The sequence below is a fragment of the Ursus americanus genome, chromosome 20 (assembly GCF_024610735.1).
Source record: "Ursus americanus isolate L20-20 chromosome 20, mUrsAme1.1.p, whole genome shotgun sequence".
NCBI classification, from domain to species: domain Eukaryota; kingdom Metazoa; phylum Chordata; class Mammalia; order Carnivora; family Ursidae; genus Ursus; species Ursus americanus.
The window spans coordinates 30,849,145-31,131,978 of NC_142146.1; the positions used below are offsets into that span (position 1 = coordinate 30,849,145).

Sequence of the window (282,834 nt, forward strand, 5' to 3'; positions counted from 1 at the left end):
TGTGCTTAGAACTATTTGCATGTAAGGCCTTGCTGGCATTAGGACATTGAGAATCTGAGACTGGAAGCCAAAGCTGAAATGGCTGATGTAGATTCTGGACAATCAGGAGCAGGTGAGCTCTGGAGTCTTAAAATTATAAACTATGTGTTTAAGAACTGACTGGAAAAACCGTTCATAATCTTGGCAGAAAAGAACACAGTACATTATGTAATTTTATCTGGGCTAGAGGGAAAGAGGATCTAACAGAGTGCTCATGAAGTTGTTTTGAACAATAGTGACTATTTCAAAGAATTTAGGGGGTGAAATTCAGGGAAACTTACTGCAAGCTGCCAGCGAAAAGACTCCTCACACAAAATGGCCCCAGGAAAACCAGGTCAGGTGGTTTTTGTTTGGGGAGGGGCCTGGTTACATGACCATGCTATTTGGCTGTGTAGGAATTTTTGTCCTGAGCTGTGAATTTAGTTCAAAGCCAAAAACTCTAAGGGCCAGGATAACCCCCACTACTATTTCCCTCCATTCAGAGGAAGATCTCATAAAAACTTGAAGGGTTTTGTGTCCAGGTTAAGAACTTCGACCCTTCACCATTTGAGTGCCTTTCAAAGAGTCATTATGAAATGGGAGCATTTACATCAAAATCATGGTTCTGGTTCCTCCTTTCAGCAAAATGAGGTAGCTTCACATTCAGAGGACTGGGATAACATGCAGCATTTGGTGTTTAGGTTTAGATTAATAAAGGCTAATGCAATTTTGTAGTTCCAGTAAAAGGGTTTTTTAATCCAGTAATACCATAATATCCTACAGAAGTAACAACCGTCAGAATTATAACTAGCAATTTTTTTTTCAAAGTTATTTATTTTAGGGACAGAGCGGGTGCAGGGAGAGGGAATCCAGGCAGACTCCGAACTGAGCCCCACTTGGGACTTGATCCCATAACTGGAGCCGAAACCACGAGTCAGATGCTCAAGGACCTGCACCACCCAGGCGCCCCAGCAATTTGCTTTTTAAGCTAAATTTTACAAATCATGTATTGCTTAAACAAGAGAATGGACACCAGAATGCTTTGCATTTAAAAACTTATCTGAACTAATTTGAGTCACTTTTATTCTTTGTCTTTATTTTCCAAGTTTTGGCGCCCAAACTTGGCAAACATCATGGAGATCTGTACAGACATGCATATACATATATACACTCACACGTACTTAAGTTTAAAGCCTCAGTTCCTCATTAAACCTTGTACTCAGGCTCCTGTTAAAAAGAGGGAAAGGCGTGAAAAGAATCAGGGAAAACATGAATAAACCCCAATTGACAACTTCCTTATTGTTACAAATTAAAGCAGGCGTTTTAAGGCAAAATCCGTCACCTTACTAAAACTTCCACTAAGATACAGCCTCAGATATTTTCAAGAAAATAAATAGCCCCTTACACACTTCAATGTTGTTTAATGACAAGCTAGCTGAGGATTTGTGTTCTGTTGTTATTTCAGGTAAAACAATATTTCAGTGATTAAAATTTCAGGTGTTAAAAACTACAAGCAAGGTCATCTTTACATTCTGAAGCTGAAGAATTCTTCAGACACGTGTCATCTTTACGCTGCAAATCCAGGACTGTAACATTTGGGCTTTAAAATACTAATGTTTGGTGACTAAAGGGTAAACACGATTAGTTTACTCTAGGTCGTTTCATTTTATTTTTCTCTGTAGGAGCTTTCCTCTTCTGTGATAATCCAGGCCCAGGTTCCTTATTATTTGGAAGAAATGAAATCGCTTCTGGTAGACAGTAATTTTCTACTCGAGGAGGGGATTCCTATTAAAGGGGAAAAAACACTGTTCATTTTTTTTCCCTTGACTGTGCTTTTTAACCAAAACATTTAAAATCTGTCTTTTAAGGTATGCTACTTAGCACTTATCACATTTAGGGAACAGAACCTGTGTGACAACATCTCACCTTTTATCAGAAAAATAAATTTATAGCTCAGGTGGAAGGGGGCCAGCTCAGATCTTGATAATGGTTTCATTTGTAAAGTATGATTAACAAGTGACACCTTATACTTAGCGTCGATTTTTAAAAATCTTATTTAATTTTTAAACATGTGAGGTAGGGGTTTCCCCCCTCATTTTACAGATAAGATTAAAGAAAGGTGAAATAACATCATATAACTAGCAGGTGGCAAAGCCAAAATTCATACACTACCTCCAAAACCCTTGCAATTCTCTTCCTCACAACCATATTCCAACCGAAAATGACCTTTCCCTCCTTATTAGAAGTGTGATAAAACTTAATTTTCTAGAAGGATGGCAGACTGGCTAACATGAAAATGAATCACCATAAAATACCGGACAAGTGCCTTTTGATTCAATTCTTCCCTGGACGACAACTTCTGACTCAAATATATTAAAAGCAACTACCACAAGACATGGAGAAGAAATGAGATCAGGCAAATACCAGAGGGGTTGACAGTGGGCAGGGAGTGAATTTCTCTTCACTTTTTTGTTTTTGTGCTAAGAAGTCTGTACCATGCGGGCTGGCTAAGCCGCAACAGAAAACACGGCCTGAAACCACAGCCACTGGAAACCGAGGTGGGGAGGCCCAAACTCGGTTACGAACTCTGCCCAAATCTTTGCCCTCCCACCATGGATGCGCAGAGGCAGCTCAAGGTAAGGCTAAAGATCTGAGGCTCCACCCACTGCAGAAGGGGCTTGTTAAGCAAATAGAATGGCATTCCCCTGAGGAATGTAATAGAATCTAGTTTTTACAACTTAGACGCACACAAAATTACCCCACATCTGAAGAACATGACCCATTCTCAAGAAAAAACAATCAGAATCCAAAAACCCAAAAAAGATATAAAACATTACAAAATGTTCATGAAAGAAATAAGATGACCTAAATACATATGCTGTGTTCATGGACTGAAAGACCGAATGTAGTGAAGATGTCAACTCACTCAAACTGACCTGTAGGCTTAATGTGATTCCTATCAAAATCGTAGCAAGATATTTTCAAAGGCATATAAATAAGCTTATTTAAAAAATTACATAAAAGGTATAGGCCCTAGAAAAGCTAAAATGATGTTGAAAAAGAAGAGTAAAGAGGAATCGCTACCTAATATCAGGGCTTACTACATATATAATAAGAAAGATGCTATTCCAGAGGGAAAGACCTAGATCAATAGACCCCCAACATATGCCCAACTGAATTTTGACAAAGGGGCAAAAGCAACTCAGTGGAGGATAGTTCTTTTATGGTGGAGCAACTGGACATTCTGAGACAAATTTTTTGTGACCTAAACTTCATACCTTCTATGAAACCCTCACATGAACTTTATAAAGCACACCAAAGGCGGTCACTCTTGACTAGCCATTACGGAACTGCGAATTAAAGCCACAATGAGAGATTACTACCTACCAACTGAAATGGCTAGAATAAAGTGACAAATGCCAATGAGGAAACAGAAAAACTGGACCACTTACAACATTGGTAGGAATGTAAAATAGGACCACTCTGGAAACACACTCTTAGGAATTTATCCCAGTGCAATGAAATCTTATTTTCACACATTATGTGCAAAAAATGCTCAAAGCAACTTTACTCACAATAGCCCCAAAGTAGAAACAACCCAGACGTCCTTCAACAGGTTAATGGTTAAACTGTAGTATATCTGAACTGTTCAGCAATAAAAAGTAATAAAATTACTGATACAGGCAAACACCTGATGATTCTCAAGAGAAATTTGCTTAAAAAAAAGCCAATCCGAAAAGATTACACTATATTGATTCAAGATTTAAAGAAACTGACAACAGATTAGGGGTTGCCAGGTGTGAGAGACCGCTGGAGACGAGCATGAAGGAAGGAGGTGGGGGTAGTTAAGACAAAATGAAGGGCTGCCGTAGTGACAGAGTGTTCTGTGTCTTGACTGCGGTGGCAGACACGTGAAGTAGAAGTGGGGAAATCGGAATAAGCGTGGGTTGCACCAGGTCAATATCCCGGCTGCAATATTGTACTATATTTTTACAAGATGTTATCCCCTGGGGGAAACCATATTATTTCTTACGATTGCATGGAAAGCTACAATTACCTCAAAATAAAAGCAGCACATCTTGCTCATGACCCAGATGTTGGAAATAGCAGACAATGCTAACGCAGCTCTTATCCTTGAAATGAGTGAAATGAAAAAGCAGAAAAACTATAAAAAAGAACCAGAGATTCTAGACATAAAAAAATTTAATATCTAAATTAAAAAATCTCATGGAATATAGGCTTAAGAGTAGAATGAAAACAGCAGGAAAAAATCAGTGAAGTTGGAGGCAGATAATTAATCAGAAAAAGAAAAATGACTGCAAAGTAAAACATGGCCTGAGGGACAATATCAAAAGGTAAGAGTGATTAAATTCCCACCTAGGCAAGAATGGACCAGAAGTGATGGTCAAAATTTCTCAAATTAGATGAACGAGAGATGTTTACAGACTGAAGAAGCTCCGCAGATACCAAGCGGGATTAATATAAAGAAATCACACCTGGAAATATCAAAAATGGTGAAAATCAAAGATGAAACAGCCAGAAAAAAAAGACACCGCATTGCATACAGGAGAGGAATTCAACTTACCACTGACGACTTCTCAGAAACAATGGCGGCCAGCAGAAAGTGGAGTCTTCAGTGGAAGAAAAAACACTATCAACCCCAAATCCTATGCCCTACAGAAAGATCCTTCAAGCATAAAGGTAAAATAGACACTCTCAAAATTAGAATTGGTCCCATCAGACTTGTACTACAAAGTTTTTTGGGCTGGAAGGAAAACGGATACCAGTTAGGATAAATTTAAGACTATATTCTTCCTTTTTATTTCCTCTAAATACATTTTTTGTATTATTTAAGCAAGTTTTGCTTTAAGGCAGAACACTGTTCTGTGGAAATGTAAGAGACGGATGGAAAATATATGACAAGTCTACAGAAAGTTTGCTGGCCCCTGCTTTTACGTTGAAGGACCAGACATTATTTCAGGCTGTGTGGGACAGAGCCTGTTGCAACTACTGTTGCAAATACTGAGCCCAGCTGTTGTCGTACAAAAGCAGAAGAGAGAACATGTAAATGAGTAAATGGAGCTGTGTTCCAGTAAAACTTTATAACATAGGCAGTGGACAGGATTTGGCCTGTGGGCTACAGTTTATTGGCCCCAGGTTTAAAGGATAGGGGAAGTAAAGGAATCTATATGACTGCAAGATTTCTACATTCTATGTGAAGTGGCACAATATCATTCTAGTTAGACTATTGTAATCTACAAAGCAAAACACACCCCGCCTCCAACCAAAAAGGCAAGAAGGGAAGAACACAGGAACAAAGACAAATTGAAAACAAACTGCAAAAAACCCTCAATCCAATCAGATCAATAATTACATGATGGAGTAAACATTCTAAATAATAAAAAAAGACCCAATAATAACCTTTTTAAAAGACAGCCCTTTCAAATATAAAGGAAAATTCCATTTACAATTGCATCAAGAATAAAATATCTAGGGACAAATTTAATCAAGGAGATAAAAGACTTGTACACTGAAAACTAGATGACACTGATCAAAGAAACTGAAAACGACACAAATAAATAGAAAGATATTCCATGCTCACGGACTGGAAGAATTAGCACTATTAAAATGTCCACACTACCCAAAGTAATCTACAGATTCAATGCAATCCCTATCAAAATTCCAATGGCATTTTTTATAGAAATAGAAAAAAAATCCTAAAATCACAAAGACTCCAAATAGCCAAAGCAATCTTGAGAAAGGAGAATAAAGCTTGAGGCATCATGCTCCCTGATTTTAAACTATATTACAGAGCTAGGATAACCAAACAGTATGGTACTAGCACACAGACACACAGATCAACAGAACAGAAAACCCAGAAATAAGTCCAGGCATACATGATCAATTACAAAGGCACCAAGAACATACAGTAGGAAAAGGACAGTTTCTTCAATAAATGGTGTTGGAAAAACTAGACAGCTACATGCAAAAAGACTGAAACAGGACCACTGTCTTACACCATACACACACAAAAAACCTCAAAATAGATTAAAGATTTGGATGAAAGACCTAAGACATGAAACTATAAAACTAAAAGGAAACATACATCATGAGCTCCTTGACATTGGTCTTGGTAAAAATTTTTTGGATTTCACACCAAAAGGAAAGGAAACACAAGCAAAAATTAACAGGTGGGGAGACATCAAACTAAAAAGCTCATGCACAGGAAAGGACACCATCAGCAAAAAGAAAGGCAACCTAAGGGAGAAAATATTTGCAAATCATCTGTCTGATAGGGGTTAATATACCAAACAATCTGATTAAAAAAATGGGCAGCGGATCTGAATAGACATTTTCCCAAAGACAGAGATGGTCAACATGTATACAAAAAGGAGCTCAACATCACTAATCATCAAAAATGCAAATCAAAATCATAATGAGATATTACCTAACACGTTAGAATAGTTATCAGAAAGACAAGTGTTGATGAGGATGTGGAGAAAAGAGAACTCTTGTGTACTTTTAGTGGGAATGTAAATTGATGCAGCCATTATTTTTTTCCTCAAAAAATTAAAAATGTAACTACCTTAAGAGTACACCTTGCTTGATGAGTACTCAGCAATGTACAGAATTGCTGAATCATTATATTGCACATCTGAAACTAATAACACTATGTTAATTATGCTTCAATTTAAAAATTAAAAGTAGAACTACCTTGGGGCAACTGGCTGGCTCAGTAGGTAGAGCATGTGACTCTGAATCTCAGGGTTGTGAGTTCCAGCCCCAGGTAGGGTGTAGAGATTATTTAAAAAGTACTATCTTAAAAAAGTTACCTTATGATTCAACAGTTCCAACTTCTATGTATTTAACCAAAAGAAATAAAAACACTAATTCAAAAAGATATCTGCTCTCCTATGTTCATTGCAGCATTATTTAAATATTTAACCAAGATATGAAAACCTGAGTGTCCACCGACAGATGAATGGATAAAGAAAATTCACATGCACACACATACAATGGATTAATCAGCCATAAAAACATTTCAGACAAGGAAACCCTGTCAACTGCAGCAACACGGATGGACCTTGATGGCATGATGTTAAGTGAAATAAGTCAGAAAAAAAAAGACAAATACTAGATGATTTCACTTACAAGTGGAACCTAAAATAAAAGGGGCGCCTGGGTGGCTCAGTCAGTTAAGCATCTACCTTCGGCTCAGGTCATGATCCCAGGATCCTGGGATCGCGTGCCGCAGCTCAGCAAAGAGCCTGCTTCTCCGTCTTCCTCTTGCACTCCCCCCTGCTTGTGCTCTCTCTCTAATAAATAAGTAAAATCTTAAAAAAAATAACGACAAAAAAATAAAACAAAAAACAAAACAGAAAGCCCTAAAACCCCAAACGGGACAGATACAAAGAACTGACTGGGGGTTGCCAGATGCAGGTGTGAGTCTGGGGGAAATGGGTGAGGGTGAACAAGAGGTACAAAATTCCAGTTATAAAATAAATAAGCCCCAAGGATGTAATAAACAACCTGGTGACTACAGTTGTTAATATTGTATGGTATATTTGAAAGTTGCTAAGAAACTCAATCTTGGGAGTTCTTATCACAAGAAAGAAAATCTGTCATTACGTGATAATTTTGCATTTATAGTCATGAATACATACAATTGTTATGCTGAACATCTGAAATTAATGTCATATGTCATTATATCTCAATTAAAAAAAAAAAGGTGGCCGGATTCCTTCTTCAGGCTGACTGGAGGACTCCTCTTTGGATAAATGGAAACAATTCAAGAAGTACAGGCAAGTATGAACCCAGAAGACAGTCCCCAACAACTAGACCACCAAGACTCTTGCATCCGGACCAAAACTACCAAGACCCAACTGTGTGCTCAGTACTTGCAATCAGCTTTTTATCCTCTACTCTTTACCTTCCATATTAGAGGAAGTTATCAGATTAAGACCCATACAAAGAGGAAAATGCAGCTTCGTGGATAGAGAATATACAGAAATAAAAATAAATAAAATAAAAATAAAAATAAATCAGTAAATCCTCTGAGATCCAGTAGGAGGTATTACATCTATGAAGCAAAAAAGATGTTATTAAAATACTAAAATGTAAATTCAAAAACACTAAAAAAGGTTTTGATTATTAAAAACATGATAGCAAAATGAAGAGCTGATAAAACTGAGGGAACATCTCAACAAGTGAAGATTAAAAATAGTTGTTAAATAAGAAAATCCAATATACAAGTAGCAGAAATACTAGAAGTACTAGAGAAAACAGAAATTGGAGGGGAAAAAAAATCCCTGAAATAATTCAAGAGTTCTCAGAACTGAAAGACACAAGTTACCAAATCAGAAGAGGCCTAACCACGTGCAGCGTAATAAAAAGAGACCCTCATGATACCCTATCATTTTGAAATTTCCGAGAACTAGGGACAAAAAGAGCTTCCTACTGGATCACAGTTAAACATAACAGATTATGAATCAAAATGGCTTTCACTACTCAACAGCAATACTTGAAGCAAGGAGATAAGCAATCACAAGACTAAGGAGAAAACAGGTTCCAACCTAGAATTTGATGCCCAACCAAAAGATAAGAGAAATCCAAGTACAGAAAAAAGAATTTTCACACATAGAAAATCTCGGTTGATCTCCCATGTGCTTCCTCAAGAAGTTACTATAAGATGACCTTCAACCAAATGAGAGCAGATCAGCATGTCATGGGTACAGAACCAGGAGATCCAACAGAGAAAAGAAAGGAGGTGAATGGAGATCCTGGGATGATGCAGTGTGCAGAAGCAGAGGGTGACCATCCAGACTGGAGCAGTGTGGCTAAGGCTATGTTGAAAGCTGTCATCACCAAGATTCCTGTGGCCACTGTACCCAGCTTTTTAATTAATCCCCCCCCCCGACCCCCTGCATTTAACCTGAGGTCAGGGATGCCTGGGTGGCTCAGTAGGTTAAGCGTCTGCCTTTGGCTCAGGTCATGATCTCAGGGTCCTGGGATCGAGTCCTCCATCAGGCTCCCTGTTCAGTGGGGAGTCTGCTTCTCCCTCTGCCTGCCACTCCCCCTGCTTGTGTGCACTCTCTCTCTCAAATAAATAAAATATTTAAAACAAAACAAAAACCTGAGGTCAGAACACTGGGGTGGGCCTATCTTAAGAGTCTTACTTGTACTTGGCTTATCTTGACCATGAACTTGAACGTGAAGTCACTACTCCCCCTTCCCTAGTCCGCTGCTTTGTCCCCACAGAAATGTTCTGTTTTGACCTACTTCTGAGAGCTAGGTAGGCAATGATGAGCTCAGACGTAGAAATACAGAGCAGCCCACACCCCCACTGCCCTCCTCCAGATATCTAGTGCCTGCCACAAAATACAACTTTCAGAAAAGCAGGGAACAAAAAAACTTGAGCTTTTTAAAAAGTTATTTAGGTGTTTCTAGGAGTTAGTATTGGTTTATTAATTCCTAATCAGTCTATCCCACTGCTTTATGACAAAGGTTTTATGTTTATGTTTTAGCCATTCTTCCTATATATCCTGAGCAACTCCCAAACACGGCAAAAATTGCACAGCAGGCTGAGTTTTGGCTTCCTCTTATTTCTATTCCATTATGTTTGAAATCCTTTGTAGTAAGACATCTATTATCTGTCATACCTTGCTGATTCCTGATGGCATTTTAGGTGTTCTGGCACCAAAGATTTTTCTTTGCCCATTCAAATCAAAACTTAGGCAATTTGTGAACAGCAATATTCCAACATTATAAAGGGCACTTTTAAAGCTTTTAGAGGTACCTAGATTTTTATACCTGCCTCATTTAACTCCAAGTTAAATGTTTACATATATATTCATTATTATAAAAAATAGAATGAAACCGAAAGGGATTGTAGAGAGGAGAACTGCCGCCGAACATCCTATTAATAAACAAGCCAAGGGGTTTGTTGTGCAGCTGCACCCCTATCATATAAGCCTGTCTCTGGTGATGAGGAGATCAAGGACGAAATCTCACAAACCTGCATCAGGTAGTCAGCAATGTACTCTGTTTTCAAGCAGTACACATTTTGGGCGGCAGCTTCTGCTATATTAACTCCTGAGTCATCTGGTTTCAGTTTATTGAAGTCAGAAAAGAGGTGTGTGGCTTCTTTAAATAAAGGCACAGAATGACCAGGTAGCACCTAAGAAAACATGAGAAACAAGAAGGATCACGATCTATCAGTGTCCCAAAGTAGTTCAACTGTGTCATCTGTACTTAAGGATTGCCACCTCCCAAAGTACTGAAAATCAAGAACTGATCACAGCAATCTTGGTTGGAAAATAATTCACGTAAAAAATTCTATAAGTTGACTCAATACAAACCTTTGCTCCTCCTGACTGAAGAAGGCGTTTAAATCCTGCTTCTCGGGATTGGTCAACATATAAGATAACCTTCCACCCACTAAATGCCCCCTACAAATAAAAAAATAATCAGTGTTGAAATTATTTGGGAAATAAATGCAAACAATACATTATTTATCTGTAAATTTAGTTTTACGTCAACAAATAATCATAACCTTTACATCTGCCACAGCGGTAACTGTCTCTGGTCAGAATACTCTGAAACACATAGCCATGGTGTTCGGCACACAGTAGGCCCTCAATGAATACTTGAAGAATGAAGGAAAATGTTTTAATGATTAACATAAAAACAAAGCTACTTGACTTTTGTTTAGTCCTGTATTTTTTCTTATAATTAATCCAGGACAGAACTTAATGCACAACTTCTTACATTAGATGATGCCCCCATTATATTTCTCTTGAAAATGTTTGCAAGTCAGAAATATAAAATATTTCACTAGGGAATAATAACAAAAGCCAGTGAAATTACTCTAAAAGAAGGAAATTAAGGCTAATAAGGGCTTGGACATAGCAGAGAACTCCGAATACAACACACAAGATTATTTAACTTGGGTTTCTAACCTTTTTGTGAGCCATGGACCTGACAGTCCAATGAAACCTATGGACCTGTTTTCTAAGTAACTCTTTTAAAGAAACATCTTTATTGAAATGTAATTTCTGTGCCATATGAACAATGTTTTAAAATACTGGTTTGAACAAAGTGTAAAGGATTATAAAAAAAATTAAAAATAATCAAAATATTTACAAATTTGTGACATAATAGATGTGCTTCTGCAGTAATGAATTAAAAAACAGACCCAGTGGTGGCTGGATAGCTATTATAATTTTATAGTAGTAAAGACAGATGGGGGGCGCCTGGGTGGCGCAGTCGTTGGGCATCTGCCTTCAGCTCAGGGCATGATCCCGGAATCCTGGGATCGAGCCCCACATCAGGCTCCTCCGCTAGGAGCCTGCTTCTTCCTCTCCCACTCCCCCTGCTGTGTTCCCTGTCTCGCTGCTGTCTCTCTCTCTGTCAAATGAATAAATAAAATCTTAAAAAAAAAAAAAAAGGCAGATGGTAGCTACAGCTGTGGTGAGCATAATGTATAGTCATCAGATCTGTTACACATCTGAAACTAATGTAACACAGTGCATCAACTATGTTTCAATTAAAAAAAAGTGATGAATATAAGCAGTATTTCAAGATACTTGGAATTATAATGCAAAGCAATTCTATTTCTGTTGGGGTAAAATCATAGGTACTATTAATAGTGTTGTGATTTGTTACCTAGACTTCCATAATAAAAGGAAATATTTTCAACTGGAGGTTAGTAAAAATAAGGATGTATTCCCCTGCCCCATCCGAAGTGTATAAACAGCCTTCCTGAATCTGATCTACAGCTCCTTCGGGAGAGTCTGTGGACCCCATTGAAGAACCCCTGAAGGCAGATGCTGAAGAGTCTTCGGAAGAAATACAGTATGGGTCACATTTTACACACACATATATTTAAATTATTTTTACCATTTTTTTCTTTTTTTAAAAAAAGATTTATGTATTTAAGAGAGACATGCACATGCACAGTGCAGGGGGAGAGGGAGAGAGAGAGAGAATCTCCAGAAGACTGCCGGCTGAGCGAGGAGTCTGCTGGTGGGGCTCAGTCTCATCACCCTGAGATCACAACCTGAGCTGAAATCAAAAACTGGATGCCTAACCGACTGAGCCACCTAGGCACTCCATTTATACATATATTTTTAAAGAGCCATCATCATTCTATACATCTTCCTCTCCATCATAATTAAAAGAATTAGAATTAACATTAAGCCCAATTTAGAATGTCCAAACTAAGTGTATCAACCAAGGCATAAAAGACAAGTAGAACTATTCTTACTTTGTTAATAAGCACATTCTCTTAAAATCTCTAATAGTCATGACACTGAATGCCGTTCATATCTCTATATATGTTAATACCTCAACGATGCCCGATTCTTGTCTTTGCTGGAGTTTCTTCCTCCATCTCATTGCTGCAAGTGCTAGTCTTCGTTGCTGTACATTGATTCCAGTCAAAACATCGAGTATTGAACTACTTCCCCATTCATAGTCTTCTTCCTAGACAATTAATACAACAAACTTTGGAGCTGGTCCTACAACATGTCCTCAGGGAGTCCACAATCATGTAAGAGTTAAAAGCTATACATCCAATTGTTCTAAATAGCACAAAATAAGCATCAGTTTATGAGCACAGAGGAAGGAAATGTACATTAATCTGGCTTCATAGGAGGGTCAAGTATATCTGGCTTTTATTTAAAAATCAGAAAACTGCATACATTTCTAAGAAATACAGATAACTACACCTTAGTAATTGGTAATACATGATTATTGGGCTTTATCTATTTATTCTAAGATGAACTTCACAGAAGGACATGTTCTCGGTGGAGGTATCTGTTAGCTTGATTACCTGTCCATAGAAATCAGGTCCCTAAGGGATCTTGATTAAAAACTTCAAAAATTACATGATAGATATTACTGTGATGGTCAGTTAGGGGCCAAAATATTTCAGACAATTTAATTTTTAAAAAAGATTTTATTTGTCAGAGAGAGCGCTAGCAAGAGCAGGGGAGAGGGGCCAAGGGAGAAGCAGGCTCCCGCTGAGCAAGGAGCCGATGAGGGACTTGATCCCAGGAACCTGAACTGAAAACAGATGCTTAACTGACTGAGCCACCCAGGCGTCCCCAGACAATTTAATATTTAATGGGCTGGCAGTAAAGAAAAAAGCTTACAGTGAGGAAATCCTGAAATTTTCTGTTATTCCAAAGAGGGGGGAAAAAAAAGCCCATATTAAAATTAAAACTGAGAATCTGGGTCTGTGATCTCTAGATTTTTTTGCTTTGTTAATGTGGACCTTATAAAATTGGAATAATCTAATTGGTCATATTTGGTTATTTCAATTATATGAAAAGTCAGTGTAGATACTGGAATCCATTATTAGGATAATTACTTTTAACAAAAAACTATCTTTCATATTAATTTGAATACACACCGGCACGAAGTGTCCAGCAGTCCGGCATGCTTCCAGGTAGGAGCGATGAAGCACCCATTTCCCAGCTGCCACTGAGGCTAAATACTTCTCATTTCGAAGTGGATGTCCCACCACAATGTGTGTACAATTGGGATCAAAGCACTGTTTCTCTATTACTAATCCACCTAAAGTAGAGAAAAATTGATACTTTATTAGAATTCTTAACTTTTTCCTAGGAAAGACATATCAACTCTGCATAGAAATTATTAATAAATAAAATGAACCAAAAAGCTGAAAAACCTTGACTAACAATTATTTTACTTCACATACATATATTTTTATAAAATAATACTTTTTAAAAGATTATTTATTTATTTGACAGAGAGAGTGAGTGAGCACAAGCGGTGGGAGCAGGAGGCAGAGGGAGAGGGAGAAGCAGGCTCCCCACTGAGCAAGGACCCAAGACCCTGGGATCATGACCCGAGCTGAAAGCAGGCTCTTAACTGATTCAGCCACCCAGGCGCCCCTATAAAATATTTTTTAAAGAAAATTTAAAATAGAAAAATAGTAAAACAAAACCCTATACGCTGATTCTAAAATTATCAAAATTTTGCCATCCTTATTTCAGTCTACCCCCTTTTGGGCTTACCTATTTTAAAGTAAATTCTAGACATCACGTTACTCTACCCCATCCATTCACAGTATGCAATCTCTAAAACACATGGTAATTTTCTTTATACAGCCCTAATGTCATTATCAGATCTAATATAATTAACAAAAATTCTTTGCTATTTCAATACTAAATTCTTATTCAAACTTTGCTGTTTGCACTTGGTTTGTTACAATTAAGATATAAAAAGAAACAATATAAATAGAGGCCTTATACTCCTGTTGGTGTATTTCTTTAAGTCTCAACTACTTTTGCAATTTCCAAGCACTGAATATGGGTAGCCAAGGAGATGGAAGTCAAAAAGGGGCTTATATAGACTAAAAGCAGAAGAAAATTTTTTGTGAGTGGAAATAAGGTCAGCAGCCCAACAACACAGAAGCCTGGGAGGAAAACCCACACGCTAGGGAAACAGATGAAGCAGCAGGTGGAAGCTGAACCCTCCTCTCAGATACAGCTGTACGATGCCTGACTTTGAGGAAAGAAGGCATAAACTTATGTAAAGCATGGCTTTGATTGATTGATTTTTGATTTATACTTTAGAAGTTAACTTGATTATTGATTAGTATCAAAAATTTTCTACTCAGACTCAATTCCAGCACAATCTGGCCTCATCTGCCTCTCTTCTCTGTCCTCTTCTAGACAATTCTGTGCTAGTTGATATTACTCTCGTCCAGAGTTTACAGAGATGGGACAAAATACAGGAGACAGACTCATGAAGCAGCTTCTTCCATTCTGGAAGGTAAAGCTGAACAATTTTGACTTACAATTCTAATTTATTGGGTGACCAGGGAACAGTGTTCCACACGAGTCCAGTTTCCAAGAAACATAGCTTCTCAACTGTATGACTGTATTTGACAGAAATCTTTTAAAAAAACATCTTAGTTTTCCACATTCTTAAAAGGACAGCACTAAATAACATTTAATCTTTTCTTGATGACTCAGGGCCATCATCAAAAACAGCCATTATCTAATGTTTCCTCTGTATGAAGCTGTCAGATTGAGTTCTCTTCCTATACTCTCCCTAACTCCGCAGAACTGCTTTGTCCGATACAGCAGCCACTAGCCCCTCATGGCTATCAAACACCTGAAGCACAGCCAGGCCAAAGTGAGGTGTGCTGGAACGCAACATATACCTCAGATTTCAAAAACTTAGGAAAAACAGGGTAAAATCTCATTGATACTTTATATTGATACATGTTGAATATAATATTTTGTGTATAGTTAAATAAAATATATGCTTTATTAATTTCACTTGATTTTTTTTTCCTTTTTAAAAAGTGGCTAACTACTAAGTTTAAAATTACATATGTAGCTTTTGCTATCTTTCTATTGGACAATTTCTATTGGTGCTCTACTGCTTAGAGCACCAGGTTACCTGTCTAGTATGCTGCTTCCAGAATGCTGTCAGATGGAGAGTCTGATATAATGGAGTAAGAATGTTACATAAGAGCTCCTCTCTGGGTATTACTATACCTTCAGCTTCACGAAAATGAAGTTTTTATTTTAAGTCTATAATTTCAATGATTTCATCAGTGAACAAAAGCTCAAGGCAGCACAAGAGATTCTTAAATCATCTTAATGGTTGGTTTCAATTTAAATCTTTAAATCTTTAAATTCTATGACTTTAGATTTACACCTACAAAAAATCGAAGTTCTAATGCTGAGTCAATACATACTGCCTAAAACAAGTTACCCATCTTTTACTTTATTTAAGTAGGTTTCACATCCAACATGGGGCTCAAACTCATGACCCCAAAATCAAGAACTGCATGCTCTACCACCTGAGCCAGCCAGGTGCCCCACCCATCTTTTTTCTCTGAATTTGTACATCTTACAAATGATATCGACTTTACGGACTTCCAAGGAAGGTTACATTTTTGACTTAAGTAAAATACTTGTACCTAGTTTTTCAATCAGATGACAATAATCAATACGTTCTTGAGGATTCAGAGATGACAACTGAAATATATACTGTTTTTTTAAGTCTTCATGTGTTTCCTCTATTGTTATAATCTGAAATGGAAGAGTTTTATTTTAGAAAAAATTAACATTAAAAAGGTTATCAATCAGGTACATGGTTTTTTTAAGTGACATCTTTAGTCTTTTGACTTATCAAATACAGAAATAACAGGATGCAAAGCAATGCAGTTTTCAACATTTGTGAACTCTTGATAGTGGTATCAGCAAATTTTTAATGCAGCATTAACAGCAGTATGAAAAGGTGTATCATCATACTAAGGATAAACTAACCTTTTCTCTAGGGTGTGGAGCCACTGGTGGGTTGGCTAGGGGGAAGGCAATACTGGGGGCTTGAGGTGTAGGGATCAGGTGGCTGTCTTTTACCGGTGTTTCCAGTTCTTCAGAGATCGGGTGTTTTGGGGCTTCAGTCCCACACATGTTTCCAGGATCACAGACAGCTGAGGGCAATAAAATGCTTCAGTGTGATGTTATCCAAATACAACCAAGAACAAATTCAGGCAAATATTCTCATCTGTCTTAGCCAAGATGAAATTAAACCAAATTCTGGAATGTAAAAAGCACATGCAAAAGAAACAGCCTATTTCTAGAGCTTATAAATAAATGTGATTAAATAGCTTTTTAAAAAGGCAGATGGTGTTACCTGTGGGCTTTTCCCAAATCTTTCTTTAAATACCAAGCTTTCATCAGTAAAATGTAACCCAAATTTGTACAATGAAAGCAATGTTGCACTTGGAGAAAATCTACCTAGTGCAGAGACATAATCATGTGATGTGAGAAAATGGGGGGAAAAGATGACCAAAGATGAAAGACAGGAATCATTTTGTCCTTAAGGTAAAGCCCAAGGGGAAAAAACTAGGAGAATTCAAAAAGGAACACATACAAATTCAAAGAACAAATGTAGGTACCTGCTGGGTGGAATTTAGAAGGCTTAGATGAAAAAAAGATGGGAAGAAAACAAACATTAATGATACAAATGAAACACAGGATGAGAATGAGAGGAAGAATAATAGTGAAAACTGTGTCTGGAAAAAAATGCCCAATCCTCAATTTCCAAATTGAATTAAGAACCAAAATATATTTTTCACTTTCATTGATAAGTTACCTCAATTTATAATTATTTTTCTCTTACATTTAAAGTAAAATCAGAAATATCTAGTAAGTTTTTTGTTTGCATGTGTAATTCAGAGAACCGCAATGTGCTTATCTATTTTTAAGAAGTCAACATGTACTTAATGCAAACAAATGGATAGATTTCTTCTCATTACCCCGTTCAGCAATTTCTGAATCACGTAAAGGCTCCTGGGAAGGAGAATCCTCCAATTTTTTAATGTCACCCTGAAGCTCAGAATACTGTGTGGGACAACTAGGCCACTGCAGATTGCTGGCAAGCCTTGCTCTCTCCTCCCTGGCTGTCGGGTCATCCCAAATGATCTGTTCATTCTGGGAGGGCTCTGTGTTGACATCAGGTACTGTTTGACGTGACTGCCTAAGGAATAAAAGTGACAACTTTAATAAACAGTAACTATAACAAAATCTCCACTCATAAATTCCATAGTTAGATCACAAATTTGAGGCTCACCTTTATATGCCCACCATCTAGCAAAGAGTAACCTACTTCAAAATATTGAGTAAATGCACTTCGGGACATATTTTCTTTTTAAAATATTTCTTCCAGAAACTCACAAAGTAGTTAGAAAACATCTACTTTGTCATTTATTTAAAACTTCAAAAGGGAAAGTTTACTGTCAAGAAATTGTTTTAAAATTCTAAAATGATTGCTATATTTAAAAATGGAATTTCTCTTAATTATACAGGCTTAGGGAAACATGGTAATGTTTAGAAAACTGGTTACTTTGCTTATGAGTAGTTGTATTTTTATCACTTGAAATAATAACTATAATTACACAGGAAGGGTACTATAAAAGCTGCCTTAAAAGAAGGTCCCTTTGGTTCTTAGTAACCAAACCTCTCAGAGTCTAAGATAGACCAGCCACATAGTGAACTAGAGTGAAGTGTTTTATGTCATAATTATAACAATTCCACTAGAGAGTAAATATAATTCCAACTATTTTCCTTCTATGTATATACATGTAAGTGGAATCTTAGCAAATATAATTTACCAAAGCTGATGGTAACCCCAAAGAAGATAGCCTTTTATTCTGAGTTTATTTATCTACTCTGACTAGGCACAAGATTTAGGGTCTGTGTAGTGACAACACATGATCTGAAGTACACTAAACAAAAAGCCACTGTCAGTATGCAGATATAGAATTGGCCTCATGAAATATATACGTAGCTTAAGACAGATGCACAGTTCTATCAATCAATTCAAGATACAAGTCTCCTAACACTCATCATACAACTGGGGATTCTTCTATCAGGAAAAAGGTGAAGTTATAGTACTGAACTTCAGTCATATCACACTGAGATCTATAATCACCTTTCCATGAAGATAAATTTGTAAAGAGAATGCAAAATACATGTAGTTCTAATAAGAGATAACTTTAATTTAGAATTAATATTATTTAATACTAACAGGACAGAAAAGAGAGAATTGCCCAATGAATCCATTCCAAATGAGGCAAACTGGATCTTAAAATCATTTCTTTCTCAGGGGAGGTAATATAAAATATTAATCACACTACAATTTGAAGCAGTTGCTTGGTATGGAACAAACCTTTGTCTGCTTCCCACCCCAGAGTGAGAATTCTAAAACTGCTGGGAACAAGGGAGGGAAGGAGAAAAAGCTAAAGGAAAAGCTTGCCAGTAAAAGGCCACACAACCAATATACAATATATATATATAGTGTGGGCTAAATAAAGCCCAGTAGTATAACCCTTTTTCTGGTGCTGATATTCGAATCTTCTGCTTTACTGATCGCCCCCCCCCACCCCCAAGGTGCCAAATTAGGCTTAACTCATGGAACTGAGCCAGCAAGAACCTAAATAATGACCTACCCTTCTCTCAAGTCACCAAGTCACTCCTTTCTGCCATCAGTGACAGGTACGTACCTCAGTGCCTCCAGGACTCTACTTCGCCCACTGCGGGCAGAGCGAGTGCTATCAGGGGTTGAAGAAGCACTGTTACAACCACTTCTTGAAAGGGAAGCCCTCTGCCCTTGGGGTTTCACTATTGACGTTGCAGACATTATCTCCTGCAGCTGCTTTTGAAAGTTCTCTCTCATCTCCAAGGTTTGTGTCAGAGCTTGAAAACACAAATACACCAATTAAGTCTCTCTTTTTAAGTTTCTCTTCTTCATCGAATCTCATTCACATTAACTGTTTCGTCTAGATCTAGTTGAACACAAATTTATTAACTTGACATTTACTGAATACTTACTACAGACTACAGTAATGTACTAAGACCAGGAATACTGCAGAACATAAAGGCAGTCCTTCCCAGGACCAACTGTGTGTGAAAAAAAATCAAGACGCTCTATTAAAAGACACTGCTAAGACCTGCTGATTATCCCTTTTGTAGAGCTCTCTGCCTGCTTCTGAACCTCTCCTGTGTTATGTACCACACTCTGAGGTGCATTACAGGAATTAACATATGTGATTTCCCCTTGTGGTCCTTGAAAACAGACCACAATATATTTATCTTTGGTTTCCTGGTAGATTAAATGCAGAAATAGGTACGAAATAAACATTTTTGGAATGACCTGAGTGGGTTTAACTAAATAGGCAAGACATAAGGAAAGCTCCAGGAGGGTAAGATGAGTAAGGAAAATAGAAAATATTAATCCATTAAAAGTAGGACATCTACAGATACAAAGTTATTCATTGCAGCACTCTCTGTAATAGCAAGAAATCAGAAATAACATGGAACTGGCTAAATGGCCATTCATACAATTGTGAAAGAAGATTCAAAATGAAGCACCACTAAAAAAGTCACTCAAAACAGAGTCAAAGGACACTGAGGAAGTAGGGCCTGCACAGAGTCTCCTGTTTCAATTCCCAGAACACCACGAACTGTTAACTTCCGTCAACTGTGACTTGTTAATTGCAAACTCCACCACTTCCTAGAACATATCCGTCTATTTTGGATTGAAAGAGAGATGTTATTACCTGTTAGCCAAATAATAATCTTGTATTAGTCAGTTTAAACTCTGACAGCATCAGGGGCACCTGGGTGGCTCAGTTGATTAAGCATCTGCCTTTGGCTTAGGTCATGATCCCCAGGGTCCTGGGATCAAGTCCCACATCAGGCTCCCTGCTGGGGAGTGGGGAGCCTGCTTCTCCCTCTCCCTCTGCCCCTCCCCTGGCTGGTGCACCCTCTCTAATAAATAAAATGTTAAAATAAACTCTGACAGCACCAATCATGTTTCTTTCAAAGCAAGTTATGTAACCTTGTGAGGTTTATGTCTATATAAGCCTGTACTCCCTGCTTGCAATTAGGAATTTCAGTGGACTATATCATCTGGACTGCAATCCTGAAAACCCCAAATAATCACTTTTGGTTGCTTTACTGCCTTCTTCTTGGTCAACACAATGAATATTATATAGCTGGAAAAAAAAAAAGAGAAAAGAAAAAGACCAAAGAAGCTCATGTACCAATATGAAAACACTCCAAAAGCTGAACTATTAAGCAAAAAGATAAAGAACAAAGTATAAAACAGCACATATAGTATGTTCACCCTTTATACATTTTTTTTTAAGTGCAGAAGGGGAAAACATATGTATTTATGATTATGTATGCATAAAACTCTAGGACACCTAAGAAACTAAAAACATTGGAAGGGTGGGAGAAACTCTTCATGCATCCTTCCATACTTTTAAACCGTGTGCATATGTTAAAATATACTAAAGCTTTTTGAAAGTTATTGAAAAGAACTGAACCAAAGAACAAATTTTTACAAAACCACCGATTCCACCTACATTTAACAAAATAGGGCTCTATCACACTACCTCTGTAAAATACCTAGTTCCACAGATTTCAAAAGAATGACACTTATAAATCATGAAAGCTTTGCATATTATTACTTTAATGATTGGCACGGAACTTCCATCCTCAAATACATGCTTTATAGTGACAGAGAAAACAACTTTGTTTTTCCATGCGAAGGAAGCATTCTGTATGAAAGATATATATTTATAAACAATTTTTTTTTGTAATTTAAAATATTTTACCTCCTTTAGAGTCATTCCTTCCATCTCCATTTGATGTTGCTGATTCTTTATTATTGGTGGTCATATTGTCTATATCGTTTTCTTCTACGGGCAAATGATCTGGCTATTCAGGGAGAAAAAGTTAGAATTTCTTAAACCAGGTCACTGCATAGTTTCACAGCACCTATGATTATACATTCAGCTTAAGAGGGGTAACTGTGTTATCCATATTATCTACCTCATCATCCTTTGTTGTTGAATCCGCTGACAGGAGTCGACTATTAGAGAGTCTGCCGTCTTGCACTGTACTGATATCCAAGCTCATTTTGGGATTGTAAGTATGTGGATAAAGAGATTCAGGAAGATGTTTATACTCCTGAGCACACTGCAATACAATGGCATGCTTTAAAAAAGGACTGAAAAACATCTTAGTGAATAAATTATGTTAAGTAGAATAAGAACGACCAATACATTATGTCCTAAGATGGCAAAAGTTTGCAGAATTAGTTTTGAAAAGTAGGGACACTGAAACATACCATCACACAAATGACAAAATTGTTCTAATGCCATATACACTGAAGAGTAAGATCTAATTCATTCCTATGCTTTTGCCAAGCTATCATCCATACTTCTGGAACACCCAGAAAGAAAAGAAACAGTTCTAAACTGCATTGGCATGCTAAATTAATCCCTCAATTACTATGACATTATCTTTCACATCATTTTTAGTTAGTGAAAAGAATCAGAAAAATTGGAAAGAGTACCCATTAAAGACTTGTTAAGTATTTAGGGACTGATCCCTAAAGTTTTTAAAGCCAAAGAAATGAAATGTACACTGTTAACTAAGGTTATTAAACTTGTTTACGTACATGGAAACTGGTTTGTGTCTTGAAACAATGTTTATACACATTCTCATTTAATAGAAAGGGAAGGAAAAAAAGAATTGCTTACTTCTAAAAGCCAGTGCTCTGAAACGATGTGTACTCCCCTTTCTTTGACAGACTTGTACTCCCGGTTAGTGTCATTCGGTCGGCCTTGATAAATGAAATGAGTCACTGTTTCATCAAAACTCCATCTGAAACAACCAAATTTTAAAAACAAACGAGAAATATCAGAGTTTAAGATGATCATTACTCTATGAACAGAATATATTCACCTTCACAAAACTTTCACAATCTAGAGTAAACATGGACATTAAATGACAGGCTCCATTTGGGGGGCGTCAAACTTTACATATATATCTATAAGTATATAAGTTCAGAAAGAGATCTGGAGGGTAATCTTTAAAAATATCACTTGTTTTATACTTTCTTGAGTCGTTTAAATTTTCTTTTTATACAATGACTATCACTTTATAGTAACAATAAAGGCATTTTCAAATCAATAAAATAGGCAAAGCATCCAATCTGTCCTCCAGTTACCGGCAGTTCGTATTGTGTATTTGCTTTATGCACTCTGGGAAACAGACTGAGGGCTTCAGAGGGGAGGGGGGTCGGGGAATAGGATAGACTGGTGATGGGTAGAAAGGAGGGCACGTATTGCATGGTGCACTGGGTGTTATACGCAACTAATGAATCATGGAACTTTACATCAAAAACCAGGGATGTACTGTATGGTGACTAACGTAATATAATAAAAAAATATTATTATTAAAAAAAAAAACAAACTATGTACTTTACACATCTCACCCATTTCTCTCAACAATCCTAACACACTGATATTACTATACCCACTTTACAGATAAGGAAACTGAAGGTTAAGTAACATATTTAAGGATAATCAGTAAGTGGTAGAGACAGTTTTGACTTCAAAACCCATACTCTTAACTATTACATTACCTACAATCTCCTAATTTTCCCCATGTAATAGTTTCCTGACCTAGGAAAATAATCTAAAAATTGTAAAATATATACTATCCTTCTTAAAATCAAGTAAACACCAAAGAGAAAGTAAAAATTACATTTCTGAATATAATAACCAAGATAAACAGAGGTTTCTCATTATGGACACTTAACATACTTTCCATTTCCTAAATAAGAAATACCTGAACTTTTTAATAGCCAGGTTAAACAAATTAAGAAGGCATTATTTGCTTCTAAATTATATTATAAACATCTCTATTTCCTACTCTATTGTCTGTGTTTCCTTAGAAATAACAGTAAAGAACACCTTGCCTAATTTAGTTGTTAGGTCTAATAGTTGTTTCCACTTCTGATGTTAGGGAAAACAATAGAAACTTAAATAAATTATGAAGATAATTTAAAAAATAAGAGGAACATTTCTGCCCGATTCATCTTGCTTCATGTCTCACTGTGATGATATGGAAACTGTGTTTCAGTCTTCAGAGCTAATGACAGATTGTCAATGGTCATAAATGGTTTATATCAGGAATTAGCAAATTTTGTTCTTACAAGGCCAGATGATAAATATTTTAGGTTTTGCAGGGTAAAAAGTTGTTATAGTTGTAACTGTAAAAAGTTACGATTACTCAATGCTTGCCTCATATGAAAGCAGCCATAGATAATATGTAAACTAACAGGCCTGGCTGTGTTCCAGTAAAACCTCACTTACAAAAACAGATGGCTGACCCTCTGATCTAGACCAGTGCTTTCAGCAAAATTGTTACTTCACACGCTATTTTGTTAATTTGTGGGAGTGATTTTGGTTGTTACAATAATGTGTTTAAGGTCAAGGAATGCTAGAAATTCTGAGGAACAGTTATACATATAGTTATCCCTTATCTTGCATGATCTTCTAATGTCCTGACACAAATTCAGAGGTTAAAAAAAATTTGTTTATAATTAGATGAGTCTGAGGCCTGTTTTACTTATAAACTAAGTGGGTTTTTTTTTTTTCAGTTTAAATATACACTAATATATCCAACATTCAACTACTAAGCAACTGATGGAAGACTATACTTTGCTTAATTTATAACTCTGCCAAATTGTGAACAACTCTTGGTAAAGTGCTCTTACCGACAGAAATGCTGCTCATGGTATCTTAAGTCTCTGTATCTGTTTTAGCCTTGTGGCTGCAGCATTTTAAGTGATTTTACATATGTATGTAAACATATGAATACTCTGTTTCCTTCCATTGTCATCAGGCACAGGCATTTATGTACTAAACATATATTCTATGATTATGTGCCTTCTGATGACTTTCATTTTTTAAAATTATAAAAGTAGTTAAGTTATGGGCTGCCTAGGTGGCTCAGTTGGTAAGTGTCAGACTCTTGATCTCAGCTCAGGCCTTGATCTCAGGGTCATGAGTTCAAGCCCTGCATTGGGCTCCACATTGGGCATGGCACCCACTTAAAAAAAAAAAGGAGTTGTATTTGTGAAATCCTTTTAGAAGAGGTAATGTTATGACCTGCTGAGGAGATCTGGCCTAGACATCTAACTGTAGGAAGTGCAGTGTCAGATGATCTCTTCAGGATGTTCAGGTTCTAGCTCATGGATGGGAACGAGTGGGACAGTTTCAGTTGAGAACAGGTTACTCTATGAACATATAAAAACTGTAACCTCTACATATTAAAGTGTTCTTCTCTCAACTATCAGCAGTCTGAGAAATCCCTTTCAGGAACAGATTTTTTTAAAAAAAAGATTTATTTATTTAGAGAGTAAGCATGTGCACAAGGTGGAGGTGGAGGGACAGAGGGAGAGGGAGACAAAGTCTTAAGCAGACTCCCTGCTGAGTGCAGAGCCCGATGTAGGGCTCAATCTCATGACACTGAGATCACAGCGAAAACCAAGAGATGGATGTTTAACTGTACCACCCGGTGCCCCCCAAGGAATAGATTTAAGCAAACTTTTTTTTTCTTTTTTTTTAAGATTTTATTTATTTATTTGACAGAGACAGCCAGCGAGAGAGGGAACACAAGCAGGGGGAGTGGGAGAGGAAGAAGCAGGCTCATAGCAGAGGAGCCCGATGTGGGGCTTGATCCCACAACGCCGGGATCACGCCCTGAGCCGAAGGCAGACGCTTAACCGCTGTGCCACTCAGGCACCCCAGATTTAAGCAAACTTTTAATCAGCTAAATCTTACTTAGGAATTTCAGCAACAGATTCTATTTTTCACATTGAGAGGACTGGCGTTTTAAGTCTTATTAAAATTCAAGTTCTATAGGTTCCTTTTATGTCTTATACCAAGTCCACATGCAAAGAGAATATACAATAAAGCATTCAATTTTGACAAATATATACACCCTCACAGGACTCTTGTGAGAATGAAATGAGATAAAGCATGGGTCATACTAAGAGTTCAGCAACTGGTAAAAGGTAATATGAATATAATAATATGTAATCATATAGTAGATATTATATAATAATATACAGAACAGGTAATACAAATATTAGTTCTAACAAGTAAGAAAGCTTTTCTTTTCTACAACACATTAAACACATTAAGATGCTTATAACTACCTCAGATACATTTTATTTTTATTCTCCTGATCTTATTTATCAAATAGAAAGCTAACCAAAATAACACTTCCCAAAGGGGAAGATAAAGCCACACCTATTTCTCAAACTGTCTGTTACTTATAGAACCAATCATTATGCTATCTACAAACGGCTGAATACAAGTCATCAAGAAAGCTAGCACCGCAGACAGTGGAGTACGATGGACTCAGGACTGGCTGGCATGGGTAACGCTCTCTCAATCCCTGGCACACATGCCACCTATGCTAGAGGCCTATCTCTAGCTTGGCTGTCAGCTGGAGGGCAGATCTGATAATCTATGTCTCCAAAATAGTGAAAATGAATAGAAATTAAACCATTCTACAAACGACCATTGGATTCCAGCAGGGCTGCAGTACTGCTCACAGAAGAGCTCTACTCTGAAACTCACTAAGGTACAAATACGTTTACCCTCACACCTCATATCTCATATGAGTGAATGTCCTATGAATCTTTTATTAAATGTATTAGGCAAGGATTCTTCTAGACTGTACTCATAATTCATGGAACCCAAGTTTCCTAGCAAAATAGGTTTTCAAATATTGGTTGCACATACCCTAAAAAATACACATATCAACGTGAACTGATAATGGAAGACGGTATTTTTCAAGGATGTAGTAAATGAAAAATCAACTGGAGATACTGCAGACAATACGACATGCTAAAAGGCAAAACACATGTTCCTTTGTGGATGCTCACAATAGCTTTAGCTTTTCTTATATATTTAGACAATATCAGTACCAAAACAGAAAGATGTGTCAACTACCTGTAATCTGCTCCTAGAGAGGCTGCAATTCCATTCAGTTCACCCTGCTTCTTACTGAGTTTCTTACTCACACATACCACTACCTTGTCAAGTGGCTTTGGGGCTTCTTCCTGTCCATGGAAAAGAAAAGAAACAGATCAACTATTATTGTTTGAAATATTTTATCTACGACTTGCTTTTAGTAAGAGATCTAATTCTACCTTCTCCGATTGGGCATCCTTCAGCTGAGGGCTGGCAGACAGAGCAACAGCATTTCGAGAGCTATTTGCCAAAGCAAGTTTCAAGTTTCTGACAATGACTTCTGAAAGCGGCGTACTCAGTTTTCTTTTCTGCTGGCTAGGACCTCCTGGAGTTTCCAAGGCTGCAAGCGCATCCTATATGTGTGTCAGGGGAGAGAAAGGGGGAGAAAGAAAAGTAGGAGGAAGAGGAGAAAAGGACAGAAGGAAAGAAGAGGGGACAGAAGGGAAAAGGGAGATAAACAGTACAGGGAAAGAGAAAAAGGAAAGGTGAAGACAGAAGAGAGATAAACCTCAAAATTAACTGGATTACAGCTTTAGTCTCTTCCAGTTTTCCTCCAAACAAAAGAATGAAATATTATCTGCATCTGAACATAATAAAGAAAAAAAATTTCATACTGTCCAGCCAATGGGTTTGAAGAGACTAATAACATGCTCAGCTGTGCTCACCGTATTGGGCTGAATCTTAGGGTAGGAGGTGCAGTTAAAATTAAGGACATCAAAAAGCAAAATGAACAAACAATAAACACAGAAGGAAACAAGCAAGGATGGATACAAGCAAGATCTGAACTGTAAGGTTAATAAGTCGACTGAGCTGAGAATTGCGAAAAATCCTCAAAAGGACAAAATATATTCCTGTTCCCAAGCCACCCACAGTTCCCTCATGAGAAGGGGCCACTGTTATTCACGCCACTGCTGCTCACTCTCTTTTCCATCTGTATAGTATTCCATGCGCACAGCTGACTGTATTCACCACTGCTCAACTGAGGAGTATTTAGATTAACAACCTTTTGCCAGTAAGATCCAACAAACACACACCATTTTTACATGTAAGAGTAAAGGGAAACATTTAAGCAAAATTTATGTAACAACGTTGACATTCTCGCGAGCAAAGCATTAGAGTGTTTCCCAACATGTTTGACAGCACAGTGGGTAATCGGATTTTTCTTTTTTGCCCATCTGATAGGTTAAAAATTTAACTGTATGCTTTAATTTTCAACCCTGTGATGCTAAATGAGATTAAACATCTTTATGCATGTATAATATTTCTATTCAATTTTTTTGTGACGGCTATCTCTTCCTAAGTTCTGTCCATTTTCCCCATTGGTTGGACCTTATTTTTTAAAAAAAGATTTTATTTATTTAGAGAGAGAGCGAGCATGCAGGGGGAGAGGGAGAATCTCAAGCTGACTCTGAACTGAGCACGAGCCAGACACAGGGCTTGATCCTACCACCTTGAGCTCATGACTGAGCTGAAATCCAGAGTCAGACACTTAATGGACTAAGCCATCCAGGCGCCGCCCCCGCTTTGCCTTTTTTTACTCACTTGCCTGAATATATTTGTATGAGTTTATATGTATACATACCCATTGAGATATACACACATTTGTTCCCAATCTGTTGTCAAATTTTTGCCATGGAGAATTTTTAAATACCTTTATTGCGTATTTATAAAATCTGCAATTGAATGTGGAGAATTTTTTAATGCTATCAGATTCATATGAATCTTTTATTTCCTTTGAGGTATATAACTATAACATATATAGTTAGAAAGGCCTTCCTAATGCTGGGATTATTGAAAAACTAACTCTTTCATGACCTGTTCTATAATTTTTACGCCTTCTTTTCTTGTATTTAAATATCTAATCCTCCGAAATGTATTCTGATGTAAGGTGTGAGTTTTCATTGCAACTGTTTTCTTAGATGGTTGCCCACAGTTGCCTGATTTGAATGCCACCTTTATCATATAACACATTCTCCTATCTATGGGGGTGTAATCTTGTGTATTAATAGGAGTACTCATGTGATGACACACTGCTTCAACTACTGCAACTTCACACAACGCTTGAATAACTCGTAGGGCTAGTGCCTACCCTCAATTATTCTTTTCAGATTTTTAAAAAGATTTTATGTATTTATTTGAGCGAGCGAGGGAGAGAGAGAGAGAGAGAGAGCTGGGGGAGAGGAAGAAGCAGACTCCCTGCTGAGCTGGAAGCCTGATGTGGGAGATCGATCCCAGGACCCTGGGGTCATGACCAGAGCTGATGGCAGATGCTTATTAACCCACTGAGCCACCCAGGGACCCCTACACTTATTTTTTCTATCTTGAAAGCAAAACAACCTTCTTCTGACTCTACTGTGCTCTACAGCAACCACCCCATTTCTTGGTTCATCCTTACAGGTAAGATTCCTCAAATGCACTGTTTATTTCAATGTCTATAAACTTCTCTCATTCCCATATGAATCTATACTGGCTTCCACTTCCACCATGTCATGGAAACCCTTTCTGTTAAGATCACCAGTGACCTCCATAATGCTAAATCCAGTGGTCAATTTTCTGTTCTCGCCTTTCTTGACTTTCAGCAGCATCTGACACAGTTAATTATTCTTCCTCAAATATTTTCTTATGTGGCCTCTAAGACAATCTCTAGGCTTTCTCTTCCCTCACTGGTGGCTCCTTCTGTCTCCCATGCTGGTTCCTCCTCTAAATGTGAACCCCTCAGAGTGTTCCTTGGACATTTTTCTTCTCTTGCTCTCTTGGCATCTATTCTCATATGGCTTTAAATATTACCTACGAACTCGAATCTCCAAATTTCTTTCTCTAGCCCAGATCATTACCCAAACTTCAAGCTATGTAGGTAACTGCCTATTTGACAACAGTACTTGGATATCTAACAGGCATCTCAAATTTTTTTTTTTTTTAAAGATTTTATTTATTTATTTAACAGAGAGACAGCCAGTGAGAGAGGGAACACAGCAGGGGGAGTGGGAGAGGAAGAAGCAGGCTCATAGCGGAGGAGCCCGACGTGGGACTCGATCCCGGTGCGCCGGGATCACGCCCTGAGCCGAAGGCAGACGCTTTAACGACTGCGCTACCCAGGCGCCCCGGCATCTCAAATTTTATGTGTCAAAAATACAAATTCTTGATCTGAGGCCCTGATCCCAACCTGTTCCATTCAACTCAGTTGACTGGCAGCTCCATTCTTCTAATCTCTCAGACCAAAAATTTGGAGAAGAATTCAAATTCCAAACATTTAAATACCTGCCATGTACTAGGGAAAACTGATGGAGAACAATCATTACCTAGACATACCCTTATAAAATTATTACACTTTAAAGATAAGAGAAAACTCCACATGGCCTTCAGGCAAAAAAGATGAAATAACTTACAAAAACAACATAGATTGGCATCAGAATTTTCAAAAACAATATATACAAAGAAAGGCAGCAGTGGAGTAGCATTTTCAGGAAACTCAAGAAAAAAAAAATGCAAACCAAGAACAGTACATCCAAACAATCTGTTGAACAATCAAGGCTTTGGTAAAGGTTTTGAATGTGCAGAACTCAAGAAATATTGTGCATGTGTCCTTCCTGAGTATTCTAGAGGACCATCCTACCAACACGACAGGGAAACTTCACAAAGGACTGATAGTGAGCATTTCATATATTTGATTGTAGAGTTAAGACTGAACAAGAATGAGGTCCATGGGTTAAAAAATATATATAAATAATTTATTATCTGACAAAGTAGATAAATTTAATGAAAAACAGTGGAAGAGAGAAAATGGAGAAACAGAATAAGATCACTGACTGCAACAGAAGCAATAAGTAGGGGTCAAAACATATAATTTACAACTGACAAAAGGTTAAGTAAGAAGGGGGTTTAAGGGCACCGTAAGAATAAAACTAACAAACCCTTTCCTAAATAAGAAAAGGAAAAACAAAAACAGAGGACACGATACTTGAAGAAACATGTAACATACACACATACATAACATAAATTACAATATATGACAGAACTGAGACCAAATATAAATCATATTAAATGTGAATGGGCTTAAGTCACCTGGTTGAAAGAAAAAGATTTTTATTTTTATTTTTATTTATTTATTTATTTATTTATTTATTTTAAAGATTTTATTTATTTATTTGACAGAGATAGAGACAGCCAGTGAGAGAGGGAACACAAGCAGGGGGAGAGGGAGAGGAAGAAGCAGGCTCATAGCGGAGGAGCCTGATGTGGGGCTCGATCCCATAACGCCGGGATCACGCCCTGAGCCGAAGGCAGACGCTTAACCACTGTGCCACCCAGGCGCCCCAGAAAAAGATTTTTAAAATGGCTCAGAAAGCAAAACTCAATTCTATGCTCAATTCTACCTGTAAAATACAGCAATCCCCAAAGGCTAAAATGAAGGAATGCACAGGATTATAAGGCAAATGAAAATCAAAAGATAGTACGGATTGAAATCCTGATACCAAAGTAGACTTCAAGCCAAAAAGTATTAAATGAAAAAAAGAACACATTCCAAGTCACATTAATAGCTATGAATATCTATGCGCTAATTAAATAGCCATCACCCATCTAAAACAAAACCACATGAGACGCAAGAAACAGAAACACACCACATTAGGATACTTGAAAATAACTCTTAGTATGAGTTGAGTTAAATGAACAAAAAATGGGAAAGGATATAAAAGATTTAAACAACATAATCAGTAAGTCAGATCGTCTGTGTGTATGTGTGTTTGTGTGTGTGTGTAGAAAAGACTATCCATGTTGGAGAATATATCTTCTCATAAAATGTTCTCAAAAATCAAGAAATGTTCTCAAAAATTGATCATATATCAGGGCATAAAGATCAGTAAGTACTATGAAGTAGAAATATTACAAACGACAGTTTGATCACAATGTAATAAAATAAGAAATTAAAAACAAAACAAAGTCCATCTGGAAAGTGATGAAAACTCTTATCTTTTTTTTTTTAAGATTTTATTTATTTATTTGACAGAGAGAGAGACAGCCAGCGAGAGAGGGAACACAAGCAGGGGGAGTGGGAGAGGAAGAAACAGGCTCCCAGCGGATGAGCCTGATGCGGGGCTCAATCCCAGAATCCCAGGATCACGCCCTGAGCCGAAGGCAGACGCTTAACGACTGAGCCACCCAGGCGCCCCGAAAACTCTATTTCTGAATAAAGGGTATTTGAGTATTCCTTCTAGTATTTTTATTTTGCAACTTTTTGTAAGTCAGAATTATTTCCAAGTGAAAAGTAAAACAACAATAACGACAACAACAACAACAAACAAAACCAACTTAAAATTCCTTGTTGGCAAGGATGGGGGACGCTGGGTGCTCAACACATTACTAGTAGGAGTATAAACTGGTACAACCACAATATGACCCAGCAATTTCACTTTTGGGCATATACCAAAAAGAAATGCATGCACACATATTCCAAGAGACATGCACAAGAATGTCTACGTGATTGGTAAGAGCAAAAATCTTGTAGCCATCTAAATGCTCATCAACAAGGATATGTAAATTGTGGCGTGCCCATTTAATGGAATATTCTGCAGCAATGAAACCAATTAGCTAAAGTTACAGGAACATGGACACAGCTTTCAAACAAAGGCTGAACAAAAAAAGACTCAGAATATATATTATAATTTCATGTCTAAAAGTAAAAAAAACAAGCATAACAAAGCTAGTGTTAGAAGTCAGGAGTGTTACCTCTGGGAGGAAGGAGGAAACAATGAAGGAGAGGCATTAAGAAGGCTCTATGGCACTGGCAATGATCTCCTTCTGAACAGGTACAGTGATTTTCCACCTGTTAATTCTAACATTTCATTTAGCAGCACATTTGTTGTACTTTTTTGATGTCAATTAAAAATTAAGTAGGAGATTATTTAAATATGAGGTCTAACATGTGTTCAATTTTGAGATTATTTCATGGGCCCTTCTGTCTTCAGAGTAAAAAGTTCAGTACACCATATTACATCAATTTGAAGAACCACTGGAATGTAAGATGAGGTACCATTTTATGTATTACCAAAAAGAAAAAAAAAAAAGAAAAAGTCCCCCAAACCGACCCCCCCCAAAAGAAAGAAAAACACAGCTAAGTAAACTATGACTCTAAATGATAAAACTTTTAAATGTGTTTTGTGCCTTCACTGAGACTATTTTAGAACCGTCAGCTTTCTACAAGGTATCTAAAGAAGAATGGTGTCAATGACTGGGAATATTTCTGCTATTTTCTTGTTTCTTAGTATTATTTCATTTATTATTCAAAAGAGTCTGTGAGGGGCGCCTGGGTGGCACAGCGGTTGGGCATCTGCCTTCGGCTCAGGGCGTGATCCCGGCTTTATGGGATCGAGCCCCACATCAGGTTCCTCCACTAGGAGCCTGCTTCTTCCTCTCCCACTCCCCCTGCTTGTGTTTCCTCTCTCGCTGGCTGTCTCTATCTCTGTCGAATAAATAAATAAAATCTTAAAAAAAGAACAAAGAGTCTGTGAGCTACAAGACCTTAGAGATCACCTAGATACACTCCATGATTTTATAGATGGGGATAATGGAGCCCAAAGAGGCTGACCTGCCTTAAGCAGCAAGAAGCCAAGCAGAAGCCTGATTCTAGATCTCAGTTCTCAAACCAGTGGTTTTTCTCTATTTCTTAAGGCATAATGAGCAGTGTTAATTGTAGTACAAAATGTTACTTTTTCGAGCAAAGGTTTTGCTTGGTGAAAACTAGCCAAAGTATTGTTTTATATTTATTTTCTGAAAATGAACAATATGTAAATTTTATAAACCTACTCCTAAACACACCAGTAAAAATTATTAGAATGTTGCTTTATTTTTTTTAAGTAGGCTCCATGCCCAGCATGTAGCCCAACACTGGGCTTGAACTCCTGACCCTGAGATCAAGAATCAGACACTTAACCAACTGAGCCACGCAGGCACCCCAGAATGTTGCTTCTTAATACCCTATCAGCAAAACTCCAATAGATGACAAGTACAAATAGTGAAGAAAATCATTTTTGGGGATAAGAGGAAACCATTTATTGTCAAATAAGCTCTTGATTTATGAATGAATTTCTCAGAAAGGGAGCCATCCTCCAGTGCTCAGGAGAGCAAACAAAGATGCAGACTTAACTCTTCTTTTCAAGGGAAATGACTTCAAAATAAGGTGATAACAGACACATTCTTGGAAAGCAAGCACTGAGTGTACTGCTAGAATCAAAACATAAGTAGCAATGGGTTTATATCATAGTTTATAAAATTATTTCATCACACCATTTCATTTGATCCTTAAGATAAATCCGTAAGTTTTCAGAGCAAGTGATATCCTCTTTGTACAAAAGAAAAAGCTTATGCCTGGATATGTTAAATGATCTGTCTAGAGTCATACTGTTCGTGACAGATCTAGGACTTGAACCCACTCCTGATTTCACACCATTTTACCTCCAGCTGTTATCTCAACCCTAAATATATGGTAGGACTCGATAATATGAATCTACCTGCCAGTATCTCTGAAAAACTTACTACCACAAACTTTATAGAGGTGATACAAAATCTGGAGCTTTAACTTTAATATACTACGAATTGTTAATTATTAACTCCAGGACCGTTTTCTATAAACCTTACCTTCACATCAAAGGAAGGCTTGAAGAGTTTGTCCTTGGACAGAAATTTTGATGGTGTATCCAGATGTAAGGAGGGCTCCTTCTGAAGTGGCTGTCCCACTGGTGGGGAAACGGAAACCTGTCTGGTGTGTTGTGAGATCACAGCATGGAAAGCTTTACTCTGGAAATGGTTCATATCTAAAGGTGTAACGGCTGTTTTCCTGTGAGTTTCCAGGTGTGCAACAGGATGCTCCGGAGTATCTGGATTTAGATTCACCCTGTTGGTTATTTCAGTTTCCAAACTTTGCTCTAAATATAAAATGAAAAGACACAAATGTGAGCCACTGAGGTCATCTTTATCTCCAGAGGCATACACAAAGTGATATTTTTATATCTTGTTAGTTTTCATGTGAATTCTCAAATATACTTTAAATCACAAAGTTATAGACCTACTTTCCAAGAAATAAACCAAATGATGTATTAAAATATACGCTGAGTTAGACAAAGCACATCACTGTAACAATTAATGAAATTAGATTTCCTGTTTCATTTTATTGTAACCTGAAATTTTTTTTTTTTTAAAGATTTCATTATTCGATAGAGAGAGCATACAAGCAGGAGGAGCAGTAGAGGGAGAGGGAGAAGCAGGCTTTCCGTTGAGCAGGAAGCCCAATGAGGGGCTTGATTCTAGGACTCTGGGATCATGACCTGAGCCAAAGGCAGAAACTTAACTGACTAAGCCACCCAGGGGTCCCTAATTTGAAATATTTATAATTAACCTCATGATTTGCCAAATATTATATGTGTCATCTTAGTCAACGGCAGAGTTAAAAAAAAAAACAAAACAAAACCCAATTACATGTACTCTGAGTTAACCACAGTGAAGTTTTTACAAAGTTCTTAGTGAAATTTTAATATGACCTAAATGTCACTTTGCCTCAGTTATAAAATTTCCAGTCTGTTTGGGTAAGCAATAATGGCTTTGAGAGCTGTGCCCAAGCTACTAACTCGTCCCTGAAGTTTGCCTAGGGATGCCATCATCTTAGGAGAGGGGGTACTATGTCCTCCCACCAGCCTTTTTTCAACATTTAACAAAAACACTTATTAGATGGCTATGCCATGCCAGGTCCAATGCTAGACAATGGAAATATATAATGCACAAGACATGCATATTCTTTGCCCTTTCAGAGCTTGTAACTGAGTAGGGAAAGCAAACTAGAACTAGAACACTGGGATCAAAGGTTTAAAGGGGATAATATGAAGGGAGTTTTGGCAAGACAAAGGCCATACTTGGTAGGTCAAGGAAGGCTTCTCAGGGAAAGTGACATCCAAGCTGAGAACTGAAAGATAAGGACAAAGAGGCAAGTATGAGGTGGGCTGGACAAAAGACACAGCAGTCCAAAGATGAGACGAAGAGAGAGCACACCAATGAAATGGTGTGTCAGTGTGAGCCACAGAAGGAACAGTAAACCAGATCCTAGCCCACATTTTAAGACTTCAAACACTGAGACCCCAGTATGCTTCTAGACTGTTTTCTATCTTCCAGCTTTTGGACAGTGCCTGCAGTAGAGAGCAGATACAAATTAAGTATCTGTGCTATGAACACATTTATATTGCCACCTAATAAGGAATGCTCAACAGATGTGCACAACACTCAATGTGAAAAGTAGAAATCAATGACCTTTTCTAAAGATAAGCTTTGACACAATTCATATTCCAGAAACCATCAAATTGTAAAAATACATATAAAAGAACAAAATAAAATATTAACCTTCTTTAGTTGACTTTTCAATCAGAAAATGGCTTTCATTTGCTCTCTTTCCCATTCTAGCAGTCTCCAACAGCCAAGATATGGTGACCGCTGGTAAATTCCACTTCTTGGCAGCATCATATTTAGAACCACCTGGTTCTTTCAATACAAGATGTGTACTGGCAAACATGCCTTTCTTTGCATTGGATTTGCGAACAAAGAATTCTTGAACGCTGAAAATTATATTTAAATAGAAGTAAATGGTCATATACACAACTAGCGAGCAAGCTAAGAAGGAAGTTTCTAAAACAACTGCTGTTAGAGTTCTATGTATAATACTCGCTGATGAAAAGTTGATGTATTTACTCATTCTCTTACGAATGCTTACTCTAAGATAAAAATGTATTACTACAGTAAACCTTTTTATAAAAAAATAAGCAAATTAAACTAGACTCTCAAGAAGTAACCAGGTAAATTACCTCCTTAATTAGTAATCACCTAACCACCTTGGCCCTTCTTCCCAAGAGGAGGTGTGGAATAGCTAGGGAGCACAGAAAGAGTATGAATAACATACCGTATCTTTCTAGTCCGCTGTCTTCCCAAAACATTTTCAGACATAATCTCACTTGATACCCTTAATATTTGTGAAATACCAGTATTTTACAAAATATTGGGTTTTTTCTCAAAGATTTTATTTATTTGTCAGAGAGAGAGTGCACGCACGTGTGTGCACCAAGCAGGGGGAGCAGCAGGTGGAGGGAAAAGCAGGCTCTCCACTGAGCAGGGAGCCCGATGCAGGACCACGGGATCGTGACTTGAGCCAAAGGCAGACGCTTAACAGACTGAGCCACCCAGGTGTCTCTTTTACAAAATACTGTAAAGATACAACCTGGGAAAAGATACAATTAAGTGACTTGCGCAAGAGCACAGAATATTAAGCACACAGACCGGGGGCAGAAAGAGAAGTCTGCCACTTGACGTATGAACAGATTTTTTTTTGTTAACAACTTCTGGGTTTTACACTCTAGTTCCCACTTTTAAGATTCTTTAAATCTCCCACATTTTTCCTAGCACTTTCATGGTTTCATTTTTCACATTTAACTCACTGATCCATTTGGTACTTATTTTGGTATGAGATGTGGCTCTAACTTGATTGAATCCTATTTACTGAATAAGCCATCTCTCTTCTTCAATGACTTGAAATATCACTTTTTTTTTTTTTAAAGATTTTATTTATTTGACAGAGAGAGAGCAAGAGAGAGAGCACAAGCAGGGGGAGAGGCAGAGGGAGAAGCAGGCACCCCACTGAGCAGGGAGCCTAATGCCGGGCTCGATCCCAGACCCTGGGATCTTGACCTGAGCTGAAGGAAGAAGCTTAACTGACGGAGCCACCCAGGCACCCCACTTTTTTTTTTATTTTATTTTTTAAGATTTTATTTATTTATTTGACAGAGAGAGAGACAGCCAGCGAGAGAGAGAACACAAGCAGGGGGAGTGGGAGAGGAAGAAGCAGGCTCATAGCGGAGGAGCCTGATGTGGGGCTCGATCCCATAACGCCAGGATCACGCCCTGAGCCGAAGGCAGACGCTTAACTGCTGTGCCACCCAGGCGCCCCCCTTTTTTTTTTTAAATAAAGATTTTATTTATTTGAGAGAAAGAGCACGAGCGGGGGGGAAGGGGAGAGGGAGAAGCAGATTCCCCACTGAGTGTGGAGCCTGATGTGGGCTCAATCCCAGGACCCTGAGGTCATGACCTGAGTTGAAGGCAGATGCTTAACTGACTGAACCACCACCCAGGCACCCCAGAATATCACTTTTATCATACACTAAATTCCTGTTTGCATTTGGGTCTATTTCTAGACTTTCTGTTCGTTCACGGAATTTTCTGCAACGTATTAAAGCCACACTATTATTTAGTGAGGTTTTACAAAATAGATTTAAATAACTATTCTGTTTCAGAATTTTCATGACTTTCCTGGTTGCTAAACTTTTCTTGTGAACTCAAGAATTTAGTTTGCTTTTTCCCTCCCGAAAATATTTGGATGGCATTTTAACTGGGATGTTAAATTTATACATTAACGTAGGAGACAAAAGAAACTTCTTTATAATTTTTCCAAGAATACGGGTATCTTTTCTACTGTTATCTTAATAGTATTTTATAAGCTTCTGTAGCTCTTCCAAGTTTCACATTAAACCTGTTGGTAGGTACTTTCTCTCTCACTGTAAACTTAGTTTTCATTAGCTTTTCTAACTGGTTGTATGAAGGTCAATGATTTCTGTGTATTAATTTGCTACATAGCCACTTTACTGAATTTTTCTCCAGGCATTGCTTTAGTTTACCCCATGGAACTTGGTGTCATACTTTTGCTATTGTTACTTTCTAGATTTTCTGCAACTTCAGTTTTTTCCAAAAAGCTTTTTATTGTTTAGCATAATTCAAATACAGAACACAGCAAAAGAGGGAATACAAAACTCAGTGAATTATTATAAAGTGAAAACCTTTGTATCTACCACCTACATCAGATGACAGAATCTTGCCAGCCACTCTAGAACCTCTCCAATGTGTCCCTTACTCAATTACAACCCCTCCTTAACTCCCTTCTTAGTAGTAGCCACTATTTGAATATTTATGGCAATCACTTCCTTACCTTTCTTTAGTTTTATCAGACAGTGCATTCTTATAGTTTTTTTTTTTTTTTTGTCTTTTAGCTTATAGGCTCTGTTCTCCATCCTATCCCCTTCATACATATTTGTTGAAGACACTGTATTATTTATAACATAAAGTTATCTCAGAGTCTGGATTTTGCTAACTGCATTTCTGTGCTATAGTTTAACATGTTATTCTCCTACTTCCTATAAATTAGTATTTGAATCTAGAGGCTTCATCAGATTGAGAGGTTTTATCATTTAGGTAAGGCCACTTTAAGGCGGTACTATGTTCTTCCGCAGGAGACATATAGTGTCTGTTTTCCTCTTTATTATGTGACCACTGATTTTCAGGGCCTAGATGTTTTCATTCATTAGGAATTATAGCCCTATCCTTTTTTTTTATTTGTTGGAATACCACTTAAAGGGAAACTTTGTCTTACCCATTATTATGGTACTCTGATACAGATTATATAGGAAAGGCAGGATAAATACTTGATCCTTTCTTATCTGACAGCTTTCAAAATAATGGGCTGGTTTTCCAGCATCTTTCAAATGTGACCAATTAGCTTTGTTTGGTGTCATTACGAAATCATGATTTAAACATTATTTGATGTGTTTGGATATACTGCCATTACTCTCCCTAGTAATATTTAAATTTTCCTGTCTTTGGCCAGTGGAGGTCCTTTTGACACAACTTCCTTAGTAGTCCTTGCTATCTGGCCTGACAAAATGTTCCAGGCTCACTGGCACATTTTCTGCCCCAGATCTGGAATATATTTTTTTAAAAGACTTTATTTGAGAGAGAGAGTGGAGAGAGTGAGCAAGTGAGCATGAGCACGAGTGGGGAGGAGGGGGTAGAGGGAGAGGGAGAAGCAGGCTCCCCACTGAGCAGGGAGCATGATGTGGGGCTTGATCCCAGCACACTGGGATCATGACCTGAGCCAAAGGCAGACGCCTAACGGGCTGAACAACCCAGGTGCTCCTAAAATTAATCATTTCTTTACATTTTAGTTTGTTTTAGCAGGAAATGGTATTTTAGGATCAAAATCTGGGCACTGGGATTGCTTATTACCATTGTGTTGATAATGATTTCTAAGCTTATAAATGGGTTTGAATTCCTCTTGGAACCGAGAGTTATGAAATAGTTCTAAAATGTCCAGTTTAGGGGCACCTGGGTGGCACAGTTGTTAAGCATCTGCCTTTGGCTCAGGGCGTGATCCGGCGCTATGGGATCGAGCCCCACATCAGGCTCCTCCGCTAGAAGTCTGCTTCTTCCTCTCCCACTCCCCCTGCTTGTGTTCCCTCTCTCGCTGGCTGTCTCTCTCTGTCAAATAAATAAAATCTAAAAAAAAATAAATAAATAAAATGTCCAGTTTATAAGGTCTTTTCATTTTCTATTTACACTATTCATTTCTAGTCTTTTTGCATGATTAGAGAGTATGGACTGCACTCTTTCTACTTTAGGGAATTTACTGAGGTTTTCTTTGTGGCTAATTTCTTTATAGGCAATGTTTATAAGTGTTCTACAGGCACTCAAAAAAGTATTTTACTGTTTCAAGGTAGATCATACTACTGAAATCTAGATCCTTCCCTGTTTTCTATGTGATCCCTTATGAAGTAAAAGATGGGAATTAAAGTCTCCTACAAGTAACGCATTTTTGTTGATTGCACCTTGTATCTCCTATTGTTTTTGTCTTATGAATGATAGTCATGTCCCTTTTGATATATATATATATACACATATATATATATCATATATATATATCTTCAGTGATATATATATATATATACACATATATATGTATATATATATATATCTTCAGTGTGAATAGCTATTTACAGCACTCTTCTTTTTCCTACTTAATGCCTTTTCATTTGAATCCAAACTTGTCTGCCATTAGAACTGCAACCCCTCCTTTCCTTTTGTTTGCTATTTCTTTGACTTACCTTTGCCCATTTTTTTTTCAGATGTTCTGAATCAATTTGTTTTAGGTTTGTCTCTTTAAAGTCATTTTAAGTGTTGCTGCAAGACTGAATCTAAAAGAACTTTTTTTAAAAAATATAAAAGTCTAGTTCATTTACATTTACTGATATAATAGTCACATACTTCCTTTTAAAACAGTCACCACCTAAGGTTCACTTAGGGGTTGGGCTAATTTGGATTTTGGAATTAACTTTCAAGTTCATTTTTTTTTCCTTTGCAAGTACTCATTACTGAAAAAAGAATAAATCACCCATATGGCCCATGGAAGGGAATGTGCAAAATTCAATAATGGCCCTCATATCAGCCTTACGTACTCCCTCTCCTGGTAGGTAAGCACTAATGCCCATGGTCTGAACCTCTGCCAGGTATCCATCTAGTAGTACTGAGCCATCATTAAGGTACACTACACACTACCCATAAATATTATAAAGACACGCAGCCCAATTCCAATTTGAATGTTCACCAATAAGTCAAAACACATAAAAGTACACCATGATAGCAGGTGCACGAAAAATACTACGTACCTTGCTCCAAGGCGATTTGCTAAGAATGTCAACGAATCTTTTTCTGCTCCTGCACACTGGCTGAATGAAATAACACAATCCTCTAACGGAGTCATTCCTGCCATTACTGGGACTGGCATGAAGAGAGGATTTGACTTTGGATCAATTAAAGTCTGATAGTCTATACAAGTTACCTTTTAAAAACAAGAGACACAAGAACAGCAACGTGAAATAAGCAACCAGTGGTTAACACTGGTTTAGTTACAGGAGCAGTAATTTTAGTTTACAGGAAAAGCAAATTTATTTCAATATAACCTGGTGTGTATGCTCATTCTCAATACACTTCATATTATATTAAAAAAATCAATTCATTATACAGGATATTAAGATCAGGCAGGTTTAGCATTTAACTTACTAAATATTGCTGTAAATTTAATTTCTTCCCAATTATTCATTTATAAATTTTCCTCTTAACTCTTGGAAAGTTAAAAAAAAATGATGAAATTACCAGTGTTCAGCCAATAAAAAAGAACAATACAAAAGTGCACGCATGCTTTGGTTGTGAAAAAACAAGGAGGCCTGAAATAGTATGAGATGACCTGGCGTAACTTCTGCTGCTGTGACCCCAGGGAAACAATAAGCGCTACTCGGCCAGGATCAGGGCCAAGAAGCTTGAGCATTTTTCTATCTTACAATTCCCTTTGCTAAAGGCAAAATCTAAACCTTGCTCAAACACCAATTTACCTAAAATGAAATAAACATTAACACTCTCAGCATCTGATATCCTTCAACACTACCTTTCAACTGCTACAGGGTTTTCTTACCAGCCACGTATTTGTGACAACTTCTCCCACTGTTGCTTCTACTTCACACCCGAGCAGAGGAACCACGGCATAATCAGCAACAATTCTGCTCTGAAGGGACACGATTTTTCCAGCGTTTTCTCTTATAATATTTGCAATATTAGATTCATTTTCATTACTAAACCCCAAAACAAGGAAACTCTTTTGGCTAAATAAACCTTCTTCAGTAATAGTAGAAGCATCAGGGAGGCAACGAGTGACAGAAGACTGGTTTTCTTCTTGTAGAGAAATACGAGTGGAGTCATTAAAGGGCTCAACTTCAGACTTCACAGCTTCAACTGAAAGAGAAAAAGAAATGTTTTCTAGCAGGTAATTTATCTTACTCTTAAAAGTAACATGAAGCCTGAGAACTGTGACTACACTCACAAAAACTAAGGCTCAGTAAGTACACAATGAGGAAAGGATACGAACCCATCCCATCTTCTTAGCTACCAAGAGTACAGTCATTATTTCCACCTTCCATTAGGAATGACAACAGCAATCATGTCACTGTTCTAGGTATTCCTAGTACACTGGAAACTCCAATTAATTGAAAATTAAGAAGCTCCAATAACTCCCTAGACCTATCTCAGTCCCAAAATCGGTTTTGGTAATTCACAACAGAATTGAGAAAATATCATTAAGGAAGAAAACAGAAGTAATAGCCTAAGTGGTCAAGCCCTTCACATGGAAATAACCACATAAATATAATAAGAGAATTAAGGTTATTGCTTTTTTGTGGTTCCTTATCTTTCAAAAACTCCTAAAATTTTCATATTGAGATTACAGCTGCTTAGCTACTACAAATATGGATTTAAGAGAACTGATGAAGGACCCAAACAAATAGTCTCAACTATTGCATTTCCGACTCAAGTTGGCTGATAGGCAGAAAAAAACCCATAAATGTCAGTAACACATATATAATCCCGAATATGCAATAAACACTGGCGAATCAAGGGTAAAAGTTTAAAAGGTAAAAACTTAGTACTATTTAACATACCACTGGGAGTCAACAAAAAGAAATAAAAGGCTCCAAAATGGCAAGGAAAAAGTCAAACTTTCACTATTTGCAGATGACATGATATAATATGCAGAAAACCTGAAAGACCACCAAAAACTTGCTAGAACTAATACGTGAATTCAGCAAAGTTACAGGATATAAAACCAATGTGCAGAAATCTGTTGCATGTCTATACACCAACAATGAAGCAGCAGAAAAAGAAATCAAGGAATCTCTCTCATCTGCAATTGCACCAAAATCAATAAGATACCTAGGAATAAACCTAACTAAGGAGGTAAAAGATCTGTACTCCGAAAACGAGATCATTTATGAGAGAAGTTGAAGAGCACACAAAGAAATGGAAAACATTCCACGCTCAGAAATTGGAAGAACAGGGGCGCCTGGGTGGCACAGCGGTTAAGCGTCTGCCTTCGGCTCAGGGCGTGATCCCGGCATTACAGGATCGAGCCCCACGTCAGGCTCCTCCACTATGAGCCTGCTTCTTCCTCTCCCACTCCCCCTGCTTGTGTTCCCTCTCTCGCTGGCTGTCTCTATCTCTGTCAAATAAATAAATAAAATCTTTAAAAAAAAAAAATTGGAAAAATAAACATTGTGAAAATGTCCACACTACCCAAAGCAATCTATGTATTTAATGCAATCCCTATCAAAATACCACCAGATTTTTCACAGAGCTAGAACAAACAATCCTAATATTTGTATGGAACCACAAAAGACCCCAAACAGCCAAAGCAATTCTGAAAAAGAAAAACAAAACTGGAGGCATCACAATTCTGGATCTTAAGCTGTATTACAAAGCTGTAGTCATCAAGACAGTATGGTACTGGCACAAAAACAGACATATAGATCAATGGAACAGAACAGAGAACCCAGAAATGGATGCACAACTATATGGTCAACTAATGTTTGACAAAGCAGGAAAGAATATGCAATGGAAAAAAGTCTCTTCAACAAACGGTGTTTGGAAAAGAAAACTGGACAGTAACATGCAGAAAAATGAAACGACCACTTTCTTACACCATACACAAAAATAAATTCAAAATGGATGAAAGACTTAAATGTTGAGACAGAAAACAACCAAAATCCTAGAGGAGAATACAGGCAGCATCCTCTTTGACCTTCGCCTAGCAACTTCTTACTAGACACACTGCTGGAGGCAAGGGAAGCAAAAGCAAAAATGAACTACTGGGACTTCATCAAGATAAAAAAGCTTTTGCACAGCAGAGGAAACAATCAACAAAACTAAAAGGCAGCCTATGGAATGGGAGAAAATATATGCAAATGACATATCAGATAAAGCGTTAGTATTCAAAATCTATAAAGAACTTATCAAACTCAACACCCAAAAAACCAAATAATACAGTAATGAAATGGGCAGAAGACATGAATAGACACTTTTCCAAAGAAGACATCCAGATGGCTAACAGACACATGAAAAGATGCTCAACATCACTCATCATCAGAGAAATACAAATCAAAACTGCAATCAGACACCTCACACCTGTCAGAATGGCTAAAATTAACAAACCAGGAAATGACAGGTGTTGGCAAGGATGCACAGAAAGGGGAACACTCCTACATTGTTGGGAATGGAAACTGGTGCAGCCACTCTGGAAAACAGTATGGAGGTTCCTCAAAAAGTTGAAAATAGATCTACCCTATGACCCAGCAATTGCACTACTGGGTATTTACCCCAAAGATACAAATGTAGTGATTCGAAGGGGCACCTGCACCCCAATGTTTATAGCAGCAACGTCCACAATAGCCAAACTCTGGAAAGAGCCCAGATGTCTATCGACAGATGAATGGATAAAGATGTGGTGCATATATATATACAATAGAATATTATCCAGCCATCAAAAAAACGAAATCTTGCCATTTGCAGTGACGTGGATGGAGCTAGAGCGTATTACACTAAGTGAAATAAGTCAGTCAGAGAAAGACACATACCACATGATCTCACTCGTATGTGAAATTTAAGAAAGAAAACAAATGAACATATGGGAACAGGGAAAGGTAAAAAAGAAGAAAAGGAAATAACCCAAGAGAGACTCTTAGGGATAGAGAACAAACTGAGAGTTGATGGAGGGAGATGGGTGGGGGATGGGCTAGATGGGTATTAAAGAGGACACTTGTGATGAGCATGGGGTGTTGTAAGTGATGAATCACTGAATTCTACTCCTGAAACCAATATTGCACAGTATGTCCACTAACTAAAATTTAAATTTAAAAAAAAGGTAAAATCTTAGTTCTTGAAAACTCTAGTGGTGCTGTGTACAGGGATTGGCTAACTACAGCCTAGGAGCCAAACTGGGCCTGCAGCCCTGAGTTAAAAATGGTTTTTATGGGGGACGCATGGATGTCTCAGTCAGTTAAGCATCTGCCTTCGGCTCAGGTCATGACCCCAGGGTCCTGGGATCAAGTCCCGCATTGGGCTCCTTGCTCAGCGGGGAGCCTGCTTCTCCCTCTGCCTGCTGTTTCCTCTGCTTGTGCTCTCTGACAAATAAATAAATAAAATCTTAAAAAAAAAAAAAGGTTTTATGAGGCATCTGGCTGGCTCAGTCAGTTAAACGTCTGTCTTTGGCTCAAGTCATGATCCTGGAGTCCAGGGACTGAAGCTAGAGTTGGGCTCCCTGCTCAGCAGGAAGTCTACTTTTCCCTCTTCCTCTGCAAACCCCTCCTCTCTAACAAATAAAATCTTTAAAAAAAAAAAAGAATGTTTTTTATGTTTTTAAATGGTAGTAAAAAGCAGAACGCAAACAAAATAGAATATGTACAGAGACAGAATGTGTATGACAAAGACTAAAGTATTTACTGTCTGGTCCTTCACAAAGTAAGTTTGCCAAGCCATACTTAATGAGATCTCAGCAAGCCTGGAAGCTATTCAAGGATTCTTCATTTATTCACCTACACAGGCAATGTGCTGAGGTACTTTACATGCATGTGATTAGTGCTCATGATACTACTGGTTTATCTTTTTTTTTTTTTTTTAAGATTTATTTACCCTTATTTGAGAGAGAGAGAGCGCGCACGCGCGCACACGAGAGAGGAGGGAGGGGAAGAGGGAAGAGGAAGAGAAGCAGACTCCCCGATGAGTGCAGAGTCTGACGTGGGGCTCGACCTGAAGCCCCTGACATCATGACCTGAGCTGAAATCAAGAGTCAGATGCTTAACCAACTGAGCCACCCAGGCATCCCATTCTTCAAAGGGAATCTTAGGCTTAAAGAGGTTAAGTAACTTGCCTAAAGCCATAATAGTTTAAGTGGTAGAAATGAGATATAAACCAAAGGCTGTCTGACTTCAGAGCCCATAATATTATGTTATATAAGTGCCACCTTATTTCTGTCCTCATCTCCAACAGACATTAACACTTAAAATTTTAAAATAATTCTTGCCACATTAAAAAAACTTATAAAACCTTATGAACAAAACTTTCCTACTTCATACAAGTATTCAGATTACTCTTATTGACACTCTGAAGAAGCACAGTTTTTTTTTTTAATTTTTTTAATTATATTATGTTAGTCACCATACACTACATCCCCGGTTTCCGATGTAAAGTTCGATGATTCATTAGTTGCGTACAACACCCAGTGCACCATGCAATACGTGCCCTCCTTACTACCCATCACCGGTCTATCCCATTCCCCCACCCCCCTCCCCTCTGAGGCCCTCAGTTTGTTTCTCATAGTCCATAGTCTCTCATGCTTCATTCCCCCTTCTGATTACCCCCCCTTTCTTTATCCCTTTCTTCCCCTACCGATCTTCCTAGTTCTTATGTTCCATAGATGAGAGAAATCATATGATAATTGTCTTTCTCTGCTTGATGAAGAAGCACAGTTTTATCTAAAGCATTTACTGATCTGTAGGTCAGGAGACTCTTTGACCTCAGTTTCATACTATAAAGAATTAGGGACAACAGTGTATTTATAATTTTAGAGATATGTGACGATGAATAAGCTTAGATGGAAACAAAGGTGATATGATAAACAAAGGTGATAATATAAAATATCCTGGAAGGTAGTTTTTAAAATAGCTGTTCTTGGGGCACCTGGTTCGCTGAGTTGGTTAAGTAGCTGCCTTTGGCTCAGGTCATGATCTTGGGGTCCTGGGATCGAGCCCCACACTGGGATCCCTGCTCAGCAGGAAGTCTGCTTCTCCCTCTCCCAACACCCCCCCCCCACTGCTCGTGTACTTTCTCTCTAATAAATAAAATCTTTAAAAATAAAATAGCTATTCTTAATATAAAAAGCAAAAGCAGTTTTTTTCCCTTTGTAATTACTTTGTAATCACACCCAGAAGGCAAAGGAAAACAATTTTGTTTAATGCCTATATACAGCTGGTGAGAGGGCAGATGGAAACCATGTGGAATTTTAAACTAGTACTATAAAAACAAACTAGCAATACTAAGTTCTTACAAACTGCAAGTAAAGCCCTGGTTATTTTTTTAATTTCTTTGACAATTTTATTTATTTAAATTCAATTAGCCAACGTATATTACATCATTAGTTTCTGATGTAGTGTTCAATAATTCGTTAGTTGCATATAACACCCAGTGCTCAGCACATCATGTGCCCTCCTTAATGCCCATCACCCAGTTACCCCATTCCTCCCATCTCCCCTTCTGCAATCCTCAGTGTTTCCCAGAGTCAAGACTCTCATAAAACCCTGAAGTTATTAAGACACTCAGAATAAATTAGATGTTCTACAGCAGTCCTTTCTTTTATTTTATTTGAATAAAACCCCCTTTTTCAAACAGCTCTTATTTAGAAGCCCAACATAAGTCTAAGCCCAACATAAGATAAGTCTAGTATTGATCAAGCTCTCTCAAAAATAATTTTGCTTTAAGACCTGCAGAATACGTGACTATATTCTCTGGGGATTCCCTGAGATTCATGATCACTAAACCCTTTCAAAGACCACTAGCTACTAGAGACAGGAAGGTTTGAGAAACTAATCACTTGCTTCTACCAAGTACCCCTGCTAAAGGATAGTGCATAAAACTGCTTTGAGTCAATGTGTGGCTTTTCTATATCAGAACATCCTGGAAAATTATGAGGATCTCCTGACATAATGTACTGCTAAAGCATAAGCAAATCATCTCACAAAAATCCATTTTTCAGTATACCATTAACAGAAATAGTGTGGGTAAAAAAAGGAAATACTGGATGGGTAACCAGAAAGAAACTGAAATACTGGATGGGTAACTGGAAAGAAACCAGAAAGTCAGTAATCAATTCCCAACGAACATTAAGTCCAGGACCAGGTGGCTTCACAGGTAAATTCTACCAAACATTTAAAGAAGAGTTAATACCTAGTTTTCTCAAACCACTCAAAAAAAATAGAAAAGGAAGGAAAACTTCCAAATTCATTCTACGAGGCCAGCATTACTCTGATCCCAAAACCTGATAAAGACACCCACTAAAAAAGAGAACTACAGACCAATATCCCTGATGAACACAGATGCAAAAATCGAATTCAACAATACATTAAAAAATCATTCACCACAATCAAGTGGGATCTACCCCTGGGATGCGAGGGTGGTTCAGTATTCGCAAATCAACGTGATGCATCACATCAGTAAGAGAAAGGATAAAAACCAGATGATCATTTCAACAGATGCAGAAAAAGCATTTGACAAAGCACAACATCCATTCATAAGAAAAACCCTCAACAAAGTAGGTTTAGAGGGAACATACCTCAACATAATAAAGGCCTATATGAAAAAACCACAGCAGACATCATACTCAGTGGGGAAAACTTGAGCTTTTCCCCTAAGATCAGGAACGAGACGAGGATGCTCACTCTCACCACTTCTATTCAACACAGTACTAGAGTCCTAGCCACAGCAATCAGACAACAAAAAGGAAAGTCATCCAAACTGGCTAAGGAACAAGTAAAACTTTCACTATTTGCAGATGATATACTATATACAGAAAACCCTAAAGACTCCACCAAAAAACTGCTAGAACTGATAAACAAATTCAGTGATGTCGCAGGATACAAAATCAACATACAAGGGGCCTGGCTGGCGCAGTCAGTAGAGTATACGACTCTTAAGCTCAAGGTCATGAGTTCAAGCCCAACGTTGGGTGTAGAGCCTACATAAAAGGAAAACAAAATATTAAAAAACCCCAAAACAACAACAAAACAAAAATCAATGTACAGAACAAAACAAAAACCAACAACAAAAGCAAAATCAGTGTAAAGAAATCTGTTCCATTTCTATACACCAATAATGAAGCAGAAAGAGAAATTAAAAGACAATTCCATTTACAATTGCACCCAAAATAAGATACCTAGGAATAAACCTAACCAAAGAGATGAAAGACCTGTACTCTGAAAACTATAAAACACTGATGAGAAAAATTGAAGAGGACACAAACAAATGGAAAGACATACCATGCTCACAGACTGGAAGAGCAAATGCTGTTAAAATGTCTGCACTGCCCAAAGTAATCTACACATTTAGTGCAATCCCTATCAAAATATCAACAGCATTTTTCACAGAACTAGAACAAACAATCCTAAAATTTGTATGGAACCACAAAAGACCCCCCATAGCCAAAACATCTTGAGAAAGAAAAGCAGAGCTGAAGGCATCACAATTCCAGACTTCAAGTTATTTTACAAAGTTGTAGTAATCAAAACAGTATGGTACTGTTACAAAAACAGACACACAGATCAATGCAACAGAACAGAGAACCCAGAAATAAACCATTAACTATACAGTCAATCTTCCACAAAGCAGGAAAAAATATGCAATGGGAAAAGGACAGTCTCTTTAACAAATGGTGTTGGGAAAGCTGGACAGCAACATGCAAAAGGATGAAACTGGACCACTTCCTTACGCCATACACAAAAAGGATAAAAGACCCAAATTTCAGACCTGAAACCATAAAAATTCTAGAAGAGAACACAGGCAGTAACCTCTTTAACACAGGCCATAGCAACTTTTTTCTAGATTGGTCTTTGGAGGCAAGGGAAACAAAAGCAAAAATAAACTACTGGGACTTCAAAATTAAAAGCTTCTGCACAGTGAAGGAAACAATCAACAAAAATAAAAGGCAACCTATGGAATGGGAGGAGATATTTCCAAATGACATATCTGATAAAGGGTTAGTATCCAAAATATATAAAGAACTTATACAATTCAACATCCAAAAACCAAATATCCAGTTAAAATATGGGTAGAAGACAGGAACAGTCATTTCTCCAAAGAGGACACGGATTGCTAACAGACACATGAAAAGATGCTCAACATCACTCATTCTCAGGAAAATGCAGATCAAAATTGCAATGTGGTATCACCTCACACATGTCATAATGACTAAAATAAAAAACACTAGAAACAACAGGTGTTGGCAAGGATGTGGAGAAAAAGGAACCCTTATGCATGTTGGCAGGAATGCAAACTGGTGGAGCCACTGTAGAAAACAGTATGGAGGTTCCTCAAAAAGTTAAAAATGGAACTACCCTGTGGTTCAGCAATCGCACTACTAGGTATTTACCCAAAGAACAGAAGAACACTAATTTAAAGGGATACATTCACCCCTATGTTTATAGCAGCATTATTTACAATAGCTAAGTTATGGAAGCAGCCCAAGTATTTAATGACTGATGAATGGATAAAGAAGATGTAGTGTATGTGTAGACACACACACACACACACACACACACACACACAGAGGAATATTATTCAGCCATAAGAAAGAATGAGACCTTGCCATCTGCGATGACATGGATGGAGGTAGAGAGCATAATGCTAAGCAAAATAAGTCAGTCAGAGAGAGACAAATACCAAATGATTTCACTCATATGTGGAATTTAGGAAAGAAAACAAATAGGCAAAGGGGAAAAAAGGGAGAGACAAAGCAAGAAACAGACTCTTAATTATAGAGAACAACCTAATGCACAAGGGTGAGGGGATGGGTTCAATAGGTGATATGGATTAAGGAGCGCACTTGCCATGATAAGCACCAAGTGATGTATGGAACTGTTCAATCATTGTATTGTACGCCTGAAACTAATATAGCACTGTATGTTAACTAACTGGAATTAAAGTAGAAACATAAAAAAGAAATACTGGAAATTCCCTTCTAGAAATATGGTTGCTAGACATTTGAAACCCTCTCACTATCACGTACTTGATAGGGTAACATACTAAAGGCATCAGTACAAATGCATAGCTGAAGTTGCAGGAAAGCAAGGGAGATCCTCAAGGACTGAAAATGAAGTAGTAGTAATGAATGCAGAGCATTAGGTGGTCACTAAAACTAATGGTTACCCCGAATCTGAAACTATTTCGGCAGAAACTTAGACCCTCAGAATTTAAGGACATCACATGGAGGGAAACAGAGTCAAGTCTTTGGTCTCACACAAATTAGACGTGGGGCAGAGTATATGCTGAGGAAACAAACCCAGAAATCCTAAAGGGAAATAAATGCCTTTAGTTACAATATAGTCCCAAATCAACCAAACAACAACAAAAATCTACCCTATAAAGGAATAACAAGTACATCTGACTTTGGCTTTGGGTCAAGGGGGAAAAACATCTCTCCTGAGAATTTGTCCTCATAGGCTGGTCCTGAAAGTATGTTAGGGTACAAATTTACACTAACCTGATGGTCCAAAAACAATCCAGCCAACAAACCGAAAAGTGTCTGGAGTTGGAAAACTCAAACTAGACTTCTGGCAGATTTAAACATGAACCGTTTCTAAAGAAACAAACCCTCAAGCTTCACCTCAAGCTTCTTATAGACTTAGAGACTTCCCACAGTCCTAATAGGAATGAGTTTACAATATCACAAAAACAAGACTCTAGGCACCATGAACAATAAAGAGAATTACCCCTCCCTTCCATTCAGATGTTACAGTATGTTTAATGTGTTTCAAGAAATAATACAGAATACAGAATAACAGATTATTAAGTGAACTAGAACTTCTAGGAATTGAAAAAATAATTATTGAAATAAAAAATTTAATGGCTAGGGTAACCACAGTAGGCAACAGCTGAACAGAGAAACAGTAATATGGAAGGAAATCCTGAAGAAATTACACATAATAAATCACAAAAACACAAAAAGATGAAATTAGAAGGGTGGGTTAAGTGATCCACACACAGAGCTAATGGGAGTTAGAGAATATAGAGAGTGGGGAAGAAGCAATATTCAGAGATATTAGATGAAAATTTTTTAGAATGAAAAACAAAAAACAAAACACCTCACTAGCCCATAGATTCAGAAAGCACAATGAATTCCAAGTAGGACAAGCACATGGTAATACTTTAGGACATCAGCAATAAAAAGGAGATATTAAAAACACCAAGAAAAAGGGGCGCCTGGGTGGCACAGCGGTTAAGCATCTGCCTTCAGCTCAGGGCGTGATCCCGGCGTTCTGGGATCGAGCCCCACATTAGGCTTCTCCGCTAGGAGCCTGCTTCTTCCTCTCCCACTCCCCCTGCTTGTGTTCCCTCTCTCGCTGGCTGTCTCTATCTCTGTCAAATAAATAAATAAAATCTTAAAAAAAAAAAAACACCAAGAAAAAAAAAGATTTCCTACAAAAGAATAACAATTAGACTGAATGACTTCTTACCCAGCAGTGATGGACAATGAAATAACATCTCAGGGACCTCAAAGTTACTGTCTAGGACTGTATTCCTAGCATAAGTATTTTTTAAGAACAAGGGCAAAAATAAAGAGATAAACAGAAACTGAAGGAATTTCTACAGGATATATTTTACAGGAGGAAAGAAACTTATTCCAGAAGAGAGTTCTCAGATACAACAAGGAATGGGAAGCAAAGAAATCTCTAAACATGTTGGTAAATCAAAACAAGTATGGACCATATAAAACAATAAGTGTCTAATTGTCAGATTAAAAAAGATAATGAAAATACTAGCCCAAATCACATAAATTGAGTGTATTAGTATATGCAGGGGGGATGATCAGCAGTGCTGTTGAAGATAGTGTTATATTGAAGATGAAGATAAAAGTTCTGATTAACTTTAAATTTCAAGTTATGATGCACATTCAAGTTCTAAGTAATCACTGAAAATATAAATAGATGTAACTTCTACATCAGTAGAGGGAAGATAGGAAGATGGGAGATTGGGGTGAGAGGGGGCAAGCCCAAGCTATCCAAAAGGAAGCAAAAATGTTAAACAAGGAAGCACAGAAAACTGGGACAAACAGCACAAAACAAGATGGTATAAAATAATAACAATGTATCACAAGTAACAAATGTAAATCGACCAAATTTGCGGTTTTAAAGAAAAAGTCAGTCATATCAGATAAATACCATATCACATGAGGCAGGGACAGTTCTATTAATATCAGACAAAACAGATTTTAAGGAAAAAAATTAGGAAAATGAAGATCATCATGTAATAAAACATCAAACTATATTAAAAAACTAAATCTGATAGAGCTACATGGAGAAACTGTCAAAGCCACCATTACAACGGAGGAGTTTAACACACCTGTTCATTAATTCACACAGAGCAGACCAAACTTGGTATCATGCACGTGTAAAGAAACCTCCAAGCAATCACAGAGACATGGAAAAGAATAATCTCCGCAGTACAGTTTGCACTGGCAAAAAAAAGGACATAATAAAAATGTCTATAGGTGGGAAAACAGATAAACTGTGGTATAATGAACCAGTTACTTGGATTAATAAATATCTCTCATGGTTGGAGGAGAACAGCAGAAGAGTACATACCGTATGTCATCTACATAAGCTAAAATACACACAAAATGAGAGTATCTATATTGCATATAGATATATATACATGTAAACTATAAGGAAAATGGAGACTCACAGGAGGCTTTTGGTACCGTGGAATATTCTATTTTATACCTATGTAGTGGTATACGGTTACTCATCACATTATTCTCGACATCTTTTTCAATGTATTAAATATTTCACAAAAACTTTTTCTTAAATAAGAAGAAATTCTGCTCACAACTCTTCCTTCACTGGCAATTTTCCTTCCCACATTGAGAAGCCTAAATACAGAGGTTGTGGTACACAGTGCAGCACTGTATGCATTAAAGATCACAATAACCAAGTAAGAGGTAATTACAAGGTTAAAAGTTCATGCTGTTACATGGGGTGCCTGGCTCAGTCAATTAAGCATCTGCCTTCAGCTTAGGTCATGATCTCAGGGTCCTGGGATTGAGTCCCATGTTGGGTTCCATGCTCAGCAGGGAGTCTGCTTTTCCTTCTCCCTTTGCCCCCCACCCCACCCTCGTGTGCTTACTCTAATGAATAAATAAAATCTTAAAAAAAAAAAACCTAAAAAAAAAGTTCATGCTGTTACGAATTCACACTAACAAACTGATGCTGGCATATAAACAGATCAAAGAGCAGCCAGTGAGTTGAAGAGAGACAAGGGGCTCAGAGGGTTCAGCAGCCCCTGGCCTTGCCTATTCAGAAAAAGTTTAACAAACATAAAACATTAAGGGAAGAAAAAAGTTTAACTTAAAATCTAGAAAAACTGGCAGAAATCACATGCGTATGTATTCTGCTACTAAAACATTTCTTAATGACTATAAATACTAATCAACTATTTCTTACCTACTGTTGGGTTATTATTTACATACTGAGAGAGCAGATCTTCATCAGCTTGTTCATGCTTTTCATCAGGAGCCAAGTCTTTCTTAGAGATGTTGGTGTTCTTTTTTAAAAGGGCTGTTTTACTCTCAGGTTGATCTGAAACTGGAATTTCCACTGGCTGGTAGTTAGCATGAATATATGGCTCTTCAGGAAGCATATAACCTTTACTAAAACACTCTAGCAACCATTTTGCTCCCACTACATGAGGCCTACAAAAATAGTACATAATTATATATTAGTTTAAACTATAAAGACCATCATCCCACTTGCCATGCAAATTCCATAACTGCATGGACATGCGATTTTAAGAAAAATCATTACAGAGTAGAAATTGCTTTGAATTAAAAACCGACAAAACCTGTGGGCCGATTTATCCCAAAACTGCTTCAATTCATCATCATAATCTCCCACAATAACATGAGTTACATCTTCATTGAGCTGATTAAAACGAACTCCACCTCCACTGTTAATAAGCCTTCTCAGTTTATCTAGCTTTCTGCCACTAAAACCGCAAAGATAGATCTGCAAAGAAAAAGAATATTTTAGATTAATGCAGTTAAGATGGTTTCTCTCAACAGAAACACATTAAAAATATATATCTAAATGCACTGAGTGTAAATAAGACACCTCTGTGTATATTTAAAATACATTAAGAATGGAGTATATTCTGAAACTTTGATTTTTTTTTTTAACAATTGAGTTTTTTTAAAAAAGATTTTTTAAATTCATTTGAGAGAGAGAGAGTGGGACCAAGTGAGAGCATGAGCTGGGGAGAGGGTCAGAGGGAAGGGAGAAGCAGACTCCCTACTGAGCAGGGAGCCCGACACAGGGCTCAATCCCAGGACCCCAAGATCATGACCTGAGCCGAAGGCAGACGCTTAACCAACTGACCCACCCAGGTGCCCCAACAATTCTGATATTTTTATTTTTAAAGTACTTCTTCACAATCCCATAGCATTATTAATCACAGTAGACTGTGGGTAAGTACTTTGAGACTTTAAATAAAATAGAAGCTAGAATTCAGTTCTCTTTTGGATACTAGTGTATAGCAATGTCTGAAATGCAGGTAGCTTCTTAAATTCTAAAGATCTTAGCTACTTGTAAATTTAAATTATAGAAATAAACTGGAGTTTATATATCTGAATTCAGAAAACTTGGGTTTAAATTTTGGTTCAGAGGCCAATAATTAATTATATGACTATGATAAGTTACTTAGGCTCTTTAAACGAATTTTCTTACTTATAAATTGAGATACTTTCACACAGTTGATTACACAAGAAAATTTAAGTTGAGCTGAGGACAGTGCTTTGAGGATCATATGTATGCAGTAATTTATTTTTAACAATCATATGCATGTATTTAAACCAATTTAATAAATATAAAATGATTCTTCATCTGTATTTTACATGACTTTAAAAAAATTTAAGAATGGCAAATCTATTCCTAAATGCATTTATTCCCAAACTAAATAACCTCTATTATTAGAAGATATTGTAACAAAAATCAGGATCATAAACTTCCTATAAGAATAACTAAAAGTCACGGGCATCTAGGTAGCACTGTTGGTTGGGAGTACCAACTCCTTCTTGGTTTTGGCTCAGGTCATGAGGGTACTGAGGTCAAGCTCCATGTTAAGCGCAAAGTCTGCTTGAGACGCTTTCTCCTTTCCCCCTGCCCCTCCCTCTTGTGCTGTCTCTCTCTCTAAAGTAAATAAACCTTAAAAAAAAAAACAACTAAAAATCATATCCATAATTAGTAGAGTCTAGGATAAAAGATTATATAAGACTTTCTGTTCTGCCGATAAACTGATGTTTTATCAACTAATGTATAGCCTATTCACGCTCAAGTAGAAATATAGTAAGTATTCAGCTCTAGGAGATCGGTAGCATATGATGTTTCTCTCAAGACACTTTATAAAATAGTTTATTCATACACTAAAAAATTGAGTAGCCCAAGAGACATTAAACAAAGTGGTGGGGCTAATGGTTAGGAACATGGGATTTGGAGTAGATAGCTGTCTACTTAATGTCTGTGTGAACCTGAACAAGAATTTTAATCTGCTAAGCCTGAGCCTCAGGGTAATTCCATTTCAGAGTTATTTGTGGGAATTAAATGAGATTATATACAACATATTAACAGTATATATGAACTGATTAGCACAGTCTAGGATATTAGAAATACTTAATAAATGACAGTTGTAGACAGATGTGGCCTGATGTTTGCATCTGCTTAGCTAAAGTGAAGGGTTTATATGGATAAGAAACAAGCCCAACTCTGAGGGGTCTTCAAAGTCAGGGTAGGAAGTATTGATATACATTATCACTGCATAATTACATAATAAAGACATACCCGACAACCATCCAATAAATCTTCAGGTGCTTGAAATGCACTGACATCCAGATTTTCTAGATTTTCAAGTGTAGGCTCCACTTTGCTATTAAGAACTGAATTACACATTGATTCATTTATGCAACTTGCATTGATGTTGGAAATATGGCTGACATCTGAAAGAGTACGACCTACATATCAAATAAAGATGTAGAAATTTATGGAGATAAAATTGTGATTACCTATTTTCCTACAGATTAATTTTTCTTACACACAAAGGACTGTGAATAATTTCCAAAGTAAGCTTCAAATGTTTTTATTGAAATCTTGGTGGCCAAGTATGAGAAGGGAAAATGAAACTAAGGTTCATATCTTATTCAAATAAAACATACTTAATACATTTTAATAGTGGCTTGCTTCCATTAAAAATCTGAAGTTGCTGGCTGTAGGGTCCAGGAAAGAAAAAAGTGTAACATCTGCTAAAGTGCCAACATGGCACCTACGAAATAGAAATGGTTTTCAATTTTATATGAATACAGATGGTCTATAATTGTAGCAAACTAATAAAAATGTATTACATTTGCCCACCAGTCAAGTTTGGAAAAACTCTTTTATTTACTCTTACTATAAGTACTCTTGATTTCCTTAATCATCTTTTGCATTAAATCAAGGTATGAAAGAAAATATACATCCATTATAAAAAGAAATATCTAGAGTTCTGTACTAATTTTCATACAATTTAGTTATTACACAATTATGCCTGGAAGCATAGCAAGAAAGGATGGAATTCCCTACTATAGCTCACTGATCCTACTTACAAATCAATTCTCACATGGAAAACAGTGTTAAAAACAACTGTTTACTTTAATCCCACTGAAACTTACTATCAACTGTGTTGATCTGGCCAGTAGGAGTTGAAGTATCAGGCACAGTCTTTGTTTCTGGTCTAGGCTCTGTCTTGTAGATGGATTCATCCTGACAAAAACCTTTGTCAACACTGTCAAAAAACCACTGTGTGGTCACACAGTGTACATTCCATCTCTTGGCACATTCGTATTTTTGACCTATCATATTCGTTAAGAAAGAGAGAGAAATGTAAATCATTAAAAGCTATCTCTGTAGAAATATTTAAAGTACGATAGGTTATGGGAAAAAACTCACCTAAACAAAATCCAAGTTACCAGTAATTATTCTTATACAAACAGTAAGCTATATAGTGTATGCAAGAGGGTTTATCTCTTAAAATTGCAAAATTTATCTGGGGTAACTGAACATTAGACTTGGTTTGAGTACAGCCTCCACTGCTTAATTTCTTTAAACCAGTTTCTTAATCTGTAACACGGGAATAACTCACAGAATTATGTGGCTTTAGTAAGACTGCATAAAACAACTGTGAAGATTATAAATGTCTGTAATATAAAAAATACCAACTTTGAATAGACTACTTTAATGTCAATAGGATTTGACTTGAAGTCCAAATAGACAGGCATATTATAAGAAATATATCTTTTTATTGCCTTAAAAAACAACTTTTAACACAATGTATTTTGAAACCGTGTCATAGAGAAACTGAGGTCAACATGTAGTAAACAATAACATGAAAAGGATTTTTTTGGACATTCTTAAGAGCTAAGAGATGAACTGTCTTCAGATTCAGAAATTCAACAGCAGTTACCAACACTACTCACAATTATAGTATCATAATTGGCCATACGCAAAGTTCTGATTTAAGGACAATTACTAATTAATTTTAACAGTTTTTTTCCCCTAATCTTGTTATCTAGGTAGCTTAATAAAACATAGTATAAAGAAATAACAAAAACATTAACAAAATTCTTCTCTCATCAATTTGTATGTATTTTAAGGGTATTTGTAAAGAAAAAAAAATCTTTCAAAATAGATACAAAGGTTACAGGACACCAAAATTAAACACAATTTTAAGGAATTCTTATTGGTTATGTATTTTTCTTCTTTTAACTGCCTCATGTTTTGCAAGGTGTATCTTCAAGTTACAACTTGTAGTTCATCCAATAAAGCTGATTCATTCAATTAAAACTAAGCCATGCCTTTCAAGTTTATCATTAGAAAGAAATGTAATTTAGCTACATCGATTAGCTTTTTTGTTATTCATCCAAATTTCTTGCTTCCTAAGTATTTGGTAACTATGCAGGAAACTTTTTTTCAAAAAAAAAAAAAATCAAACAATAAAAACCACTGCAAATTGAAAAAATATTTTTTCAACGATCTGGATAAACCTGGATGTAATTTTTCTACAGATTGTGAACAGAACTATCTTTGTAAGGTTTTAGGGGGGAAAAAATACCAGATTTATAACACATCAGAAGCAAAAGCTATTTTGTAAAGATCTTAAAATGTTAAATACTAGAGAAAATTTTGCATTTTTCCACTTGGGAAACGTAGTTTTACCTTTTGGTTCTTGCACAATGAGGTGTGTACATTCATTCATTTTCAGTTGTCCCATGTATTGACCTCCATGCTTAATTGTGAGTCGCTGAACTGCCTTCCTGTCTAAGCTACACAAGCCAGTCACACAGATTATGCAACCAAGAAAAATAGGACACTTGAAGTCTTCCATGTTTACATCAGTATACCTAGCTATTTTTCTGGGGAAAATAAGTAACAAGGAAAAAATTAACACATTAACATACCAGATGGTTTAAAATTTACCAGAAGAATAATGACGAACAACAGAAATCACTAATGCTTTCCTCATTTTTTAGAAAAGGGGCACTGACGCTCAAAATTGCACTAACTGCTCATCTAGTTCAACAATGTCACTACTAAAAAGTAGTATTTCAGATAGAGTTTCTTAAATAAAACTGTTTTAAGGGAAAATGTTATGTCATTAGCTCTCTGAGTTCATGCTGGTCAAAATGGTGTATTTTCCAAAATTTTAAGTGTGAATTTACTTAAAAACTCAAAGGATCTAGGTTGCTTATTAGAAAAATGGACTTCGTATCCTTCCATTATACTATATAAATAATAAGCAATGATTTTTGGCAGAATACTAACAAAAATATCATCATTCTTTTTCCACGTAAGACAGATGTGCTAGGAACGAAGGTACCAATATGGAGACAGGTTCAGAATGTGCTGGATGGTGTTGAAAGGAAGACTGGAAAAACGCCCATTTCTAAGGTCCACAAGGGCAGGGATGCTATTCCGCTTTGCTTAGTATGCATGTCTAATGCCTAGCTCTGACCAGGTACATAAAATGAACTTGATTAACATTTACTGAATGACCACATCTTAGTTAATGGCTTACGTACATTTACATTCAACTTTACATAGACACCTTTGAGAGGGAATACTACTGTCAAAACGGCTAATTTACTCTCTATCTTAAGCACAGTAGTGGAAGGATAATGCAACTCACAAGTGATCTTCTCAAGTATTTTACAAGCATTTACTGCTGCAAACAATTTTTATTGTCAAAGCATTTTCTACCTTGTAGCTAATATTAAATCACTAGCCTATTCTATCTATCAACGTATACTTTGATAAGAGCTTGCAGATTGTGCTTATATTCAGTGAAGAGTAAAAACCCCATTTTTTGTTCCTGAATAACAAATCCCAAGAGGGCAACATAAAACCTCCCCTGTAATAACCCACAATATGCCAAAATGATTGACGTATCATTTTTTCAAATCTAGAAAATACGTAAATGTCTTTCTTACTTCTCTTGTGACTTTTCCCAAAGTGTTTTAATCCAAGAAGGAAGCAAAATAGGTTTCTTTAGGTTTGCAGCAACTAAATATTTTTTGCTGCCAACTTCTCCTGCAATAAGGTGAGTTACTGATACATTAAGATCTCTATATACACGACCACCCATCATTTGTACATATTTATGAACTTCTTCCTGTAAACACAAAAGAAAATACATTAATACAAAAGCAAATAATATCTCCTCCATTTTTTTATACAAAAACTCAAATATCTTTTGTTGTTGTTAGATTGAAGGCACAAATATTTCTCACAACTATAAAGTTAAATGATCAATTTACTTTTTGGGTAAAGATAAATATGAATTATAAACAAATTTAAATATAATTACCTTTATATATTATTTCCTATAGTTGTTTCTTTCAACTCCATGAGTTTAACATACGTTGCTTCTATAATATACTGTGCATATATAAAAGTATAAATTGTATACATTATATACAAAATATGTATTTTATCTTTCTTAGATAGCATTATTAAAGCATTTCTTGCCTTGAAGCAAATGCTATATCCACAGCCATTCTACCTATCAACATTTTTTTAAAATAATTTTTGAAGATTTTATTTATTAGAGAGAGAAAGAGAAGGAGTGTGAGCACAAGTGGGAGGAGAGGGAGAAGAAAACTCCCTGCTTAGCTCAGAGGCTGACAACCCAAGGACACTGAGATCATGACCTGAGCCAAAGTCAGAGGCTTAACCAACTGAGCCACGCAAGCACCCCATCAACATTTTTTTAAAAAAGATTAACCATCTGTAGTGGAAAAATGTGACTCAAACTAACTCATCAACTGCAGAGGGGAAAAAGGGAGTTTTCTTTCAAGTAGTCAGTTCTCAATAAAACAGATTCCACTATATTCGTTAAAATAGAAAAGACATACATTGGTGTATACAATGACTTTAAGTCATGAACACCAAGTACAAGGTCTTTCAAAGTGTCTCCTATGCAGTGAAAGATTAAGTGTGGATTAAAAGGATTATTCACCACGACCAAGTGGGGTTTATTCCTAGGATGGAATGGTGGTTCAACATTCACAAATCAATCAACAGTGATGGATCACATTAATAAAAGAAGAGACAAGAACCATATGATCCTCTCAGTTGATGCAGAAAAAGCATTTGACAAAATACGGCATCCTTTCCTGATTAAAACGCTTCAAAATATAGGTACAGAGGTATCAAAATATATGATATCGAGGTATCATAAAAGCCATCTATAAAAAGCCCATGGCGAATATCATTCTCAATGGGGAAAACCTGAAACCTTTATCTTTAAGGTCAGGAACACGACAGGAATGCCCAGGCTCACCACTTTTGTTCAACATAGTACTAGATATCCTAGCCTCAGCACAGACAACAAAAGGAATAAAAGGCATTCAAACTGGCAAAGAAGAAGTCAAACTCTCTTCGCAGATGACACGATATTCTATGTGGAAAACCCAAAAGACTCCACCCCCAAATTATTAGAACTCATACAGCAATTAAGCAGCATGGCAGGATACAAAATCAATACACAGAAATCAGTTGCATTTCTATGTACTAACAATGTGACTGAAGAAAGAGAAATTAAGGAATCATTTCCATTTACAGTAGCACCAAAAAACCATAAGATACCTAGGAATAAACCTAACCAAAGAGGTAAAGGATCTATACTCTAGAAACTACAGAACACTTATGAAAGAAATTGAGGAAGATACAATGAGATGGAAAAACATTCCATGCTCATGGACTGGAAGAATAAACATTGTGAAAATGTCTATGCTAACTGAAGGCTTTAGAGGGGAGGGGGGGTGAGGGACTGGGATAGGCCGGTGATGGGTATTAAGGAGGGCACGTATTGCATGGTGCACTGGGTGTTACACACAAGTAACGAGTCATGGAACTTTACATCAAAAAGTTAGGATGTACTGTATGGTGACTAACATAACATAATAAAAAATTATTATATATATAAAAAAGAAAATGTCTATGCTGCCCAGGGCAATCTACATTTTCAACTTAATCCCTATCAAAATACCATCGACATTTTTCACAGAGCTGAAACAAACAATTCTAAAATTTGTATGGAACCAGAAGACCGCAAATCACCAAGGGACTGCTGAAAAAGAAAACCAAAGCTGGGGGCATTAAAATGCCTGACTTCAAGCTATATTACAAAGCTGTGATCATCAAGACAGCATGGTATTGGTACAAAAACAGATACACAGATCAATGGAACAGAACAGAGACCTCAGAAATGGACCCTGAACTCTACGGTCAACTAATATTTGACAAATCAGGAAAGAATAACCAACGGTAAAGACAGTCTCTTCAATAAACGGTCCTGGGAAAACTGGACAGCCAAATACAGAAGAATGAAACTGGACCACTCTCTTACACCATACACAAATTCAAAATGGATGAAAGACCTAAATGTGAGACAGGAATCCATCAAAATCCTAGAGGAGAACATAGGCAGTAACCTCTTTGACACTGGCCACAGTGATCTCTTTCAAGACACGTCTCTAAAGGCAAGGGAAACAAAAGCAAAAATGAACTTCTGGGACTTTATCAGATAAAAAGCTTTTGCACAGCAAAGGAGACGGACAACAAAACTAAAAGGCAACCCAAGGAATGGGAGAAGATATTTGCAAATGACATAATGGATAAAGGGCTGGTATCCAAGATCTGTAAAGAACTTCTCAAACTTAAGACCCAAAAAAACAAATAATCCAGTCAAAAATGGACAAAAGACATGAACAGACATTTCTGCAAAGACTACATCCAAATGGCCAACAGACACATGAAAAAGTGCTCAACATCTCTTAGCATCAGGGAAACACAAATCAAAACCACAATGAGACACCACCTCACACCAGTCAGAATGGCTAAAATTAACAAGTCAGGAAATGACAGATGTTGGCGAGGGTGCAGAGAAAGGGGAACCCTCCTACACTGTTGGTGGGAATGCAAGCTGATGCAGCTGCTCTGGGAAACAGTATGGAGGTTCCTCAAAAAGTTGAAAATAGAGCTACCCTACGACCCAGCAATTGCACTACTAAGTATTTACCCCAAAGATACAGATGTAGTGAAAAAAGAGGCACATGCACCCTAATGTTCATAGCAGCAATGTCTACGATAGCCAAACTGTGGAAGGAGCTGAGATACCCTTCAACAGATGACTGGATAAAGAAGATGTAGTTCATATATACAATGGAACATTACTCAGCCATCAGAAAGGATGAATACCCACCATTTGCATCGACATGGATGGAACTGGAGGGGGTCATGCTAAGTGAAATAAGTCAAGCAGAGAAAGACAATTATCATATGGTTTCACTCATATGTGGAACATAAGGAATAGCACAGAGGACCACAAGGAAAGGGAGGGAAAACTGAATGGGAAGAAATCAGACAGGGAGACAAAACACCAGAGACTCTGGACTCCAGGAACCAAACTGAGGGTTACAGAAGGGAGGGGGTGGGGGAATGGGATAAGTGGGTGATGGGTATTAAGGAGGGCACGTGTGGTGATGAGCACTGGGTATTATATGCAACTAATGAATCGCTGAACACTACATCAAAAACTAATGATGTACTACATGCTGGCTAATTGAACATAATAAAAAAAAGATTAAGTGTGGAGATAAATATATTGATCATGACATTCCTCTTAGCACCTACCCTTTTGTCTTTTTCCAGGCTTGTACAAGATACAGTTACATCAGACATAACCATATTATAAACTGGATGTTCAGCTCTTGGGACGCACTGCTGGTGGTGCATACAAAATATGACTACTTGAGGTCCAACAATTCTGCAGCCAAGCTACAAAAAAAGGGGAGAAAGTTTAGTATGTAGGAAAAGACCTCCCACTTATAAAATTACATTTTGTAATATTTAGCAATCTTTTTTTTTTTAAAGATTTTATTTATTTGACAGAGAAAGAAAGGGAGAGAGAGAGAGCACAAGCAGGGGGAGCAGCAGGTAAAGAGGGAGGTAGAAACAAGCTCCCCACCAAGTAGAGACCTCGATGTAGGGCTCAGTCCCAGGACCCTGGGATCATGACCTGAGCCAAAGCCAGACGCTTAACCGACTGAGCCAGTCAGGCGCCTCAATATTTAGCAATTCTTTACAGAAGTTGATGGCCACTGCAGAAAAATCACTAAATTGTTATAAGAAAAAAATAAGGAACATTATATAATTTTTCAGAGACACTACACATTAAACACACATGCAAATCAAACAATGCAGTCTATCAAAGAAACAAGCTTTAAGAGCCACGTTCAGTCAAATCTGCCACCAAATTTTAATATCTTTTTTTTTTTAAGATTTTATTTATTTATTTGACAGAGAGAGAGACAGCCAGTGAGAGAGGGAACACAAGCAGGGGGAGTGGGAGAGGAAGAAGCAGGCTCCCAGCGGAGGAGCCTGACGTGGGGCTCAATCCCACAACGCCGGGATCACGCCCTGAGCCGAAGGCAGACGCTTAACGACTGCGCCACCCAGGCACCCCCAAATTTTAATATCTGAAACAAACACAGTCTTAATGCTAGGCTACAGGAATAACAGTCTTATGCTATAATAATTAGGAAACACCCATACATACTTTTAATTGAAGTATCCAGCCAACCAAGCAGTTTAAAAGTTAAGAGCCTAATTAACCCCTTCTAAAATACCTATTCTGTCACACACACACACACACACACACACACACACACACACACACAAATCCTAGGCAGTTTCTACATTTGTGGTTTAAATACTTTGTCTTCAACTCGGTGTCTTTCTACGTAAGTATTTCTCAAAGATATTACAGGTTATTCAAAATATGACCTTTTATTTTCATTGATAACTGAGTTAAGAAAAGCTGACAGTCTTGTTCAACATCAGTACATTCAAGCCACATCCAAAAAGCATGTGGTTGCCAAAGTCACTAAGGCATGACTGATTTAAAGATCTACACGGTAAATAATCATTGCTATCTTTTTGTCCAGTCATAGGGAAATTTGAGTTTTTAATGTTACTGATTCTTTCTGACAAGAAGTGTTATTTCCAAAAGGAGGCTAAGACCAACAATGCTTTTGGCAAAGGTGGGCACAGACCTTCCAGAAATTGTGCAGATACTGCATCTATCTACTCTTCTATGTTTTCTTCTCCTTCAAACAAGAATCACTTCTTTGTAACCTGGATGGAATTACAGCCAGTTTACTTTTATTTCAATGCTTCTCTCTTGTCCAGACACCAAAAAAGTAATGAGTCAGTAGACTCTGGAATCAACAAAAAAAAAAATAAGATGGCTCATTGGTATATTAGCAACATTCATTCCCAAAATGCTTCCTTTAGGCATATAATGTTTCAGACCGTCTTTACAAGGTACAGGTACAAAAATTCTGCGTGCAAGAGCACATAGGAAAGACAGTAAATAACCAAGCATTATGTTGAGATCTTTTCTGACTCTTTATTGAAAATCTTGCAATCAAACTGAGTTTAAGTACGGTAGAATTCTGTCACTAAAATGTTTCATTACTATATCATTCACTTAAGCTAAGTGAAGTTAAATCTCCTGAAATATAAAAATTACATATAACAAAAGATTATCGTATCACGATTAGCCTTTAAAAATATAATGCTGGTCTCCTAAAACCAGAAGATTCCTCTATATTCATAGTCTGTATAATACTTCATGGTCAGTAAAGAACTTATGTCCAGTGAAACAAAAACAAAACAAAAATCAGACTACAGAAGGAACACATGAAAAGTTAGCAAACCTTTTTGAGGTGATCAAAGACAATGCCACTAAAAGGGTCACAGATGTAAAGTGACTTATCATTTTCCTTTATCTTCAATGCCTCTTCTTCTGTAATAATCTGAAGATATTCTTCTGATTGGAACTCTTTTATTGACTGAAAGAAAAAAATTAAAGAATGCACCTGAAATTTTTCACCTGTATTTAAGTCCTATGAACTCTATCTTCAAAAATCTACCTCCAATCCAATCTTTTTTCCCCATTGAAAGCTACCATCATCTCTCACCTAGACCTCTGTAGAAGTCTACAAAGTGGTTCCTCTTCCTTTCCTTGCCCTAAATGTTCTCCGTACTGCAACTAATAATCCCTTTAATGATACAAATCAGGTCATGAGTCTGACCCCTGACTATCTCCCCCCAGCCTTTCACGTCTCATCTCTCCTTACTATTCTCTAGCCACTCCCACTTTCTTGCTAGGCCAGGAACAAGCCAATCATGAACTCATTAGTTCTCTGAACTAATTCTCATTAGAGGCCCTGCTCTTGTTCCCACTACCTGAAATATTTTCCCAGTCTTCACCTGACTTGATCCCTCACTTCAATCAGATTTGCTCAAATGAAAAAGAAAAAGTCAAAGTTCTTACAATGGCCCTTAAGGCCCTTTACATGACCTCTTTACTCTTACGCTCTAGAGCACCTGTTAATGTTCTTCCCCCAACCCTTGCTCACTATACTATAGACACACTAATGTTGGAGAGACACTTTAAGTACTTTCTCAGGGGCCTGTGTATGGCTGTTCTCTCTGCCTAAAAGCTTCTTCCCAGACATCCACCTCTAACCATCTCACCTCCTTCAAATGTACTTAATTATCTTCTCCATAAAGCCTTCACCAAGTACACTCTACTTAAGATTGTAACCTTTCCTTCTCTCCCAACAAACATCCTCTAGAACTCCTTAACCTATTTTGCTCTTTTCTCTTCCCATAGCACCCTGTAACATATTATACAGTTTACTCATTTATCCTAATTTATGTCTAGGTCTTCCTACTAAAATAGAATGTAAGCTCTGAGAAAGTATGGATCTTTGCCTGCTGTGATCACTGATGTATCCCAAGTACTACAGCAGTGCTTAACAGGTCATGACACTCAATAATTATTTGCTGAATGAACTTTAAAGAAAAACCTGCTACAACAGTGTTTCTTAAACTTTAATATACACAGGAATTACACTAATGATCTTGTTAAAATGTAGATTCTAATTGGTCGGCCTGAGTTGGGCCCACGGTTCTGCATTTTCAACTCTACTGATGTTGCTGAAAGGCTCTACAACCCCACATCTTCCCATATTACACTGTACACAGTGAAACATACTTTTAATTACCAAAAATTGAAGTGTAAACAATACACAACAGACTCAGATTTCTTCAACATACAAAGGTCTACTCTGGTTAGAAGACCTAGAAAGCAATGTAATTTCCAAGAATAGCAAGTCTGCTACTTTCAATATAAATGTCATAATAGGGCAACTGGGTGGCTCAGTCAGTTAAGCATCTGCCTTTGGCTCAGGTCATGATCTCAGGGTCCTGGGATAGAGCCCAATGTCAGGCTCTCTGTTCAGCAGGGAGAAGCTGCCTGCCACTCTCCCTGCCTGTGCTCTCTCTTCCCTCTCTCTCTCTCACTCTGTCAAATAAATAAAATCTTTTTAAAAAAATGTAATATATTTCATGCTCCCCAAAATACATAATGATATATTTACATCAATCCAAAAATATGTAACATCTATATTAATGTACGTTACAATAAAACTAGTACAAAAATAAATTAAGACATAAAAAGTCCAACAAATCAAAAATACTAAAAACGAGAACATGAATTCACAGCATCAAACAAGGCATTTTCAACTATTCTTACCTCAAGAGCTTTAAAAAAACATTCGGAATTCTCTGAAGACTTTAAAAACTTCACAAGAAACGGCTCTTTGTCATTTCTGGACATTTTTGAACTGTCAAAATAAAGGAACCATTAACAAGGACAAAAACACGTCATGTATGAAGTTAAATGTTAAAAGCAGCTATTTTTCTGTGCAGACGACAATGCCCAAAGACAGACATTCTGGCCTTGCCCACGAATTCGTTCGTTAGTTCCTAAGAAACGCTGGAATGTGGGCAAAGTCAAGGAAAAAGATGACAACACCAATCCTCGCAAATCAGACAACGAGTTTAATGTCCCTAAACTGAATACATTCAGGGCCTTTGTTACGGGGTCTAAGAGCCCTAAGCCAAGGGGCACTCAACTGCACTTAGCTTAATGATACACAGAACGAAACTGTCCACGGCCCTTGACGTTTGTCCACCCCTCAGTAAACGGACTTTAATATAAAAATGGAAGCCGGTAAGCAAGGTCATGCCCCCAGAAGGCCGAATGCTCTTGCTTGTCAGCTGCCACAGAAAGGCCCGGCTCTCGGTCCAACCGCAGCCACATCCTCTCCTGCGTCAAAGCCTCACCCGCCGGTCCGAGGGCCGGTTACACGGGCGGGAAACAAGGGCCCCGAAGGCCAGGGGAGGTGTCGCGACCCCCCAAGTGGGTTGGGGAGGGAGCCGGGTCCTGTCTCCGTGCCTCACTCACCTCGGTGGAGCCTGGGGATCTTCCGGAGGCGAGTGGAGGGGCGCGCGGCCTGCAGGACCGTGGCTGGGGTCGGGCGCCACCCCGGCGCACACCCGCCGCAGCCGGCGGCGCCCCCGACCCGAAGCAAACGCCGAACCCGGAAATTGCCGAGGCGGCGAACCGACTTTCGCGCCAAGCGCGCGGACGCGCCCGCCTCTTCCTGCGGAAGTGAAGCCATTCGCAGCTGCGGGAGGAGGGCGCAGATGTCAAAGGTGGTGGTGGTGGCGGTGGGAGTGGCGTTGTTCCCAGCCGGCTTAGGGGTTGCCGGGTTTAGGGCTTTGAAGGGGGTGCCTGGGCGCTGGGAGTTGGCCAAGTGCTCACGGCTCAGCGGATGGGGCAGCAGGCCAGGGGTACCTTAGAGGAGGCCCAACACATCGAAAAATAAGCCCCGGGGAAAATTAGGTTTTCGCGATCAGTATTTTATACTTGCCATATGGCAGGCAGTCTATGGGAAACCATATATTATCGCCCAAACAACTCTATGAGGCAAATAGTAGTATCTCCGTTTTACAGATGTGAAAACGGAGGCTTCGATAAGTTAAATGATGAGATGTCACACGGTGAGTGGTAGAATTAGAACTGCATCCAAGTCTTTCAGACTCCACAGTTAGGGTCCTTTCCCCTCCTATGTGGCAGGAATGTGAGCACCTACCATAGTCAAATAGTCTGAAGGGAAGAAAGAGATCAGGATGATTTGAATCACATAGCCAATGCATAAGGATCTTTGTCAAGATCTTCAGCAGTCTCTGCCCCTCTTCAAAGGGCATCTCATTTTCTTTCTCTGTAACTCCCTGAGTGTTGGGGAGATTCTGGAGTGGAACCTCATACTCAAGTGGCAAAGGTCGGGGGGAGAGGGGTTAAATGGGGCTGCAGAATCTTGGCTTGTTGATAACCAGTGACGAGCGGCTTAGCTGGTGCTTCTTACTTTATTCCTCACTCTTGAGACTGAGAAGCTCATGACTTTGGATTGAGTAATAGGAGAGTTTAATGCCGTGTATCCCGATTGTTTTTCTTTTTAGTGCCTAAGGATGGGTCTACGTGTGTAAATACACCCGCGGTAGGTGAGTCAGAATCAGTAACACTGGGGCTCAAAGGTGAAGGCCATCGTTGGGGAGAGGGTGAGGAAAGCCTTAAAAATGAAGCAAAGTTACTAGAGTTATAAAAAAAAAAAAAAAAAACAAGAAGGAGGATGAGCTATCACCACTACAGGTTATTGTGAAGGAGCCAATCCGTCCTGAAGCTGTGGCGATAATTACTGTCTGTGGGCTTCTTTCCAGGCCACAAAGGACTCCTGCTTGCGCGATTCCTGTTCACTCTCCTCAGCAATCCTCTGGGATGTGGGCATCATTATCCCCTGTTGTATAGATGGGGAAAGTGAGGCCCAGGGCCACACAGCCAGGGAGTAGCTGCACCTGGGCTTGAGAAGAGGCGGTGTGACTGGAAACCCCTTGCCCTTCCTGACATACCACCCTACTCCTTGCCTGCCCTTCTCTGCCCCAGGAGGCAGGAGCCCATTCCTGGCGCTTCTGGGCCGAGTGGAGGCCTCACGAGAGAAGGAGAATCACAGATGCTCTGACGAAGAGGAGGGGGGGAATGAACTCAACCTTTTAGCTTTTGGCCAGCTGATTTTAATAACAGGGGAGTCGATCTTGTCTTTAGAATAGACCAGCTGACAAGTTCTCCCATCTGTGTCTCCACTTAGGCAGGGCGGGTCTATATCTGTTCCTGAAGTACCTAATCTTGGAACACAAGGCAGTGTTTCTCAATCTAGTGTAGTGCCTGGACTGGCTGCATAAGGATCAACTAGGAATTTGCTGGAAATGAAAATTCCTGGGCCTAATCTCAGACCCGCTGAGTCAGGAACTCTGCGTTGGGTCCTGGCGTTCTATTTTAATAAGCCCTCTAGCTGATTCTCCCGCACATAAAAGTTTGGCTGAACAGCATCTCTGAGGAAAGGATGAAAGTGGTGATATGGGTTGTGGTCCATAAAGGTTTTGGTGAAAATGGGGAATAGCTGTGATTTCCCCACAGGCAGCTCCCTCAGAAGATGGGGTTCAGAATTAACTTTCCCTTCACTTTTCTGGCATTCAGGGTCACCTTCAGGTTTCTTCGGCACTTTTTTTTTTTAAAGATTTTATTTATTTATTTGACAGAGATAGAGACAGCCAGCGAGAGAGGGAACACAAGCAGGGGTAGTGGGAGAGGAAGAAGCGGGCTTATAGTGGAGGAGCCTGATGTGGGGCTCGATCCCATAACGCTGGGATCACGCCCGAGCTGTTCTTCGGCACTTCTGTCATCTACAGCCAGACACTCCAAACTCTACTTGGAGTAGGATTAAAGGGAACTTGGTATTTAACTGTAGAATGAAAAAACACAAGAAACAAATATGACAGAATAGTTAAGTTACTTGTAGAATATGGATGGAGGGAATATGAGTATTTCTTGTTATATTTTGCTACATAGATAAGATTTCTGAAAATTAAAAAATAAACTAGAAGTTTGTATTTTTTGAGTGATAGGGTTTTATATTCAAGTTTCTAGTGCCGTAAATGGATAAATGTAGGGATTATAACTTTAAAATGAGATTAGAGAATGATCTTTATTGCTGCAGAAATCATCTTTGCAGTGGCAAAACATTTGTTTAAGTTGTATTCGGTAACCTAGAAAGTAAAGCATAAGCATATTGAGTCTACTGAGGTGCAGGGAAAAGGACATAAAATGGAATGTTAGTGGCATGTATTGCAACTGGCTGCATTTAATTAGGTATAAGAAAGAGATAAACTCAGAAGAATTGGCTTGTTTGTATGCAAAAAATAAAAGGGAATTTTAAAAATCCAAAAATGTAGGGTTTTGCAAGTTTGGAAAAGCTGCCTACATGCAGGCCTTAAAAACAAGAGATAAACCTGAGAGAAGTTTTGCACCACAAATGTCCATTACAACCTATCCATGTGGGAAAGATCTAGTTGAGAGTATGGTTGTCCCACCCAAGCTGGATAGGCACCATCAACCGAGAGAGAGAGAGAGAGAGAGAGAGAGAGAGAGAGAGAGAGAGATGTGGCCAAGATAGCAATCAGTCTTGAAAGTTAGTCTAGGGGAGAACTGTGTGTGTGGCTACTACTGTGGGGGGACAGTTCTGCCATGACTTCCTGGCAAGTTGCATGTATGCATATAGGGAAGGGTTTGGAATTGCAACATATGTGGTGGTGCCTCATCCAAACACCTTGTGATCCTGCTAGAACATGAGAGAATGGGAGGCCTCTAAGGAGCTGCTAGCTCAGAGGCCACCTCCCACTTGTCTTCCTGCCTCCCTTAGCAGGCTGTGATCAGAGAGTTTCTCACGGCCTCCCAGATTCCAATGATGTATGGGGCTTTCTGCACCACCCCCTCAGAACAGAACCACTTGGCTGCTGTCTAGATTTGGCTGCTTGTGGATGGGGTTCCCCACAACTCAGGTTGCGGTCCTCAGCCCTTTTATTTCAGTGTCATCTCTTTTGGTGTGTGGGACAAGGACATGAGGAGCTAGCACCTTTGGCTTATTCTTTTTTACTATCTGTGGAAGTAATAAATGATCTCAAAGTGTCTCGTGTATCCTCACCAGGCTAATCAGTCAAGCCTTCCTCTTGCCCTGTATGCATGAGGTTGATGACTAACACATGAAACTGATTGGAAGCAAATAGATAGGAAGGATGCTAAGGTTTTGAGATAATTGTTTGTGAAGGCAGCCAGAAATCTGGAGTAATCAAACTTTGACACAGTCTTCAAGCTTACACAATAGGAAATGGGCGAAAAGTCATATAGCCCCCAAGGAGCACAAACTCCTCAATACCCAATTCAGATGTGGCTAGAGAGGATATTGGAGAAGGAAGACCCTCCCGGAGGGAGAGGCCAAAGACCTTGGAGGACAATGAACAAAAAATCTGTCAGAGAGCAGAATCTGAATCTAATCAGGCAGAGGAACCACCTAATACCTGCCTAGTAGGACTTCAAAGTTGATACTGACTAGCAACAGCTATGGGTCTCTACTCCTCCCCTTTCTGAGAGTTTTATTATAGTTATTCTGTTCCTGCTCCACCGCTGTATATCAAGTATGTGATTGGGCAGGGGGCAGAGGGGGAAGCAACTTGTCTTTTTAGTCCATATGTCACTGGACCATAAAGTAGATTCCGACAGAGACTGTAGCAGACCTTTAGTGTTCCGGACATATCCCTTCCATGATAAAGCACACTGGAAAACTTGCAACTGCCAGCATCTCTGTTTCTTTGCATAAAGGCATTCTCTGATGCCAGGAGTCTGCTTTACCACCTACACAGTAGGCTAGAGGGTGAGATTATGACCCATGACTGACAGTTGTACAGACTCTTGTTTGCAAGCTTCTTGATTAGGATACCCTACCCTGCTTCCCAAGGGTAACTCACTTGTTAGTAGGTGCTTTGGATGCTTTCTTTTCCCTGTTCCACTTTCTCATCCTCTTACCTGTGTTTCTTTACTTATCAAATAAGACACTTGAAAAGTCTTATTGAAGAGTCTGTTTTCTAGGGGAACTCAAACTGACACAAAAGACGCAAGACGCGTTTCCCTTTCATAGTGTGTGTTGTTGCTGGGAAGTTGTCCAGCGAGGGATTGCAGTTCCCATCCTCTTTGCATCTAGGCGAAGTCATGTGACTGAGTTATGGCCAACAGAATATAGGTAGAAGTGGTCCAAGAAAACCTCTTGTGCTATCTTCCACACTTCCTGACTCTGGATGTCAACACACAGGGTAATCTTGGAAGCCACGTGCTGAAAATGGCAAAGCCTCCCTTGGTCTTGATCTCTGAATGACTGACCAGAGCTGTGCAGGTGAGCTCTCCACCCCTGCCTCTCTAACAAATCACCACCACTGCTGCCAACTGGGCTTTATTCTATTATGGCAAGTCACTGAGATTTGGAGCTTCATCTTTTATGGCAACTGGTACCAACCTAATCAATCTAAACTTGGCAAGGTTTAAACAAATGTGTGTCCGCTTCAAAAATTGTCTTTATTACCACAAAGGCCCTTGGAAAGAGGAAAGAGTAAAATTGCTCCAGAGACAAATGCCAGAGGCCACATGGGGAAGAGCATAGACTACGGAAGTGGGCTGCCTGGGTTGAATGCTGGCTCTGACAGGTACTATTGCCTGACCTTGGGCAGGTTACTTAATCTCTCTGTGCTTCACTTTCTTCATCTATGAAATAGGGATAATAATAGCATCTACTCATAGGGTTACTATAAATTAATATTCAAAAAGCACTTATCTCAGTGCCTGGTACACAGTTGATGATAAATTTACAAATTTCTGATTTTCCAGAGGTCATCATGAAGTTTTTAAATTGTTTCCCACAATATAATTTCCTAACTTTCTGCTCTGCTATTGTAAGAGATTGTGCCAAAGGAGTAGAGATGGCTTTAGCACTTCGGATATTCTTCCTTTGCAATATGACTTTTTTCCTGTACACAGGACATTTTCAGAGTTTGCTCCACTCAGAGGTCAGAGGGCGCTCTGCCCGATTGGATTCAGGCTGTGTTAGCTTTAGGTAGATCATTAACCTTAGGAGAAATGTTCATCTCTTGACCCTATTTGGTTTTTGTCCACAGGCCTGCAGGGAAGATTGCTTAACCCACCACTTGAGACAACCATTTATGTGCATTTATTCATCTATTTGATAATTGTTTTGAGCCCTATAAAATACCAGGCTCTATTTTTTTCTTTTCTTTTTTTAAAGATTTTATTAGAGAGAGAGAGAATACGAGCAGGGGGAGGGGCAAAGGGACAAGCACACTCCCCACTGAACAAGGAGCCTGAAATGGGGCTCCATCCCAGGACCCTGAGATCATGATCTGAGCCGAAGTCAGACACTGAACTGACTGAGCCACACAGGTGCCCCACCAGGCACTGTTTTCCAACCTTAGGATTAGTATGTTGAATGACAAAAATGTGACGTCTGCTCTTATAGACCCTATTTCCTTTCAAAGTTATGAATAAATGAAGAGCTGGAGCAGTTATAAATGAGCATAATAACCCATAAAACACATTAAAATCCAGTAGTAATGTACTAGAATCTTAAAACAAATATTAAAAATTAGTAGCTAACATAGTCCTCTCTTGTACTGCTTTCATGAAGAAGTAGCTAATGCAGGAATTGTGCTCTTGTTGAGTACATCAGAAGATGTGCATAAAGCACCATAAAACATATATTTAAGAGCATTAGAGACTTAGAGGTGCCAAATTTCTAGAAAAGGGAGGGGATAACAGAGAGATGAGATGACATTTACAAACACATTTCCTCAGGGGAGTTTGCCACTTCTAGCACAAAGCAAGAGGTTTCTGGATTTGCCTGAGCAGAGGGCCACTGCTGGCAGAATTTATGGCAGTCTCGGGGCTGAAGAAACAGAAATAGAGGCAAGCTCCCAATGAGAAGGTTGGTGCAGAAAGCTAAGTCTGACAAATGACCAGTTTTCCCCTTAAGATATTTGGCACAAGTTGAAGCTCCATGGAATGGGAGGCAAAGAAGACAATCCCACACCTTAGAGTGGGCCCAAAGAATACACTAGGTTGCTTGTTTCCTATTGCTGATTGTTCCCCATTGCCACAAATTTAATGGCTTTAAACAACATATGTTTATTATCTTACAGTTCTGTAGGTCAGAAGTCTAAAGTGAGTCTTGCTGGACTAAACCCAAGGCATCAACAGGGCTGTGCTTCTTTCTGAAGGCTTGACAGAAGAATCAATTTTCTTGCTTTTTCCAGTAGCAAAGCTGCTTACATTTCTTGGCTCATGGCTCCATCCCCTTCCATCTTCAAAACCAGTGATAGTAGAGACTCTTTTACATCACATCACTCAGACACTAACTCTTCCCTTCCCTCTTCCACATTTAAAGGACCCTGTGATTACTTTGTCTCACCCAGCTAGATAATCAAGGATAATCACTTTCTCCTGAAGTTGCCTGATTAGCAATTTTAATTCTATCTACAATTTAATCTTCCCTTGCCATGTAACATAACATATTCAGTTTATGGGGTTAGTACATGAATATCTTTGTGGGGGCATTTTTATGCCTACTGTACCAGGTTTTCAAGTGGAAGGCGTGGAAACCTACCAAAACTACAATCTTGTCTTGATTCAGCCCAACTGCGATTGGTTGAAAGTCATCAGTCCCCATTCTGTCTTCTTAGCAGTATAAAGGAGTGAACACGCTTTGGAAATGATGGTATATCATCTGGAGCCTCTAAAAAAACTTATAAACATGTCCAGTTCTTCCAACAAATATTAAATGGCATGCCAAGAGAACTAGATGTCCAGAAACTAACAGAAAAGCAACCAACCATATAAATACATCTACAAATAACCCAGATATTGTAGTTAGCAGACAGACACAGACCTTTAAAAACTATGATCAAAAGAGCCAAGATAATAGAGAAAAATGTGATGACAACAGAGGAAAAGATGGTGAAAATATTGGAAAAGATTGAGAATTTCATTGGAGAACTGGAATCTATGAAGAAGAAATCAAGTGGAAATTCTAGAAGTGAAAGAGGCAGGCAGTTATCCACTATAGATGCAAGAAAAGATGTCCTCGTGCTTTCTGTCTAATTGGAGAAGCCAAGATTGCATGGCAGAACACAGAAATCACAAAATACAGAAAGAAAATTTTTACAACTTGGAAACAGCCTTGTAAATGGCAAAAAGACTCTTTTACTCCAAAAAACAATCTATGTGATTTTACATGAAAAGGCAATAATTGATGGCAATTTCTCAATAAATTGTTCTAACAGTACAATAGATGCACAAGAAGAGAGGATCAGTAAACTGGAAGGCAGGTCAGTATAAAATACCCAACCAAAGCGCAGTGAGAAAAAAGATTGGAAATACAGAGAAAAAGCATGATACATGTGCACAGTTTTAAGACATTACTACATATACAATTATAGAAGTATAAAAGTAGAATCAACAGAGAACAGACGGGAGGAATATTTAAACAAACAATGAGAATTTTCCAAAAATGATGAAAAATAGCCCACAGCTAGGGTAAAATCATAATTAGGCATACCATAGTCAAACCAAAGAGCATAAAGAAGATAAGGAGTCTATTTTAAAAGCAGCCAGAGAAGAAAGACATGTTACCTTCAAAGGAACAACAGTTGACTTCAGTTGACTTCTCAACAGAAATTATGGGTAAAAGAAAACAGTAAAGTGACATTATTAAATATGTGGAAGAAAACAACAAAGTGAAACATACTCAGTGGGAAAAATAGTCCTACAAAACTGTTAGTTAAAAACATTTAAAACTCTGAGAAAATTCTTTGCCAGAAGATTTGTACTAAGGGAAAGAAACTATTTAGACAATAAAAATGATCCCAAATGGAAAGATAAAAATTGAGGATGGAGTAAAGAGCAATGAAGAGAGTAAATATGTGGTTAAATATAAATAAATATTGACTTAATATTTATAAATATTGACATTGATTTTATGACATTTGAAATGATAAATGTAATTAAAAAGTATGTAACAATAATACAATAGACAAAGGGAGTAAATGAACTTAAATGTTATAAAGTTCTTACCATTAGCAAGGAAGTTACGGAAGTGATAATGTTCCTTTACACTATAATAAGTGTTGTAAAATATTGGGTACTCACAAAAGAATAGGAAAAGAATATGTAACTAACAAGTGAATAGAGAGGAAATGATGGAGTAATTTAAAAAATTGACTATTCTAGGGGCACCTGGGTGGCTCAGTAGGTTAAGCGTCTGCTTTCGGCTCAGGTCATGATCTCAGAGTCCTGGAATCTAGCCCCAAGTCAGGCTCCCTGCTCAGTGGGGAGTCTGCTTCTCCTTCTCCCCTGCCCCAGAGATCCCCACCCCCACTCCAGCTCCTGCTCTCTCTGTCTCTCTCAAATAAATAAGATCTTTAAATAAATTGATTAAAAAAAGAAGAGAAAGGAGAGAAAAGGGAACATAAAGCAGGTTAGCCAAATAGAAAACAAATAGTAAGGTGGTAGATAACACCCAAATATATTAGTAATTAAATTAAATGCCAACAAATCATATATGCCAATTACTAAGATTGTCAGACGGAATTTTAAAAAATATTTGCTGTTTATAGAAGACACACTTTAAATATAAGGACACAGCACTGAACACAAAAGGATTAAAATATATACCATGCATACAATAGCCCAAAGAAAGCTAGTGTAACTATACCAATATTAGACAAGACTTTTAGGCAGAAACATTACTAGCTATAAAAAAAGAGGCTTTTCATAAGGATCATAGTTATAGAGGGACTTACCCACCAGGAAGATATCATAATCCCAAATAGGTATGCACTCAAATATATAGTTTTTTAAAATATATAAAGCAAAAGTTAAGAGAATTAAAAGAACCAGTTGACAAATCCATAATCATATTAGCGAACTTTAACACACCTTTCTCTGGTGCTCATAGAAAAATCAGGTAAAAAAATCAAAGAGGAAACAGCAACACAATATTCATATATATAGATACATACACATATGTATGTATTTTATTTATATGTAATATACATTATATGTAAATTAATGTTTATATGTTATATATAATAAATATATTTTTATTTTTATATTTATAATAAATTTTTAAATTTGTATTTATATATTTATAATATATTTATATTCATAAATAAAGTTTATATTTTATATGAATTATATATATTTGTATATTTATATATGTATATAATATATTTATATATGTATATAATATAATTTATATATGTATAGAAATATACATGTATATTATTTATATTTATATATAATTATATTATATATATTTCATATATAATTTTATATAAATTTATAATTTATAAATAAATTATAAATATATTTATAAATAAAATACTTTACCCAACAACTATAGAATACTCATTATTTTTTTTTCAAAGATTTTATTTATTTATTTGACAGAGAGAGACAGCCAGTGAGAGAGGGAACACAAGCAGGGGGAGTGGGAGAGGAAGAAGCAGGCTCCCAGCGGAGGAGCCTGATGCGGGGCTCGATCCCAGAACGCTGGGATCACGCCCTGAGCCGAAGGCAGACGCTTAACGACTGAGCCACCCAGGCGCCCCAGAATACTCATTATTTTAAAATGCACACTAGACAGCAAAAAGTAACTGTATGCTGGGCCACCAAACAATCTTCAACACTTTGGAAAAAGACAACTCATTCAGAGCATGTTATCTTACCATAATGGAACTACACTAGACATAAACAGCAAAAGATAGCTTGGAAATGACAAACACTGGAAATCGAGCAATACACGTCTAAATAAATTATAAGTCAAGTAAGAAACCACAATGAAAATTAGAATATATATTGAATTAGAATATATATTTAAAAATATTTTGGATAATCATAAAGATATATCAAGAAAAAAACTGCTTATAGGGAAATTTATAGCCTTCAGTGGATGTATTAGAGTGGAATAGAGCCTGAAAATCAATGATTTTAACTTCCTTTTATAAAAACTAGAAAAAGAACAAAACCAAAAGAAAGTCAAAAGAATGGAAGTTAATGAAATAATAAATGAATTTACAATGGAGAAAATCAATATAGCCAAAAGTTGGCTCTTTATGAAGATTAATAAAATAGATAAAACCCTGGCAGTAAGAATCAAGCAAAAGGAGAAAACATGTATTACCAATACCAGCAATGAAAAAGAGGATTGTAGTAAAAATCCCCCCACATGAAAAATGTGTAAGAGCTTTCAGGTTGGTGAATGCATCCATGTATTGGGAAGGTGATGCACTCCAGTTCCTCAAGGAGAGAAGTTCCTGTGCTTGAAACCCTTCCAGACCTCACCTATGAGCTCTTCATCTGGCTGTTTATCTGTACCCTTTATAATATTTTTTGTAATAAACTGGTAAACATAATAAGATAATACTGAGAAAAACTTTACATCAGTAAGTTTGAAATTTAGATGAAATGGACACATTTTTTGAAAAACAAAATTACCAGTACTTGAAAAAACTTGAAGAACCAGAAAATCTGAACATTTTTCTAGCCATTAAAGACATTTAATCTGGAATTGAGAATCTTTCCACTAATAAAACTCTAGACATGAGTGGCTTCACTGGTGGACTGTTCCAAAGATTTAAGAAGAATATAACATACTCTTACATAACATATTCCAAAGAATAATAAAAGTGACATTTCCCAATATATTTTATAAGCTAACATAACCTTAAAACCAAACACATGGGGATATTAAAATAAGGGTAAAATTGAAGAATAGTTTCTCTCATGAAAAAAGATGAGATAGATGCAAAATATCCTGAAGAAAATGTTGGAAAGTCAAGTACAGCTGTATATGAAAAGCATTATACATAACAACCAAGTGGGCATTATTCCGGGAATGTAATAACGGATTAACATTTAAAAGTCAGTTAGAGTAGTTCACCACATCAACACAAAAAGGAGAAATCATATGATTAACTCCATAGGTACAAAAAAAAAGTTGATAAAAATTCAGCATTCATTCATGATTTAAAGAAAAAAAAAATAGGCAAACCGGGAAGGAAGGAAGCTTCCTTAATCAGATAAATAGTATTTAAAATGAAACAAAGCACCAGCAAACATTTTACCCAATGGTGAATTATTGAAAACTTTCCTCCTCTATCACTACTTCTCTGTAGTGATGTACTGGAAGTTCTAGTCAGTGCAGTAAATCAAGAAAAAGAAATAAAATTATAAGAATTGAAAAAGAAGAAACAAAAACATTATTTACAAAGGCACAAGGATTTACACAGAAAATCCAAAAGAACTTATCGTTAACAACATAATTTATTAAGGTCATTGGATTCAAGGTCGATATACAAAAACCAATTGTTTTTTCGTATACCAGCAACAAGCAAATGGGAAATGAACTAAAATCATGACCCTATTTTTAATAGCACCAAAACCCAGTTGCTTTCTAGGAACAAATCTAGTCAGGATGTTCAAGGACTCTAAACTGAACACTACAAAATATTATCAAGAGAAGAGCTAGTAAAGAAGGCTTAAATAATTGCAGGGATATGCCATATTCATGAATTCCAAGGGTTAATATTGTAGCTATCAAATCCCTCCAAAATCTATATTTTTGTATAGTTCCAATCAAGTATCTGCAGGTATTTTTTTTCTGGAAATCAACATGTCAATTCTAAAATTTACATGGGACTGCAAAAGCCAAAACAGTAACAACAAACAAATCCAAGTCCATCTTGAAGAAGAAAAAAACCAAGGACTTACGTTATGAGATATCGAGACTTACAATAAAGCTGTAGAAATTGAGACAGTGAGGTATAAATGGAAGGATTGCTATACGGAACAGAACAGAATGGAGAGTCCTGAAACACATATACAATTGCCTGATTTTTAACAAAGTTTATACTAAAGTACAGTGAAGAAAGAATCATCTTTCCAGTAATGGTGCTGGGTCCATTGGACATATGCATGGGAGAAAAAATGAATATGGGCTCCTATCTCACACCATTCAGAAACATCAATTCCAAAAAAATCTAGGCCACGTGGCTTAGCTTTGTCTTCTATGACATTATGCTAGCTCACCAAGTTATTCAGTTTATAACTATAGTTATACAGCACAAATTAAAGGGCTTATAAATCATTTGTTAAATTCAAGGAGACCTCAGTGCCTGGGTGGCTCAGTTGGTTAAGCATCTGCCTTTGGCTCAGGTCATGATCCCAGGGCCCTGGGATCAAGTCCTGCATCCAGTGCCTTGCTCATTAGGGAGCCTCCTTCTCCCTTTGCCTGCAGCTCCCTCTGCTTGTGTTCTCTCTCCCCTACAAATAAATAAAATCTTTTAAAAAAATAAACAAAATTTGAGGAGACCTAATGAGTGAATATTTTGGGAGGAAAAAGTCACACTAAGAGAAGTAGTCTGCTTCTTTTAACCTAATTTCTCTTTAACCTGACTGGAAAATAAATGTCTATTTATTTTTAAAAAATCATTTCCAGGTGGATTCTAGATCTAAATGTGAGGGTAAAATCTATGAAGCTTTCAGAAGGAAACAACGTTTTCTTGAACTTGGTACAGGCAATATTTAAAATTTCTGTTTACCAAAAGACACCATTAAAACAATGATAGGTAAGCCACAAAATGGGAGAAAGTATTTGAAATACATCCAACAAAGTTCTCATAGCTATAATATATTTAAAAAACTCCTACAACTCAATAAAAATGTAAGCAAACAATCCAATAGAAAAATGGGCACATCACAGAAAAGGTTACCTAATTTGCCAATAAACATGAAACAGTATTCAGCTTTATTATTTCAGGGCAATTAATATTAAAACTATAATGAACTTGATCAATAGTAAAACTATAATGACTCCAGAATAGCTAACATTTAAATAAGATTTAAATTTATAAATTTACACTTCATCCCAAACTGAGTATTAACAAGGATACAGGGCAACTGGAATTTTCATACACTGTTGGACGTAGAAAGAGAGTGGAAATTGTACAACCACGTTAAAAAACTGGCAGTTATTAAAGCAGAATACAGGTGTACCCTGTAATCCAGCAATTGCACCCTGCTTTTATATCAACAGAAATGCATACACATGTTCACCAACAGACATATACAAGATTTTTTACAGCAGTATTACTTCATAATAGCCTTAAATTGAAAAAAAAATTTCCATCAATACTCAATGATATGTTCACCATTGGAATACCACAGAGCAATGAGAATTATAATAAAGCCATGCCTCATTTTATTGCACTTTGCTTTATAGTGTTTCACAGAGACTTTGTGTCATATTTTGCAAACGGAAGGTTTGTGGTAACCTCACGTCAAACAAGTCAGCAGATGCCATTTTTTTTCCAACAACATTTGCTTGCAATGTGTCTCTGTATCTCGTTTGGTAATTCCCACAATATTTCAAACTTGTTCATTATTATCATATTTATGAAAGTCATCTGGGATCAGCGATTATGACTCACTGAAGCGCAGATGACAGAGAGCATTTTTTTAGCAATTAAGTATTTTTAATTAAAGTATGTACATTTTGATAGACATGGTGCCATTGCATGCTTCATAGACTACAGAATACTGTGAACATAACTTTTATATGCTCTGGGAAACCAAAAATTCACTTGAATCTCTTCACCGTGATGCTTATTGCAGTGGTATGGAGCCAAACCTGCAATATGTCTGCCTCAGAATGTATGTGAAACAGCAGAGTCGATGCTCACAACTCTTATGTTCAGAGAAGCTAGACAGTAAACAGTGCTTACTGTATGATTCCATTTCTATAAAACACCAAAGCAGGTGCAGCTCATCAATGGTGTTCAAAGTCAGAATAACAATTACCTTTGGTCATTGGTGACTATAAGGCAGAGGAGGGAAAGGTTTGTAGGGTACTGGTAATACGCTCGCTCTCCATCTGAATCCTGGCCACATGGGCTGTACTCATGTTGTGCCAATCAATAGGCTGCTCACTTATGATTTGTACACTATCTATGTGTAGGTTTAATCTCAATAAAAGTGTAGGTTTAATCAAATCATAAGTGTACAAATCATAAGTGAGGTTTAATCTCAATAAAAGTGTAGGTTTAGTCTCAATAAAAGGTTTTCATTAAAACTATTTAAATTCCTTTTCCTCTAGCTTAGACAAAAGAAGGGACTCCTATTCTCATTTTCAGAAATTCTGAAGCTCCAAGGACTCCTTGGCTCCAAGTAGAAGTAGCTGGAAACTGTCTTGGAATCTCTGCCCTCTAGTGTCTTCAGCATGGGGTGGATGAAGCAGGGAGCTTTCAGGTTTTGTATGTCGTCATCACAGCAGGTCCAGAGTAAGGGTTTCCCTCTTATCTCTGGGACAAATCCCATGCCAGGGACATCCTGATGAGCGTCTCACCAAAGTGAGAACTTGTTCATTGTTTTCTTTGGGATGCTCTTCAGCTGGGATCACTGGTCTAGAGATTGCTTTAATCTCTGACCAGAAAAATGTAGCTATTTCCAGCTCAAGAGCAGATGGGCTGTGGTCAGCAGGGACACTGACTGCCTCTCTGCAAAGCGTAGACCCTGTGTAACTGAGGCTCATATGCTTTTCTCAGTGGGCTCCAGCTGGTCTTTGCTCCGAAGCCCAGAGGGTCACCAGATGTGAGAGGTCCTTTCCCCACTCCACCCTGTCCCTAGTCATCCAGCACATAGAGAGGGACAGTGTACGTGCCTTAAATTGAAAACTCGGTTGGCTAGAGGCAGTGTGAAGGGGAGAGGAATGAGGACAATCTCCCATCAGGTTGTCAAAGGATGGTGATGTCGGTAAGGTACAGAAGGAAGAGGATAAGCTGTTTGAGGTGCGTGTGTGCGTGTGCACGTGCACCCATGTGCATGTGTTCTACAGAAAGACAAGAGCCCGGGTTTGTATATCATGGTCTCATGCCCTTGACCTTGTGAATTCTGTGATTTACAATCTCTTCTAACTCCTTCAGGACTGTCTCTGGCCTCAGTGGAAGGCAGGGTTAGTCTCTGCCAGAGGGAAGAATTTGTCACAATCTTCATTAGGGCTGAAACAAACAACAATATTTACTTAGCAAAGATTCATCCTTTGCACGCAAGCGGAGGATGCAGAATAAAGAGTTATGATGGGTTAAAATAATATAGCACAGTCTTACGTTCTTAAGCCCCAATTACGTGGATGCTTTATTAGACGAGCCTTGGTGTGTAGTTTGAATAATCGTATTGCCAGTCCCCAAACTTAAGTCAACGAAAGTGTACTTAAAATGTATTTAGTGCAAGAGACTTGAGCCAATACTTTATACAAGACGGCGCCCAAATAGCCAATATGCATATAAAATGACGCTCAACCTCATTAGTCATCAAAGAAACTCAAAATTACGGTGCAAAACCAGTAACACTCCCACCAAAACAGTCAAAATATGGAGCAACCAAACTCTCACACTCTTAAGTTGGGTGTATAAACTGGGTCAACCACTTTGGAAAACCGTTTGGTAGTACGCATTAGACATACTTCTACTTTATGACCAACCGATTACTCTTCCCAGGAAATACCTTGCCGAAATGCATACCTACATGTACTAAATGCATGTGCTAGAATGTTCATAGCAGCACTCATTGGCTCTTTATAAGAGCCCAAAGTAGAAACTGTCACCAACAGGAAAGATAAATAAAGTATGGAATGATATGCAACACTGAGAACACATGAAAGACAGGGATACACAACAACATAGAGGAATCTTACAAATACAACCTTGAGTGAAAAAAGAGACACACAAAATTGTATATATTGTATGATTCCATCTCTATAATGTTAAAAAATCAGAATTTGTCTATGTTGTTAGGAGTCAAGATAATAGGTATCTTTGTGGGGGAGATGGGAAGCAACTGGAAGAAGGCACCAGGGGGCCATTCTGGCTCTGTTAATGTTCTGTTCCGTGATGTGGGTGCTGGTTATACGGCTGTGTTCACCTGGTGATAATTCATCAAGCTGTACACCTAAGTGTACACGTGTGAAGTTTTAAGTATATTTAATACACTTCAACAAAAGTCATTAAAACTTCACCTAATTTTTCCCCACGTGGAGCTCACAGACTTCGGGAGGACTGGGCTGCAGGCTGCAGGACCAAGCAGAAGCAGCCCTCTGGGATTCAGCGTTTCACCTGACCTTAGTCTTCTGCAAAGGGTTGAGGGAACCGTGTCTTTTGGACGCGGGCGAGACGGGGGTGGGGGGGGGTGGGGGGGGTGGGGTGTGTGTGCTTCTGGGAGGGACCTGGAATGCGCAGCGGAGATGCTTTCAGAGAAGAGTCTGAGGATCCCTAAAAATTGTGTTCAAAACATTGTGTGTAGGTGTGCACATGCTTTCCTGGGGAAGAGTCCCTAGGTTTCATCCTGTGGACTGCCTCCCATTCCTCTGGAGTCTGTGTTTGCCAAACACCGAAGAGCTGCTTGGGTAGATGAAGGCCCAGGGGTTAGGGAACTCTCCTGGGAGCCGGGCAGATCACTTGCCTCCAGCCTGTTTCTCTCCGTGAGAAGGGCGTCAGTCCAGCGGACTCCGAGGTTGCTTCCGCTCGCACCTCGGGCGGGCTGACCGCTAGCCCGCTCGCAGCTCCGGAAGCTGGGCCGACCCGCTGGCCGCAGGTCGGCGGGACAGTGGCTCGCAGCTTGCCGCCCTCCAACCCTGTGGCCCCAGGGAGGGGTTGGGGGTGTGGCAAGGGTGATCTGCCCAAAAGGCTAACCTTTCGGAGGAGGCGGATCCGCCCCCCACGCCACCCCCGCAACACCCACCCGGGCAAGTAAAGCCTGCCTAGGCGCGGGGAGCCGCGAGTCGGTGTCGCGTACCCGCAGAGGACGATGAGGCTCGGCATCTGCGCCCTGCTATGTGCAGGGACCCTGGGTGAGTGCGCACGGGGAGCCGGGCGGGGGTCTTGCTCTCCAAGACCCAGACTGGGCGCCAGCCCAGGGTCAGTCGTAGAGGGGCTCTGCACAGCCTGGGTCTAAGGGGTCCAGAAGCAGCCCAGAGCCTGGTGGTCCCAAAGTGCTTCTGCCGTGGTGCATGCAGGCATCTGACAAACGTTCGTAGCCTAGGGCAGGGGGCCAAATCCAGCTTGCGGCCTGATGTTGTACACCTGGATGAGCTAAGGTTTTCACGTCTTTAAATGATTGAAAACAGATAAGAAACAACGATAGTTTTGACACATGAAAAATTAGAGGAATTTAAAATTTCAGTGTCTCTAAATAAAATTTTGTTGGAACACAATCATGCTCGTTCAGATAAGTAGTCTGTGGTTGCTTTCCAGCTTCAAGGACAGAATTTAGTAATTGCTACAGAGACCTTATAGCCCACAAAGCCTAAAATACTTACCCACTTGCCCATTACTGAAAAGATTTATGACACCTGGCCTGGGAGCTGTTGATCCCGTTCACAGCCAAGGAAACGGGATCAGAGGAGAGAAGGGGTTTTCCCCAGGGCTCATGGCTCTGTGTTATCATTAAGTGGGAGAGGGGCTCAATGTCAGGTATGCTTGACCTGTCAGGTATCTAACCAGAAGGGTTTTTCCTGCTTTGAACTCTACAACATCACCCATCCTTATCACACAACAAGGAGGTAGAGAAGTGTATGGGAAAAGCAATCATTGTACAGTAGGATCCACCTGCCACTCAGTTCTGTGTGACTCTGGGCCATCCCTAGACCTCTCTGAACTGGTTTCCTCATTAGTTCAGTAGGAATTGCTTTTTCACAATCAACACTGCAAAAGTGGAATGAGGTAATGTACCCAAGGACAGAGCTCTAGGCCCAGGTGAGTATTACTGGTAAAAATCCCTTCCTGCGTTGGACAGAGGGAGCCCAGGGCTCTGGGCCTATCTTGACTATAAGGAAGGTAGGTAATGGTACACCGTTAATGAGCTCATACATGTGACCCCCCCCTCCCCCAATGGCTCAACAACTGTTGGTTCTTTCTAGCCCTGGTTCTGCCTGGCCTCAGGCTGTCTTAAGTAACTTCTGGAGCAGTAAGGTGTCTTACTTGAGGAGAGGGCTAACCTGGGGATAGCAGAGGGAGGACAAGGCAGGAAAGGCAAGGAGGGCCATGGCGGGCCCTCCTTGGCCTACTACTGCCACATGGAGCCACACAGCGAGCTCTGCTGGGGCTGGGGAAGGCTGGAAAGGTAGTGTACAGCCATGTTCCACCTACAGCCACCAAGAAATCCAGAGTGAAGCCCCCTGGTTACTCCCCAATTCCTCCTGGATAGGACGTGTGTTGTTTTTTCTTCCTCTGTCTCCTCTCCTGGCAATGTCGGGCGCTGACTGAAAGCTCATTTCCCAACCGGCTCTATATTTACAAACCAGAGGCAAGAGCTGCCTACACCTGCCCCCCACAGTCCTTCCCATTGGGCACTAGATATGGATCAGGCTGGAGTCTAGGATGTGCTTTCTTCAAAGCTCAGTGTTCTCTTCTGACAAAAGCTCTTCTGATGGCAAATGCAGAAAGGCAACCAAAATAGTTTAAAATTAAAAATATCAGAAGAGGGGGGGTTGTTATTAGAAGACCTTGCAAGAGCCAAGAATCAAAGGTTCAGAACAGCCTGTATGTCCACTTTGGCTTCCACCTCCTACCTCAGCCTCTCTGGAGCTTAAGCGATTTCTCCACAGTGAGCATGTGGCCACCAGCAGCTATTCCCTCCCAGGATCAATCCGAAATATCCACAGTGGGCTCTGATTGTCCTTTCTTGAAATTGTCACATGACTGGCATGGAGTGTTATTGAATTGACCTAGGCTAGCTGGCTTGCCATCTCTCTTTCTCTTTCTTTTTAAAAATAATTTTTACTGAAGTATAATTTACATATAATAAAATGCACTCAGTTTAAGTATACACGTAATGAATTTTGGCAACTACGCCTACCCATGTAACTACCACCACAATCAAGGTATAGAACATTTCTATCACTCTTAAACCGTCCTCTTCCTCGTCATTCCCACTCTCGGCCATTATAGGTAAGTTTTGCCATTTCACATAAATGGAATCGTCCAGTGCATAGTCTGTTGTATCCGGCTTCACTCAGCACAATTGTTTAGCAATTCATCCACATTGTTGCCTGTATCAAAGTTCATTTCTTTTTGTTGATTAGTCATATTTCATTGTATGGCTTTACCACAGTTTGTTTACCTCTTCACTTGTCGATGGACTTTTAACTTGTATCCAGTTTGGGGATATTATGAATAAGGCTGCTTATGAACATTAGTGTACAAGTCTTTGGGGAGACACAGGTTTTCATTTCTTTCAGGCAAATTTCTAGGAGTAAAATTTCTGGGTCATATTTAACTAGTTAAGAAAATGCCAAACTTTTTTGAGTAGTTGCACCATTTTACATTCTTGCCAGCAATGTAGGAGAATTTCAGTTCCTCTGCAGCCCACCAGCACTTGGTGTTGTCAGTCTTTTCACATTAACCATTTCTGTTGTGGTATGTCACTGCGGTTTTACTTTGCATTTTGTTGGTGAACAATATGTTGAGCATCTTTCTATGTTCTTACTGGCCGCGGGTATATCTTCTTTTATGAATTATATGTTCAAATCTTGTTCCGTTTTTAAATTTGGCTTCTTGACTTATTATTGAGTTAAAAAGCCCTTTACATATCTTTATATATGCTGGATACAAGTCCTTGATTACATAGATGTATTCTAATTATTTTATCCAAGTTTGTGGCTTAGCTTCTTTTCATTTTCTTAATATCTTATGAAGAGCAAATGTTTTGCAGTTTGACCAAGTTCACTTATCAAATTTTTATGTTTTGGTTATTATGTTCTGTGTCCTCTCTAAGAATATAATTGGCTAACCTAAAGTCGCAATATTTTCCTTTGTTTAGAAGTTTTATAGCTTTAGTTTTTAGCTTATAGTTTTATAGCTCTGTTTTGGTCTATGATACATTTATAGTTTTTTTGTATGGTTGAAGTAAAGGTTGAGATTCATTTTTCTCACATGAATATCCAGTTATTCCAGGACTTGTTTTTGAAAAAGATATTCTTTCTCCACTGAATTAGCTTAGCAGCTTTGTTAAAAATCTACTGACTCTATAAATGCGGGTTACTTTCTAGACTCTCTCTTCTGTTCTATTAAGCTGTATGTTTCTTCCTGTGCCAATATCACACTGTCTTGATTATGGTAGCTTTATAATAAGTCTAGAAATCAGGTAGAATAAGCCGTCCAACTCTATGGCACTACTTCAGGGTTGGTTTGGCCATTTAGATACTTTATGTATGCATATACATTTTTAAATTGGCTTATCAATTCTATAGGAAGCAAACTGAGTCTTGAAATATTGTTGAGATTGCATTTAATTTATAGATCATTTTGAGAAGTGTTAACCTCAAAAAAACGCTGTCAGTTACTTTACCAGCAAAAATGGATCTTTTTGGGAATAGCAGAAAATCATATTTCAGGGCATGTAAGCTATAGCACAACCATAGGCAAGACTAGAGAACAAGAGACAGTAAATGCTTTTTTTTTTTTTAAGAGAGAATGAGAGAAAGGGGGGAGTTGGGAGGGGCTATTATAAACAAAAAGTCCATTAGAGTGAACTGGGAATTTTACGTGAAGTGGTTTTCATTGGCTGACTTGTGACAGTCTCTCATTGACTGGGCCTTTGCCTGGCAAAGAGGAAATCTCTTCCTCCTGCTGAGGAAGTAAAGAATAGGCTTCTTCCTGTTAGCAATGCAGGGTGCATCTCTTTCTGTTGGGGTTTGCAATTGACAATGAGTGGTAGGGTGTGAGAGCTCCCACTTCTGGCCTTCCTGCTTTTTTTTTTTTTTAATATATTTATTTTGTTATATTAGTCACCATACAGTACATCCCCAGTTCTTGATGCAATGTTCCATGATTCATTACTTGCATATAACACCCAGTACACCATGCAATATGTGCCCTCCTTAATACCCATCACTGGCCTATCCCAATCCCCCACCCCCTCCCCTCTGAAGCCCTCAGTTTGTTTCCCAGAGTCCACAGTCTCTCATGGTTCATTCCCCCTTCTCTTTACCCCCCCTTCATTCTTCCCTTCCTTCTCCTACCGATCTTCCTATTTTTTATGTTCCATAAATGAGTGAAACCACATAATTGTCTTTCTCTGCTTGACTTATTTCACTTAGCATAATCTCCTCCAGCCCCATCCATGTTGCTGCAAATGTTGGGTAATCGTTCTTTCTGATGGCTGAGTAATATTCCATTGTATATATGGACCACATCTTCTTAATCCAGTCATCTATTGAAGGGCATCTTGGCTCCTTCCACAATTTAGCTATTGTGGACAATGCTGCTATGAACATTGAGGTGCATCTAGCCCTTCTCTTCACTACATCTGTATCTTTGGGGTAAATACCCAGTAGTGCAATGGCTGGATCATAGGGTAGCTCAATTTTTAACTTTTTAAGGGACCCCCACACTGTTTTCCAAAGTGGCTGTACCAACTTACATTCCCACCAACAAAGTAAGAGGGATCCCCTTTCTCCACATCCTCTCCAACATTTGTTGTTTCCTGCCTTGTCAATTTTTGCCATTCTAACTGGTGTAAGGTGGTATCTCAAGGTGGTTTTGATTTGAATTTCCCTGATGGCTAATGATTTTGAACATTTTTTCATGTGTCTGTTAGCCATTTCTGTGTCTTCATTGGAAAAGTGTCTGTTATATCTTCTGCCCATTTTTTGATTTGATTGTTTGTTTCTTGTGTATTGAGTTTGAGAAGTTCTTTGTAGATCTTGGATACAAGTCTTTTATCTGTAGTGTCATTTGCAAATATCTTCTCCCATTCCGTGGGCTGCCTCTTAGTTTTCTTGACTGTTTCCTTGGCTGTGCAGAAGCTTTTGATCTTGATGAAGTCCCACAAGTTCATTTTTTCTTTTGTTTCTCTTGCCTTTGGAGATGTGTCATGAAAAAAGTTGCTGTGGCTGATGTCAAAGAGGTTGCAGCCTATGTTCTCCTCTAGGATTTTGATGGATTCCTGTCTCACATCAAGGTCTTAAAACCATTTGGAGTTTATCTCTGTGTATGGTGTGAGAGAGTGGTCAAGTTTCATTCTTTTGCATGTAGCTGTCCAATTTTCCCAGCACCATTTATTGAAGAGACTGTCTTTTTTCCACTGGATGGTTTTTCCTGCTTTGTCAAAGATTAGTTGCCCAAAGAGCCAAGGGTCCATTTCTGGGTTCTCTATTCTGTTCCATTGGTCTATGTGTCTGTTTTTGTGCCAGTACCCTGCTGTCTTTGTGATCACAGCTTTGTAGTATAGCTTGAAGTCCGGCAATGTGATGTCCCCAGCTTTGTTTTTCCTTTTCAACAATTCCTTGGAGATTCGGGGTCTTTTCTGGTTCCACACAAATTTAAGGGCTGTTTGTTCCAGTTCTTTGAAAAATGTCATTGGTATTTTGATCGGGATAGCATTGAAAGTGTAGATTACTCTGGGTAGCATAGACATTTTAACTATGTTTATTCTTCTGATCCATGAGCATGGAATATTTTTCCATCTTTTTGTGTCTTCTTCAAAGTCTTTCAAGAGTGATTTGTAGTTTCTAGAATATAGAAAATTTATGTCTCTGGTTAATTCCGAGATAATGTATGATTTTTGGTGCTATTGTAAATGGAATGGATTCCCTAATTTCTCTTTCTTCAGTCTCATTGTTCATGTATAGAAATGCAACTGATTTCTGAGCATTGATTTTGTATCCCGCCACATTACTGAATTGTTCTACAAGTTCTAGGAGTTTGGAGGTGGAGTCTTTTGGGTTTTCTATGTAGAGTAGCTTGTCATCTGCGAAGAGAGACAGTTTGACTTCTTCTTTGCCGATTTGGATACCTTTTATCCCTTTTTGTTGTCTGATTGCTGTTGCAAGGACTTCTAGTACTGTGTTGAATAATAATGGTGAGAGTGGGCATCCTTGTCGTGTTCCTGATCTTAAGGGAAAGGCTTTCAGCTTTTCCCCATTGAGAATGATATTTGCTGTAGGCTTTTCATAGATGGTTTTCATGAAACTGAGGAATGTACCCTCTCTCCCTACACTCTGAAGGGTTTTAATCAGGAAAGGATGCTGTATTTTGTCAAATTCTTTTTCTGCATCAATTGAGAGGGTCATATGGTTCTTGACTCTTTTCTTGTTGATATGATCTATCACACTGATCGATTTGCAAATGTTGAACCACCCTTGCATCCTAGGGATGAATCCCACTTGGTCATGATGGATAATCCTTTTAATGTACTGTTGAATCCTATTAGCTAGGATCTTGTTGAGAATTTTGGCGTCCATATTCATCAGGGAAATCGGTCTGTAATTCTCCTTTTTGATGGGGTCTTTGCCTGCACAAAGATAAACTCCAAATGGTTTTAAGACCTTGATGTGAGACAGGAATCCATCAAAATCCTAGAGGAGAACATAGGCTGCAACCTCTTTGACATCAGCCACAGCAACTTTTTTCATGACACATCTCCAAAGGCAAGAGAAACAAAAGAAAAAATGAACTTGTGGGACTTCATCAAGATCAAAAGCTTCTGCACAGCCAAGGAAACAGTCAAGAAAACTAAGAGGCAGCCCACGGAATGGGAGAAGATATTTGCAAATGACACTACAGATAAAAGACTTGTATCCAAGATCTACAAAGAACTTCTCAAACTCAATACACAAGAAACAAACAATCAAATCAAAAAATGGGCAGAAGATATAACAGACACTTTTCCAATGAAGACACAGAAATGGCTAACAGACACATGAAAAAATGTTCAAAATCATTAGCCATCAGGGAAATTCAAATCAAAACCACCTTGAGATACCACCTTACACCAGTTAGAATGGCAAAAATTGACAAGGCAGGAAACAACAAATGTTGGAGAGGATGTGGAGAAAGGGGATCCCTCTTACTTTGTTGGTGGGAATGTAAGTTGGTACAGCCACTTTGGAAAACAGTGTGGGGGTCCCTTAAAAAGTTAAAAATTGAGCTACCCTATGATCCAGCCATTGCACTACTGGGTATTTACCCCAAAGATACAGACATAGTGAAGAGAAGGGCTAGATGCACCTCAATGTTCATAGCAGCATTGTCCACAATAGCTAAATTGTGGAAGGAGCCAAGATGCCCTTCAATAGATGACTGGATTAAGAAGATGTGGTCCATATATACAATGGAATATTACTCAGCCATCAGAAAGAATGATTACCCAATATTTGCAGCAACATAGACGGGACTGGAGGAGATTATTTATCATATGGTTTCACTCATTTATGGAACATAAGAAATAGGAAGATTGGTAGGAGAAGGAAGGGAAGAATGAAGGGGGGGTAAAGAGAAGGGGGAATGAACCATGAGAGACTGTGGACTTTGGGAAACAAACTGAGGGCTTCAGAGGGGAGGGAGGTGGGGGATTGGGACAGGCTGGTGATGGGTATTAAGGAGGGCACATGTTGCATGGTGTACTAGGTGTTATATGCAAGTAATGAATCATGGAACATTGCATCAAGAACTGGGGATGTACTGTATGGTGACTAATGTAACAAAATAAAAATTATTTTTTAAAAGATTTTATTTTTATTTATTCAACAGAGATAGAGACAGCCAGTGAGAGAGGGAACACAAGCAGGGGGAGTGGGAGAGGAAGAAGCAGGCTCACAACGGAGGAGCCTGATGTGGGGCTCGATCCCAGAACGCCGGGATCACGCCCTGAGCCGAAGGCAGACGCTTAACCGCTGTGCCACCCAGGCGCCCCCAAAATAAAAAATTATTTAAAAAATAAAATAAATATAGGGGTGCATGTATCCTTTTGAATTAGTGTTCTTGTATTGTTTGGGTAGATACCCAGTAGTGTGATTGCTGGATTGTAGGATAGTTCTATTTTTAATTTTTTCGGGAAACTCCATACTGTTTTCCACAGTGACTGCAGCAGTTTGCATTCCCACCAACAGTGCACAAGTGTTCCTTTTACTTCACATCCCTGCCAATAACTGTTGTTTCTTGTGTTGTTAATTTTAGCCATTCTGACATGTGTGAAGTGATATCTCTTTGTAGTTTTGATTTGCAATTCTCTGCTGATGAGTGATGTTGAGCATCTTTTCATGTGTTTATTGGCCATCTGGATGTCTTCTTTGGAGAAATGTCTGTTCATGTCTTCTGCCCTTTTTTAAATTGAATTATTTGGTTTTGGGGTGTAGAGTTGTATAAGTTCGTTATATATTTTGGATACTAACACTTTATCAGATATGTCATTTGCAAATATTTTCTCCCATTCTGTAGGTTACCTTTTAGTCTTGTTGATTGTTTCCTTTTCTGTGCAGAAGCTCTTTATTTTGATGTAGTCTCAGTAGTTATTTTTGCTTTTGTTTCCCTTGCCTCAGAAGACATATCTAGAAAGATGTTGCTATGGTTGATGTCAAAGTAGTTACTGCTTTTGTTCTCTTCTAGGATTTTTATGGTTTCAGGTCTCACGTTTAGGTCTTTAATCCATTTTGAATTTATGTTTGTGTTTGGTGAAAGAAAGTGGTCCAGTTCATTCTTCTGTATGTAGCTGTTCAGTTTTCCCAAACCCATGTGTTGAAGAGACTGTTTTTTGTCTTTTCCGAAGATTAATTAACCATATAATTATGGGTTTATTTCTAGGCTTTCTATTCTGTTCCATTGATCTATGTGTCTATTTTTGTACCAATACTATACTATTTTGATTACTGCAACTTTGTAATATAGTTTGAAGTCCAGAGTTGTGATGCCTCCAGCTCTGCTTTTCTTTCTCAAGATTGCTTTGGCTAGTGGCTCTTGTGGTTTCGTACAAATTTTAGGATTGTTTGTTCTAGTTCTGTGAAAAATGCTTTTGGTAATTTGATAGGGATTGTATTAAATGTGTAGATTACTTCAGGCAGTGCAGACATTTTAACAATATTTGTTCTTCCAGTCTGTGAGCATGGAATGTCTTTCCGTTTCTTTGCGTCATCTTCAATTTCTCTCACCAGTGTTTTATAGTTTTCAGAGTACAGGGCTTTCACCTCTTTAGTCAGGTCTATCCTTAGGTATCTTATTATTTTGGGTGCAATTGTAAATGGAATTGTCTTTTAATTTCTCTTTCTGCTGCTTCATTATTGGTGTATAGAAATGGAACAGATTTCTGTACATTGATTTATATACTGTGACTTTACTCAATTTGTTTATCAGTTCTAACAGTTTTTTGGTGGAAGCTTTAGGGTTTTCTATATGTAGTATCATGCCATCTGCAAATAGTGAAAGTTTACTTCCTCCTTACCAATTTGGATTCCTTTTATTTCTTTTTGTTGTCTGATTATTGTGGCTAGGACTTCCAGTACTATGTTGAATAAAAGTTTTGAGAGTGGACATCCTGGTCTTGTTTCGTGACCTTAGTGGAAAAGTTGTTTTTCCCTATTAGGGATGATGTTAGCTGTGGGTTTTTCATAAATGGCCTTTATTATATTGAGGCATATTCCCTCTAAACCTACTTTATTGATTTTTTTTAAAGATTCTTATTTATTTATTTTTCGGAGAGAGAGAGAGAGAGAACACAAGCAGGGGGGAGCGGCCGGCAGAGGGGGAGGCAGGCTCCCCGCTGAGCAAGGAGCCCAATGTGGGACTTGATCCCAGGACCCTGGGATCATGACCTGAGCCAAAGGCAGACACTTAACCGACTGAGCCACCCAGGTGTCCTGTTGAGGGTTTTTTTGTTTTTGTTTTTGATTTTTTAATCATGAATGGATGTTGTATCTTGTCAAATCCTTTTTCTTCATCTATTGAAATGATCACATAGTTTTTATCCTTTCTCTTGTTGATGCGATGTATCATCTCATGTAGATTGATTTGCAAATATTGAACCACCTTTGAAACCCAGGAATAAATCCCACTTGATCGTGGTGAATTATTTTTTAAAATGTATTGTTGAATTCATTTTGCTAGTATTTTATTGAGAACTTTTGCATCTATGTTCATTAGGAATACTGGGCTGCAGTTCTCTTTTTTTGGTCTGTGGTGTCTATCTGGTTTTGGTATCAGGGTAATCCTGGCCTCATAGAATGACTTTGGAAGCTTTCCTTCCTTTTCTATTTTTCTATTTTCTATTTTTCAGAATAGTTTCGGAAGAATAGGTAGTATCTCTTTTTTAATTATTTGGTAGAATTCACCTGTGAAGCCAGCTGGTCCTGGACTTTTTGGGAGTTTTTTGATCTGGATTCAATTTCTTTGGTGGTTATCAATCTGTTCAAATTTTCTATTTCCTCCTGTTTCAGCTTGGTAGTTATGTTTCTAGGAATTTATCCATTTCTTCTAGGCTGTCCAATTTGTTGATGTATAGTTTTTCATAATATTCTCTTATGATTGTTTATATTTCTGTGGCGTTCATTGTTATTTTTCTCTCTCATCTGTGATTTTATTTGTTTGAGTCCTTTCTCTTTTTTTCAAAAGTCTGGCTTTATGATTTTTAAAATATTTTTCCAAAGAACGAGCTCCTGATTTCATTAATCTGTTCTATTGTTTTGTTTTGTTTTTAGTTTCTATATGATTTATTTCTGCTCTAATCTTTGTTATTTCCTTCCTTCCGCTGGTTTTTGGTTCTGTTTGTTGTTCTCTTTCTAGCTCCTTTAGGTGTAAGGTTAGGTTGTTTTTTTGAGATTTTTTTTCTTTTTTGCGGTAGGCCTGTATAGCAATATATCCACTTCCCTCTCATAACCATCTCTGCTGCATCCCAGAGGTTTTGGACTGTTGTGTTTCCATTTCCATTTGTTTCCATGTATTTTTTGACTTCTTCTTTTGTTTCCTGGTTGACCCATTCATGGTTTAGTAGTATGTTGTTTAACCTTATGTATTTGTGGTCTTTTCAGATTTTTTCTTGTGGTTGATTTCTAGTTTCATAGCATTGTGGTCAGAAAAGGCACATGGTATGACTTCAATCTGCTTGAATTTGTTAAATTTTGTTTTGTTTTGCTTTGTTTTTTTATGGGCTAATATGTGATCTCTTCTGGAGAATGTTCCATATGCACTTGAAAAGAATGGGTATTCTTCTGTTTTAGGTTGGAATGTTCTGAATATATCTGTTAAGTCCATCTGGTTTAGTGTGTCCTTCAAACCACTGTTTACTTGTTGATGTTCTGTTTAGATAATCTGTCCATCAATGTAGTGGGGTGTTAAAGTCCCCTACTATCATTGTATTACCTATTCATTCCTTTATGTTTTTATTAACAGTTCTATGTATCTGGGTGCTTCTGTGTTGGGTACATAAATATTTCTAATTGTTATATCCTCTTTTGGATTGTCCCCATTATTATTATATAGTCCTTTTTGTCTCTTGTTACAGCTTTGTTTTAAAGTCTGTTTTGTCCCATATAAGTATTGCTACTCTGGCTTTATTTTGCCCATTGTCCACTATTTTAAAACTTTTTTTTTCATATGTTTTTTTCCACATTTTTTTTTTAGTTGTTTAAGGTACTAGGGCAAGTCCCATATCAGTTACTCTTTCAGAGGCAGAAGCAGAAGTCCATTCTGCGTACGGTTTTTTGTTTTGTTTTGTATTTTTATTTTTTGCTTTTGTTTAGTTCTGTGTTTTAATCCTGTGTTTCTGACTAGACTTCCACTTTTCCCCTTACAATACAAATTCATTCACCTTGTTTTATACTCTCATTTAAAAGAGATATTAGAGGGGCGCCTGGGTAGCGCAGTCGTTAAAGCGTCTGCCTTCCGCTCAGGGCGTGATCCCGGCGTGCCGGGATCGAGTCCCACATCGGGCTCCTCCGCTATGAGCCTGCTTCTTCCTCTCCCACTCCCCCTGCTGTGTTCCCTCTCTCGCTGGCTGTCTCTCTGTCACATAAATATAAATAAAATCTTTAAAAAAAAAGAGATATTAGAAGTGCAGAAATTAGTTTTAATCATTTGAACATAAGCACTGTGGTGACTGAAAATATAGACTTTCAAAAAGGCTTTCCCCAAAAGTGCATACCTTTGAAAAAAAAAAAACCTGTAGTTGGATACAGTAGCTCTTTGTATAATTTAACCTGCTTACAAAGCTGTTTTCATCTATAGAGTTGTATTGTTTCTACTGTTACCAGTTATTTCTAAGCACAAATTTTTTTTTATTATGATGTTAGTCACCATATAGTACCTCCTTAGTTTTTGATGTAGTGTTCCATGATTCATTGTTTGTGTATAACACCCAGTGCTCCATGCAATACATGCCCTCCTTAATACCCATCACCTGGCTAGCCCACCCCCCCCACTCCCTCCCCTCTGAAACCTTCAGTTTGTTTCCCAGAGTCCGTAGTCTCTCGTGTTCATTCCCCGCTTTAAGCACAAATGTTTTCGCAATCAATATTAGCAAGCAGAGTAAACATGCTTTGAAAGGCTCAAAATACAAATGTAAGCTAATACTCCAAACGTTTTTATTCTGCACAAGGGCACATGGCCTCTAGTGTTCCATTCCCTAGCTTGCTCTCCCTTCCCTGGGCTGCTACTATGGAAGCCTTTTTCAGATAGGGTTGAGGGGTTCCATTTGTCATTCTGTCTTTCGTATGGGATTCTGCCTAAGGTAATTTGGCATCTCCTGTCCCATTTCTTTTGATATTTCCTACTTACAGTTAAAACGCAGTATAGATTTTGGAGTCAGACAGACTGGAGTAGTTCAAATATACTGGACTTCATCAAAAACAAGGAGCTGCTACTATTGTAACTTTCATCCTCTAGATTTTATTTAAAATAATTTTTGGCTCAAATACTACAGATTTGTAAAGAGCATTTTACCTTTATAATATTCTCTACACTTATTACCATAGCTTAAAATGCCAGTGAAATAAACATGCACTGAGTTTAATGCCCCAGCAATTAGTGCCATGTAAGGTTAGAGTATCCAATGTCAAAAGAAAGACTAAATCAGTAGGCTCAAGATGTCTTCCCATAGGTTTCTTTTATCTTTTTTTTTTCCTGAGGTGACATTCACTAACATCAAATCAATTATTTAAAAGTGTACGATTCAATGGCATTTAGTATATTCATGATGTTGTGTGACCACCATCTCTGTCTAGTTCCAAAAGTTTCATCACCCCAAAAGAAGATCCTGTACCCATTAAGCAGTCAGTACCCGTTCCCTTCTCCCCTAGCCCCTAGCAACCACCAATTTGTTTTCTGTCCCTATAGATTTACCTATTCTAGGTATTTCATATACATGGAATCATATAATGTGTAGCCTTTTATATCTGGTTTCTTTCATTTAGCATATTATTTTTGAGGTTCATCAATGTGTAGCATATCGCAATACTTCATTCTTTTTAAGGCAGTATAATGTTTCATGGTTTGGATATACCATATTTTGTTTATCCATTTATCCATTGATGTACATTTGGGTTGTTTCTGACTTTTTTGACCATTGTGAATAGTGCTGCTATGAATATTCGTGTATGTGTATTTGAGTACACGTTTCCAATTCTTTGGGATATATACTGAGGTGTGGGGTTTCTGGGTCATGGTAATTCTGTGTTTGACTTTTGGGGGATGCTTTTGGCTTTTTTCTCCAAGGGGAAAGGCACAATCAAAGAAATGGGAGCTAAGAATTCGTGTAAGCCATGCAGTCAACCCAATTTTTGTCTCTCCCATTCAGCCAACCCTTTACCTTTCACCTCTTCTACCAGCAGAGAAAGATGAGTGCTGTGGGTCCCTTACACCTCTGGCCTCTGTCCCATAGGGTTGTGTCTGGCTGTCCCTGGGAAAACTGTGAGGTGGTGCACCATCTCAGATCATGAGGCCAGTAAGTGCTCCAGTTTCAGTGACAATATGAGAAGAGTCCTTCCAGTGGATGGTCCTCACGTCACCTGTGTGAAAAGAACGTCTCACCTTGAATGTATCAAGGCCATCATGGTAAGCTGCAGCTGCCTACAGGAGAGTCAAAGAAAATCCATCCTTCCTTTTTCTGTGCTTGTTACTGTTTATTGCTTCAGAGCAACTTTCTTCCCACAGGAGCTAGACCATGCTTTAGAGGAGAAAGAAATAAGCTGAAGTCCTGAAAGTACAGGGACTGTGTGTAGAAAAAAATAGAGGTGTTCAACATACATTAATAGTAAAAACAATAATAGTAATTAAACAACTAATTAAGAAGGATTCAATGAAAATGCCTGCGGTAAAGCAAAGCCAGAATTGCACTGGGAATCTATAAAGAGTCAGAAATAAATAAGCTGTAGTTTCACCTTTATCACTTAACATTGTTTTTGGAATTTCCCAGTAATGCAATAAGATACAAAATGGATATGAGATAGAAAGAAACAAATAAAATATCAATATTTTCAGATGATTACAAACCTGGAATGTACAGTAGGATCAAGAAAAATATTACTATAATTATTTATTAATGAATAAATTAGTTGGGCAAAGATAAACATATTCACGATGTCATTGTCATATATCAACAGCCATTAATTGGGGGAAAAGTAGCCCAAAATTGGGACTCATTCATTTAAAACAATATGCTGTAATTCTATTACAATATATTTCTACTATAATATAATAGAAAAATGTTTCAAAAAAAAAACATAGGAGGGATCTGCAAGATTGTTATAATACAAAAGCCTAGGACAAATGAACAATATTTATTAATGAATTAAAACATATGCCATATTCCTAAATGGGAAGACTAAATATCATGTACTTGTATATTTTCCCAAAGAATAAGTTAAATAGAATTTTCAAAATTTCAAAATGTATTTCAAAATACAGTCTTTTTAAAAAAATCAATTGAATAATTACAAAATCCTAAGAAAAAGCACATGGATGAGAATATAAATAATTTTATGAAAAAGAAAATAAGCAAGGGAGTTGCTGAGACCTACCTGAAACTATAAAATATTAAAATAGCAGTGTTACAGAGACCAGGTCCTGGTGTAGATGTAAGAGACCTGGAAGAGAACAAAATTTACACATATTTGCATCTTTCTTTTTTTTTTTAAAGATTTTATTTATTTATTTGACAGAGAGACAGCGAGCCAGATAGGGAACACAAGCAGGGGGAGTAGGAAAGGAAGAAGCAGGCTTCCAGCGGAGGAGCCTGATGTGGGGCTCAATCCCATAACGCAGGGATCACGCCCTGAGCCGAAGGCAGACGCTTAACGACTGTGCTACCCAGGCGCCCCTGCATCTTTCTTTACATACATTCATCCATCTACTTGTCTATGTGATAGGATACAGATGTCAACTACAGTCACTATCCAACATCAGGGCACTAGGACCCCAGGTTTAATAAATTTAGGTAAGATACATGTAGATTTACATAGATATGTATGATAAGGCAAACTTTCTAAACAGATGGCTGAGAAAAGATTCTTTAGCGGGACAACTGGGTAACAGCAAAAAAATCAAGTAAAATATTTAATCCATTTACCAAAACAAGCTCTCAGTTTGACTCAATTTGACTAATATAGATAAATATCACAAGATAAATTGCAGAGGTAGATAAACTTGGAAATGTAAAAATTATAAATCTCTAACAAAAAAACTTTTAAAGCCTTAAGCATATGAAAATATATTCACATCAGCTATGACACAACAGCATAATGCAAAAACTAGATAAAGATGTCATTTTAATTTATAAGAAATGCTCAAGAATAACAAGCTATAAACAAACCACTCACAGAAAAGAAATTACAACTAATAAATGATACAAACAACAAAGGAAAAATGGTTCATCCTTTTTAATAATCAAATGCAAATAAAACCATTTCTTAAAGTAACAGTTTATACCTAAAAATGTAATAACATCTCTTAAATGATAACATTTCTTGCTGGTAGGTTTCTGTGACGTTAGAATACATTGCTATTGGCATTATAAATGATAAATTCTGTGTCATTTCTGGAAAATAATTTGGAAATATTCAGTAAGGGTCATAAACATGCACACATTTTTATTTATTTTTCTCTAATTCATCTATGAGTGGGGGGGAATGATTTGTTACAAGAGTTTGACCTTATGCAATCGTGGGAGCAGGTTGAACAGTCTCTATGACACTACTGTCTTTGCATCTGCTCTTGGAGCTTGAGGAGGAAGCAGCCAGGAAGGGAAGATGTATGTAACGTGAGGGAAGATCAAGAACAATCTGGAACCTCAGTCATGACCTGGAGCCCAGGTGTGAACTGAAGTCCTGGTCTGTTACTGCTTGTGACCTTGACGGTGTTCCCTAGGTCCAGTGGCCTTCCTGTCCTTTTACCTCTGTGCTAACTCCCTCCTTTTCCCAAGTTAATTTAAGTTGGGTTCTGATACATGCAACCAATAGAATATTAATTATATATAATACATACATATATAAATACATGAGTATGAATACATATGTAAGAAAAAGAGGGAATGGGGGAAAAAGGAGGCAAGTATATAGAGATGTAGCACTAAATTCGGAAAAAGCCAGGTTACTTCAAATGTTGATTAATAAATGAATTTAGGGGCACCTGGGTAGCACAGTCATTAAGCGTCTGCCTTCGGCTCAGGGCGTGATCCCGGCGATCCTGGATCAAGTACCACATCGGGCTCCTCTGCTGGGAGCCTGCTTCTTCCTCTCCCACTCCCCTGCTGTGTTCTCTCTCTTGCTGGCTATCTCTCTGTCAAATAAATAAATAAAATCTTTTTAAAAAATAAATGAATTAAAACCTGATTTCCATGATGAGTTGAGAAATGATCCACTCTCATTTCTGAGAAGAGGCTGTGAGGTTGCTGTTTCTCACGAGAAGGAAGGAAGGCTGGGCTGACAGATACTTGAAGAGGGAATCCAGATCTGTGAGTGCAAACCATTTCTTATGGATAGAAATATTTGACAATTCATTCACTCACTTATCCAAACATTTATTGAACACCTACCTGTAGTAGGTATTTCTCGAAGTTCAGCAGGAACTTTCAGCAGGAAAACACATACACACACACACACATATACATGTCCACGCCTTGATAGAGCTTACATTCCAAAGAGGAGGGCAGGCTGTAAACAATGAAAGTTGTGTCAGGTGGTTGATAAGGGTTAAGGAAAAAACAAAGGGGAGTCAAGCATTTATGTATGAGGTGGTAGTTTTAAGATGTGGTTGGAGAGAACCTGGCTGAGAAGGTGATATTTGAGCGGACACTAGGGAGGGAAGGGGGTCTGACCCATGCAAGTGTCTATGGGTCAAACATCCCTGGCAAAGGGCTAGGTTAGGAGCTCCTTTCATGGTCTGGTCTCTTCTCTTTCAGGCAAATGAAGCAGATGCTGTGACCCTTGAAGCAGGTTTGGTGCTTGAGGCAGGCCTGCCCCCCTTCAACTTGAAGCCTGTCGTGGCAGAATTCCAGGGGTCAAAAATTGGTGCGTTCTCTCTGGGGCCGCAGGTCTCTGGTTTGACCCTGCTGTCATGGGGTGTGGGGAAGGCAAGGGTCCCTGTCAACATTACACCTGAAGGGAACAGAATTGCTGGAGCTCTTTGGATGGAAGAGGGCTGTCATCTACACTGACACACAAGGGCTGGAATGTTGACTCTCCCTGGGAAACTGTGAACTGTGTGCATCCTGATGGAAGTGTCTTTGGTCCTGCTGGATAAGTGGGGGCAGTGCTGTCTGGGGTGCATCGCCTGCCCAGTGGGGCTGCACCACTGAGAGGCCCATGTCTGGAGACACACAGATCTGGACAGCCTCTTTCCTGTGCTGAGTCCCCTGCAGGTACTAGAGAACATGGGTCTGTGAATGCCGTGAGGAGAGTTTTTTGGGGGGGGAGTCGAAGAATAAGGCTTTGCTTCTTCCCCATACTTGTCCACTAGTGTCATCAGTGTGTGTGAGCACAGCCCACCTCAATCAGACTCCAACTTGCAGAGCCCTGGCAAAATCCCGGGGTCCCCCCTGCATCCTTCCTCTCAGACCTTCGCCTTTGTGTCTGGGCTGCAGACGGAGAAGCAGAGAAGGGAGAAAAGCCTTTGGGGGAGAAGCATAACATCACAATGACTGAGAGCTGGAGATCTCCCTGAGAATGCCCTGCAGACCCTGTAATAGCTGGTGGGCCCCACCCCCATGTCTCCACTGGCTTGGAGGGGCTGGCAGAAAGGCACTACTGTTTATTGTCTTGAAAAGGGACTCCGCCCCCCCCTCCTGTTTCAAAGGCTTTTCTCTTTTCCTTTTCTACCTGTTCATCAGGGGATGGTGCAGATCCTAGGATTCCTTAAAGTTGCCTGTTGCACACACTCTGAAAGATTAGTTAGCAACAATGTGGTATCTTCCTTTAGCCCTTCTTTCTCTCTGCTCCTTTGCAGATCCACAAACCTCCCATTATGCTGTGGCCATGGTGGAGAAGGGCAGTGACGTCCAGCTGAAACAGCTCCAAGGCAAGAAGTCCTGCCACACGGGCCTAGGATGGTCTGCTGGGTGGTACATCCCCATCCGGACACTTCTTCCTTCTGACTCTGTTGGAGAAGGTAAGCTGGCTAAAGTCGGGTGCCATTAGGCAGGACTCCTACTCCAGTTGCCCACAGGGACTGTAGTGGGACCATACAATCACTATTAGGTGTACCAATTTCACGAACTGCAAGATGAGATGAGGACAACCTTCTTTAAATGTGACTATCTGGGTTTGCTGCAGCAGCAACCTTTGGGAGCGGGCAGCTGAGTCTTCTCTCAGCAAAGGTACCTTGGTCTATGAGCTCCTGACAGCCCCATACCCATAGTAGTCCCAGTGGTTTGGCTTGGCAAGGGCCACCACTGAGACTCATGAGAAAGGGGAACTCCCTTCTGGCTTCCCAGGAAGGCTCACTAGGGATTATAGCCAAACCACCAGCAGTTAGGCCTCAGTGCTTGGGGTAAGGGCTTGGGATGGGGGCAAGAAGAGAGGCGTGGTCTGGAGCCATGCTTTTTTTATGTGTACTTCTTGTTCAGTTATGATGAGCCAAAGGAGCCTAGGGTGCCTCTTGAGCCCTTGGAAGATGATGGCCAAATCTTTCTGTACTTTTGAGGCCTGCCAACTCTGCAGCATTCATGTTTTGCCTGTGATAGGGACGGGGGCTACTGGGGTCAGATGGAGTGCTATAGCTTGGGCCATAGCTCTGACCCTGTGTGCCTTTTCTTGGGGTCTCCCTCGCCTCAGTGTCAGACATTGCTGGAATGTCTGTGTGAAAGCTTGTGAGGTGGCTGTTGTCATACCCCCCTACCCACCACCGGGCAAGTTATCCCAAGCCCCTCCCATGGATTCCTGGAAGAGGAATCCCCATAAACTACCACAGCCCCTGGACCCAAAAGGGAGAGGGATGGGTGAGACCATGTCCTGAGGTAAGGAAAGATGGTCAGGGTCCCCTGCTGTGTCTGGGGTTCTGCCTGCCACATCTAGAGACTCCATGGTGGTGAGTTAACAAGGTGAGTGGCACTGGGATTGCAGCTTGGTTCCGTGTAGGTCAGCCGCCCTTGTGTCTTGAGTGGACAAGCTAGGAAGCATCTGGGGGGCTGGAGCCCCAGGATGATGCATTAGTGTGATGCCTGAACACATGGGGACCCCAAGCCATCCATGTCCTCGGCTACAGGCACTGTTGGCCACCTTTACACATCTGCTTCCTCAGGATGGTCCTGGGAAGTGTGTGCAGCCTCATGGGCTCTCACGTAGGGCCACTCGCTCACACATATGTGCAACTTGGAGAACCCCAGCCGGTTCATGCCCTGAGGTCCTTATGTCTGTGTTAAGCAGCCACAGCAGAAATGGCCAAGTTCTTCTCCGGCAGCTGTGTCCCCTGTGCAAACAGGGAGGTGTTCCCCAAGCTGTGTCAACTGTGTGCGGGGAAAGGGACAAACAAGTGTGCCTGCTCCTTCCAGGAACCATACTTCGGCTACGCAGGTGCCTTCAAGTGAGTGGGGACACCACCCCTCCTCCCCGCTCCTCCTCACTCTGATGGCATGGAAACTAAGGTATAGGGAGTGGACAGGGCCTGCCCAGACCACCTAGGGTGTCAGCGTGAAACCCAGGGTCCTGAGTGCCTCCCATGGCCTGCCCTCACTCCTAACCATCCTGAGGAGCAGTCTTCTGTGTGGGAGCCCCTCTTCTCTCCCTACAGCCTAGGGTCCGTGTGTTACCTTCCCGGACCAAGGAGACCTAAAGGGACAAAACTATCTGGGACTCTGGGATTCACAGACACAGGCTTGGGCTTCCAGCTGGGCCAAAGGCCAGGACCTCCCGGCTTGCTTCTTTCTCCCTGAGCATCTCCCTGTGTCATGAGCATGCGCCTGCCTCTCCCCACCTCCCTCTCAGGCCCCTGCAGGCACCTCTCCGTGTCTGTAAGAGACAAAGCTACTGCTCCAAACCAGAACAGAACTGTCCAGAAATCCAAGGCTGTCCTGAGTTTTTATCCTCCATATTAGGCTTTAAGCCTTTATTTCAAAACCAAACAAAACCAAAAAACGCCAAAAGAACAGTCGCTTTAGGCTGCTTTTAAAGGGGAAGGTGAGGGTCCTGCCTTCACATCATCCCTCCCTACAGTTACCTGGGTTGTGGCTTACAGAGCTCCTGCCTGCTTCAGACCCAGCTTGGCTGTAGAGGTATGACAGCCCCTCAGATAGGGCCATGGCCTCTGAGGACGCACTGAAGCCTGGGAAACTGTGGGCAAAGCCCTATGAGCCAGTGGTCAGGGCAGAGCCTCACAGGGGTTGCACAGGGCAGGGGTGAGCCCAAATCACGGGAACTGGCCTAATGATTGCTGTCTTGTTGTTCAGGTGTCTGCAGGATGGTGTAGGGGATGTGGCCTTCGTGAGGCATACGACCGTGTTTGGTAAGTGTTGGATGGAGGAAGAATCACGTGAGCCATACGCTGACCAGGGGAGCTGGTTCTTGCCTGAAAGTTTCCCCGCATTTAGAGATGGATGATGACAAGACCGTTAATGAAATAGAGTTTCTGTATAAAAAACATTTCTGTTACTCGTACTTTGCTTAGTGTTCAATTTGTTCAGCTTGTAAATCTACTAAACAAATTTTCTGAACATTTAAACAGCATTTACCAATTAATAAAATGAAACAAGTTTTAATAATTCAATTCTCTCAGCCACTGCAATATCCATTTCAAATGTAATCACACTCTCTGAATGCTTCAGTGTAAATGGTTCCTAAGTGCTATAAACACCTTAAACAAACAAATTATAATTATTTCAGAACTGACGAGCATGCCTACAATTAGATGTATTGCAAAGCATTATTACTGTGGACAAAAATATATTTCTTTTTTGTTTCTACGTTTAAAAAAACCCTTTAAAGAGTTTTGATCAACATCAGAAAGAAATGAAAAAGCAACATAAATTTCAGACAAGTTGAAGTTACAGAATCTGGGTTTTGTTTTGTAACCAATTAAATTTCTATCAGATACAGAATACACCTGTTATCACTCAAGATATTTAAACCAAATGTATATTCAGAATGCTAAGTTCATTTTTAAGATAAATTCTACCTCAAGGGGAATTTTAAGTCCTCACTTTTTACGTGGGCCTTAGTTTCTTACAACCTAATGCCTTTCTCTAGCATGAAATAGGAGCTTGATGTCCTTTGTTCCCTTGTTCAGCCATTCACAATTCACTGTCCCTTCATTATTACACACTGACCTGGTTTGTTAGCACTTTGGCAATTGAGGTCTGTCTTATTATCAGTACATTTAATTAGTGGGGTCATCTAGGGGTTTCGTTTCCCGGAATCAAGTTGTTTCAGATCCTTGTCCTTGCTGTTTCGTCTGGTCACTCCAGTGAGTGCAGTTATGTTGCCAGTGGGCAGAATCTTCTAACACTCACCCTGAAGTGTTTGAAAACATCTTCATGTTCTGAAAACACCAGGTTGTCCCAGAACGTCCTGATTTACTTTTGCCGAAAGTCACTTGTCTGCTAATATATAAGATCACTTGCTGCCTTTTAAGTAGTTTATGACTACCCACCAGGCTTTTGGGGGGCAAACGAGTGTTGGTGGGAAGCTACTACCACCACTGGGCCCCAGAGTGATGTCGAGAAGTTCTTTCTTTCTGAAACTATGAGATCATATTGATTCTTTTAATTTAATTCTGACGTTGCTAAATCATGTAAATTTTTTCTTTCAATATAAAGATTTAAAGAGTATTTTCTCTACGACATACCTAAGTAAACTTATAACCATTCACAAGAACTCTAATTGTACTCCTTCTCTTTAAGGATGAGAGTGTATGAACCCCATAACCCTCTATGAATTGGCCAGGGCTGCCAACATAAAGTACCACAAACTGGGTGGCTTAAGCAACAGAAATGTATTGTCTCACAGTTTGAGACGCTAGAAGTTCGAAATCAAGGTGTTGGTAGGATTGGTTCCTTCTGGAGGTTCCTTGCTTCTCCCCTAGTTTCTGGTGGTTTGCTGGCCGTCTTTGGTGTCCATTGGCTTCTAGTCATATCACCCCACTCTACCTTTTTCCCTTCAAATGGCATTCTCCGTGTGTGTATGTGTGTGTGTGTGTGTGTGTGTGTGTGTGTGATTTTTTATCAGAATACCAGCCATACTGGATTAGGGGCCCACACTACTCTAGTGTGACCTCGTCTTAGTTAATGGCATCTACAATGACTCTGTTTCCAAGTAAGGCGACATTCTGAGCTACTGGCAATTCAGGATTTCAACATGGAAATTTGCGGGGTACACAAGTCAACCCAGAATACCTTTGAATACCTAGACAAGGGGAACCAAAGAACCTGTTTTCCTCACAAGGTTATCTGGTCTTCTTTGTACCTATAGAGTACGCTGACTGGGCCCCTGGGCCTCCTTCAACTCTTCCCCCACATTTCCCCAGCAGGCTCTGCTTCCAGGGCGGTAGTGCTGCTGTAGTAGGGAGACCTGGACTGTCCTAGCGTGGCAATGCATCAGCCTCAGACTAGCTGACAAGTCACCTTCAGTCTCTGAGCCTAAGTCTCCACATCTCTAGAATGGCATCATCCTATTATTGGCCTCCTCTGGTTGCTCTGAGGATTAAATTAAGCAGAGCATGGAGAGCCTTGAGCACAATCTTTGGTGGGCTGTGAGTGCTCAGAAAACATTTGCTATCATCATTCATATCAGCAGAGTTACAGGTACGTGGGAATACCCGGAGGGGACCTGGGCAAGCGTGCCTCCCAGCCCCGTGTCTATCTGCAGGGAGAACAGTCATTTTGCCTCCCGAGGCCTCAGGTTCCTCATAGGTATAAAACATATTTGGAAAAGATTCTCTTTCAGTCCTCTTTGGGTGGTTAAAAAATTATTAAAGGAGACAAATTAGGTGATACAAACAAACTTGAACATTTCATGAAGTGGACAGGCTCCTTTTGGAGAACTGCGAAATGGGGTGGAAGGCAGGGAGCTTTTATAGGATAAAGAATAAGAAACATGAAGAGACAAATAGAAAGTATCTGATTGGCTGGGGCCACACAGGAAACCTTGTCTGCGGTGAGGGGGCCCAGAGTTGGCTTAGTGTTTGGGGACTGGCTGACTGAATATACTTTGTTTCTGGTCAAGTGGAACATTTACAGGGACACAAAAGTTATCTGGATTTTGGCTTGCTTATGTGGCACCCAGGCAGGAGTAGGGCCTAGAAAGTTATTACTAGAAGGTCAAACAGTTTGTGATTCAGAGAGCAGCAGGGACCATGGCCCATGGCTCTGCCGCAGTTGGCTCATCTGGGCTTTCCTCCTGCAGAGAACCTGGCAAACAGGACTGACCGTGACCAGTATGAGTTGCTCTGCCCAGACAACAGCCGGATACCTGTGGATAAATACAGGGACTGCAACCTGGGCCTTTTCCCTTCTCATGCCGTCGTGGCTCGAAATGTGGGAGGCAAGGAGGACTTGATCTGGGAGCTTCTCAACCAGGCCCAGGTATTCCCACCCTCCATCCTTACCTCCTACTTTGTGTGTGTATGGGGGGGTGTCCCTGCTTAGATTTGGGGCATTTTCTTACATTCCCTTCTAGCCACTCTGAGAGTTCTTTTGGGTGTAGGACAGGAACCATGTCACACATCATCTGCTTCACTGAAAAACTGCTCAGTCTGTATATGTTGTAGACAGCAGAGGCCAAGAACCCCTCACCTGGTGTCATCGACTCCATGGACCAAAGACTCCATAGAAGTGCCTCGTTGCTCCATTTTTTTTCTTTTCAGTACTAAAGGGGTCCTCAGGATGTGGGGTAGATGCCCCTTCTCCATGGAGTATTCCCCTATTATGTTACTGGCACGTGATCCTGCCCTCCTCACTTCCCTCAGTGGTAGGTTCCCCGGCCATGAGCATTCTCTCTGTCTGGTATTGGTGGCAGTCTCTTCTGGCCAGCTCTCATTCATTCCCTGTGCCCTCTCTGTTGCTGCTCTCTGCTCAGCACTGGGGATTCAGAGATGAAGTAGACAATTACATGCTCTTGAGTTGCTCCCAGACAAGTGTGAGGGACATGATGGGTACACATACAAATTATCACCAGATGAAATGGTACAACCTTGGGCATATGGACTGTGTACTTTGTAGAGGACAGAGGAATTGATTTGCAGGGTATGTCTAGGAAGATTCTTGAGCCCTGGGAAGGAAGCTCTGTGTACCCCTAGGAAGGGGGGGGGTATTTACCAGTGAAGGCAGCAGGTGACATTTCACGTAGAGCCACCACAAAAGCAAAAAGCAGACAGACATTGGAAAGAGCTTGAGGGTATGTGCTATAGTCAGGAATGGCTTTGGGCCAGTTAGTGGGAGTTGTAAGCAAAGGGCCCTTCCATTTTTTGAAGGCCAGAAAGTTCTCAGCTGGTCCTTTAGTGGTAGGCCTGAGGTCAGAGAAGAGCCCAGGACTTCTAACCTCCAGGCTTGGTGGCAGGTGTTGGACCGCCAGCTGTTCTGGGATGAAGACCCCCAGAGCTACTTCAGACAGTCAGCTGGCCAGGAGTGAGGCAGCCTTCACTGCCTGCCCTGTGGGAACAAACCATTGGAGAAGGGCAGCTGCCTGGCACATGGCAACCATACCTCTTGGTGTGGATCTCGGGGAACAGCCCCTGGCAGTTTCCCTGAAGCTGCACATGGCAGACCAGCTGGTATTTGGGTAAACCTTTCCTTGGAGAGAGGTGGGAGAACCCCGGGAACCACAGGGGCTTTGGTGGGCTGGGTGATTTGTCTTAGCTCTCAGGTGCTCATATTTTCTCCCTTCCAGTTTTCCTTGTCTGGTTTTGGGCTTGTTTTCCCTTGCCCTTGCTATGCCAGCTTCCCTCCTTCTCTGTTTCTTTTATCCTTTGAACAGGAACATTTTGGAAAAGACAAGTCAACAGAATTCCAGCTCTTTGCCTCTCCTCATGGGAAGGACTTGCTGTTTACAGATGCTACCCATGGGTTTTTAAGAGTCCCTCCTAAGATGGATGCCAAGCTATACGTGGGATACGAATATTTTGCTGCCATTCAGCATCAAAGGATAGGTATGTAAAGTCCTGGAAGGGCAGCAGAGCAGGAAAGCCAGAGAAGCTTTCCCAGTGCCTGCAAGCCTCGCTTACCCAACCTTCACTGGCCCATGGAGCCCAAGGGAGCTACCAACTGCACTGGGTTAGTGAGGGGATTTTCTGATGAGCTGGGGAAAAAACCTGAATTATGAGATCACAAAAGGGTTTTGAAGACCTTCAGGTAACAGTGAACTTTAAGTAATGATGGCTCTTGCTCCTGTGTATTAACCAGAGTCACCCCACCCAGTGGCGGGTCTATATGACAGGGAAACTAGCACATCCCAAACTGAAGTGGGAACATGGCCTCTGCCAGTATAAGGAGTGAAACTAGAATTTCAGAGGGTTAATCCAACTCTTGCCTTCCTTTACATACCAATGGTTCATTTCTTCTTTCTTTACTTTTGTCTTCATTTAGTCAACCAATAGTTAATGAACATCCACAAAAGCCACTGTGTTAGATGTGGGCATACTGTGGTGAACAGACATTAGGTGAAGGGGAGAGCAATCAGGTCCACCCAAAGGAGAACATATGACTACCAACTGGGGAATGCTACTGGACGGGAGAACCCAGTCCTGTCAGAGCAAGCTCTGGAAGGTCCTGACCTTCTGGTGCTCAGAAATGGCTTCCCTCAGGAGGATATACTCAAGGAGATGAGGTCAGGAGGGTGGGGAGCTGCTCTGCCTTCACTACTTTTTCTGTGTACTGAGTCCCCCATTTCTCCTGGAGGGTGATAGGCAGGAATGGAGCAGTGATATGGGTGCGAGACATGCCCACTCTGCTGCTGTCAGTGAGGGCCCCATTGGGCAGCCATTCTGTAGCCAGTAGTAGTAAGCTCCCAGACACATCTTCGGACTTCTTTTGGATGCCTGGCTTTTCTCCACCTGTCCTAGGTGTGGAAGACTCCTGGAGGGCACTGTGGTGTGCAGTGGGCCACCATGAGAGGGTCAAGTGTGATGAGTGGAGTGTCGTAAGTGGTGGTGCCTTACAGTGTATCATCAAGGAGACCACTGAGGACTGCATCGCTGCCATCGCAGTAAGGAGGGCCCCACCTCCACAGTTGGGGTTGGACATCCAGACATGTGGCCTCTCTGCCCTCTTCCCATATGTCTTCCTGGTGGCCATGAGACTAAGATGCACCTGTTGTGTGCTGCCCCCACCCTCCAAAGCCCCACCCAACTCTACTGAATGTGCCCCTGTAGCTCAGGCTGGCCCAAGACTCAGACTCCTTAGGTGCTCAGCTCTGGAGTTCTGGGAGCTCTGAGTAGTGTCCTTCCCAGGAGCTGCAGGAAGTAGGGTGACATCCTGGGGGGTGGTCAGGGCCCCGGTGGATTGTGAAAGCAAATCAACCTCAGTCCTTGAGTTGGAAGTATAATTTTTTTTTCTGGTGATAAAAATATTATATGCTGGAAGAGAAATGAAAAATAAATAAAATCATTCACAACTTTATAACTCAGAGATCATTACCACATAATTTCTGAGTTATGAAGTTGTGTTATTAGCTTTCCATTTCTCTACGAGCAGATAATATTTTTGTGATTAGAAAAAATAAATTTATAATAAAAGACTAAAAAACTGACAAACTCAGGAGACACACATTCTTCTTTAAGAAGATCTTTATTTTGATAAACCTTCCTGGGACTAACCCATACATTAAGATCTTGCAATTTATATAGTCTCCTAAATGTGTCAGTTTTAAGGATTAAATGAATTTGAGTGCTCAGGACATTGCCTAGCATATAGTAAGCAGCAATAAATGTTATCTATTGTTATTAATTGAAGTCAGCACAGTAGGTGCACCTTCTTAGGGAACGGAATATTCATTTAAAATGTTTTTAATGGCTGGCTGCACAATATTCCACTAAGTATTTCTGCCTCAATTTATTTAACTGATTTCTAAATGTCTACGTTTGAATTATTTCCAAATCCTTTGCTATTGTAGATACTATGGAATTGAAGATTTTTGTTCTATAACCTCAATATTTCTGGGTATACCTTTAATAATAATAATAGCTAATATTTTGGAAGTTACTTACTATGTACCAAACATGTTTATGAGCTCTTAACTTGAATTAACTCATTTATTTATTTTAAAGATTTTGTTTATTGTCAGAGAGAGAGGGAGAGAGAGAGAGAGAGAGAGAAAGAGAGCATGCACAAGCAGGAGGAATAGCGGGAAGAGGGAGAGGGAAAGGGAGAAGCAGGCTCCCTGCTGAGCAAAGAGCCCGATGTGGGACTTGATCCCAGGACCCTGGGATCATGACCTGAGCTGAAGGCAGAAACTTAACCAACTGAGCCACCCGGGCATCCCACATTAACTCGTTTAATCCTCACAATGAGCCTATGAGCCCATTTGATGGATGAAAAAAGTATGTATAGAATAGTTTTTAGGTATGTGTCCTTTGGAATAATCAGATTCAGGAGGCTGTGTGGTATGCTGGTTAGGAGCAGAAGCTAAGGAATTAAACTATTTAAGTTTTAGTTTTAGTGACCATCTATTGGAGAAATTATTTAACTTCCCTCTGCTTTACTTCACTAGTGTATAAAAGGGAAAGAATTATAGTACCTACTTTATTGGATTTTGTGAGGAATACACGAGATAATCACTGTAAGGTGTTTAGAAAGGGCCTGGCACATAGTAAAGGCTTGGTAAGTTTTTGTTTGTATAGTTGCTACTGTTCTAAGATAGATTTCTAGAAGGGCAGTTAATAGGTCAAAAGCTAAGGGTGGGTATTTATCTGTGTGTTTTTATCTCAATGATCTTATCACTGTAAGTATACATTTTTTGCTCTGTTGGAAAATTTCATTGATTAAAATAAGTTTATTAATGAATTATTTAATTAGAGAAATTGTTTATTGCAAGTCTTTGTTGTGCCAGGGCTCTGAGTATAGTGCTAATGGGATTACGGGAACAGAATTGAACTCCACCATACAGAAGAAAACAAGTTCCATAGAATCATAGTAAATACAGGGGCGCCTGGGTGGCTCAGCTGGTTGAGCATCCGGCTCTTGGTTTCAGCTCAGGTTGTGATCTCAGTGTGGTGAGATCAAACCCCATGTTGAGCTCCTTGCTCAGCTTGAGAGTCTGCTTGAGATTTTTTTCCCTCCCCCACTGCTCCTCCCTGTTTGTACTCTCTCTCTCTCTTTCTCTCAAATAAATAAATAAGAAAGTAAGTAAATAAATAAATAAAATCTTAAAAAAAAAAAAAAAAGAAACATAGTAAATACACCCCCTGAGTCTGGCCATGTAGATTGCTGAGTGACGGTGGTTACAAAGAAAATGTAGTAAGGGCATGTCCAGTACTCAAGATGGGTCTAATGAGAGGTCAGAGATGCCAGGGCACAGGATCTGGGTTGGGTGCTTGTTCCCGGGTCAACATGTCCAGTTTTCTAAATCCTGTGGTGATACGGCAAAAGTTTGGGTGATCCATCATCTGATGAATCAAAAGGACATATGACATAAAGCCAATGAGATAGACACCTCTGAGGGTCAGTGAGAAAGGAAACGGCCTCACTGTTGTGCTACTGATTTATTTCTTGACTTCAGAAAGGAGAGGCTGATGCCATGACTTTGGATGGAGGCTTCATTTACATAGCGGGCAAGTGCGGTCTGGTGCCAGTCCTGGCAGAGAACTACAGTAAGTGGAGGGGGTGCCTCTCTGTGTTTTATTTCCTCTGGGCCATGGACATAGAAAGAAGGAGAAATGATCTAGTTCATGATCGAGATAATAATTAACTATGGGTGGAGTGTAAGAGGCTAGCAGATAGTATCCTCCTTCCCCAGAGTCAGAACCAATGAAGATATGGACATAGGAGTTAGGCAGAAAGAGATGGAAAGAGATGTTTATTATTGAAAGGCTGATATTGGAGGGCATGGAACAGTGCTGGCTTCAGGGCTCACCAAATGGCCCTGGAGTTAGAGTTACCCACTAGTTCGGGAGAACAGGTTTGTTGGCATACCCAATGGCTGAGGGCAGAGGAGAATGCATACTGTCATAGAGCTTCATCAAAAAGGTCTAAGCCACCCTCTTCCCACTCTCTTCAATAAAGAAAGGAGGGGCTGAGCCACATGTGCCTCGCTCGATACTTTTGCTAAATTTACTAGTCCAAAATTAACTCACCCCAGCTGCACTGGAAGGTTGAGAGGTGAGGCTACAAGGTCATGTTCTTCAGTGGGGGATCCTTTCACATAAAAAAAATAAAGCTGGGGAAAAGAGAATTTCACCAATATAATTTATTAAGCATCTCATCTGCTAGGCAGTGAGCAAGAAACCATATATTATCCCTCAAAACAAAACAACTTTGTGAAGTAAATAATAGCAGTTCTGTTTTACTGATATAAAAACTAAAGCTTAGAGAAGTTAGATGATGTGTCCAAGGTAGAATGAAGACCATATCCGGGTTTTTCTGACTCCATGGACTGGTTTTTTTCCCTTCCAACATAGCAAGCATATAATGATTGCCTACCACAGTCTAGAGCTCTGAAGGGAAGAAAGAGATCAGGATGATTTGAATCACATAGCCAATGCATAAGGATCTTTGTCAAGATCTTCAGCGGTCTCTGACCCTCTTCAAAGGGCATCTCATTTTCTTTCTCTGTAACTCCCTGAATGTTGGGGAGATTCTGGGGGTGGAACCTCATATTCAAGTGGCAAAGGTCAGGGGGAGGGGGTTAAATGGGGCTGCAGAGTCTTGGCTTGTTGATAACCAGTGACAAGGGGCTTAGCTGGTGCTTCTTACTTTATTCCTCACTCTTGAGACTGAGAAGCTCATGACTTTGGATTGAGTAATATGAGAGTTTAATGCCATGTATCCCGATTGTTTTTCTTTTTAGTGCCTAAGGATGGGTCTACGTGTGTAAATACACCCGCGGTAGGTGAGTCAGAATCAGTAACACTGGGGCTCAAAGGTGAAGGCCATCGTTGGGGAGAGGGTGAGGAGTCGATCTTGTCTTTAGAATAGACCAGCTGACAAGTTCTCCCATCTATGTCTCCACTTAGGCAGGGCGGGTCTATATCTGTTCCTGAAGTACCTAATCTTGGAAAACAGGGCAGTGTTTCTCAATCTAGTGTAGTGCCTGGACCAGCTGCATCAGCATCACCTGAGAACTTGTGAGAAATGCAAATTCTTGGGCTCCACCCAAATCCACTGAGTCAGAAACTCCAAGGATGGGGTCACTGCTCTGTGTTTTAATAAGCCCTCCAGATGATTCTGATGCACACTGGGGTTTGAAAACAGCTGTGGTGGAAGATCCTGGGATGAAAACAGGTGCTCACGTGGGTTTGGCATTTCTTATGGGACAGGTGAACTGGGGGAGGTGGGTGGATTTGGACCACCACAGCACTAGCAGCATCTCTGGTCCCTGCTGAGCACAGGGTCACAGAGGCCCTGCAGGCCCACACCCTAGAGTTCAAAGCTTCTCCCCTGCAGCAGCTCCCCTCCATGTACAATAGGACCCAAGCCCTAAGATATGCTCTCCCCCTCCCCCTCTGCTTTTATGGCTTACAGTCTTCAGTGGGTTGTGTCTTCATCCCCAACCCTAAGGGCTGGCATTTCGACAGCCGTGCAATCTACTGAATACAGAATATGAGAAGTCAGAAAGAACTCCACTTCAAGAACGGTTGAAATTTCCAGGAACTGTAGTGATATGCAAATGCAGGTCAACAAAGAAGACAGTTCAGGGTGGCTGGCTGTGATGGAGAAGGTTAGATTTGAATAGAGACAGAGAGGGATCAACTCCAAAGACACACACACACACACACACACACACACACACACACACACCCCAGATGGCAATAATTAATGTCATTTGTGCAGAATTAGTCACACCTCCAGAAAGGCACAGTAACAGTATTTGGCTGCTGGAACAGTGTAATAGAGCACAGTCTGGTGAGGGTTTGCTGTGGCCTCAGGAGAATCTGCTTCACTGAGAGGGGGGCTCTGGTACTATTTGTGCCACTGGCAGCATGGCTGGAAACCCAGCCATGTAATTTCCCCATTGTATCGTAATGTACAATGTGCCCATATTAGCACATTTGATCCCCCCCAAAAATCCCCCTGGATGGATATCATTGTCACCATTTTACTGTGAAGTAATTGGCAATGCAGGTCTTCCACCTGCCATGTTGATTTCCAATTTTTCCAGGCTTGAATATATAGAAACCTGAACTGCAACGGCAAGAAAGGGAGTGTAGTGGGGAGGGGGGTTCAGAGTGGTGGTGGAGGACCACATTATCTTCTAGTTTTGAAGATTTAGGATTCTAATCTTCTTATAAATTCAGCTTTGCTGTTTAGGCCCCAGTCAATAAGTACAGTTCAGTTACAGAGTATTGGGATAGGAATATATCAAATATCAGTGGCGTTCCCATTAGAATCAAGAACAAGAGAAGAAGACCCACTCCTACCAAAGACGCTGGTATTACTTTGGAAGTGAAGGCAATATGACTTAAAAGATTAGAAAAATATTTTTTAATATTGGAGGAAAAAAGATTAAATTGTCACTATTAGAAAATGATGTTATCATAAATCTAGAAAATCAAAGACTTTAAAAAAGAAGTTACTAAAGCTCTTTCTTTTGGACTTCAATGGAAATATTTCAACAGGTGGACACTTAAATGTATAAGATTTATATAGATAATTTGTAATATGGCAAAATGGGTCACAATGTAAAAGCCCACCAGTTGGAGTATTATGAAATATGGTACTTCTGTACAGTGGAACATAACTTAGTTTCAACCAATAAACAGAAAGAGATAGCTATATCTATTTCTGCTGAATCAAAAAGGTGCCCACAATATGTCATTGAGGGAGAATAAAGCATCTCACAGTAAAGAATGTATAGCAGGAGTCCATTGAAAAAGTATGAAGTATGTGTGTAAATATTTCTGGATGTATGTATGTAGACAGGTCTGGAGAGGAGTAATGTCAGACTGTTCGGCCCCATACCTAATAATGATAGTTATTGGGAGGGTCTTCTGCTAGAGTTAGGTGAGGGATTCAAGCTATTCCTCCTCCCCTGGGATAGTGGCAGGCAGGGGCTAACTGTAGCAGCTCTAGAATACATTTTCAGAGGGTCCTGGGGCTACTGAAATTGCATTTTGATATCTCTGTTGCAAGGTCATTACGTCGTGGCAGTGGTTAAGAAATCAGATCCCTACTTCTCTTGGGACTCTCTGCAAGGCAAGAGGTCCTGCCACCCCGCAGTTGGTACTTCTGCAGGCTGGATCATCCCCATGGGTTTAATATACAACAAAACCGGGTCCTGTAAATTTGGTAAGTGTGTTCTGGGAGGCAGTGTGGCAGCCGCTTCCTTGGGCCAGTGCCTGTGTAGGACAGGAATTCAGTTCAATGGCAAGGAATGTCAAGGGATGGCATAAATGGGTAGTGGGGTCAAGGGCTGGGCAGACATTACAGGTGAGCTTCACCTCTCCTTGAGCAGGTACTCCCCTTTCTCCTCACCTCCTTACTTCTTAGGGGAATGGCTTGGCCCAATGGGCAGATATCAGGGAAATACCCTACTCTTTATGTGTTACAACTGGCTCAGGGAACAAGCCTGGGGTTGCAGAGTGAGAGTGGTGTGTGTGTGTGTGTGTGTGTGTGTGTGTGTGTGTGTGTGTGTGTGTGCATATTATTTTCCCATATAAACCAGATTGGCTGCTTTGTAAAAATTGAAAACCATATACCAGTAAGTCCTTGGGTGCATTTTCACTTTCATCCTTATCTCCTATAGATTCTCATATTTATCATTTTAGCAGTACTCTTGCTAGTACCTAAAAGGCTCCTGGTGCCCTGCTTTTCCCAGCCATCTGACAAATCTCACCTCTGCATGAACCCCATTACCTCCTCTCCTCACTCTCTGCACCTTAGCAGCTAAACTTGGCCGGAGAAGTCACAGGTAGAGCAGTTCACTCCACTGGAAATGGTTCAGCTGCTGGCCTCAGTGGGCCTCTGGAAGTCACACCCTCACTGTGTCGCTGCTCCACACCCCCACGCTTCCCAATAATTATCCTAATGTCTTCACTGTCCACACATTTCCAGCCCACACCCATCTACCACCCTTTCTCAGCACATGCTCATCTCAGCTGCAACAGACAACTGAAATGGTCAGAAAGTTTCCCCCTCACCGTCCCACTGCCAAAGCTGTGGGCCTCCTCATGGCTGTATCTGCTCAGCCTCCCTCCACCTGTACTTTGGGTGTGGGTCCGTCCCGTGCTCTCCTCCCTAGAGCCTCATACCCTTGGTTATTCCTTCTCTCTCTAGTATAGCCAACAATTTCTTTCAACATTAAACAACCCCAGTGTTTTCCATTTTAAAAGTCCTCCCTCTCCCAGCAGTCTCCTCCAGCTTCTGACTTGTTTCTCCTCCTCCTTGCTGCCAGACTTCTTAACAGCATGGTCTGAGCCACTTGTCTCCCACTCACTCCTCCACTCCCTGTCCTCTGGCTTCTCTGCATCATTCCATAGGAAGGACTCTGAAAGCTACTGGTGACCTGCTCAGTTGGAAGGTCATGCTCCAGTCCATTCTTCTATGACTTCTCTTTCTACAGATCACCTTAAAACACTATCTTCTGGCTTTTGTGAAAACACTGGCTTGGTTTTTCTCCTACCCTTACAAAGTCCCTTTTCCCAATCTGGTTAATAAATGTTTCAATTGCTTAAAGGAACTTTCTTCCCCCATTCTAAACTCAATCCGCAGGCACTCACATCCATGCGTACAGCCTCGTTTACCATCTAAACAAATAATACTATACATACAAAACTAGGCACATAGCCAGCACTAGATAAATGTTTGCTGTTATCACTATTATTAATATTATATCCATATGTTGATAACTATTACATCTTTATCCCTAGCATTGATCTTTCACTTCCACACCTGTGTATATTGAACTGCCTATTTGACATTATCTAGTTGAATATCTCAAAAGCACATTAAGCTCAAAACAAAATGTGTCATCTCTGCTGAGTCGGCTCCAGAGCTGCCTAGCTCAGTGGAGGACGCTATAGTTCATCCACTTGCCCCAGCTGGAAAACAAGCTGTCATCTCCCAAGTACCATCCATCACCAGTGATGTCCCTCTTCACTGTCTCCCTCCCCTTGTGCTACCCTAGTCCAAGCGGTCCTCATCTCCCCTGGACTACTTCAGTAACCTGCTGCTTGCACCCCACATCTGCCCTGGATTCCATTCATCCCACTGGCAGACCAATCTTTGCAAAGTGCAGATCTGGCTATATCCGGCCCACTACCCCTGGTCTAGCATTGCTATAGCCCTTCAGAAGCTCCTCATTTCTCTAAGGATAAAGAACAAAATTTACACAAAGGTGTAAAAGCGGTTCTGGACCTTGCCTCCTCTCCACTCACTCTTGCACTGGATGGTCTAGCCCAGTGGCCTCTTACTAACCTTTCTGTGCTGTTTGCCCTCACCCCCCACTCTGGCCCTGGGCCTTTACAGATGCTGCTCCCTGTCTGGAAAACTCTTGTCCTTTCACCCTTCACTTAGGTAATTGCTATTCATTCTTCATCTCTCCACGTGAGGCCTCTCCCTGATTCCCAGGTCTGTACCAGATTCCTTTATGTACAGCTGTGTAGAACCAAATTCTTCTTTCCCATTGCAAGCCAGGGCGGGGGTGGTGTACAAATTCACTAGTGTGGCTACTTGAGTTATGATTGTTGCTCATGGACTTGGGTTCCAGGAACACGGGGCCTATGTAATGTCCTCACCAATGTGCCCTGGAGCCCAGCACGGGGCTTGGCAGCAGGGCCTCTCAGGTCCCTTCCTGGATTTGGAGTCAAGATGGAATACCTTATAAGGGAGGGCAAGGGCAGCAGAGGTCAGGAAGAATGTGGGAGACGTTTGACTGGGTGGGGCTTTTAGTTTTGTTCTCTCCCTTAGGATTACATCTGCGTCTGTCCTTCCACTCCTCTGCCCTGTGCCACTTCTGCTCCACAGACACTTGTCCCAACTTCAGCCAGTCCCCCTTTATTTTGCTCTAGTTGCAACTTTCTTTTTATTACATAACTTTCTTATTTGTAATAATATGGTACCAAACACCCAAATGTGTCTTTATACCATTCAAGCAATTCTAGGGACAAAATCGGAGGCTTTCTTGCTAACATGGGCGAGAAGAGCTGACCTCCTGTGTTTTCCTGCACAGATGAATTCTTCAGTCAAAGCTGTGCCCCAGGGTCTGACCCAGATTCCAGTCTCTGCACTCTGTGCAGTGGTGGCAGCAGCCCAGCCCACACCTGTGCTCCCAACAACCACGAGAGATACTATGGCTTCAGCGGGGCATTCAGGCGAGTAGTGTCTGTGAACTGCCTTTCTCTTGGGCACCAACCCAGTGAACCTCTTGTCTTTTCATCTTTTCCATCATCCCAAGATCTGGCTGCTACATTTAGGAGGAATCAAAATTAGAAAAGAGAACTGCAAATTCTCACTGGCCCCAAGGCCTTAAGTCCAGCTCCTTTCTGGAATGCTTTTCTGCAGACCCAGCTGACTTAGGGCGCCTGAGGAGAGGCAAGAATGAGGGGTGCAGGGTCACAACCCTGGGTCTACTTTTGTTCTTTTCTTCTGTGTGATTGTGGGCAAGTCACGGAATCTTTCAGAGCCCCAGTTTAAAATCAGAGGACAGGTACTGGACATGTGCTTCTTACACCTGGCTGATAAGTACATTTTAAAAATAAGTATTCCTGGGATCCTCCAGCCATTCAAGAAACCTTTATTGAGCACCTACTATGTGGCAGGCACTGGGCTAGGTAGAGGGGTTATTAGAGCAACAAGACACATGTAGCTCCCCTGCCCCCTGCGTCTCATGGGGAGAGTAGGACAATAAACATATAAATAAGGGCCAATCACTTCCTGACCGTGCTGAGTGCTCCAAAGGAACCAGGGGGGTGGTGCTGTAGTGACTTGGGTAGGAGACAGTTTTGGAAATGGTGGCCAGGGAAGGCCTTGGCAAACAGAAGGGACTGTGTGAACGGAGAATTAAATATTGAGAGGGAATCAGGCCTGAGAAAACCTGGAGGAAGACTTTCAAGCAAGAAGGAACAACCAGGACAAAGGCATGGGGTGGGACAAATCATGCTGTGTCTGAGGCCAGAACAGAGGGCCCTGAGGGGGGGCACAGGAGGTGAGGGGGACATAGGTATGCAGAGGCTGGAGCTGCAACATTGGATATGTCTCAGTGCCCTATTGGCCTGACCAAGGAGGTAGAGTTAATTCTAAGTATGCTGAGCAGCGTGGGACCCTTTGAGGCAGGAGGCATGCCGTGTGAATTGGGGTTGTGTGGCTGCTGTGTGGAGAACGCGTGAACATCTAGGAAGGACCCCTTTATTTGTCACACTACCAGATGACTTTGTCCTGCCATCTCCAAAGTTTTATCTCTTTCATAAGCCATATATAATGACATATTTTCATAGATCCCACGACAACAATGTATGCTGAACATGAAACCTAGGCTAAAGTAGGGTTGTTTTGTTTTGTTATATCGCAAAGTACGTTGGCATTAGGGTTGACGGTCTTATTGGTGCTAATATGATAATATCACAGAGGACTTAGAATTGTCAGAGGTTTGTCTTGAAACACAATCTGCCCTCTTCCTCTAATGCAGTTGAACACTCACAGAGCACCCTCAGCTTCAGATGGCTCGTTCTCCCCACCACTTCCTACCTGCCTTTTCACTCTCTTGGGTTTCCTGACTCTAACATTTCTACTGACTTGTGACCCACCGATCCTGCCAGCTCTTCCCTGTTCTCTCCCTGCTTCATGTTCCTTTCCCCTCCACACCCAGCATACATTCCACAGCCAACCACGATAATCATTCCCCTGCGAGTAGCCTCAAATGCCTGCCCCTCTGCTGGCTGAAGCACGGCCTTGGTTAGGTCTGACATTCCACCACTCTGTGTCTGTACTGTTGGGGTGCCTGGCCTCCTTGTATAGTAAGGAGAACCCACCTCATATATGCACATGTGCCTAGTGCCCTCACTACCCACTCTCCTAGAAGATGAGTCCATCCTCTGTCCTCTCCTCAATCTTCAACACATCTCCCTTCGTCTGTCATGCCTTTGTTTCCTATTGCAGCTGAGAAAATTGAAGCAATCCAAAGAAATGCCACAACATCCCACTGTCACATCTACCCATGTGTGGCATCTGTGCCCACAGACGCCACTCTCCCTCCTCTTGTGTGGACCACTTGACTGTCTCCTAGCTCAGCCCTGTCCCACGCCTGCACCAGCCTCTCCTCCGGTCTGTCCAAGGGCATTGCTCAGCACTTCTCCCCTCTTGCTCCTGCGCCATCGCAGGTTCTTCTCTACTGGGTCATTTCCCATCCACACATGTTGCTGTTTTTTTCACCTTAAACATCAGTAGATAAGTAAAATCTCTCTTGATCTCACTTCCCTCTCCAGCGACTTCCCATTTCTCTTCTTCTCTATATCCCCCTCTCTTGCTTTATTATTTTTTTAGCACGTTTCATGCTCTAGAATACTACATATTTTATCTGCTTGCTTAATGTCTTTTTCCTTTAATAAAATGAATAAAGACTCCTTTGTTGAAAGTGAAAAAACCCAAGGAGCTTCCTCTTTAGAAGGCATGAGACTTGAGCCTTAGGAGTCAGCCAAGATACTTTAAGGTGAGAGGTGCCAGATAAAATTTAGGAGATCCAGCTGAATTAGAATTCCAGATAAACAATGAATGAATGTTTAGCATAAGAGAACACACTTCTCTCCCCCTTCTACTTTGTCCTCTTCTCTCCTCTTCTTCCTCCTCCTTCTTCTCATTTCTCCTTCTCTTCTCTTCTTCCTCCTCCTCTTCCTTTACTCCTTCTTTCATCTCCTCCTCTCCTCTTCCTTCTCCTCATCCTCCTCCTTCTTCTCCGAAGAAGAGAGATGCCTCATTTACTTTCCCTGCAGGAGGGTTTTCTCTATTTCTCAGTCTACATGGAAGGAAATGTCTATGACTAGCCTTATTACATCTTCTCATTTATAAAGAAGCAGTTTAACACAGACCATAATGTATTCATCCCAATTCCTGGGAGATGGGATTGTCAGCCCAGTTCCAACGAAAACTTCGTGTTCACACAACTCATGCAGCGAAGTTGCGTTGTAAACTTTTAGCTGCCTCCACTGTGACCAGAGGGACTGGGGGGATGGGGGAAAGGAGTCAGTTCTCAAAGTATTAATGCTTGGTAGACCAAATAAGAGTCAAGAATTTTTAAATAAAATTATACAAGGGGAATTTTGTTTTCCTAGATATAAAAATTACATTATAATATTATATAATACTGTAATACTATGATCAGTACAGATGGGTTTGTGTGCAAGAGTGACAAATTAGTGGAAGAGACTAGACTTCGAAGACTTATACATGGACACATTATATTTGTGTATAACAAAGATAACATTTCAAACTGGGGAAAGGATGAACTTGAGAGATCAAATAAAATGAGTGTGGCGAACTGGCCCCTGGGTCTGGTGGGAGCAGATTCAATAGTGAGTCAATCCCATAAGCTGACTGGCAAGGGTCAGCCAGGGTGGTGTGAAGGGGTGCTGATCGCAAGTGCAAAGATTTCTTGTAGGTGTTTGGATGAGTGGGGGAGGGAAGCCCATTGCTGAGGGGAGTGTAGGATCAAGACAGGGATTATTGTTTTTTAAAAAAGAAAAGAAGTATGAATACTGATAAAAAGAGCCCAGTGAATGGGGAAAGTCTCCAATTACATAAGAGAAAGAAGATAACTATCAGAAGGTGCCTGAGAGTGTGGGCAGGAATGGGATGTAGGGCACCTGGGGAGGACATTTTTATGGAGAGGGAGACCTTTGCTCCTTCCTTGTGCCTGGAGGGCAGGAGAAGAGCACTGGAGACTTGAGTGACAGATTTGGCAGAGGGAGGCTGGAAGAAAGCCCATGTAATGATATCTGTGTTTTCTCTGGGAAGCAGGAGCACATGTCAAAATGAGTGTTGGGGAGAGGGTCTGTGGAGAGACAGAGGCATGGGGGAATTTGGAAAATATTTTAGTCATTGCTCTATGGAATGGGGAGGTGGCTGTCTCAAACAGTGATTCTCACCACTAAAGCACAGATTCTCCTAGGGGGCTTGTTGAAACACAGATTGCTGGGCCCCACCCCCAGAAGTTTCTGATCTAGTAGGTCTGGGGTGGGGCCCAAGAATGTGCATTTCTGACAGGTTCACAGCTGGTGCCCATGCTGCTGATCCCAGCCCACACGTCCAGAACCACAGATCTAGAGTAGAGTGAGGAAAGCGGGAATGCCCAGGAGGAGTTAATGATCAGGAGGGTCTCTGGTCTGCCTCCCTGCTGAGGTGCAGACACACCTGAGGCAGACCATCATTTTTATTCAGGACTGGGATTATATGAAGGGCAGGAAGAGGAAAGAAATAGGGCAAAGGGAGCTTAGGAAAATTGAATGGGAGTAATTGATCCTAGCTAAGTATAGAGGCACCTGAAGTTAGGAGAAAGAGAAAACTGGAGAGGTGCTCCTGATAATGAATCACTAATGTCAATTGCCAACTGATTGGATGTCATAGAACTGATTGTTAATGTGTTCAACATTTCTCAAACAGAATAGACCTTAAACACAGAGAAACAGTCTTCTGGGGATTAAGTGTGAACACATATCTAGTGATGCACATTCACGAGGGATCATTAAGGCTGACTAGACGTATGGATTTGAGAGTCCTTGAATATTCCTGTTAATACGAGGTTTCTCCTCTGGAGAAACCGATCTGTATTTAAAATAAGGAACCAAACAGTGGTTATCTACAATAGAAATAAAATAAGCAGGTTTCTTTTTCTATTACATTTCCCCTCTAATTCTCAGGGACAGCCTGACTGTTACAGTTGTGTGTGTGGATGGGGTCAGTGTTAGGTGTGCCCAGTGGCCTCAGGTGGAGGGGGTGTGAGCCTCCCGGTGGTTCCCTCTGGGCGTCTCTCCCTCCTACTCCCATTGGAGCTCCTCACTGACCTGACCCTTGCTGTGCAGGTGTCTGGTTGAAAAAGGAGACGTGGCCTTTGTGAAGGAGAGCACGGTCTTCCAGAACACTGACGGTATGTGCTTGTGCTGTCATTTTCTCCCTTGGAAAAAAACTGAGTCTCTCCCTGGAAGTTACTCCCCAGTCGGGCAACTGGGAAAGTTTATTAAAGCATGGCTGGCTCTCTTCATTTATAGGCATTCCTTCTATATTTTGGATACAGGTTTTTTTCAGCTATATGTACTGACAATATCTTGTTTCTCTCTGAAAGGCTTACCTTTTCACTTTCTCAATGATATTGTTCTATGAACAGACATTTTAATGTTTAATGTAGTTCAACTTATCAATCTTCTTTCTGGCTAGTGCTTTATCAGGCCTGTTTAAGAAATTTTTGCCTTTAACAAGACTGAAAAGTCACTAACCAGAAAGGCTATGAATTTATAACTATGCATTTTTTTCTTTCTTCTGTTTTATTTTTGAAGTTTTATTTTTCTGTGTCTCTGTGATTCTCCCAGACATTGGTGGTTGGTCACATCCCCCTGGGGAGGGCACCTTGACCAAAGCTGTCAGCTGTGGCTGACTGACCTTCCTTCTTCCCAGGAAAGAACCCTGAAGCATGGGCTAAAGATCTGAAGCAGGAAGACTTTGAGCTGCTGTGCCTCGATGGTACCAGGAAGCCTGTGACTGAAGCTCAGAGGTGCCACCTGGCCATGGTTCCAAATCATGCTGTGGTCTCAAGAAAGGATAAGGCAGATTTTGTTCGCAGAATGCTCTTCAATCAACAGGTGTGGGCACACAGGAGGTCCTTCCACAGTCACCCCAACCAAGCGCTCAGGTCACCTGCAGAACTGACAGGCACACCCAGTCTCACACCCTTTCTCCCTGGGCAGTGGAACTAGATTCTCATAGCCCTGCCTCTGATGAAAGCAGAAAGCTAGCTCGTGGCGATGCTCACTTTGTGCTCCGGGGCTGTCTAGGATATCAAAGTTGACTGAAAAAGCCTTGGACACATGAATATCTGAAGGGTCTCCTGAGACTCACTTGCGTCTCTGAGCAGACTCCTGGTACCTTCAGAACTTGTTCAGTTCCTCCATGAGAGTTGTCTTTTTCTTCTTCTGTCACAGAAATAAGGGAGTTGGCTCAGTGCCCTTCACACTAGGGTGAGGAGGTATATGTGGTAAAAGCAAAATGGAGGCTACTCTACCTGACTTAGGGTGGATCCCAGTGCATTACTGAACCCGGACAGGCTGAGCATTGTTTTAGGCTTCCTGAAAGTTCAAGAGCCAACATTCAGACAACTCATGACCTCTACAGGCAGCCAACAATGGCTATGAATTAGCTGGATGCTTAAATCGAATGATCTTAAGGAAAACCCAAAGCCTCATCTGCCTTTCGCACTCATACACCCCACTGCTGGAAGAGCCCCATATGAGTAATCCATGTCTTAGCATATGCTACCCACACATCCCAGTTAGAGGACTACAACGCAGGGAGAACTGGCAAAGCCAAAGGCTCTTGGTCAGGGATTCCTGAAGGCATGTGTCTCCCAAAAGGCAAGCTGCCCCCTTGGCTCTAGGGGGCTGAACAAAGAAAAAGAGAGGAGGGGAAGGAAGAGATGGAAATGGGCAGGTGCCTGGGGCAGATCTAGAGAATAGAAGAGGCAAGGCAGCAAGGGCTTTGAGCAGTGGAAGACAGGTAGTATGACCCAGGAAGCTGAAAATATCCAGCAGTGATTGGCAGAATTGTGATGCAGTGGCCACAAAACTTGAAGTATTTTTAATTTTGCAGTTACTTACATACATTATCTCCATTTACAAATGAGTAAACTGAGGTTCACTGAGCTCAGAAAAGAAGTTTCCTAAAGTCACATGACAAGGAAAAGCTAGGGCCGGATTTGAACCCAGAGGCCATGCTTTTTGCCATTAATGGTGCCTCTGAAACTGTTGCTGTGTCCCAGGTCTCCCAGGAGCTGGAGCTGAGCAATGCAGCAGACTTAGATCTTCTGAGGCAGAATACACAACCCGGTGCTGCCTGGTACTGCTGCTCACTCTGTGTCTGTCTGTCTATCTATCTAACCCAGGAGCTCTTTGGAAGAGATGGGTTTGAATACAGGATGTTCCAGATGTTTCAATCCTCAACTAGGGACCTGCTCTTCAGCGATGACACGGCATGTTTGGCCAACCTTCAGGATAAAACAACTTATCGAAAATACTTAGGACCAGAGTATCTTAAGGCGATTGCTAACATGGGACAATGCTTACACTCTGGTGAGTAGAATAAAACACCGAGGAACAATACCATGGGGGTCAAGGTGATTATGTTTGTATTAAGGACCATCGTGTGCCAAGCTCTGGGCCAGTACTGATAGGAGCACAAAGATGGAGAAGGCTTGCTCCTGGCCCTGCAGGAGGATGCAGACCTACCAGTGAGGCAACTCAATTAGACGACAGTATAAGAGACTACCTGAAAAAAGACCCAATCCTTTGAAGGAGACAGAGAGTGCAATTGAGATCATTTGGAAACTGAACTTGTTTACTTGTGCATTTCCATTCTTTCCCCTAACAAAATGAAAAGGTACACATGGGTGAGCACTTCAGTGTAGGGAGAGGGTTGGGAAATGACCCCTCTATATCACTAATAGACTATCAATTTTCAAAGATTTTAAGTAAAATGTGTAAGTAATATTAACAGAAACAAAATGAAGTTAGCACTATAGTGTGCCCTTTCTAGTTTTAGATATACATATGTATTAGAATGGCGTGTGTGTGCGTGTTTAGAATGGTATAGTTGCCTCAAAAAGGATTAAGTAGGAGAAATAAAATTAAAGTTGGGATAATCAAATTGCTGGGAGTGTGCCTGAATTTTTGTTGAATTGTACTGTGCGTTGGAGATGATGAGAACAGGAGAAAAGGAAAATGTAGGTATTTAAGGATAGCACTGACGTCAGTTAGGAGATACAGTCAGAGAGAGAGAGAGAGAGAGAGAGAGAGGGAATTTAAAAAAAAATTATTATTACCTAGCATTTACTTTTAGAAAACAGAAACAAATGTATTTAGTCTGGGTGTTATACACAACTAATGAATCATCGAACTTTACATCAAAAACCAGGGATGTACTGTATGGTGACTAACATAATAAAAAAAAAAAAAGAAAAGAAATGTGTTTAGTAAGCACAGGAAGTACCTGAAAATCTTTCTCTTATGTTTTGCTTCACAGAACTTCTAGATGCCTGTACATTCCATGTACATTAAAAACTGATCAAAGTGGGCAACCACAGAGATACTCGATGCCTGCAAATATGGTGGGGACACATCCTCACTTGTCTGTGTGTAGGCCTCTGTTAACCTCAATTGTTTGATATAATTATGTGCTGTAACTGGTACAAAAATTAAAATGAATAAAAATTGTGTCTGTTCAGAAAACTTCATTATATGTCCTCAGATTTTTTGAGGGGAAAAAACTGTCTTTATACTAGAGTTATGCTTCTAAATTTAATATCTATTAAATTGTACTTTTTAAAAGAACTGTACAAGACTAGCTCATCTTCCCTCCCTATTCTTTATTTTACCCAAGAGTTGAATCACTTATATAGAATTTAAGCAATAAATCTGTCTGAAGGGAGTCTGAGTGGTGATTATAAGTGTGCAAAAAAAAAGCATCAGTGTGTGCAGTAGAAGGACTTACATAATAAAAACAGAGGATAAGGAATGAGTTTGTGTATTTTAAAAATATATTTGAACATTTAAAATTCATAACCTCAAGTGGAATAAAAATCCTGACTCAGGGGGCACCTGGCTGGCTCAGCCATTAAGCGTCTGCCTTTGGCTCAGGTCATGATCCCGGGGTCCTGGGATGGAGCCCCACATCAGGCTCCCTGCTCAGCAGGAAGCCTGCTTCTCCCTCTCACACTCGCCTTGCTTGTGTTTCCTCTCTCACTGTCTCTCTCTGTCAAATACATAAAAATGAAATCTTTAATTAAAAAAAATCCTGACTCAGATTAATTGGAAGACATTAAATTTACTGCAAAAATCTAACCCTACAGTCAACCCTTTACAGTCAACTTCCTGAAAGTATGATTTATACTCACTTAAATCAGTTTTTTATCAGAGATTTTGCCATATCTAGTATTACCACAACTGAAGTTTATGGTAGTGCCTCAATAAATATTGAATGGGACCCTAAGTCATATATTGTTAAATGTTAGTTTTATGAGTGTGGACTTCTGCTTCTATCTGTGAAAGAGTAACCAGTACAGGACTTGCCCTCCTTCCATAAACAACTAAAAAACTGCACAAAGTATATGAAACAACTGTTTTCAAACATTGGACAATAGCAGCACAGGACTCCAGCTCCTGAAAGAAGGGGAAAAAAAGAGGTAAGCAGAATGATGACCCTACTTTTTGCCTGGAAGAAGTTTCCAGATGATGGCACAGGTTGGGGGAACCCAAGAAAGCCTGTCATGTTGAGTTGTGGAAACAGAGATCAGAGCTTAGGGAAGCAAGATGACTGGAGTTTGTATACAGAAGACATCTGTAGAAGAGTCTCCTTGAATGTTTGGTGAAACACTAATATGCACGAGCGTAGAATGAAATTGAAATCTGTCAGACTAGACAAAGAATAACTGTGAGAGACCTATAAGCTGAACAATTCCCAACACCCACACAGAGCTAGGAGTCAGTTGTGTTCCTACTATAATCTGAATGAAGAGACCTAATCGAACACCTAAGGATTTTACTGAAGGTCAGGCCTTGGATGTGAGGATAAATAAAGTAGCTGTAGACTAAGGGCTGCTCTATAACTGACCTGAGAGTGAAACTAGCCTTGGTAGGATCCAGCTGATCTGTAAGTGACTTAATGGCCTTCTAAAATAAGCCTCAAAATACATTACAGGAAGACAACAAATTCTAAATATTCGAAAATGTTGCATACATAATATCCAGCATCAAATGCAAAAGTTACCAGATATGCAAAGAAGCATGAAATGTGATTCAGAGTCAGAAGAAAAATCAACCAATAAAAACACACCTAAAGGGATACCTGGGTGGCTCAATCGGTTCAGTGCCAGACTCACGATTCTGGCTCAGGTCATGATCTCAGAGTTATGAGATGGAGCCCTGTGTCAGGCTTCATGCTCAGAGCAGAGACTGCTTAAGATTCCACAGATTCCACTTGAGATTCCCTCTGCCCCTTCCCCCCACTCTCTCTCAAAAATATAAATAAAAACTTAAAAAAAAACCCACACACCTAAAAACTAAAGACATGATGGTAGTTAGACAATAGACTTGATTTTAAAATTTTTTTTCTTCAAAATTTTTTTTTATTTTTTAAAGATTTTTATTTATTTATTCGACAGAGATAGAGACAGCCAGAGAGAGAGGGAACACAGTCAGGGGGAGTGGGAGAGGAAGAAGCAGGCTCATAGCGGAGGAGACTGATGTGGGGCTCGATCCCATAACGCCGGGATCACGCCCTGAGCCGAAGGCAGGCGCTTAACCGCTGTGCCACCCAGGCGCCCCTTTTTCTTCAAAATTTTATTTAAATTCTAGTTAGTTAACATACAGTGCAATATTGGATTCAGGATTCAGGGATTCATCACTTACATATAACACCCCGTGCTCAGCACAAGCGCCCTCCTTAATACCCATCATCCAATTATCCCTTCCCCCCCACCTCCCTCTATCAACCCTCAGTTTGTTCTCTATGGTTAAGAGTATCTTATGGTTTGCTTCCCTCTCTCTCTTTTTTCCCCCTTTCCCATATGTTCATCTGTTTTCTTTCTTAAATTCCACATATGACTGAAATCATATGGTATTTGTATTTCTTCGACTGATTTATTTCACTTAGCATAATACACTCTAGGTCCATTCACGTTGTTGCAAATGGCAAGATTTCATTTTTTTGATGGCTGAGGAATATCCCACTGTGTATATGTACCAAATCTTGTCTATCCATTCATCAGCTGATGGACATTTAACCTCTTTCCATATTTTGGTTATTGTTGATAATGCTATATACATCGGGGTGCATGAACCATTTCTAATCTGTATTTTTGTATATTTTGGGTAAATACCTAGTACTGTTATTGCTGGATCATAGGGTAGTTCTATTTTTAACTTTTTGAGGAACCTCCATTCTGTTTTCCACAGTGGCTGTACCAGGTTGCTTCCCACCAACAGGGCAAGAGGGTTCCTCTTTCTCCGCAACCTGGCCAACACCTGTTGTTTCTTGTGTTGGTATTTTCGCCATTCTGACAGGTGTGAGATGGTGTCTCATCATGGTTTTGATTTGTATTTCCCTGATAATGAGTGATATTAGCATCTTTTCGTGTTTCTGTTAGCTATCTGGATGTCTTCTTTGGAAAAATGTCTATTCATGTCTTCTGTCCATTTCTTAACTGGATTATACATTTTTGGGGTGTTGAGTTTGAGAATGTCTTTGGATACTAACCCTTTATCAGATACAAACAATGAACATTAAAACAGTTGTTATAAACATTCCCAAGGATTTAAATGAAAACATGAACATAACAAAGAAAAAAGTGTGAGGCTTAAAGAAGACCCAGTGAAAATCTAGAGCTGTAAAATTTGTTTTTTGGAATTTCATCTAAATTGTCTATTTTTGCCATAAACATGTCCAAAATATTTCCTTATTATCTTTTAATATTTATAAGTTGTATAATGCTATCTATTCTTCCATTTTCTGTACTGGTAATTTTTGTTTCCTCTCTTCATTTTTCTTTAGCAGTCTAGTTATAGCTTTATCAATTTTATTGAACTTTTCAAAGAACAAACTTTTGTTTGTGTTTTTTAAATTTTCACTATTTGCCTATTTTCTATCTCATTTTCTCTTCTTTTTTTTTTTAAAGACTTTATTTATTTGAGAGAGAGAGAGCACGCCAGAGAGAGAGAGAGAGAGAGAGAGCATGAGCAGGGTGTAAGGGCAGGCAGAGGGAGAAGCAGACTCCCCACTGAGCAGGGAGCCCAATGCGAGACTCTATCCCAGGACCCTGGGATCATGACCTGAACCAAAGGCAGATGCTTAACTGACTAAGCCACCCAGGTGCCCTCATTTTCTGTTCTTGCCCTATTTCCTTTCTTCTACTTACTTTTCATTTAATTTGCTTTTTTTCCCTTAGATTCTTAAGGTACAAGTTTAGATCAGTTATTTAGAACAGTCTTCTTTTCTAATATAGACATTTAAAATTATAAATTTCCTTCTAAGTACTACTTGGGCTGCATCCCTCAAATTTTGGTATGTTATATTTTCTTTATCATTCGGGTAACATTTTTTTCTAATTTTCCAAAGATTTCTTCTTGGATCTGTTTATTGTGTAAAAGTTATTTTTTATTTCCAAATACTTGATGAGTTTCCGGGTATGATTTTGTTACTGATTTCTAATTTAATTCCTTTGTGGTCAGAGATTATATTCTATATGACTGCAATCCTCTTAAATTTATTATTTTTTTATGACCAGCGTATGGTCTATCTTGGTAACCACCAAGTGTACCATGTACACTTGGAAAAAATATGTAATTTGTATCTTGGGGGTGTAGTTCTATAACGTGTAGATCTATAATATGTAGTGTAGCTCTATAAATAGCAATTAGGTCAAACTGGTTAATGTTATTGTTCAAACCCTCCATCTTGACTCATTTTTTGTCTACTTTTTGCATTAATTGCCGAGAGAAGAAAATTGAAATCCCCAGCTGTAAGTATGGATTTGCTCATTTCTCCTTCCAGTTCAGTCAGATTTTGCTTTATATTATTTTGTTCTGTTAGGTACACACATTAGGATGTTAGGCTTTCTTTCTTTCTTTCTTTCTTTCTTTCTTTTCTTTCTTTCTTTCTTTCTTTCTTTTTAAAAGATATTATTTATTTATTTGACAGAGAGAGAATGAGCACAAGCAGGGGGAACAGCAGGCAGAGGGAGAGGGAGAAGCAGGCTACCTGCAGAGAAGGGAGTCTAATGCTGGGCTCCATTCCAGAATCCTGGGATCATGACCTGAGCCAAAGGCAGATGCCCAACCGACTGAGCGCCCCAGGAGCCCCAGGATGTTAGGCTTTCTTAATGAATTGACTGCTTCATTATTATGAAATGTCCCTATTGTCTCTGGTAATACTTCTTAAGTCTACATCATTGAAAATCAATATGATCACTCCATCTTTCTTATGACTGGTATGTGCTTGGTAATATTATTTCCCATTCTTTGACTTTAATCCATCTGTTTATATTAAGGAGGGTTTCTTATAAAGAGCACACAGTTGGGTATTTCTTTTTTCATTCAGTGTGACAACCTCTACCCTTTTAAAGGATGTATTTAGTTTGTTTATGTATAATTATTAATATTTGTTTTCTATCTGTTTCCTCTATTCTTTGTTTCTTCCTCTTTTCTGCCTTCTATTGGCTTGAGTGTTTTTTAGCATTACATTATCTTCTGTATTGGCTTTTTAGCTCTTTTTTTTAAAGATTTTATTTATTTATTTGCCAGGAGAGAGAGAGAGAGAGAGAGAGAGAGAGAGAGAGATTGCACAAGCAGGGAGAGCAGCAGGCAGAGTGAGAGGGAGAAGCAGGCAGCAGCCCAATGCGGGACTCCATCCCAGGACCCCGAGACCATGACCTGAGCTGAAGGCAGCCACTTAACCAACTGGGCCACCCAGGCATCCTGGTTTTTTTAGTTATTTTTATTTTATTTTTTAATGTCTTCTCCAAAGTTTACAATACTTATCTTTAGCTTAATACTAGTGTCAGATAATGTTATACCAGGATACAAAGTTAATATACAGTAATCTGTTGCATTTCTATACACCAGAGATGAAGCAGCAGAAAGGGAAATTAAGAAAACAATCATACTTACAATTGCACCCCAAATAATAAAATACCTAGGAAGAAACTTAACTAAGGAGGTGAAAGACCTGTACTCAGAAAGCTATAAAACACTGATGAAAGAACTTGAAGATGACAGAAACAAATGGAAAGATAGTCCATGCTTCTGGATTGGAAGAACCAATATTGTTAAAATGTCCATACTACCCAAAGCTATCTACAGATTAATGCAATCCCTATCAAAATATCAATGACATTTAACACAGAACTAGAACAAATAATACTAAAATTTGTGTGGAACCAGAGAAGACCGTGAATAGCCAAAGCAATCTTGAGAAAAAAGAACAAAGCTGGAAGTATCACAAATCCAGACTTCAAGTTACATTACAAAGCTGTAATAATCAGAACAGTTTGACACTGGCACCAAAATAGACACATAGACCAATAGAATAGAGAGCTCAGAAGAAAAAAAAAATACTCATGCTTAATGGTCAATCTACCCATGATGAAAGAGGCAAGAAGATACAATGTGGAAAAGACAGCTTCTTCAACAAATGGTGTTGGGGAAAATGGACAGCTACAAGCAAAATAATGGAACTGGACCATTTTCTTACATCATACACAAAAATAAGCTCAAAATAGATTAAAGACTTAAATGTGAAACCTGAAATCATAAAACTCCTAGAAGAAAACATAGGCAGTAATTTCTTTGACATTGGCTATCGAAACATTTTTCTAGATATGTCTCCTCCAGCAAAGGAAACAAAGGCAAAATTAAACTATTGGGACTATACAAAAATAAAAAGCTTTTGCACAGCAAAGGAAACCATCAACAAAACAAAATAATCCAACACCAAAAAACCCCAAATAATCTAATTAAAAATGGGTAGAAGAAAGGAATAGAAATTTTTCCCAAGAGCATACAAATGGCCAACAGACATATGAAAAGATGCCCAACATCACTAATCATCAGGGAAATGCAAATCAAAACCACAGTGAGATACCACTTTATACCTGTCAGAATGGCTAAAATTAAAAAGACAAGAAATAACAAGTGTTGGCGAGTATGTGGAGAAAAGGGAACGCTCGTGTACTGTTGGTGGGAATGCAAATTGTTGCAGTCACTGTGGAAAACGGTATTGAGTTTCTGTAAAAAATTAAAATACTAAAAATAGATCTAGTAATTCTACTATTGGGTATTTACCCAAAGAAAATGAAAAGGCTAATTTGAAAGGATGCATGCAACCCTATGTTTATTGCAGCATTATTTGCAATAGCCAAGATATGGAAGCAACCCAATGAAAAAGTATGTTGTGTGCATGTGTATAATGGAATATTGCTTAGCCCTAAAAAGGAATGAGTTGTTGCCATTTGCAACAACATGAGTTGACCTAGAGAGTATAATGCTAAGTGAAATAAGCCAATCAGAGAAAGGCAAACACCATATGATCTGACTTCATATGTGGAATTTTAGAAACAAACAATGAACAAATGAACAAACAAAGAAAAAAGACAAAAATAGACTCTTAAATATAGAAAACGAACTGATGGCTGCCAGGGAGGATGTGGGTGGGGGAAGAGGTGAAATAGATAAAGGGGATTAAGAGTACACTACCCTGATGAGCACAGAGTCACGTACAGAATTGTTGAATCATTATATTATACACCCAAAACTAATATAACACCGTATGTTAATTATACTTCAATAAAAAATAAATTTAAAATAATGTTGTATCACTTTGTGTATAATGTAAGATCCTGTAATATTACAGTTCCACTTTCATCAGTATTTTCTGGATAAACTTTTAACAACCAGGTCTTCAAAGTTAAAAAAAAAAAAAGGCCCTGATTTGTATCATTAACCAATTTCATAAAGTAAATACTTTTACCATGGATGATTTCAAGCTACCAAAGTGATGTCAATGAATTCAGAGTTTAGAAGAGATATATACAATCAGCTTTTGCAAGCCAGCACAAGCTGACTGCACTCCCCCACTAATTTCCCTCTTTTATTTGTGTGTTCTTACTATCATGTATTTTACCCCTCCATACATAAGAAACTTGAAAATAATTTTTATTATTTTTATATCAAGCATCAATTATCTTTTAATGAAATTTTTAAATGCTGAAAAGAAATCTTTACTATCTACCCACATCTTTATTGTTTCTAGCTCTCTTCATACCTTTGTGTAGATTGCAGATTTTAGGTATTTTGTAGGCAAATCTTTCTGGCAAAATTTCATTGTCTGTGGACATGTTATTTTTTCTTGTACTAACTTTATATGGTATTTGACCATGATACTTTCTGTTCAATTTTAGGTGAAATTTGCTTCCCTGGACTTTTAGAATAAGGCTATTTTTAGGAAAGTGTTTCTTACTTCACAGAGCTCCCTCTTCTGTCATTTTGTGCATTATTTAAAAACACAGTAGCTTGCTTTCTAGGGTTTCTTGGTTTTATTCCCTTCTCTACTTTGGTCTAGACCTTGTTTGTTCCTTCATCCTTGTTATCGCTTTTCTGTGCAATCTTGATTCCACTTCTAGATCCAGATTGCTCCAGATCCTTTGGTCCTTCTTGGGATTTTCACATCTACTCCTAGGTCATCTCTTTGCAGGCTGCCCCCAGGAAGCCAGTTGCATGCTCATCTTTTATGTTGGTGCTTCCAGGAAGACTCCTAGAGTTTCACCTGCTACAAAGTCCTCGAGCTCTCTTGCCCAAAGCCTCAGAGACTGTTGCCTCTGAGGGGCTGGAATTTGTGCTGCTAATTTTCCCCACCAGGAGAGCCAAACCTCTGAGTAATCTTCAGTGGTATAACCCTAAGGCAGGCGCCCAAAGATCCTGGTCTAACCGAGACCTTTCACTGGCACTGGGGAAGAGTTGTCACATACCCTATACCTACTTTATCTGAATTTTAAGAACTTGGAAATAAGACCAGAGCAGATAATTAATGTTTTACATTTCATCATATTGTGGATACCACTGGATCTGTTTCAAATGTAATAAAATCCTGGGACTCTAACCTTAGTAACACACACACACTACTTGACCTACAATTTTTGTGTATTTATAGCTCCAGTCCAGTGATTTTTCTGTGACCTCATACCATTTTACTCTGGGGTGAAGGAGTGAGGATAGAGGCTAGTTAACCTGTTTTCAGGCAGATGCCACCTGATGGGGCTAATAAGACTTACTAAACTATATATAGAGACAAGTTGTACATATTAATGTACAAGGCCTATCTGTGGGAACATTTAGAACAATTAAAAGGGTAAAATCATTCAATTGTAGAATCCAGCAGTTGACTCCAGTTGTCTACAGATCTGTATAGGCCAGAGGTTTACTTTGGAACAGGTGAGAAACCAGGTGGACTTTGCTCTTCTCTTCCCATGGAGAGCAGGGACATCAAACAGTGGCGTTTGCAGTGGGGCAGCAGAGGGATCAGTGATCTGTTTGTTTTGCCCCACAAGTATTAGACTATGCTCAGCTTAACCAGCCACTTTTCATGGGTGCACCTGAAGACCTCAGTACTGGGCTTCTCCTGGTGAAAAAGCAATGAGAAATGAAATACCTAAATAACCTTGGAAGAAAATATGAATGACCCTCCAGGACAGTGGGTTACAGGATGATGAGGATAGCTCAGGATGTTGAGTGCAAAATAGGTTCCAGCTTTGCCTGCCCTGCTGGGCACCCTACAAGTTATGTCCTCTGGCTGAGCCTCTCTGTAAAATGAAGTCATTGTACTAAATGGTCTCACAGGGTATGTTTTGCCAAAAGGCCTACCAGCAATAGACAAAACCATTAAAAAATTACGTGGGGTCACTTCATTAAGTCACTGAAGCTGTTGTTAGTACTTAATCCATACTAGTTGTTTTGTAATAATGATAGTCATTGCCATCTACTGGCAGGGACACACTTTAATAGCACTGTGAGTAATCATCAAAATGGCCCTAGAAGATAGGTATTCATATTCTTAAAAAAATTTTTTTTAATTAATTAATTAATTTTTAAAAAGATTTTATTTATTTGACAGAGAGAGACACAGCGAGAGAAGGAACACAAGCAGGGGGAGTGGGAGAGGGAGAAGCAGGCTCCCAGTGGAGCAGGGAGCCAGATATGGGGCTCAATCCCAGGACCCAGGGATCATGACCTGAGCCGAAGGCAGATGCTTAAGGACTGAGCCACCCAGTCACCCCCAAAAAACATTTTAATTTATTTATTTGTAAGAGAGAGCACAAGCGGGGAGTGGGCAGCAGGCAGAGGGAGAAGAAGGCTCCCCATTGAGCAAGGGACCCAATGCGGGACTCGATCCCAAAACCCTGGGATCATGACATGAACCAAAGGCAGACACTTAACCGACGGAGCCACCCAGGTGTCCCTCATATTCTTATTACTAATGAGAAAACAAAGTCTAGGAAAAGATCAGTAACTTGTCCAACATTATGTAAGTTCTAAGTGGTCTATGATTTAAACCCAGGAATCTCTGACTCCAATTTCATACCCATTTTATTCCACAGACTGCACATGATAATACTTAGTACCTGCCCTCAAGAATGGACAGGTGAATAAAAGGAACACACAGCATTACTTTGTCTGTATACGAGTTTTATAGACAAAATAATGCTGCCAGGCTCTGCCTGGTGTATTGTCTATGATACATTGTCTAGGATCTAGGGGTCAGCATGCTTGTAGGATTCCCTGATGTGATGTGACCTGAGGGGCTGGGCTCACAGTGCTGTGTACACAGGACTTAAAGGGGAAAGATATTGATCATGACACAAATAAAAATAAGGAGAATAATGTACTGGGTACTGTACTAGGTGATTTATTTACTGTAATTGCTAATTAAGTTCTCATAACAAGCCTATGAAGTAGGTATTATTATTCCCATTTTCTAGATGGGAAACTGAGGCACTGAGAGTTAAATAACTTGCCTAATTCACTGAATAACTGCAAGTCTTATTCTATAGAAATGAATGTATAAAGTAAATGACCAAACCTCACGAGCTTTGGTGGTGTTCCCAGTCAGGGAGAACAAGGGCCATGTTCTTTTCTTGTCCTAATCTTTGCAGTTGTGATCATTTCTCATGCTTACTTTCATCACTATCTAATGCTACTTTTATCATCATTACATTCCTGCTTTGCACTGGGTAGATGATTTCCAAATACAAATCTGGAAATAAACTCCACTTCTGGGAACAGATTCTTATACCTGAGATCCTTCCCTTATTTTAAAATCCAGACTCCTTGACATTCTGGCCCACTTTATACCATGCTTTCAAAACTCCCCACCCTTTCTCTCTCCTACCTAGTATCCCACTTTGTTGTCAGGGAGAAGCCAATTTTCAGTTGGGCCCCTGGAGTAGGGACTAAAACAGCTTCTGTGACATGTTACCTGTTTCACAATTTTGCCTGAACCCGGCCCTGCCATGGAGCTCCAAACTATGCCCCTGGCCCTGACCTCTAACCCTGTTCCCATCTTTGCCAAGCCTGTCCAGGTGTCCCACAAATGGCATGCTAGAGAAGGCCAGCTTTTCCCGAATGCCTACCTTTGACCAGTGACTTTTGTTCCTTTACACATGAAAGTTTCCAGAGTCTACTCAGCTCCAAGGTCAGTGGTCTCTGCACCTGCTGGCCAAGAGGTCAGGTACAACTGGGTTAGGTTGAACATTATACTAACAAGGAAAGGGTTTTCTTAGCAAGTTCTTTTGCTTGCAGAATGGATATCTCTAGATTTTCAAATGAGGACAGTCTGCAGTCTTTCCTTACTATAGAAGAATGACTGAATTGAGAAGAAGCTCAGGGCTTTGTAACATTGAAAGATGCTGACCACCTTTGCTGTTACTCCTCAGTCTGCACAACATCCTGCTCTCTGCCTTTCACAGTATACCATGCGACTATGGAGACACATAAAAAAGCTCCCCTTTTACTCTTCCTTTTTCCTGCCTTTCTCTCTCCTCTTCCTTTTTTGTTCTTCTCTCCAGTTAAAAAATATGTATTTGTTCTCCACCCTTTCCTGTCCTTGAGGTGGCCAGGGGCAGTGGAGCCTGAGAGTCTGAGGCAAAGAGGCAGCTGGAGGTCAGGAGATGGATTATGTGCAGAGGAAGTGAGCAAAAAGCTAAAAATATTGAGAATATTGGGATCCAGGTTTCTCTCTGTCAGAGAAGGAAGTTGCAAATATGCAGAGGAAGAAAACTAGAAGATTTGCTGGGTGTTCAATTGTAATTGGGGGAATCAATATGAACTCATGGTTGGAGAAAGAGAGAAGGAGGGAAATAGATGTAGGTGCACGTTATGTTTTGTACGTGTGTGTGTGTGTATTCCTAGTTGTCTGTTGAAAGATCCTAGTATCTGTTTCTTTCCAAAGCAGTTACCACATCTAGCACCCAGATTTTGGTTCCTAAATACCATTCTATACTAAAAGGATAAAGTTTCTTAGATGAGATTCCATAAACAGAGATTCCAAGCTGGTGTGGAACTACAAGATAGGCCTAAATGTCTTATTCTGCCAGAATGTGAAGTGCTTAAAAAATAATGGGGCTTGTGAAATATACAAAGGAACAAGCTTGAAGGGCCACCCAGTGGCCAAAGTTACAATAATTTGAACATAAAAATAAATTCACTAGAGGGATTCAAAGACATTTGAACAGGCAGAAGAAAGAATCAGTGAACTGAAAGGACAATTGAAGTTATAGAGTCTGAGGAACAGAAAGGAAAAAGATGGAAGAAAAGTGAACAGAGCCTAAGGGACTTGTGGGACATCAAATGCAGAACAATATATGCATTGTGGGAGTCACAGAAGAGAAGAAGAAAGGAGTAGAAAAAGTATTCGAAGAAGTAATGGGCCAAAACGTCCCAAATTTGATGAAATACATAAATATAAATATCCATGAAGCTCAATGAACAACAAGTAGGGATCCCTACCAAGACATATAATAACCAAACTGCCAAAAGCCAAGGATAAAAAGAGAATCTTGAACACAGCAAGAGATAACTGACTTTTCACATATAAGGGACCTTTGATAAGATTAATAACACATTCATCTTCAAAAACTTTGTAAACCAGAAAGTAATGGGATGATATATTTAAAGTGCTAAAAGAAAAAAAACTGTCAACTAAGAATCCTATATCCAAAGCAAAACTGTTTTTCAAAAATGAGGGAGAAATTAAGATGTTCCCAGATAAACAAGAGCTGGGGAAGTTTGTTACTACTAGACGTGTAAGAGTCCTGCAGGTTGAGATCAAAGGACACTAGATGATAATCTGAAATCTTTGTGTTGTTTTTTTTTTTAAGATTTTATTTACTTGAGAGAGAGAGAGATCATGAGCAGGAGAGAGGGATAGAGGAAGAAGCAGATTCCCCCTGAGCAGGAAGTCCCATGTGGGACTCGATCCCAGGACACTGGGATCATGACCTGAGCTGAAGTCAGCTGCTTAACTGACTGAGCCACCCAGGTGTCTGATATCCTGAAATCTTCCGCAGAAATAATGATCACAGTAAAGGAAAATAAATGGGCTATTATAAAGTTAATATTGTAACAACAATTTATAACTTTTTATTTTGTTTTATATATATATATATATATACACACACACGTGAAATTAATGCATTACAAAACAATTATTCATTTATTTTTATTTTATTTATTTTAAAGATCCATTTATTTATTTTAGAGAGAGAGTACATGCACATGAGTCGGGGGAGGGACAAAGGACAGAGACTTTTTAAGCAGACTTCTGGCTGAGCTAACGCAGGCTCAATCCCAGGACCCTGAGATCTTGACCTGAGCCAAAATCAAGAGCCAGCTGCTTATCGGACTGAGCCACCCAGGTGCCCCCATTTGTTTCTAGACACACGATGTATAAAGATGTAATTTTATGACATCAACAATTGAAAGATGTGGGCAATAAAGCTGTAAAAAAGCAGTTTTTGTGTTTTTGAAGTTAAGATTATATAAATTAAAACAAGTGTTATAACTTTAGGATGTTAAATGTAATCTCCACGGTAACTATAAGGAAAATAGTATAGAACATATCCAAAAGGAAATGAGAAGGTAATTGAAATGTTTCACTACCAAAGAAAAAAAATCATCTACACACAAATGAAGATAGTAATGCAGGAAAAGAGGAATAAAAAAGCTATAAGGCATATAGAAAACAAATAATATGATGACAGAAGTAAGTCCCTTCTTATCACAGTAATTACTTTAAATGCAAATTAATTAAACTCTTCATTCAAAAAACAGAACTTAGCAGAATGGTAAAAACACACTATCCGGGGCGCCTGGGTGGCTCAGTCGTTAAGCATCTGCCTTTGGCTCAGGGTGTGATCCCAGAGTCCTGGGATCAAGCCCCACATCAGGCTCCTCCGCTGGGAGCCTGCTTCTTCCTCTCCCACTCCCCCTGCTTGTGTTCCCTCTCTCGCTGGCTGTCTCTCTCTGTCAAATAAATAAATAAAATCTTTAAAAAAAAGCCCACACTATCCAACTATGCACTGGACAAGAGACTTACTTTGATCCAAAGACACAGACTGAAAATTAAAGGATGGGCAAGATATTTCAAAAGAGAGCAGCATTGGTTATAATATCAGGTAAAATAGATTTTAAATCAAAAACGTTTACAAGAAGCAAAGAAGGACATTATATATTAATAAAAAGTTCAATACTGCAAGAATATATAACAATTATAAACATTTATATACCTAATAACAGACCATCGAAATATATGAAGTAAAAATTAAAGGAATCGAAGGGAGAAATAGGCAGTTCTTTTTCTTAATTTTTATTTAATTTTTATTAATTTTTATTTTTTAAGAGATCTATTTATTTATTTGAAAGAGAGAGAGTGAGGGAAGGGGCAGAGAGAGAGGGAGAGAGAATCCTCAAGCAAACTCCTTACTGAGCATGCAGCCTGGGTTCAATCCCAAGACCCCAAGATCATGACCTGAGCTGAAATCCAGGTCAGCCCCCCAGGCGCTTCAGAAATAGACAGATCTAAAATAATAGTTGGAGACATCAATCCACACTCTCAATAATGGATGGAACAACCAGGCAGAAAATAAGTGTGAAAATAGAGGACCTGAACAACTCATTAAACCAAAGGGACATGCACAGAACACTCTATGCAATAACAACAAATACAAATTTTTCTCAAGTGTGCATGGGACATTTTCCAGGACAGACCATATATTAAGCCATACATTAGGTCTCAATTGATTTTAAAAGATAGATATGATACCAGGATTCTGCTCTGACCATAATAGGATGAAGTCAGAAACCAATAGCAAAAGGAAAACTGGAAAATTCACAAATTTGTGGAATTTAAACAATACATTGGTAAGCAACCAATTGATCAAAGAAAAAATCGCAAGTGAAATTGGAAAATACTTAGATATTAATGAAATGAAAACATAACACAACTTACGGGACACAGCAAAAGCAGTTCTAAGGGGGAAATTTATAGCTATAAACACATTTAAAAAGATGAAAAGATCTCAAATTGACAGCCTAGTTTCACAACTTACAGAACTAGAAAAAAGAATAACAAACTAAACTCAGCTGGTAAAAGGAAATACTGAAGACTGTGGTAGAAATGAATGAAATAGAGAATAAAATAGAAAAACTAGAGAAAATCAATGACCCCTAAAGTTTGTTCTTTGAAAAGATCCACAAAATTGTAAACCTTTAACTTGGCTGCCTGAGAAAAACAGAAAGAAGGCTCAAATTACTGAAATCAGAAATGAAAGCAGGGACATTACTGATTTTACAGAAATAAAAATGATTATGAGATTACTATGAATAATAGCATGTCAACAAATTGGATAATCTCGAGATGGACAAATTGCAAGAAACACAAAACTATCAAGACTATATCATGAAGAAATAGAACATCTGAATAGACTTTTATTTATTAAGGAGATTGAGTCAGTATTTAAGAATCTCCCAACATCAAAAAGCACTGGATGTGATGTATTGACTGGTAAATTCTACCAAACATTTAAAGAACCAACATCAATTACTCTTAAGCTTTTCCAAAAAATTTAAAAAGAAAAAACACTTTCTAACTTACTCTGAGGCTTATTATATGATATTATACAAAAGCAAAAATAGACAAATTGTACTTAATGAGAATTAAAACTTTTGTGCAACAAAAGACACTATGAGCAGAGTGAAAGGCAACACACAGGATGCGAAAACATATTTGCATATCAGGTAACTGATAAGGGATTAATATCCAAAATATATAGAGAACTCCTAAAACTCAAACACAGAAAACAAGTAACCAATTCAAAAGTGGGCGAAGGACTTGAATAGACTTTCCTGAAAAGAAATTATACAAATGGTCAATAGGCACATGAAAAGATGTTCAATATCACTAATCATTAGGGAAATGCAAATCAAATCTATAATGAGATACTATCTCATACCCACTGGGATGGCTACTATTAAAAAAAAGTACCCAGAAAGTAGTAATGTTGGTGAGGATGTGGAGAAATTAGAACCCTGTGCACTCTTTGTGGGAATGTAAAATGGTACAGCTACTGTAGAAAACAGTATGTAGATTCCTCATAAAATGAAACATAGAATTACCATATCAACAAGGGGTTGGGAAAACTGGACAGCAATATGCAGAAGAATGAAAATGGAACACTTTCTTATACCATACATAAAAATTAATTCCAAATGGATTAAAGACCTAAATGCGAGACCTGAAACCATAAAAATCCTAGAAGAGAACACAGGCAGTAACTACTTTGACATCAGCCATAGCAACTTCTTTCTAGATATGTCTTCTGAGATAAGGGAAACAAGCAAAAATAAACTATTAAGGTTACATCAAAATAAAAAGCTTCTGCACAGAGAAGGAAACAATCAACAAAACTAAAAGGCAACTTATAGAATGGGAGAAGATATTTGCAAATGACATATCTGATAAAGGGTTAGTATCCAAAATACATAAAGAACTTATAAAGCTCAACACCCAAAAAAACAAATAATCCAGTTTAAAAATGGGCAGAAGACATGAATAGACATTTCTCCAAAGAAGTCATCCAGATGGCCAGCAGACACATGAAAAGATGCTCAACATCACCTGTCATCAGGGAAATACAAATAAAAACTGCAGTGAGATATCCTCTCACACCTGCCAGAATGGCTAAAATAAAAAACAAGAAACAACAGGTGTTGGTGAGGATGTGGAGAAAGGGGAACCCCCTTGCATTGTTGGTGGGAATGCAAACTGCTACAGCCACTGTGGAAACCAGTATGGAATTTCCTCCAAAAGTTAAAAATAAAACTATCCTATAACCCAGCAATTGCACTACTAGGTATTGACCCAAAGAATACAAAAATACTAATTCAAAGGGATACAGCACCCTGATGTTTACAGCAACATTATCTACAATACCCGAAGTATGGAAACAGTCTGTGTCCACTGACTGATCAACAGATAAAGCGGATCATCACAGTCACACAATATGAATGAACTGTACACTTAAAAATGGTTAATATGATAAATTTCATGTAATGTGTATTTTACCACAATAAAAAACTGAAAAAAAAATGATAGTAAAGGATTACAACCCACTGAGAGAGAAGGAACCCCTGAGTCCATGCTGATAAATAAAAGGAAATAAATAAATAATTGGAGAACAGGAAGCACTTGTTTACTTTAGAATGCCAATTGATAAATGTATAAAGAATGATATAATCAGAAAATCACTATTTGGCAATTACTATATTACTATAGTAATATTTGATCTAGGCAAGAAACATCAATGGATGCTAAAACGAGGCGGTGCATGTCTGATGAGGAATAAAATATTAAATAGTCTCAACATATATTCCCATGAACTACTCATTAATAAAGAGGGAAATTTGCAGTGTAGAAATCTGTCAGACACCACCTTAACCAAGCAAACAAAGTTAACAGAATTGATGATGAGACAAATCACTTTTGTGTTCCTTCTAATGCAATAACCCGAGAAGAAAATGACAGTTTCATTTTTTTTCCTTTTCAATTCTTTCACAAATTATATCTTTTTTGTTCTTGACTGGATTGGCAAGGTCCACAAGCAAAATGTTGAATAGAAATGATAATAGTAGAACTTTTTCTTGATCTCAAAGGGAAAGCTTTCATTCACCATTCCACCACTGAGTATGATGATTTCATATATATATATATATATATATATATATATATATATATATATATATATATATATATTTCATATATATATTTGATTTCATATATATGTTATATATATGTTTCATATGTATTTGATTTCATATATATGTTATATATATAAAACATTTCTTTTATGTATTTATATATATTACACACATATGCAATCAGATTAAACATGTTTCCTAGGATAAGTTTGCTAAGAGGTTTTAAAAAGAATGGTTGCTGAATTTTACCAAATGCTGTTCCTGTACTGACTGATATGGTCATATAATTTTTCTCCTTTGTTCTGTTAATGTGATCAATTACACTGATTGATTTTTCAAAAGATAACTTGCATTCCTAGAATAAATCCAACTTGCTAATGATTTAGTATCCTTTTTAGATATTGCTGGGTTCAATTTGCTAATATTTTGCTTGGGATTTTTGCATCTATGTTCATAAAAGTTATTTATTTTTTTTATCTTTCTCATGAAGTCCTTGATGGTTTTTGCTTTCAAACTACACTTACCAGCCTCAAAAATTAGTCAGGGAGTGCTCCGTCTTTCTCTATTACCTGGGAAAGTATGTGTAAGATTGTTATAATTCTTCTTAAATGTTTGGTAGAATTCATTGGTGAAGCTGTCTGGGCCTGGACTATTTGTGAAAAGGATATTTTTATGGACTCCTCTGGGAAAAGAATGGAAGCCTGAGAATCTTCCCTCATCCAGGGACTTCTGAGGGCCTAGGACTGAGACAGAGACAACTGGTGGTGTGTGGCATTTCAATGGCCTGACATTTTTCTAAAAGGACAGTGCCCTATGTTCTCACCTCTCTCACCACACTCTTCCTGAGCTGTAGGTCTGTGGGATAGTGGGTCTATGAGCATCAGTTCTCAGGCTACCTGATCCCACCTTCCCAAAGACCCAGACTCCAGTCTTTCAGAGGAGAAGCCTTGGTTTTGGGCAGAAAGCAATGAGGGGGAAGGGGGAAAGGCTCTGGTTCAACCAGACAGAAGTTCTTTGTTTGCTCTGCTTCTTTGTAAATGAGGCAACATTTGGAAACAACAAATATTGGTTCAGAGAGCCAATGCATTCCTGCCCATCCCTTTAGGTCAGCAACCCACCCCTCACCCCTTGCACGTACACACAAGTTCAGCTCTTTCTACAAGAGATCCAATCCCACTGAAATTTAAGAGTTTTATTCAGTTTATGGTGGAAGATTTGGGTCGTGACTTGGCCTGGTCTATAACTGGAAGCTCTCTTCATTCCCTCCAGCCCCCCTTATCTCCTTCCTTCCCTTCTTCCCTTCATTGCTCCCTTCCATTTCTGGATAAAGAAAAAGAAGATGAATATCCAGAAGGCAGCTGAGGTCTAGAGAAGGCTGGGACTTAGGAGATTTGAGTTCAGGTCCCAGAGCTCTGTGAAGGAGGACCTGTCATTTTAGTGTAATGTCCACATCTGAAAAAAGGGAAACTGATCTCATCTCTCAAGAGAGTTTGTCAAGATCACACAGATCTTGCCCCAGAATAGTGCTTGGCAATGGAAGGACTGAAAATGCGATACTTTCCTTCTATCTGAGCACAATAAATTGGTGCATGCCTGAGGTTCTGCGGTTGGGGCACTCAGACCACTCCCAGAGGGACAAGCCCCTCTGCAAACTGAAATATGGGGTGGTGTGTCTGTGAAGAAATGTCAGGGCTCGGAGTGCCCTGTCTGTCCCTCTCAGTGTGATCCTAGAAGTGTCCCTCGGTCTCTGTATGTCCCAACTTCTTGGACGAGGCAGTGTCCCTGGTGGATGTGTACATGCATTCTGGAACTAGACTACTTGATTTTGCATCTGACTCACCAGTTGATTTTGGACTAGTTATTAACCTTCAGGGCCTCAGTTTCCTTATCTCATCTTTAAATGGGAATTCTAGTACACTGGCCAGAAGGTGCTCCCTTTAAGGGGCTCAAGCTTGGCTGTGGGCCTGTCCCTGGAGGAGCTGCCTCAGGGAAGGCTCATTGACCCCTCTGGCTCACTTACACGAGTAAGTGCAGTAGGGGGCCAGGGGCAAGAATCATGGTCCATCTGCCTTCCATGCCCTTAGCTTCCCTGAGTTTGTGGGTTATTCAACATCGGGCAACTCTCCTTCCTACTTCTGGGCAGACCCTGCAAGCTCACCGCACGGCCTAAGGAGACATCGGCTCTACAGGAGACTCCGTCCCAGCCAGCCCTTCCCCTCACTTTCTCCCTCCATCTTCATCTCTGTACCTCAAGGTCTCCCACAGGAAGCCAGATCACCGCCTAATAGGCCTGCTGCAGGGGGGGTAGGAATATGCCCTTCCTGCCATGATTCTGGGTTTCCCGTGGCTTAAGCAGGAAGGCCCATGAGGGGCAGGGACGGAAGGAGGGCAGCAACAGCTACTCTTCCTCATTGGTGAGGCAGGCTGGCTAGGCTTGTCTTATGTCTCTACTGTAAACAGAAAGTCCCCACTAAAACAATGCTCTCTAAAGTGGGGTGTGTGTAACCCCTTGTATATGAGATAATCTACTGGGGTATGGGAGAAGATAACCTAACTTCCAGTTATATTTATTCTTAATGCAAAAGATTAACAAATGAACATTCGCTACTATTTTGAACGAGGATTGGCACTGTCTCCCACTGGTCTGTAGGCCAGACCGACACAGGTCTCGTAGAGCCTCTGAAGTGTCTGGGTGTCTCGTAGAGCCTCTGAAGTGTCTGGAGGGAAGATGGGGAACACCTCAAAAGGGGAGGGGTGGGAAAGGGGGTGCTGGATGGTTGTGACTCTCTGAGCTGTCCTTTGCTTTTGGCTTTTGTGGTTGCACATTTTGTGGTTTTCATGTGCTCAGGAAATTGGATGTACAGATTAGGTGATGTGGTTTAACTCACCAAACCTCATAAAATACACAAGTGTCTTAAAAATATTGGTGCAAAGAAACTAGAATTAGAAGATGATTCTGATAATGCAAACACAAGTGAACAAAAATAAAATGACAATACTGACATCTTCTAGGCCTGGTTAGATTAGTGTGGAGAAAGAGCCCCAAACCACAATCATCTGATCAGACTGGATAAAAAGTAACTTTTTAAGAAAACTAGAATTATTTTGATGACTTTCTGGAGTATTGATTTTTATCTACTATCAGTACATTTGCCCTTTCCCTAAGTGCATTATTTTGCCTTGAGATATTATTATTCAGTGTATACAAGGCAAAATGAACAAAGGAACATTTTAAAAAGAATGTTTCATCTTTGTTTTATAGCTTTCTAAATTTATATTCTTCACGTGGTTGAAATGTACACAATATCTGGGTTTAAAAAATATGTACACACTATTTTTCCTGATAAGGATGTGCAATCAAAGCCAATTGGAAACCACTTAGCTGGAGGGAGCCAGGGATGACTGAGGCATTGAGACTAGGCTACATCCTCCCTTGGGCACCTTGCTTTGTGCTGGTGTGTCACTTTGCTCTGAGTCTCCAGACTCGTCGTCACATTCCTGGGTAGCTTCTTGTGGGAGAGAATTTGTCTCCCCTGTGACTCTGTCCCTAGACCAAGGTGTCCAGCAGGCTGCATGGAGGGAAGGAAGGTTTTCAGTCCACAAGTTTTAGATCAGTGGGGCATATAGGGAGAGAGCAATTCTTCAGTTAGGAAGGCCTTTGAGAGCCCAGGAGCAGGGTTTCCGGGGACACCTGAGAACAAGTGAAGAGTGTTGAACTTGTCTTTGATTTGAGGCCAGCTTTATTCTTCTCTGACACCCTCTCTCAGGAAGGTCTTTGCCTGTCATTATGCGTTTCTAGTATGGATCTAGGGTCGTTCCTTCCCTCTTTTATCCGTGGAATGAATACATAGGACTGGTGCAGGACCCGCTCTGGCATCCTGAGATTCAGGAGCAGAGCCACCCGTCCCCACCCCCTCCCCCACCCGCTGCAGCCCTGTTCCTGGCACAGAGAGAGCGCGCATTAACAAAGAGTTGATTTTTCTTTAATTCCCTTACAATCAGCATTTTTGTGCTGGATTCCATCCGTGGGTCTTTCCAGAGCTCAGGAAATGGGGTGATCAGCCTGGGGAAGGAATGAAGGGGGAGGGATGAGGGGTGATTGGGCAAGCGGGCTGCGCAAACACAGGAGGTCAAAGATTCTGCTTGGTCCGCTGGGCGGGAGATAAAGGGGCACCGGACCGGCGAGGCGACGCAGAAGCCCACAGGTCTGTGCTCCCGGCTCCTAGCCACAGACCCAGGAAGATGAGGCTCGCCGTCCGCGCCCTGCTGGCCTGCGCGGTCCTGGGTGAGTGCCGGCGCGGGGAAAGCCCGCGGAGTCGCCAGCTCTGTAGCTTCTGCACCCTCCACTCTGCCACACAGGCTCCTGGGTTCCAATCTTGGACTGGGAGACCGGAACACTTCCTTCGCTTTTCCCCGCCGCAACCCCGCGGCTGGTTCAGCATGGCTTTAGGCTCCGCTCCGCGCCTGCGCGCTGCTGCTGGTCCCGCTAGTGCCCTTGCCGCCTTTGGTGCCCTCCATGCTTCTTTACTTCCTCTCCTCCTCCTTGTCCAGTAAATCTTGTAGTATTAGAATACAATAAGAACACCTCTATCATGGTTTATCAGATCCCTTCTATGAGGCCTCCTGAGTCGAGTCTGAACTGCTGAGCACGGCATCCAAGGCCTCCCAGATCTGACCGCGCCCCCACCCTTAACAGTCTAATGTCCCATGGGTGCCCCTGGAGCTGAAGATGTTCTGCTAAGAAGCAGGGCCGCTGGGGGTTCAAAGCATACTTGAATCCAGACTTCTTGGGTCCTCACCAGTGAGAAGGCTGGGGCTGGGAGGGTCAGGTGAGGGTAAATGAGGCCATGGATCCAGGCACCAGTGGAGTGGAGTTTGTTTTGCGCAAATTCGAGTCGTGGGGACTGTGACTGGATGGCCTCTGCCATGCCCATCACCTCCTGAGATTGTTTGGCTCCCTTTGTCCTTGAACTTTTGCCTGCCTCTCCTGGTGCATTTGTTATACCTTTGGAGCCTTGTGTTTAGTTATTTGTGTCTCCTGGAAAAGTTTACCCTTGGGAGTTGGCCCTGCATTACTTGCCTTTGCCCCTGGTCCCCTCCCACCCTCAAAGCACCTCATAGGGCTGTGCAAGGTAAATGCAGGACTCAGGACATATTCATACCCATGAGACCTCAGGAGGGGCAGTTTAGGGAGGGTCTGCCACTGAATCCTGATGTCTCCCATGACTTCTCATGGGCAGAGGTGGGATAAAGGGTGGTTGGGGCAGTAATTTCCCTGTGGCCCTTCCTTATGCATCCTGGAGAGCTGTTGCCCTTCCTCTTTCCTGCTCTGTGCGTTCTGGATATTCATCGGCTTCCCTGAGTCAGCCCTGTGCTGTTATCAACAGAAAGTGGAGAGGTCTTTGGGAGCAGGGCAACCACATGATTTTAATAGCTACAGACATGGCTGGCTTTAGTTTCTCCTAATGGCAGCCTAAAAGACTGATGAAAATTAAGGGAGGGGTCACTGAAAACAGAAAGAACCACTGAATATGTGGAGTTCTAGTGATTCTTGAAACAGAGGATGATAGATGAGTATCACAGGCAAATTCATTATTTCATCAATCATTTACCCCTACCTACTGGCCAAGCAGATGGAGAATAACTCAGAATGTCATCTTCTTTTGTTCCCTGGGCAGAGACCAAAGTGTGGAGACCTGGTTTCTAGGCCAGTCTTGGCCACTAACAGGCTGAGTGACTTTGGGTAAACCATCATTCCTTGAACCCAGTTCCAGCATCTTTAAAAGATGGTAATTCCTACCTTGCTAGCTTCCCCAAGTTGTCATATCGAGCCAACACCTTCAAGTGGCTGAAAATGTCCTGTCACACTGATGAGGCTTCTGTCCCATGGCAGTCCCATGATGGTGAGATAAGGAGGCAGGGAAAACAGAGTAAAGCAGATTATTGTGGTCTCCAGTTGAGAGCTGATGGTCAAGCCAGCTTCCCTCTGGCTAGCACAGGGTGGTTAGCAGGTAACTAGGAGGCCATTAGGATTCCCTTCTCTTGTTCCCAGTCTCAGAAGGCAACAGAATCTGTGCTCTGTGGTGTTAATGGGAGGAGTGGGTGGAAGACAGGGTGGAGGGGATGGAGACTTCAAGAGCCTTCAGAGGGTGCTCTGTCTCTCCCACTAACACAACCTCTGGCTTCTTTCTCCTAGGGCTGTGTCTGGCTATCTCCCCTGAGAAAACCGTGAGATGGTGCACTGTCTCAAATCATGAGGCCAGTAAGTGTTCCAGTTTCATGGAAAATATGAAAACTGTCCTTGAAAATGGTCCTTTTGTCAGCTGTGTGAAGAAAACCTCTTACCTTGAGTGCATCAAGGCCATTTGGGTAAGTCACTGTTGCCTAAAAGAGAGTGGAATAAAATCCATACTTTCTCTTCTGTCATTTTGGAACAACTTTTTACTCACAGGTAGGAGGTTGGTGTGTGGGACAGTCAACCCCCAGTGCCAAAAAAAGCACTTCAGGAAGGAAAATTGGAGTGGTTATCTTTAAGGAGTCTTAAAACAAAATCCAACATGCTCTGAAAAGGGGACTATTTTGAGGCACAAAGTTCTCTGAATTCAGGGAAAAAACAACAATGTTTACTATCAAAATTACCATATGACATTGTTTTGGAAGTTCTTGGTACATCCTGAGAACCAGCTGAATGATGCTCACAGGGAAGAGGAATACAGTGCCAACTGCAGATGGCTGCTGATCTCTTTGTTTTCTAGATTTTCCAAAAACATTTCACTCCTTCATTGTTGTCCCTGCACATCTGAATGTGGGTCAGACCCTGTGCTGAGCAATGGGGCTGCAGTGGTGAATTTAAACACATATGGTCCTTACTCTTGAGGTGCTTACAGTCTAGTCAGGAGAGAAGAAAAACATGCAAACAAATAAATTGTACATTTCAAATTGTGTGATGTACAATGAAGGGAAAGAGTAGAATGCTCTGATAGTGACTTTCAGAAGAAACTTGCTTTGGCCTGGGTGTCCGGCACAATCTCCCTGACAGGGACCCAATGAAACTAAGACCCCAAGGATGAGCATGGGTAAGCCTGCCAGGTGCCATGGGTAGAATACGCCAGGCAGTGAAGAACAGTTTGTGCAAAGGGCCTGAGACAGCAGAGTTGGGCTTTCTGAAGTTGCTGCAGGGAAGTTAGGGTGACAGGAGCAGAGCAAGCAGGAGACTGGAAGGAGTAATCAGATGGGAGAGGTAGACTCAGCCAGATGGAGCATGATTGACTGAAGGAATCAGTGATTTGGTAAAAACAACTGGCCTGTGTGTGTTTTTTAATTGGATCTCAGTTATGATCATGTTTAAATTATAACATTGGAATTATGACATTTGTTCAGTTTTAGTCCATGCATGCCCCTTTCTATTTTTAAATGTTGATAATATAAAATAATACTATCCGTGAACCTAACACAGGTTCTCAAAACTTCATCAGTGCCAATAGCTTATTTCTAGGGCTGCCGCATGGCAGCCCTGGATTTTCTAGGAATGGCAACCATGTAGCATGGTGTAACCCACTGGCCCTACTTACAACTACCAATGTGTTTCTCTGTCCTGAGCAAACTGAATCCTACAACTTTCTTGCCTTTTATTTTAGTTTTAAGATGTATATAGGTATGTGTGAATGACTGCACGGTTTTGATTCATAAAAAGTTTCATCAACATGGCATTACTACATGTTGTCTTCTCCTTGTTTTTCCCTCCTCAATGTTATGCTAAGATTCACCCACATTGTTGAATATAGCTATTGTTCATTCATTTTCAGAGCTCTACAATCGTCCATTATGTTAGTATAATACCATTTATTTTTTCTTTTCTGCTCATTAGGCATTTGGGCTATTTCCAGGTTTTGTTATTCTAATCAGACCTTGACAAATACTTTTATACAAATCTCCTGGGATGCAAGTATTAATAGTTTCTCTTGAATATGTATATGTAGGAGCAGACTTGCTGTGCCATGGGATATGTATTTGCCTTTTAAGACAATGCCAAATATACTTGGTTTTTAAAAAAAATTAATGAATTAATGTATAGTGTATTATTAGTTTCAGAGGTAGAGTTTAGTGATTCATCAGCTGCATGTAACACCCAGTGTTCATTACATCAAGCGCCTCCTTAATACCCATCATCCAGTTACCCCATCCCTCCACCCACCTCCCCTCTAGCAACACTTAGTTTGTTCCCTATAGTTAAGAGTCTCTTATGGTTTACCTCCCCCTCTGTTTTCTTCTTATTTTATTTTTCCTTCCCTTCCCCTATGTTCATCTGTTTTGCTTCTTAAATTCCACATATGAGTGAAATCATATGGTATTTATCTTTCTCTGATTGACTTATTATGCTTAGCATAATGCCCTCTAGTTCCATCCACGTCATGGCAAATGGCAAGATTTCATTCTTTTTGATGGCTGAGTAATATTTCTGTGTGTGTGTGTGTGTGTGTGTGTGTGTGTGCGCGCGCGCACATACACACACCACGTCTTCTTTATCCATTCATGTCGATGGACATCTGGAGTCTTTCCTCTTTTTTTTTTTTTTTGGAATGTAGTTGACAATTAATGTGATTATTTCAATTTCTACTCCTACCACCAGCATATGAGAGAACAATCCATATCATTCTTGGTGAATTTGGTATTGTATCATTATGAAATTATCTGGCAGTGCTTTTTGACTAAACTCTATTTTTCTGGTATTAACATCCTATATCAACTCTCTTTGCTTAGCAGTCTTCTCCTGTGCCTTTTTTCATTCCTTTATTTTCCATTTTCTGTGTGCTTCTGCTTCAGGTGCATCTTTTAAAACCTGTTTATTGCTGGATTTTATTAATGAAATCTGACAATCAGATTTATTTATTTTGTGTGAAATCTCATTTATTTTATTATTATTACTGGTGAATTTGGGCTTATTTCTGCCATATTACTTTTTGATTTCTTTTAGTCCAGGCTTCCCCTGTTTTCTGATTTTTCCTTTTCTGATTTTTAAAAATTGAGTTTGCACATGTGTGTGTTCATTTGTATTGTTTTCCCTTTATTCCACTTCCCTTACTACTGGTAATGAATTTAAGCACTTTATTTATATTCCTTAATGAGTTCCTTAAATTTTTACTACATACTTTTAGCTTATAAATGTATTAGAGTAAAATAATCCTGGCCCTCCTTCCCAAACAATACAAGGACTGGGAAACAGTAGCTCAGACTTCCCTCTTCCTGTTTAAATATTACCATTTAATATTTTATGTCTATCTTTTTAAAACCCTCAATGTAACTACTTCATGTATTTGTACACACTATATATAAATATATGTGTGTGTGTTTGTGTGTCTATGTCTATGTGTGTGTGTACGCACACCCAAAAATTTAGAAAGAGAGAGAGAGAGAATATTTAGATTTATCTACATTTTTGCCATTTAGTCTGTGTTCTGTTCCTTCTCATTTTTCAGACTATCCTTCTGGGATATGTTTCCTTCTTGAAATATGTTCTTTTGGTGATCATTTAGAGCCAATCTCTAGGTGTTAAACTCTTTCAGTTGCTTGCTTGTTTTCTCTGCAAATGCTTTAATCTCTGGAATGGTAATTTTGCTGAATGTATAATTCTAGTCTGACTTTTTACCCTGTTTTAAAATATTATTCCACTGTCTCCTGACTTCCATTGTAGTTGTGGAGCAATGTGGTATTATCCTGTTATTCCTTCAATCATCTCTGAATAATTTTGAGGTTTCATTTCCTTGGCCTGTAATGTCCTATAGATTCACTACGATATTTGCACTTGTGAAAATCTTGGTACTTATCCTGCTTAGGGTATATTGGATCTGTGGAATTATGTTTTTCATCAAATCAGAAAAATTTGCAGCAATATCTCTTTAAATACTGGCTTTTTTTTAGTCTCTCCTTTTTTTTTTTTTTAATTCTAGGATTCCAAGATGACACATGTTGGATTTTCTTTAATTTAACCTTTTAATCCTTCTTTTACAATTTCCATCATCTATACCTCTTTTTGGCAGCATCCAGGATACATTTTTCAGATATGGCTTCCAGTTCACTAATTCTTACTTTAAACATGTCTAATCAACTTATTGCCCATTCATCACTTTTCGGTTTCAACAGTTATATTTTCCGTTTCTAGAAGCACCACTTCAAATAATTTTTCTTTTTTATTTCTAGTCATTTCCTTTTCTATGCTTTATCTCTGATTTCAGCCTTCAATTTGTACAGAAAAGTAAATACCTCATAGGCAGCTCTTCTCAACTGCAATTAGACGGCTTCACCTTCCCTTGAGGGCCCAAGTCTGTTGTTCCTGTTGCTGCTCATGCATTGTGGCTTGAATTCTTCTGAGTGTGGTTATCTGCACCTGGGAGGTCATGCTTGATTTTGATCCTCCTTCTTGCTGGTTCAGATTCCCCTTGGAATCCCTGTTGCTCTAGTGGATCCCATGAGTTAAGCCTTGGCGCCTTGGCTCCTTGGTTCCTTTGCCACTGAGGCTCCAGTGATTCCTGATCAGCATCCTGGTATCTTGGCCACAAAGCCCTAATCTCACCACTCTGGGAACAGTTGTTTGTCTGCTTACTCATTTGTATTCTGTGGTGTGTGGGGTGGGTGGGGAGAGGCCGGAGGTTATACTTACCTTTTTTGATACCAAGGAGGCCACAAAGATTGTTTCATATTTGGTGTTTAGTTGTGGAATAGGGCTGTCCTTCACCAATGTGAATGTATCTAATGGCACTGACATGTACACTTAAAAAAGGTTAAACAGTAAATTTTATCTTATTTATATTACAGTAAAACGACAAAAAGAATCCCAACCCTTAAAAGTTGCCCCAAGATTAACTAACTAACTAAATAACCAGCAAGTAACTGTAATGGAAGAAATAAACCCAGACGATCTGAATTTAAATACCAACTCCGTGACTTACTAGCTATGCAACCTGGGGAAGTGACAAACTTTCCACACCTTTGTTTTTTCATCTGTAAAATGGAGCTGATTTGAACAGTGGTGACCTGCAACATATCTGAGTAGTCCATTAAACAAACAATAAGCCATAATAGAAATAATAATCAGCATGTAACCCTTAATTCATAGTATAAGTGAGAGGTAGAGCCCAAAGAAAGTACCAAATCCTTGAACAAGACTCTTGTAGTTATGGGGTCCCCGGCCAGAAAGGAAAAGTACTGAGTACTGAATCAGAGTGGAGACAAGTGTCTTCAAGGCTCCCCTCCCCCAGAAGGAGGGCTTCACAAAGTACCTGAGGAAGAGCTCAGCAGAAGGCCCAAGATATAGAGGTTACCAAACAAAAGCAACTGGGCTTGCAGTATAAATATGTGTAAGAGCATGGTTGCAACTTCCTTCAGTGTCTGTTGTGCTTGGGCAGTGTACTCAGTCTGGGGTTGGGAGGGCAGCTTTCCCCCGTGAGGTCTGCTAGGTAAAGCTTCTCTAATTCATGTTGATCTTGAAAGATCACACATAGGTTTCTGGGCCAAGAACCAGACTCCTCACCAGGGAAAAGAGAAACAAAATCCATTTCTTTCTCTGTGTGGGAGGAATAAGAATATGGTGGCCAAATCCCCTCACCAGGAAGGTAGAGTCAACTGAAGCCCTTGGTGAGGTGTGTGGTTGGGCCAAGATGAGGGTCCAAGAAGCCCTGCCAGTCACCTTCACCTGCTCGGGTTTAAGTGGACTTCATCAGGGTCTGGTCTGTTTCCTTTCAGTTAAATGAAGCAGATGCCGTGACACTGGATGCAGGCTTGGTGTTTGAGGCGGGCCTGAATCCCTACAACCTAAAGCCTGTAGTGGCAGAGTTCTATGGGTCAGAAAAGGGTAAGTTCTTCCTGGGGACCCAGGAGAGAGTTTGTGGCTCTTGTTCTCTCCTGGTAGATGCTGAGTTTGTCTCGTCCAGGCAGGTAATGGAGATTAAATCCTGATGAGCATTCCCCATTGGGTGTCAGTGGGGAAGAGAATGAGAGGCTCTATCAGCTGCCATAGGCACAACTCAAAGCCTTTAGGGCTTTGGGATGGTTGAGGACTGGTGCTCCTAACACTGACCTTCTGGACCAAGAAATGTGCTTCCTGGAGAAACAGAGCAGACTCTGTGCAACCCGACCTGAATCACTAGAGTTAGGAGCTACATAGAGGAGCCCTCCAAGAACGATAGGTGCCACACACATGGGAGAGACCACACTAGAGTACATACTTGGAGCCCCAAGAGCCTTGCATCTCCTCTGAGAGCAACCAGCTGTCCCTGGGCCTATGTCAGGGAACAGGAAATACTTAGAATGAATGTGGTCTCTGTGCTACAACTCCAATTTCCTGGTGGGCTTGGGTTGGCAGGTGAGGCAGACACCCTGTAGGGCCATGGTAGGAAAAAAGCATTTGGACCACATATTCATGTGGCCTTCTTGCCCCTGTGTTTGCTTGGATTGTTATTACAAATGTTCTCTCTGTGGTCCTTTTTTTCCCTTGCAAGTCTAGGCAGGTGTTCCTGATCTCTCTCTCTTTGTGACCCAACCCAAAATAAATGTGCCCTGTGCATTCCCTTTTTCTACTCAGGACCCTGTAGTGATGAGCAATGGTTCCCTGCGGCCCAGGTTGAGGGTCTTTCATTCACACTGTCTCTTTGCAGATAAACAAACCCACTATTATGCTGTGGCTGTGGTGAAGAAGAACAGTGACTTCAAACTGAATGAGCTCCAAGGCAAGAGGTCCTGCCACACGGGTCTTGGCAGGTCTGCTGGGTGGAACATCCCCATGGGCTTACTTTATTGGAAGCTGCCTGAGCCACGTGAATCTCTTCAGAAGGGTAAGTAGGCAAGAGGGTGAGTGCTACCAGGCAGGCCTGCACAGGACACACCGGGGTTACTCAGACATGATCAAGTGATCATGTGTGATGAGTCTGGGGGGGTGGGGGCAGGAGGTACACCAGCTTTAAACTGGTCAGTTCTGCCATTCCAGCGGCCCTTGGGAGGTGTCAGCTGAGGTTTTTTTTTTCTCTAAGCTCCTAACACCCTACCAAAGGCTATCCTTAGGAGTGGGGGGAAGGCCATCAAGCCCAACAGAGGGCTTCAGTCAGGGCCAGTTTGCTGGGTCCTACTGTTCACTTTCCTGGGGTTCTTTCCTGTCCATGGCTGATGTGTTTCCATTCTGTTGGAGCTTTTCTGGTGGGTATCTGCTGGCCATGAACTTGGCCTGTACCTCTCTATGTGGGTCTCCCATCTCTCAGATATGACTCCCAGATATGACTCTCAGATATGATTCTTTGAGCTGTTCCAGTCTGACAGCAACCTGAGACAGGCCTGAGTCAATGGCAGGCACAGGCCTGGTTCTTGGTGAGGCGGGGTGGGAGGACAAAGGTTAATTCGTCCCTTCTTGGAAAACCTTAATCTTGATCAGTGAACATACATAAGGGTGTGCTGAGACTGGGTGTGCTGGTTTTCCTTTAGTCACTCTCTGTTCCCTAAAGAGCCTAGACTGGGAGCTGTGATTGCTTGCGGCCAGGGTGGCTCATGACCTGTGCTACATGTCTTATGTTGAGCAGCAGCGTCCAATTTCTTCGCGGGCAGCTGTGTTCCCTGTGCAGATCGGACAACCTTCCCCAAACTGTGTCAACTGTGTGTGGGGAAAGGGACAGAGAAGTGTGCCTGCTCTAACCATGAACCATACTTCGGCTACTCGGGTGCCTTCAAGTGAGTGAGACCAGCTGCTGTTCCATGGTGGCCAAAGTGTCCAGTGTCCTCAGGCTGGGAGACCCTACCTGGCCCATAGCAGAGCCCAGCCTACAGAGAGGTGTCCAGGAGACCTAATCCCCTCACAGTGACTCAGTGATCCAGCTGGGACTCTCCGGGCCAAGCCAGTGCATACGCCTTTCACGTGACATTTGACAGGGGAGCCCCTTTCGTGGAGATCTTTTCTATCTCCCCAGAGCCCCTGAACCTGCCCAGTGTGTTCTTTTGCTAGACTTGGCGGAGCCTAAGGGAACAGGCACAACCTTGGTGTCTGGACCATTCTTCAGTGACTGACCCCCCTGCTTTCTACTGTAGCAGTGTCTGCTGTTCAATGCACTGGCCTCTCTCCTACCTTCCCTCATTGCCCCTGTGCAGATAGCTCATGTGGCTGATTTTTCACTCCCTCTTTTACCTTGGTTATATCCTAAAGTTTGATAGCCAGCCAAGGGACATTTCCTCTCTCAGGAGACTCTATGTCTTTATCTTCCATTTCAGAAATTTGAAAACTCTTTTCTGTATTAGAATATCTTCAGTGATTTTTTTGCTACTTTGAGGCACATGATAAGGGATTTCTAGTTCCCATGAGCTCACCCCCCCCATCTTAGTGGTATATCAGTGCCCCATAGTGCTTCCTCAGCTGTGGGTTGGCACAGAGGCCTCCGTCAGTCTCTGCCCTTGTCCCAGGGCTGGATGGTGTGATCAAACAGACCCTCAAGCCTGAGGTGAAGGGCCTGCCCTGCAGGAATCCTCCTAATGTATTTCTTTCCCACAGGTGTCTGATGGATGACGCTGGGGAAGTGGCCTTTGTTAAGCATTCAACAGTGTTCGGTAAGTGACAGGAGAATCTATACATTCCCTCCAGGCAGTGGGCTTTTTTTCCCCCCTGTACCCCTTTTCATGGAAAGTGGTCAGATATGAGCATACTGTATTTTTCCTTTATCATTTCTTGGGTTTCTGTCTGTGCAGAGTTTTGTGCCTGTGGGGTCCCCACCTGGACTCCTGGGCCTCTTTCTATCATTCAACCTCTTGGACATGGGGATCCTTCTTCCTGGTGAATGTTGCCACAGCAAGGGATTGGGGGCATTTCTGGCTGAACTTGGCCTGAAGTTGGTCTGCTGAGATGAGACCTGTTGTGGGGTACAGAGCAGTCACCCCTGTACTAGGCATCAGAAGCTTTCTTGCCTGTAACTGGTTGTGGGATCTTGAGCAAGTCAGTTCCCTATGTGCTCTGGCCCTCAGTGTTTGCTCTATGTATCTCAGCTCACACATGCTATGATTCATTGGGATTGCAAGGGATGGGGAGAGGGACTACAGCTCATGACTCTGTCCTGTCTGCAGTTGGCTCATTCAGGCTTTCTTCCCCCAGAGAACCTGCCAAATGAAGCTGACTGGGACGACTATAGGCTGCTCTGCCCAGACAACTTGCATAGGATGTCAGTAGATAAATATAAGGACTGCCACCTGGCCAGTGTCCCTTCCCATGCTGTTGTGGCCCGAAGTGTGGGGGGCAAGGAAGACTTGATCTGGGAGCTTCTCAACCAGGCCCAGGTACTGAATTCACCGTCCTCCCTCCTGGTTAGAGGTCCCTGCTTGGATTTGGGGCATTTTCATATATTCCCTTCTTGCCACTATGGAATATCTTGTTTGTTTTTTTTTAAGATTTTATTTATTTATTTGACAGAGAGAGAGACAGCCAGAGAGACAGGGAACACAAGCAGGGGAAGTGGGAGAGGAAGAAGCAGGCTCCCAGCAGAGGAGCCCGATGTGGTGCTCGATCCCATAACGCCAGGATCACGCCCTGAGCCGAAGGCAGACAGTTAATGACTGAGCCACCCAGGCGCCCCGGAATACCTTGTTTTTAGGACATAGTGACAACTGTGCTACATTCATCCACTTGTCTAGCAGTGCCCAGCGGGGATTCAGAGTTGCACAGAACCAAGTCCTGCACTTTTGCCTGTCAGACCCTTACATTTTGGCCTAGTGACATGAAGATGCTCTTTATTGCTTAATTCTATTTCTTTCCATCTAAACCAGGACTTCTAGGCCAAGGGTAAATACTCCCTCCCCCATGAGGCCTTCCATGACCTCCGCAGAAGGAAATGATCCCTTTCCTAATGTCCCTCAGCCTGACTGCAAGGAAGCCATGCACACAGCCAACTTTACTTCCCTAGAGCAGCAGAAAGCCAGCACTGGGCCCACTTCCTCTCATCCAGCCCTCCCATCTGTCTATCAAGGGTTTAAGTGGTAACCACACAGTGTCAGCTTCTGCAGGAGATTGCATTTCTTAGACTCAGTAAGCTGTCAACCTAATCAGGGAGACAGGCACAGTAACATATCCTGCGAAATAAAGTTGCTGCATGACTGCAAGAAGACTGGGAGAAGATGGTGCTGGGTGGGAAAGAGCAGGTCTGACTGCCCTCTCTCCTGAAATCTTGAAAATTTCATGGTATTAATTTCATTTTCTGGGGTTTTTGTTTTTCCTCGGTCCCCTTTCGTGGCCTTCCTTGCTGCTGTAGCCAATCACTATTGTGTTTTACTGTACACAGGAACATTATGGCAAAGACAAATCTAAAGTCTTCCAGCTCTTCAGCTCAACTTTGGGGAAGGACCTGCTGTTTAAGGACTCTGCCCAAGGGTTTTTGAAGATTCCCCCTAAAATGGACACCTGGCTGTACCTGGGATATGAGTATGTCACTGCTCTTCGGAATCTAAGGGAAGATGTGCGTAAGTACTGGGGAAGGATCATGTGACCTTTTGGAGAAACCTGGTGGGGGCAACGACCAGCAACAGACTTTCCAGGTACTGAAAGCCCACCCTGACATTTCTTTATCTGCCCTGCCTTGCTGCCCAGGGTCAGACTGATGCTAAATGGCATCATTCATAATGAGATGGGCCTGTACATCACTAAAAGGCAATTCATGCTTAAAATGACTTGGATTGATACTAGCATTATTTCCCTTGTGTAAATCAGGCCACCGCACCCACTTTGTGAAGCCAAGTAGCCTGGCACAAAGTAAGTGAAATAGAATAAAATAGCTACAGACTTGTACATCTGCTGCCAGTATTATGATCAGCTTGTGCCATAGTGAAGTGGAGCCCTGGAGAGCTTGATCCTGCTCCTGAAATACCTTGGGTCATTGGATGTTTGCTTGATTATTCATTCATTCAACAGACATTTATTGATCATCTAGCCATAACCTGTGCTAGGTCTGGGCGTGCAATGGTGAGACAAATGTATATTAGATTCTGCTGTCATGGAACTTTCTCACCAGTGGAGAAGACAAATGTTCAATGAATAGTCACTTTATTGAATGATTCATCAAAAATGAGAGATTTGCTCAGAAGAAGGGAAAACAAACACAACAGAACAAAAATATCGTGGTCTGATGAGACCATGAAAACAAAGAAAAATAGATCCTGGTGCTTCCTTAAGGAAGTGACTTGAACTGAGCCTGACAGTTGAATAGATGCCCTTTTACTCAGCAGACATTAACTGCACTGACCACAAGCCAGGCACTGCCTTTGAACAATGAGGGTGCTGTGGAGAATAAGACACGGCATAAGAATAAGCTTGCCCTGGCTGAGCTTATGTTCTCTTGCAGGGAACAGACAAAAAAACAATGAAAAAATAAATAAAACAACTCAGGTGGTTAAGTGCTATTTCAAAAAGAAGAAGCAAAAAACTCCCCAAAACAGCCTGAAGTGATAGAGGTTGGGAGGAAAGTTGGCTTTGTGGAAGAGATTATTTTAAGCCATATCTAAATGATAAGAAGCCAACAAAGAGACTGTTACTGGCTTTGTTTCCTAAGATGAAGAATTCCTGGAATGGGACCTGTTTATATATTGCTGGCAAATCCCAGCATTTTCATAAAGATAGTTAGTAGCATTCACGACCAGCAGGAACTCCTGGGGCCTCATCTGAAATCTGGCTCTCTTTCTTATGCCCTAGGCCCGGATACCCCAAGGGATGAATGCAAGAAGGTGAAGTGGTGTGCCATAGGTCACCATGAGAGGGTCAAGTGCGATGAATGGAGTGTAAACAGCGTAGGGAAAATAGAGTGTGAATCAGCAGAGTCCACTGAAGACTGTATTGCCAAGATCGCGGTATGTCCTTCCTGCCTCCGTAGGGCAGCATTTCTGTCCCTGCCTGCCTGTCCCTAAGGCTGAGTGAGTGTTCTTAGTAATGATATAAAAACCTGGGTTCCCAGGAACCTTGCCCTCATGTGGGAGCCCAGCCCCACGGGAACTTCAGTACCTTTAAATTTATGGATCTGAAGGGCTCCTTAAGGCTCTGTTTCCTCCCAGTATTAGCACACGGTAGAGGGCACTCTGAGCTGTGTCTGCTTACGGGAGACTGGACCATGGTGTGGGTGTGCCTGAGACCCATGGTGTGCCATGACAGGTGTGACAGGGCTGCGCTGATTGTGCAAGCAGGTAGAAGTTTAGCTTTGTTGATCACAAGAGCATTCCATGTTTGCTTTTAGAATTTTGAAAATCCTGAATGATATAAAAAAGAAAATGAGAAGTACTTGTAATCTTCTAACTCAGAGAAAATCCTGTTAAATGGGATTATATCATATACACAATTTACTATACTTTTTCCACCTGATATCTTGTTATCTTTTCCTATGGTACAAATCATTTTTTGAAAACATGGTCTTTTATTTATTTTTTGTTAATTTATTTGAAAGAGAGAGTGAGAGAGTGGGCATGAGTTGGGGGAGGGGCAGAGGGAGATGGAGAGGGAGAAGCAGACTCCCCACTGAGCAGGTAGCCTGACGTGGGACTCCATCCCAGGACCCTGGGATCATGACCTGAACTGAAGGCAGACGCTTAACCGACTGAGCCACCCAGGCACCCCAAAAACATGATCTTTTAATGTTGTAATTTATTTCATGGTGTGGATGTGATGCAAACTATTTAGCCATTTATCCATGTTATCTATAACATCATTTAGTCTGTTTCTGTCTTTTTTGCTGTAATGAATTATACTTGCATGTTTTACATTGTATGAATCACACTTGTACTTTTTATCCAAATGGTTTCCCACATATTTGATTACTTTTTTAGGGTGTATTCCTAGAAAGTAGATTTCTAGGCCCAATGGAAAACTTGGCAATCTTGTGGAATTTAAGCATCTCTATAATTCAGGGCTTATAAACCTGAGAAATAGGTCATTCAAGAATATTTTACTCATTCGTTAACACTTTTTCTACACCAAGCACTGAAATAGCACTCAGCCACATGGCATGATTCTGGGCTAGAGCTCCATCAGGGGGTGTTCTATGCCACAGACATAGCCTCGTGTCCCTGACTCCACTCATCTGTCTTACAAATAAGAACTTTTGGTGTCAAAAAGTTCTTGTGGAAATGTCTCTGGGACAGTGTATCCTATGAGAGGACAAGAGGACTAACTGTGGGTCTTTGCTCCTGAAGAAACTAAGCAAGGCACCCCAAATTAATCCTTAGTTCATCATGGTTTGGGTGAAAATGAGAGCACATTTTATTTTCTCTGCTGTGTATTCCTGACTGATAGATCCTTGGGGGTCTGGTACAGCACCTGCTGTCTCCTGGGGCCTTCATGTCCTGTGCTGGGGAGGCTGCCTCAAAGAAATGTCTGGAAGAGCAGGTAGGACAGGAGATGGCCTGTTTTCACCTGCTGTAATGTGCTGTGTCTTTGCAGAAAGGAGAGGCTGATGCCATGAGCTTGGATGGAGGCTTCATTTACATAGCGGGCAAGTGCGGTCTGGTGCCAGTCCTGGCAGAGAACTACAGTAAGTGGAGGGGGTGCCTTTCTGTGTTCTATTTCCTCTGGGTCAGGGAGAGAAGAGATGGGAAAATCATAACCTGATTTACACCACATTGGCCAGAAAGCTCTTACTTACTGAGCCCCTCTTACTTCCTAGGCTCTGGGGTCCCTCATATCTAATCCCCACAGTCATCTTAAAGGACAGAATCTTATATCATACCTTCCACCAGGGGGATTGGAGGCTTTGCATTGGGAGGTTCCAGCTAAAAGTGACCTCTCTGCAGATGACAGCTGGGATTCTCAGCTGGGATTCCTGGCAGATCCTCTTGCTTCCCAAACTTACACTTCTGTTGTCCTGGTACAGGGATTCAAGTATAGTTGGCAGGGACCACTGTGGCCACTGGTCAAACAGAGCAGGAAACTTGAAATTCACAATTTTGGGCTAAATTCCAGAGGCCAGTGAGCAAAAGTGAATTCGTATAATCCAGACAGTCTGGACTGTTTGGGAATTGGTGAAATGTAGATTGTTTTCCTGCTTCTTTTTATTCTAAATTGCACATAGGAATGGCATGACTTCCAATGAATACATGTTTAATGACTTCTTCATTCTCTCCTCCAGAAACTGAGGGCCCTGACTGTAGCAGCACAGCAGAGGAAGGTGAGTTGGGATTGGTAACCTCATCAGTTTAATTCTTATTGCTTTTGGGAAAGGGTAAGGTAGGTTTAAATTCAAATCCAAAGTAGGTAAGGCAATGGAAGAAAACAATTTTTAGAATTCAAAAGAACCATAGAAGGATGATAATTGATAATGATGGTTCTCTTTTACACTTGCCATGACTTGCACACAGGATTTCTCACTTAATCCTATAAGTGGGTACTGGCATCCTTTAAGAATGCCTAAGAGGACCAACAGCACACAGGGGTTACAAGTTGTCAGGGTTCCTATATCCAACACACAAGTTCACACCCTCCTCACCACTCCCAGAGGCTTCACATTACATAAGGCCTGCCCAGTTTTAGATGAGAGTTACACCAGCCAAGGAGTCTTGCTTACATGTCCCTGGCAGGGCTGAGCAGAGAGACTCACACAGGCAGATATCTAGGAGCGTGAAATTACCCAGCCTCCCAGGCACGGCTGGGCCCAGGAACCCAGGCCAATCTGGCTCTCAACTAGTGCTCTGGGAGGGAAGTGGTGGATCTGGAAGGATGGGACAGGAGCAAGACAGGAAATCTTGCCAAGGTGATCACTGGGTCAGTGCCTCAGGGCTCAGACCTCTCTGGTTGTTTTCCAGCCATTAGTGTGCAAGTCTGACCTTGTGACTTCCCCTATTACAACTCTCAGCCCCTCCCCCTCATTCTAGGACCCAGGCTCTTTAGCTGAAAATAGAAAGACTTGTTCTTCCTCCAAGGATAAGGCTTCTCTATATTCTGCTATAAATAGTTGACTGAATTAACTAATTTAAAAAGTTGAAATCATGGGTTGATCTTCTATTTGCATTTTTAAGGAACAGCATGTATTTTCTGCTCTTTGGCAGCTGATTTTGATTTTGAATTTCTACTTCACATATTTTGGTGCAAACCTGTATTCTCCGTATCCCAAAATACACGGCCAGAATATTCCCTGTAGTTTATTGATCATTTACTACTCTTTCCTAATTTTTACTGTATAAAATGTGGGGAGTCACGTGCTCTTCAGAATCCATTCCTCTGATATTCCACAGTGGAGGGTGAGTTGCTGGTTTATAACTTTCATAGCTTTATGCATTTAGGGAAGGGCTATATACCAGCCATTGCTCTGACGATGATGTTTGCTTCCTGTTTTGTTTTTAATGTTCAGAATAATCTCCATCTGACAGAGTGACTGGTACTTCATCTCAGTCAGTTTTTGGGAAGACCCTTTCAAAGACAGAAGGAATGATTCAGGATAATTTTGCTTCACAGGGAGATAGCAGGCTTTGATTGCAGACACATACTCTGGAGGGCTCAGGGGTGTTAATACTTTCTTTTTTGGTGTTTTTCTTGTAGGGTATCGTGCTGTGGCCGTAGTTAAGGCATCAGCAGATGATACCCTCACCTGGAACAATCTGCGAGGCAGGAAGTCCTGCCATACCGCAGTAGATAGAACCGCGGGCTGGAACATTCCCATGGGCCTGCTCTACAGCAGGATCAACAACTGCGAATTTGGTAAGTGAATCCTGGGAGGATGCTGTGATCAGGACCAGGGTCAAAGAGGTGTTCTCGGAAAAGAGTAGTACGGTACAAAATGCTGTGGGCCTGGTTCTACAGTGGTAAAATTTGGTTAAAGTGAACCTCAAGGAGATATCAAAAAGAGATGGTAGAGTTGGGGAGCTGAATCAGAATGGTTCTTTTTGGCTGCATATATGGCTTCAGTAAATATATGTTTACTTTCATCTCTCATGAAAAGGACCAGGTGAGCAGTCCATCGCTGATATGGTCATTAGAAGCCCAGGCTCCTTCTATCTGCTCCACTCTTCTGAGCATGGGGCCTCTGTCTTCAAGGTCAACCATGGTTGCCATCATATCCATGATCCAGGCAGCCTCAAGGAGCAAGGAATAAGGGCAACTTGAAGTATATGTCATCTGCGGTCACTTTATTAAAGAAGATATCCAGGAAATCTAAATCAGTTACTTCAAGTAACTTTTCATTGCTCAGAACTCAGGCACATAGTCACACTTGGTTGTCAAAGAGGTTCAGGAATGTCATCTTTTATTTGGGCATGTCTCTGTCCCAAATAAAACGAGATCTTTGTTCAAAAATTAAAACTAGAACTACCATATGATTCAGCAATTTCACTTCTGGGTATTTATCCAAAGGAAATGAAAGCACTAACTGAAAAAGGTATATGCATCCCCATGTTCATTGCAGCAGTATTTACTATAGCCAAGATATGGAAACAGCCTGAGTGTCCGTTGATGAATGAATGCATAAATAAAATTTAAAAAATATATATGTGTGTGTGTGTGTATATATGTATATATACATATATATACATATATATAACAAAATAGACTTTTATTCAGCCAAAAAAAGGGAAGAAATCTTGCCTTCTGTGACAACAGGGATGGCCATTCAGGTTATTATGCTAAGTGAAATATATCAGGCAGAGAAAGACAAATATTGTATAATCTCACTTACATGTGGAATCTTAAAAAACCCCAAGCTCAAAGATACAGAGCACAGACTAACAGTTGCCAGAGGTGGAGGGTGGGGGAGTGGGCAAAATATGTGAAGGGGCAAAAGGTACAAACTTCCAGTTATAAACTAAATAAGTCCTGGGGATGTAATGTACAACATGGTGACTACAGTTAATAATACCATATTGCATATTTTAAAGTTGCTAAGAAAGTAGATCTGAAAAGTTCTCATCACAAGAAAAACATTTTGTAATGATGTATGGTGGTAGATGTTAACTAGACTTATGGTGGGGGCCATTTTGCAATATATTGCAACATCAAATCATGCTGAACACCTGAAACTAATATAATGTTATATGTCAGTTATATCTCAACAAAAAAATAATGGAGAAAAAATTAAAAGAATAAAACAACTAAGTCTTTGTTACTAAGAAACAAGGGGTTCCAAATGGTCGTTGGGTGGAATATCCCTCTGACAGGCTTTCTAGGTAATGTGAGTATGTGGGATCCTTGGATCTCTTTAAGGTCTTGGCAGTCTCACCGAGGGGACTTCCCAGCAGGTAGGCCCCTTCAAAGGGATGGGAATCAGTTTATTTTCTGTGTCCTCTGAATATCTTCAGGTATGAAAAGTCTATGTGTAAGTTAACCACAAACAAATGTTTTCTTTCTTTCTTTTTTCTAAAAGATTTTATTTATTTATTTGAGAGAGAAAGTGAGCGAGCAAGAGAGAGAAAGAGAGAGCGTATGAGCCGGGGGAGGGGCAGAGGGAGAAGCAGGCTCCCCCGCTGAGCAGGGAGCCTGATGCGGGGCTCAATGCCGGGACTCCGGGACTCCGGGATCATGACCTAAGCTGAAGGCAGATGCTTAACAGGCTGAGCCACCCAGGTGCCCCAGACAAATGTTTTCTAATGGTTTCTAATGGCTATTTACATTAGCTTCCTCCTTGCCACCTCCAAATATGTGCAACTCTTTAAAAAGAGAAGTCTCCAAAGACAGTTATGAACCGGACAAGTCCTGTGTGTGGGGACTTGGAGATGAGACCCTGTTTCTGCACTGGGGCTTGTCTGACATGAGAGGAAGCAAAATGTGGCTGGGGTGATACCCAGAAAGCTCTGGCTCCCTACCAGCAAGGGCACTACCTCTGCTTTTCTGAGCCTCCTGGCAATTTCACAGCCATGGGAGATCAGTCAAGCTGTGAGTAAAATCCCCCAGCCTTTAACTGAGTTTGGAGTTTTAAGTTCTATTAAAGTCTCTTCTAAAAAATAGCAAGGGAAGGGAAATTCTGGAATTAGGTAGCACAAGCGTGGGGAGTGAGACCTCCAATTTTATCCCTTTTATGTCAATTTTTATGTAATTTCCCTCTCTTCTCTCTTTAGATAAATGGTGACACTATAGGGTGTCCATGGAATCCTCTCTACCTGAATTGTAATGGTCTACTAACTTCTATTCCCAGCCTCGATTAAGTTTCCTTTTAAAGCCTACAGCCTTGCAGGTCCTGAGTTGGTGGCCAGTCACTGAATATGTTCCACCTATCCTGGGCCATATGCACCTGTTATGTGTTAGATGAAGCCTACTCATACTGACTCAGTTAGGAGGAGCTGACTTCCTCTTGTCCTTCTGTACAGATAAATTTTTCGAGGAAGGCTGCGCCCCTGGATCTATGCGAAATTCCAGTCTCTGTGCTCTGTGTATTGGCTCGGCAAATGTTCCAGGAAAGGAGTGTGTTCCCAATAACCATGAGAGATACTATGGCTACACTGGTGCTTTCAGGTGAGTCTTTTAACCCTGACCCAAATATAATAATAAACCCAGCCCTGACAAGATTTCTTTTTAGGAACTAAGGTGAGATTCTTATGTTCCTGGTCTGTTAGTCTTACATGTGTTAGGGCGCCACTGTTAGCAACCATCTGAAGAACGCTGTGTGAAGGAGCGTCCAAGACACCCTCTCCAGACTGACAGTACAGTGCAGAGTAGAAGTTCTCAACAGGGGGCGACTTCCCCCTTAGGGGGAATTTTGGCAGTGTCTCAAGATGTTTTTGATTATCAAGTGGGTTTGGGTGCTACTGGTATCTAATTGGTAGAGGCTGCTAAACATCTTATATGCATAGGACAGCACCCTACAATAAAGAATTACCTGGCTCAAAATGTTACTATTGCCAAGGTGAGGAAACCCTGCCATAGTCAAATACAGGAGTCAGGACTCTGGCTCATGCTCTTCCATGCACCTCTGGGGAACCTAGAGCTAGCCATACTCATCTGGAAATTCACAAAAGTAAAGAATACGATTTCCACATTCCCAACTACAATTCTATTTTATGGGATGTTTATTACTTTTATAAAGACACCTGTGCACCTTATGACCTTATTATTTTTTTTAAGATTTTATTTATTTATTTGACAGGGAGAAAGTGAGAGAATGGGAAGGAAAGAACAAGGAGAGGAGCTGCAGAGAGAGGGAGAAGCAGGGTCCCCACTGAGCAGGGAGCCCGATGTGGGGCTCGATCCCAGGACCCTGGGATCATGACTTGAGCCAAAGGCAGACGCTTAACTGACTGAGCCACTCAGGCACCCCGACCTTATTACTTTTTAACTGTCTTTTCTGATTCAGTCTTGTGTTAGTAGTTCATGAGTCCATCAACTGCACAATGGTGCTGGTATTGTAACTGAGCTTCTCAGTAGTGAAGGAGAAAACAAAGGTTATCCTAATTCTCCAATTAGACCCACCTCATGAGTTTGTGCAAATATAGTTCACAGTCCACAAGTTCTCAATTTTTACAAAGTAGAATGTGAGTAAGGAATCACCTTAATGGGACACTGCCCCTCTAATATCTCTATTGGCGCCAGAGAAATGATGTAACTGCATTGGAGAAACCGTGCCAGAATTCGGCATTCAGTGTGTGGGAACTGAGATTGCATAACCACAAAGCCAATTGGAAGTTTTTTCTTGTCTGTGTTACTTACATGAGTAATATGTAAGATGAGTGATAGAATGGGAGCCACAATTGCTGATATCAGATTGTTAGCCCTGGGTCTACAGCTGACCCTCCTGAATGACACATATGTCTCTGACTTCCTCTCTTCTTTCTCCCTGTCTGGCACTTGGCAGGTGTCTGGTGGAGAAGGGAGACGTGGCCTTTGTGAAAGACCAGACTGTCATGCAGAACACTGCAGGTATATGCACATGCTCCTCTGTCCCCACAAATTGAGGTTGCTGGGCTCACTTATGCTCAGGATGCATTTGTGGACGTGTTAGGGACTCCGTTAGGATCCAGAGCTCTGATTCTCAACCTGTTTGTTCAGTAAAGAGAGAAGTGTTTACCTGGGTAGGCCGAACGGTGAGGGCCGTAAGGTTCTGAATTCTCTCCCAGGAGCCTTCCCATAGGTGCAAACATTGCCTTTCCCCTAAATACTCCAGACCACATTTCCTAAGAATGAAGACACTCTCTTACATACCTACAATGTGATTACCAAGATCAGGAAATGTATACTAACATGGATTTAATACTCACTGTGTTCACAGTCCATATTCAGATTTGGTGAATTATTACCCAAAAGGTCGTTTTAACTCTTTCCTATATTTCTGGGTCCAATATATATATTCCAAATATATTCTAGGTCCACTGAAAACACTTAGAGACAATAGTACCCCAGTGGGAATAAACACCAAGATCTTGGCTTCTAGAACCATTCTCTGATAGAATGAGCCAGGGCCCCTTGGAAAAAAGCTGATTCTAGGGCTGGGCAGGCAAAATATAAGGTGAACCTGGAACATCATGCTGAAGATGTTGGGATATGTCAAAATATACAGGAGCCATTTTTAAAGCCCTCCTACTAGCCAAATCTGGGACATTTTGAGCACCAAAAGAAATAATAATGGTAGTAAGAATAAAGTAGGAATAAAATAGGAATACATGAGTCTATCCGGATTAAACAAATGAAGGTGAAGGGAAAGATCTTCCTTATTGTAGAACATGAATAAATGTAGAAATAATTATAAAGTTAAAAAACTATCATTTGGCAAATAATATAGTAATAATTGTTTCAAGCAAGAAGCATCGATGGGTACTAAAACTAGTGGGTGAATATTAGATGCTGTGACACTGAAAAACCAAACAAAATTTTTTTTAAGTTGGTAAGAATGAGCACTCTACCTACCCCCTCTGTATCACTAACTGCTTAGAGAACCTGCTACAGGCCAGCCAGATAGTACCTCACTTCCTTTCTCATGTCCCTTCACCCAACCTCAGCTCTTCCCAGCAACTCACCTAGAGTGAACACGCTTAACACTGACTCTTCTGAGAAGCCTTCTCTGATGGCATGTCCCCATCCCACAATAGGATCTTCTGTCCCTGTAGCTAGTATTATTGAGTTCATCTCATTCTGTAATAAATCGTAGCCACAGAAACTCTTTTGAGCTCTTTTTTCCTCCTCTTATATCCTAACACTTACTCCAGTAAGTGGCACACAGAAGCTGCTAAGTACTTACTTGAAGGAACACTGTGTTGGCTAATTTTTCTTTCTTCTCTCCTATTATTTTTTGCTTTTTCCCTTAAAGGCTGTCCTTTTCCTACTACCTGAGTGTTACCTTAAGATTGGTTCTTTGTTATCCCTTGATTTTTTTTTTTCTTTTTTGGTACTCCCCTGAATAGGGCTTCTCTCTCTTGGCCTCATCTCTCTACCTGCAATGACTCTAAGAGCCTTACCCCCTGATGGGAATGTAGAGCAGAGGCCTAACCTCCCATCTAAATAACATCCCAGAGCCTCTATTTGCCATGTGGTCATTTTTATATACAAAGCTCACTGGCACTGCAACCTCAAACCCTGTAAGTCCAAACTCCTCATATTCCTCTCAAAATCCACTCCTCTTCTCAGGGCCTCTGTTCCTATTGAGGACTTTATCATATGCCTAGATTAGTCTCTTGGTGGTCAGTACAGTGGTCAATACGTGTAATACACGTTACACGCCTAAAACCATGCCTCTTCCAGCCAGCTCTCCCTAATGAATATGTTGTCACCAAGCTGGTTCAGCTCACACAGCATTTAGAGAGTACTCTACGAAATATAAAATGTTATTATTATCTGTATCCAGAATTGGTTTTTTTGGTATGTGTGCTATTTTCCCCCTCCAATAAGACCGCGGCTTGCAGAGGGCATGCAACACAGTGTTGAGTAAATTCTTACATTATGAAGTGGAACAGAATTGGTTTGGGGAGAATGATGGTGGGTTTCATTTGGAAGGAGCTGAGTTGGAGGCACTGGTAAGAAAGGCAAGCAGAAATATTAGAGGTGAGCAAAGATGTGTATAGTTACTTGTGGGAGAGACACAGGCAATTTGGAGTTTTCTATTAAAACTATAAGTATATATTTGGGGAGAGTAGGCAAAGAGGGATTTTTATTTTATATATAATATACAATTTTATGATAGTGAAGTCACATATTATTTGTTCAATTAGATAAAAAAATTAAATGAAAATTAAATGAAAAAAAGATTTGCAATCCTGCCTTTTAGATAAGAACTAGAAATTGGGAAAACATATTTGAGAATTGCCTCAGGAAGAAGGAGCTGAAACCCTGAAAATGGGTGAGATTTTCTTTTTTTCAGAGAGAATACAGGAATGATGAAGCTAGTGGCTAAGAACAGGATATGGATCTGTATGCACAGAGGCATGTGCACATTTTCATGTAGAACCGGTATGAAAGCATCAGATTTAGAACACTAGTCCAGCTTGCAAAAGGGCCTCTGGGAAAGTTCTTTTGCTTGCTAATGCCAGATGGTATTGCACAGAGATGATCAGCCTGCTTAGAGGGTCACATTTCTTCGTATACTAGAGTAATAAGTCCAGATGCTTTGGAATTTAGTAGAAATGAAGATGTTTTTGAACATTGGCCAAGAATATAGCTTGCTTTTTCCTGGTTGGGTGGGGCAGTTTGGAAGGGGTGGTTGCTAGGAATTTCTGGTGAGTGTGAGTTGAATCTGACCTACGTACACGTGAGTGTCTCTTCCTCTCCACATCACTGTGACCCCAATGTGTGTACTTCTGCTGGCCAGTGGCCCTAGGTCCTTCACAAGTCAGTGGATTGGTCACATCCCCTCAGTGAAGGCACCTTGACCAAAGCTGTAAGCTGTGACTGACGCACCTTCTCCGTCCCCAGGAAGGAACACTGAAGACTGGGCTAAGAATCTGAAGGAAGAGGACTTTGAGCTACTGTGCCCTGATGGCCAAAGAAAGCCTGTGAGCCAGGCTAAGAACTGCTTCCTAGCGCAGGCCCCAAATCATGCTGTGGTCTCACGGAAAGATAAGGCATCTTGTGTTAGCAAAATGTTACAGGAGCAGCAGGTATGGACCAGCCAGGGCCTCCCATTCTTTCCTCCTGGGTGGGTATGAATTATCTGGGGGAGTTCAGTGCTATGTGCTGCCCATACCCCAGCATTCTCTTTCTGGCAACTAGAATTGGGAGGCCGTGGATTATGGAACTGGATTTCTTAGGCCCAGCTCTACTCATATCTTCAGGTCACTGGAGATTATTTCCCATGTGATCCACCTGCTTCTGGGTCCACACGTCTGCTTTCTTGCTCACCCCTGACCTTGCTCTGTGGTCCCTCATTTTCTCCACCTCTATCATTTTTGAAAATGAAAGAGAGTGATCCTGTGTGCCAGCCCTCTCCATGATATAAGTCATGAAATGTGGACTATATTTCTCTTATTTAGAGAGACTGAGAACCATTCCAACAGCCAGAAAAACACAGGATTCCTATCCTCAGGGAGCTTGTCCTCTGGGGGGAACAATCAACCCAGGGCCAACCTTGTTGGAGAGGGAGGGGGGCGGGGAGGCTACCTGAATATTCTAATTTTAAGAGTCCTCTACCCACAAACACCACTTTCCCCTCAACAACAGCTTCCTGCCTGCCAATAGTTTTCTTTCTTTCTTTCTTTCTTTCTTTCTTTCTTTCTTTCTTTCTTTCTTTCTTTCTTTCTTTCTTTCTTTTTTTAATTAAGATAGCATACCTTTGTGAGTTCTCTTAAGGTAAATGATAATAATAATTAACATTTAATGAACACTTCTTAGATGCTGGATGGAATGTTAAAGTTTTCATAATCATCATTTCACTTATAATCCTACCAGGCCTACAGTTAAGCCTCTTGCCCAAGAAAGGATCAAAGATGCAGTCAAACATGAAATTTAACAACTACCTGTACCACCCCTCATTGGGGGGGCTCACATTTAACATCTTTTTTGACAGTAATACTTGGAATACTTGGAAAATACTTTCTGTCCTCTCATTTCCTGGAAGCAGTCTCCAAGGCCATAGCCAATGAAATGGGGAAGGAGTGACTGAGTGGGTGGGAGGGTCTTCCCAGAGGCGGTGAGACCAGGATGGACCCTATAGAGGATGTTGGGGCCTCAAGAAAGCATGAAGCTCGGGCCAAAAGTGGGTGAATGCCAGGTTAAGGATATGGAAACATCCTGAGGCATCCTCTGCAGCTCCCTTTCTTCCCGGGGCTGGTTCCCAGCTTGTATCCCCCTCAACCCCCTCCTTGTATTCTCAGCTGCTTGCTGCCACAGGTCCTCATGCATTTTTCATCCATTTGACAGCTTTCGTTTGGAGGAAGTGGAAATGACTGCTCGGGCAAGTTTTGCTTATTCCACTCAGAAACCAAGGACCTTCTGTTCAGGGATGACACAAAATGTTTGGCCAAACTTCCAGACGGCACAACATATGAATCTTACTTAGGACCAGATTATGTCAGGGCTGTTTCTAACCTGAGACAATGCTCCACCTCAAGTGAGTAGGAGGAACAGCATGGGGGAGCTGCCAAGCAAACGCAGGGGTGGGGGGAGAGGGGTGTGGGGAGCATTCTGGATGGTGGGTAGATAAGGAGGAGTGGGTCGTGGCCCTCTGGGGATGAACAATGGAAATGGGCAAGATGAGATGATGAGAGAACACTCATCACATGTGAAAGGCTACTTGGGCAGATGGTAAGGCGGACACAGGCTCAGGGCACTAAGGTAATGAACTGCCCGGACATGAAGAATTCCATGTTATTACTAAGATAAGGAAGAGGTTGTATGTGCCCATGCCCATTGCTCTGCAGTAAACTCCTTTTTATACAGAGCTGCATCATCCAACAAATACAAGAGCCTCTAATTACCTATGGCAATTTAAATTTAAATTAATTAAAATTAAACAAAATTAAAAATTTAATTCCTCAGCCACACCAGCCACAATTCAAGTATTTCAATAGCTACATGCAGCTCAGATAGGTGAGCAAAGAGAACATTTCCATCATCGCAGAAAGTTCTTTTACACAGCGCTACTCTTGTAAGCTTGAACAATGACAACTTTTATAACCATAAAGTTGCCATACATACTACTCATCTAGAACACTGGTTTTCTAATACAGTATGACACAATACAATACAGTAAAACACACCTTTGCACTATAACTATGTTGGACACCATTTAATCACTTGAAGTCATTTCGAAGATGTGGGAGAAGAGCATGTGGATGGAGGGAGGTTGTGCTATAACTTTTGTGTGCATATAAGTGAGCTATGGTCCTTAAAATACTGATCCCCGGTCCCTGGGGATACTGATTCAGCGAGTTTGTGCCAGGGTCTCATAATTCCAGTGTAAGGAACGTGCTTACCCACAGCTTACTGCTGTGAGCACCTAGCTTATATTCACCTACCCTATATCCTCCATAAGGGGAGAAAGTCTAGCTCTGCTATTCTCTGCTCCTTCTCCAGCCCCTAGCATGGAAATTGGCATGTTCTAGGTGCTTGTCGTATTAGTTCCTCACCTTTCTAAGGAGATCAGAGAGGGCAGTCCTACCAGGCTTCTCCCAACTACATGGATTTAGGTGTGGGAGCCCTGCCTACGAGACACAAGGTGGGGATGACACAGGGCAGGGAAACCATGTTACCATCCTTGGTGCATGGTACTTCCCAGAAAGACACAGGAGCTGTGCAGGCAAGTGGAGAAGGCCACTGGGAGAATGGTCCAATCCACCCATCAGAACCCAATGGGTCTGAGAGGTTTTATATCAGACTTAACTATTCATTCACTCAACAGAAAAATATAGGTAGATTTTTAACTGTCCTACCTCTCTTCTCTGCCCCACAGAACTCCTGGAGGCCTGCACTTTCCACAGACTTTAAAATTCAAAAGGTGGAGCCACACCAAATGGAGATGGGAGCTCTCGTGACCCATAAGCTTCCCTCTGGGTTTCGCTGGCCTGAGTGGTTTGTTTGGTTTCACAGTTCAGCGGTGGTATCTCTGTAGAACATAAAATAAAAATTATTATTGGTGTTATCTTTTAAAAACTTCATTGTTTTCTAAATGTTTGGCCTGGAAGGATTTTTTTTTAAATACTACCTGCAATACTAAATACTATGTGCAACTGAGCTTTTCCTTCAGAGCTCAATGTTCATCTGACCCCTTCCGCAGCTTTGCTTGTGGTGCCACAGCCACACCTCCTGGGTACAGTTCAAGTAAATTCTTTCTGAAAGGGGTCTGCATGGTTATTATAATAGAATCAAGTGTATGCGGCTGTGTGTGTGTGTGTGTGTGTGTGCGTGCGTGCGTGTGTTGCTGGGAAGGGGCAGGAAGGAGGATGCTGAGTGAGTTACTGAGATGGAGTGTTCAAGGGAGTACAGAAAAAGACTACAGAAGACATGTATTCTAAAAATATTTTAAATGAATTTCATCAGGTATACTCGAATCAGGTCCTGATTCTGCAGGTCGGAAAAGTGAACCACTGGAACATCTGAAAATTATCGCTTGACCCTGATTCCCACAGTAGTCACTACCCTGTCTCCTCACTCTTTCCACACCTCACTTATTAATGGTCGAACAGGAACCAGTCTTCTGCTGCACTCACTTCCCTGCAGCTACCTTGGCTAAGGTCACTGCCCATCTGCCAACTGTGAAAACCAATTTTAATTCTTTCAATCCCGAGTCTGTTAACTGCACTTGATACGGCCGGCCACTCGCCAATCACATGACTGGTATCCCTGAGTCTGAGATCATTTCCACCATGCTTTAGAGCTACTGGGAATAGAAGAGGGAAAAATGTGTCTGGTGAATAAGACATTTTAGTTCATGGAAGAGAGGGGAAAAATTGTGTCACTACGTTTATTTCATTGTAACTCTCCATTTGGTATTTGAATGAAGAAGAACAACACTTTCAGCAAGCAGCAGTCAGTACCTGCCTGTCCTTCTTCTGGGTTCATCTCCACACACCTCCTGGGAGCGTGTGTTGGTGCAGGTGTGAGAGGACAGCTGATCCTCTCCTGCTCTCATTCCTGAGAATGGCACCACCTTCCCACTTGAGTGTGGAAGGTGTGCACATTTCTTCTGCCTTTACCCAGGAAATGTGCTGAAAAAAAAGTCTGTGTCTCGTTAAAACCTTCTTTCTTTCATCATTCCCAAACTTTTACCACCAAGGCAGAACTTTCTCATTCACGTAGCTCTGACTAAAAATTCTTGCATAGTTGGGACAGTAATGGTAAGTATTCTCCTGTTTGGCCCTTCCTCCTTCCCTGCACTTTTAGCTCCTAACCAAGGAATCAATGGTTATTATAAAGAAGCTGTGTGTGTGTGTGTGTGTGTGTGTGTGTGTGTGTGTGTCTGTGTGTGTCTGTGTGCACGCACATGGTGGGTGGTGGATACAGAGCAGGGGCCAGGACCATAAGAAAGAAAGAAAAGTAAATATGGTAAAATTACTGTCATTTCTGATAGTTTTAATTGATAATGCTAATTTAAAATAAAGTAGTTGGTTTACTTGCTTTAACCTCACATCCTAAACATCCTTTCTTAATCTGGAGTCCATTTGCCTACATTTATCAATGAAATGCCTGGGAAATGAATTGTACTATGTTTGAGCATACAGTTAAGCATAAAGGAGCCCACTGCCTGGGCTTAATGGATAAGTTACTTAACCTCTGCCTCATTTGCCTCTGTAAAATTGGAATAATGGGTTGCTGTGAGGATTAAGCAAATTAATAAATTAAAATGATTTAAAACAGTGCCTGGCACTAGTAAGCACTCATTAACATTAGCAATTATCGTCATCACCCACCCTCTTCTCCATGTACCAGTCTTGCTTCCATACCCATACCCATTCCCACCCTCACCTCACTGTTCCCTCTGAGTCCACTTTTCATTCAAGCCTCCATCACAGGGCCCCTCTGTTACAAGAGATGCTGCTGACCACTTCCAGGACATGTCTGACTCCTGTGTCACTGACTCTTCCTTCTTAGGCATCTTTGTGGGTTCCTTTCTCCTCACTTTTCATTCTGTCCCTGATTTTAATGACCGCTTATTTATGCCTGAAACTCAGATGAAAATATAGCATGTATTGCTGAAACTTTACTTCTGTTTATTCTATCACCTGCTTAATATAAGATTTTAGAACTCCCAGAGGCACCTGAAACTCAACATATAGAAAAGAGAGGCAATTTTCATTCTGGTAATGCCCTCAGCCCCAAAGTCCCTCTCTAATTCACTTTATGCACTCTGATCTTTTCAGTACCCCACACCAACTGCTTCCGATGCAGTCTTGGTAACTCTCCATCTTAACTCAGCATACCCAATTAATCACCACATCCTATATATTTTCCCTCTACACATCTTTCAAATCTGTGGCCTCCTTTCCGCAGCTACCTCTGTTCCTGGTTCAGACTCTGTGTATCTTTTGCCAAAACAGTGCAACAGCTCCCAGCTGATCTCCCTGCCTCAGTGTTTCCTCTCTCAAATCACCGTTCTCCATTTTTCTGCCAGTCATCTATGTCACCCGCAACTGAAACTTCTTATCCCATTCTGGATAAAGTCTAGGTTCCTCAGCACAGCACACAATCCCTTCAGGTTGTTCCTGCCAACCTTTCCTGCTTCGCCTCCTGCCACTTCTGCTGAAATGACATCAGCTTAGTGACAGACTGCAAACTGGCAGCCTCTAGGTGGGCCACTTCCGGCCCCCTAAGGTGTTTTATTTGGGCGACAAGTTTTGCTTTTTTTTTTTTTTTTAATGTTTTTCATTACTTGCTGGAATTTCAAAAGTGGAACATTTCCCTTTCCAGCTTCTCTGGAAAAACTGGAAGAACAGGCCACTTTGGTCCCACATACCTGCCTGGCAGAGTAGAGGCTGTCCACTCTGGGCAGGAATGACAGCCGCAGTTTTCAACAGCTTCACCCCGCGCACTGATTTTCCTAGCTGCTTCCCACAACGTCGAAATCTCAGATGCAGCCCTAGATTTACAGTATAGGGACTGTACTGTAATTGCTCGTTTTCTTCGACACAGAACACCCTTTCCCCTTTTACACCTGCAGAGCTGCCATCCCTCACGGTTCAGTTCCCGGCACTTCCCTCCAGGATCTTTTCTCTGAACCAGTGAAGGACTAGGAGTCCCTTTCTGTATTCCCATATCGCCCCGTACACCCTCTGTCACATCCCATGCCATTTTATACTCAGATGAAAAGTTTGTGAGATGCTTGAGTTCCTCACAAGACTCACCTCGCGAAGGGAGCGACTGAGGATTTCTTAAGCCGTTCATTTTATTCATCCATCATTCCGTCAACACCCATGAAAAGGGCGGCGATATTTAACTCATATCTTAAGAATAAGAGTGTCACTCGTGAAATACCGCGAAACGCCGCTCGTTCGGTGGAAACAGATACAAGAGAACTGCAACTCCCATCAAGACCTTCGGGATCCCGGCCCCTTTGAAGAAATATAACCTGGGAACTACCACTCCCGTGATGCTCTGCTTCGGACGTCTGCGCAGAGTCCGGGGCCACGTCGCTTTCCCGGCGCTGGAGACCACGCATCTCAGCCATGGCTTCCGAGGACTCCCGGCGAATGGCGAATGGTGGCAGTGTCGGGGGAGCCTTCCAGCTACACCTAGACTCCTTGCGGCAGGAGCTGCAGCAGAGGGACCCGACACTGCTGTCAGCCGTCGTGGCGCTTCTCGCGGTGCTGCTGACGTTGGGTAAAGAGGCAGCGGGTGGTTTTGGCGGGTGTACGGCTGCCGGGGTTCCGGGCTTGGACTCGGTTTGTGCGGAACGCGGACGCGGGGCGGCGAAGGCACCTGGGAGACATATAGAGAGGGAGACTCACCTCCTGTATCAATCTGCCTTGCTGCCTGAAGCAGCGGGAGTAGCGCTGCATTAGAGAGGATCCCCTACAACCCTTGGACTGACGTCCTGGTGCTTGGGGGCGCGGGTTACTCTTCCTTTATCGGCCCCTGTTACGCCTGAGCGCGCGGTCCTCTCCGCCCCCCCGTTCTTTGCTCTTACTACTAAAACTCACGCGATCTTTACTCCCAACTTTGTGTCCTGGGCGCTGCGGATACACAGTTAATAAGACAAGATTGCACTTGAGAAGTCCGCAGTGAGCAGACACAGAAAGGTTGACAGTTGATAGTGGTTGGCACTCAGTGGAGTCCTTAATGATAGAGTAGGTAGGCAGTTAGACATGAGCGGGAAGCAAGGACGTTGATAAATAGGTTACACATTAGAAGCCTGGGGGCACAACATCACACATTTATGGGGAATCCAAGAACCCAGACCTCCATTCACTCAGCGCAGACTCTCCCGCCGGTAACACTAACAACAACAGTAATGATTATAATGGTGGTAAAAAGAATAAAAGTTACGTTCCAGCTGAATGAGGTGTTCTGTGATAGACTTCTGTTAATTTCCCTACCCCAACCATAGAGGCATACTATTGATGATCAAGGCATAATTTTGGTTGTTTTTCTCTATTCTACAGTGTTCTGGAAGTTCATCCGGAGCAGAAGGAGCAGTCAAAGAGCTGTTCTTCTTGTTGGCCTGTGTGACTCTGGGAAAACATTGCTCTTTGTCAGAGTAAATGCTTAGATCTATACCTCTACTAAAGTTGATAGGAAATGTTAGGCCATCCCATTATTGGAAAGAATTGAAAAACTTGAAAAATTCATAAACTGGAATTCCTTGACCATTTCTATTTTCTTGAACTTGCCAGATACTGACATTTAGTTCTTACCCATTTAAGGGTTTTATGTAACTACTTTCATGTGGTGGCCAAGGATGCCAGAACAGCAAAAGAGATAGAAGACAGTGATCTGTATAGGGTGTATAATTCTTGTGTAACAAACTCTTCTGAGAACTTGTCAAAGAAGTTTTTTAAGAGGCTGGTTCTTTGACATATTGGGCTACTTAGCCATCTTTTCACTAATATTTAGTCTGTTTAGTATTTTAAACGATTTTTTGTTATGGAGAGTAGCAGAGATTTTCTTATTATTCTTCCTTTTGAGAGGATAAATTATTTCCTTTCCACTAAGAAATATAATTTATAATCATTTGTGATGATTAAAGATGTTTATGGAAGTTTGGTGAATTTGGCCACTAACCGTTTGAAATGAGGTTTTTTGTTTTTGTTTTCACTGTGGAGAGGGGAATGAAGATGCAATGAATGAGATTTTTCTACAAGGAAAAAACAATATAGTCCTTTTCAGTTGTTGCAAACAGCATTCATTTATTTGACCTGGCCCATTGGAGAGTTAGAACAAAATTACTCTCTTTAGGTTTGCTATTTATATATTTACTATGGTCTCCTTCAAATTGTTTTTTTACAGTTGTTAACTGGCCTTTACAGAGACACTCAGACTTCTATCACCGATAGCTCTGCTGTGTACAGAGTCAACAATACCAGGGTAAGGGGTTCGTAGAATGATGGGAGTCTGACAATTTTACTTGACTTTGGTGTGTCAGAAAAGGACATTTGTAGGGTGAATTAGTCTGAGGATGTAGGTACCATTCATAGCTTATTTTTATGGATAAATAGAATCCATGTGACCAATTCTGCCTTCAGCCCTCCAAGCCGTGGTTTCATCATGCCGTCCCGTTTTGTTGTACTTCATGCACACTGATGTTATATCACATTTTACTAGTTTTTGTTTCTATGTTTTCTTTCCAACTTTACCATGAGTTCTAGAGGGTGAGCATTAAACCTTTTCCTTTATATTTTGAATAGGTAATATATGTATATGGGACAAAAATTCAAAAGATTAAAAAGAATATTCAGTGAAAAGTAATTTTGCCTTTCCTGTCCCTACTAGGTCTTCTCCTTAGAGGTAGTAACTTATCATTTTCTTGTGAACCTTCAGATGGTCTGTGCATATGCAAACATATCTGTGTATCTGTTAATTTTTTTTTAAAGATTTTTTTTTGTAAGTAATCTCTTCACTCAACATGGGGCTTGATCCCACAACCCCGAGATCAAGAGTTGCATGCTCCACCAGCTGAACCAGCCAGGCACCCCAATTATTTTCTTTTTAACACTTTGTTCTGCCCACCGTTGTTTGTTTGTTTGTTTGTTTGTTTGTTTAAAGATTTATTTATTTATTTTAGAGAGAGAGAGAGCACCCATGCACAGGCCGGGAGAGGGGAAGAGTGAAAGGGGGAGTGAATCTCCAGCAGACTTCTTGCTGAGCATGGAGCGTGACCTGGGGCTGGATCCCAGGACTCTGAGATCAGGAACTGAGCTAAAACCAAGAGTTGGGTGCTCAGTCCACTGAGCCACCCAGGTGCACCATGTTCTATTTGTTTTTTTTTTAACAATATAACTGATACAGTTGGGTTGTTTTGTTTTTCTCCCTCATTTGTACACATAGTACCAGCTGGCTGATTTGTGAGCTACATAGTATTCCATGAGGTGGCTGTACCATTCAATTAAGTTATTATTTATTAAGAGCTCTATTAACATTTAGTTTGTTGTTATCTTTTGCTTTTACAATGTTGTAGTGGAAGTGTTAAAGAGTACACATGAGTATATTTCAAAAATACCAGTAAGGGATGATGAGAAGAGCTTTTTGTGTACCTATGTAGATCCAGAATGTGGATAGTGACTGCCCAGTTGATTGTAATGAATAATAAGTATTTGGTGAGTGGAAGAAAGGCTGGGGGCTGGTTGGAGGGGTAGATGTATAGATGGATGAATGAAAATGATTAAGAGAACTTTTCTCCTTCTCTTTGCCCCTTGCCCCCTTTTCTGGTGCCTCCAGAATTAAACATTGTAAACAAAGATAAAGAGACATTCTTCTAAATGTCTTATAGATATTTTTTGCTTTTTTTTCAATAATGGCATTCTTTGTAGCCCAGTCCTTTTTAAAGTCCCAAGATTTTTGATTTTGAAAGTTCAGGTTTGGGAGATCTTTAATTCTTGGGGGACTTGTGCCAGATTTTTTAAATGGGATATTCCGGGGTATACTTTAGACCCGTACTTTCTGATGAAATAGCCATTGGCTATATGTGATTATTGAGCACCTGAAATGTAACTAGTCCAAATTGAGGGGTGCTGTAAATGTGAAGTATACACCAGATCTTGAACTTGGAATGAAAAGTAAAATATCAACAATTTCTTGATTTTTTTTTTTACTTGTTATAAAGATATTTTAGATATGTTGGGTTAAATAATATATATTATTAAATTAACTATATCTTTTTACTTTTTTAATATGGCTTTTGGAAAACTTAACATTATATATGAGACTTGCATATTTTTATTGAAAATGTAGGGGTGCCTGGGTGGCTCGGTCATTTAAGTAGCTGACTCATGATTTTGGCTCAGGTCATGATCTCAGGGTTATGAGATCAAGCTCTCCATAGGGCTCTGTGCTAGGCATGGAGCCTGCTTGCGATTCTCTCTACCTTTCCCTCTGCCCCCACCCCCTGCCTCCTCATGCGTGCTCTCTCTAAAAAAAAAAAAAAAAAAAAAAGAAAAAGAAAAAAGAAAATGTAGAACATTCCTCCCTTCTTTTTTTTTTTACCCCTCCCCCCCATTTGTTTTAGATGTAGTCTCTCTCTCAGGTTAGTAATGTATCTAGTAATGTGTCTTTCTGAATTGCTTATAGTGGTATAGATTATGAAATGTGATAATGGGTCCTAACCTGAGATCCCTAGACTCTTACCAGTATGTTTTTTAAAGCTAGCATACATCATATTTTTACCCATAAAAGACTGCACAAACTAAGTGACAGTCCGTAATGGATCCAGCTGTGATTATGTCAGATCCGTGCATGATACTGACTCCCTCCTGCTGACCAGTGGTTAAGACTGGCTCTGGATAAGGTAGAACATCTGAGAAATGTTCATGGGCCTGGTAAGTGTACCAGGATTGTACCAGAGAGTCTTACTGAGCATAGCCACATCGACACTGAACCTGAGCTCAAGAAGGAAGGCCTGGAATGAATAGCCCTTAAGTGGGTGCTTAATGAGTCCGCTCCAGTACAGGCAGAACGCCTCCCGGTTTCAGTGATTGACACAAAATATTGACATTTGGGACAAATAAACGGTGTGTCTAGTCGACAAATATTCAAAAATTAAATTACAGTGGACATGTAAAGGAATGTTTTTTGGTTACAAAGATGGGGGATCCCCGTAATGGTAACATGCTATATGATAAAGTGTAGTTCTCCTGTTACATTATTTAGTTTGTGAATATTTACTACTATTTTCACGTTTTTTTTTTTATTCATACTAATATATTTCCCCAGCCTCAGGTGGACTACACTTCCCTGACTCCCCCAACAGGGTCAGTTTCTCATGTACCCTCAAAACATTTATCAGATTTGTAATTTTACATATATTTGTAATTTTACATTGTGTTGAGCTTTCTGATTATATTATAAACCCTGTTGGAAAAGGGATTATGTCTGTTTTTGCTCACTGTTAAATCCCTGGAGCCTCTACTAATGATTTATAAATAGAAGACGCTTTGTGAATATTTGTTTGATTCATTAATTCATTATGGTGAACATTTTTTTCGATTCATTAATAAAATGGACACTTTTCTGGTACCTGAAATCTCATATGAAAAGTTTATGTTGTGAATGTGAATCAGGACCAAAACATTCATTTAATGTTATTACTGTCATCCTTAGGCCACTAGCCTGACCTTGATTGATCTCCCTGGCCATGAGAGCTTGAGACTTCAGTTCTTAGAACGTTTTAAGGCTTCAGCCAGGTAAGTAGGATTTGGAGTGAACTTGCCTGAATCTGTATATCAGTGCTACCCATACCTGCTCTGGTGGTATCTTCCCCTGTGGGGGAAAGAGCATGGACCCTGGGGTCAACCATTTCTGGGTTGCAAGCCTACCTTTAGTAGGATTTTATGAGGATTATATGAGATAATGTTTGAAAGTGTTTCTCAGGAGTGTTCAGAAAGTGTTAACCCTCACTATGTTAGTAAATTTTTCGTTTACTTTGAGGACAAATTTTAATACTATGTAGAACTATTAAAATCTGAAAAAGGAATTTGAAAGCTAGGTGAAATCCTAGAAGTTATTTAAATCCAACATTGTATATTTCTGTTTTTAAATTATCTAAATTTAGTGCCTCCAAAGTACAGAACAATGTTTTCTTATTTCTCTTACTGTTGTCCTAATGTTACTCTTCTTAAAATTCTTGTGCTACAGTTGAAGATGCTTGATTCTTGTTTCATCTCTAACACTGATAAGAACTTGAGGAAAATCGGGGCGCCTGGGTGGCGCAGTCGTTAAGCGTCTGCCTTTAGCTCAGGGCATGATCCCAGCGTTCTGGGATTGAGCCCCACATCAAGCTCCTCCACTGGGAGCCTGCTTCTTCCTCTCCCACTCCCCGCTGCTTGTGTTCCCTCTCTCGCTGGCTGTCTCTCTCTGTCAAATAAATAAATAAAATCTTAAAAAAAAAAAAAAAAAGAACTTGAGGAAAATCAATATACCACATTTCATTGATTTTTTTTAATACCACATTTCATTGATTTTAAGATATTTTAATATCTATGAAATTAGAATGCTATAGTTGTGTCATAGTTTAATTGGCAGTATTTTCGCTTTCTTAGTTGTACTTGAAATAATGTCTCTTTTAATTGATGGAATCTTAAGTTTGATGGAATGAGGCAGTTGTTTCTTTCCTTATTTTTGAAGATGTCTTGACTTTTATTTTGTTGTTGCTTCCTTGCCCACAAGATGGTGGTGATGAGCAATTTATCTGTTGTGTGAATTAAAAAAAAAAAAAAGACTTTTTTAGAGCAGTTTTAGGTTCACAGCAAAATTGAGCAACAGGTCCAAAGATTTCCTGTATTACTCCCCACTCCACACATGGGCATAGCCTTCCCTATTATAAGCATCGTTCACCAGAGTGGTTAGTTCATTATAACTGATGAACCCCTGCACTGACACATCATAATCATTCTGTGTCTGTGTTTTACATTAGGATTCACTCTTGATGTTGTACATTTCTACGGATTTGAACAAATGTATAATGACATGTATTCATTGTCACCATTTATAGTTTCATACAGAGTATTTTCACTGCCCTAAAAATCCTCGGTGTTCTGGTAATTCATCCCTCTGTCCCCTAACCCCTGACAGCTACTCATCTTTTTATAGTCCGCATATTGTACCTTTTTCAGAATGTCATATAGTTGGAATCATACAGTAGGTAGCCTTTCAGACTGGCTTCTTTTACTTACTAATATGCATTCAAGTTACTCCCATGTTTTTCATTGTTCGATAGCTCATTTCTTTTTAGTGCTGGATAATATGTCCTTGTCTGGATGTACCACAGTTTATTTATCCATTCACCTACTTAAGGACTTCTTGGTTGCTTCCAAGTTTGGCAATTCTGAATAAAGCTGCTGTAAACATCCGTGTGCAGGTTTTTGTGTGGACATGTTTTTGGGTGAATATCAAGGACTGCAATTGAGGAATCATATGGTAAGAGTATGTTTAGTTTTGTGAGAAATTGCCAAACTGTCTTCCAGAGTGGCTGTACCATTCTGCATTCCCACCAGCAATGTATGAGAGTTGCTGTTGCTCCGCGTCCTCACCAGAATTTAGTGTTGTCAGTGTTCTGGATTTCAGCTGTTCTGGTAGATACACAGTGATATCTAACTGCTCTAAGTTGCATTTCCCTGATGACATTGATAAGATGTGGATCATCTCTTCATATACTTATTTGCTGTCTATAGATCTTGTTTGGTGAGGTGTCTGTAAAGATCTTTGACCCATTTTTTAATTGGGTTGTTTGTCTGTTGTTGAGTTTTAAGAGTTCTTTATATATTTTGGATAACAGTTCTTTATCAGATATATCTTTTGCAAAAATTTCCTCCCAGTCTTTGGTGCATCTTCTTATTCTTTTGATGGTGACTTTTGTAGAGCAGAAATTTTTATCTTTAATAAAGTCCAGTTTATTGATTTTTTTCCCCCATGGGTTATGCCGTTAGTGTTGGATCTAAAAAATCATTGCCAGACCCGAGATATCTAGATTTTCTCCTGTGTTCTCTCTCAGGAGTTTTACGATTTTGTGGTTTACATTTAGGTATGTGGTCCATTTTGAATTAATTTTTGTGAAAAGGATATGGCCTGTATCTATTCATTGTATGTATTCATTTTTTTCCATGCGGATGTTTAGCTGTCCCACCATCATTTGAAAAGATCATCTTTGTTCTGTTGTACAGATCTTACTCAACTTAACAATGAGGTTACATTCTGATGAGCCGAAAGTAAGTTGAAAATATCTCAAGTTGAAAATGCATTTAATACATCTACTGAATGCCATAGCCTAGCCTAGCCTACCTTAATGTGTTCAGAATACTTAGTTGGCCTGCGGTTGGGCAAAATCATCTAACCAAAAAGTTTATTTTATAATAAAGTGTTGAATATCTCAGTGTAATTTGTTGAATGCTGTACTAAAAGTAAAAACCAGAATGGTTCTGTGTATTAGTTGTTTACCCTCCTCATCCAGTGCCTGCCTGGGAGTGGTGGCTCACTGCTGCTACCCAGTATCATAAGAGATTGTACTGCATGTTGCTAGCCCAGGAAAAGATTAAAATTCAAAATCTGAAGTGTGGTTTCTATCGAATGTGTATTGCTTTCACACCACTATAAAGTAAAAAAGTTGTAAGTTGAACTATTGTAAGTCGGGGACCATCTGTATTGCCTTTCCTCCTTTGTCAAAGGTCACTTATCACTTGACTATATAAATAGGGGTCTCTTTCTGAACTTTATTCCATTCTACTGATCTCTTTTCATCAGGACCATGCTGTCTTGATTACTGAAGCTTCATAGTAAGTTTAGCAGTGTCAGTCCTCCAGCTTTGCTCTTCAGTATTGTGTTGGCTATTCTGGGTCCTTTGCCTCTCCGTATAAACTACAGAATCAGTTTGTCAATAGCCACAGAATAAGTTACTGAGGTTTTGATTGGATTTCATTGGAATTTATAGATCAAGTTGGGAAGAACTGACATTTTGAAACTGTTTAGTCTTCCTATCCCTGATTGTAGAATATCTCTGTTTATCTAGTTCTGCTTTGATTCTGTTGATCAGTTTTGTAGTTTTCCTCATAAGGATCTTGTACATATTTTATTAGATTTATACCAAAGTTTCATTTTGGGGGGGATGATAATATAAATGGTATTGTGTTTTTAATATTTTGTTGTGGTTGCTGTTTTTTACTGCTGTAGGATATGAAAGCCTCTCTCCAGAGTGGGTTCATATTTCTTTCTGTTGGGGGCCCTCGGAGTTCATTGAATCTGGCCCTGTTTTTATATAAATCTTTCTGCATCTTACACCACGAAAGAGTGTAAATTCATAACCCCCTCATCTGTGTGGCACTGGAGGCCGAGTATTTCAGTTCCTCTCAGATTATTTTCCTACCCCCCCCCCACTAGACAGCTTTTAAGTTGTAGGCTTTGTGCAGGGGGTTCAGTTCCAGCTCCCCAACTGCATGTTGGCCTTTGCTCGTTTTCAGTTACTCCTGAGCATTCAAACCCTGGTCGCTACAGTCTGTTTTCTGCTCTTTCCTGGACTGCTTGGCTTTAGCTTTGATACCTCTTTGTTTCTGGCACATGAGGATTCTCACTATTGCTGCCTTAGGTTGGGCCCTACCAGGTCGCTCTGCTTCTGGTTTGGTTATGCTCTTAGATTTATCTGTCTTCCATTAAGCACCAGTATTCTTTGTAACAGAAAAGCACAAACTCTGTATAGGTCAGTGTGTCATTCCCTTTGCTGCCTGACCTGGTTTCCTCCCCGTGTACCAGCCTACCTTGAGTTCTCTAGGCCATGCTTTTCCACTCCTTGGTGCTCTGCACATACTGCTTTCCAGACAGTCTGTGTCCCAGTTTTTTGTCTGGCTAAAATTCAGCCCAGTTGTTGATATCCTCCTTTAAGTCATCTTGACCTGTTCTCATGTAAATGGTCTTCCTCTTTGCTCCTGTTATAGCAGGTACATAGGTCTGTTTTAGCATTTTATCACACCGTTTTGTATATGATGATTTCCTGGTCTTTGAGGGCAGGCATGGTTTCCTTTTGTCTTTTTGGATCAGTCACTGATAACAGTAACGCTCAGTAGTCCTTTGTTTTTTTTGTTGTTTTTGCATTTTTATAAAACTTGATAAAAAATAGTATTTCAAACTATACTGTCGCCAGAAGTACACAGTTACCAAAAATGCACACACTTCACTTGGCATCTCCTCAGTAGTCCTTTGTTAAGTGAGTATGTGTATGGTGTGAGCACATGTGTGCACACTTGCATGTGAGTCTGCTGTGTGTTATTCAGTACGATTGAACCGGATGAAATTAAGGGTATAACTTCTCAATATAATGCTGTACTACTGCATGCTTACATGCTGGTTTTTCTTTCTTTCCCTCCAGGGCTGTTGTGTTTGTTGTGGACAGTGCAGCCTTCCAGCGAGAGGTGAAAGATGTGGCAGAGTTTCTCTATCAAGTCCTCATTGACAGTATGAGTCTGAAAAACACACCGTCCTTCTTAATCGCCTGCAATAAGCAAGGTGCCATCATGTTTTCCAGCAATAATAATGGAGATTTTTCTGGGATTGCTACTAAGAGCTAATGTAGTTATCTACAGTTGTTATGATTGAGGATGAGAGATGATTGTTAAGGAACTATGAAGGATTTTAAATCTTAAAATTATTTATATACCTGCATTTTCATTAGTTTTACCAGGCTGTTCTAAGGAGTGACTACACCAGTTTTTCTTTGATATGGTGTTTTGCATTTCACAAAATTATAAATCATTTTACTTTCTTTACCAAGTTAAGTTTGTCAGATTGACAGTATGTCCCATCACACACAATTGTGGAGGGCCAGAGGGGAGTCTCTCCTTTCAAACAAATGTACCTTCCAGCACATTTTGTCAAGGGGAGTTTGCACAAGTTGTGTTTTCTTTAACCTCATAACCATTAAACTTTTTCTGTTACACCCAGTAAGACTAGGCTTCCGTTTCATTACCTCTAACAAAAGATAAACTAGTTGATTTTACAGTCTTCTTTTAGATTAAAATAACCCTACTAGTGCTTAATCAGGAATTGGTGTTAGGATCATTACCTGGCTTCTCTTTTTATTCTCTTTGGTATAAGGACTTACCTAAGTGACTTACCATCTTAGTATCAGCTGGAAATGTGCGTAGTTTACTTTTATATGACAAGTAGGATATTTGTGTTGGAGTGAAGACTCTTGTTACAATAAAAAATCTGGTAGGTTTTCTTTCTGTTACACTGGCTAGACTTATATATATATTGATTTAAGAGATCTGTAAGATGTAGAAAATTTACATGAAAGAGCTAATCAATTTTAGGGACACAAGCTTAATATATTTGTAAGCATTATTGTAGGAAAACCTATACATGAAAATTATAAAGCTTACTTTGGTAGTTAAGCTACTAATGGTAAAAAGCTCTTCAGAAAAAGAAAAAAAAAGGAACGGAAAAGAAACTTACTGGTTTAAATTGGAATTTTCCATATGTGCAAGAAGTCTTGGGAAGAGACCCTTTCTGGTTTAAACTATAACAGTGTCTTTATTTCTTTACAGACATTACAATGGCAAAATCTGCAAAGTTAATTCAGCAGCAGCTTGAGAAAGAACTGTGAGTATGAATAAGTCATATTGATTAATGTATATCTTAACACTTAGGAAATACGAATATACTGCTTAAGGTCTTTGGTTGTATATGATTATCATAGCCCAAAGAATAGTGTGAAATATATTTGTTAAATAATTGACAAAATAATAGAATTCTAAAAAGCATCAGTGAGATGTTTATGGATATTTTAAAAATTTGTGGAAAGAAGATCTCAGGTTTATTGAGACCATAAGCTCAATTTATTTTCCCACTGTTTCTAGTTCATTTATAGTAGATATATGAAAGATTTTAGAAACTAAAAAAATTTGAAAGCCATGGAAATTTTCATTGACAGAAAAAGAAAGGAATGCTTTAGAAGAATTTAAAAACCTATTATACTATTTTATAGCTTATTTTATTATTTTCCAGCTACATTGCAATATTGTTTAGCTTGATTTTAGTGTTTAAAAATTTATAAAGTGAGCTATATAACCTTTTGAATTTTAAGAAATCTAGCTTGTCTGTACTCTGCCAGTTTGTAAGAGCTAGCTAAAGCTTGCTTACCCAGGAGCTACCATCAACATTATAATGAAGCAAGTTGTGTTTTCTTGTTGCTGTTGTGTAGACTTTTATTGTTATTATTAAAGAAAAGAATCTGATGAGGAAAAATTGTATAAATTCAACTTTGAGGGGCACCTGGGTGGCTCAGTCAGTTAAGTGTCTGCCTTCAGCTCGGATCATGATCCCAGGGTCCTCGGATGGAGTCTCGCATCGGGCTCACTGCTCAGTGGGGAGTCTGCTTCTCCCTCTGCCCTGCCCCCTGCTTGTGCTCTCTTTCTCAAATAAAGAAATAAAATCTTAAATAATTCAACTTCAAGCACATTGTTTCCTCACTGGGATTTACTTACTCCTTTATATATTTAATAAGTGCCTATAGTTCATACAGTTCATGGCAAGCCCTGCATTCAGAATGTGGCTGTAGAGGGAATGTGATGTGCTTCCTGTACTCAGGGGCTTAGGGTTGACAGACTCCTGCTCAGGGTGTGCAAGCAAGAAATAGTTTTACGTTTTTAAAGGGCAGGTAAAAAAATAAGAAAAGTAGAAAAATGTGTGACAGAAACTAAACGTAACCCATAAGCCCAAAATTTTTAATTTATGGCTCTTAACAGAAAAATTTTTACCAGGGCTGGTCTGTCATTTTCTGTGGTTTCTTTTCTTTTTTCTTTTAATCGAGAATGAATTATTTAATTCCATGTGCTTTAAACTTTTTAGTATATGAATAGAAGAGTAAAGTTAGCTGTTCAATCACATTTATCAAAGACCTCGTGCTTTCAAGTTGAATATCAAAAGAGATTTTTAAAGCCCTTTATGGAGGGGTAATTGATATGTAAAAAACTGTGCCTATTTAATGTATACAACTCCATGCATTTGGGGGTTAGTATCCACCTTTGAAGCCATCACCACCATCGAGGCCGTCAAAATATCCGTTAACTTTCCAGAGTTTCCTCCTGCTCCTTTTATTATTTGTGTGTGTTTGTATGAGAGAGAGAGAGAGAAAGAGAGGAAATGTTTCATGAGAAAACTTAAGATCTGCCGTATTAGCAGATTTTAAGTATACAATGCAGTCGTATTAGCTGTAGACACTACGCTGTATAGTAGATCTCTAGTACATACTTATTTGCGTAACTGAAACTTTAAAAAAAAAGATTTTATTTATTTGAGAGAGAGAAAGTGTGTGAGCACAAGTTGAGGGGAGGGACAGAGGGAGAGGGAGAAGCAGGCTCCCCTCCCTCCATGAGCAAGGAGCCCCGACATGGGCTGGGATCATGACCTTGGCTGAAGGCAGACGCTTAACCGATTGAGCCACCCAGACGCCCATGTATAACTAAAACTTTATAGCCTTTGACTTAATGGTCAAAGGCTCCCCATTTCTCCTTCCCCCCCACCCCAGTAACCACCATTCTACTCTGCTTCTATGTGTTTGTTTTAGATTCCACATATAAGTGTGATCATATATTATTTGTCTTACTGTGTCTGTCACTTAGCATAATGTCCTCTAGGTTCATCCATGTTGTAAATAGTAGGCTTTCCTTCTTTTTCAGGGCTGAATAATATTCCATTGCATGTATGTTCCACATTTTCTTTATCCATTCATCCTTTGGTGGACATTTAGGTTGCTTCCATATATTGCCATTGTAATAATGCTACAATGAACATGAGAGTGCAAGAACCTCTTCAAGATCCTGATTTTAATTCCTTTGGATAAATACCCAGAAGTAGAATTGCTGGATCATGTGGTAGTAGTTTTATTTGGTATTTTTTGAGGAATCTTCATGCTGTTTTCCATAGTGGCTGTACCAATTTACATTCCCACCAACAGTGTACTAGGATTGCCTTTTGTCTGCATCTCTACAACTTAGCTTGTTTGTTTTGTTTTGTTTTAATATTTGTCGTTATCTCAGGTGTGAAGTGATATCTCATGGTGGTTTTGATTTTAAATTCCCTGATGATTAGTTATGTTGAGTACCTTTTCATGTACTTATTGGCTATTTGTGTGTCCTCTTTGGAGAAATGTCTGTTCAGAAATGTCTGTCCTTTCTCCATTTTTTCAATTGGATTATTTGTTTTTTTGTTACTGACTTGTAGGAGTTCTTTATATATTTTGGATATTATCCCTAATCAGATAGAAGGTTTGCAGGTATTTTCTCCAGTTCCAGGTTATCTTTTTGTTTTACCGATTGTTACCTTTGCTCTGCAGAAGTTATTTAATTTAGCAATCACATTTATGTTTCCGTTGGTTTCCTATGCTTTGGTGTCATATCCAAAAACTCATTGCCATAACCAAGGTCGCTCAGCTTTTCCCCTGTGTTTTCTTCTTGGATTTTTTATGGCTTCAGGTCTTATGTGTAAGTCTTTAATCCATTTTGAGTTGATTATTGTGTATGGTGTAAGATAAAGGTCTGATTTTATTCTTTTGCATGTAGATACCAGTTTTCCTAGCACCAGTTATTGAAGAGACCTATCCTTTACCCATTGTGTATTCTTGTCATCCTTATCAAAGGTTAATTGTATGTGTGGGTTTATTTCTGGCCCCTCTACTTTATTTTATTGGTCTATGTGTCTTCTTATGTCAGTATCTTACTGTTTTGGTTACTAAAGCTTTGTTATATAATTTGAAATCTGGAAGTGTGATGCCTCTGGCTTTTTTGTTTTTACTCAAGATTACTTTGGCTATTAGGAGTCTTTTTGTGGTTCCATATGAATTCTGTCATTGTTTCTTCTAGTTCTGCAAAAAATTCTGTTGGAATATTGATAGGCATTGCATTGAATCTGTAGAGGGCTTTGCATCATATGGACATTTTAACAATAATTATTCCAATCCAGGAAAAGGGATATCTTTTCCTTTATTCATGTGTTCAATTGCTTTCACGGGTGTCTTATAGTTTTCAGTGTATAGATCTTTTGCCTACTTCATTACATTTATGCTTAAGTATTTTATTTTGATGCTATTGTAAATAGGATTGGCAATTCTTAATTTCTCTGATAGTTCATTAGTAGTGTATAGAAACGTAACTGATTATGTTGATTTTGTATCCTGCAACTTTACCAAATTTATTTAGTAGTTCTGGTTTCTTTGGTGGTGTCTTAGGGATTTATATACATAAGATTAAGTCATCTGTGAACAGAGATAATCTTACTTCTTTTCGGATTTTCATGCTTTTTCTTTCTTTGCCTAATTGTTCTGTCTAGGTCTTCCAGGGCTATGCTGAATAGAAGTGGCGAGAGTGGGCATCCTTGTTTTGATCTTAGAGGAAAAGCTTTCAGCTTTTCACTGTAGAATATGATATTTTCTGTGGGCTTGTCATATATGGCCCTTATTATTTTGAGCTACATTCTTCTGTGCCTCTTTTGTTGAGTTTTCGTCATGAGAAGATGTTGATTTTTGTCAAGTGATTTTTCTTTATTGAGATGATTTTATGATTTTTATCCTTCATCCTGTTAAATGTGGTTTATCACCTCTGTTGGTTTGTATATGTTGAACTATCTTTCCATCTTGAGTAAATCCCATCTGGTTATAGTATACAATCCATTTACAGTATGTACTGTTGAATTTGGTTTGCCAGTATTTTGTTGAGGATTTTTGTATCAATGTTCATTAGGTATATTGGCCTATACTTTTCTTGTAGTATGCTTGTCTGGCTTGGATATCAGGGTAATGCTGGCATTGTAAAATGAGTTTGGAAGTGTTACCTCCTCTTTAATTTGGAAGTTTGAAAAGAATTGGTGTTGATTCTTGTTTAAATGAATTCACCAGTGAGCCATCTGGTCCTGGGCTTTTCTTTGCTGGTGGTTTTTGATTACTGATTCAGTCTCCTTCCTCATTATTGGCCTGTTCAGATTTTCTGTTTTTTCATGATTCAGTTTTTGGTATGTTGTGTGTTTCTAAGAATTTATCCATTTCTTCTAGTTTGTCTAATTTGTTAATAATAGTCTCTTATCCTTTGTATTTCTGCAGTATAAGTTATCCCTTTCATTCCTGAGTTTATTAATTTTAGTCTTCTCTCTTTCTCCTTGCTAAAGGTTTGTCAATTTTGCTTATGTTTCAAAAAAGCATCTCTTAGTTTCATTGATATTTTCTATTGTTTTCTAGTCTGTATTTCATTTGTTTCTGCTCTGATGTTTATTTTTTCCTTCCTTCTGCTAGCTTCGGGATTAGTTTGTTCTTTTTCTAGTTCCTGGAGGTATCAAGTTAGGTTGTTTATCTGAGATCTTTCTTTTTTCTTAGAAAAGATGTTTATTGCTATAAACTTCCCTCTCAGAACTGCCTTTTGCTGCATCCTGTAAGTTTTGGTGTGTTGGGTTTCCATTTTCATTTGTTTCAATATTTTTTTATTTGCCTTTGGATTCTTCCTTGACCTATTAGTTGTTCAGAAGTGTGTTATTTATTCCCCACATATTTGTGAATTTTTCAATAGTCCTTCTGTTACTGATTTCTAGTTTTATACCATTGTGGTCAGAAAAGATACATGATGTGATTTCAGTCATCTTAATTTTGTTAACTTGTTTTGTAGCCTAACATGTTATCTGTCCTGGAGACTGTTCTGTGTACACTTGAAAAGAATGCATTCTGCAACTGTTGGTTGGAATGTTCTGTATTTGTCTGTTAGGAATATTTGGTGTATATTTGGTCTGCTGAACACTTCAAATATGTTGTTTTCTTATTGATTTTTTGTCAGGATGATCCATTCATTGTTGGAAGTGTGAAATCCCCTGCTATTATTGTATTGATATTGATATCTATTTCTCCCTTTAGTTTTGTTAATATTTGCTTTATGTATTTAGATTCTCTGATGTTAGGTGCATGTATGGTTACAATTATTATATCCTCTTGAGGAATTGACCCTTTTATTATTATATAATGACCTTCTTTGTCTCTTGTGACAATTTTTGACTTAAAGTCTGTTTTGATGAAATAAGTATAGCCCGCCCTGCCTTTTTGGTGATCATTTGCATGGAGTATCTTTTTCTATCCCTTCACTTAGAATCTTAAATCTAAAGTGTGTCTCCTGGAGACAGCATATAGTTCAATCTGGTTTTTTTTTAATACATTCATCCACTTTGTTTTGATTAGAGAATTTAAACCATTTACGTTTAAAGTAATTACTGATAGGTAAGGACTTATTCTGTTTTGTTGATTGTCTTCTGTTTTATAATTCCTTTGTCCCTTTCTTCTCTTTCTTTAATGATTTGTTTGTGGTGTTATGCTGATTCCTTTCTGTTTATTTTGTGTATTTGCTATAGCTTTTTTCTTTGTGATTACAATGAGACTTTTATAAAACATAGTATTGGTAATCTTATTTTAAGCTGATAACAGCTTCCACTGCATACAAAAATTGTACACATTAACTTCTTCCCCTTCATTTTATACTATTGATTCCACAATTCACATTTTTATATTGTATATCCATTAATAAATTATAGTAGCCATAGTTGTCTTTAATACTTTTGTCTCTAGCTTTTATGCTAGAGTTAAGTGATTTATGTGTCACCATTACAGTATTAGAGTATTCTGAATTTGAATATACTCTTGCTGTTATAGTGAGTTTTATATTTTCATATGTTTTCATGTTGTTCGTGTCCTTTTGTTTCACCTTGAAGAACTGCCTTTAGCATATCTTGCAAGGCAGGTATAGTGGTTATGAACTCCCTCAGATTTCGTGTGTCTGGGAAATTTTTTCTCTTTCATGTCTGATGGACAGTTTTGCTGGGGTATATTTTTTTCTTTCAGCACTTTGAATATATCATTCCAGTCTGTACTGGCATACAGTTTCTGCCAAGACTAAGAAATGTAGTGTTATGGAGTTCCCCTTGTTTGTGACCATTGGCTTTTCTCTTGCTGCTTTCAAAATTCTCTTTGTCTTTGACTTTTTGTCAATTTGATTATAATATGTCTTGGTGAAGCTCTCTTTATGTTTAATCTATTTGGGGTTCTTTGGGCTTAATGGATCTAGGTGTTCATTTCCCTTTCTAGATTTAGGGTTTTTCTGTATTATTTCTTTATAAATAAGCTTGCTGTTATTCTTTCTCTGCTCCTTTTGGGACTGCCATAATGCATGTACTTGATTCCTTTAATGATGAATTTTAAGTTATGTAGTCTCTCTTTACTCTTTGTTTGTTTTGTTCTTCTCATTGGGTAACTTCAAATTACCTGCCTTCAGGCTCTCTGATTCTTTCTTCTGCTTGATCAAGTCTGTTGTTAAAGATCTCTGAATTTTTCACATCAGTCATTGTGTTCTTTAGTTCCAGAGTATCAAAAACTTTTTATGGCTTCTCTTTGTTGAGCTTCTCATTTTTTTTTTTTTTTTTAATTAGGCTCCATGCCCAACATTGGGCTTGAACTCAGGAACCTGAGATCAAGAGTCTCATGCTCTACCAACTGAGCCAGCCAGGTGCCCCAAACTTCTCATTTTTATTCATAGATTACTTTTCTCATTTCACTGAGTTGTCTGTTCTCTTTTATAGCTCATCGAACTTTCAGGTGATTATTTTGAATTCTTTGTCAGGCATTTTATAGATCTTCATTTCTTTAAGGTCAGTTATTGGTACCTTATTTTTTTTCTTTGATGGGCTTGCTGCTCAAGTGCTTGGGCAGACTAGCCTGGCTCCTAGGTCCATGGGTGTGTGGGCCTACTGCCTGGATTCATGGAAGTGGGCCTGGCACCAGGGTCTACTTGGGTGGCCTGGCCAGGTGCCTGGGTCTACTGGGGTGATCCTGGAGCTTGGGCCCATAGGAGTGGGCTGGGGCTATGGGGGCCAGCCTGGTGCTGGATTCTGTGGCATAGTAAGTGCTTACTTCACTGTCCTTCCCCCAAGTGAAGCATATCTCTCCATATTTGCAGGAAAGGTAATGTGGGTAATGTGAAACTGTCCTTCCTATCCTCTTTCAATGCATTCTTTCTTATTTCCGTATAACACCCTGGTGCTGTAATCTTGGACCTAGATTCCTTCTTTCTCGTGCATAGGTGGTTATTAAAATTCGTGGTTCTGTGAGAAGACTTGTGCTGGAAACTCCTATTCTGCCATCTTGCTGAGGTCAATGTCAGTGGTTTTTGTCCCTTCTGAAATTGCATGTTTATCATTTTTCTCTTACTCCAGTCACTCTCGAGACTATAAATTGCTTGTTGTTAGGCTAAAGAAATTAGAACAATTAGATGATTTGGGTTTTCTAGAAATACTGTTGCAGTTGTTGGGAATTGGGGGAAAAAGTGATCATAGTATTTGTGTATCCATTTTGGTTTTTTCTTTTTAGCAGTACAGTCCAAGTCTTCCTGTGTTCAAAACATGTATTTTCCTTAGTCCATTTGCTTTTCACTCTAAAGAGCCATAGAAAAGCAATACAGATGGAAATGCTGTATTATAGGTAGTGAAGTAAAATGTTAAAAGTTGGGAAGGTGAATATCAGTTAAATTAGGAGTCAGAGTTTATTTTATTTTTAGAAGTTTATTTGTTTTTGTTAGTAATCTCTGCACCCAGTGTGGGGCTCAAACTCATGGTCCCGAGATCAAGAGCCCCACCCTCTTCCAACTGAGCTAGCCAGGTGCCCCAGGAGTCTGATTTTAGATTAATCCTGTTTGTGAGAATTATGCCCTATCAACATAGAAGCATTTCATAGTCTTATGAATAACAAAGCTAACTGTATTCACTTGGCCTTATGGCAAGAGCTGAGTACATGTTATATTTGGCCTCTTTTCCTTTTTAAGTGTTTTTTTTAATTGTAAAATATTTTACATATAAAGGGATACATATGACACATATATTGAATTTAAAGAATATTAGAATGAATACCCATGGACCCACCACCTTGCTTAGAAGGCCCTAAGATATTGGGCTCCTCCCCAATATCTTGAATTTAGTATTGTTTTTTAAAATACTTTTTCCATGTGTGCGTGTTTCTTTCTAAACAAGGTATTAGTTTTTCCTGCAGATTCTTCACGAATTTTCATGCAGTCTTACAGCTCTAAGAAATGCTTTCTTTTGTAAGGAAGCACATTGGGAGCATGTATTCCTCAGCATCTGGATAGCAGAAAGGGTGGGGGAAGTAAACACACGAGCGTTGCTGTACACTCTTTTTTGGGGCCAGCAGGTGGCAGTAAGACAACTTAAATTGGGACGGTGTTCGAGGGTAAAGAGGTTGGAGAGTAGTAATTGTGCCCAAACTGGATATGAGAATCTGGAGTTCGTGGGTTTACGAAGCTCTGTATCCAAATAGACTCGTGATAAATATAAATACTGTATTTTCCCACACTTAACTTTCAGAGACTTAAGTTATTGTAACACTTATAGCATGTATTTAAAAAGTATGTTCAAAAATGGCATCATACAGATGATCCTAGTGGAAGGGGATAAGGGGGCCCTGGGCTGAGAAAAGGTTGGTGTGACATGGGCACGTTATTGACCTGCTTTTATCAAGGCAAGTCTGGCTAGACCCCCATCTCTCCTGTCTGAGAGCAGTCTATGAATGCAAAGGATTATTCAACAGTCTTAATAGCATGATTGACAGTTTTATGTCAGGTATTTAAATGAGTGCTGAAATGTTTAGGAATGAGTGTGGCTTCTTAAAGGCCTTTAGTTGCTATATAAAAGTTACTACTCTCTTCTTCCTGACTTGTTTTTCTTTTGTCTCACAGCAACACTTTACGAGTCACCCGTTCTGCTGCCCCCAGCACACTGGACAGTTCCAGCACTGCTCCTACTCAGCTGGGAAAGAAGGGCAAAGAATTTGAGTTCTCACAGTTGCCCCTCAAAGTGGAGTTCCTGGAGTGCAGTGCCAAGGGCGGAAGAGGGGACGCTGGCTCTGCCGACATCCAGGACCTGGAGAAATGGCTGGCTAAAATCGCCTGAGGGGCCGGGCCGAGGCTCAGGATGTGAATGTATATGTGTGTGGCTGACAGTTTTGGAAAAGGGCGTGGTAACTTGGAGTTGATAAAGAAGGGGTGTAAAGTGTAATTAGAAACATTTTCTTGTTCTGGAAACAAATTGTTGAAAGTAACGTGGAATTTTTGTTTTTAAGTTTAGTTCTCCCTCAGTGCTTTCTAGTCACTTAACTGCTTGTGTGTCTTCCCTTGGTTAAGGTTTATGTCATGTCCCTTTAGCGTATGCTTGACCTAGGGTCAGGGTCTTTGTGACCACAACAAGTGGATCCACATAGAGAGGATATTATCACGAGAGTATGGTTATCATCTGAAAAGTTTCTTATCCTCTGCTTCTGTGTGTTAGTTCCTTTTCCTGAAAACAAACCTGTGTATGGAGCCAGTTGATTCCATTTGCCCTCGATGTTCATGGGCAGTACACCATCTAGTCCTTTGTGAATTCTCAGAGGTGTGGGTGTAGTTACAGTGTGGTCTCCTGACATGTGAAGACAGGTAGAAAACAGCAAGGCTGTGTTGACAGCAGGTCTGTTCTTCATCAGCTTGGTGACTTGTCCACACTCCAGCCTCATAGCACTTAGGTTGCAAAAACATGCCCTGAACCCTTGGAGTCATTCCCAGGTGATAGAACTATAAATGCTAAAGCCCCACATGCCAAGGGTCTAGTGTGTTCTCGTGATTTCCCTTAACTGAGGAGTGGATGAAGATTTAGAAGCTGTTGTGAGTTTTTGGACGGCCGAGGGACCCTGGGCTGCGTTCTTATGCTGTTTGACCAGCCCGTTTTGTACTCAGAGCTAGAATGCTGTGCAACACGTGTGAATGAAAAAAGTTCTCCATAGTTTTTTAAAGTGCATATTCACAGATGGTTGAAAGAAAAGTCAGCTTTTTCAAAGTGATGGTCTTTGTTGTCTTCTTGAACGTTGGCTTTTTAATGGCTTTTATAAATTATTAATGCATTTCTTGGTAAATAAAACAACCTGTCTGGCTCAAAGCAATGAAATGGAATGGTAGAGTGAGTACAGCTTGGAGCATGTGTTAGGGTGCAGGCCGAGTTCCACGATTCCCGGGCCTGCAGCGTACCCGGGAACAAACTGCTGTCCCTACTTGCACACACTCAGGGACAAGCCCACTAAAGCTTCAGAGGAGACAAAGGTAGCTGTGGGTGAGGAAGAAGCTAGTCCCAGAACGGTGTGGTCAGAGCTATGACAGGAGAGGTGCGGGGTGCTCTGCCGGCGTGCAGCACGGGCACCTCACCCGGCTGGGGACTCAGGGAGAGTCAAAGAATAGAAGCATGGAGCCGAAAACATCGCTGGGCATGTGGTCCCCATGAGTGTGCACTACAGCCCAAGCCTCTGCCTTCCCCCCTTCCCGTGGGTCATCCTCGCTCTGTGTGAGAGCACTCCAGCTCCCCTCCGCCCCCACCCCTGGATCAGAGGCCTTGCTGCTTGCCTGTGGTTGGAAGTGCAGGCGGAAATGGAGAAGACCTTGGGCCTTGACCCTGGCAGAGTGCTTATTCGAAAGCCTCATTGCTGCTCGTGTTCTTACCGTCCTTTAGATTCTTAGTTTTTGTCCTTTCCTTATTAGCCAACGGTAATTTAAGGAAATAGGTAAGAATAATGAACCAGAAATCAACAGAGAATGCGATGAATGTGACACGTTCACATAATCACAGGAGGTGCTCGTGTGAATAAAAATCAGTGGCTTGACACTTCCGTTAAGAGGCTTGTGTTCTCGCAGCTTTGTTTTGTTTTTTTCTGGTTAATAAATTGTTTTCTTTACTGGAGGAAGCAATACACCAAAAAACTAAAGTTCTCTCTCAAACAGTGGTTCTCAGACGCTGGTGTGCATGAGAGCGGTCTGTGATGGCCGTCAGCCGTCCTGGGCACCCCACTCCTAGACATTCAGTTCACTGGCAGATGTGGTGTGGGCTCGGGAGTCTGCGTGCTCAGTGTGTCCTGTGCCAAGTACGTGGGGCTCGTAGGAGCACCTGCTCTGGAGGGTCCAGTCCAGAGGGTCCAGGGTCCAGGGTCCAGTCACCTGCTCTGGAGTAGCACATGTGCCTTCAGTAGGCCTGGTTTTTAAGTCTTTTGGGCTACGAGCCCTGGTTGTTAGTCTCACGGGGTGTGAAGCAAGCAAGCAGGTTGCGGAGTCCCTCCTGCACGCTCTCCTCCTGCTTCCTGCTCCTGTGCTACACTCATCCCATGCGTGTGTGTTTGGGCCAGGATGAGATCATGGTGACCAGTCCTTGGTGCTGGCAGGGGGTTTTGAGAGGTCCCATGTGTTCTCTAGTCTGTTGGTATCCTCTTGTGGCCCTGAAGCCATTCAGCCAAAGTAGTCCCATTTCTTCATGAGGTGGGAGGCACGTGTGGCCAGAATAGAGAGAGGTCAGTCATGGGGACTGGCAGACTAGGCACAGCTGTGGGTCATAGAGGAGACCGTTGTAGCCTGAAACAGCTCCTTCTTAGGAACATAGCAGCGTCTGAGCCCCTGGGTGTGGATGGGCCCTGCCTGCCACCCGATCACAGGCCAGCTGCCACCTGATAGGAATGACCCCATTCCTTGCTAAGGGAGAGCTGCAGGATGCGGGGAGGTGCCATTGCAGGGGGGTGGCTGCGATGAATATGCCCTGGGCACGCCGTTGCTTCCGGAATGGGGTCTTCCAAAGGGTATGGAGCACACGTGCAGACTGAGGGGTCGGGGTGCTGGCCATACTGTTCATTCCAGCTCTTTTTTCAAGACCTTTTCCAAGGGTCCTGGAGCCTTGGTAGCCCCTCCACTGCTAGGCACTTGCCCGTTCGCGGGGGTCCGAGTCAACAACAGCTGGTGTTAGTGGGGAGTGCTGCTTACCTTTTCCCGTGGCTTCTGTCTCAGCACCACCTGGGATCCCAGTGTCCCCCTGTGGTCCCGTTATGTGTGAGGTACTTAGTGTTCCGTTGACTTAAGATTATTGCGTTTCAACTGAAATGTGTGTTTCTCTTTGTGGTATTTTTGGTATGTTTGTACATCGGTATACTCACTCTGGCACTTCTACATTTGAGGTAGCATACGATTATCAAAGCTCCTTTCTCCACTCTTGCTCACTGGACACAAATGCAGCCACAGGGATAAGGAAAGCCACCTTGAGCAGCATCCCTCAATGCCACACGGGGCACTTCAGGTAGGTCATTCAGCAGCCCTCTGTCATCTTCACGGTTGTGTCTGGGGAATCCCAGGTGCTCCGTTCTTCTGGCAAGGGCTGGGGCTGCTGGACGGTTGTGTGTGTCAATGCTGTGTCCTACATTATTCCCTCTCCTTGCTATCTCAAGTCCTGTCATCCTGAGCACGGGAATCTTGGGAAGTGGTTGTGGTCTTGGAACAGCTTGCCTCTGGCTTCAGTCTCCTTCGTACAAGTGTGTGCATTTTGGCTGTCAGGCCTCTGGCCCTTGACATCCCTTGGACCTCCTCTACCTCATCTTACATCTGGCAGCCAGAAAAGTTAGGCTTAGTGGGCAGAGCATCTATTTCCTGTCCCTCCTAATTTAGAGGTGGTTTCCCTGAGGTGGCAGATGGGAGGGTGTTCCAGAAACTTTAGAACCTTTGAAGGGGAAAGATAGGGAGTGAAGTTGAACTTGAAGAAGAATGAGATCTGGTGAATTTGGCTTACTCCATAGCTCCAGGATTCCCAGCATTCTCAGGCCAGAGCAGTTCTGGTCCTGATCTTGGCCTTTGTGTCCTCCCTGGATTGGTCCCACAATTGTCTAGGCCTCAGGGCATCTTTTTGTCTGGAGATGACTGACACCTGAAGGGCCTCTCAGGGATGTTCTCTAACTAGTGTGGGGAGAAGCAGAAGGTGGTATGTGGCTACTTAGTGTCACCGGGAGGATGATTATGGTTCACCTTAAATTCTTTAAATGGCTTTCTGGAGATCACCAGAAGGAAGAGAGATTCAGTCCCTGCACCCACCCTTCAAAACCCCCAGTCGTGGCAAGTGGAGACCAGGGATGATAGAAGTTACCACACAGCCCTGAGTCTCAGTTCGGCCTCGGGCTTCCCTTTCCATCAGCCTTTAGGCAGAGTGGAGATGACAGAAATGCGTGTGCCTTTCACCTCATCAGTGTGTCTGAGGATGTGGAGGGCCCAGGTGAAGAGGAGGAAGAAGCAAACGGCTTTGGGTGGTAGACCTGGCCCCCAGACGTGAGATGAGGGTTTGTGGAGCAGGCATTTGAAGAAATCCGTCTTTGTGCGCGCCTCCCCCCGCCCCCCATATATGACTACACCACTTAGAAACATTGGACAAGAGGTTTTGTGTTGAGAATCAGGACAGTTTATTGTTTGATCAACATGCTGAGTCTTCCACATTTTACACAGTTTTACGTAAAGTCAGTGTGGCCATTTATGCCTGCTGAGCCAGTAAAAGATGGGAGTGCCACCCTCTATGCTCCTCACGGCCAATCACTTTCCAGGAGATGGGTGAGGGAAAGTGGGGGGACAAGTTGACACACCATGCGATGCAGTCTGGCCTTCCACGTCTGGAGGCTTCCTACTGGAAGGAAGCTTCCAAACCCCACTGCAAGGATAAGCAGTGGGGAGTGTCAGCCACTCAGGGGTCTGGCGCCGGAGAGTTTACACACGAGAGCCCAAGGTTTTGGAACACCTAGAGAGTTCATTTCAAACAGAAACTCAAAGGGTGCCCTGGTCTGTGGGTGCCCATGACAGTCAGAGTGGTTGGGGACTGGCCCTTCTTGGCAATGGAGGGGCGTGAAATGGACGTGCATTCTTTCCCAGCTCACTCAGCTACGCTGGCCAGAGTCCTAACCAGAGCAGAGGTTGCCTGAGGAGCACCCGTGCCCAGCAGACCTTTACGTGCAAGTGCACGGTCACATCTGCACACACAGGTTGGCGATGGATGAAGAATGGAAACACCTTGGCTCTGACCGCTTCCGGCTTGCTGGGTGACCAGAAGCAAGTGGGCCTTCTCTGCCTCGGTCTTCCTGTCTGTGAGACAGGAAGGGTTGTGAGACCTCCGCGTCATGCTGCCATTGCTAGGTGGTGACGCCTCACGTGCTCGGGGGAGAGGTAGTTCGGAAATCAGTGAGCATACAGCCCTGCTTGGTTGACGCACAAAATCTTCTGTTCGGCTGCCCCTCACGTGGCTCCGATGGGACTCAGTCCTTGGCTACCTGTTCTTACATCCTGACATCCTCACCTGCCTTCTGCCATGTGAAGGAATGAGGCTGCTCTGCCTGCAGGACACCGAAGCCAGCGGTGCCATTTTGTCACACCTGGTACTTGAGGGCGGGGGCTCCCAGCACCAGCTTGCCATCCGGAGGCCAGAGATGCTGCACTCAAGATAAGTCTGTACACTTAGCTCCTGCCATTTTCATTCTTGTTTCTGTTGCGAGACTCTTGAACTGACCTGGCCATTGCTCCTCAGACCCGAGAGCATTCCAGAATGTTTGAGGATGCTGACGGAAGAGGGTGGTGACAGCGATGGCAGAGAGGCCTCTGACCAAGAGGGACTTGCTCATAACCGCCCAGCTTGCTAACCATGGACTCTACGCTGCAGTTCTCACACTTAAGCTGCTGGCATCACATCTTCATTCTGGCACGTGTGTGCGTTTATAAATACGCTATCTGCTTCCTGCATCTTACGCTCTGTTTTTCAGATGCCTGTGGAATAGGAGCTTTACTGACAGCTTTTGAGACCCCCCGCAACACACACACACACAAAGGGGGAAAAAGGGGCCTGAAGATGACTCTGGCCATCTCCCAGGTGAGGGCTAGTCCTTAGGGAGAGGGACTGAACAATTGGCTTTGCCTCAGGCTGGCCATCTGGATTCGGCAGGGATGTAACACTCTCGGGGGATGTGGAGGCAATTTCATCCCCTCTTCTTCAAGGGAACCTAATCGTCTTATGACTGAACCTAACTCCAAGTCAAGATACTCCCTACAAGCAAGAGAATAGTGATGGCACCTGCTCAAAATGAGAGCCAAGGAACCAACCCACTTCTGTGCAAGAGATCTGGCTGCCTCAACAGACCAGGGAGTGAGGGGTGGCAATCAGGCCTGCGCGAAGGGTGTCGTGGAATGGCGTGGCACCACTAAGATGGTAGGGCCAGAGGAGACAACTGCCCTCGCCTCAGAAGCCCGCCGGGCTGGGGAGAACCTGCACTCGAGAGAGCACCTTGTGTACCTGCTGGCAAGGCAGGGCTCACCGAGGCCACATCCAACCACGTGACATCTGCTGCATCTCGTACTGCTTCTAGGCTGTGATGGAAAAAGTGTTCGTGGTACCTTAACTATGTGTGCACAAGAGAAGGGAACGGAGTTTCTGCTTTGTACAGGAATGTTTAAGAAAAGCTACTCTTTAGTACCAAGGAAATTAAAATCCACCGTACATTCATTCACGGGGACCCAATGCAGATCCCAGCAAATGGGGCCGTCCCAGAGGCCAAAAGCAGTGGGCCTCACTGCCGGCCAGGCCGGACGCTGTAACGTGGACTCCTATAAATTCTCACGAGGTAAGTAAGCACTCTTCCTACAAGCACCACTTGGGGGGTGCAATCGTGGCGGGTACTGGCCCACACGGGCATGCACACCTATGCATATAAGTATAGAGAGAAATGGTGCACATATTCCCATGGCTATTTTTGCCTGTAGTTGAACACATCTATGCATTAGTTTATTGATGGCAAGACAATCACAAGTTTTTTGACAATATTAAGTATTTCTTATTTCAACACGTTGCAGTACTTTTGAATTTCCAAAACTGTTATCACAATGCAAGTTCCAACTCGAGAGCAGGAAGAACAAGAATATACATTGAGCACATGTATCTCTGTGAGAATGTGTGTGTGGAAGGTGTATACACAAGTCTATCTCTATATATAATTATGTACACACATATAAAAACTAAACACATGACACTGGAATTACGTTCGTACATCAGTCTTTGCCTTCTGGAAGAGGAGCTCAGTGAGAATCCTGCTTCCTCTCTTCTTCACCTGAAGATAAATTCCTCTCTAAAGATCAGCTCTGACATACAGTCTCCTTGAGCTGAGAGAGTGTGACAGGCCCCCTGGACAAATACCAGTGAGTCCTGTACTTATTGGCTGCCATTTTGGATTAGTTTCTGAGAAGTTCCAAAATCCATTGCAATAACTTGTTGGAGTCCTGCTTCGTGGAGGAATTCCCCCCTCCCACTCCCAGATGGTCATGGAGCTCACCTAGGACATGCCCAACAGCAGCCTGGCGGCAGAGACGATGCCAGCTTGGAGGGCAGGGTTTACTGTTTTTAGCCAGAGTTGCTGCCTACTGCCCGGCTGTATGCGGGCTCAGGTTCAGTAGGTCTGAGTCTATTTGGAATGCTGGCCAAATGGGTTACATCACTTAGAATTCTCTTCGGAGATTTTACAGGCCCTCAGGACTAAGCCCTTCTCAGAAATGAGTCGAAATGGCAAGGATGGCTCTCTCTGGGCAGCCTTCTGGAGACCGCATGTCAGCAGCACCCTCAGGCAACCAGAGCGCTGCTACAATATCCTCAAAGGAACGTGTACAACGATTAAAACTGCACGACACCAGTGGGGCAAGTCAGCTTTTCCAGAACAGCACTCAACAGCATTAGCAACCGAGGATCCGAACATGCATCTTCAAGGTGGCGGTGCTGCCGTCGACCCTCCCTTCCCCAGTCATAGACAAACACCGTGTGATACAGGCTCTGGCTTCCCTGACGTGCGAGGACGAGGGCTTCAGGGCAGCACACCTGTTTCTTTTTGCCCTTCCCTTAGATTCAACCCAGGGATGGGTTGGAACATTTTCAGAACCACACGTGGTGCCCCAAGGCTATGAACCACAGATCGACGTGTACAAGCCCACAGTTGCCAACAGCACCCCGTCCTTCCTCCCGACGACCTCTTGCTCTGCCAATCACTGAGTGGGCCACAGAAGACACACCTGCCTGTGGCAAGTGCCTTCCACCCCTTCAAGGCTTGTCAGGGAAGGGCAGGGAGAGGCAGGAGCAACGCCAGTGAGGCCTCCCGCTGGGCTCCCTGCCGTCCACAGGCCGTAATTTCAGCTCAGGGCCATGGCTGATGTCTCACTCTGGCCACGTTACAGGGACAGAGTTAAAAGTTGCCTCTTCAGAGGCTATTTTGTTCAGTATTTGATTCAACCAGGTAGGGCCTGTTTGGTGGGTGGGGCTTGGGACTGGAGCCTAATTAAGTTGCCCCGTTAACTGTAATTTATCGGGCTGGGGTGGAAGGAGGGCAGAGGTGAACCATTCAAAGAGGGCAGGAAGGAGGAGGTGTGTGGAAAAGGTTCTCTGTAAGTTTACAAATATACAAAAACAAAAAGCACATCTTTTAAATAAAAATGACTACATTTTTATCTGGCAAAAAGTTGTATACACATGATTTAAATTTTTTTTTAAATTTTAACAGTTTTTGGCAATCTTAATAAAGTACAATATATTACAACCAAACCAAAAAATAGTTGTTTAAGTAACAGCTGTTAAGAGTGACGTGATCCCTGATGCCCAGCCTCCCTCCCCCCCCCACCCTACTCCTAGAGACAGAGAGAAAAGAAAAATCCTCCCATCTTGATAAGCTCATTTCCCACCCCCCTTAGGAAGCTAACCAATAGGAAGCAACACAACAAGCGAGTAGTGTCAAAGGGAGCTGGCAGGTCAGGCTGCATTAGCAGGAGCAGCCGCCCTCACTGGCTGGGGGCTCCTGGGGTTTGTCCAGCTTGATGTCGATCACTGCAGGGGGCTGGGCTAAGGAAGATGACTGACAAGAAGCGCCCCCCCCCTCCTGTCCCCGGGCACCCCTCAGCGGCCCTGTGCAGATCCTCCATCCTTCCCCAAATACCTAGGGACTCAGGTCTCTGCTGGGCCTGGGGAGGAAGGATGCAGGGTCACCAGCTCCCACCCCTCTTCCCACAATGCCTCCCCTTCATCCACCCGAAGCAAAGCCGGTCTTGGGCTGTGGGATGACCACGTAAACATGGGCATGATAGGCCCTTCCTCGGAAGCCTTCCTGGTAACAGTGCCTCAGCCTTGTTAGCAGTCAGTCCCATCCTAAAGTGCACTCGAAGTGGACAGCCTGCTGGCCCGGCATGGAGCCCACGTCTCAGCACACGGCTCAGTGGGCCTTGCCCTAGCCTGTCGCAGCCACAGTGGCCCCTCGAGCTCTAGTCAGAGTATGTCACTTAGACTCTGCGGATGCTGCTGGGAGAAGCCACAGCCCTGGGAAAGGCCTCCAGCCCTTTCCGCTGGAGGACCATCCGTCAGAACCCCCGGGGAATGGGTTCAAAATGCACAGCGAGGCTGCCCTGTGCCTGCAGCACGCCGAGGACCCGCTGTGGGACGGCACCGGGCCGGCGGGCAGGGCGGACGGGTAGGAAGCGCTGCCGTGGGACCTGCTGCGGGGCGTCCTAGGGATGATTTTGGGCCCCTGTTAAAGGACCACGGAGAGATTCTTTTGGCCTTAAGTACTATAAAGAGCCATGCTTCTCTTAAAGATCCTGTCCTCCCTCCTTGCCACTCTCTGGCCATGGCACATATTTTGAGTGTGACTTTCTCTCTGACTTTCCCTATTTTTATTTTCCCCACAGCTACACAAATAACAACACTTGTATCTTGTGTATATATACATGAACACATTTTTTTGGTAATGTGGCAGAATATAAATAAACAACTGCCTTCCTTCCCACTGCGTCAATCAGACTACCCCTCTGAACCTCCATTTCGGCTTTGGGTGTGGTCTGAGGTTGGGAGTGGACTGTGCGGGTGGGGGGCTGACCCTGTCCCACAGAGCGGTGGGCGCTCCGGGGCTGTGCGGGGCCGGGCCGGGAGCGGGCAGGACATGGGATGAGGCATCCATGGGGGAAACTATCTCACGTAGACTAGGCCGAACCATGTTCTGGGTGTACAGAAGCCTTCCATGCAGCGGACGGTCTACCTGTACCCATGAAATACAAAGGGATGCTGCCTGCAGACACGGGCACAGTTACCAATTCTCACTCCTGGCCCCACATCCATCTGGTTCCCCCCGCCCCCCGCCATTGTTTTGGAAATAGAAGCTTAGACTGTTCGAACTGGAGGAGGTCTTAAAGCCCTTGGAGTTCAGCCTTGTCCCAGCCCAGAGGAGGGCCCACACCTTACTCCTCAGCAGGGAAGGATGGGCTGGAGACCAGGCGTGGGCTCGCCCGCTGTTCGTAAGTACTCAGTGAATGCGTCAATAGATTCTCCAGCACATCTTTCACTTACTTATCAAAAGAAAAGGATACTCCCTTCTTTGCTTTTCTCCTGGACATTCTCCATTCCAGGCAGAGCTGACGCCACACGTCGGAAGAGCTGGAGAGAGGGGGAGATGCAGCATGATCCCCTGACCCCATCCTTCCTGCCCCCCACTCTGTCTCCACCTTCTTGCTTCTTCTCGTCCTGACCTGGGGCCTTGTTCTTCTGTCTGTCCTGCTAACGGTGCCCTGGAGGGAAGGGGCTGCACCGAACTTCTCTCTCCCTTGCCCCTCGTGCCTGTCACAGATCTGGGCCCTGACAGGCCTCTCACCTAGGCAGGCTGACTGCGGGTCACCAGCAGTTGTGCACGGGTCATGCTGACTGTAAGGGACCTACAGTGCAGAAAATCCTCTAGGCCCTGGGAGACAAGCCCTTAGGCAGGCTTCTGTCCCACTGCCTATGTGGGGACCAGGTACGGGGAACCAAATTTCGACTTGCCCTTGAGACAAATGACCCTCTCCTCAGGAGGGTCCTGCGTGCAAGTCCACAGGCACTGAGGCAGCAGGGTACTGGGAGCCACGGCCGCAGTCACATCGGAAAGAGAGACTTCAAGAGAATAAGCATACAGGAGTGTGAACGGGATGCTGTGCTTGTTTGGGTACACGTGTTTGTGTGACATGTACGTTGTGCGTAGGGCTGTACGTGTGGAAAATGCATGTGGATGTACAGTGTCTATGTATGTGTGAATGTGTGTAAGTGGGGGGGAGTGTGTGTAGGGCATGTGCCCATGTGGGGTTTCTGTGTAAGTCTGTGTGAGTGCACAGGGAGAACTGGGGGGGTGTGCATGTGTGTGCATGCACACTGAGGCGGGGGAGGCGGGGACGTCAGGCAGGGCAGACATGGAACCTAGGAGGTGACAAGTACAAAACACAAGTAGAAGGCACCAGAAGATTCTGAACACTCCCTCCCTCCCCTCATATACTCCAACTCTGGGGACTCGGTGAGCTCTCTAAAGAGGGTGCGCCCTTGTTCATGGTCTCGCCCTAGAGCCCAGCTCTGTGGGAGCACCCAGGCTGAGTGACAGGGCCAAAGGTGGTGAGGGCCTGAGTGGGGAAGTCACTGGTGGGCCTGGCAGGGTATGGGACCCTGTGGGCAGGCTGCAGAGGGGGTTCCGAAGTGGGGCAGGAAGAAGTGAGCCAGGGTGCAAAGGGCCCGGTTACTCTTGAGTTTTCCTTCGTGGCCTTGCCCCAAGCAGCCCGGCTCTGCCTGTCTGTCTGTCAAAATGGTCACAGCCTCTGCCAGTGGCCAAACTGCCAGTTAGAAGGAAACTCGTAGGGTCGCCTGTGGGGCTCTGAGAGCAGATATAGTCAGGCTTAGAGTCCAGGAGTCTGCACTGCATGAAGACTGTCCCCCTGAATCACAGTTTGAACTGACCACATTTAATTCCTGCTTAGACCATCACCTACGTTCCAGAGCATTCTGAAAAGGGAGGTATCAGCGTCTCCCTGCCCCGGACCACTAGGGCAGAAGCTACCTGCCTTATGGACTGCTGTCCACTGCTTCCCCACCTCCCGGGACTTTCCATCAGGACCACACCGATCAGCAACCCAGTGCCTCCTACGTGCCTCCAGGCACAGACAGCTCCTGCTCCAAGAGGGCAGCGGCACTGGGAGGGCAGGGGCGTGAGCAGAGCCACGCTGACGGTGCTCTAATTGGGGAGGAAGGCACCGAGGCCTGGGGGCTATGGGGCCCCTCATTCTGTCTCTCTCCGCTCCTCTGCCACCTTCTCTAATGCCACAGGCACTGCCCCCATCGGGTGAACCGTCACTGTATCCCGGCCAAGAGCTGATGGGCAGCTTGTGTACTGCTCCCAGGCACTGCTGGCACCCCGCCGAACCATGCTCTGCACTCAGAGCCCCTCCCTATGCCACAGCACCCCTCTTGCTGCACCTCTGCTCACGCGTTACCCTTGTCTGGAATGCCCTCCCTCCTCATCTCTTCAAGCCCTCTCTTCCTTGAAGGCAGGGGCCCCTAACCTTTTGTGAACCAGAGACCTCTCTGGCAGTCTGCTGAGCTATGGGCTCCTTGTAAGTGTGTGACGTCAGTGACAGGAGTACAGAGGAAACCGTTCAGAATTGAAATACACTTCTAAAATCTTTAAAGACACCAGTGGTGCTTCTGGCAGCAGGTGTGGTCACCCCTACGAACTGGAGCGGTGACGCACATAAAGGCCAAGCGACCCGTAACACCGTGAGGGGACAAGAGAACATCTGGGATCTGTACTGCGATCGAGCCGCAGGTGCCGCTGCCTACATTCACGGCCGAGGGAGGTGCTGAAGAGCCATCAGAGGTGCGTGAAGATGGAGGGGTGGCTCTTTCCAACCCAAGTCTGCCGACCTGCGGACTCCCATCCCTGGGGGGTCCGTGGACCCAGGGAAGCCCCCAGCTGCGAGGCTCGGCCGTAACCTCCACTGCAGCTTTTCTAACCACCCTGATTCCCCAGGCCTCTCCCCCTGCAAGCTCCAACCACACCAGGGCGGGCTCCTTTCTCCAAGCCCGCCTGGCCCTGCACAGCCTTGAGCACTTGCCAAGCCCTAGGCATGAACCCCCAAATGCTGGTCGGGTTGAATTTCCCGCACCCCCATCCCAAGGGAGGTAAGATGCCAGGGAGATGCTGCTTTCTCACCTGGAAGTTGGTGGCTGGACATCCAGCACGTTATGGGGCCACGTGACCAGTCGCTGTGTGGTGGCTAATGACGACGTGCTCTGGACACCCCCGGAGAGTGAGCGCTCTTACCCTCGCTGGTGCTTTCCCAGCTCTAGAGGTTAGCTTGTTTCCCATTAGGTGGGGTTCATGGTGCTCTGGTTGCTTGCCCCAACCCGGTCACTAGCCCCTCAGGGCAAGTTGGGGCGAGGCCCATGACTGACTGGGCTGGAAGCCACACGTGGCCCCTTGGCCAGGCTGGCCGGAATCAGCACCAGGTGTGTCCTACCTGCTTCACGTTGTAGCCGGTCTTTGCGCTGGTCTCAATGAACATGACGCTCAGCTCTTTGGCGCGCTGCTCCCCCTCCTCGATGGTTATCTGCCTGCGAGTGACGGGAGGGGGAATGAGCCCCTGCTAGAGGTAGAGGGAGCGGCCTGAGATGAGGAGGGCCTAGCCCCCGAGTCAGCCCTGAGGACAGGGCTTGGATCCAGGGCCCCCATCCAGGATGAAGGGCACAGGGCCACAGCAGGACACAAGCGTCCCCGTGTTCCTTCCACGGCACCTCCCAGCTCAGGAGCAGGCCCTGCAGCAGGCGGGGACCTTCCCAACAGTCAACCGTTGAGTGCGCCTGTGTCTAGAAAGCACTTCGAGCCACAAAGCACCTCTTGGGTGGTGTCCTCAGTCCCCTTCTCCACAGGAGGACAGCTGGGTTAAAAGCGACTGCCTCCAGGTTGTACGGAGAGATGCTTAGCAATAGCACTGGGCTTTGAGTCCCATTTCTCTTACTTCGAGGACAGGCCTCTAATGAAGTGGGCTCTGGGTCAGATAACTCTGTAGGAGGTCACAGTACACTTGAGGAGGCCAGCAGTCCGGGACCCTTTGCTCTATTGGACCAAGCCAGGTCCCATGAGATGAGCGGATGAACGGACGCAGGTGGCACATGAGTCAGCCCTGTCTGCGCACTGCAGGCACAGCTACGGACAGGCAATTCTGCACGTTCACACCCGAGGTCAGAACCCTCACACCGGCACAGGCGTTTCGTGGGGGCAGAGACACAAAGCAGAAGCAGAAGCAGAAGCCAGAGGGGGCCCAAGGGACTGCCATCTGCAGCCGCACTGTGGCCACGGCTGGGCCCCAGCCCACGTGCCGCTGTGGGGGGCCGGGCGCACGGGGCTCCATACAGACCTCTCACACAGCAGTGCCCCTGCAGGCAGTGGAAGGTGGGGCTTCCGAGCTGAGCCACTGAGGGCAAGGGTCTGCCAAGTGCTCTCAATGCTCCAGTGTCCCCAGGGACCTTTCTCAGCTGCATGGGGACAGGTTGGAAGCACAGGATCACACCACCCACGCATCCCAGAACTCCTTCTCCAGGAGAAGCTGCAGAGGAGTGGAGCGTGGGCCGGGCCGGCCAGCACCCTGCAGCTCGCAGCCTCACACCTACCTCTTGTCAGCCAGGTCCGTCTTGTTGCCCACCAGCATGATGATAACATCGCTGCCCCTCTCTGTCCTGACATCATCGATCCACTTAGAGGTCTGTTGGAAGGAGTTGAGGTCTGGAAGTGGAAAGTGGGGCGACAACACAGTGAGAGTCAGCCTGAGCAGGCAGAGGGCAAAGGTGGGAGGGAGCATGAGCCCAGGAGCAGGAGGCAGTGCTGTGCATCCTCACACCCAGACCAGTGAGTCCGGGCCCTCTAGCAGGGGCGGGGAGGGAGCACGTGTGTCTGTGGAGCTGCTGCCCAGGCCCTGGAGAGACCCTCATGCTGCTGAATCACCCCCTGGTTGGGGGGCGGTCACCCCGCTGGAAGATCACTGTCATGAATTGCTACATGGACTGGTGATTTTAGGGGCCCACCTGATAATCAGACCTGACTTTGGGGGCTCAGAGCGGAGTGTGCAAATGGGTGCACAGGACTTGGCTGAGCTTGGAAACGTGTGCGTGTGTGTTGGTGGGGAAGCAGAGCAGCTCCGGGGGGAGGAGTGCCCTACACGGCGGCCTCCCACTGAGGGGGTGGCACTCGGGAAAGGCCAGAGTTTCCAAAGAGAACCCTCAGGATCTGCAAGGAAGAGGAGGAGGAATGTGGCCCCAGGAGAGACAACAGCCATGAGAGGTAATGTCATTTCAGGACAGCCTCTCCTCAGTCAGAAGCTATAACAGACCCTGGCGAGTGGTGGCAGGGCAATGCCCACCACTCAGCAGCCCACACGCCTCATGGGAGGAGAGGGAGCCTATCCCAGGAAGCCTCTGTTTCCCCCAGCCTGCTCTCCCTCCTGCTCACGTCAGGCTGCACAGACCCAGGTTGAAGGCCCAGCTGCCACCGGTACCCAAGGTGTGTGGGGGGCCTTGGTCAGAGGGAGGGGTGGAAAGAGGGGATGGGCAGAGCCAGGGGCAGTGGGCTCAAAGCAGTGGGGCACACATGCTTCCCCATGTGATTTCACTGCTGTGGACAGCACCCAGGCTGTCCTCCCACCACAGGCGTGACCACAGCCCAAGGGCCAGCCACGTGTTCTGTTACCCCTGCCTGGGCTGCTGAGGCTCTGCACCAGGCCCTACCCCTTCCCCAGCCATGAGTCTTCCTCAGGGCTGTGCAGTTCTCTCCACTGCTGCCCTGGCCAGAAGAGCCACACTGTGAGGGAAGTGCAGCCCCCCCCCCCCACAGTTCTCCCAGACCTGCTTGGTCTCCCGTTCCAGGAGACCCTATGAGGAGCTGGGATGCCAGCTGCTGGGTCAAGGCTGGCTCAGAGACCAGTGTCTTCTCCCATCCTGACACATATACACACAGAAGTTGCTCCACAGCGGTCCTTCTGGCCGTCAGGGCCAAGGAGGGCACAGAGGGGTGGGAGCAAGGCCAGCCTCACCTCTGCTCACCTCTACACACAGCCCCCTGCTCTAGGCAGGGCCAACTCAATCCCATACACTACCAGGCCTATCACAGAAGGGTGGGGGAAGGTGGAAAACATGCTGGTGTTCGAAGGCAACTCACCCCCCACCACCAAGGACCTATCTTCTCGCAGTCAGAAGACAAGCATACACAGCATACAGGTGTGCACACATGCGCGTGTGCACTTGTGTACATGCGTGCGTGCCTGCCCACGTGCGCGCACACACACAGGCCCTGGAGCCTCTACGAGCCACCCTCTCTCCAGCACCCAGGAGCCACACTCACTTGTGATGTCGTACACCACCACAGCCACTGTGGAGTCCCGGATGTAGCTGGGAATCAGGCTGCGGAACCTCTCCTGGCCGGCTGTGTCCCACAGCTGCAGCCGCACCTGTCACAAGGAGGGCAGGGGGGTCAGTGTAATCCTCATGTGGGGTGGGGGCTGGGGAAAGGTCCTGGCTCTGTGATGCTGGCACTGCCAGCTCTGTGGTAGGCATGGGCTCTCAGTGGTGCCCGGCTAAAGGGTCCAGGTGGTAAGTCCAAAGGAGCCCTCCCTGTCCTTTTGGTTCTAAGGTCAGACACTCACCGTACGATCTTCCAAGTACATGGTTTTTGACAAGAAGTCAATCCCAATGGTCGCCTATTGGAGAAAAACACAGAAAGAGGTTAAAATTGAAAGGTCTCAGGCCAGGGTGCAAAAGCTCAGTGATCCAGGCAGTGATAGCCAGCCAGGGAGGGGACACCCATGCCAAGCCTGAGGCAGGTCCTGCTCTGCTGTCCCTGCCTGCCCCCCAGGCTCAACAGTGAACCCAGTCATGTCTCTCAGAGGAAGCAGGTTGGAGCTAAGTGAGGATGAGGACAGGTTTTCAGGGAATGATGAAAGTGCTTTGTGAAGGGGACAAGAAAGCCAGGTGGGGAGGCTTCCCCAGGGTCAGGGCCACTGGCAGGTGTTTCTCCTGCCCTCCTCAGATGAGGGCCTTGAGGAGCAAGGGACTGAGTGGTCTCCCTGCCCAAGCCTGCCTTGCCTCACCTGCCTCACACTCCCACCCTCACAGCCTCCCCTCGAGGCTCCTGGAACTCGGGTACCCAGGTTTGGGTTCACCTCTGCCCCCAGCAGGCAGGGGCGGAGTGGGGAGCAGGGCCGCTTGCTGCTGGGTGGGCAGCAGAGAGCAGCTGGCCTTCCTCAGGGCCATCACAAACCAGCCAGAGCAGCGTCTTCCTGAGAAACCACATGGACTCTTTTCTACCCAAACCAACATATTAGGAGCCAGCTGTCCCCAGCACACCTATGCCATACCCGTGCACTCTCTTTCCTGGCACTGGGGAGAGGCGGCTGGGCAGGGTGCCGTCAGCCTTGTGGCCAGGCGGCCAGGACCCACCACTCTCTGTGTGGCCTTGGACAGGCCACCTAACGTCTCTGGGCTCACCTGCCTCACAGCATCTGTGATAGGAGCTTAGATGCTCTTGGTGTGGAATGGAGAAGTCACTGCTACGCAGTTAATAGTAATGAAACCTCAGAGCCTGAATGTCCAGGGCACTGTTAAGTACAGCGTGGCACACCCATGTGATTAGAATCCTTGGCAGCCATGTAAAATCATGTTTTTGAAAAATAGTTAAGGATTTGAGGAAATGGTCATCAAGGGAAAAGAAGCAGGTTGCAAACATCGTGTATAGTGTGATCCCAATGTGATGAACCGAAGTAGAGAGAAGTATTTTTCAATCTTCTTAGATACTAAAATGAAGGGTATACACTAAAGCCTCAGCAACACCAGTGTGAATAATGACATTCTGGGCAAATTTTTTTTTTGCTTCCTTCATTATAATTTCCTCTATTTTCTAGAATAAATTTATAATAGTTCTAAAAGCAGAAATAGAATATTTGAAACAAAAACATAAGATTAAAAATAAGCTTAATTGTATGGGAATCTGTGCAGTGACTTCTGATTACAAAAATCACTACCCAGGGAAGCCCAAGGAAATAGAAAACCCCAGGTCTGCAGGTCCCAGGCTGTCGGCAAGCATGTTACGTACATTCGGACCTCCAACTCCTTCCACAAAGGAGTTAAAGTTGCTCTATGCCCCCGGAAGCCTGCTTTAATGCAAAGTTGTGAAGTGCTGAGGAATCTCACAATTCTAGAACGTGGGTGTTAGACACACACCTTAGATATAACCCAACCCAACCCCTTACTTTGGAGATGAAAGACCAGGGAAGCTAAAGCGCATGCTCGGCGTGCCTTTCAAAGTCAGGGGCAGAGCTGCAAGGGTCGACACTGAAAGCTTCGTATCACTTGGGTTCTTTCTACCCCAGCTTGGTGTACCTTTCCTACGTGGAGTAGCCACTGGGGAACAAGTCTGGAATTGACAAGTGGTTTGTGGACCCAGCCTTGTTCCTTAAGTCACACAACATTCACTAATGGATGAAGCATGACAGTCCTCACCTTCTGATACCCTTAAGGGGAAATGTGCAGACCAGGGGGAAGTCTCTGACTCCATCAGTGCTCTATGGGCTCCCCAAGGAATGCCACGCTCCATCGGTAAAGTGACCCTGGAGCTGAAAACTGGGTGTGTGACCTCAGGGTTGGTGGCAGGGACTGCTGGCTGCCCCCCCCCCCATATGTAGTCCCCCTTTCTACTGTAATCGGATTCTAGATGTGTAGATGGATCAATGCCTGCCCCAAACAATGGTGGTATTTCCCAGCTTTCTCTGGAGGTAGGTGGCAAATTCTGGTCAGCGGGATGTGAAGGTGATGTACGCATCTTCTGGGATGCGTTCTTCATGGGGGTGGGGGTGGGGGGACATGCTCGCAGCTGCCCTCTTTCCCTTTCCTGCGGCTTAGAATGAAGACAGGTGGTGGTGAGTCACACCGGCCCATCCAGACGAAGGTGTTTAGGAGTGATGACAGAACAACCAGATGGAGGAAGCCTGAGTCCCTGACCCAGGGGAGCCACCGCAACACCCTAGACTGCTTACACTCGGACTGTTTGGTGAGAGAGAACGGAACTTCTATTTTGCTTAAGCTACTGTTATTCTGGGTTTCGTTTAACACAGACTAACCATAGTCTAACCAGTAGAGCAAAGAACCATGGAGAAACATATCCCTCAAAGGTAGGCAGCATGGATGGTGATGATGATATTCTTGATGACAGTGTAACAACGACAACTCCAATCTACCTCATGTGGGCACAAGCCACTTCTGCTTCCACGGAGGACTGAGAAGTCACCAGGTGACATGACAAGAATTGTGCCATTTGGATCAAGCCTTGGCAAAGCTCAACTCAGTAGCCTCCACAATCACAAACGCCATTACCGGACACCCATATACTTCATCTCCATTGCTCTTCACAAAAGCCGGAGCACATAAGTGGTACTGAGGAAACAGTCTGGAAGAGGCCAACCTACTCCCCTCTCCAGCTCTCTCCCACCTTTAGTCCCACTTTCATGCTTCCTTCCAGATCAGAGAAACATCTGGTTCCTTAACTGGACCATACTGTCCCCGCCAAGCTAGGCCACTGAACTACAGCAGACCTCCCCATGGCTGCACAGATTCTTGCCAAAGCACAGGCTTCGTCCCTGGGAATGGCTGAACCATCAGCTCTGCCCAAAAATATATTCCTATGTTTAGTTTCCAATAATGGCTGAGTAGTTTCAATCAAACTAACCCTCCTACAGATAACTACTATAAACTGTGGAAAAATACAGTATTGTGAAGCACTGAAGAATGATCAAAAGCCAGCAGAAAATAGAGGGCTTACAATCTCTGAAGGAAGGAAAGAGAACGAAGTGAGATCTGACATTTAACCAATTTTTTACCAAGGTAACTTCCTAGTCCTATAAGTTAGAAGGACTTGGTAAACACCCCAGGCTTTCCATGGGAAACCCAGAAGGGCTGGCTTTGAGAGGAAGGGTATCATCTCGGGACTGAGGGTTACACCGGAGGACTGAGGGAAAAACTCGAAGTGAACTATCTTAACAAAATTTAAACATGGTAAGTAATCCCTGCCCTTGTTCCCCTAAAAAGTTTAGCTGTCCATGCTTCACTTTATTGTACTTCGCAGATAACTGTTTCTCACAAATTGAAGGTCTGTGGGAACTCTGTGTAGAGCAAGTCTATTGGGGCCATTTTTCCAACAGCATTTGCTCACTTTGTGTCTTTGTGTCACATTTTGATAATCCTCATATTTCAAAATTTTCATTATTATTATATTTTTATGGTGATCTTTGGTGTTACTATTATTCTTGTTTTGGAGTGCCATGAACTGCACCCATATCAGACAGTGAACTGAACTGATAAATGTTGTGTGTATTCTGACTATTCCGCCAACTGGCCATTCTCCCATCTCTCCCTCTGCTCAGGCCTCCCTATTCCCTGAGACACAGCAATATGGAAATCAGGCCAATTAATAACCCAAAATGGCCTCTAACTGTTCATGTGAAAGGAAGAGTTACACATCTCTCACTTTAATCAAAAACTAGAAATGACGAAGCTTAGTGAGGAAGGATGTCGAAAGCTAAGATAGGCTGACAGGTAGACCTCTTGCACCACATGGTTAGCCAAGCTGTGAACGCAAAGGAAAAGTTCTTGAAGGAAATTAAATGTGCGGCTCCCCTGAACACCTGGGCAATAAGAAAATGAAACAGGCTTACTGCTGATATGGAGAAAGCATTGGTGGGTTCTGAATAGGAGATCAAACCGGCCACAATATTCCCTTAAGCCACAGCCTAGTCCAGAGCAAGGCCCTGACTCTCTTCAATTTCCTGAAGGCTGAGAGGTGAGGAAGCTGCAGAAGAAGAGTTTGAAGCCGGCAGAGGTGTGTTCATGAGGTTTACGGGAAGACGCCGTCTCCATAACATCAAAGGGCAAGGTGAAGCAGCAAGTGCTGGCGCAGAAGCCGCAGCAAGTGAGCCAGAAGATGGAGCTAAGATAACTAATGAAGGTGGCCGCCCTAAACAGATTTTCATTGTAGATGAAAACAGCCTTCTACTGGAAGAACGTGCCATCTAGGACTTTCATAGCTAGCTAGCTATTGATCGATAGATTCATTCATTCATTTGAAAGAGAGAGAGCAGGCATGAGCAGTGGGGAGGGGCAGAGAGGGAGAAGCAGGCTCCCCACTGAGTAGGGAGCCCAATGTGGGGCTTGATCCCAGGACCCTGAAATCATGACCTGAGCTGAAGGCAGACGCTTAACCCACTAAGCCACCTAGGTGCCCTAGGACTTTCATAGCTAGAGAGGAGAAGTCAATGTCTGGCTTCAAAGCTCCAAAAGACAGGCTGACTCTCTTGTTAGGGCCAGTGCAGACGGTCACTTTAAGTTGAAGCCAGTGCTCATTTACCATTCCAAAATCCTAGGGTCCTAAAGAATTATGCTAAATCTACTCTGCTTGTGCTCTATAAATGGAACAATAAGACTTGGAAGACAGCACATCCATTCACAACATGGTTTACTGAACATTTTAGGCCCACTGTTGAGACCTACTGCTCAGCAAAAAGGATTCCTTTCAAAATATTATTGCTGATTAACAATGCACTCAGTCATCCAAGACCGCTGACAGAGATGCACAATGAGAGTAATGTTGTTTTGTGCTTGCTAACACAACACCCATCCTGCAGCCCATGGATCAAGTTGTAACTCTGACTTTTAAGTCTTATTATTTAAGAAATACATTTTGTAAGGGCGTAGCTGCCATAGTGAGTCCTCTGATGGATCTGGGCAAAATAAATTGAAACATTCTGGAAAGTATTCACCATTCTAGATGCTATTAAGAACATTTGTGATTCACAGGAAGAGGTCAAAATATAAACATTAACAAGAGTTTGGAAGTTGATTCCAGCATTCATGGATGACTCTGAAGGGTTTTAGACTTCGGTGGAGGAAATTAACTGCAGATGTGGTGGAAATAGTAAGAGATCTAGAAGTGAAGCCTGAAGATGGGACTGATTTGCTGCTCTCATGATAAAACTTAAATGGGTGAGGATTTGCTTCTTATGGATGAGCAATGAAAGGGGTTTCTTAAGATGGCATCTATTCTTGGTGAAGATGTTGTGAAGATTGTTGAAGTGACAATGAGAATATCACATAAACTTAGTGATAAAGCAGCATCAGGGTTGGAGAGCACTGACTACAATTTTTCAAAGAAGTTCTACTGTGGGTAAAATGCTATCAAACAGCATCACATGCTACAGAGAAATTGTTTGTGAAAGAGTCGATTGTTGTGACAAACGTCATTGTTGTCTTATTTTAAGAGCCACCCCAACCTTCAGCAATCACCATCCTGATCAGTCAGCAGCCACCAATACTGAGGCAAGACCCTCCACCACCAAAATGATTACAACTTGTTGAAAGCTCAGATGATGGTTAGCATTTTATACCAATATTGTTCTTTAAATTAAGGTATGTACATTATTTTTTTAGTCATAATGTTATTATATGCTTAGTAGACCACAATGTGGTATAAACATGACGTTTATATGCACCGGGAAACCAAAAAGTTCATTTGTTTCATTTTGTCACAATATGCAACTTTACTGCCGTGGTCTACAACCAAACCTGCAGTATCTCCAAGGTATGCCTGTTTTCACAATGTCCATCACACAATTAAAAAAAAGGTTTAGACATGTGAAGGAGGAGAAAATTCAAGCCATAATCAAGGAAACAGATCCCCAAATGAACCAGATGCTGGGTTAGCAGAGGAAGACTTCAAAATAATTGTTATATGTACGTTAAAAATACAAAGGAAAAGATGAATGATGAATTTCAAGAGATACATGGAAATTATGAAAACAAAAACTGAAAATCTCAACACTACAAAATACAATACCTGAAATAAAAATGCACAGGATTTATGTAACAGCAGCTAGAACACTGCAGAAGAAAAGTTAGCGAACTTGAAGAGAGGCTGAAATAAATTGTTCAAACTGGAACACAGAGAGGAAAAAAGATACAATAAAAATGAACACAGTCTCCAGAAACGCAAGGACAATATCAAGTGATCACTAGACATGCAATTGGTGTCTCGTAAAGAGAGTAGACAGAATCAGCAAAACGATTTTTGAAAAAACAATAGCTAAAATATTTTCCAATTGTTTAGAAACATCAACCCATGGTACCAAGAACCTCAGTGAACCTAAAACATGATAAATACAAAGAAAACCACACCTGGGCATGTCATAGTCACATTGCTGAAACCAAAGATACAGAGAAAACCTTGACAGCCTCCAGAAAACAGAAAGACACATTATACACAAGGGAATCATGACAAGAATGATGGCTGATTTCTCATCAGAAACAATGGAAGACAGAAGACAGCGGAAAAGCATTTTTCAAGTTCCAAAAGAAACAGCATCACCACCACCATCATGTCAGCCTAGAATTTCACAACCAGTGCAACCTTTGTTCAGAAATGAAGGTAAAACATTTTCAGATAAGGGAAAGCTGTGATAATCTGTCACCAGTGGGCCCTAATTATAAGAAATGCTTTAGGCTAAAGGGAAATGTTACAGATAGAAATATGCATCTTTAAAGAAGGAATAGAAGAGCACCACAAATGGCAAATCTGTGGGTAAATATAAAAACATGTGACTTGTCCTTGATCACCTCCTAACTTCCATCCATATCAGCAACAGTTCATAACATTCTCCCCTGTTCTTCGGTCCTTAGTGTGGCTCCCTCTGAGAAGATGGCCTCAAATCTTACTTTTCAACATTAGGTATAAAGCACTTCAATTCCTCGCATTTACCTTTAATGCAACAACAGGGGTAAGCACAATAATGATGATGAAACATCCGAGTACTCAGCCTTTGCCTGCTATCGTGCAGAGCGCTTGACATGCCTTACTTCATGTACTCCCGATAACCTCTGTTATGAGCTGTGTTCTTTAATATGTGTATGCCACTGCTAAGAAACCCGAGTGTAAGAGGTGCTAAGTGACTTGCCCATGGTCAACAGCTGGAAGTGGCAGAGCCAAGACTGAAAAGGGTATTTGCAAAGTTGTCTACAAGTGTCCAGCCTCATCCCCACATCCCTCAAGGCTCTGAGTGTTTGTTCCTCTTGGAAGCAAGCCTCTCCCTGCAGGTCCCCTTGTTCCTGGCCCCTCCTCCCAGATGATGCTCTATCAGCCATCTCCTTTCTATATTTTCAATCTTCCATGCTCCACTCACACTTTCCTTTTGTCCAAGAATCATTCTCAGTATTTTCATGTCCCTGTCACTAAGTGGCTCTCTAGATATCTGGCAAGCTCTCACCTCTCCTCAAATGGTATGCTTACTGGAAAAGGACCCTAAACCCAGTCTCCACTTCCTCCCCTCCCACCTGCTGCTTGACTAGGGTGGTCTGGTTTCTGTCCTCTGCCCACCAAAGCTGCTCTTGCTATGGTCATCAGGAGGCATTTCATCTCCAAACTGTAAGGACACTCTTAGGCCAAGCTCTTCTTGACGCACTTGACCCTCATGACCAATCCTCTTCCTGGACACCGTTCCTTCCTTTGCTTTTCATGACGCTGCTTGTTTCCGGCTTACCTGCCTCTCTAACTGCTGTTCCTCATTGATCTCTTACAGGAACGTCTTCCTTTCTCTGTTCCTACAATGTTGCTTGGTGTTCCCTGCCCTGTGTCAGGGGACCTCATTAGTCTCACAGCTTCAAATAGGATATACTGATGGCTTTCCAATCTACATTGCAGGCCTTACTCTGTCCTGAACCCCAGGTCCAGGTATCCGACTGTTTACTAGACATCTCACTAGACACAGTGTGTCCCACACAGAGCCTATCATCTCCCTCCAAACCTGCCTCTATTTTCCTCCCTCCATGAATGGCACCTCCACCACCCTAGGTGCCCAAGCCTCTGGAAGCCCTCCCAAGTCCCTGCTCTTTGTCTGCTCTCTCATCCACTCCCTCACATCAGGAGAATCACTGAGCTGACAACTTTGCCCCCGGAGCATTTCACCCCTCCATTCTTAGCATCCCCACCAGCACTGCCCCTGTTCAGACCTCCAACTTCTTTTATCTGAATCATCTCAACAGCTTCCTGACTGGTCTCTCTGCCCTCAGGCTCTCCTGTTATAACTAGCCTTTCATCCAGCCTCATTTCTAAAACATAAATCTGATCATTTCACTCCCCCACTGTGCCTAGGAAATAGTCTAAACGCTTCACTCGGTCTACAAACCATTCAGAGCCTGCCCTTCACTTCTCTGGTCTCACTTCTCTCGTGTCCAGCTTTTACTTTATACTGTAGTAATAATGCTCTGGTCAAGACCCCCCCACCCCATACAAGTCATTTTGGGTTTCTGTGCCTTATCTAATGCTGTTCCCTCCTTAGAATGTTCTTCCATGTGGTTAAAACCCATTCAGATTCAGCTCCTCTGCAAGTCATTTTCCGAGCCCTCAGGTTGGCTTCAGGGCCCCTCATTTAACAGTTTCTGTATGAAACTGGGAAGATCTCCTACCTCGGTATCTCCTACTGGCCAGTGATTCAGCGATTCTCAACATGTAGTTCATGGCCCACTTGCTTCAGAGATACATCAGGAGCTTGTTAAGCACGTAGATGCCGGGCCCCAGCCAGACACACAGAGGCATGATCTCTGGGGTGTCAGTCCAGAACCAGAATTCCAGATAAGCCTACAGATAATTCATGTGTGCAGTGAAGTTTTGCGAACAACTGCCTAGACTCTGCGCTTGTGCTGTAATCAGCCCGAGGAGGCTGCGGGATCCAGAAGGCGGGGCAGATTCCCTACCTGGGGTGAGAGACAGAGGGAGACGCCCATGTATGTGGAAGGTGCTACTCATGAGGAAACCAAGGCTCACTCCAAAACAATGTCACACGGGTGACCTGTGTGGCAGAAGCAGGATTTGAACATAGGTCTCCCTTACTGCAAAGCCTCTGCTTTTGACTACTTGGCTGTACTCCTTCTGCTTCCTGAAATCCCTTCATTTCTGAAGCTGTCACTGTGCCCTGAAGCTGTCATTGGGTTTGCATGGGGGTCACATCCTGTCTGGCTTCCTATTGTCAGACTCTTATGGTCATTAGCCATAATAGCTCAGCAGAGCCCACTTAAGAGGAACTTCATTTGCATTTTAACAAGGACAACAAAAGTCAGCTCTCAAAGGACCGAGCAAAAACAAGAACTTTTAAGACGGCCTTGGCTGGGCCCTGGTTACCAGGAAATTTCTAGCTCCTTGGCATCATTTATTTTCCCAGACACAAGGCACAAGCAGTTGGCCCCACACCACCGCCAGCTGGAGCCCGTCTCTCTCAGGCCCTGGGCAGCTCCTTTCTGACAAACACAGCAAGTAATACTCACTCACTTTCTCATCCTCAAATGCCTACTATGTATTAGTCCCAGAGCAGAACGAGCCCTCGTCCTGGCCCATGAGGAGCTGTTTCCTCCCCTGGAATGCTCTTCCACATGGTTAATTCCTATTCGGAGTTTCAAATTCAACCTTGAACTTCCAACTTTGTAGAGGAGCTAAGATTAGCACACAGAATTGTGGTCCTTGATGGATGGAAAGGACCAGTGTAGTGAGAAGGACTCTAGGAAAAGGGGGACTCTGCTTCTGATTTCCTGAGGCAAGATGAGGGAACTATTCAAGTCCTCGAGTGAAGACTAACTTTCCAGCAGGTGAAAATGGGGGTGTAGTGCAGGACGGGAAATGTGGGGAGAATAGCCCGGATGGAGGGAATGGGAGAGTTCTGATTTCCCACACAGCAGAGCTCTTATCAGACCAACCCTCTTGCAGATTGCTATTATAAACCCTGACCAGAATACAGCAAACAACTATCTGAAGGCACTGCAGAGGGACCAAAAGCAGGTAGAAACTGGAGGGGAGCGAACTTAAAAAAAGGGAACAGCCCTGAGTGAAATTCCTGTTTTTATGATTGCTCACTCACCGAAGGGCAGCCCTAGCTGGAGCTCAGGGGTTGCTAAAATTTGGCAAGAAACCCACAGTCTTGCTATTTGAGAAACAAGTCAGATCCTAAAGCTACCACAACAGCCAGAAAACGTAGGAAATCTTGAACATGAGAAAGCCCCAGAGAGGGCACTCCAAATTCTGCATCTGAAAGCTGCTCAAATCTCTGACTGACCCAAGCAGACCCGAAGCAGCCTACCTAAAACTGAAAACAAAACAAGGCAAACAAGTCTGATAAAACTTTAACTTGCTGCCTACCGCAGGGAAGAGAAGGGAGAAGCTGGATCCAACCAATACTCTTCCGAAGGAACAAACAGAATCCCCAGTCTTATCACCATGTGTAGGATAAATCTTGATTTACTCAGCATATGAAGTGCACACCGTATTCAAGAAAAAAGAGAATAGGCAGAGACCAACGTTGAGGGGACCCAGGTACTGAAGGTAGCAAGTAGTTTAAAGTAGCTGGTGTGATAATGCTCAAATGTATAGAGAAATACGCTCATTACCAAGGCACAGATTTAAAAAAAAATCTCAGCAGAGAAACTATAAAAGAGAACCAAATACAAACTTAGAACTGAAAAATAAACATCTGAAATTTTAAAATCACTGATAAGCTTGACAGCACATGGGAGATGGAACAGCGGATGTGAAAACAGATCAACAGAAATTATCTGACAGGATGACAGGGGGACACCAAGCAAAAAGAACAATTAGCCAGCCAGGCAGAAACCTCAGTGATTCCCTCTTAGCTGCCACAACCCACACTCCGTCTTGAAGGCCAGCACGCCTCACAGCGGGGTGTATGTGTGTTGATGGGAACGTGTGTGAGTACGTGTGGGTAGACCCATGGGCAAGCGGACACACATACGTGTGCATGCAACTACACACTCATTTGCATGTATGAGTATGTGTATGTGGGTAGGAATGGGTGTGTTACGCTTGTGTGGGTGAGTGTGGGGGCAGAGTCACCTCTGCTGTGAAGGTAAAGCCCAGATCCATGATATGCCCACAGCCTTGGTGCTGCCAGGAGACTCAGAGGCTGAGGTGACCAGGAGACCTCATAGGTTCTTGGAGAGAGGGAAAGGGCAGGTCTCTGCCAGCAGCCGTAGGCTTCTTTCAACGCCTCCCTGGGCTGACCACGGCCAGTTTCAGAGGATGCTGCTAGCAGAGTGCCCCACCTTCACCAAACGGACCTGGGCGGGATCATGTGCTGTTTTCGGTGACCTCGGCCAATGCTTTGGCAGGGTCTGAGTATTCTGTGATGGGCTTGGAAGAACACCGGATTGGGAGCTTCTCCTCTCTAAAATGGGGATAATCACAGCCTCCTTCAAGGACTGCAGATCACATGAGTTAGACTACACAGGTACTCTGCATAAACAAAATGAGGACTGACCAACTGACTAGAGGATATCTGAGAGAAGATGGAGAAACCCGCCGCACAAAAGACCCTCCCACGTTTCTCAGACTGGCTATGGAAAATACATCCCCATGCGGTGCCTACAGGACAAAGGTAAACCGTAATCAAGTGTTTCTGAGAAAGGCTGCATATTCTAGCTCCTAATGGAGAGCCATAAAACACATTGGCGCAGTAAAGGCTCTGAGAAGTCCTGCACCAAAGAAACATGATAAATTACATGGAACCCAACATTTCCCAAGCTTCCTTGCTCTAGGAAACTTTGTGCTTATAATCCCTGTTAATATCCCTTATTAATAAACTAGTGTTCTCAGGGCTTCAGGAAAAGCTGACTGGGTTCTAAAGGAGACCACATCCCTCTTCTAGTTTGTCATGGAATCCGAGTCAAAGTATTCATTCTCTGTACTTCATTTCTTCTTATAAATAAATTAGTCTTGCTGGTAACTACGCCACAGGAATGCAAAGAGGATATCAAGACACAGGAGCAGCAGGCTTGATTTTAGGGGCTCTCCTGCCAGTCCAAGATCCCCATGATCCTCCCCTCCACTCCTCAGCTGTGCTGCCCACTGCCCCTCCCAGGAGGCTGGGCTGCACTCTGCACGCCACTATTTATTTCTTTAATATCATGCTTACAAACGGCTCTGCTCATGAATAATGGCAGGCTTTTCATTTTATACAAAATATGAGAAATCTTAACAAACACCAACTTCCTAGCCATGTCTACATTCCCCTTCTTCTGAAGGTGGTATTATACAGTGTCAACGAGAGCTCAGACACAGAGCGCAGAATGACGGTCCTTTACACGCCTCCCTCTGCACAAGAGAGCCATCGGCCCAGTGGATCCCCAAGAAAAGAGAGGTTTCCTGAGGCACTTGTTGAAATCTTTTTTGCTATGTGCATTTATTGTGAAAAGTAATTTTGCATCCACATTCTGACAAGACACAGTAATACAGTCTGCAGTGGAAATTTGCATGGTGATTTGCATAAATTGACCCAAGACTCTTCTCAGGAAGAGAAATCATGAAAAGGAGTGTATGTGTGTCTTTTTCTAGCTGTGGCCAGACCCTGGCCCATGGCTGGGGAAGCATCCAAAAGTGGCAGAAAGCAGCTGGGCATGACAAGCCCTCGACAATGAAGCTGCTGTTTGTGCTCTGCACTGGCAGATGAGAGTATGGGGTAGAGCCATGCAAATTAGCATGCAAACGAGGCTGGCAAAACTTCAGGATTCAGACTGGCAAGTGGGCGCTGTGGGGGAAGGAGGCGGCGGCCTCTGGAAAACATGCTGGGCATGGTCTGTCCTTGCTAACAGCTCAGCTCTGCGCTCTGGGGGAGGGGACGCTGACTCGGGAGGCCACGGCACAGGTACCTGGCTTCTTTCAGCCACTTCAGCCTCCAAGTCTACACAATCCCAGGGCCACTTTCCTCTCACTAGAGAGTGGCTTGTGCCCATCACCACCCAATTTAAGTACTTCAATCAATTGCTGTTTTATCTCCTGTGGTCTGAAAGGTAAACCAAACAGTATGTACCTTCTGACTTTAAATAAGGAGTTCAATTTCATCAAAATCTGTCAATCCCTTCAAAAGCCACACAGATGTGCAGGGATGTGTGGCCTGACACTCCCTCGGAGGCCTCCTAGAGGGCCACGAAATGGTGCAAGCACAAAAGCCCTCTCCTTAACAGGGCGAAAAGATGCTCCAAGTGGTAGACTTTGGAGGGTGTCTAAGAGCTATCTAAGGGCCACCTACAACGTGAACAGGACAGACTACTGACATCCGGGGCAGAGAACTGCATCATGAGTCCCTTTAACTTACAAAAAGTAGCAGGTGCTACTGGTGGACTCACCCAATACCCACCGGCCACCTCCTACTCCCTTGCTTGCCTAAAGACGGTCAAAGCGACCTTCTGCTTTCCCAGCCTCTCCAAAGGCTAAGGGTGATCGGGTGACCCAATTCTGGCCAATAAGACATAAGCTGCAGTCTGGTGGAGAGGGAGAGCATTCCAGGGAAGCTCTTGCTTTCTTTTTCTGCCCTGAATGCAGAGGTGATGTCTGGAGCAGCAACAGCCAGCCTGCATGCATGCAGACGAGAACCCACACACCAGAAGGAGGAACAGAGTGAGAGCGAGAGCCCAGGGACTGACAGCATGATTGCGCAGCTGTGCCACCTCAAGTCCCACTGGGACTGCTTGTACCTGCCGCCACGAGTCAGCTTTCTGTACTAGGAGGTGACCACATTCCTAATCTGTAATATGCTCAACAAAAGAGAGAGAGAAAGGGCAGAAGAGAGGAGGGAGGGAAAGACAAGATGTCAGAGCAAGGGCAGGTGAGCCCTCCGTCCAGAACCACATCATTTCCAGACGGAGTACGTGGGTGACTGGTGGGACCCCAATGGGTCTCTGAGAGCAGGGTCATCTCGCCAAGCTACCTGGCATTCAGGGGGACTTTACTGTATAAGACTGTCGCCTCACATTTTGACCACAGAACTTAATGTTTGTGAAGCTGGAACTCCACTCTACGAACATAATAAAATCGTCCTGTTGCTAGAGTTCAGTGAGGACTCGAGGTCCGCGTTCTGCCAGGAGCACAGCAGCACCCTGTGCCCGGTGTGAGCGCAGGGATGGTGGGGAGGCCCCCGAGCCCCTAGCAGACACTTGGTTAGAGGCATCTCGTCCCTATCAACCTAGCTGGAGGGAGAGTTGCTGCTGCTGTCTGCCATTTTTTGTTCTGTTCTACTTTCCTATGTAGTATTGTGTAATGCACAGCTATGTCAACGGTACTTTTGGCCCATGATTTTCCATCATCTAGACTTTAAGATCCATGTGAGCTATGGTCGAAATACAAATTAACCACATTCTTACTGCTAGAGTTTGAGGCAACTGGTCTAGGTGATATAGGGGTTAAATCCTATCGAAATAATTTCTAAGTTAAAAGAGAATGCAATACTAAGAAAGCAGAACGCTGGTCCAGGGTCTCTAAGTGACAGACCTGGGATCTGGCCCCAGGCCTCCTCCTCATGCGGCATCATTTCGAAGGCGAAAGAAAGAGCTGAGGTAAAAGGGAACGTGCTGCATCCTTGTCCTTGGTGTGTGACCCCACTCTGACCACCTCTACCAGGGCAGACTGTCCCTGTCTCCCCCAGGTGCCAGGCGGGTACCTGAACACCACATGTGGACGGGCGGCATCCTAGATTCTGTGGAGAGAGGCCTCTCCGTCTGGTCCGCCCCCTCCTCTCTACACTCCAACCCACAGGACTCATCAGTTCTTAGGGCTTCGGGGGTCCAGCTTCTGCGCAACCACTCGAGGGCCCGCCCCACATACCAGTCATTTTCAAACACCTTCCCTTGGCTGTTCCATCATTCCTTCCCACTCGACTCTTCGTGTTTCTTTGTGTTGATGGCACAGATGGTCTTCCACGGTGTCTGGACAGAAACCTAGGGCCCACTCCGGCCCCTCCCTCTTCTGCATCCCACAGACCCTCTCTGGTCACTCATCCCTTCTACTGCCCTGTGGTGTCTCTGTCTTTGGCCCAGGCCCCTCACTCACCTCCCACTCGGCCCTGCATAACTGCTCAGTCACACTCCACCCAGCCCTGCCCCGCCCCACATAGCTGCATCCAGGTCTGAGTGAGCCCCGCCTCCAACTGTCTCCCCTGTCCCAGCCCAGTGCTCCACATCTGTCTCCTACAAACTCTGAAATCTTTGACTGCATCAGTGCCCATAGTAGGAACCCTCAATAGCTCTCTGTTTCCTGCCTCACGAGCCCAAGCCCCTCTGAGCTTCTAGGGCCTTCCACAGTCCCAACCATCTGGGCCCGCATATTCATGAGGCAGGGCACGCTTAGAGCCTAGGGCCCAGGGTACTTTCAGGGGACCATAAAAATATTTTTTAACTTTTAATTTCTTTTAAAATCAAAAGACAAATGAACATAATAATAAATATAAAATAATCTAGTCTGGATTATATGTTCTTTTAACAACCGCTGTAAAATATAATTTCATATATATATATTTAATGAAGAAAGGAGCAAAGTACCAATAAAATCAAAAGCGTGTAAGTCCCATGAACATCAACATGCACCCTGCCAATAATCCATCCAAAGACCCCACTCTTACCCTCCACTGCAATAGGCAGACCCCGCCCCTCCCCCCCCCCCCCACACTCTCAGTGCTGGATCATTACCCTGTGGACTTCCACAAACCCTTCTCCTTCAGCACGTAATCATTCCTCCCTCCAGCACAGCTACAGTGAAATTGTCCCATGCTCCCCTCCCAGAAACCTTCTGTGCCCATTAGAACAGCCACTGATCCCTGCCTTGTCTGAAGCTCCAGATGGTGCTGAGGCCCAAGCCAGAAGGTCTGGGCCCCAAGGGGATCAGACTGGGAGTTGCCGTAGTGGGTTGAAGAATGTCCCACCCCAAATTCATGTCCACCTAGAACCTCAGAATGTGACCTTATTTGGAAATAGGGTCTTTGTAGATCAGTTAAGATCAGATCAGTTAAGAATCAGTTAAGAATCAGTAATCAGTTAAGAACCTCAAGATGAAAAATCATCCTGCATTTAGGGTAGGTCCCTAAATCTAGTGAGTGGTGTCCCTTTAAGAGGAGGAGAGGACACACAGAGGCCCAGAAGGAGAAGGCCACATGAAGACAGAGGCAGAGACTGGAGCTTCGCAGCCTCACAACAAGGGGCTGAGGCCTGCAGCTGCCCGACACTGGGGGGCGGCGCAAGGAAGGATTTTTCTCCCAGAACCTTCAGAGGGAGTGTAGCTCTGCCCCACCTTGGTTCTAGACTTCTGGCCTCCAGAACAGTGAGAAACTAAATTCTGTTGTTTAAAACTACTCAGTTTGTGGTCATTTGCTATGGCAGCCCTGGGAAACAAATCCAGAGCCCAGAGGTGAGAGGAAAGCCTCGGGGCAGTGCAGATTGCTGAGGGGCTGACAGCTCCTCAGCCCACCCCTTAGCCTGTGACGGCACAGCAGACACAGCTGTTCTGTTCCTTTCCCAGAGGCTCCATGGGATCCCCAGAGTGACCCAGCACGGGCAAAGCCTCCCAGTCCTTCAGAACTGGTCCTGTGCTCCTGGAGCAGCTGAGTATGCTCGAGCAGGTCGGGGCCCTAGCCCGGGAGCCGCCCCTTAGGTCAGTGGTCTCCTAATTTGTGCCGTGGTGGGAGATGTACGGGCCGCTGGCTCTGGCCTAGGCTAGAAGTTCATCTCAATCACCTCAGAGATTTAAAAAATGCTCCTTCCTGATACAGTCTCTGGATCTCCGGGCCATCACCCCCGTAGGTGATGCTAATATACAGCAAGACAGAGAGTCCCTGAGGGACCCATGAGAAACCCCAGGAGAGTGCTGCTTCCAAATCCTGGCCTCTCCCGCAGAGGCGTGGAGCCTCCCATCATGGCGCTAGTGCAGGTTTCCAACCGCTGGCCCAAGGCCCAGACCTGCAGGTGTGTTCCACTGAGCCCACACAGAGGGTCAAGTCTCATCATAGTGCAGGTACCAGAAGGGGTCTTCTACAGCAACTTTTGAAAGCAATTTTTTAGTTAGGGTTTTATACAAGAGAATTATTGCAGACGTTAATCTCGCCAGGCTGTAAGTCTTGATTTTTGGCTTCTTCAGGTGAGTGGTTTAGATGGGGTGACGGGAGGGGTGGTGAGAGGCTGGTTAGCAAATGTGTCGAGAGGAGAACAAGGTGCACGTGTGTGGAGCAGGGGCCGTGCCAGTCAGAAGGTGGCAAGGGACCTGGTCTCCTGAGGCCCGCCAGCTGACAAGGTGGCAGCCCCCAGTGGTCTGCCAGGCAGACAAGAACCCTCTGAGAGGTGAAATAAGGAAACCCAGTTCTGCAGGCCCCTGGTCCTCACAAGTCCTCATGCCAGCCCCTCAGGGCCTCGGGCTTCTCCAGCCCCAGACTGAGGAAGGGCTCACGCGCTGCCACCCAAGATGAGGTTGAACCCCCTTGCCCTCCATGCCCCGGCTGAGGGCAGCGCCAGATTCTGCAGCCAGGTCACTGTCTCCCACTGTCCCTCCAGACACAGAGAAGGCACCTGACAAACATCTGCGGTCAGAATGAGTGAATGAGGAACATGGGGGATGAGAGACAGAGCCAGAGGCATACAAAAGGATGGGAGAGAGGGAGGGATGATTTTGTCCTGGGAACTGAGTGTCTCAGCTAAAGGGGCAGTGAGGGGCTCTGCTGGCTGATGGAGAGGATTTTTGAGGGGGTTGGTTGGGAGTGGCCAAGAACAACCAGAAACACTCCCCAGAGCCCTTGGGGATCTTGTCTACTTCCCAATTGTCTCAGCCACTGTCTTAAGAAAAACAAAATAAACAATACCATTTCCCCCTCTCTTCCTCCAGAGAGTTCATTAAAATGGCCTGTGTATGCACAGATTTGGATCCCTGGCCTCCCAGCCTAATTACCATTTTAAAGAGCATTGGGAAAGAAATTCTATCTGCTGCAATAACAACGTCAAAAAAGCCCAGAGTGGGGAAGGTCGTGCTTCCCTTTGGGCTTTCTCTCCTCACCAAGACATCTGGCCCTTGTGGCCTCTCGGCCTGGTGGGGTCCGAAAACCAAGGCAGAGAGTACCTCTCCAAGCCACTCTGGTACTAGTAGACACTCAACACCAGTGATGGCTAGGCCCTGTGCTGGGCCTACGAACATAGTGGCAGATCTGAGGGGTCCTGGCCTCAGCCAAACGCAGAGCCCGTCCAAGGAGCCGAGCACACAGGAGTTCCTAGGGAAATGGGAGACTAAACAAGACCTGAGGACAATGTGCTAGGGCAGAGGGGGCCGTAGTAGAGAAGAGGGAGGGCCCCACATGCAGAGCAAACAAGTGCTCTGAGTCTTGATGAGTCAGAAGAAATTTTTCACAGCAGAGAAGTGGAGAGGGAAGGTCATTCCAGGAGAGGTGACACTATGAGCCAAAGTGCGGAGGCGTGACTGTCGCCCGTGTGGGGAGCAGTGAGTGGAGAGGCCTGCAGGACCACAGGATGCAGGGCAAGCAGCAGGCAATAGGAGAGGACACTGGAGATGGAAGTAGGAGGAGATTCTGGGAAACTCAAACGACATGGGGAGGAGTTGAGGCCTTGATCCATGTCCATGAGAATCACTGGTCACTGCAAAGGCCCTGGGGCCATATCTGCTGCTCCCTACCTCCAAGAAGAGTAGCCAGCCAAGAGTCCCATTGTTTTCAATGGGATACCAATGAGAGGCATTATAAATAAGTATTTTTTAAAAATCAATAATCAAAATAATATCTACCAGGTCATTCACGTATAAATACACATACACACAAATAAATGCATACCCAGACTTCAGAACTGAAGTCTGTTAGAACTGTAATCTCAAAGGAAGACTAATGTGGCAGAACTCCCTTACGCGGAGGCCTCTGGGAAGCCCTGGCCTCGAGAGAACACAACAAAGACTAACTGTGGCCAAGACAGACATTCTAAAGCCAGTGCCGAGGGTTGTGCAGAGAACTCGGGACCCCCTCCCAGAGCCGCACGTTCTTACCCTCAGTCAACTCTTCCCAAGGCCATTAGTTATCTGGTATTTCAGACACAGCAGAGGAAAAGCCAGGAATTAGAGGAGGCAGACAGAGTGTATTTGAGGCAAAGATGATGTCCTGAGGGAGACAGACAGACTAAAGAGCAGACACAGGACTGTAATCTGCACTGAGCTGTACTCCGCGTCCTCTGTGTCCAGGGAAGTGGAGGGACCTCTTAGCACAGCAGCCCCTGGTTTGTGCTATAAATACGTGTCCTCTGAGGACTCAGAAACAAAAGGATTCCATGATCAAACACATCTGGGAGATCCTGCACACTATATCCCTCCTTCAGAAAATCAAAACTATATATTGATGTAGTAAAAGCCTTGAGAAGTCCTGCAATAGAAAAGTCGATTGACTTTTGTTTACTGGTGTTCCCCAAATCTGTTTAAGCACTGAACCTTCATCCCTACCTTTTCTTCTCGAGTAACACCAGCTAACATCTCTTGGAACCAGTATCTTACAGAACCCACTGGATTAGAAAAATGATTATTTGTCTCTTTAAGGAAGAAAGTATCTTTTTTTTTCTTAAAAATAGTTGGAATGATTCAATTTGATGCCTTTCACAAAAAGCTATAGTTGCAAGGGAAATTCATTTCATCTGCACAATCCTCTTGACTCACCAGTAATGCCAGGAGAGTACAATGTTACTGACTCCCAGGAGTTTAGTCTCTGGGCCTCGTGGAGCCACCTCTGGGCCACTGGTTGGCCCCAGACCACTTTTGAGAGCCAGGAGCCACAGGGGGCACTCTGTCCAGCCTCCTGTCCTCACACAGCACTGCAAGCCCATGACAACCAGCCTCTCCGGGAAGGAAGTGCTTCAGTAACCGTGTGTGTTCACGTGCATGCATGCACCTGGGTGTTAGGGTCCAGCAAACATAACCATGCTTGAGGAGCAAGTTCTCGTACTGCTCTGGTTTTCATCTGCCTCATTTTACATCTTGCCTACCCACTCTCCTCTACATGATGACACTCCGAGTAACCAAACACTACTATGGTTCAGACCTGCCCATGGGGAGCAAGAGAACTGAGACTGAAATGTGTCTTCCCTCTGTTTTTCAAATTGTCCTCTTGAAAGTGTTTCCTTTATCAAGGTTTGGATTTTCAAAAGGGCCCCGCGTCTTTACTGGGCTGGGGCCAGTGCACAGATGGGAAGCTCTTCCGATGCAAAACAGACCCCCAGGGGCCCCAGGACCATCGCGCTCTCGTCCAGCATGAGAGAGCCCTGGGGAGAGGCCAGCCTGGTCTCTAGGTGGCCATCCCAGCTGGTGGGGGAGGCAGGGGGACCCAGGATCTCACCTGGTACGTGTTGTCGAAGCTGTCGTACATGAACCGCGTGATCAGAGACGTCTTCCCGACTGCAAAACAAGAAGAGAGGTGTTCAGCTGGGGCAGGTACGCTAGACTCCTCTAAACACATATCATGTGAAGCAAACAGATTAGGAACCAGAAAAGCCTAGAGGAAAAGATGAAATGCGGAAACGGAAGCAGGAGGCAGACCCCTGGACAGGGACCCCGAGGTGTGGTGCCAAGCCTCCACTGGTGGGCTATAGGGGAGTTCTTGCCAGCACCAAGCAGGAGGCCTCCTCTGTCCCAAGAATTCTCACCACCCACACCCAGGTCTTCTTTGACCCCCAAGAGCCCGAGTAAGGCAAGGACCATATATGAAGAATCAGAGCAAGTTGGTGCAAGACAAGATGCTCCTCTCGCTTGGGCCCATGATCTCCTGGAAATACGCCCTTGCCATTGGCCACAGGCTGGGATGGAGGCATGCTCTTTTTTCCCCATTCACTCAGCCTGGGGACTAGAAAGGAGGGTGGCTTTCCAAGGAACTGGGGGTAGTGGAAGTAAATGGGCTATCCCCTAATGTCTCTCAAGGGCAGGACTATTTTTTGTACAGTAGGCCTGATGGCCCAGATCCTCACAGGATGTTTAACATCCTTGGACCTTGCCAGGTAAATGCTGGCAGGATCCCTGAGCCCTGAGTCAACCCAGGACACCCTTCCACATTTGCAAATGCCCTCTAAGAGGCAATAACACCCCCAAACAAGAATCATGGGCATGGCTGAGAGAAACCAGGTAGGCTCTTGGGAATTCCACAAATGCTGCTAATTTGCCAAACTGCGAGACTTGGCTTCTGAACTAACCCTGTGCAGGTCCCCTGGGGCCTGGCATTGGCGGAAATGCCTACTCCAGCACTTCTCATTATCTGGGAGGGGAGGAAGGGTGACAAAGAAACATCTGTTGGGTCAGGCCCAGCATGGACTGCTTCTCTACACTGTCCCACCAAGTCTCTGCCACGGGCCTGGGAGGCTTGGAGGGGGACTAGCCCAGCTGAGCTTGGCTCAGAGCCCCTCCTGCTCTGGGCTGCTGGAGACAGACAATGCTGGCAGGGAAAGCAAGAGTCAGCACCTGAAGGTTCTCCATCCTGCGTCTCCCTGATTCTTGGATGGGATGCCCACAGGCTGGGCCTGGTGGGGTGGCTGGTCACTGCCTGGATTGAGCAGGGCAACCCAACTTGGCTCCTTTGGGAAGGGTCTTTTGCCAGTTTTGAAGCCTTAGTAGTACACCATATAAGACACATGCAACCATCTTCCAACAGCCAACATTTCTAAGGGAAATGCAGTTGTCTTCTAGCCAGAAGGCACATTTGACAGACTGCGGCAAATGTAGATGGCCCCAGCTTTCACCCAAAAGTGATTAGCTGGGTTCAAATCCTGGCTGAGGTCCTGTTTAGCTGTGTCATTTTGAGGTGGCCACCGCTCCTCTGGACCTCAGTTCCTCATTTTAAAATGGGTACAATAACATCAAAGACTTCAAAGAGCAGTGGTAAGAATTAAATAGAAGTGCCAGGTACATAGGAAATGCTTAAAAGTGGAAGGAGGCAGCAGGTAACTGAGATACGGAGACAATTTCCAGAATATCAGATAAAAAAAAAAATCACTACCATGACCACTGGCTTGACCTTGCCCATCATACGTCTCTTCATTTGGCTGTTTCTGATTTGCATTCTTTATAATCAAATAATCATAAGTAGAACACTTTCTGGAGTTCTGTGAGATGTTCTGGTAAATTACAGAACCTGAAGAGGGTCACGAGAACCCCTGAATTTGCGGCCAGTTGGTCAGATGTGTGGTGTCCTTGGGGAGCCCACTTGCAGATGGCATCTGAAGTGGGGGGCAGTCTCATCGGGGCCACGCCTTTAAAGGGGGGGGTCTGATGCCAGCTCTGGGTGGTAGTGCCGGGTCATATGCCAGCTGGCGTCACAAGAGCCACATTTCTATTCCGAACATCTCTGGGACGAGCAGTAACATATCAAGATCTCTTCTAATCTAACTGGGAAACCGAAAGGTATTAATCTGTCAAATGCTTTTCAATTGCTCTAAATCTCCCCTTAACTTTCACCTGAAGGTGAGCATGGAGGTTTCCCCACACAGAAAGTCCTGGCTGCAACGTGCTAAGGGGACCACAGAGTGCAACCCGGAGCAAGAAGCAGACAAAAATCAAGAGAACACAGCATCCTCTTTTTCTAAGAGACAGTGGAAAGTTACCACCTCCTCGGGAAGAGGGGGATCGCAGGGCCCACTAGTAATTTCCCCAGGTGGTGACACACCACATCTCGGATCTTGGGGGAGGGGAGCGAGCATCAGGAGCAGGACGGGGAGAAGGAAGGATGACACCAGTTCTCTTCCTGCACCGGGTTCTTCCCCGGGGCAGCTGAGCAGGCAGGGAGGAGAGACCGTGGAATCACAGAAAGTAACTAGAGGAGCAGGAGGTCCATGGAGTGTCTGAAAACTTAGAAATCCCCACAAGGGCTTCGAAGGCCAAGTCATCCCATCTCGAGACAACAACCACTGGCAGTGGGCGAGCGCTGGCTCGCAGGGTGACTGCTAGGTGGAGGAAGGTCCTGAGACAACAAGCTGCTCACTGGGGCTGTGCAGGAGGAACTTCCAGATGTGGAGTCCTGCCAGTATTTCCTGCGCGTTCCCACAATGACCATGATGGGCAGCGCGTGCCTCCTGTGTTTTCAGAGTGTGCTCCGGGCACATGCCAGGGGTGCCAGGCAGAGATTTACCTGACAGCAGTGAGCAGAAGCCATGAGACCCCTCCCCACTGGAAGCTGGTGGGAATTCTGTGCTTGCAGCAACCCCACGCTAAGTTCTTAACACGGTTTAGGCCTCAACTCTGAAGCAGGTGCTCACATCATCCTCATTTTATCCAACGGGAAATGAGTTGACAGCTCTTTGCCCAGGACCAGACTGAGTGGGGCCAGGCTGGGATGGCCTCGCCAGCGCACAAGCTCCTCTCCCTGATCCCCCTCAGCATCTTGGGATCACCCTAGGTCTCAGGATTCTGCCAGGTCATGGCTACCACCACTATGGACGTCATAGGATTCTGGAAATGGCCCCAGCAAGACAAGGCTCCATGTCCTTGGGACCAGACAGAGGTAGGGGGCTTTTACCCGCTGGGGCCACGCTTAACCCAATCTGGAAGGTCAGAAACTGGGAAGTGAGAGGCACAAGGCGGGGCTCAACATGTGAGGGTGAGTGGGCTTGAACACCTGGGGCCCAGCACCCCACCTGAAGCCTAGACTGAATGATGGGTTTATTACTGATTTGCTGCAGAAGGGAATAATTTCTTACTGCTCCTCCAGGCCTCATTTCTCAGAGCAGAAGCCCACCCTCTTCCCTGCCTTGGAGCTTCCCCAAGACCACCCATACTCTGTCCGCAGCTACCAGGATAATGTGGCTCAGAGCCTCTACGACTGCCCTGGGTGGGAGGTTTGGGAACCCGCAAACGGAGAGCTGGCACCGCCTGCCTCCTCGGCATCCTGTTCTCTCAGGCTCACCGTGAAGGGTGGCAGGACAGCTGCAGCCATCACCTGACTGGGCACTACCACTGCGCCAAAGCGAGGGGAGGCCAGAAAGAGGGGCAGCGGCATCGTGCATTCGACCAGCTCCTGCCGCCTCTGGGAGCCGTCCTCCCCCCGCAGCTCTGTGCTCAAGGTCACACTGTCCCACATGCCTTGGAACAGCAGCTCTCGGACACCACTGCAGCAACGCAGAGCTGTTTCTGAGGACAAAGATTCAGCTCCGCTGGCAGGATTATATTCAATAAGCAGGCATATCGTTACTGCGCTCTTCTCTCTGCTCATGGCTCAGCAGTATCTTCTGGTAGTTTAGTCCCGCATGACTAAGCAGGGAGATGCATTTGTCCTCTTTCAACCAAATGAGGGTGAGAAAATTCATTACTGAGCATGTGCCAGGAGTCTTTACAAAGAAGACGGACTCTTACCGGGCTTCTACTCAGCGCCAGACAAGAAAGGTGGTGCTTAACTTAGGTTCCCTCATTGAATCCTCATCACGATCCCATGAGTTAGTTATTGTCAGCAAGGCCACAGAGCTGGTAGGCACTGGAGCTGGCGTATAAACCCAGATCTGACGCCATTGTCCATGCCCCATGCACACCGCCGTGCTCGTTTATGGAAAGGCTTGACCAGCAGCAAAGCGAGAGATCACAAAAGGCAGAGGCCCAGGTGGCTGGGCAGTTGTGAAGGCCACAAGGAGGAGGCAGGGCAGTCGCCAAGCTGTGGGAGGGTGAGGGTGAGGGTGAGGGAGAATGGGTGTTCCAGGTGGAGGGAACAGTGTGAGGAAAGGCACAGAGGCAGAGACACAAAGCTCGTGACAAGGGACAGGAGGCGATAGGTCAGGGGGTGCAGAAATGTGTCCAGGAACCATGGGGGATACAATGGGAGGTCTCCACATCTGAGTTTTGTCTCGGGGAAAATGAAGCCCGACCAGTGTGTAAAGAGAGGTTAAGTGACAAACACTGCTCAAGGAAGCTCCTTGGGGCCAGTGGGTTGATTTAAACCAAAATCCATCTCCAGGGCCAGTTGTGGAGGGAAGGAAGGAAAGGAAGGTAGAGAGGAGAGGCAAGGCCAGCAGGGCAGAGAACACACCAAGGAGCATGGATTCTCTCCCAAGGGTGGGGGCAGCTTCTGAGGGGTCTTACGTAGAGAAGTGGTGGGAACAGGTGTGGCCATTCATAACTTCATCATAACATGATGGCCCACCCAATATTCCCCAGCCCCATGCTCTTTTTACAAAGTGCCACTGATACTCTGTCTGGGGGTGAACCTGGGCGGGCCTGTGACTATGGCAGAAATGGCACTGTGACTCTCAAGGCTGGGTTAGGAAAGGCAGCACAGCCTCTGTCTGGAGTACTTCTGCTCCCTTATACTCTGGAAGCTGCCCCTTCAACCCAGCCGCCATGCTGTGAGGAAGCCCAAGGCAGCCTACGTGAGGGAGGACCACACAGACACACCCACCTGGCAAGACATGGAGGCCCCCACCAGCAGCCGACCTGTGGGTGAGGCAGCCTTCCAATGACTCCAGCCCCCAGCCTTGGAGCCATCAGCTGATGCCCAGTGACACGGAAACACACCTTCCCTGCCAGGATCTGCCCAAACCATACAGATTCCTGAGCAAAGTAAATATTCACATCGTCCTATGCCACTGAGGTTTGGGGTGTTTGTGATATGCATGACATAACCAGAGCAACAGATCCGTGCTTTAGGAAGAAAACTTATAGCACTTTGGGCAGAATGGCTTACAGGGGCCAGATTGGGGGTGGCAGTCCAGGGAGAGACAGCAGATCTCAGTGGAAGCAGGGGCAGTGGGGCTGGGGAGAAACAGAGCTAGGGATAGCAGGACTTCACGACTGGTCAGATGCGGAAGAGAGCCCAGGACACCTCCCTGTCACCTGGCTTTGTGACTAGCAGACGATGGAGCCATTCCTTATGTCTAAGTAAACTCGATGAGGAGCCAGCACCAAGTAAGTAAAGTCACCTGAATTCAGGTCACCCACAAAAGCTTTTAAATTGTCAGGTCAAAGCACAAATGCCAGCACTAAATTCAGAAAGAAAACCATTAAAAAAATGATTAGTAATAATTTTTCAATCTCATGAGCTGAGAATCTAAGCTTATTTTTCATTATTGTCATTATCATAAAATAGTTATTTTCTTACCCGAGTGTGTGCTGCTGACCCACGTGTTTTGTAAACCTGTCCGATGAGCTCAGTCCCATACACCCTGGAAATTCCACCAGTGCAATGTGGACTGAATGCCAGCCCTTCACAGTCAGCTACCAGCACCCACCTGGACCTCGCTCCACCAGCCTCCCATAGGCCCCAGTCCCCATCTCAGGGGCAGGTCCCAGTAAGTAGATTTTTGTACATTTGGGTGGCTTCTAGGTAGCTGCAGAGGCCTCTCTACCCACTCAACAAACACCCACTGGCAGCTTACTCTGTGCCAGGCCCATGCTGGGCACAGAATTCCCAGCGAGAAAGCAGGTACCCTCTGCTCTCCCCCACAGCCCTGCTCCAGTGGGGGAGCTATTCAGGTGCAGATTCCTAAAGTGCCAAGCAACTGGGGAGGGACAGTTGAGAGCCCACCAGAAGACAAGGCCACTCGGTTGGAGAACTGCAGGGGTCTCCTGAGAAGGTGGCCATTTGGGCTGGGTCTTAATTGGTGGGGATGGGATATCAGGAGGAATGGGATATCAGGAGGAACGGTGCCCCAGGGGAGGGACTGGATGGAGCTGGTGATGTGAGGACGAGGTATCCTCTGCATACAGCTGCCACGTGAAGCGAAACCCTCCCAGGACCTTGGGGTCAGTAGCTACGAGGGCTCCTGGGCTTGGCTTGTTCCCAGGTCACAGGCTGACAGCTGAGTGGGCCCTGAGCCCCCAGACTCTTGCTCTAATACTGTCTCCCTCCATGAAGGACACCTCTCCACCCTGTCATCTCCATGGCAGGTGTGGGTGTGGTGGGGAGATTTCTTTGAGGGCCAGAAATGGGGCAGAACATGAGGGAGAGCACAAGAAATTAGCTGGAGACTTTGTGGAAGGTCTGGCAAGACTTAGCAGAGCATGAACTACCCACAGCATAGCCCTCTCGCTGAGTTAAGCCAGAATCTTGACCCATAATCTTTTCTAGGCCACACATTCACATTTACCACCCACACCAGCTATGGGATGCTGCTGGACAGTGGGGTTCAGTCTGGTCTTCCTTGGGGCCACAGAGCTAGGCCCAGAGTAGGAGGCAGGAAAGACCTAGAAGAACCCCCTGCCATATCTAGGCCACACTGGCAGGCTGCCCACCTCTTTGATACCTGTGTTTTTAGGAGAGCATTCCACATGCCAGGGAAAGGGTCTCTGCATCCTTGGCCCACAGCCAGGCCCAGGTTAGAGAATGTCTGCAGCTGTCAGAAGGCGGCCTTCGGACTGAAAAGGCAAATCTGCTTCCCCACAGCTGAGGCCAATAATCCGTTCCTAGGTTGGGCCCAGGTGACTCAGGTATTCCATCGGCTCAGTTTCCAGAACCCAAGTGAGAAAAGCTGTATGAGTGCTGGGGAGGGCCTGCCTGCTAAAGGGCTCAGTCCTTGCCCTGCAGCTCAGAAGGAGATCAGGCCATCCTGGGCCAGTGTCCCTACTCTGCAGGGGCCTGGGGAGAGGACTCCACTGTTCCCCTGCACCCCCATGCCCACAAAGTCCCCCCTTCTGGCCTGACCATGGGGTGCACAGCCCCTGGGTCCTACAGTGATGAGAGGAACCAGTGAGACACCAGCTACTTCTGTCTGACCCTCGTTTCCTTTTGTGTTGTTTTCACAGAACAGAAAAGCCTGCCGTAACCTCCCTGCAAGGTTGACAAGCCTGGAGGGCTAGGGGCCAGGCTCCCCACTCCACCCACCCTACCACCCCATGTTCGGAAAGGCAGCTCCAGACCAGGGCTTTGTCAGCTCCCGCCAGAGCCCTGAGGGGCCGGCTGGCTCACTGTAGGCTAAATGAGGAATGTGAAAAATCCCATTTCAAACCGTCCCCCAAAGACTCCGACAGTAATTAAGAAATATGCAACGCTCTTCATCGGACACTTTAATTAAGTGTGTTAATTCCCTCTGACAGAGGCTGCTCCGCCACCTGGGCCTCACTGAGGGACCAAGGGAAGACAGAACAGAGGAGGGAGGAGGGAGTGAGAGGGGAGGGGTCGGCAGGACAGCGGTTGGGGCGGGCTTGGCTGAGGCCCTTTCTCCTCCTCCAGTTGGGAGCCTGACCTATTCCTGACTGTCTCGCTTCCCCCCTGTCCTCCACCCATCCCTAGCTCCTCTGTACAAGCCCAGTGATCCTAAGAAAGCCTACTCTGAGTCAGGGGCATGGGGTGTCATCCCCTCCCTTGGCCCCCTACCAACATACCTCTCAGCTCTGCCATTCACTAGGCTAAGAGGTCATTGTTGCAATGAGGTTGGGCTAGATGGTCTTAAAGGCCTGCTTCTACCTTGGGGCTGGTGACAAATGCTTACCAAGCCTGAAATACAGCTTGACGAAAGCACCAACATGGGCTCCTTTCCCTCTGACCCTTGGGTTCTGCCAACCTTCAAATGTCTCATCCCATCCCCATGCTGCCCCCAACTGGTCTGGAGCCCTGAGAGAGTGGGCTCTGTCTGCTCTGGAGAGAGGGCTGCGGGGCACTGGAGCCGGGAGGGGGCACTGGCACGGAGGGAGAGGCGTGTGACTGCCGTGTACAAGAAATGCTTGCACTTACGTGATAGCCTGGCTTAACCCCTCCCCCCCTTTTTTCCTCCAAAAGAGTTATTGGTTACTTTTGAAAATATAACTGCTTAAAATAATATCAGGATACAGTAGTTACATATCAATAACAATACCGAATAGCCTCCCGATCTTTCTGAATACCCCTTTTATGTTTGAGGAGGTCCAAAGCCAGTATAGGAGCCTTTCTTGCAGCCATGTTGTAGGCACGTGACTTTGCTCTCCCATTGGAGCCTCACATGAGACTCCACCAGAAATGGCCAACATGAATCTCTGGGGGGGGGGGGGGGCTCCTTCTGGGTTCTGCATATAGAGGCAGCCCTGATGTGGGTTTCAGCATCTGCTCTTGTCAGTACCCAGCACAGGAATCGTGCCTCCTCCTGGATCAGTCCTGGTGTGACTCAGACTGCTGCTCTAGCCTGGTTCTCTGAACCTCCCAGAGACTCCGAACTTCCCAATCACTTCTCACATTCGTTGTCTGCTCTGCTCGAATCAGCTGGGTAGTAAGAGCAGATGTCTCTTGCTTGCAATGGAGAATTTGGAGAGGATTATAAGGCAAAAGATAAGTAAGCTAAAAAGAGAAGGCTGGAGCAAAGAGTTTGTTTACAGAAATACATCTTATAACATCTTACCCAGCCCCAGACGTCAGACTAAGAAATTACCTGAGCTCCCTGGCAGTCAAAGCCAAACGAAAGAAAGGAAGGAAGGAAGGAAGGAAGGAAGGAAGGAAGGAAGGAAGGAAGGAAGGAAGGAAGGAAGGAAAAAGAAAAGAAAAGGAAAGGAAAAGAAAAAAAGAAAAGAAAATCTCCAAAACCAAAAAGACAAAAACAAACAAAAATCATGACCAATTGTAAGATTCACAGTATTCATGAGATAAACCAAACTAGTTGTTAATACTAAGATTTTTATAAGATCTGGACAACAGAAAGTTCTTGAAAAGAGTATGGAGGGCAGAAATCATGTGGCCAGTTAAATTTACATGTTAATATAATCGACTGGATGAACATCACTGATGAAAAGCAAGGACGCTACCAGCCCCAACACCACCACCTGCCCAAGTCACTGTTCACAATCATGAGTCCAAACCAGTGATTCCTACAAATAAATGATTAAGTGAAAAACCAAGGGCCCAGGACTTCAGCTTCTGGTCAAGATGGAATAACAGGGACCAGATTTATCCTCTCACTTGAAACAACAAAAAGACAGATGACATATATGAAACAATGATTTCCAAGACCCTGCAATGAAGGACAGTAAAACCTGAGAGACACAAAACAGATGACGTGAACCCCACAACTGCCCTCAAATTTTTGCTCTGAGGACATTTCATGCCATAGCACAGGAAGGATGGAGCCAGGTACACTCCCTGAGTAGAGGAGATAGCACTGAGAGTCCAGAGAAAACAAGGCAACTAGAGTTCCCAGGACAGAGTGCTGGCAAGAAGGGAGATGCAGAGAGAGAAAGAGAATTCCAGAACATCCTCAGTCTTCAGCCAAGGATGGATCAGCAAATGTGTGTAAGGAAACTACTCAAGGTTGGGGAAAGAACCACCCAAATGGATTAAAGGAAATTGCCTGGCATCCACGCAGCCCTGGGGATAGTGTCTGTTCCTACCAGCCAGAGTGGAAAGCCTCATCATTTACAGGACACTGGGCTGTGCCTCAGAAGTGGGAAATAATTAGCCCCACTCTGGTAAGAACTACTCCAGTCCCAGCTAACAAATCTTAGGAATATGTATAAGAATACAAAAACTATCCAATACACACCATGGCAAAACACAATGTCTAACACCCGACAATAAAAAATTACCAGGCATACAAAGAATACCTCAATAGTGGGCGATAATTAGTCTCAGACTGAGCACCACTCCAGTCCCAGCTAACAAACTGTGAGAATGCTTATAGGAATACAAAAACTATCCAGTACATACCATGGCAAAACTCACAATGTCTAACACCCAATAAAAATGTCTAGGCATCCAAAGAACCAATAAAATAGATCTCTAATGAGGAAGAAAAAACCAAGTAATCAAAACCGGGCCCAATCTGACACAAATGTTAGAATCAGCAAAGACATTAAAAAATTTTTATAACTCCACTTTCCTATGTTCAAAAGTTAAACAGAGATATAGAAGACATTAAAAAACACACAAATCAAAATTCTAGAGGTATGATATTTAAAAATACACTAGATGGGATTAACAAGAGATTAATCCCAGATTAAGTGCAGAAGAATGGATCAACGAATTTGAAGACACAGTGATACCTAAAATGAAACAAAGACAAAAAAGAACAGAAATAAATGATTAGAATCCCAGTGAGCTGTGGAATGATGTCAAGTGGACTAATATATATGTAATTAAGGTCCTCGAAAGAATGGTTGTGGGGGAGTAGTGACAGAGAAAAATATTTGAAGAAATAATTATACTGAAAATATTTGAAATTTGAGGAAAACTATAAACACACAGATCCAAAAAGTTCAATGAATCCCAGGCAAAGGAAACATAAAAGAGGCACATCATAACCTATTTGCACAGAATCAGTGATAAAGAGAAAATCATAAAGGTAGTGAGAGAAAAAAGACAACATTATGTACATAGAAACAAAGATAAGAAGACAGCAATTTCTCCTCAGAAACAATGCAAGCAGGAAGACAATGGAGCAATATATGTAAAGTACTGAAAGAGAAAAACCTATTAAATTAAAACTCTGTAACTTTCAGATATATATTATCTAACATCTGTCAAAACCAAAGATGAAATAAAGATTTTTTTCAAACATTCAAACACTGACAGATTTCATCACCTACAGGCCCTCACAATGAGAAACGTTAAAGGAAGTCCTCCAGGAGGAAGTCAAATGACACCAGACGGAAATGTGGGTCTACACAAAAGAATGATGAACACAAGGAATGGTTAATATATAGTTAAATATGTAATATTTCTGTCATATTATTTAAAAATCTTTGAGGCACCTGGCAGGCTCTGTTGGTGGAGCATGTGACACTTAATCTCAGATTCGTGAGTTTGAGCCCCAGGATGGGTGTAGAGAGTAGTTAAAAATAAAATCTTTTAAAAAATAAAAATCTTTAAAAGATCATTGACTTTGTAAACAAAAATAACAATATGCCGGAACACAGACCTAAAGAAAACACGGAAGAAAAAAATTTTTGTTATCTTGTCAAAAACCACACACCAGAAGAAAATGAAGTGACATTTTTGAAGTACTGAAAGAAAAATATTGTCAACACAGAATTCCATACCCAGCAAAAATCTTTTTAAAATGAAGGTGAGAAAAAGGAATCAAACGCCAAAACAATTTCTGCTAGCAGATCTGTAACACAAGAAAGTTAAGTTCTTTGGGCAGAGGAGCAGGACACCTGCTCTCATGCTTGCATCACACATAGTACATGCACTTGAAGTCTGACAGATCAGGATTTGAATCCTGGCTCTGTCATTTATTTGCTGTGTGATCTTAAGTTAGTTACTAACCTCTCTGAGACTCAGCTTCCTCATATGTACAATGTAGGTAGAAATGCCTACCCTCACCTCTCATATTATAAATTCTATGAGAGCAGTGAAAACTTAACATTCTGGGTGAAAAGCACATGGGAAGTCTTCGTACTATTCTTGCAACTTTTCTAAAGACCTAAAATTATGTCAAAATAAAAAGTTAAATGAAAAAAGAAATATGGTGATTTTTAAAAATTATGCACATATGTGCACATATCCATGTCTCTCAGATTCCTGGCACATTCAGGAAATGGCTTGTTCTGATTTGTTAAACATTCTGGTCAACATGAAGTTTTCCTAAGAAACCAGAATATAACTGTACTTGGCATCAACTTAGTCTTTTACAGAAAACCAGGACCTACCTGGGCACCAGAAGCTGCTATGAGCCCTTCTAATCATGGGCCAGGAGACTGACTGAGCAAGCCTGGAGAGATCAGCTCAGTGGGCAGAGTCCATGCGTAGCCACCATGTGTGCACATGCATGGAGATGCACGCAAATACACACAGAGACACACACACACACGCATGCTCAATCCAGCAGGCACCAGAGCCCTAGTGTGGGTGGGAACTCCCTGATCCTCCTGGTGTCTTAGCTGTGAAACTAAGAATCGGGTCAAGACAGCACCTGCAGGACTTTCTTGACAACCACTTGAGACCTGACCACACAGCTTGTGTGGACTGCAGAGCTCGTCCCAACCACAACTAGTGCACCTACTGCCCAGACCTTCTCCGCCTCACGGAGTCACCTCAAACACTCCTGTCAGCTTCAAAAAGGGTGCAGGTTCCCCCCTCCAGGTCCCAACAGCAGCACCAGCACCTGCTAGCTTTGAGTACTAGCCACCCTCTACTCCCTGCTCAGAACGGGAGCCCCCACCCACAGCGCACACAGCTACCCTCTGGCATGGCTTCCCTGGGAAGCAAGACCAAGGTGGGCAGAATGGCCCGAGGCTCAGTTCAACTCCATTCAGACCCTACACAGGCCAGTCACGTCCACATGCCTGAGCAGCTGCATGGGTGCTGTGAAAAATTAATTCATAGCAAGGATATGTATGTTTGTTTGAGGGAAGGAGGGAGCACATGCCAAATTCCCACACCAGCTGATCTTCTGACGAGGCTGGCGTTAATGCAATTTGGTAGTTTACTGAACTGATAGGAACTCGTGGCCCATCCACAGCACAGAGTTTGGCAAAGTCGTATTCGTGCTCATGTTTATCCCTTCCTCCCGGAGCAAATTGCTGGTGCCGCCGACGGTAAAAGCCTCACTAACAGGGAGAGAAGAGTAGGGCAGTGAGAAGGAGCAGGGGCTGCTGAGAGGCATGGCTTATGTTTCCCAGGTTGTCAGCTGAGGTCCAGTCAGACACAGGACCCACAGCCCCCATCCATGGGGGCACTGCTACGGTCTGGCCAAGAGAGCAAGCTCGCTCAGGAGATGGAAGGTGGTGTCCAGATTGTAGGCTAATGTAGGCAGGGCACCTTCCCAGATGCCCAACCCCCTCAGAGGACCCTGGGCTGACATCCATGCGTGCTGTCTCTGAGGTCTCCACGAGCACAGGGAACTGTTCTTGGCACTCCTCCTGGCCCAGCTCCTCCTCCTCTCCTGTGTACACCCTCACCCAGCCCGCTCACTGCTGCTCACCTTGCTGCTTTGACAAGGAGGCAACGGGCACAATCCCAGCCCCTGCACCTCTAGAGCCAGCTGGGAAGGGAAGAATGGATATGCAGATCTCCCCTCAGTCAACAGAAAGAAGCTTCGGTGGGGGACTCAAGGTCACCTGCTCAGGGTTCACTCGGGGAGTAGGGATGGCCTTCCTGGTGAAGTTGAGAGATGGGGATCATTGTTTCTGAGATTAGGTGCTCTAATCTCCAGAACCCTGGGCCTGGGCGTGGGCACAGGACCACCCCACCCAGTAGGGAGGGAGGAACACTGTGTCCCCAGCGCTTGTGAACTAGGGACAACTGCTGCCCGGGCACTGGGGTGACCCGAGGGCCAGGCTGGAGGGAGGAAGCTGAGTCAAAACGGAGGTCTGCCCTGTGGACTTGGATGCCTGGGTGCCAGGACAAAGGAGATGGTAGCCAGGGTCACCCAGTTCCCATCCTACAAGCTCTGGTTCCCGAAGAAGCCCTCTCAAAAGCTGTACAAGAAGTGCCATGAGCCATCGAGGACTTTAGAGTTAATCTTGCCCAAGCCCCTCACTGAACTGAATGTGAGGTCAGAGAAGAGGGGCCACTTGCCCAGAATCACACAGTATCTCTCCTGGTTCACAGCCAGATCTCCACTTCCAAGGTTTCTCTGAGCCCGTAAGGCTTGCGGAAGTACGCTCAGGACAAGGAGATCCTGCCCTCTGAAGTCCCAGTGGACACACGCAACAAAGGAAGTGCCAAGGAGCAGCAGAGAGTAAACTGCTCTAAGGTGCAAAAGCCTGGCTCCCAGAAGGCTTACAGATCAGAGTGGCTGCAAAATACCAAGTCATGGCAAGAAGGCAGCTAGAGAAAGTCTGATCCAGCCCTGACACGTGACATGACCCAGCATGCGATGGGGAAACCGGAGGTCCAGGGAGCAGGACGGTTTGTTCCAGGCCGCAAGAAGCAAGCAACGGCAGAGCAAGAACCAGGGCCCCACTCCCAGGGGCCTCCCTCACTCCTGCTGTGGGTGGTCCCAGCCAGCTGCTGAACCTGGAGCAGGCCCTGGCCCCACCCTGGATGCTCCAAATCCTTGTCTGCACAACAAGGGCATCTCTAAACTCTCTCCTTCCTGGACAGTCTTCACCCCATCTGTATTAGTTATTGGTTGTTGTGTAACAAACACCACAACCTTAGTGTCTTAAAACAATACCCACTGATTATCTCATAGTTTCTGTGGACAGGAGTCTGGGCATGGCTTCTGTGGGTCCTCTGCTCAGGGTCTCACAAGGCTGCAATCATCGTATCAGCATAGTATCAACACTTTTTTCTAGGGCTTGGGGTCCAAGCTCTTCCAAGGTCCTGTGATTGTTGACAAAATTCAGTTACTTGTGGCTAGAGGGCTGAGGCCCCCATTTTGTTGGGGTTGCCAGCCAGAGGCTGCTCTTATCTCCTAGAGACCCACCCACAGTTCCACGCCACATGACCCCTCACAGGCCCTCTCATGCATGGCAGCTTGCATCTTCAAGGCAAGCAAGAGGAATCTTCTACAGGAGCAACCACGGGAGGGACACCCATCACCTCTGCCACTCCGTACTGGGTAGAAGCAAGCCTCAGTTTCCATGCGCACTTGAGGGGAGGGGCTATGCAAGGGCATGACTCACTCGGGGTCACCTGAGGTCGCCTGTGATACACTATCCCACATTCACAAGTTCCTAAGAGACACCACCTCTACTCTTCACTCAGCCTCTGCTTCCTCTCCCACAGCAGAGACGTGGCTGGTCGCCTGCAACAGAACCTCACAGGCCTCTCTGCCTTAAGACAGAAGCTAGCAGCCAGCCTGGACAGAGGCTTGAGATGGGGCGGGGGGGGAGGCTGGACCCCTGTTGTGGCCACTGCACCGTGCATTTACACACTGCTCTGCATGGTTCTCACACACCACATTCAGCTCTCCCAAGCCAAGGTGGATGGACGAGCCGACATCATCCAGACCAGAATGATGGCTTAGAGTAGCCCTTCTGCTGCACGATGGAGGCAGGAGGGAGCTGGGTTCTGACCCCAAACGTGGGATTCTGTCCTCTTCTGATGTAGGTGGGAGAGAATCAAGGCAGGTGGTCAGCCAGTTTCTTTTTCAGGCCTGCATTTCTGACTCTGATCTGGACAGCAGCTGGTGGCACTTTGGCTGGTTGTGGAAGTGGGAAGGGGGTCTTAATGAATTGGAATCAGAGAACTTCTGGATCCTGGTGCTACAGGTAGGATCTGTTAATATTCTAAAAATCTGGCTAATTTGGTAGGGGAGGGGCTTTTTTTCTCCCTAAAAAAAAAAAAAAAAACCCTTCTCAGAGGTGCTCTCTACGCAGAGAAGAGCAGAACTAAACAAAGATCTCCTGGTCCCAAGACTTGACCCTGCTCACAGCCGCCCAATCTAGGAACTGCAGGGTCCCAGTGGGGCAGAGCCAACCCCCTCAGAGAGGGAGGGGCAGAGCTGAGTGTGCTCCTCAAAGCCCAGCACCGGGGTAGGGCTGCTGTTGAACATCCTCTCTCACCCTCCAGGACAAGGTAAGAGCCCTTCTCTCTACCCCTGCTCCGCCTCGCTCGAGGTCATCAGCACTCCACAGCAGCAGTCCCCGCTCCTCACCTCGTCCTCGACCCAAACACAGAACAGGTCCCCTCACTCCTGTGCCCAGTACACATCAATACGTCCGTGGGAACGTCTAGCCTTTCATTCTGTTTGGGCAGAACCTGGGATGGAAGGCGCCACCACCTAGAACGGCAAACCACCCTGGTTCTCCCAAGGCCTCAGTGCTGCTCCAGGAGCCGTGACTGGCACACCTAGGTCGGTCTGTGTCTGGGGGAGTGCCCCCCTCCTCTTCTCAATGCTTCCATGGCTCTCCCTTCTCCATTCTTTCCTCCTAGCCCTCTCCCTTCACTGGATGGGGAAACAAACAAGAAACACTAGTCCGAAATGCTTCGCTCTACTCTCTTCAGTCTGCAGTTTACTCCCTGCTGATCCACAGGGTCAGAACAGAACATTTTCTCCATGTCTCTCTGAATTAACACACCATCCCCAGAGGGACCTGTCTCTCATGCGAAGGGCAGGGCTATAGCTCTCCAGTCCTGAATGAGGGACAGGTCTCTTGGTCCTGCCTCTGCCCCAGGGGTTGGGGCAATGAGGAGGGAACAGAGGGGGTTCAAATGGTCAGAGGTGCATTGAGCTGCTTGTGGCTAGCTTCTGGGCCCATTTATCTCCACAGCAGCAACTCCAGGCAGGGGAGACACCTCTGCCGAGCACCACGCAAGTGAACAGGCCTCCTTACCCATCCTGACCTCACAGACAATTAATCTGCCACGGCTCCCAGAGGCCACGGGCAGTGACTGAAACGTGCTTGATTACTGATAATTAGGATATTCTTCACTCACCAGCCACACTCACAAAGGCATACCCAGGTGGTGCTTAGTAACTTCCACAGGCACTCCCTGGGCAGAAGACAAGAGGGACAGGGAGCAGAGGTCACCAGGGCTTTGCAGGGTGAGGCCTCAGTCCTTGAGAATAGACCATGAGCTGCATCATGGGCAGGGGACTGCACCAATTGACCCGAACAGGCCACGCTCTCTGGTTAGTCCCTGCCTCTACTCTGGCTCCCTGGTTCTTGCCCTTCACTTTTTGTGTAGCCAGACAGCTTGAGATTGGGTTTTTGTCTCCAAGCCAGGGAGTGGGGCTCTCCCTTATACAATGCTGACCTCCCTCAAGTTCTCAGGGACCCCTAAGCTTGTTGGGGAGCTAGAATTCAGCAAAGGAGAGCAAGGGAATCCATGGGAGAAAGCAAAGATGGTGGGTCAAGCATCAGTTGGAAGAGGAGCCCAGCAAGGGAGGGAGTAATAAAAGGCTACATGAAGGGCCAGGGGAGCTCACACACCCAGTGACTGGAGGGCCTGGGAGCTTCATACCCAATGACCAAAGAGCCAGGGGAGCTCACACACCCAATGACCAGGGGGCAGAAGGAGCTCACACACCCAGTGACTGGAGGGCCTGGGAGCTTCATACCCAATGACCAAAGAGCCAGGGGAGCTCACATACTCAATGACTGGGGGGCAGAGGGAGCTCACACACCCAATAATCAGGGGGTTGGAGCTGCAGACATCTAATAACCAACTTCACGCCAAGTGGTGCATCCTGTCCTGAGCAGGTGGCAGAGGGGAAGAGTCTGGAAGGGATGCTAGCAGTCCTGGAGCACCCCTTTGGCAGGACAGAAGCCAGTCAGGGGACCAGGGCATTGTGGAGGCAGGAAGGACAGAGGAGATCAAGCTGGCTGGTTTTGGTACATCCAAGTACAGTGTTGCCTTGTAGAGAAGGACAAGAGCCCCTCCCCTACAACCCTTCATTATCCTGGAGTTCTCACCCTATAAAGAACCAGGAAAATCTATGTGCCCAGAAGCCTAAATCTCAGAGCTGGAAGGAAGCACAGGTTCACACACCCTCCTCTACACTCCATGCTCTGAGTATTCCCTTCTTGGCCTGGTTCAGGCTGCCCGCATCTCTTGCCTCCAATCAGGTCATACTCCACCTTTGTCTTCTAATCCATGAACATGTCCCTCCTTGGTCAAGCCCCCCTCCCCAGTGTGTCTGCATTGCCTGCAGGAAGACCCAGACCCTGTGTGTGGAAGCGAGGTTCTCTGGGGCCTGACCCTGCTCACTTCCCCAGGCTCAATACTTTTTCTAACCATGCTCACCACCTCGCCCCCCACATCTATGCCAGACTCCAGCCACCCTGAATTATGCCAAATTCCCCTAGAAGTTCCAAGCCCCTCCCAGCCCCCTAGCCTTGGCATAGTTGGGCCCTCTGCTCAAGATGCCTCCCTTGTGTGCCTATGAATTCCTGTTCACTGTGCAAAACTTCCTCTGGGAAGCCTTCCCTGACAACCCCCCGCCCCCCAGCAGACCACGCCCAGAGCCTTGTTTGTGTGCTTAATGGTCATGTTGCCACTGGCTGACATTTATCACCTGCCTCCCTCACCAACTACTGTTGTAAACACAACATGGCAAATCCTCTGCCCCTGTCGTCTACCCAGGCTGCGCTCCTTGTCCTTGGGGAAGTTATGAGGATGAGGTGTTCTTCCTGTGAGCAGCTGTGGGGGCCCAGCAGAGCAAGGCTTGGTGAATCTGTCCCACTTCCTGCCCGCATGGGCAGTGGAAAAATGCCAACTAGGGAGTCTGAGGCCTGGGAGTTCTCCCCAGCTCAGCAGTAACCGGTCCGAGTCCTGCAATCTGTGCAAAAGCCTTCCCCTCCCAGAGACACACTTTCTTCATCTATAAAATGGGTATGCAGCTCCACTCATCAGATCACAAGGATGTGGGCTCTGCAGCTCGCTACAAAAAATGATCCATCAGTGAGTCTTAAAACCTCCACCCCTACTTCTTCCTCCCTCATTCATCTACAAAAGGGGGGACTGCGGCCACTCTTTCATGAACCCAATCACTTGAGCATTTACCATGCATCATGTATTGATGTATTTGATCTTCATGCAACCCCAACAAGGTAAGGATTACCCTGCTGTCTGGTGAGGAAAATGAGCTGGGGTGGCCCTGTTATATCCCAGCACCACCCAGAGAGTAAGGAGCAGGGCTGGGGTGGAAGTGTAGGGCTCAGGAACACTGAGTAAGTGATGGGGCTGGAGCAGGAGCTGGGGCTGGTCTGGTGGGGTTACTGCATACCCACTTGGCGCTAGCTCTTTCCCAGCCCTCCCTGCTTACCACCCACCCACCTGGCTGCAGAAAGAAGTGTCCTGGAGTCGGAAGTACCTGGGAGCTGTCCCCGGTTCTGCTGTCCCCATCAAAGGTCCTCTCTGTATAGAAAATCACATGCCAGCAGGAAGGGCAGAACAGCCCCATCCCCGCTGCACAGCCCCATCCCCGCTGCCTGGCAACCTGAGTCAAACACACCATCAGATGAGATGAGCCACAGCGCCCCGGGGGCACACCAGGGAGGAGGGCCAAGAATGCATCCCAGGAGGAGAGGGAGCAGGCTGGAGAGGACCCTGCACTGGGCCTGGCCAGGGAAGTTCTGGGGGAGACAGCAGAGGCCCTGATTGCATGCCTTCATCTCTGCAGTCCCTCTGACCCCTCTAGCCAGCAGTGTCATCTCCAGCCCGGGAGTGTTGTTGGCTTGGCATCATACCCTGAGCCGGTGCTGAACTACAGGACCAGAGTTAGAGCTCCATTGGCCTGAGTGCTCACCCAGCTCAGCAGCCTCTGAGGATATATCAAGAAAGCCAGAGAATGGCTGGAGCTTATCCAACCACAGAGGCTGCTGGCGGCTGACCCCGAACAGAATCAGGGTCTCCAGGGCCCTGATATCTCCAGGCCTGAAGGGAGGATGAGACCAGGAGAAGGGTTACCCCAGAGCATAATGGAGTGTTTGATAAGCAGTCCAGCTCCAGTAGACTGCCACACTGAGACCCTGCTTGCTTCTTAGCGCAATCCCCCTGTCCCCTCACCAGCCTAGGGGAATCAAAGGCCTTTTCCCATCCCCCCCATGCTGTGATCCACTGGCTCATCATCAGCAAGGAGCTTGGCACATAATTCCCCAGCAAACATTTATAGCCGACTTCGAGTCTGTAGGGCCTCCGTGTTCTTCTGTCCTCTCTTCCCCACAACAGGGTCTGAACCTGCCTTTAAGCATGAGGCCCAACAGATCACTATGTGTTTCTCATGGGGACCTGGGTTCAAATTCAGTGCTGCCACACTAGCACTCACACTAGTGAGTCCGTGGCCATGACCAGCTCTCCCTGAGCCTCTGTCTCATGACCTGCAAAACAGGGAGAATTCCACATCTATCACAAGATGCTAGGGAGAAAGTGCCCTGTGGAGCCTAGGGCATAGCAGGTGTTCCTAAATGCCACCTAAGGTTAACTGAAGGAAGAACACAGAAACCTGGGGGGGTCAGCTCCATTTCCCAGGAAAGGCAGACTTGTTCTGTACACCTCCCCAACCATCATCCTCTCCAAGCCCGTAGAATGAAGAATCCTTCCTAGGTGTAGATGTGACTGAGATACTCCCCAGCTGAGGACCCTCCACCAGCTCCCCACTTCCCTCAGAAAAAAGTCCCAGCTCATCCCCAGTCTCTGTGCCTTGCCCTCACCTCATCTCCAGCCACAGGGGAAACTGGGTGAGCTAGCTAACCCAATACTCTGGGGAAGCCCCTTTCTCTGGGGAAATCCCACCAAGGCATCATGCCCCTTCACCAACTGTCCGTCCAGGTCCTGGAAGAAAGCTGTGGTCTCTAGCACAGAATGCACACAACTCAAATCTTCCTCTCCCCCTGCCTCATTACCCACAGCACCTGCTGGGGCATCAGGCTGCCAGTCTTCCAGTACATTTCCTGAAAGTAACCTTGGCTTTTAAGGCTCTCTTCTGCCCTTAGGAGCAGGGTATCATCTGTTTTCTCCTGGACCCTGGCCTATCCCTTGGGTACATCCCCACCTGGGAACAGGTGATGCCTGGCCCAGGACACGTGGTTGAGTCACCTGGGCCCCCACTGGTCTTGTTACCAAGAGACGAGGATAAATATGCTTTTTTACTAAAAATAAATCACTTCACTAAAACAACAAAGTATTCACAGCAGTGAACATTTACTTTTTAAAAAGATCTCACTTAGTCTAGGGCAATAGTTATGGAAACAAAAAGGAAAATTGGAAGTTTCAAGCCCTGAGATACAGTAAGGAACTTCTCCTAGGAGTCCATAGGCATTCCGAATCTTTATCCTCTCCTTCCCTGTCTCATGAAGCAGAGACTCTGCCTGGGGCCCCATTTCCTGGTGCCTGTCTATTTGGCTCTAACCGAAGCTGCCCATCTCAGGGTATGTCTGGTACTTCTCCCTGGCAACCTCCCCCATCTTCTCTACCCTGTGCTGATAAATGGAAAAGGAGGACAAACAGTTGAGAAAATGCCCCACAGTTTTTCCAGCAGTCCACCCTGGATGTCTATGGATTTTGCTGTTTACCCTAATCTTTTCTCACCTTGATCAATGGTTCTGCCCAACAATTTCTCTAAGTGACTTACACTGAGACCAAACAGCCCTGCACATTCAATGGTTCATTCAGTCAGCAACAGTGGCAAACACAGAGGGCGGAGGACGAAGAGACGCTGTAGCCTGGACAGACACAGATGGTACCACTCTCAGGTCTGCCCCAGGCGAGTCTGCAAGGTCAGGGTAACACCTATAAGGGTAAGTATTTGTGGGCTGACTTTAGGGATGTTATAAGTAACAAAAGGATTATGAGGTTATTTTGCTGTATTTTAATGGGATTCATTTTAATGTGGAGGCTGCAAGTGATAAGGATAATGAGATGGTGCCCAGGGTGGGACTATTACATCTGCAGACGCAGAACATATGCCAACAGTCTCATTTTTCTTTCTTGGTTCGTTCTCTTGTCTCTGACCCTCAGCATCGAGGGTTCCAGGCTTGTCTTACACCCAGTACAGGTTAATTCTCATCTTGGGGTCTCATCTGACTCTCTCTCACCTCATGCTCACCTCTCTTAAGAATCAAAGCCAATATTCTGGGCCCATACCCAACACCCAAGGTTCCCCCCATCATTCCAGCCACTGAGGAAGGGAGGGAAAAAATTGGGAGGAGAGAAAACAAGACCAAGAAGCTGAGGCACAGAACAACTTGGTGATTTACCCCAGATCTCCAAGTGAGCTCTGGCGACATCTGGTTTGGGTGTGTTGCTTGCTTCCCACCTCTGGTGGCCTTGCTGCTCTCTCTTATTTCTTTAGAGAAGGTGGTGGGGATGGGGGTACCCTGAGAAGTTCAGCTTTTGTGAGATGAACTGTGGATGGGGCACGACCAAGGCTAAATGCTCCAACTCTCAGTGATAGATTCTTCAGTGTTGCTGGTAAAGATCTCCAGGTTTGAGAAAGCAGCAGGTGTCAGGATGAAGAATCCTGTTTCCAAGCTGCTTCGACTCCCCTCACTTTTAATCTACTGACAGACTATCAGCACCTATCACACAGCGAGGGTAATCTCATCATTTTTAAATGCAGATATTTAATGAGCACAAACCCCTGCAGATGGGAAGAGGGGAAAGGAGCTAAGACCTGGTCCTCTTAGGGGGCTTAAAATTCAGTTAGAGGTTTTGTATCTGAAAAAGCTATTTAAAAATCCAGAATGACTGAGACAACACAGAGGTCATGGGGCAGCATGTGATAGTTTTGTAAAAATGCTCAGAAAGAAACCAAGGCTATGTCATGATGAGTGCCCAGCCCAGCTCCCAGAGAGCGCGTCTGGGAGGTGGCAGGGTGCAGATTTCTGGGATGGGCCTCAGGTACAACGGTCAGGCCAGCAAAGGCCTGTCGTGGGTTATGTGTGGTGTGTGGTGGAATGGCAGCGGTCAGGCTGGGCCAGGCCGGGGCAGGCCTTGGGTGGGGCACGGGGAGCCCTCTGGGCTGTGGGGAGGGGGGGACTGACTACTCCTTAACCTGGAGGAATGAAATGACAGTGGGGGAAAAACCCCTCCTCAGCACTAGCAAGCTAGATACCCTCATCCTCCTGCTCCTCACCCCCCCTTTTCTCCAGAGCAGGGAGAAGAACAGACAAAGCTCCCTGGAGAGGGTAGGCTCCTTGCAAGACCTACTCCCTGCACTCGGCCCACCAGAGTACCAGCCAGCTGCCTACAGAAGCATCTCCTTCTCTGAAGCCTTAGAAGCCATCTCTGACACCTGCCCACAAAGGTGGGTGGGACGCCCCGCTATGTGCTTTCACAGCAGCTCTTCTTCTCATCGTAGCATGCACAGACCTTTACCGTAATTAGAGCCACAAATGTCTGAACTCCCCAGTGGACCATAGTCCTATGAGGCAGGGATACACTCAAAGACCTGACTAAAAGCATAAATGGATGCTGGAAGGAGGGAGGGAGAGAGGGACGTGGGGGAGGGAGAGAGGGATAAGTGAACAAATGATGAAATGGCCAAAGGCAGCTGTGCACAGAGTCACTGTGTTGCACAACTCTGGGGACGCCATACACATTGTGCGCACTGTGATGGCACCTCCAGCAACACAACTGTCGGGGACAGGACAGGGAGGACGCAGGGCAGAGGGAGATGCTGTCCCGTGGCCTCAGCCTGGGAAAGCAGACGGAACTTGTGGTGGTCCCTCAATCTTCCTGCTTTGGCTGGAGGAGTCTCAGGGAAGGGAGATCAGAAGGGGCCCGAGCACCTGTCCGGCCTATCCACATCCCTAGTCCCCAGGACACACCCAGATGCACTGAGGGAAGCCTAACCCCCCACAGAACACCGTCAGAACTTCGGAGGAAGGCGTGTGTCCCCCAGGCCTCCTCCTCTCCTTCCTCGGACACCAGCTCATGCCTGTCTTCTCTGGATGTCATCAAGTGTCGCCGTTGGGACCAGTGTGCCTCACCCACCACTGCCATCGCACAAGAGCATGGCCAGCAGGCACAGCGACAGCCATCTGAACACCAGCAGGACTGCACAGATTTCCTACTGTAAAGAGTCCCCTCATTCTGGGTCCACAGGCCTCTCCGCAATCCCACCCCCTCCCAGGCTGACATAGCCAGCCTGTCTTCCATGGTCTCGGGGGCAGCAGTCATTCTGCTGCCAGGAGGGGGGACTTCTCACAGGCTAGAGGTGTTCTCTCTAGAGTGGTTCCTTAAGGGCTTCGCACACAAACCAGGTCCTGGTATCTTTGAAGGCTTGATGCCCTCCTGGGATTATCTGTTTCAGGGTGTTCCTATCATTGGGCTCCAGGTCAGGTACTCCTTTTTGGAATCAGCTGTCTTCACCCACTGGCCTAGGGAGATGCCACCACTATACCAGGCACAGGAAACAAGAGAAGCCACATCCCTCCAGGCCCTTCCCCTGGCTTCTATCCAGGGGAGTCAGCTCATATAGGCAGACCCATGCCGCTCTAGATGGCTCTGTCAAGCTCAGCTGGCCCAAGTGTCCCAGGCACAGAACGTGAGGGACCTCTGAGATCACGTAGGGAGGGAGAACCAGCATAGAGGGAGGGCCAGACCTCAGGGGCTCCCTGCACTGCATAGACTGCAGTGACACAAAGGACCAACACACACAAAACTTGTGTGCAGGCAAGACAGAAGCAGTGTCCACGAAGGCAGTTCCCCCATCCCCCCAGGCTCAGTGATGCATATGTCCCCCACCCAGCTCGGGGACCCCAAAAGCCATGTAGAACACAAGGTATATAACCCACTACACACTCAACTGGGAGGAGGCTTCTCAGGGCCCTAGGGCTCCCAGCCAAAAGGGACCAGAGTGTCCAATAGCCAATCCCACCGATGACTTGTGTTCCAAGGGCCCACAAACCCTGCCCCCAACCCAAATAGCCCAGCATTCCCACCAGGTCACCCAATGTAGCCACAAGTTTGGCCAGAGAGTGGCAATCCTCACCTCAACTCAGGAAGGCTCCCTAATTCTTCATTTCCCTGATTCAAGGTCATCTTAATTCCCAATGACACGTTAACGATTGGGAACAGGAGATGTGGGTTCCAGCCCCAGAAGTGCTAGCAACTCTCCACAAGTCCTCCCCATCCCTGGGGCTCAGACTTCTAATCTACACATGCAGGATGGGAGCTCTACCTTTGAGGCCTTAAGCTCTCATTTCTGTGATTGAGGAACAAAGAGGGTTGGCGTGGCTCCTCAGGGGCCTCAGCCCATTAAAGATTCTGAGGGAGTCCAGAGTTTTCACTCAAACTCACAAGAGACATTCTCATCAAAGCCCTGGTGCTTTACTGAAGCATGTTCAGTCTTGAAATAAACAAATGTTTCTTGAGAACCTCCCAGGGCCAAGGCCTTTTGAGAGGCACTGGGGAAACATGAAGGAATAAGAGAACCTCAAGCAACCATTTCACAGAGACAGAAACTGAGGCTCAGAGAGGCCTGGAAATCTGCTCAAGGAGACACGGGTAGGAATTCAACTCCCAGGCGGCCTGGTCAGACTTCTTGCCCTAGGCTCCAGGCCAGGTAAGATTAGCACTGGGGTGTGAAGACTCCTGAAATCCCTTCAGGCATGGGAAATAGGAAGCTCTGAATGTGGACTCTATTACGATCAGAAACGCAGAGTCCAGGACACAGGGCTGTCTGGCTGAGTTGATCTTGTTCTGCAATGCCCAGCCTGACATCCTTCTCTGAACCGTCCATCCCAGGTAATGAGCAGCAACACAGGAGACTGCCGTGTGACCTTCACAACCCACTGGTACCCACACCAGGGTAGCATTGTGCCCTGAGCCTATGAGGTCCTCCTAAGGTTGCCTGTGTCTTGGCCCCTTGTACAGACAGGCACCAAACCAGATGAACTGGACTGGTCTGCAGAGCTAGAGCTGGGGATTCTGTCCCCAGCGCCCACCTTCCTCCTGAGGTGAGCTAGGCAAGGCCCAGCCGGTCTCTCTGCAGCCCCAGGTGAGAGGCTTCTGGAGGGATGCTCTGAGAACCACTCCTTCCCACAGGTGTCAGAGGGGTCCAAGCTCTTCAATCTGGTCCTCCCACCTTAGGGCCAACCCGGGTTTCAGAGATGCTTTCCCCAGGGAGGCTGCTGGGCGGCAGGGAAGCCGTTCGTTTCCCCCTCCCCCCGCCCCTGGCCGGCTGCCACGGTGACCTCCCCTCCCCCAAGACCGGCGGTGAGCTGGGAGGTGGGGGTGGGAAGACTCCTCTGCCGTCAACGCTCTCAGGAGGGGTGCTGGGAAGCCAGGCAGGGCGTGTCGCCTGGTCCTTTCTCTGCCCAGCGCCAGGCTTCGCCGCCTCTTGGTGCGAGGTGCCCTGTACCATCCCCCAAATCTGCCCCGCACCGGGGAACCCTCGGGGTCCTCGCCCAGACCCTAAGCCCGAGAGACGCTCACACACGCTGGCACAGGGCAGCGTCGAGAACCTTCCGGGCCCGGTCGGACGTAGGCCAGGGGAGGTAGGCGCCCCGTTCCCCCACAGCCTGCGCCCGCTCTTTCCACAGGAGACAGGTGTCGGCCTTCCCCCACCGCCCTCTGCTCCGGGGCCTGGACGTGCCCGTCATTAAACATGGGTCCCGGCAGGGTCCGCAGGGAGCCCTCCGGCCAGACGCCGGCCCCGCCTCGTTCTCCGAAGAGGGGCGCCCGTCCTTCCCCGGCCCCCGCCGGCGCCTGGCCACCTGCGCGGTCGCCCGCAGCCGGTGCCGCATTGCGAGCGAGCCGGCGAGCCCGGCGCCTTCACGCCCCGGCCGGCGCGGCTGAGCGAGCCGCCGCCCTCCGGCCTCCCCGCCGCGCGGCGCCGGCCCCGCAGCTCTAGCCCCGCACCCCACCTCCCACCCTCACCCCCACCTCGGGCCCAGCGCCCCCTCCATCCCTCCTCAGGGCCCCACCCCGGCCGGGCTCCACCCGAGCCCGGCCCGGCTCTCCCATCCCCGTCCCTCCCCTCCACCCGGGTTTGGAGGGGCTTTTCTGAGCCGGGGCCGGGGCCCCAACGGGGCGGATGATGTGGCGGCGGGGGTCGACTCGGCGCCAAGCCAAGAGAATAAGCGGGGTACTTACCGCTCTGCTCCCCCAGGAACACCAACTTGAATTTTCTCAGTGGGTTCCCAAAATCTCCCCCTGCGGACATGGTGCTGGCAGCCGGGCGGTGCAGGAGGAGGAGGAGAAGCGAAGGAGCAGGGAGGGAGGAGGAGGGCGAGGGGAGGCGGCCGGCGGTGCGGGAGCCGGAGGGGGAAGGGCTGGCTGCGCGCGTCCCTGACTCCCCAGCTGCGTCCCGGCCCCGGCCTGCGGCTGCGTGTCCGGCGGTGGCGGAGGAGGAGGAGGAGAAGGCTGGGGCTGGGCTGCTGCGGGCGGCGCTCGCTGCGGTGCGAGGGGCGCGCTCTGGACGCCCGAGGCGCGGCGCGGACAGCGAGGCGCGGGCGGAGCGGGGCGCAGGGACGGCGCGCGGGGCGGAGGAGCGCTCTCCCGAGCCGCGCGCCGCTGCCCCCTCCCGTCTCCCTCCTCGGCCGGCGCCTGCGCTCTGCGCGCTCCCCAGCCTCTGATGTCATGCGGGGCCCGCGCCGCTGCGGGGCTGGGGGCGTCCGCCCGCCCACCCGGAACCCGCACTCGGCGGGAGAGAACCGCCTGGCCGGGCCTCCGAGAGACCCCCGGGTCGGGCCATCTCTCGTTGCCCCTCTAGGTCTGTCTTCCCTACTCTAACTCTACCCCTCCTTTGAATCCAGAAAAATGACACGAAATTGTCAGGGGACATTTGCTTCTGGTCTTTTAAAACCTAGATGCCAGACCCTTCCTCCACCTCCCGCAACGCCTGATGCATGGCCCTCTGAAAAGACGGAGAGGAAGGGAGGTTGGGGGAGAACAAGGGTGTGGTGAACCATGTGGGGGTAGACTGGATTGACTGTGACCCTGTGTGGTCTCTAGCCCACCCTCCCTTCTCTAGGTCCAGTTCCCTCCTCTGGGCTCCTCTGTGGGGTGATAAATGTCCCCTCAGACCTGGCCAGCAGGAGAGGAGGACCAGAAGAGGCGCACCAATCTCAAGCCAACCGCTCCTCCAGATAATTTAACCCGTGCTGTCCCACGGGAGAGAAGGAGCAATGACACCCGAATATTAGCGTGGCGCGCTCTGGACAGTGCTCTGGAGTTCTTGACTCTGGGGCCACCAGGCTGACAAGGCCACTGCTTGCCTTGGCAATTAGTTGTATCTCGACAATGATCTCCCAGAGGACAAGGGGGTTGCTTCCCATTCCCCTCTGTATTCCCCTGGCCCACTGAGGCACATGGGACAAGTTGTGAGTGGGTGAGAGCCAGGAGCCCAAGTGTTAGAAGCACTCCCAGGACAGCCCAATGGTAAGGCATTCCGGGTAAGGGAGGTTTCACAAAGTGGCCTCTTACTGTCCTACTGCCACGTTGTTTCCTTTACAGCGGTTCAAAGAACATTTATTTGTTTGGGAATAAGCAGTGTGTGTACGTGTGTGTGCATACACAGAGAGATAGAGGAGTGAGAAGCAAGCTCGACCCCCAGAAATTACCAAAGGACATTGGCTATCCTCTTTCTGACTTACCTGGCTTGGTGGGGTATCTCCCTGTCTGTCTTCCTGGTTTGTTTCCCTACAGTCCCTCTCTCATTGTTTGTTTGAAAACTAGAAAGTGAGTTCCATGACAGCAGTTGTTGAAGCTCCGCTACAGGATCTCAAGGACCTGAGAACTTAGGAAATAGCTGTTGAATGTTTGAGTGAATGTCTAGAACGCAAATCAAAACAACTGTTCTATTTCTCAGAGTCACCCTTGGTTTGGAGCCCCAGGGATTGTAGGCCAGCACTCTGGGATATCTACCCCACTGTGCCTGGCATCAGGCTCAGGGTCACCCTCTAAACTCCCACTCTCCTTCTGCTCTGGGGTTCTTGCTCTCTCGGGAGACTGCATCCAGCATGGCGCTGAAGGCAGCTCTAGAAAGAGAGGAGACTCCCATGCTGCAGCCCTTCCTCCCTCTGAGTGGTCTCTCCACTGAAATTCCAGAGGAGTTACCATCAAGTTGCCACCTGGTGCTGTCTTCCTGCACCCTCTCATCCTGTGCTGAGGACATTGTCAGTGTCAAGACAAAGCCGTTGAAATACGACAGAAAAAGCGCCATCATTTAGGTAAGCCTGGGCACGTCCTATACCTTCTCTCATCACCTGGCCCTCCGCACACAAGTGGTACAGCAGAAGTGAAGGGATAGGTGGGACCCAGGCTCCTCTGCGCACCTAGAAGCCTCAAAGTCAGACCCAGCTGGGCTGACTATGGGCCAGGATGCCTATGGGACTCTGTTGGGATTCTTCCAGTTCAAATGACAGAAGCCCAGCTCCGCCTACTTTAAGCACAGCGAGACAGATTGGCTCACATAGCTGGCGCTGACACCGGTGCTGTTCCCAGATGATGGTCCTTGTGCTGTGGAAGTGTGAGTCCGCTCTGCTCCGGGTCCTCCTTCTCCATCTTTTGTCATTGCTTATCTACCCTTACTTGGGGTCTTGTCCTTAACCTGCCCCAGAGGAGACAGGCTTTCTCCAGGTGATGAAAACTTGTGGAATGTGCCCACTATGGCACTCAGTCGGGCAACCCTACCAGAATGAGTTTCTTCCACGTAGCATCTTTGTGTTCCTTTATTTTTTTTTAATTAGGTAAAGCTTTTTATTGCATACGTATGATGTATATGTAAGTTGTAAAGAAAACGTATCATTACGGATGCCCATTGACCCTCCTCCCAGCTGGAGAACCAAACGCTACAATACTTTTGAGGCCTCTGTTCCCTTCCCCTGAAGCCTTTTCCCTTCCACCCTTCTCAAGGCAGAGATGCACAACTCTGGTTTTTGTTTGGGTTTTATTTCATTTGGATGTGTCCTTCAACAATACTTTGTTTTGTTTGTGTCTTTTGACTTTATGGAAGGTATCAAACTGTATAGTCTCTCTTATGACTTGCATTTCCCTTAACATTATGCTCTTAGGTGTGTCTGCTGATGCATATAGTAGAGTTCTTTCGTTTTCACTGCTATTCCGTGAACATTGGAGTATATGCTCCCGTTTTTGTATCATTTCCAGTAAAATGTGTCCAGATAAAAAAATTTTTAATTTAAAATAATTTTAGATTCACAATGATACCGTCTTCCATTGCCATCATACATTACTAAACCAGGAAATGAACATTGGAAAATGCCCAGAGTTTTCTTTGTGCTACTACAAATGCCGCCATGAACCTTCTTTATGTGCTTCCTGATGCACCTGGGAGAAGTTTTTCCAAGATATGTATCGAGTAGATGTATTGAGGTATAGAACCAAGTATGTTTGATTTTAAGCCGAACTGTTTTCCAAAGATTGTCCTCAGGTCACGGACTTCTACATCTTCACCTATATTTGTTATTTTCTTTAAGAAAGTCTTGGCTATTCTCAGCCCTTTGCTATTATATATACTTTTTAATATTAAACTTTTTATTCTGAGATCATTATAGATTCATTGTAAGAAATAAGACAGGACTCCTGGGTGGCTCAGTCAGTTCAGCATCTGCCTTCGGCTCGGGTCTTGATCCTGGAGTCCCAGGATAGAGCCCCACATTAGGCTCCCTGCTCAGCAGGGAGTCTGCTTCTCCCTCTGCCCCTCACCTTGCTCTCTCTCTCTCTCTTTCTCTGTCTCTCTCTGAAATAAATAAATAAAATCTTAAAAAAAAAAAAAAGGAAGAAGACAGATCCTGGGTATCATTTCTCCAGATTCCTCTAGTGGTAACATTTTGCAAAACTGTAGTACCATGATACAGCTAGGGTGTTGTCACTGATGCAGTCAAGATACAGCACTTCTCCATCGTCACAAGGGTCCCTCATGTTGTCTTTTTATACCCACACCAACGCTCCTCCTGCCCCACCCCCTTTCTAACCTCTGGCAAACACTAAACCGTTCTTCAATAGTTTTTTCATTTCAGGAATGTTATGTAAGTGGAATTATACAGTATGAAGCCTTTTGGGATTGGTTTTCACTCAGCGTAATTATATGGCGATCCGTCCAGATTGTGCTTATCGGTAATCGGCTCCCTCTTTACCCCTTGTAGTGTCGCACGATATGGATCACGGATTACCCCGGTTTGTTTGAGTCTGCACCTATCAAAGGGAATCTGGGTGATTTCCAGGTTTTGGCCATTACCAAAAGAGCTGCTATGAACAATCATGTACAAGTTTTTGTGTGAACATAGTTTCTATTTCTCTGGGATAAATTCCCAGGGTGCATTGCTGGGTCCTATGGTAGTTGCGTGTTGAGTTTTTTTTTTTTTTTTAAAGCAACTGCCAAATTGTTTTCCAGAGTGCTGTACCATTTTACATTCCTACCAGCAATGTGTGAGGGATTCAGTCTCTCCACATTCTCACCAGCCTGTGATTTTGTCACTTTTTATTTATTTTTTAAGACATTCTGAGAGGTATGTAGTGATATTTCATTGCAGCTTTAATCTGCATTTCCGTAACCACTAACAGTGTTGAACATCTTTTCATGTGCTTACTTGCCATCTGTGTATCCTCCTTGGTGAATTGTCTGCTCATGTCTTTTGTCCATTTTTTTAAAATTGGATTGTTTGGGGTTTTTTTACTGTTGAGTTTTGAGGGTTCTCTATATATTGTAGATACTAGTCCTTTATCAGAGGTTTAGTTTACAAGTATTTTCTCCCACTTTGCAGCTTATCTTTTCAACTTCTTAACAGGGCTTTTTGGAGAGTAAGTTTTTACTTTTGATGAAGCCCACTTATTGATTTTTTCTTTTAGGAGTGCTTTTGGTGTCATGTCCAAGAATTCTTCAATAAGCCTGAAGTCCCAAAGATTTTCTCCTGTGTTTTTTCTAAAAGTTTAAAAATAGGCTTATGTTTTACATGTCAGTCTACTATGTAGTGTGAGTTAGGCTTGTATGAGGTGTGTTGGAGGTGGTCTTTTTTTCTTTTGCCTATGGATGTCCAGCTGTGTCAGCACCATTTTTTGGAAAAGCTATCTTTTCTCTGTTGAATTACTTTTGCACCTTTGTCAAAAATCAGTTGGGCCTTGTTACTGTGGGGGAGGGGGTGAATGTGCAGACTCACTGCGTGGTCTCCACTGATAGTGCAGGTGGGAGGCCTCAGTCCTTCCTGCTGTAACCGACTGGAGTACAGCAGTTATTGACTAAAGTTTTCTGTCTTGCTAGGCTCTCCTTTTCCCGGCCCATTGACTAGAGAGAGCAGGCTTTTGTTGGTTTTTTATATTTGTCTGTACTCAGCGGTCTTTTTGAGTCACCAGCTGCTTCTGCTCCAAGTCCAGGATATATGAGTAAAAAGAACATACAGGGAACTCATCACCATGTCATTCCTTTGGTCCCAAGGTCCAAACCTTGTTTGTCTTCTTCTCTCCACCTTTCAGAGTTTTCTTATGTTCGTTTTATACATAACATCTAGGGTATTCGGTTGTATTTAGCAGGAGGAATAGGGAAAACTGTGTGCTCCACTGACCTACCTTCTTATTACCAGTACCCCAGAAATCTCCATCATTCTCCCAGTCATTACGCTGCTCCCACAAAGGAAATAACTATTCAGATACGTCAGCATGGATTGGCTGTACCCATTTTTGAACTTTATATAAGTTGGATCAAACAATAGGTACTCTTCTGCATCTGGCTGCTTTCATTAAATGTTGAGTTTTTGAGGTGCACTCATGGTGTTGCACGTCGTGGTGGTTGACTCGTTTCACTGCTGTGCACGATTGCATTGTGTGAACGTATCGGTTTATTTATCCGTCTACTGTAGAGGGACGTTTTGGTTGTCTCCAGTGTTTGCTTATTACAAATATTACTGACTTGTCCACAATCAGTACACGTTCCCAGGGGAGAAATAGTCCACATGTCGAGCATGCTTTTCTGGGTTCCCATTTTCTCCAAGATCTCCAAGATCCCCTGCCACTTCTTTACTACTTCGTTCTCTCTCCATTATCTTTAAGTACGTTTTAAAAAACTGTGCCCATTTCTCTTGCTGTCCCGAATGAATTTCCTATTCTTCTATCAGAAGAGGCACAGGTTTGTCTTCTTTTATCATTTCTTGTTCTTCCTGTTCCTTTTTTTTTTTTAAGGTTTTTTACTTATTTATTTGAGAGAGAGAGAGCATGAGCCGTGGGGAGGGGCAGAGGCAGAGGGAGAAGCAGATTTCCCACTGAGCATGGAGTCCGATGAGGGGCTCGATCCCTGAGATCACGAGCTGAGCTGAAACCAAGAGTCAGACACTTAACTAACTGCACCACCCAGTCTCCCCTTCTTGTTCCTTCTTAATTTTACCAATATTCTCTCTTATATCTTTGAATATCTTTGTTATATTTTTTATACTTATCTCACGCGGTTGATCTGTCTGTGGTCTGCATTCTGTTCAGTTTGTCGTATATCTTTTATAGAGGTTTTACGCCTCGGGTCTCTACTGGCTCTGGCTTGCGAGCTCATGTTTCTCTTGTGGTTATCAGCTGCCCAGTCGGCTAATGGGGAGGGATACAACAGAGGCCTGCTTTTGCCCCTCCAGTGAGTATGAAGGAGGGAGCGGGGATGAGCCCTAGGACGGAGAGCCTCGGGCACTCCAGAGTTGCTACTCAACATCCCTTTTGCTTTCATTTCACAGAGAAATTTCTCTAGTCAGGGATTCCTCTTTAAATTATTTGAAAAAAGCAGCACTGAGAGAAGACAAGACCTTTAGAACAGTCAGCCACCATTCACAAGGAGATCATTCGCTACTCTTGAAATAGTCATCTGCCATCCATGAGGGTTTTGAGGAGACTGGGACAGAAGCGTACATGCCTGGGTATCTGGTCAGCCTGCATGTGTTTCTATCAGAATCTCAACTCGGGCACGGCTCTGATATTACTCTAGCATTACTGAGCAGCCAAATTATTCCCACTGATTTCTTTCTTCCAGTGGCAGAGGCGACCAGTCATCTTTCCTGGGAAATATGGGAGAGAGGAATGAACAGAACGGAGAGTCCCTCCTCCACAGGCTTTCTCCCCATCTCTCTACCTGCCGTCCCCACCTGAGACTGCTGTCACCTTTTCACATGAGCTCACCCCAGCTTTACTTTCCCCAGCAACCAGTCACGGTTCTCATATTCATTTCTCTGTCTCATCTCTGTCATTTCTTTATCACTGATCGTTTTGGAGGCCACCAGAAGCCAAGGCTTGTTCTCTAGGTCGTAGGGCACTACCATCTCTCTTTCTTCTCCCTCCTCCTCTGGGAACTCATTGTCACCATCATCAATGCCCTCTTCTTCCCCCTTCTTCCTTGTGCTCCTTTTCTTTTTCTACTCAAAGTTTGATTATAGTTTCCTTATCTCTACTTTTCAAAATACTCTGCAAGAGAGCCTTTAGAATTTATTTTTATTTCTATTTCTCTACTCTTTTCTCTTGATTTGTTTTGACTTGTCTTTGTCACGAATAGCCTCAATCCAATCGTTCTAGCTGTAAATCACTCATCTGACTGAGAAATTGAACTTCTCTTCCAGTAAGTGCTTCCTGGGGTCCCCTGGAGTGGTGTGTCCAGGCTGCTTCACCTACCCTGGCCGTGGGCAAAGTGAAGTTAAACTAGGTGTAGATGGGCAAGTCACATTCAGTGGGTACATGTGGATGGCCAGGGAGCTAAGCAGTGGGTGGATTGATGGAAGGTGGTAACTGTAATAAAAATATCAGGTCAATGATAAAGGAGGTCTGAAGGATTCCAAATACGGGCAAAACTTCTGCCTCACGGTCTGAGGTTGTAATCTTCGCTGATGACTCTTCAATAAAGAGAGGATTCATTACTGTATGAACATTAGAATGTTCAATTATTGGGGAGATTACTGAAGGACTCCGTGTTTAATAGGATACCATAAGACCCACAGTCTCTATTGCAAGAATTTTCTGTGAGAGACAGTTAGGGGCTCACAGACCTCCTTATTGTGCTTGTGGAATGCTGTGGTTTTCTCTTGATGGCTGGGAAATGGAACAAGAACAGGAGAGACTCTTAGAAGGAGACAACTCCCTATTCTATGGAAGTTCTGGTTTTCAGAGTTAGCGGTGACTGGATAAATAGATAAACTGGTTGGATGAGCAGATGCATTAATAGAAAGGATAAAAGGATCCATGGGAGATGAAAAGCACTGATTTGTGAAAGGGTGGCTTTATGGGTGAGTGTGAATAGATGAACGTCGGGATGAGTGCATGTATCTATCTATGTATCCATGTATAGGTGGGTGGATGGATATTGGAGTAAATTAATGTAGATAAATGGGTAGATAGGTGAATGGAAGGATGATGGGTTGACAGACAGACGGACTAGGTGGAATGTCTGGATAGATGAATGGCTATGTGTGTATGTAAGTTTGCATCATGTGTGTGAGTGAAATAATGAAGAAGTAGGTAAATGGATGTCTGAAGGATGAATGGAGGTTAACAGATAGATAGATACAGGGCTACATGGGTGAGGAGTGATGGATAATGAGCAAGTGTATAACTGAATGGGAGCAGTGGATAATGGATAGATGACAACAGGGTGAGCATTGAAATTAGCCCTGCATTTGCATCCTGACTTTGCACACTAGCTGTGTGACATGGGGTAAAAGCTTTTAATTTCTTTAAGCCTTGGGAAAAATTTAAATGGTCAAGAAAATATAAGGCGTAAGTTAGAGTAAAAAATTTTAAGAGGAAATATTATTGAAAATAAGTATTTTTGAAAATAAAAATATTCGAGAAATAAGTATCACTAGCTGAGAGGGGATAAAGATCTTATTTGAAGTTAAATTTCTATAAGTCAAAATGAAGATTTTAGGAGTAGAGAAGTTGTGGTAAGATTTGGAAACATTTAACTATGAAACATTTTACGAATTACAGTTATGAACTAAAATATAAATGTTATTTATGTAAAAATATTAATAGCACAATATGTGAAGATGTGGGGGAGAGGAAAGGAAGGCTCTGGATCTGATGTCCTCATTTTTCATATCAGGGAGTCAAAGGATGTTGCCTAAATTGAAGTATAGAATGTAAAAACAATTACTCTAGTTTCAAAGAGTTTTTACCCCAAATCTCTTTTTGTGATTATAAAAAGATCTTTAAAAGATATCTTATATAACTAAGAAAAATATATCTAATATCTAAAAGATATAGCTAGTAAAAAAATCTAGTATCTAATATATCTAATACATATGATTATTATGTCATATCTAATTATGTGATAATTGTATATATTAGATATTATTAACCATAGTAATTAGAGTTAGATATAATCTTTTAGATTCCTTTCGATTTCTTCCAGATTTAAATATAAATGAAGTTAAATGTAATAACATTACCAATAGCATACATAAAATAATCACAGATTTATCAAAACCTTTCAGTGTATCTATTTAGCCTTTCTGGAACACACACAGGAAAAGATCCTTCTAATGTAAATGCTAATTATTTATGAACAGTGGCATTTGAACTTTTTTAACCTCCTTGTGCTGCTTGAATAATTTATAATAAGTATGCATTCTTTTTACCAAGCTCATGCTGGTTTTCTTTCATATAAAAGAAAAAATTTTTTAAAAATTATCTGCTTATTCTAATCCTGTCATCATTACCTTAAGTAGTTTATTTGCAGGAGTGCACGGTAATCTTCTGCAGTCTACCTCTAGAATTACTGTTAATTTTCTTTAGACTGTAACCTCTCCTCTCAAGGCCTTAGAAACTGCAATGCTTGTTTTATTTTGTATGTTTGGTAGAGAAAAGTGTTATTTTTTTTTGTATGTTTGGTAGAGAAAAGTAGTTATCAAGATGCTTGTTATAAAAACTTATGAATGTTCGCCTAGAGTTGCAAACTATATTTGTGGTAGGAAATTGATTTGCTCACAACCACTGGACAAGTAATCCTTGACTATGTCCCCTCTGACCTTGTTTATAATTAATCCAAGAGATTATAAACTAAGGAGAATCTCTGGAGAATACAAAATTAAAGGTAAGATTTCTTCCTTAAAAATATTTAGGCAAGAATCTGTAGCATATTTATTCTAAAATAAAACAGAGAGTCTCTCTCTTTTTTTAAAAAGATTTTATTTATTTATTTGTCAGAGAGAGAGAGCACAGCAGAGGGAGAAGCTGGCTCCCCACTGAGCAAGGAGCCCAATGTGAAACTCGATCCCAGGACCCGGGGATCATGACCTGAGCTGAAGGCAGACGCTTAACGGACTGAGCCACCCAGTCATCCCACATAGAGTCTCTTTTATGCCAGTTATGGAGTCAACGATCAGAGGGACAGGATGCCTGGCCTCCCCAGCATGGAGCTTTATCTCATGGGATGTGGAGGGTACACTTCCCTGCCAGCTCACAGCTAGGAGGGGCTGATTTTGCTGTATCATCACTTAATCACATATAGAAAGGAAATGCCAGCCCACCAGCCAGTTGGGTTGAGGACCAAAATTTTAGAAATGTGGTCACAAGGAGAATTTAGGGTTCTGGCTGGGAGGGGGCATGCTGGCTTCCTACGGCGGCCGTAACAAATGACCACTTCAGTAAGACTTCGTGCTGAGCAACAGAGGAGGACAGAAATTTATTCTTACAGTTCTAGAGGCCAGAAGTCTGAAGGTAGGATCACTGGGTTGACATGAAGACGTCAGTAGGGCTGTGCTGTCTCTGGAGATTCTAGGGGAGAATCGTTCCTTGCTTCTCCCCATTGCCTTCTCTTCTGTATGTGACCTGCCTCCCTCTTATACAGACTCGTGTGATCGCATCCGGGGTCCACCAGATCATCCAGGATCATCTCCCCATTTTAAGATCCTTAAATGACATCTGCAAAGTCTTTGCCATGTAAAGTAACATTCCCAGGTTCCAGGGAACTGGGGCACAGACACATCTTTGGGGGCCAACATTCAGCCAACCATAGGCGGTACGATTAAGAAAGCTAGAAAAGTTTCTCTGTCCTCACACTGTAGAAATTCAGGTTTGCCTCTCAAAGCTGGGAATGCATGACCGTCCTCCGATCTGAATTGTGAATCCCCCACCAGGGAGCTTTCCCTCGCTGTCCCAGGCCAAGGCAGAGGTTCCGGCTTTCCTCAGGCCTCCCTTCGTGAGGCCTCTCTGCAGCTAGAGGATGAAGCCTCAGTCAGAGAAGACCCCCGTGCTGGCTGGCTTGCGTGTTTGCTGTTTTGGACCCTTGGGAAGGACAGGAGGCAGAAGGGGGGGTGTACTGATCCGCAGATGGCCAGTTGAGCGCTTTTGTGCTTCCAGCTCCAATTTGTTTCAGCGGGAGTCCGTTCCCACCACGTTGTCTCTTTCGTTTTCCTAACTGTGCCCAGGGCATTTGCATGGAGCATCATTCACATTTCAACAATAGGGCCCACAATTTAGGAGCCAGAACAAAAAGGAGGTGCTTGCTGTGTATGTGTCAGGATGTGTAGCCCCCTCTCTGGATGGCACCTTCTGCTTTGCACCCCAGAAAATCTCCATACTTGACTAAGTCGTGTGGGTTGAGAGGCCCTTCTGCCCCGGGTTGAGTACCTCCGTTCCATTGTTTAAGTGTGAAAGATGCTCCCCACGGGCACAGTGAAGTGGGAGGCGACAGGACGGTGTGTCTCTAGGGATTCTCACTCAGCACACGTGAATCACGGCCACATGAGGTTATCCACCCAGAGATGTGGACTAATATTCCAGGGGTATTCAGGTAAACAGTACAGTGATTCGTGGATTCCTGACTCATTGTCTTAACGACCAAAGGCTTGATGAACATTTCGTTCTTTCCCCCTATCTCCCATGCGTCCCTGTAGCCCTAGGGGGCCCATCTTTGCAATCGTATAGAAAGCCAAGTGAAAGAGTGTGATTTTAAAACTCTAAGATGTGTGTAAGCATATTAAATGAGTTTTAAAAATTCATGGGTAGAGAACAGACTTTATAAAAAAAAACCCAAAAACTTTGCTCTTGAAATAGGTAGCTTGTGGGTATAAAATTAAACTATTAATAATTAAGCTTCCATTTAACAAGTAAATATTGTGCTCTGACAAGAGAGAACAAATATATGCAGATATTTTGGGGTAGAACGCTATTAATTATAACATTTGACGTTCCAGATGAATTTCAAACAATAAAGATTAAAACGTTATTACAATTTATGCTGAATGTTAAAACTGATAATCCTATTTTTTCTCGCATAATTTGTTTTCTGCTTTATCAGACAGCGCAGACTGAGAAAGTGGGAATAAAAAAGTCACTTCTTTTCTTTATTTTATTAAGTTAAAAAAAATCAGACTTTTGGCTCAAAGCCATCTCTGTTTCAAATAAATCGCAGGGCAGGTGGTGCCTTGCAACATGGTAATATTGGCCCTCGTTAAAAAAATCATAAATGTAAAAGTAAATTGGTAAAAGTTTTATAATGGGAAAGACTTTCCATTTGAGGGCATTTTAATACAAAAACCATTTACTTAAAAAGATTGTAAAATGTTATTGTACAATAAAACCATGTGTAAATCTAAAATTTACTAAATTTTAAGTACTGAGTAAATTTTCGTACTTACTAAATACTATTTACTAAATACGAAAATTTACTCAGAACCACTAATTAAACCAACCTTGGGAAAATCAAATCCAAAGTGTGAGTTTTACTTTAAGGACAATTCTCTGCCCCCCGCCCCGGGGTGATGGTGCGGCTATCACGGTGCCCGACTGAGATACATGCGTGACATGTTGGCATTTTATTCTGCAAACTAGGAGACACAGAAGTACATAAAGCTCAGTCAATTCTCCCCAAACCATGGACCATACCATGAATTCCAGAAGCAGAACATAGCTACAACCACGGAAGCCTTCCCTCGTACCGCCCTAGTTCCTAAGCTCTCTCGGCTTATTTCCTACTGTCTGCAAGCACTGGGTCTGATCAGCAGAAGGCTGGAGAGCAATGAAGTGCGGTGGGAGAGCCAGAACCCAGACACGATCCGTTCCCAATGTCTGCTTTCTAACAAGGTGCATTCTGGCACCGGGATCAGCTCCAACGGCACAGAGCCTGGCTCTGGGAGTCGTGGGGGCCTGGGGTGCTCTGCTGCTCACTGGCCCTTCCCTCAGCTCTGGACCCACTGGAGCATCCCAGCTCTGATCTTTTCCAGCGCCGGTTCCCCCAGCAGCCATAATGACAAGGAGGAGGCCTCCTTCCGTAGAACCCACCTTTGCCAGCCAGGCTCCCTTTCCCAAGTACACCTGCAGCCCCAGCAGCCTTTTATTAAACCCAGAAACCTGGGTGCAATCTTGCCTCTGTTAAAAAGCCATCAGTGCCTTCCCATTACCCACAGGCAGCATCCAGTTGCTAAAGGAGGTGTGTGTGGTACAACGACCCCCCATTACACTCTGGCAACTTGTAACCATGCACTACCTGCCCAAGCTTTGCTGGCAAACATACCCAAGCTTTCTCACCTCTGAGCCTTCCCTCCTGCAGCCCCCTCTGCCCAGAACACCCCCATTCTGAGGCCCTGCAGGACAAATTTGCCCCAGCCTTGAAGATTCAGCTGGAATTCCCTACCTCTACTCCTCCCCCCCCATCTGCTGGGGAACTGGCCTCTCCCAGCTTTGTGGTGGCACCACATACCTGCTCTTCCCCCTGCATTCCGATGCAGGTATCCATCTGTCTGTCTGCACTTCTTCATGGCACTGCTGCACCTGTAATAGATTATTAGCAATTGCCATATGCAATTTATGTGCCTTCTCAGTTATGTCTATCTTGCTTCCCAAATTGTAAATTCCAAGGAGGGAAGGGTTCTGTTTGTCTTGTTCATGCCACAGGTCTGGTGCCCAGTACTTGCTGGATGCCTGATTTCACAGGATGGGCAATTGGAACACTACCCAAGTGGAGATGCCCAGGACACAGACACAGCTTTCCCTCTGATGCCCCCTCCTGTTTCAGGGCCAGGCCCTAGGAGGTGCTCTGGGAACTGGCGGAAAGAGGGGTCAGAGGGACCTGAACCCCCTGCAGCCACGGAATGGTGGTGCACAGAGGGCGACGCTGTGGAGAGGCTGTGAGGACCCCATATTGTGGGCTGAGTGGCCCCTCTGCTCACAACAGGTCAGAGACCGTCGGGAAGCACTGTGCGCCTTTTGGTGCTTCCCGGCATCTTTTCCTTTGCTTTCCTTGTTCTTTAACGTGTTCACTACACATTCGTGCAGAAAATACAGATAAACAGACTACATGATGCTTTGTCGCGGAGCGGAAGAGAGGGACGTCTCCTCAAGGCTATGACCTGTGAGCAGGTGCCCAGACCCCAGGCCACTCTGGGGTGGCCAGTGCAGGCGGTGCGGGCGTGCGGTGAGCGTGAGGAGGGCGGCAGGACCAAGGGCGCCGGGGCGGGGCAGCTGCGCGGCCGGAACCCCGGCAGAGTGCCCCTTCGCGGCTCGGAGCCCGCCTGGCCGCCCGCCCCTTGGGTCCGCGGGGCGTGGTGCCTCCTCGCGGCTCCTGGTAGGGCCCGGGCCCAGGGACGGGCGCGCCCTCTGGTGGCCGACCGCCACTCGGTTGGCTCTCGCGGCCCCCGCGGGGCGCCTCTGTCCGCAGACCGCAGCGCCCGCCGTCCCGGCGCGCGCCACCTCACTGCAAAGGAGAGAAAAGCAGCCGAGACCGCAGTGCGCCGAGCCTCCGGCTGCTCGTCTGTGAAATGGCATGACGACTGCATCTTACAGGGCTGCAGTGATGATTCAAGGTGCACACCTGTCTAAAGCACTTGGGACCGTGTCTGAGCGCTCAACACACCTGAGCTGTTGAAACTCTGTGCTTCAAGAGCCCTTCTGAAATCTGTGTCTGGAGAGCCTGCTTGGGTCAAGGAGCCAGACAGAAACAGTATGAAATCGGCCTGGGTCCTTAACCAGTGTGGGCCCAAAGGGAGAGCTTCTGTCTCATCCAGCCATCCCTGTTTCTCTTCTGTAAACTAGGGGTAGTGAGGTGTAATGAGGACCAATGTTTAAACAAATGTTGGTCCCTATCTGGGACAGCTGAGGTCACTTTTATGGATTTGGTGTCCGTAAAAGGGGATACCTCTTGTATCTCACACTGACGGACCGCAGAGTAAAGTGAAAGGGGTTGGCGGGACTGGGGGACTTAAATTAGTTGCTTTATTTGGCCCTGAGACTGGGCCTCTCTACTGCGCAGCTCCAAGGCTGGGGCTGCAGGGCCCAGATGGTCAGAGAGAGGAGGTGGGAGGGAAAGGATGGGGATGGAGCAGCTCCCACCCCACACTCAGCTGGGGCAAGCCTGAAACATTGGCCAAGAGGGAGGCTGCAAACGGGTGTCTCCTTCAAGCACAC

At 43.0% G+C, this 282,834-nt stretch overlaps 5 protein-coding genes across 8 annotated transcripts; 3 read left to right on the plus strand and 2 right to left on the minus strand.

The window, feature by feature from the left end:
* Positions 1 to 1,084: 1,084 nt before the first annotated feature.
* Positions 1,085 to 68,978, minus strand: TOPBP1 (DNA topoisomerase II binding protein 1). Of its 3 annotated transcripts, XM_045791785.2 has the most exons (28): positions 68,807 to 68,978; positions 68,093 to 68,183; positions 66,207 to 66,341; positions 64,120 to 64,263; positions 60,414 to 60,595; positions 59,143 to 59,339; positions 57,600 to 57,779; positions 56,737 to 56,906; positions 54,746 to 54,909; positions 54,349 to 54,596; positions 41,733 to 42,049; positions 40,930 to 41,102; positions 35,795 to 36,006; positions 34,046 to 34,332; positions 26,593 to 26,766; positions 26,393 to 26,502; positions 22,121 to 22,244; positions 21,408 to 21,554; positions 21,191 to 21,293; positions 19,073 to 19,265; positions 17,327 to 17,547; positions 16,332 to 16,498; positions 15,983 to 16,094; positions 13,433 to 13,596; positions 12,364 to 12,501; positions 10,377 to 10,466; positions 10,034 to 10,195; positions 1,085 to 1,803 (listed from the first exon to the last, which is right to left on the minus strand). In XM_045791785.2, the coding sequence occupies exons 2-28, from the start codon at positions 68,174 to 68,176 to the stop codon at positions 1,660 to 1,662; spliced, it is 4,542 nt and encodes a 1,513-aa protein (XP_045647741.1). In that variant the 5' UTR covers positions 68,177 to 68,183; positions 68,807 to 68,978; the 3' UTR covers positions 1,085 to 1,659. The 3 variants fall into 3 exon arrangements, with proteins under 3 accessions (XP_045647741.1, XP_045647743.1, XP_045647744.1); XM_045791787.2 differs by lacking the exon at positions 26,593 to 26,766; XM_045791788.2 differs by lacking the exons at positions 68,093 to 68,183; positions 68,807 to 68,978 and adding an exon at positions 65,541 to 65,705 and having other exon boundaries at positions 66,207 to 66,346.
* A 17,174-nt stretch (positions 68,979 to 86,152) lies between these two features.
* LOC123788389 (inhibitor of carbonic anhydrase-like) lies at positions 86,153 to 130,163 on the plus strand. 2 transcript variants are annotated; one of them, XM_045791789.2, is made up of 17 exons: positions 86,153 to 86,255; positions 100,049 to 100,221; positions 103,565 to 103,673; positions 104,608 to 104,769; positions 106,023 to 106,182; positions 107,045 to 107,100; positions 109,995 to 110,173; positions 111,564 to 111,735; positions 112,648 to 112,790; positions 115,302 to 115,392; positions 116,589 to 116,630; positions 118,871 to 119,026; positions 121,908 to 122,049; positions 126,748 to 126,812; positions 127,337 to 127,521; positions 128,817 to 129,003; positions 129,953 to 130,163. In XM_045791789.2, the coding sequence occupies exons 1-17, from the start codon at positions 86,213 to 86,215 to the stop codon at positions 129,985 to 129,987; spliced, it is 2,100 nt and encodes a 699-aa protein (XP_045647745.2). In that variant the 5' UTR covers positions 86,153 to 86,212; the 3' UTR covers positions 129,988 to 130,163. The 2 variants fall into 2 exon arrangements, with proteins under 2 accessions (XP_045647745.2, XP_045647746.2); XM_045791790.2 differs by having other exon boundaries at positions 106,026 to 106,182.
* A 21,710-nt stretch (positions 130,164 to 151,873) lies between these two features.
* Positions 151,874 to 181,411, plus strand: LOC123788391 (serotransferrin-like). The gene is made up of 17 exons (XM_087870209.1): positions 151,874 to 152,011; positions 153,923 to 154,095; positions 159,466 to 159,574; positions 160,377 to 160,553; positions 161,289 to 161,436; positions 162,248 to 162,303; positions 162,842 to 163,023; positions 164,022 to 164,199; positions 165,425 to 165,579; positions 167,159 to 167,249; positions 167,844 to 167,882; positions 169,250 to 169,408; positions 172,006 to 172,150; positions 173,487 to 173,551; positions 176,534 to 176,718; positions 177,977 to 178,166; positions 179,508 to 181,411. The coding sequence occupies exons 1-17, from the start codon at positions 151,969 to 151,971 to the stop codon at positions 179,540 to 179,542; spliced, it is 2,130 nt and encodes a 709-aa protein (XP_087726335.1). The 5' UTR covers positions 151,874 to 151,968; the 3' UTR covers positions 179,543 to 181,411.
* Positions 181,412 to 183,171: 1,760 nt separating this feature from the next.
* On the plus strand, positions 183,172 to 205,406 carry SRPRB (SRP receptor subunit beta). Its single transcript, XM_087870210.1, has 7 exons — positions 183,172 to 183,370; positions 184,153 to 184,247; positions 184,997 to 185,074; positions 188,303 to 188,385; positions 193,053 to 193,189; positions 194,230 to 194,284; positions 203,449 to 205,406. The coding sequence occupies exons 1-7, from the start codon at positions 183,217 to 183,219 to the stop codon at positions 203,660 to 203,662; spliced, it is 816 nt and encodes a 271-aa protein (XP_087726336.1). The 5' UTR covers positions 183,172 to 183,216; the 3' UTR covers positions 203,663 to 205,406.
* A 2,562-nt stretch (positions 205,407 to 207,968) lies between these two features.
* Positions 207,969 to 267,944, minus strand: RAB6B (RAB6B, member RAS oncogene family). Its single transcript, XM_045791793.2, has 8 exons — positions 267,610 to 267,944; positions 240,649 to 240,707; positions 220,072 to 220,125; positions 219,771 to 219,876; positions 218,048 to 218,159; positions 216,898 to 216,991; positions 213,955 to 214,021; positions 207,969 to 212,425 (listed from the first exon to the last, which is right to left on the minus strand). Exons 1-8 carry the CDS (start codon positions 267,677 to 267,679, stop codon positions 212,361 to 212,363), a joined length of 627 nt encoding a protein of 208 aa, XP_045647749.1. The 5' UTR covers positions 267,680 to 267,944; the 3' UTR covers positions 207,969 to 212,360.
* Between the last annotated feature and the right edge of the window lie 14,890 nt (positions 267,945 to 282,834).

Coding starts and splice junctions, on each gene's coding strand:
- TOPBP1 (XM_045791785.2), bottom strand. CDS start 68,176: ATGTCCAGAAATGACAAAGAGCCGTTTCTTGTGAAGTTTTTAAAGTCT. Junction 21,294..21,407: donor CAACAACAAAGGATGATGAG/GTAGATAATATG, acceptor CTCCCTGAATAG/CCAGATCATTTGCCCGTAGA. Junction 12,502..13,432: donor CTGCTGGACACTTCGTGCCG/GTGTGTATTCAA, acceptor TTAATTGTCTAG/GAAGAAGACTATGAATGGGG.
- LOC123788389 (XM_045791789.2), top strand. CDS start 86,213: ATGAGGCTCGGCATCTGCGCCCTGCTATGTGCAGGGACCCTGG. Junction 104,770..106,022: donor TTCTGACTCTGTTGGAGAAG/GTAAGCTGGCTA, acceptor GTCTGTGTTAAG/CAGCCACAGCAGAAATGGCC. Junction 129,004..129,952: donor GGGACAATGCTTACACTCTG/GTGAGTAGAATA, acceptor TTTGCTTCACAG/AACTTCTAGATGCCTGTACA.
- LOC123788391 (XM_087870209.1), top strand. CDS start 151,969: ATGAGGCTCGCCGTCCGCGCCCTGCTGGCCTGCGCGGTCCTGG. Junction 163,024..164,021: donor AGCTTCTCAACCAGGCCCAG/GTACTGAATTCA, acceptor TACTGTACACAG/GAACATTATGGCAAAGACAA. Junction 172,151..173,486: donor GGCTACACTGGTGCTTTCAG/GTGAGTCTTTTA, acceptor GGCACTTGGCAG/GTGTCTGGTGGAGAAGGGAG.
- SRPRB (XM_087870210.1), top strand. CDS start 183,217: ATGGCTTCCGAGGACTCCCGGCGAATGGCGAATGGTGGCAGTGTCGGG. Junction 183,371..184,152: donor CGCGGTGCTGCTGACGTTGG/GTAAAGAGGCAG, acceptor TCTATTCTACAG/TGTTCTGGAAGTTCATCCGG. Junction 188,386..193,052: donor CGTTTTAAGGCTTCAGCCAG/GTAAGTAGGATT, acceptor CTTTCCCTCCAG/GGCTGTTGTGTTTGTTGTGG.
- RAB6B (XM_045791793.2), bottom strand. CDS start 267,679: ATGTCCGCAGGGGGAGATTTTGGGAACCCACTGAGAAAATTCAAGTTG. Junction 240,708..267,609: donor GTTCCTGGGGGAGCAGAGCG/GTAAGTACCCCG, acceptor CTTGTTTTGCAG/TCGGGAAGACGTCTCTGATC. Junction 212,426..213,954: donor GGAGAAAAGCAAAGAAGGGA/GTATCCTTTTCT, acceptor AGCCCCCTGCAG/TGATCGACATCAAGCTGGAC.